Raw genomic sequence first — 256,603 nt, 5'->3', positions numbered from 1 at the left:
ATTATCATACATTTCCCAACACTGTATTCCATCCACCACATTTTTGCCCATTCTTCCAATTTCTCTAATCCTGCTGCAATTGCATTGCTTCCTCAGGACTACCTACCTCTCCACCCATCTTCGTATCATCCTCAAACTTTGCCACAAATCCATCAATTCCATTATCTAAATCACTGACAAACAATGTGAAAAGTAGCGGTCCCAATACTGACCACTGAGAAACAAAACTAGCCACCGGCAGTCAACCAAAAAAGGCCCACTTTATTCCCACTTGCTGCCTCCTGCTTGTCAGACATTCTGTTATCCACGCCAATATCTTTCCTGCAGCGCCATAGGAGTTTATCTTGTTAAGCAGCTTCATGTGTGGCTCTTTATCAAATGCCTTCTGAAAATCCAAGTAAGTGACATCCAGTGTCTCACCTTCGTCCACCCTGTTTGTTACTTCCTCAAAGAACTGCAACAGATTTGTCAGGCAAGAATTCCCTTCACAGAAACCATTCTGACTTTCACTTATTTTACCACTAGTCTCCAAGTACAGTACCTCGAAACCTCAACTTTAACAATAGACTCCAACACTTTCCCAACCACTGAGATTAGACTAACTGGCCTATAATGTCCTTTCTTTTGCCTTCCTCCCTTCTTAAAGGGAGTAGCCATACTTAAGTACATGAAGCTAGTACAAAAGGAAGGAAAAAAAGGTAACAGAATGGTGTGTTAAAATTACAGAGGAAGCATAGTGTAGGCAGATAAATAAAGGGCAAGGCCACGAAGATTGGGAGATCAAGAGACCATGTATAAGAGATCCATTCAGGAGTGGTATAGAAGCTGTCCTTGAGTTATAAGCACTCTCAAGCTTTAGTAAGTTTTGTCGGATGGCAGAGCAGAGGAGAGAGAAAGACTGAGGTGAGTGGGTTCCAGCTATTAACAATCCACGTCAGCAATTTGGCTGAGGGCACCAGTTGTCACATTTCCAATGACGTGATGATTGGACTGTGCCTACGAAGGATGACAAGGGAAGTCAAGGACAGTATAAAAATAAAAGAGAGGAAATATAACATAGCAAGGATGAGTGGGAAGCCAGAGGATTGGGAGACTTTTAAGAAGCAACAGAAGATAACTAAAAAGGCAATACGAGGTGGGGGGGGGGGGGGGAATGAGGTACGAAGGTAAGCTAGCCAAGAATATAAAGGAGGATAGTAAAAGCTTCTTTAGGTATGTGAAGAGGAAAAAATTAGTTAAGACCAAAGTTGGGCCCTTGAAGACAGAAATGGGTGAAATTATTATGGAGAACAAGGAAATGGCAGATGAGCTGAACAGGTACTTTGGATCTGTCTTCACTAGGGAAGACACAAACAAGCTCTCAGATGTAATAGTGGCCAGAGGACCTAGGGTAACAGAGGAACTGAAGGAAATTCGCACCGAGCAGAAAATGGTGTTGGGCAAACTGAAGGGACTGAAGGTTGATAAATCCCTAGGGCCTGACGGTCTGCATCCCAGGGCACTTAAGGAGGTGGCTCTAGAAATCGTGGATGCATTGGTAATCATTTTCCAATGTTCTATAGATTCAGGATCAGTTCTTGCAGATTGGAGGGTGGCTAATGTTGTCCCACTTATTAAGAAAGGAGGGAGAGAGAAAACAGGCAATTATAGACTAGTTAGTCTGACATCAGTGGTGGGGAAGATGCTGGAATCAATTACAAAAGATGAAATAGCGGCATATTTGGATAGCAGTGGCAGGATAGGTCTGAGTCAGCATGGATTTATGAAGGGGAAATCGTGCTTGACTAATCTTCTGGAATTTTTTGAGGATGTAACTATGAAAATGGACATGGGAAAGCCAGTGGATGTAGTGTACCTGGACTTTCAGAAAGCCTTTGATAAGGTCCCACATAGGAGGTTAGTGTGCAAAATTAGAGCAAATGGTATTGGGGGTAGGGTACTGACATGGATAGAAAATTGGTTGGCAGACAGGAACAAAGAGTAGGGATTAATGGGTCCTTTTCAGAATGGCAGTTAGTGACTAGTGGGGTACTGCAAGGCTCGGTGCTGGGACCGCAGCTGTTTACAATATACATTAATGATTTAGATGAAGGGATTAAAAGCGACATTAGCAAATTTGTGGATGACACAAAGCTGGGTGGCAGTGTGAAATGTGAGGAGGATGTTATGAGAATCCAGGGTGACTTGGACAGGTTGGGTGAGTGGGCAGATGCATGGCAGATGCAGTTTAATGTGGATAAATGTGAGGTTATTCACTCTGGTGGCAAGAACAGGAAGGCAGATTACTATCTGAATGGTGTCTAGAAAAAGGGGAAGTACAACGAGATCTAGGTGCTCTTGTTCATCAGTCACTGAAAGTAAGCATGCAAGTACAGCAGGCAGTGAAGAAAGCTAATGGCATGTTGGCCTTCATAACAAGGGGAGTTGAGTATAAGAGCAAAGAGGTCCTTCTGCAGTTGTACAGAGCCCTGGTGAGACCACACCTGGAGTATTTTGTACAGTTTTTGTCTCCAAATTTGAGGAAGGACATTCTAGCTATTGAGGGAGTGCAGTGTAGGTTCACGAGGTTAATTCCCGGGATGGAGGGACTGTCATATGTTGAACGATTGGAGCGACTGGGGTTGCTTACGCTGGAATTTAGAAGGATGAGAGGGGATCTGATTGAAACATATAAGATTATTAAGGGATTGGACACGATAGAGGCAGGAAACATGTTCCCGATGTTGGGGGAGTCCAGAACCAGAGGCCACAGTTTAAGAATAAGGGGTAGACAATTTAGAACGGAGTTGAGGAGAAACTTTTTCACACAGAGAGTTGTGGTTCTGTGGAATGCTCTGCCTCAGAAGGCAGTGGAGGCCAATTCTCTAGATTCTTTCAAGAAAGAATTAGATAGAGCTCTTAAAGATAGCGGACTGAAGGGATATGGGAAGAAGGCAGGAATAGGGTACTGATTGTGGATGATCAGCCATGATCACAGTGAATGGTGGTGCTGGCTTGAAGGGCTGAATGGCCTACTCCTGCACCTATTGTCTATTGTCTATTGACATTGATACATTGAGGGGATGTACACAAAATGAATGAGTGGGTGAAAACTGTCTGAGAGAATATATTGCGGAAAATAATGCAAAATCATACTCATTGAATCATGCATGGAGTAGAAGCGTATATTTATTAAGTGGTGAGAGACAGAAAGGTGTTGATATGCTAAGGTGATTGTACATAGGTGGCTGAATATTCGATTCCAACAAGTAATTGGGATGACAAGTGATCATGTGAGGATTTGAATGTAGGAATGAGGAAGCTTTAATATAATTATATAGGCCTTGGTGAGACTACTAACCTAAGAAAGAATATAGTTGCCGCTGAGGGAATGAAGAAATGTTTCAGTAAACTGATTTCGGGGATGGTGGACTTGCCGTGTAAGGAGAGATTGAGTAGAGAGTAGGTTATAGATGAGAAGAAATCTTCATGAAACTTAAAATGTTGCTGAAGGATAAGTTAGGCTGGATGCTGGAAAATATTTCTCATGGCTGAGGAGTCTAGGAGCAGGGAGGTACAAACTCTGAACAAAAGGGGACTTTATCTGGGTCTGAGTTGCAGAGAAACTTCATGCAGAGAGTGATGAAATTCTCAACTCCAGAGGGTTGTGAAGACTGCTACGAAGTTCATACAAATGAGTGATTAATAGATTTCCAGTTATTAAAGGAGTCAAGAAAAATGAAGATCATGAAGAACGTGGCAGTGAGAAAGAAGTGGACGTCTTTCTGATACTGTTTGTCATTTCATATTCCTAACTCGAAATATTCAATGAGTTCCTTTAAAGAGAGTGTCAACGAGCAGAAGTCAGCATATTTGCTATTACTAAGGGGGAAAGTGCTTGGGAATCAGAATAGTCTGATGGTAGATAAGTCCCCTGGACCAGATAAACCACACCCCAGGGTTCAGAAAGAGATAGCTGAAGAAATTGTGGAGGCATTAGTAGCGATCTTTCGAGGATCACTATATTTTGGAATGGTTCCAGAGTACTGGAAAATTGCATTCCTCCACTGTTTAAGAAGGGAAGGAGAGAAAAGAAAGGAAATTATAGACCAATTAGCCTGACATCAGTGGTTGGGAAGATGTTTGAGTTAATTATTAAGAATGAGATTTCAGAGTAATTGGAGGCACTAGATAAAACAAGCCAAAGTCAGCATTGTTTCCCTAAGCAGAAGTCTTGCCCAGCAAGTCTGTTGGAATTCTTTGATGAAATAACGAGCAGGATAGACAAAGGAGAATCAGTGGATGCTGTTTACTTGGACTTTCTAAAGGCCTTTAATAAGGTGCTGCACATGAGGCAGCTTATCAGGATAAGAGCCCATGGTATTACAGGAGAAATACTAGCATAGACAGAAGGCTAGTGAGATGCAAATCGTAAGAATAAAGGGGGCCTTTTCTAGTTGGCTGCCAGAGGCTAATGGTGTTCCACAAGGGTCAGCGTTAGGACTGCTTCTTTTCATATTATATGTCAATGATTTGGATGTGATGTCTTTGTTGCCAAGTTTGCAGATGATACGAAGGTAAGTGGAGGGGAAGTTGGTGTTGAGGAAGCAGAGAGTCTGCAGAAGGGGTCAGACAGATTAGGAGAATGGGCAAAGAATGGCAGATGGAAGTGTATGGTCACGCACTTTGACAGAAGGCATAAAGGCGTAGATTATTTTCTAAATGGGAAGAAAATACAGAAATCAGAGGTGCAAAGGGACATGCAGGGTATCCTAAAGGTTAACTTGTGGGTTGAGTCATTGGCAAGAAAGGCAAATGCAATGTTAGCATTCATTTCAAGAGGACTGGAATATAAAAACAAGGATGTAATGCTGAGGCTTTATAAAGCACTGGGCTGACCGCACTTGCATGAACGGTATTAGACACCTATCTAAGAAAAGATGTGCTGGAAGTGGAGAAGGTCCAGAAGAGGTTCATGAGAATCATTCTGGGAATGAAAGGGTTAACGTGTGTGGCGTGTTTGATGGCTCTGGGCTTGTACTCACTAGAGTTTAGAAGAATGGGAGGGCGGTGAAATCTCATTGAAACCTGTTGAATATTGGAAGGCCTGGATAGAGTGGATGTAGAGAAGGTGTTTCTTATAGTGGGGGAATCTAGGAACAGAGGGCACAGTCTCAAAATAGAGCAGGAGTTCCTATGCCACCCCTCAGTTAATGGTAGGGTCTATGGCATAAATAAGGTTGGGAACCCTGGATTATAGGGACATCCCTTTAGCACAGAGATGAGGAGGAGTTTCTTCAGCCAGAGGGTAATGTATCTGTGGAATTCACCGCCACAGATGGATCTGGAGGCAATGAATTGGGTACATTTAAAGCAGAGGTTGATAGGTTCTTGATTAGTCGGGGCATCAAAGGTTATGGGGAAAAAGTAAGAATGGGTTTGAGAAGGATAAAAAGTCAGCCATGGTGGAATGGTGGAGTAGACGTGATGGGCCAAATGGCCTAGTTCTGCTCTTATATCTTATGGTCTTTTAGGTTACTGGACTTGCCAGTTACCTCTGGCATTCTCTGTCATGTTCAGCAGAAGCTCAGCGCGTGATCTGGTTTAACAGTAACAGCCACCAGTGGCATTCTATCAACACAAGTATACACAACTGCTCCATGTACCACCCACATTTTTACACATATCTGATCTGAGCACTTGTCATTCACACCTGCCAAAAGCTAGTTATCGCACTGCATTCTCTTACTTGCAGGTGAGAGTTGCTCAAGGGGTGTGAAAACAAAAAGCAATGAGTTCAACCTGTATAAGAATGCAAGAACATTAGAAATAGGAGCAGGAGTAGGCCAAATGGCCTGTCGAGCCTGCTCCACCATTCAATAAGATCATGGCTGATCTGGCCATGGACTCATCTCCACCTACTGCCTTTTCCCCTTAGCCCTTAATTCCACAACTATGCAAAAAATCTATCCACCCTTGTCTTAAATATATTTACTGAGGTAGCCTCCACTGCTTCATTGGGTAGAAAATTCTACAGATTCATCACTCTTTGGGAAAAGCAGTTCCTCCTCATCTCCATCCTAAATCTACTCTCCCCAAATCTTGAGGTCATATCTCCGAGTTCTAGTATCACCTACCAGTGGAAACAACTTTCCTGCCTCTGTCTTATCTATCCCTTTCATAATTTTATGTTTCTATAAGATCTCCTCTCTTCCTGAATTCCAGTCAGTCATCAACCTGGTGAACCTCCTCTGCACTGCCTCCAAAGCCAGTGTCTCCTTCCTCAAGTAAGGAGACCAGAACTGCACACAATACAGTATACTCCAGATGCGGCCTCACCAGTATCCTGTACAGTTGCAGCATAACCTCCCTACTCTTAGATTTAATCCCCTTAGCAACGAAGGCCAACATTCCACTTGTCTTCTTCATAGCCTGTTGCACCTGCAAACCAACTTTTTGTGATTCATGCACAAGCACTCCCAAGTCCTTCTGAGCATCAGCATGCTGCTATCTTTTACCATTTAAATAATAATCTGTTCTTCCATTTTCCCTTCCAAAGAGGATGACCTTGCATTTATCAACATTGTACTCCATCTGCCAAATCCTTGCCCACTCACTTAATTATCGATATCTCTCTGCAGACGCTCCATATCCTCTGCACAATTTTTTCCACTCAGTTTAGTGTCATCAGCAAACTTAGATACACTACACTTGATCCTCTCTTCCAGATCGTTAATGTATACAGGTGTCCCCCGCTTTTCGAATGTTCGCTTTATGAAACCGCACTGTTACGAAAGACCTACGTTAGTTCCCTGTTTTTGCTAACAGAAGGTGTTTTCACTGTTACGAAAAAAGGCAGCGCGTGAAAAATCAGCGTGCGATAAAAAAAGGCAGCGCGCGCCCCGAGCAGCCGCTCTCTCCTGGATTCAGAACTGCATTCTCGCAGGCGTTGCTTAAACACGTGCCTGTGAGCAGCTGTTTGCAAGATGATTTCTAAGATATCAGAAAAACTTGAAAGAGCTCGTAAGGGTGTTACACTTAGTGTAAAACTAGACATAATTAAGCGTTTCAATCGTGGTGAACGAAGTAAGGACAAAGTGAGTTTGGCTTGTGGAAGCTGACGAAGATGATGTTGAAGAGGTTTTGGCATCCCATGACCAAGAACTGATAGATGAAGAGCTGATGCAATTGGAAGAGGAAAGGATAACAATGGAAACCGAATAAGTAATGATAAAGTACAACTTTAATTTTGACAGGGTACGTCGGTTTATGACATACTTGCAAGACGGTTTGAGTCCTTACAAAAACTGTACGATAGAAAAATGCACGAGGCTTAGCAGTCAAGCATACAGTACTGTCATTTTTCAAGCCTTCCATATCAGCCACAGCAGACGGTGAACCTTGACCTTCGACATCGAGGCAGGCAGTCATATGAGAAGATGAGCTGTCTGCCCTGATCGATGATGAGATGACACCCCCGTGTCCCACCACCCCAACCCCCAGGCTTCAGACACATACTGTACCAATTTGCGGAAAATGCAGCAGTAGCCAGGAGGCACACAGCACATCTTTAAGAAAAAAGCCGAAATAAACATGCTAATTAATTAGGTGCCGCCCGACACGTAATTGTCGGCCCAGATCAAAGGCGATGCAATCGGCAATTGGCACTGATCTGGGCCAACAATTACATGCCGGGCGGCACCTAATTAATTAGCATGTTTATTTTGGCTTTTTTCTTAAATATGTGCTGTGTGCCTCCCGGCTACCGCTGGACCCCTGCGTGCCTCGCGGCAACATATCGGTCGGCGGCCCGGAGGGTGGGGGCCACTGCACCACCCAACCTGCGACGACTCAGTCTAACACACCATCATCAGTGTGATCTGCACTGACTTCTCGATTCCGGTTAGTGATTTCTACTTTATATCGGCTGTGTATTTTTACGTGTTATTTGGTATGATTTGGCAGCTTCATAGTTTAAAGGTTACTGGAGAGCGCTTGCGCCATGTTTCTGCCAACGGTGCGTGTGCCGTGTTTTTGCCGCGAGCGCTTGCGTGAGATTTTCGCTACAGAGAACAGTTCAGGCAATGATTGTGGAAAAGTATTTCTACTTTACATAGGCTGTGTATTTATCATATCATTCCTGCTTTTACTATATGTTACTGTTATTTTAGGTTTTATGTGTTATTTGGCATGATTTGGTAGGTTATTTTTGGGTCTGCGAACGCTCACAAAATTTTCCCATATAAATAAATGGTAATTGCTTCTTCACTTTACGACATTCCGGCTTACGAATCGTTTCATAGGAACGCTCTGCCTTCGGATGGCGGGGGAAACCTGTATCATGAACAGTTGTAGGCCCAGCACTGAACCCTGCGACACACTTCTCACCACTGATTGCCAGCCAGACAAACACCTATGAATCCCAACTCTCTGCTTTCTATTGGCTATCTAATTCTCTATCCATGCTAATACATCACCCCCATCTCTATGCATTCTTATCTTATGGTTAAGTCTTTTATGTGGCACCCTGTTGAATGCCTTCTGGAAATCCAACTAAATAATGTCCATCTGTTCCCCTCTATCCGCTGCACTTGGTATATCCTGAAAGAGCTCCAGTAAGTTTGTCAAACAGGACCCAGCTTTGCTGAATCCATGGTGCGTCTGCCTGATGGATCCATTTCTTTCCAGATGCCTCACTATTTCTTCTTTAATGATAGCTTCAAGCATTTTCCCAACTACAGATGTTAAACTAACTGGCCTATAGTTACCTGCCTTTTACCTACATCCTTTTTTGAACAGTGGTGTGATATTTGCCACCTTCCAATCCACCAGGACCTGCCCAGAGTCCAGAGAATTTTGGTAAATTATCACCAAAGCCTCTACTATAACTTCTGTTATTTCTTTCAGTACCCTGGGATGCATTCCATCAGGACCAGGGGACCTTTCTACCTCTAGGCCCACAAGTTTGCTCAGCGCTACCTCTTTAGTGATAGCTATTGTATCGAAGTCCTCACCTCCCTTCATATCCATATCGTCTCTCTTCAGCATGTTAGATGTGTCCTCCACCATGAAGACTGACACAAAATAGTCATTCAAAGCCTCGGCCATTTCCTCATTACCCAATATCAATTACCCCTTCTCAGCTTCCAAAGGACCTACGTTCATTATGGCCACCCTTTTCCGCTTTATATAAATATAAAAATTTTTACAATCCATTTTTATATTTTGTTCTAGTTTATTTTCATAATCTATCTTCTCTTTGTTTATTGCTCACTTAGTGGTTCTTTGTTGCTTTTTAAAGTTTTCCCAGTCTTTCAGTTTCCCACCACTCTTGGCGACATTGTACACATGAGCTTTTAGTTTGTTGCCTTCCTTTATTTCCTTAGTTATCCATGGCTGGCTTTCCCCACCCTTATCGTTCTTGCTTTTAACCGGAATATATTTTTGTTTAGCATACGTTCGGTGAGTTAGAGGACAGGAAAGTCTCAATTATACATTTGGCTACCATACATTTATACCTGAGCACAGTTACAGCTATAATAATTGATAAAAATTACTTCCTCGAAATAATTGATGAAATTTTATATTTTGTTTTAGGATGGGACCATCCATTGATGCTGCACTGCAAATGCAGCCAATTGGGTTACGTGGAGTAGCAGACCCGGATCTCAGCATTCAAAGTTCAAAGTTTAAGGTAAATTTATCAAAGTACATACTGTATGTGTCACCATACATTTTCTTGCAGACATTCACAGGAATATAAAGAAATACAATATAATTTATGAAAATCTATAAATAAAACATCTGACAAACAACTAATATGCAAAAGGAAACAAACAATGCAAATAGTAAATAAATAAATAAATAATACTGTTGCGGAGTCCATAGGTAGTTCAAAGTGATTCTGGCAGTTGTCCCAAGGTAACGAAATACTCAATCACAGGCCATATTGGAATTTATATTTTCTATCATTGAAGGAGACCCTTCAGCCCATTGAGTTTGTGCTATTTCTTAGATCTAACCCCATCAATCACGTTCCTCCTCTTATTTCCCTGTTACCTATTCTCTCTCAGAGCCTGTCAACTCCACATAGGTTTTCTCCCTGCCCACCTACACTGGTGAGAATTTCATCATCATCATCAGCAGGTGCCATGCCCAGTTTGAGCTTTGACTGCCATGGCCCACACACTCCTGTTTCAGGTCAAGTGGATCAATTCCACCGTTGGTGGGAATTTATGGGAGGCAAATTAACTACTCACAACCTGTTTAAGGGTTCTCTCAATATGAGGAATGAAAATCAAAACTACTGCAGGAAATCTATAACTAAAACAGAAAATGCTGGAAATATTCAGGTGGAGAGAGAAACAATTAAATGTTTCAGGTCTAATAACCTTCATCTAAACTTGGTTTCTCAAAACCACAAGGTGGGTAGATGTAAATATGTTTTGCATGAGTCTCTGACACCCACTCACAATGGAACTTTGAACGTGGAACAGTACAGCACAGGAGCAACCCATTTGGTTTACCAAATCCACAGCAGCTGAATCGTGACTTTCCCTGGCAGCATACTGTACACAGTTCTTTTTGGGCTGCAGTTCCCCTCAGTCCTTGAGCAATGCCAATGGTAAGAATGGTTAATGTGTGAAAGGTAATCAATGTTTATAAAGTCTACATTAATTGTCACATTTGTGAGACGGAAACTTGGGAGCCGACTGAAGCAAGCGCTGTAATATTCCATAATATTCCTGAGCATAGGTACAATACGGCACAAAAAGCTTTAAGAAATAAAATATTTTTAAAAAGCATGACAGATGAAATAGCTTGATCTCTGGAGAGTAGCATAATGAACAAAAATTTATTAGTTTTGAGAAAGTAATAATCAGTAATGCAACGGGGCAGTTATTTGGAAATATCTGAAACTTTCTGCTTGATCTTTAAGAACAGTAAATGAAAGTTGCAGTGACGACGAAGTATAAAATAATCGGCCATGGCTGGATAGATGCAACAAAGCGCTAACCAAAATTATGGTGACCTTTCAGTTCATAAACAATTCTAATTTAAAGACCACATAAACAAAATTAAACATTATGCAAAGCTGTTGACTGTAAGTGGTCACACCAACATTAACCAAAAGGTCACACAACATTTACGTGTGAAATGAACATTGCCGATACAACTAGCTTACTGCATCAATACTGTTAATTTTACAAAGCTTTTATCTTAAATTTTAAAAATGAACTTTGATTGTGTTTCCCTGACTGAGAGAAGCACTTAAAAATGCAAAATATTTTCCATAAAGCATCAAAGGCCACCCACAATGATAGAGAAGTTTAATTACACCAAAGGCAGATGGTAACAAAACAGTGTTTTGGGTACTGATGTGCTGAGTGACCATGCACTCTTTCACTATCCTGTTTTGCTGGGGTCAGTGTATGATTCCTGTCTGCACTGATAGAATACGTGTAAGCCTTATGAGTGTGTTATTTGTATGTTAGTTGGGTCTAGCAAAAGGCAAGAAGGATCTGACTCTGTTTCTCTTTTGCACTTCAGTGGGGATCATTTAACTCTGCTGCTTTTCCTTCATTCGAGCCTCAGGTTACAGCGACCAATTGTAAAGTTAGTTGACTGGGGACCGAACTTATTAATGCTCTACTCAGTGTGGTTTAGTTCAATCTTACCAGGTCTTGGTGGGAAGATTTACAGTGTACGATCATCACGTTGCAATGCTTTCCATATTGTAGCTACACTTCAAAGGAATTTATTTGATTATAAATCACTTCGGAATATTCTTATCTTAGAGTTAGATTGCCAGAGATTCAGACTGCACGGTAAATGGCTTTTCAGCCTGATTCAGACCGTTCACCTGACCAAGATGGTTGTCTCCACTCTTCTCATTTTCCTGCATTTGGCCCATATTCCTCTATTCCTTTCCTATTCATGTACCTTTCTAAATCTTATAAAAATGCAGTAATTGTACCCCTGTGATTATACCCGCCCTCACCCGTTCTCTGGCAGTTCATTCCATCTACCCATCAAACTCTGTGTGAAAAACATGTTCCTCTGATTTTCTTTCAGTATCTCTCCCTCTCACCTTAAACTTATGCTTCTTGATTTAGATTCCCCTACCCATGGAAAAAGACTCTCACTACCTACCCTTCTTCTGTCCTTCAAAATTATATAGACCTCCATAAGCTCACCCCTCATCCTCCTGTACACTAGTGAGAACAATCCCAGCCGAGCCAGTCTCTCCTTCCAACTAAAACCCTTCATTCCTAGCAATATCTTAGTGAGCCTTTTCTGTGCAAATTCTGGCGCTGCCACATTGTTCCTATGGGGTTACGACCAGAACTGTACACAATAATCCAAATGTGAATTCATCAATATTTTGTGCAGCTGCAACATGATGTTCAAAGTCTTATATGCCTGTCTATGACAACAAGGATGAACTTGTTCTTCACTATCCCAATCACCAGTGTCACTGTTTTCAGGGAGGTATAAACTTGCACTCCAAGCTTCTCTGTACATCAGCATTTCTAAATTCACTGCCATCTACTTATGTCCAGCCAGCATTACATTAACCAAAATACATTACCTCACACTTGTCTGGATTAAATTCCATCTGGTACTGCACCATTCAACTTCCCGGCTGATCTATGTCCCTCTGTATCCTCAAGCAACTATCTTTGCGATCTACAAGGATAGGGTGACACAAAGCTTTACACTGACTGCGGGTCCAATTCTTGCTGGTGTCCGTAAGGATTTTGTAAGTTCTCCCTGTGAATGCATGCATCTCCTCCAGGTGCTCCGTTTCCTCCCACATTCCAGAGGTGTATGGTTAGGGTTGGGGTTAGTGAGTTGTGGGCATGTTATGTTGGCACTCGAAGCATGGCAACACTTGTGGGCTGCCCCAGCACCAATCCTCGCTGATTTGATTTGATGCAAACAACATATTTCACTGTACATTTTGATGTATATGTGAGGAATAAAGGTAATCTTTATCTTTACAGCTCGACCAACCTTTGCAACATCAGAAAACCTTTTTATCAGACCACAGACATTCTCATCCAAAACATTTACATAAACTATATGACAAATAAGAAAGGTCCCAGCTCTGATCCCTGCAGCATGTCACTTGTTACAGACTCACTCTCAGGAAAACTCCTATCTACCACTACCTTCTGGCTCCTATCATCAAGCCAATTTTGGATCTATTCTGTCAAAACACCTTGGATACCATGTGCTCTATATTTGTGGACCAACTTCCACCTGTCAAATGTTATGCTAAAGTTCATGTGTATTATGTTTACCACCTTGTTTCCATTAATTTTCTTAGTAATCTACTCAAAAAAATACTCAATCAGATCTGCAAGGCAGGACTCTTCCCAGGCACAAAACCATGCTGATTTCCACCAGCACCGCCCCCCCATCCAAACTACCGTTCAATCCCTGACTTTCCAAATGATCATAAATCCCACCTATTTTTTTCTAATAGTTTCCCTACTCCTGATAGAAGTTTCACTTTTTTAAAGATCCCTAATGCCCTATTTGAATATGGGAATAACATTAGCTATCCACCAGTCTTCTGGGACTTCACTCACAGCTAACAGTGATGCAAAAATCTTGGATAGAGTCTCAGTAAACTCCTCCCTTGAGGAGAGTAGGCCATGGGAGAAAGTGAAGGAGTATGGACAAAAAGAGGAGGTGATAGGCGGGTGAGGAGTAGTAGTAAGGGGGGGGGGCAGAGTAGGGAACTGAAGAAGAGGGAAGAGGGAGGAGGAAAATTACCGGAGTTTGAAGAAATTGATGTTTATGCCATCAGGTTGGAGGCTACCTGGATGGAATATAAGGTGTTGCTCTTTCAACCTGAGAGTGGCTTCACTGGCATTTTTTTTTCACAGGAGACAGGGTGGGAGGAGGAAAAGTCAAGATAGCCCTTGGAATCAGTAGGTTTATAAAAGATGCTGTAGACAGTTTGCCTCCAGAGACGGAGACAGAGAGCTTGAGAAAGTGAAGGGAAGTGTGAGAAATGGACCAAGTGAATTTAAGGTCAGGGTAGAGGTTGCAGGCAAAGTTGATGAAATTGATGAGCTCAGCACAGGTGCATGATGCAGCACCAATGCAGTTGTCAATGTCGTGCAAAAAGAGTTGGAAGAGCATTACCAGGGAAGGCTTGGAATATGAACTATTCCACATAGCCAATGAAAAAGCCAGTTACTTAAATACTTGTCAGAGCCAGAAACAGGTTTTTTATCACCGGCATGTGACTCATGAGGACAAATTGACTCCGAGTTGCTTGAGAAAGGCAATGTGTGAAAAAGAAAATAATTGTTCGATACTCTGCATTCTTCTCACTCACTGACTGCAACAACAATTTGGATTTATGCAGCATATGTGGTAAAATGTCCTAAAGTGGTTTACAGGAGCAGTCATCAAAATGAACTCCAGGATGAGATATTAGCAACATGTAACCAAATACTTTGTAAAGCACCACACATCAAAGTTGCTGGTGAACGCAGCAGGCCAAGCAGCATCTGTAGGAAGAGGTGCAGTCGACGTTTCAGGCCGAGACCCTGACAACTTTGATGTGTGTTGCTTGAATTTCCAGCATCTACAGAATTCCTGTTGTTTACTTTGTAAAGCACAACGAGTTTAAGGGGAGTTTTAAGGAAGAAAAAGGGCGAAAAGTTTAGGAAGGAAATTCCATATCGTACGGGTGTGTGTTCTTGATGCTAGTGGCAGATTAAGTTCGGGGATAAACGTGGGGAATTTATACACCAGCTACACTTGCAGTGAGAGGGTTAATTGAGCAACATGAATAGTTTTAGGCTCTCCCCACCAACTGGCTAAGTAATGATAGTTATCGCATATCACAGTCTTTCACATCTGTTAAAAAAATATGAAAGCCTCCCAAAGACTTTGATGTACATCTCTATGAGAGGTTCTAATACAACGCAGAAGAAATTGTTGCCATTTATCTGTTGTTACATTTTCTAAAGTGGGTCTGAATGCTTGTCACTTATTATCCCTATATCAGAAAAAATGGGTTCAAGATAAAGACCTGCATATCATATCTTATGGTGATTTAACAACCTGATTATCTGTTGTATGCTGAATATAAATAGAAAATGTTTTCCATTTTCTATCAACCTAAAGTGTCAAATCATTATTGTTCTGAAGTTCTCAGCATTTGCAGAATTAAGCTTCTGATAAATTGAACGTTTAAAGATTTGAATTAATTATGATAATGTCAAAGAATATCAGATAAGCACAATGATGTCCCAATTCGATATACCATGGATTTCAAAGCAATATCTTAAAATACAGTGCAGGCGCTCTGTTTATAATCCAAAACTATCCAAGAAATAAAAGATGTCTGCTAAATATAACAAACTGGAATTTTTTACTAGGTTACTAAAAGATTTCATGACAAATACACAAGGTATTTGTATCATCATTCCTGAAGAAACACACTGCCCAAGAAAGATTATTTATGTTACTAATATTTTGATAATCATTTGTGCCTTCCTCTAAAATTAACTATTGATTGGTTTTATATGAGACCAGATCTCAAATTTATCTTGGAAGTGCTAGGTATGTAAATATTCTTTCTAGAACTATGAAAATTCAGTGGCACATTAGATGCTGCCTCGGAACACGTGAGAAACTGCTCTGACTTAACACAAACTGACCTAATATGTGCATTGAAGTAGCAATAACAGAGCTTATAAACTTTATTTTTGCAGTTATAGTTGTTATGAATGAGCTCCTCTTGATCTTTAGTTGTAAAATTACACTCATAAAACATGATGAGAAACATATGGCTTGGGTGAGTTGTGGGATAAAGATCTGTGTCACTAATATAGAGCAGTAACCCGTGGGGTGGTGCTAAGCAGGATACTAGTGTACATGGACAATGATAGAATAAAGCTAATCACGGGGAAGAAAGGTTCATACAGACTTGAAGACCGCTGGGAAGACAAGAAAAGGAAGAAGAATGAAAGCATCATTGCCTGAGTCTCAGGAGCTCCAGAGACGAAGGGTTGTGGGCACTTTTCAACTGTTGCCGAATAGATAATTTTGCACTTAATGGGCTTGTGATCTTTTATACAAATTACTGGTTGCTGCTCATTTTTTCTTGTCCTGGAACCATCCCAATCTTACAATAGGAACTCTTCAAATGTCTAATTTTAAACAAGTTGTTAGAACATAATAACAGAATGAAAAAAAAACTTATAACACGATTTCCTTCCACAGACAATGTACAATCCTCTCCACCAAATTTCAGTTCCTGAGGGAATACTCTGTGTAAATACTCCCTGTACAAAGTACAACCCTTCAGAGTAGAATGATGAAGAATTTTTATGGGAATGTATCATGAGCTGGAGAACAATGATTATCTCTCTTTTACTTGCCTGTTTTTTTTATCCATCCTCCGTACTCTCCATTAACTGATCACAGTTTTATTTAGTTCTTTGAATGTTTGCTCTTTCAGCAGTTTTAAAGAATGAGTATTTCCTCGCTCAGCAGAATCAGAAACCATATACTTGAGGTTTTTACTGCACCTACGAGCTTCCAGCTCTCACTTCAGGCACGACATAATAATGTCCACTGTTCTGTTAGACACCAAACTGAATTTCAATCCTTATCTCTGACCAAAGTCACTTCCTTCTCCTTCCAGAATTTCCCTTCTGTGAACCTGTATCATTATTTATTAGATATTTATGGAGATGCAGCATGGAATAGGCCCTTCGTCCCTTAGAGAATAGAGCTCTTCTTCCTATCCACAGTCATATACTTCAGGTAAGGAGGAATATTGAAACCGTTCACTTTTACACAGGGCCGAGTATTTCTCAGGTTCCATTATATCTTGTTCTCTAATTTTTGCTTTTTTCCATCTTCAAGTACTGCTTAAAAATCTATCCCTCACCACACAGCCCTCTGACAGTGGGATATAGCTTCATCTTTCTAGTTATTTCTCTAGGCTCTGACTTCAGATCTCCTGTGAATCAATTACCGAGCTTTCAGTGTCACACACAGCTCAATTTCTTCCACCTTCACTCACTCTTCAACTAACAACAATCATGTAAATCTTTGATTATCTCAGGCTTGCAAGGTCCAGTCTAATTTCCAATCATATATAGATCCTGCCCTTGTCTAAGGAGGTTCATCAATGCATCAAACTTTTATTGGAGATTGGTCCTTATATTTTATATTTTCTGAGAGAAAACATTTTATATCTTTTATTGCTTATCACTTTTTAATTTATTTTTGCTTTATCTCTAGTTCTGTTTTCAAACCTGCGCTCTCTGTTTACATTTTAAAATTACACAAATCCTGTGATGTTCTCTCAGTAAAAACAAATTAAGCTAGTCCAGCTTCCTTTTATAATTCTCCAACTTTGCTGTTTGCTTTTCTTTGGTACTTTATCAGACTCGCTTGTTGATTTTGAGGATACAGAGTTGATACTAAGATCAAATCCTTGACCATCAGCCAATGGTCAGAAAACTGCCATTCTGAACGTTTCAGCGAAAAGTAGATATGACCCATTTCATTGATGATGTTTATTCTTTGTCTTGTGTGAAATATAACCAATACTTGTTACTCTTATTAACTTCATCATAATTATGTCCCTCAAGTGCTTTAGAACAGAATACCTTCAAGATATAAACTCATCCTATTTTACACTTATAATCTCTAGTGTCAGTTATTTTATCAACACCCAAGAAAAATGCGACAAGTATGCTTCGTTAACTGTTAATTCATTACAGTACCTGTGGAGATTCCTTGCAAGTCTCTGAAGTTCCAATTCTGAAGAAAGTTTTCAAGCAGCCTAGACAATGTTTGAGGTTGATTCTTTTCCTTTAGAAATTTGCTTGTTGGAGGGGAGGAGTGAAACAAAAACACTCGTGATGCAACTTTGCAGTACTTCCTCCTTCTTTCAGCATTTCAGTGAAACCTTTGCAAACATATTTCAGAAACCCAGAATGTCCAAATTGCAAATCATCTAAACTTTCTTTATCTAATTCTAATCTATGAGGTGAGAATGCCCGTGCATCATTTCAAATGTTGCAGGAATCATAAATGTGCAGATTCTAAAAAGTAGTGCAGGTATTAGCTGCGACCTGATTTTTTAAATTTAACCTGAAATTTTCCTTCCTTTACATCCGTTTTTGATATTGTTTTCCTGCATCTAAGACTAATTAAAGCAATTTTATACAGTCACATCATCACATTTTTGGATCAGCATTACAGTTCCCTGAAGAAAATACAAGATCAATGAAGTGGATACTGTTTCAACTATCAAAAAATAATTGCAGCTTTCCCTAAATTCCGACCATAGAGAGCTACAGGTTGTATGGTGAAGCAGATGTTAAGAAGTTTGATTGACAGTGAACCATGCTCCGAGATACTGAATATTTCTTTTATTTAATACTATTTTACAGACTGTGGCTGCTTTACTTTGATTAACTCAACAGTCAGAAACCCTCTTCACATAATTGTGAAATGAGTCAAGTCATTGCAGTCTCCTAACCTCATAAATCATCTTACGTTTTAATAGATGAAGTTTCAATGAATAAAGCAATTCTGTGATGGGTTTAATGGCAACAACAATTGGCATTAAACTGATTTATTTAGATCAGATGATGTGATTAACAGAAGCTGGCAGAACATGCTTTAAAGTCATTGACTATCAACATGCTTTGAATAAAAGATATAGGTATTTATTATTATCAGCGATTGAGAAAATATAATTTAAATTTTCACTTATCGTCCCATTTTACACCATCACCAATTAAAACCTTTAAAACGTAACCCTGTTTAACAGAATTAATTGCTTTATTGGACAGTAAGATGTTGAGCAGTGTGGCAATGCCCAACCTTTAACTGGTCTGTGGAGTATGGATCTCTGATAAAGTGAATAGGATATAAGTACTGATAGGTTCATTTATATACCTTAATTCAATATGTATTCAAATTATTCAGATTTTCTTCAATTTGAATCTTCAGTGCAAGTGGCTGTTTAAAGTGGTTCACTTGAACTAGATCTGCAAATGTGTTTGATGCAATAATATGTAATTAATTGCCAATTAAAGTAACACGATAGTTTTTTAATTGACAGCACTATCTTTGTCAGTGGAACTACATTGCAAGTTGGGAAAATGAGGAAAACTCCAAGACCTCATTCTCAGTATGTGAGGCATCGATGCAGTGTGGAAGTTTAGCTCAACTTTGAAAGGCTACTGAGACACTTTAACAGAATGTAATAGTTCTGAGCAATGAGTAAAGGGATTTTGAATTGCAGGGGAGTTTGATGCTGCTGGCAATAGGAGAAACAATTAGTCATAATTCACAATTTGTGAGAAGGTCTTCGCTCATGCTACTCAAAGTGAAGCAACAAGACAAACATCTCCAAATTAGTGCAGGATGCGGAGATGGCATAGGTTAGGAAAGAGAACAGAATCCAATGACATTTGAGGTTGGAGGCTGAGTTCTCAGCCTGAGCCCTCTAGTCTGATTTAACCTTGATCGACTTTGCTGGATTGGTGTTCTCAAATGTGTGGATTGTACACTTTGCAGAGATCTCATTGCTAATAACCATAAGAAAAGTTATCTCATTGCCACTCTCTCAATATTTAAAACAGCACAATGGGCTTTTTCTTTTTTTCTACCAAAGTGAATGCCAAATATCATTCCACATTGTATATTTTCTGTTCTGCTGTTGCCACTTAGATTGTCTACATTCCCCTGAAGGTCCATTCCATAGGCATTACTACCTGCTTATTATTTTATCCTTTAAGAAGCTGACAGTGTACTGTTGCATTAATTACATTACAACAATGTAGGGCATTGGATTTTAGAGCATCTGTTTTCCATATCACATGTTACCACTCAGAATTAGAAACAGTGCCTAAGGTTCGTCCATTGTCATTGGGACTTTGAGACTTTTTTTTACCGTGCCCATGGTCTGCTCTTTATAACATTATGGTATTGCTTTGCACTGTTGTAACTATATGTTATAATTATGTGGATTTGTCAGTTTTAGTCTTGGTTTGTCCTGTATTTTCTTGTAATATCATTCTGGAGGAACGTTGTATCATTTTTTAATGCATGCATTTCTAAATGACAATAAACAAGGACTGAGTGTCCTCATAATCTAATCTAAAAAACAATTTAATCGATGAAGACCTCGACACCATTAGTAGTTTTTTATGAGGCTGAGTTGCTAGCTCAACACTCAACCCGGCACGGATGGAAAACGTGCCCGGGAGCGGCCCGACTGGATTCGAACTCAGGAACCTTCGCTCTGGAGTCCGGCGCTGATGTCACTGTGCCACCAGCTGGCTTGATGGTGTCAAGACTAGCGCTTGATTTGGATTTATGTGAGGGAGGGTTGCGCAGCATCAGCCTCACTCTCTCTTCCCAATTCCCATCTGGATCCAGTGGCAAGACAGAGTCTAGACGGCTGGAGATGGGACTAGGCGCAGTGGATAACCGGGATGTCTTCTGTGTCTTGTCGTGCTCTACACGTTCCACAACGCTTGCAGAGACCGCCTTCTTGACCGTTGGAACTTCCATTGGTCTCGTCTGCTCAATCCGCCGCAGTCTGTCTCCACATGCTGGGATAGGCAACTCCCTATCTCACCGAGGATTTGAGACCCATCGGCTACCCTCACCTGGTTTAGCCGGCTTGTCGAAGCCGTTGCCCGGGGTGTGGCCGCTGTCGCATGCAAACAGCTACGGGGAGCCACAGGTGAGAGCTGAGTGCCAGGTGGGGACCAAAGGTGGACCAACCGCATTGAAAGGGACGCGACATGTTTCCCCCACCAGAGGTGCTACCCCTCCCTGACACCCCATACTCCCCATATAGACCCTACACTATATACCAAACAACAGCATTACCAAGATTTTGAAACTCCTTTTTAATAACACAATTTATCTGGCAAAACACCATGACAGATCCAATCTAAGTAAATCACCAAATGTTCATGTGTTTTACTAATCTGTTTGCATGTCATTTTGCAGAGAGCTTTACTTTTGCTGATTATGAGATTGTTATAAAATAGGTCATCGAGATAGTTAATGTGTGCCTGTTTTTAAAACTTCCAAAGCAGAGTAGTGAATAACCATACCTCCAGAGTTCTATTTGTAGTTGTGGAGACCGTCAAATCTCTTTAGGCAAGGGCCACAGTACATTGAAATCTGGAGCCTGTCTGCATAGGTTGACGAAGGCAATGCTGTGGGATCCTGAGTGTGCACAGAGTGACACTGGAGCACAGCTGGGTAGAAGAGCAGGAAAACTGTGCAAGGCATCAACTAACAACAATGGCAGAGAAATTAGATATCGTTTAACCCTTCTTCGCAATATTTTATTTACTTAGAGATACAGCATGGGACAGGCCCTTCCAGCTCTCTGAGCCGTGCCACCCAGCAACCCTGTAAAAGCTTTGCACTAAGCTATCATGTGCCCCAATCTTATGAGTAGGTGGAAGTTACATTCTGGAGTACGGGGGTGAAATGAAAAAGCGTGGTTGAGGAAGCAGATCAGCTGTGACCTTACTCACTGGCAGGGCAAGTGTGTGGGTTTGACTGAACAACTGGTGTTCTGAACAATGTGGCAAATTGAGACTACCGATATGAGTTGGCAGTGAAACATAGAAACATAGAAACATAGAAAATAGGTGCAGGAGTAGGCCATTCGGCCCTTCGAGCCTGCACCGCCATTTATTATGATCATGGCTGATCATCCAACTCAGAACCCAGCCTTCCCTCCATACCCCCTGACCCCTGTAGCCACAAGGGCCATATCTAACTTCCTTTTAAACATAGCTAATGAACTGGCCTCAACAGTTTGCTGTGGCAGAGAATTCCACAGATTCACCACTCTCTGTGTGAAGAAGTTTTTCCTAACCTCGGTCCTAAAAGGCTTCCCCTCTATCCTCAAACTGTGACCCCTCGTTCTAGACCTCCCCAACATCGGGAACAATCTTCCCGCATCTAGCCTGTCCAATCCCTTTAGGATCTTATACGTTTCAATCAGATCCCCCCTCAATCTTCTAAATTCCAACGAGTACAAGCCCAGTTCATCCAGTCTTTCTTCATATGAAAGACCTGCCATCCCAGGAATCAATCTGGTGAACCTTCTTTGTACTCCCTCTATGGCAAAGATGTCTTTCCTCAGATTAGGGGACCAAAACTGCACACAATACTCCAGGTGTGGTCTCACCAAGGCCTTGTACAACTGCAGTAGTACCTCCCTGCTCCTGTACTCGAATCCTCTCGCTATAAATGCCAGCATACCGTTCGCCTTTTTCACCGCCTGCTGTACCTGCATGCCCACTTTCAATGACTGGTGTATAATGACACCCAGGTCTCGTTGCACCTCCCCTTTTCCTAATCGGCCACCATTCAGATAATAATCTGTTTTCCTATTTTTGCCACCAAAGTGGATAACTTCACATTTATCCACATTAAATTGCATCTGCCATGAGTTTGCCCACTCACACAACCTATCCAAGTCACCCTGCATCCTCTTAGCATCCTCCTCACTGCTAACACTGCCACCCAGCTTCGTGTCATCCGCAAACTTGGAGATGCTGCATTTAATTCCCTCATCCAAGTCATTAATATATATTGTAAACAACTGGGGTCCCAGCACTGAGCCTTGCGGTACCCCACTAGTCACCGCCTGCCATTCTGAAAAGGTCCCGTTTATTCCCACTCTTTGCTTCCTGTCTGCTAACCAATTCTCCACCCACACCAATACCTTACCCCCAATACCGTGTGCTTTAAGTTTGCACACTAATCTCCTATGTGGGACCTTGTCAAAAGCCTTTTGAAAATCCAAATATACCACATCCACTGGTTCTCCCCTATCCACTCTACTAGTTACATCCTCAAAAAATTCTATGAGATTCGTCAGACATGATTTTCCTTTCACAAATCCATGCTGACTTTGTCCGATCATTTCACCGCTTTCCAAATGTGCTGTTATCACATCCTTGATAACTGACTCCAGCAGTTTCCCCACCACCGACGTTAGGCTAACCGGCCTATAATTCCCCGGTTTCTCTCTCCCTCCTTTTTTAAAAAGTGGGGTTACATTAGCCACCCTCCAATCCTCAGGAACTAGTCCAGAATCTAACGAGTTTTGAAAAATTATCACTAATGCATCCACTATTTCTTGGGCCACTTCCTTAAGCACTCTGGGACGCAGACCATCTGGCCCTGGGGATTTATCTGCCTTCAATCCCTTCAATTTACCTAACACCACTTCCCTACTAACATGTATTTCGCTCAGTTCCTCCATCTCACTGGACCCTCTGTCCCTTACTATTTCTGGAAGATTATTTATGTCCTCCTTAGTGAAGACAGAACCAAAGTAATTATTCAATTGGTCTGCCATGTCCTTGCTCCCCATAATCAATTCACCTGTTTCTGTTTGCAGGGGACCTACATTTGTCTTTATCAGTCTTTTCCTTTTTACATATCTATAAAAGCTTTTACAGTCCGTTTTTATGTTCTCTGCCAGTTTTCTCTCATAATCTTTTTTCCCCTTCCTAATTAAGCCCTTTGTCCTCCTCTGCTGAACTCTGAATTTCTCCCAGTCCTCAGGTGAGCCACTTTCTCTGGCTAATTTGTATGCTACTTCTTTGGAATTGATACTATCCCTAATTTCTCTTGTCAGCCACGGGTGCACTACCTTCCTTGATTTATTCTTTTGCCAAACTGGGATGAACAATTGTTGTAGTTCATCCATGCAACCTTTAAATGCCTGCCATTGCATATCCACCGTCAATCCTTGAAGTGTCATTTGCCAGTCTATCTTAGCTAATTCATGTCTCATACCTTCAAAGTTACCCCTCTTTAAGTTCAGAACCTTTGTTTCTGAATTAACTACGTCACTCTCCATGTTAATGAAGAATTCCACCATATTATGGTCACTCTTACCCAAGGGGCCTCTCACGACAAGATCGCTAATTAACCCTTCCTCATTGCTCAAAACCCAGTCCAGAATAGCCTGCTCTCTAGTCGGTTCCTCGACATGTTGGTTCAAAAAACCATCCCGCATACATTCCAAGAAATCCTCTTCCTCAGCACCTTTACCAATTTGGTTCACCCAGTCTACATGTAGATTGAAGTCACCCATTATAACTGCTGTTCCTTTATTGCACACATTTCTAATTTCCTGTTTAATACCATCTCCGACCTCACTACTACTGTTAGGTGGCCTGTACACAACTCCCACCAGCGTCTTCTGCCCCTTAGTGTTACGCAGCTCTACCCATATCGATTCCACATCTTCCCGGCTTATGTCCTTCCTTTCTATTGCGTTAATCTCTTTTTTAACCAGCAACGCCACCCCACCTCCCCTTCCTTCGTGTCTATCCCTCCTGAATATTGAATATCCCTGAACGTTGAGCTCCCATCCCTGGTCACCCTGGAGCCATGTCTCTGTGATCCCAACTATATCATAATCATTAATAACAATCTGCACTTTCAATTCATCCACCTTATTACGAATGCTCCTTGCATTGACACATAAAGCCTTCAGGCACTCTTTTACAACTCTCTTAGCCCTTTTTAATGCTTGCCCTGGATTTGTCGGCCTGCCACTTTTACTTTTCCCCTTTGTACTTTTTGCTTCTACGCTCACTTTACACCCCTCTGTCTCTCTGCACTGGTTCCCATCCCTCTGTTGTGAACTAACCTCCTCACACCTAGCCGCTTTAATTTGATTCCCACCCCCCAACCATTCTAGTTTAAAGTCACCTCAGTAGCCCCCGCTAATCTCCCTGCCAGGATATTGGTCCCCCGAGGATTTAAGTGTAACCCGTCCTTTTTGTACAGGTCACACCTGCGCCAAAAGAGGTCCCAATGATCCAAAAACTTGAATCCCTGCCCCCTGCTCCAATCCCTCAGCCAGGTTGGGTTGTTCTGATGAATTGTTGTCATGTAAGGATGAAGTCTTGTGTTAATCTTCTGTTGAACCAGGGTGCTGGTTATGAAAAGACCAAGTTCCAATCATTTTCCGAGGAGAGTTAGCTCCCTAGCAACATAGTGGGTGTATATACCTGCAAGGACTGAGTGGTTCCAGAAGGCCACTCAGTACCGCCTTCTCAAAAGCAATGATTTGGACAATTCTCAGCCTGTGAAACCCACATCCTTTAAAATAATATAAAGTAACACCAGATGTAACCAAACTGGGGTGGTAAAGGTGAGCTCTCTTCGCTAAAGATGCTTCTGAAATTTGAGGAATTTTTACATCCGGGGGAGTTTGTGGAAACTTGTTCTATATTTAATCTACAAATTTTCAGATCTATTGATTTGAATTTCAATCTTCAGAATAGATTTGAACTCAGTGGCAGAACTTCTAGCCCATTACCCATCAGGTTTTCTTCTGTTTTGCTGTTACTTTGACTTTCAATTTATTTTGGAATTTACTCAGTATGAATTCTCAGCCCTTGAGTGAATCAGCATTATGGCAATAGAGGGAGGGAGCTCTACAGCTAGCATCAGGTCTTGGGTTATACAAAGGAGACAGTCTTAATATCAACAATGGTTAAGAAATGGTCTCAGATTCAGAACCAGGCTTATTATCACTGGCACGTGCCGTGAAATTGGTTAACCTAGTAGCACCAGTTCAATGCAATACATAAAATAGAAGAAGAATAAATAAATAAATAGAGGAGGTGGAACGAAGTTAAGTTGGTGCTGAACGGCAACTCCTTTGCTTGCATCTTCGGAAACAGCTCTATTTCCATCTTTAATATCATTATTTTTCCCCTTGCAGGGTTCTATTGAAGACCCTGACCTGGAGTTACACGCTGACTTTGGTCCTTTGCGGGAATGGGCCCCATTTCTCGGGGTTTCAGGACTGGCCGTTGTTCTGCACGCCAAGGGTTCGGCCTAAGAGTCCAGCTCGGATTTGGAAGCCTGAGATCTCAGGACTCTGAAGACAGGCGGATTGAGGGTCGGTGTCACCGTGTCATGAGTCATCAGGGGAGTCGGAAAATCTACTGCTGTGGGCCCGAAGACCCAGGATCTTTAAGATCTTCAGACACAGAGCTCTAAAAAAGCGATGTAACAGACTTCTAACATCGTAAACCAGCTCGCTGGGAAAATGGAGCTACCTCTTTCTCCCTTATTAGGGAGAGGGAGAGCCTGTGGTATGTCAAATGCCAGGTGAAATGCGAAGTCTTTGGGGTAACTGCAAGTCTGTATCTTTGCTATTGCTTTGCTCACACTTGAGTGCTCAGTAGCGGTGCTGATGCTTTTTTTCCGCTGGTGGGGGTAGGGGGGAAATTGTTGCTCGCCGCTGCTTATGCACGGGAGGGAGGGGAGCTGGGGGGACTTTGGGGTTCTCACGTTTCACTGTCGTTCATTCTTTGGGGCACTTCTCTGTTTTTGTGGATGATTGCGAAGAAAAAGCATTTCAGGATGTATATTGTATACATTTCTCTGACATTAAATTGGACCTTTGAACCTTAAATAAATAAATAAACTACAGTATACATATTTTAAATAGATTAAAAATCGTGCAAAAACAGAAATAATATATATTTTTAAAAGTGAGGTAGTGTTCAAGGGTTCAATGTCCATTTAGGAATTTGACGGCAGAGGGGTAGAAACTGTTCCTGAATCGCTGTGTGTGTGCCTTCAGACTTCTGTACCTCCTACCTAATGGTGACAGTGAGAAAAAGGCATGCCCTGGGTGCTGAGGGTCCTTAATAATGGACGCTGCCTTTCTGAGACCCTGCTCCTTGAAGATGTCCTGGATGCTTTGTAGGTTAGTATCCATGATGGAACCGACTATATTTACAACCCTCTACAGCCAGCCTCTTTCGATCCTGTGCAGTAGCAACTACCCACACCCCCCCCCCATAACCAGACAGTGATGTAGCCTGTCAGAATGCTCCTTGTAGCAGATTGTTATAAATTTCAATCAATTTTTCTTTCCGAAGTTGGAACAGCTGAAAATTTGTCTCTACTAGTCATTACAATCTCTGCTTGCTTACCTATTTTATCAGTGTTCCTTTTATCTTTGGCTTCTATTTCTCTGGCTTCTATTACTGCAGCTCGTAATACTTTTTGTTTATCTTGATACTTCAAAAAGCGTAGAAGTATAGAGCGTGGCCTTTGCTCTGGAGTTGCTCGGGGGTTGAAGTTCTGTGGGCTCTTTCTATAATTAATTCTTTGTCAAAATGCTTTTTCCCCAGAACTTTGGGGATCCATTCTTGAAAGAAAGTTACTGTGTCTCTTCCTTCCAATCCCTCTTTTAAACCCACTATTTTGATATTATTTCTTCTGCTATAGTTTTCAAGGGAGTCCAGTTTATCCATTATTTTTACCTTCTCGGTTCTCCAGGAATCTTTTTCTTTTTCCAGTCTTTGTCATCTATTCACAACATCCTTCGTATTATTTTCTAAATCCTGGGTTCGCAAATTTAAAGATTCCAAAGTCTGCTTCATTTCCTTAGATTCTTGCATGATAAGGTCTAAATGACTCTCTAATTTGTCCATCCTACCAGTTAAAGTCCGGACTGCATCGGCCAACTCATGAATCGCGGCCGCGAGGTCACTACCTGAGCCGTCATCGCGTCGCAAGGCTGCCATCCTCGGACCCTCCACAGGCTCAGAGGAACTATCCGACGAGCAGGCCTCATCTCCATTTCTCCCACGTCCCTCAACTCCAGACAGTCCCAGGAGTGCAAGGCTGACAGCGCAGCGCCAGTAGGATTTCCATGATCTCTCCTTTTAACCATTGCTTTTATTAAGATTACGTGAGAGCCTTATAAACAGGTCGTAAAAAACCTTTTGTAGGAGTTATTCAGGGATCAATGGCTCGACATCATGGCCCCATTCAGGGCTCCAGACAGTCCTTTCAGGTGAGGTGACACTTCACCTGTGAGTCGGCTGGGGTGATATACTGCATCCGGTGCTCCCGATGTGGCCTTCTATATATTGGCGAGACCCGACGCAGACTGGGAGATTGTTTCGCTGAACACTTACGCTCTGTCCGCCAGAGAAAGCAGGATCTCCCAGTGGCCTCACATTTTAATTCCACGTCCCATTCCCATTCTGATATGTCTATCTATGGCCTCCTCTACTGTCAAGATGAAGCCACACTCAGGTTGGAGGAACAACACCTTATATTCCGTCTGGGTAGCCTCCAACCTGATGGCATGAACAGTGACTTCTCTAACTTCCATTAATGCCCGATTTCCCCTTCGTACCCCATCCCTTATTTATTTATTTATTCTTTCTCTCTCTCTCTCTCTCTCTCTCTCTCTCTCTCTCTCTCTCTCTCTCTCTTTCTCTCATTTTTCTCCCTCTGTCCCTCTCACTATACCCCTTGCCCATCTTCTGGGTTTCCCCCCCACCCCTTTTCCTTCTCCCTAGGCCTCCCGTCCCATGATCCTCTCATATTCCCTTTGCCAATCACCTGTCCAGCTCTTGGCTCCATCCCTCCCCCTCCTGTCTTCTCCTATCATTTTGGATCTCCCCCTCCCCCTCCCACTTTCAAATCTCTTACTATCTCCTCTTTCAGTTAGTCCTGACGTAGGGTCTCAGCCCGAAACGTTGACTGCACCTCTTCCTATTGTTACATACTTCATGGATATTTTGTGATTGTCATATGAGGATGACGTAATAGTCTTGCAGAATGTAATTTTCCTGCCGATGTGAGGTCACGTGATGACCCCTGGGGTGACGCAGGGGGTTTTCCAGTTAGGATGTTAGCCACAGACTCCGTTCCGCTGCGTATTTGCCTTATGGCACAGTTTTGATTTAAAACGGAGTTTTACGTTCTATTGTAAGGTACAAAAGTGCTGGACCAGCAGTTTGACCAACCGCTGCCAGGTTTGTTGATGTATCTTTTCAGTAATATTGGAGAGTGAAGACAGGAACCTGAAGGAGTCGCTCAGCAGTTTTGGATAGGATTGACCATTATTGAATTTGTTCAAGTTAGAGTGATCTGCAAGAGATAGCTTCTGCTAAAAGCAGCAAAAAAGGCTGTGCAGTATCTAATATCCAAAGGGAAAGGTCAGTGCCTTTAAACCGTTTTACTTCTGTCGCCGTGAATCCTGCGGACAAGGCAGGATCCGGCTGGGATTGGCAGTGACGTTGTGTCTTCGAGGAATTCTTTATTTCAAGAAAGTCTCTCCTAATTGACTGTATAAATCTCTTGGACTTTCGAATTTACCATGCTAAGAACTGTGCTTGAATTTACCACTTTAAGAACTAGTACTGAGTGGCGGTTTGTTAAATGGCTGCATAGCAGTTTACTTCCGGTTAAGATATTCGTTTGTGTATTTTTTTTTATACTGAGCAGAGTTCAATAAATGTTTGATTGTTTTGATAAAACCTGACTCATTTCTATATTCATTGTTGCCGGTCCCGTGACACTATAGATGCTGCCTGGCCTGCTGCGTTCACCAGCATTTTTATGTGTGTATTTATCTATGGACTGGTAACTAATTACTGTACTTACAATTCCAGTTATTGTCCTTATATTGATCCATCTCAGGACATCCCAATAGCTTAGGAATTTGAAAATCAAGGTAATGTGATAATGAGCTTATTTCACTACATTTTCCTGTACTTGTCTAGAGCTGAGGCTCAATAGGAGCAAGGGGAAATGAAATGGTGAAAGAACATTTGAACATGTAACACCAAATATGTGGGTAATATCTTTCTACGCGAGCCTCCAGATTACAATGCCCTTAAAATGATGTGTTGAGGAATGTAGGCTAATGACACTATGCACCTTACAACTGCCAGAGTAGAGATCTTTGCCACGATTTCCTTAATGATCAGAAAAACTGCTCTGAAGGCAAATCAGCTGCTGGAATTGAGTTCTGGGGGAAGCGGCAGTCCACCTGGGCATCGGTATCATTTGGTCAGCAGTTGGAAAGGAAGAAATAGCTCAGGCAGAGGAGATGAACCACGTGGCGGTGCCTCCATAACTGAGAGAATGGCCTCGTTGGTGTTGCAGAACCAAATCCTGTACTGGGTCATGTCACATCGGACCGACCTGGGCGTTGCCAGCTGGTTCTGCTGGAGAAGTATCAGAGGGTTGTGTTGAAGTCACTTCATGATGACTCTGGACATTTTGGGGCTGAATAGACCTATGGATTGCTCAGAGACCGGTTTTACTTGCCCCGAATGAAGTTGAAGGTTGAAGAATGCTGCAAGTCGTGCGTTGGATGCGTATGGTGGAAGACACTGCCTACGCGGGCAGCTCCTTTGTCCCACTTGCAGAGTGCAGGGCCTCTGGACCTGGTGTGTATGGATTTCCTGTCAATAGAGCCAGATGCCAGCATCAATGTCTTAGTCAGCACGGACCACTACAGCAGATATGCACAGGCTTTTCCTACCAAGGACCAGAGGGTGCTAACAGTGGCCAAAGTGTTATGGGAGAAGTATTTTATTTATTATGGCCTTCCCAGGTGGATACATAGTGATCAGGGATGGGATTTCGAGAGCAGACTCATCCATGAGTTACTGGGCATGCTTAGAGTCGAGAAGTTGAGGAACACGCACTATCATCCGCAGGGTGATCCCCAGCCTGAGAGGTTTAATCAGACATTGCTTGACATACTCGGGACCCTGGAGATCAGCAAAAGCCAGTGGATATTGGATATCTGGTTCACAGTTACAACTGTACTCGAAATGAAGCTACTGGATACTCACCATATTATCTGATGTTTGGGCGTGAGGTGAGGTTGCCGATTGACCTTTGTTTTGGGTCTGACGAGGGTGACTTACCACCGAAGACTTATCTGAAGTGTGTGTCTGACATGAGAAGAGAGCTGAAAAGGGCTTATGAATTAGCTGGGGTCATGGCTGCCAGGCAGAATCAAGGAAATAAGAGGAGGTATGATCAAAAGGTGAGGTTCTCCCAACTCCTGCTGGGAGACCAGGTCCTCATAAGGAATCTGGAGCTACCTGGGAAACATAAGTTGGCAGACCGTTGGGCAGCTAAGCCCTATGTGGTGGAGAGTCAAATGCCAAGCCCACTAGTTTTCTGGGTGAAACCAGAGGAGGGGAAGGGGCCTGTCAAGATTCTGCATTGGAACCACCTGTTGCCCGTGGGTCAAGCGGTGCAGGTAGACCCAGAGCCCGACTTGGAGCCTACACTTAGTAAGAGGACTCTGCGGAAACACGGGGTAACTGCAGGGCCCACGCAGGTGAGGTTAGGCCGGCCCCCACCCCTGAGAGGGATACTGATTTGGAGGATGAGGACCTGGATGTGTGGTATATGCTGCCTTTTGCTAACTCCCCATTGACTGAGGAAGAGACTTCCAGCCCTTCTCCTGCTGAGTCAGGTGAAGTGGGGGGGGGTGACTATCTGTGGTCAGCCTGGGTTGCAGCAGGACCTTGCAAGGGATGAAGCGCGGCTTGGCCATGGGACAGAGGGGACCAAGTTGCAGGTGGGCACAAGTGATAGGTCGGGGGAGGCCTCACCAGGTAGACCAGAATTATCCCCAGTAGTGTCTGAGCCTGAAGAGTTAGGTGAGGGGGTATGGAGGTCTCAGAGAATTAGGAGACCACCGGATAGGTTGGCCTACATAGCACCAGGGGAACAGAGTGTGACCCCTACTGTGTTGGGAAGCTATGTCACTCCCTTTTACACCTGGATTAGACTTTGTGTTTTGCAGGAAGGGTTGGCAAATCATCTCAATGTCATGAAGACATGACTAAATTTGGTGGGGGGAGAGTGTAACACGCAGTAAGGTCTCACTGCTAATGTAATGTCTCACTGCTAACTTAATTGTTTCTCTGTAGCAGTAATATTTGGGTTATGACTAGAGATAACAGGGGCTTTGGAATGTGGGGCTATCCAATGAGAGGGATGTTGTTCTTTCTTGTGGGTCTGGGAGCAGATATTTTAAGGTCTTTTGCCAGGGAGAGATGAGGAGAGAAGACGTGAATGGAGAGAGTTGGTAGACCGCAGGACGGAGTGGACTTGGAGCGAGGGTCTGATGGTCAGTGACGATCCGAGGAGGTTGATGGTGAACGAACGGCCTTACAAGTGAGCTCTAACATTGCACATTAGACTGTTTCATGAGAATGGGTCCTTTTTTTGTTTCTTTACTAACCATATAGTCAAATTAAGAATTATAAAGCTCAATCATTTAATTGCATATTGTGTACTGTTTGTTATTTCGTGGTACTGATTTGTAGCAGGGGACATATTGTGCAGCATCCACCCAAACATGATTTCTTAAGTTTGGCCTGGCCAAGGGCTGTCTTCCCCTAAATTAAACCACTAGCAAAACCGAGAGTTACAGTATCGTAAAGTCTGAAACTGTTTCAAAGAATTTGACACAGTAAAACATCAGAAGAAACAGATGGGGAAAATCTGACTGAGAACACTGCAGGGAGGTCACATCTATCAGAACTAATTATTCAACGTCATTGATAAGAATCTGAAATTATCCTTAAACATTTGAATAGCAAGACCATAATGAGAGTTCATCATTCCAGACTTGACTTGCATCTGAAGTAATTTACAACTAACTGACATTTGTTTAATAGAAACATGTTGAGTTGAAATAGCAGGAAGAAATGCAGAGGTGAGCAGTTGAATTGAGCAAATGAGGTAAAAAAAAATAATTGCATGCATCAGTGCAAATTTGTCTATTTGTGATACAATATTTTAAAACCTCTAAACTAATAAGCATGCATGCAAACAAACTGAAGCAGAACCTAAAAATGTTGCAATTAATTGTACAGTATTTGAGAGCTGCTCTGTTGGTCTTGTTAGTATCCAGTTGTCAACATGACGATGGATCTTGCAGTTACTTCACATCTCTCTTTCTTTTTTAAACTTTTTATTAATTTTCAAGTTCATCAACATAATAACAATAGTGATACAAAGAGATTAGAATTACCTTATTGTTAATAAACATATACAAAAAAGACTACAAATAGTACAAGTGTAATAGACTTCCAAACTCTTAATATAGTTAATCATGAAGAAAAGGATATTGCAAAGAAAAAACCCCAAAACAAAAAAAAACTAAAAAAAAATTAATGGCTAAACCCCAAAAAAAAAGCAAACAGAACAAAGCAAGGCTGAACCAATATATTAGATCGAATACATTCATTAATGTCGTCAACTCTGCACCTCTATTCATATATTCTAAGTTAATAAAAAGGATTCGGAAAAGGTCAATCTACATCATATGAAAATGTTGAATATGTGGCTTCCAAGTCTCTTCAAATTTAACTGAAGGATCAAAAATGACACTTCTGATTTTTTCTAAATTTAAACATGATACAGTTTGGGAAAACCATTGAAATGTAGTAGGGGAGTTGGTCTCTTTCCAATTCAATAAAATGGATCTTCTGGCCATTAATGTAACAAGTGTGATCATCCAACAAGCTGAAGAGGATCAAGATCTATGTTCCGTCATTGGCAAACCAAAAATTGCCGTAATAGGATAAGGTTGTAAATCAAAACGCAAAACTGTTGAAATAATATCAAAAATATCTTTCCAAAATTTTCCTGAGACAGGGCAGGACCAGAACATGAGTCAAAGAAGCCACCTCAGAGTGACATCTGCAATAAACAGGATTTATATGGGAGTAAAAACAAGCTAGTTTATCTTTAGACATGTGGGCCCTATGCACTACCTTAAATTGTATCAGTGTATGTTTAGCACATTTAGAGGAAGAGCTAACTAATTGAAAGATTTTTTCCCATTTCTCTATATGTAGGCGAAGTTGAAGTTCCCTTTCCCATTCATTTTTAATTTTATCGGATATACCTGGCTGTATTTTCATAATTAGATCATAAATAGTTGCTATTAATCCCTTCTGATAAGGATTTAAACCCAAAATTTTGTCCATGATATCAATAGAGTGTGATATCAGAAAGGTAGGCAGTGTGGTATTTAAAACATTTCTTATTTGTAAATATCTAAAAAAATGGGATCTGGGCAAGTTATATTTATTAGATAACTGTTCAAAAGACATGAAACAGTTATTCAGAAATAAATCACGGAAACATGTTATACCCTTCATTTTCCATATCAAAAAAACTTGATTCATAACAGAGGGTTGGGAAAAAATTAGATATAATAGGGCTTGATAATATAAATTTGTTCAAGCCAAAAAATTTACGAAATTGGAACCATGTTCGTAATGTATGTTTAATTATTGGATTAACTATTTGTTTATTCAATTTAGAAAATACAAAGGGAAGTGAAGTTCCTAAAATAGAAACCAATGCAAACCCTTGTACAGAGTGACCTTCAAGGTTTACCCATTGTGGACTTGGAATTATATCCCAATCTTGTGTCCAAAATATTAAATATTGAATATTAATTGCCCAGTAATAGAATCTTACATTCTGCAATGCTAAACCACCATCTTTCTTGGACTTCTGTAAATATTTTTTACTTAACCTGGGATTTTTATTCTGCCAATATAAGAGGAAATTTTAGAATCAATAGTATCAAAAAAAGATTTAGGAATAAAAATTGGTACCGCTTGAAATAGATATAAAAATTTAGGTAGAATAATCATTTTAATAGCATTGATTCGGCCAATCAGTGATGGAGACAATTGGGACCATTTAGTAAGCAATTCTTTAACCTGACTAATTAACAGTAAAAAATTGAGCTTGAATAAGTCCTTATGTCTCTTAGCAATTTTAATCCCCAAATAAGTAAAATAGTCAGTAATCAATCTGAATGGTGAACATCTATAAATGGGAACCTGCATATTTAATGGAAAAAGTTCGCTCTTACTAAGATTCAATTTGTAACCAGAAAAACTACTAAACTGAGCAAGCAGAGATAATACTGCCGGAAAGGATTTCTCAGGGTTAGAAATATTTACAGGTAATAGTAAATCATCTGCATATAGTGATAATTTATGTATCTCATTCCCACGGGTAATACCAAAGGAGAGTGACGAATATCAATAGCTAACAGTTCCAGGGCAATATCGAATAATAATGGACTAAGAGGGCAACCCTGCCTAGAACCACGGAATAACTGAAAAAAGGGAGATCTTTGATTATTGGTAAATACCGAAGCCAAAGGAGTAAGGTATATGAATTTAATCCAAGATAAAAATATCGGACTAAAATTAAATTTCTCAAGCGTACTAAACAAATATGTCCATTCGACTCTATCAAAAGCTTTCTCAGTGTCCAATAAGATGATGGATTCTGGAGTTCTAGGTGAGGAAGCATAAACAATATTCATTAATCTCCTAATGTTAAAGAAGGAGTAACGATTTTTAATAAATCCAGTCTGATCGACAGAAATAATTTGAGGCAATGCATTCTCCAGTCTCGTTGCCAATATTTTAGAAAAAATCTTAGAATCCACATTTAGCAAAGATATAGGCCTATAAGATGCACCTTCAGTAGGATCCTTATCTTTTATAAGAATTAGGGGAATAGAAGCTCGATAAAAAGATTGTGGTAATTTACTTATAGATGCTGCATCCCTAAAGGTTCTACATAACCAAGGAGAAAGTATAGTAGAGAAGGATTTAAAAAGTTCTACTGTATAACTGTCTGGATCAGGTGTTTTACCTGAATTCATCGAGAAAATAGCATTTTTTATTTCTTCTACCGTAATAGGTACATCTAGTTTTAAACGTTTATTGGGTGGTAATTTTGGAATATTCAATTCGTGCATTATAGTGGAGTCATCAGGAAATTCTGATTGGTATAGAGAGGTATAAAATTCTTGAAAGGACTTGTTTATCTCATCATGATCGACCGTCAGAGTACCATCTCTTTTACGAATCTTAACAATCTGGTGTTTAACTGAAGCCGATTTCAGTTGATTAGCTAGTAGTCTCCCAGTTTTATCACCATGTATATAGAATTGACTCCTAGTTTTAATAAATTGATTTTCAATCAAAGATGATAGTAATAAACTGTGTTCCATTTGAAGTTCGACTCTCTCTTTATAAAGCTCCTGATTAAGAGCAATAGAATATTTCTTGTCAATTTCTTTGATCTTGTCAACCAGCTTAAGTATTTCATTATTAGCTTGCTTTTTCAGTCCAGCAGAATATGAAGTAATTTGTCCACAAATATATGCTTTAAAAGTGTCCCATAGTACCCCGCTGGAAATACCCTCCATAAAATTCGTTGTGAAGAAAAAATTAATCTGTTCCTCAATAAAATTAACAAAGTCCGAGTTCTGAAGCAAAGTGGTATTATATCGCCATTGTCTAGTACTAGAAGATGTATCCATTGACTTAATAGATAGTTTCAATGGCGCATGATCGGAGCCAGCAATGGAGTCATACTTGCAGTCAATAACAAGTGGAATTAATCGAGAGTCAATAAGGAAGTAATCAGTTCTAGAATAATGATGATATACATGTGAAAAGAGTGAAAACTCTTTATCTTTGAGGTGTAAGAATCTCCAAATTTCTGAAATTTCAGAGTCAACCATAAAAGAGTTAATAAGAGTAGCCAATTTGTTCGGGAGTGCCTGATTAGACATATATCTATCCATCAAAGAATTTAAACAACGGTTGAAATCTCCACCCATAATCAACATATAATCATTTAAGTTAGGAAGGGATGTAAAGAGATGTTTAAAAAATTCAGGACAATCAACATTTGGAGCGTAAACATTAACCACAACAACTTTTTTGTTAAATAACAAACCAGTAATTAACAAAAAACTACCATTCGGATCTGAAATAGTCTCATAATGCACAAACGAAATTGAAGGATCTATAAAAATAGAAACGCCTTTCACTTCGGCCTGTGAATTCGAATGGTACTGTTATTCCTTCCAAAACCAGATTGATTCCTGGGATGGCAGGTCTTTCATATGAAGAAAGACTGGATGAACTGGGCTTGTACTCGTTGGAATTTAGAAGATTGAGGGGGGATCTGATTGAAACGTATAAGATCCTAAAGGGATTGGACAGGCTAGATGCGGGAAGATTGTTCCCGATGTTGGGGAGGTCTAGAACGAGGGGTCACAGTTTGAGGATAGAGGGGAAGCCTTTTAGGACCGAGGTTAGGAAAAACTTCTTCACACAGAGAGTGGTGAATCTGTGGAATTCTCTGCCACAGCAAACTGTTGAGGCCAGTTCATTAGCTATGTTTAAAAGGAAGTTAGATATGGCCCTTGTGGCTACAGGGGTCAGGGGGTATGGAGGGAAGGCTGGGTTCTGAGTTGGATGATCAGCCATGATCATAATAAATGGCGGTGCAGGCTCGAAGGGCCGAATGGCCTACTCCTGCACCTATTTTCTATGTTTCTAAAACCTAAAAAATTGCTGATTATCCTCTTTCTGCACATGAGTTTCTTGTACAAAAATAATATCAGCATTCATCCTATGGAATACTTTTTAAATTTTCTTCCGTTTAATTGGGTGGTTTAAACCATTTGTATTCTAAGAAATCAAATTAGTAATCTTATCCATAGTACTGAAATTGAACATAAGGTTTGTAAAGGGTTAACCAGAATACAAACTCATAACCCTGGAAAAAGAAAAAAGGTTCAAAGAGGAACTGGAAGTCACGACATTTCGGACATTTTGGTAGTTTCAAGTCAGCCCGTTTAAAGAAAAAAATCTAAATTAAAAGTAAGAACAAAAATACCACCCCCTTCCACAAAAACCCAGAAAAAAGCCAGAAAGTGGCCAATGCTAAATCTAATGCTAAATCTAACCCCAGCTCTCCAGAAGGCAACCCAAAAGAAATGTTTTTCTTAAAAAACACTGCCCATGGTCAAAAAAGTAAAAAAAGCAATTAGTATAAATGTAAAGAAAAGATTACAACAATTACAAACATAACATAATTACTTCTTACTCATATTTCAAAAAAAAGATACCAAGCACCAACTCATATTATTAGTTTTTTCATATATAAATGATCGGAAATGACACAGCAAGAAAAAATAAATTCTGAGAAGGAGAGAGCAATCCACCATCTTAAGATGTAATACTTCTCCAATAAATTTTCAAAGAAAAGGAAAATCAAACACTGAATCTACTACTTAATTACTCTCAAAAGCAAAAAGATTAGAAGTGAAAAATACAAAATCACTAACGAAAAAAGAAAAAAAAAATACTTTTATTCAAAAGTACGAAAAATACCTACACTACAAAACCAAGGCAAGAACCCTCAAAATATAGAAATCTAAATCTGTAAGCTAGATATTAGCTTTTTTTTAAAAAAACGAAAAGCAAGTTAGAAAAAAGAAAAAAAACGGTACGTTAATTAGTCCTTAGCAGAGGAAGACAGATTGTCGAGAAAACTTTGAGCTTCGTCCGGAGTCTTAAACAAACGATGAGAGTTATCCGCCAGAGCAATCCTCAGACACGCTGGGAACAGCGACGCTAATTTGAAGCCCTTACGATAAAGTTCTGACATCTGTGATTTAAAAGCCATCCATTCCCTCAATACTTCTGGGTTGAAATCCTCAACAATGTGAAATCTGAAACTTTGAAATTCGATCATACCTTTCCGCCGAGCAGCTTGTATCACTCGATCCTTAATATGAACATAGTGAAACCAAACAATAATACGCCTCGGTTTAAATTCATTGGAAGGTTTGGTGCATAAGGTACAATGTGCATGATCTAGCAATGGGGGGGGGGGGCCTCCAAGACTTCTGGACCAAACACATCTATTAACAATTTAGAAAAGTATTTAGTAGGATCGCCTGTCTCAACATCTTCGGGAAGCCCGATTATCCACAGATTCTGTCACCGAGATCGATAATCTTTGATTTATAATGTTCTAACTGCTGAGATGTCGAAGCTAGATTTTTCTCCAAGGGTTCAGTTTTTTGGTCTCTCTTCCAACCGGCTTCATCCAGCTCTGAAATTCTGATCTGTTTTGATCGACTTCGCGTCTAAACGATTCAACATCATCTTGAATCGTCTTCAAAACTTCTTCAAACATAGCAAACCTTTGGTTAAGTGTATCCTCTAGAAGTTTCGACATTGTTTCAAAAGTTAATGGAATTTGCTTAGGTGCTTTGGGATCGCCACCTTTTTTCCCGTTCCTGCCAGAATCTTTCCCATTTTTAACTTCTCGTCCTCTGGTCAGCATTTTCAGTAAGTTCAAATCGAAGTTCAAAGATATATTTGTGGTATAAACCCTTTCGTGTAGGCATAGATAAAGTAAATAAGGGTGGTTACAGGTAAAAGAGGTAAAGGGAATGGAGCGAAGCCAAAGTGTACCTCACGACATGAGTGCTTCCTGGAGAGTCCCAGTTACTTCACATCTGATGCTACGCTTTCCCCTATGCCTGTGGAGTCAGATGTTATACACGCAGGTCCTGACAAAGTGGTCGTCTGTGTACGTGATGAAAGGGGCTACTGAGAAGGCAGTATGTCAAGTAACTATCTCTTGTCCTGACTTTGGTTTCCTGGGTGAAAAGGGAGTACCATTCTGTTCTGTCTCCAGATAAGGTCTTCCTAGTTTTGAGTTCATTCTGAATAGTGTTCACGTCCTGCCTGTAGATGTTCTTTGCTCCATCATGTGCACAAGCCTCCTCACCTTCAAGGACATCTTCAAAAGGCCTCAAGAAGTTGACATCCATTAAGTAGGACCCTCGCCATCCAGAACATGCTCTCTTCTTATTACTACCAATAGGAAGGAGGTACAGAAGCCTGAAGACCCACAGTCAAAGTTTTAAGAGCAGCTTCTTCTCCTCTGCCATCAGACTTCTGAATGGTCCACGAACACTACCTCACTAATCCTCTTTCACACTACTTATTTATCTATTTTTATTACAACTTATCATGATTTTTAATGTCTTTCACTCTATTGCTGCCACAAAACATTATTTCATGATATATGTCGCTGATAGTAAACTTAATTCTGATACTGACTCTGGAGAACATTTTCCAAATCCTTTCTCTTTCCTCTCCCACTGCAGTCTGCTCTTACAAAATACAAGTGTTCGAGTGGTGAATTCAACAGGTCAGCTCTGGTGCCCACCACATGTCGATGATTCTCTCTTGTCGTTGGGTGTTATGGTGGAAGCTGTTGATGCTTTTTTTGATATGTAAGCATTGGCCATGGCTCGCCAACATACACAATTTTGTCTGAGATTTAGAGTGGTGAGGTGAAGATATGCCTCTGGAAAAGGTGCAGCACCTGCTTAGCCCCCCGATCAGGCTCACGTGAAGCCTTGGAAGCTGGTGGTGGATGGCTGTATGAGCAGCTGGTGACCATCACAAGTCCTGGTTATGCAACCACTGCCAGCCTCTGAAGGGTATTGATAATGGCTGGGGTCACTTGTCTTGTAAAGGCACTGCCCAGAAGAAGGCAATGGTAAATCACGTCTGTGTAAAAATTTGCCAAGAACAATCATGGTCAAGGAAAGACCATGATGTATGCATACACTTGCCATAATACACAAATATTCTGAGAATGCAGGGCATGTGCCCATGTCATAACAACATGGCACATAACGATGAATGATTTAGAGAACTCACTGAGATTGGAAGCAACCTTTTCATTAAGTGCACATTAGTCTTCACCTAGTGGTAGGTTGTCATTCAGCATAGATTCAAGGGGCAGAATCATCCATTTCCTTGAGGTCCTAGAGTAATAGAACACTGCAGTACAGAAACAGACACTTACTAGTCCATGCCGAACTATTATTCTACCTAGTCTCATTAACCAGCACCTGGAACATAGCCCTCCATACCACCCCTCCTATCAATGTACTTACCAACTTCCTTTTAAATCTTGCAAAGGATAATCGTTAGGACTAAAGACCATGCGGTCCTGGGGCCACCCTCGTGAGGATAACGGTCAGGGCAAATATCCTGCAGGAATACGAGAGGCAAGTCTTGAAGATCTGTAATTACTCCTCACATTCTGAGTACAGTCATTGGCAAAAGTCTCTTACAGTGTGTAATTACCCCATGGATATCTTGGTCCTTTGGCATAATAATTGTAAAGTTCACTATCTATCTTGAGTGTAGTTCTGTCTGTCCAAGGTGCTTCAGCAGCTATCTGTTAAATTATTCACCAAGCAGTTAGCAGGAACATGACGCAGAAGGTAATTGACTCCTAACACACACTAACCTATGCCTTCAAGCTACAGCTAGCATAAATAGCCTATATATGCAATAATATAAGAACACAAGTGGGCCATTCAACCCTCTAAACTATTAGTCTTTGGTTCCCTATTTTCATTTGAGATGCTGCTTTGATCTCTCTTCAAAGCCTTCATGTTCCCCTTGAATACCATAATTCCAAAGTTTTGTGTCAGTTTTGATGGCTATCTCAAGTTTATTTCCATATTATCATTTGGCATCCCTTCTTCCCTTTTTGATCGGTGTTTGGTATTTTGTTATAAAATGGGGAAAATTTGGAAGAATATTAATGTATCTCACTTTAATGATAAAACTTAATAGTCTCCAGAATTGGAATGGGAACAGAAGATGCTCCTAAACTCTTCAAACCAGACATCAGGAAATCAGACTCACTAAACAACTACCTTTGCCACTTTTGCCACAATGAGAACTTGTATTTATATAGCACCCTTAACATGGTAAAACACCATCAAATTAAATTCTACATTAGGAAATAACACAGGACAGGTGAGTAAACAGGAAGGAGGTCTGGATAGGGACCTGTCTATTTCTGTACCAGAGAACTGCCCATGATCTGAACAGTTTGTAAATTCTAAATGAATGAAAACATCACATGGGAGAGGACCACAGAAATGGGCGTGATGGGAGTGCAAGCAGGCACAGGAATATTGGCTCAGCCAGCCTCAGTGACTTAGTGAGTGAGTTCCAACACTCCCAGCTAGGCTTGGCCTGTGGAAATGTCCTTTTCCTAACTGGCGGAAGATGCCTGCAGCCTCTTAGGGCCAGTTAAACCATCTCATCGATCTCCACATTTTTGGTCCTAAGTACAGTCTATGCAATAAGTCAAGCATTTGTAACTTGGGGAACAGCAGGAGTGGAATGGGCTCTCGGAAAGTGATAACTATTAAAATTGGACACCCATTATATTCAAAGGACTTTTTTTAAGAATTCTTGAATAAGTTCAAACCTATTTCTAACCCAGTCTATATCTGGCTGGGCATAAAGATAATAGGGTCCTGTATACTGATATTCTAAACCATTAATCCCCACAGAAAGTGTTTCAAATAAACATTATGTTCTAAATACTAATTGATTGTGAAGATAAGTGCCATGGACGGACTGCACAGTCTAAAATCTGAAAAAACCGGATAGCATGTGACCTTTAAGTTTGCATGTTATATCTGATTCTAAAAAAAGGACACCTAAACCAGATGATAAAAGTGATAGCAATGATGAAATAAGAGTCGGAAGGATGTGATCTGATGGCAGGCAAAGCCACAGATGATAAACAATCTAATACAAGTCTCCCTAATGTGAAACAAAATTTAACCCTGACATAGATAGAGCAAATTGCACTGATGTAGCACTGTGTACAGAATTGCACAAAAAGAGAGGTCAGACCAAATGACCAAAGGGCTTACCTCAGAGGAATAGAGGGAGTTTGAAAGGCGAAGAGGAATTACCAACTGCTCAGAGCTCTGATCAAGAGCTCCCTACATGAAATATTGTTTCCTCTCCACAGACAGCTCATCATTGGGTATATTCATAGTGGAGGTTAATAGGTTTCTGATTAATCAGGGGGTCAAAGATTACAAGAAGGAGGCAGGAGGAATCAATCTAGTCTAAAAAGGATTTCAGAATAAAAACTGGCACCGCTTGAAATAAATATAAAAATTTAAGTAAAATAATCGTCTTGATAGCATTAATCCGACCTATCAATGATAGAGACATTGGTGACCATATAGTAAACAAAAGTTTAATCTGATCAATTAGAGGTAAAAAATTAGCCTTAAATAAATCCTTATGCTTTTTTGTAATTTTAACCCCTAAGTATGTAAAGAAATCGGAAACCAACTTACATGTTAAGCATCCATAAATTGGAACCTGCGTATTTAGGGGAAATAGTTCACTCTTATTAAGGTTTAATTTATAATCAGAAAAATTACTAAACTGAGCCAACAAGGATAAAACAGCAGGAATGGATTTCTCAGGGTTAGAGATATATAATAGTAACTCGTCTGCATATAATGATACCTTATGTATTTCATTCACACGGGTAATACCAAGAATACCAGGTGAATCTTGAATAGCAATTGCTAAAGGTTCAAGGGCAATATCAAATAATAATGGACTAAGACCCCGAAATAAATGAAAAATGGGAGATCTTTGATTATTGATAAAAACTGAAGCTACAGGGGTATAATATATCAATTTTATCAATTTTATCCAAGATATAAATATTAGGCTAAAATTAAACTTCTCAAGCACAGTAAATAAATACAGCCATTCAACTCTGTCAAAAGCCTTCTCAGCATCTAGTGAAATAACACATTCTGGAGTAGTAAGTGATGAAGTATAAATAATATTAATTAATCTCCTAATATTAAAAGATGAATAACGGTTTTTAATAAGTCCAGACTGGTCCACAAAGGTAATTTGAGGTAATACCTTCTCTAACCTAGTTGCTAATATTTTAGAAAAAATCTTCAATTCTCTTCATACATATGCAGAATAAAAGTCCTAGGATAGGTAAGAGATACTTACAGAAATTTAAAAAGGCGGGGGCGGGGGGGTGGTGTCTGGCATTGTTGAATTTTAGATTTTATTATTAGGCAATTAATATTTGATATTTAAAATTTTGGTCATGGGACTTGGACATTACTTCAAGTCCACATTGGATAAAACTTGAATGTAAATCTTTACAAGGGTTTTCACTGGGTTCTATTTTAGGGACTTCGCTTCCCTTTTCTCTTTCTAAGTTGCATAAACAAATGGTTAACCCAATAGTAAAATACACTTTACGAATATGGTTTCAATTTCAGAAATTTTTTGGGTTGAATCAATTTATTCTAGCAAGTCCTATTATATTTAATTTGTTTTTTCAACCCTCTATCATGGATCAAGCCTATTTGGTTTGGAAAACTAAAGGTATATTAAGATTTTGTGATCTATTTTGGGATAATTGTTTCATGTCTTTTGAACAATTATCTAACAAATACAATTTGCCTAGATCTCATTTCTTTAGATATTTACAGATTAGAAATTTTTAAAATACTGTTCTTCCTACCTTCCCAAATTTATATTCATTGGATATTTTGGAAAAAATTTAGGTTTAAATCCTTTTCAGAAAGGTGTAATAACAAATATTTATAATATAATTATGAAAATACATCCGGACATATCTATTAAAGTTAAGATCGATTGGGAAAGGGAACTTACGTTTACTTTACCTATTGAAAAATGGGAAAAAATTCTTCAATTAGTTAATTCATCCTCTATATGTGCTAAACATGTGTTACTACAGTTTAAAGTAGTGCATAGGGTTCATATGTCTAAGGATAAATTAGCTTGTTATTACTGTCATATAAATCCTATATGTGATAGATGTCATTCTGAGATATCTTTTTTAACTCGTATGTTTTGGTCATGTCTTCTTTTTAAAAAATACTGGAAAGATATCTTTGATACTATTTCAACTGTTTTGAGTATTGATTTACAACCGTACCCTATTACTGCAATTTTTGGTTTACCAGTGATAGAACCAAATCATTTAACATCTTCAGCCTGTCGGATGATTGCATTTCTTACACTGATGGCCGGAAGATCCATTTTTCTAAATTGGAAAGAGATCAATCCCCCTACTACATTTCATTGGTTCTCTCAAACTATGTTGTGTTTAAATTTAGAAAAAAAATAGAAGTGTTATTTATGATCCCTCTATTAAATTTGAAAAGACTTGGAGGCCACTTATTCAATACTTTCATATGATGTAATTTGACCTTTTCCAAACCTACTCTATTTCTTTTTAGTATATGTTGAGGGGAGCAGAGTCAACGACACTAATGATTCTTTTTTTTAATGTTCCACAACTGCCCATGTCTTTTTTTTCTGTAGTTTAGTTGGTCCATCTTGTTACATTAGTTTTTTGGGGGGTATACATATTTTTTCTTTTTTCCTTTTTCATGTTAATTTGTCTATATATAATATTTGTATCCTGTAAGATTGGGAGGTTTAATATCCATGTATTAATTGGGTTTATATTTATATATGATAATTACATCAATGTAATCCCAATAACTTTGTATGCTTACTATGTTATGTTCATCTTTATCATTACGATACCAATAAAAAGATAGAAAAAGAAAGAAGGAGGATGAGGTTGAGATGGATAATAAATCATCCAGAATGGAATGGCAGAGCAGACTCGATGTGCCGAGTGGCCTAATTCTGCTCCTATGTCTTATGGTCTAACATGCAGAGTGCTTCCAGTAATTCCTCTTATTACAAGTGTCTACCCCCTGAAGCTTAATATTTTTGCTACTTTCTTTTACTTTTAAACAATGAATCAAATATTATTGCACCTGTGTTGGCAGTATCTACTTTGAGTATTCCTCAGTTTCTTGACAGTTATAACTCATGATATTAACACTAGGTACTGTCACTCCTACAGTTTTACTATTTTTCAGAATTAACCATAATTTAATCAATTTAAAGTTTTGTAGCACATAAAACCTGTCAGGGAATGTAAAGGCTCGACCCAAATGCAGAGCAGCAGAAACAATTTAGCAGTGAGTGATCGCTTTAATAATAAACTGCAAAATAACAAGCCTTGAAAGGGCCACAAAACAAGAGAGAATGAATACTTAATGACGAGGCAACAAGGTAACTGAAGGCTAAAAGCAATTGGTTGAAGCTAGCTGGCTTGATGGATGAACAAAGACTATGGATGAGAGCTGGGTTTAAGTAGGCTGCAGGTGATCAGTTGGAAACGTGTGGCAGGTGACTCCTGTTAGCTGGGTGGAGACTGGGAGGCGCCTGTCTATGCAGGCCTGACAGGACACATCCCTCCTATCCCCTTACAGCTGGCACCCGACAGCCCAGGTCTACCCAGATGGTCCACTGTGTTACGTTTTGTAACTTCAAAACATCAAACTAATTCAAAGAAACTCATGGGAGTCCGAAAATATGAGTGTAGTTTGAGTTTACTTCAAGCGAGGTACGCACGTATCACATGGTAGCATGATTACATGTGCAGTTAACTAACCAAACAATATATATACAAGATTACTCAAACATTATTGAAATATTAAATACACAACAGTCCTCCCTGTTTAGCTATAAACACCAACTCAGTACTGAAAGCATCATAATTAAATACACAGCTTATTACATAATACACGTATTATACACAGACATCTGCAGCATAGTAAATTTTAAATTGTCCCATTCGGGCTTAAAGGTTTAATCTCTGTGGAGGATTTTGTACTCTTGTGGGATAACGTCTTTCCTGACAAGGGGGAGCACTCTGGTTACCAGATAAGGCTTATAGCTGTGAAAACAATCTCTGGTTCTGGGGCCTCCTTTGTCGTGATTGTAAGATTTGACTCTTATACTGCAGGAAGTGTTTTTGACGGCCCTTGACACATTTTTTTCTCCTTTTCTCTCTCTGGATCTACTTCGATCCCTTTCCTTTTCTTTCTCATATTCCTTCTCTCGTTCACACCTTTCTCTTTCTTGTTCACATTCTTTCTCTCCATCTCCTCCTCCTTTTTCTTCTTCTAGTTTGTGCATCTTGATCTTAGGAAGGAGTATTTAGTTCACTGAAACATTCTCTTATTATAGAAACATAGAAACATAGAAAATAGGTGCAGGAGTAGGCCATTCGGCCCTTCGAGCCTGCACCGCCATTTATTATGATCATGGCTGATCATCCAACTCAGAAACCCGCCCCAGCCTTCCCTCCATACCCTCTGACCCCTGTAGCCACAAGGGCCATATCTAACTCCCTCTTAAACATAGCCAATGAACTGGCCTCAACAGTTTCCTGTTGCAGAGAATTCCACAGATTCACCACTCTCTGTGTGAAGAAGTTTTTCCTAATCTCAGTCCTAAAAGGCTTCCCCTCTATCCTCAAACTGTGACCCCTCGTTCTGGACTTCCCCAACGTTGGGAACAATCTTCCTGCATCTAGCCTGTCCAATCCCTTTAGGATCTTATATGTTTCAATCAGATCCCCCCTCAATCTTCTAAATTCCAACGAGTACAAGCCCAGTTCATCCAGTCTTTCTTCATATGAAAGTCCTGCCATCCCAGGAATCAATCTGGTGAACCTTCTTTGTACTCCCTCTATGGCAAAGATGTCTTTCCTCAGGTTAGGGGACCAAAACTGCACACAATACTCCAGGTGTGGTCTCACCAAGGCCTTGTACAACTGCAGTAGTACCTCCCTGCTCCTGTACTCGAATCCTCTCGCTATAAATGCCAGCATACCATTCGCCTTTTTCACCGTCTGCTGTACCTGCATGCCCACTTTCAATGACTGGTGTATAATGACACCCAGGTCTCGTTGCACCTCCCTTTTTCCTAATCGGTCACCATTCAGATAATAATCTGTTTTCCTATTTTTGCCACCAAAGTGGATAACTTCACATTTATCCACATTAAATTGCATCTGCCATGAGTTTGCCCACTCACCCAACCTGTCCAAGTCACCCTGCATCCTCTTAGCATCCTCCTCACTGCTAACACTGCCACCCAGCTTCGTGTCATCCGCAAACTTGGAGATGCTGCATTTAATTCCCTCATCCAAGTCATTAATATATATTGTAAACAACTGGGGTCCCAGCACTGAGCCTTGCGGTACCCCACTAGTCACCGCCTGCCATTCTGAAAAGGTCCTGTTTATTCCCACTCTTTGCTTCCTGTCTGCTAACTAATTCTCCACCCACACCAATACCTTACCCCCAATACCGTGTGCTTTAAGTTTGCACACTAATCTCCTGTGTGGGACCTTGTCAAAAGCCTTTTGAAAATCCAAATATACCACATCCACTGGTTCTCCCCTATCCACTCTACTAGTTACATCCTCAAAAAATTCTATGAGATTCGTCAGACATGATTTTCCTTTCACAAATCCATGCTGACTTTGTCCGATCATTTCACTGCTTTCCAAATGTGCTGTTATCACATCCTTGATAACTGACTCCAGCAGTTTCCCCACCACCGACGTTAGGCTAACCGGTCTATAATTCCACGGTTTCTCTCTCCCTCCTTTTTTAAAAAGTGGGGTTATATTAGCCACCCTCCAATCCTCAGGAACTAGTCCAGAATCTAACGAGTTTTGAAAAATTATCACTAATGCATCCACTATTTCTTGGGCTACTTCCTTAAGCACTCTGGGATGCAGACCATCTGGCCCTGGGGATTTATCTGCCTTCAATCCCTTCAATTTACCTAACACCACTTCCCTACTAACATGTATTTCACTCAGTTCCTCCATCTCACTGGACCCTCTGTCCCTTACTATTTCTGGAAGATTATTTATGTCCTCCTTAGTGAAGACAGAACCAAAGTAATTATTCAATTGGTCTGCCATGTCCTTGCTCCCCATAATCAATTCACCTGTTTCTGTCTGCAGGGGACCTACATTTGTCTTTACCAGTCTTTTCCTTTTTACATATCTATAAAAGCTTTTACAGTCCGTTTTTATGTTCCCCGCCAGTTTTCTCTCATAATCTTTTTTCCCCTTCCTAATTAAGCTTTTTGTCCTCCTCTGCTGAAATCTGAATTTCTCCCAGTCCTCAGGTGAGCCACTTTCTCTGGCTAATTTGTATGCTACTTCTTTGGAATTGATACTATCCCTAATTTCTCTTGTCAGCCACGGGTGCACTACCTTCCTTGATTTATTCTTTTGCCAAACTGGGATGAACAATTGTTGTAGTTCATCCATGCAACCTTTAAATGCTTGCCATTGCATATCCACTGTCAATCCTTTAAGTGTCATTTGCCAGTCTATCTTAGCTAATTCACGTCTCATACCTTCAAAGTTACCCCTCTTTAAGTTCAGAACCTTTGTTTCTGAATTAACTATCTCACTCTCCATATTAATGAAGAATTCCACCATATTATGGTCACTCTTACCCAAGGGGCCTCTCACGACAAGATCGCTAATTAACCCTTCCTCATTGCTCAAAACCCAGTCCAGAATAGCCTGCTCTCTAGTTGGTTCCTCGACATGTTGGTTCAAAAAACCATCCCGCATACATTCCAAGAAATCCTCTTCCTGAGCACCTTTACCAATTTGGTTCACCCAGTCTACATGTAGATTGAAGTCACCCATTATAACTGCTGTTCCTTTATTGCACACATTTCTAATTTCCTGTTTAATACCATCTCCGACCTCACTACTACTGTTAGGTGGCCTGTACACAACTCCCACCAGCGTCTTCTGCCCCTTAGTGTTACGCAGCTCTACCCATATCGATTCCACATCTTCCTGGCTTATGTCCTTCCTTTCTATTGCGTTAATCTCTTCTTTAACCAGCAACGCCACCCCACCTCCTCTTCCTTCATGTCTATCCCTCCTGAATATTGAATATCCCTGAACGTTGATCTCCCATCCCTGGTCACCCTGGAGCCATGTCTCTGTGATCCCAACTATATCATAATCATTAATAACAATCTGCACTTTCAATTCATCCACCTTATTACGAATGCTCCTTGCATTGACACATAAAGCCTTCAGGCGCTCTTTTACAACTCTCTTAGCCCTTATACAATTATGTTGAAAAGTGGCCCTTTTTAATGCTTGCCCTGGATTTGTCAGCCTGCCACTTTTACTTTTCTCCTCTGTACTTTTTGCTTCTACCCTCACTTTACACCCCTCTGTCTCTCTGCACTGGTTCCCATCCCTCTGTTGTGAACTAACCTCCTCACGCCTAGCCTCTTTAATTTGATTCCTACCCCGCAAACATTCTAGTTTAAAGTCACCTCAGTAGCCCCCGCTAATCTCCCTGCCAGGATATTGGTCCCCCTAGGATTCAAGTGTAACTCGTCCTTTTTGTACAGGTCACGCCTGCCCCAGAAGAGGTCCCAATGATCCAAAAACTTGAATCCCTGCCCCCTGCTCCAATCCCTCAGCCACGCATTTATCCTCCACCTCATCGCATTCCTACTCTCACTGTCGCGTGGCACAGGCAGTAATCCCGAGATTATTAATCCTTCTATTGCTCGCTTTATGATCTGATCTCTCTTCTTGCTTTCCTCATCCACAACATCATCTGACGAATCATCTTGTTTTGTATTTCCATTGACACCTGTCACTTTTTTGGCCTTCCATTCATCCAGCTGGGCTTTGGTCTTTGCATTTACTTTTACAAGCAGCTTTTTGTCTCCCACTTGAAGTTCATGCGTTAACCTTAGAGCACGCAGAGTAGATTCTGGTTGTTTATACTCACAGAAGCTGAATGCTTGCAGCTTTCCTGAAGCTCCTTGAACTCTCTTCCAGCTTAAGACCAAGTCACATTTCACAAGTAACTGCCTGATTAACATATCAGAAGCTTTCTCAGATATGTTGCCAACAAAAACTGTTGTAGGCAGACCACGACTTTCTTCACTTGCATGATTCCTCTAAGCAGCATGGTCCTTCCTTGGTCCAATATGCTTCCCAACCAGAGGCACAGAGGCTGACACCAATACATGTTTGTCCTCTGCTGGGCAGTGGTTCATGATGTTCGGCATGGAGACAGTTGTGGCATCATCCAGCTCCTTTCTTTGTTCACTTTCAGTTGACTTCATTGCAGGGGATTTGGCATGCAAATGGTTAATAGATCTCCAATCAAGTTGTAGTTGTCTCAGCCAATCAGGTCCCCAGAGTGCTGGACCTTCTGTTTTCACCACATACAAGCACAATGTGGCTTGTTGGTTGTTGTATTTCACAGTCACGAATGTCATTCCCACAGAAGTTATCTTTTCTCCAGTACAAGTTCTCAGTTGAATAACTGCAGGCTTCAGTTTAGTATCTTTGAAATGCTTTTTGAAACTCATATTGTGGAATGTCTGAAACAGCTGAGCCAGTGTCCAATTCCATTTTAATTAATTTTCCATGCACTTCCGGTGCAGGCCATATTGCTGGTCTGTTAGTTTTCAAACTGCAAATCTCAAGGCTACGCAATCCTATGTCACTCTCATCATTATCAGATTTTTCATCAACAGTATACAGATCGTGCTCTTTTTGAAATTGCAACTTGATGTTTTATCTTTTTCTCTTCCCTGAGCAGACCATTCATTTTATTCTTTGTACATGTCCTACTTTGTTTCATTTTGCGTAAGTTTCGCTTTTAAATCTGCATTTGTTTAATGAATGTGACCCCTTTTGCAATGGTAACACAATTTGTTCAGCCAGGCTGGTTTCAGTTTGGACGCTGCATTTCTAGCCACACACACTTTCATTCCTGACTGCAACTCAATTGCATCTCCATCTGCGGTTTCCATTACTCATTTGAGTGTAACCTGTTCTTCAGTTATGAGTTGTTTTTGAATGCTTTCTTTTAAGATTCCACAAACTAAATGATCTCTCAGTGTATCATTAAGACTATTAAGAAACTGACGATGTTCACCAATCTCTTCAATTCAGCCATGTACGCTGGAATGGAGGCCCCTACTCTTTGATTCTGCTCATGAAGCGTAAAGTGTTCTACAATTAACAATGGCTTTTGTTCTAGGTGTTCCAGCATCACTTTTTACAAGCTCATTTCTAACGGTTTGGTTGGGGCAGTCAAACTTCGAAGCAAACTGAACACCTTTAAACCTAATACACTTAGCAAAATTAGCACTCGTTTCTTGTTGGATTATTTCAAAATACTGTCTGAATAGCTCAGTATACATAAGCTTTTTACCCTTTGTGCAACCAAAGTCATTAATTTTTTCTTTATAGCCAGCCGTTTCTGATTTTTTTAATGAGTAGTATCACCTGGTGCTCACAGTTTATGAAGAGTGGATTATTTTGGGTGCTCAATCAGACACGGTTCCCAGGCTGGAATAGTCTGGCTGGGCTCCACGGGTGGTTGGCCTGGAAGCAGTAGGTGTGGTTGGCAGCTAGGATTGCCCTCTGTTCCCTCTGAAGCATTCTGGCAGTGGCAAACAATGGCCCTGGAAGACTGGACTTTCACCGGTGTTCCTCTGTGGGGAAAGAGTAGGGGTTGGTAGTCTTGAAGAACTTCAACCGGTGATTACCCTGGCAGTGGAGGTGTGTAGGTTGTGGGACAGTTCGGCCCAGAATCAATGCTTCTTCCACGTGGAAGGGTTTGAGGCAGCAAAGCATTGCAGAAACCTCTCCATTTGCAGATTGGCTTTTTCTGACTGATCATTGGTCTGCAGCTGCTGATAACCATAGGACAAACTCAGTGAGGTGTGGAGGTGGGAGCCAAAGGCTTGCTGGAAGCAGGGGACAAATTGTGAGCCCTGGTCAGACAATATGTCCTCAGGGAAATAGTGGAGATGAACTACACATTGCAGAACCAAGTCCACCATCTCAATGGCTGACGGGGGGTTGGAGAGGACAATGAAGCTGGATACTTAGAGAACCAGTCCACCACCATCATGATCACCATGTCCCCATCAGAAGTCGGCAAACCAGTGATGAAATCTATGGAGATGTAGGACCACAGCTGTTCGTGACCACAGGAGCCCAGAGGGCCATTGGCTGGAGGAATTGGACTGGGCTCATTGAAGGCTGGAGGGGTTTGAGGTGTGAGCCCTCTGGAATGCATCAGACCACACTGCCATCACCACAGTCATGTGGTTGTGGACAGAGCAGGCTCACGCTGTAGCGTCTGGTGGATCTACCAGGTGTTCTGGGTCCGGATCAGCAAGTATGGACTACTACACTGAGAGCCAATCTAAATTTCAGCTGGGCCAAACTGCTTGAAGTGGAGGGCCCAGTGAGCCTGACATGAATTGAGTTGGCGAGTTTTTTGTGTAGATATAGGTTCTGGTGATCAGTGAAGAGGTTAAGTATTTCCTTTCAGCCAATGTCTCTATTCTTCCAAGGCCCACTTAATGGCAAGTACCTCCCTGTCTCCTACTCTATAAAGGCACTGTGTAGAGTTCAACTTGCACGAGAAGAAGTCACAAGGGATGTCTTCCCATCTGGTCCTCGCTGGGAAAGGATGACCCCGACGCCATGTCAGATCCATCTACTTCTACCACGTGAGGTCTGGGTGGTGAAGATCAGGAGTAGTGGTGAAGCATCCCTTGACTTCAAAAACGTGGTCCATGGCAACAGGCCAGGTTATCCATGAGGAAGGGAATTGGTGAGGAAGGTGAGAGGATCAGCAACTCGGCTGCAGTTCCTGATGAAATGGCAGTAGAAGTTGGAGAAAGCCAACAAGCACTGTAGCTGTTTGAGGGAGTGTGGTCAGGGCCATTCAACTGTAGTGAGCACTTTCTGTGGGTCCTTGGTTATGCCTTGGGGTGGCAGGACGTAAGCCTGGAAGGAAATGACTGAGCTGTGAACTGGCACTTCTCTAACTTGCAGTACAGTTGTTTTTTAATGAGATGCTGAAGGACTGGTCAGACATGACAGGTGTTTTCTTAGGGATCCTGGGAGAAGATGAGAATGTCGTGGAGGCAGATGAAGACATATCTGTATAGCATGTCCCAAAAGATCTCTTTAATGTAGACTTGGAAAACAGCTGAAGTGCGAGAAAGTCCAAAAAGCATCATCAAGTATTTGTAGTGACCAGTGGGTGTTATGAACGCCATCTTCCACTCAACCCCCAGCAGATGGAAATCACGTTGTATGCACTCCTTAAATCGAGTTTGGCAAAGATCTGAGTCCTGCAAAGTGTTTGAATATTCTATGCATCAAAGGGAGAGGGTAGTGTTTCTTAATGGTGATTTTGTTGAGTACATGGAATTGTATTCAATATTGAGGGACAGTGCAGACATCAAGACATCAGCATGCAGGATATTCAGGTGAACTTTACTGATAACCCTCCTTGTAGAGTATGTGAACTCCTCCCATGTGGGAGTGGCTAACTGCATGGCACTATTAACACTATTTTATGAACTTATTTTTCCCTGGCCCCATGGCCACTTTCTTTGTTAGGTTTTAGTGTAATGTCTGTTTTCTTCACCAGTTTTATGAACAGACATTCAACGATGGCCATGACATCTGTCCTGGTCTCCATTTTGAATGTCACTGTCTCATTTTTCAGCTAAACCACAGTATACCAGCCTTGTCTTTCTGGCTTTTATAATGGCCAATTCTATACATTGGTGGCATTTCAATTCTTTTGCTGGATTGAGCTCTTTGACATGGAATGAAGACCTGCTGCATCTCCTACAGGTGGACATTTTACCTGCTCTTTGTTTCGCTTGCCTGTTTTATTTGAACTGAGTTCTACTGTCACCTCTTCTGTAGTCTTTCTGACTGCAGCTTGTTTGCAACCTTCTTCTTGTACAGCTTCTAGCTTTACCTCAGTATCGTTTTCATGCCTGAGTTCTGCCTGTTGCTGACGAACATCCTCAATCTGCCTGACTATAGTAATAGCTTTCTCCAGTGTGAGATCTGCCTGCAACTGGTCTTTCTGACAGTTTGGTGTCCAGTGGCCGTACAGCAGTCCTATCCTGAATGAGCTCACTTCTCAGATTCCCAAATGAACAGTTGTCTGAAGAGGCATACAACGTTGAGCTGATTTTATTTACATTTGGCTCCTCTTTTCTGAACTTTGCCATTTCATATATCACATTTCACTTTCCTGTGAAGTATTCTTTGAAATTGTCCTGCACTGTTCTGTACACCTTTTCCTTAGCATCTGTCAGTCCTAATCCTCCCACGATGCTCTCTGCTTTGTCACCCATGCAGTATATCAGTGTGCTTACTTGATGCTCTTCTGAAGCCTGAGTGAGATTGCTTGCAATCCTAAAGTCCCATCTCTCAAAGTCCCCTCATTTAGAGAAATCAGATGTCTCAGGCAGGCTTTATTAGGTAACTAGATGTAGGAACTGCAGGATTTGCTCCATTTTCCTGTTTCTTTGTTTATTATTGTATTTAGATTAGATTAGATTAGATTATGAGGACACGCAGTCCTCTTCTATTGTCATTAAGTAATGCATGCATTAAGAAATGATACAATATTCCTCCGGTGTGATATCACAGAAACACAGGACAGACCAAGACTGAAAAACTGACAAAAACCACATAATTATAACATACAGTTACAACAGTGCAACAATACCTTCACTTGATGAAGAACAGGCCATGGGCACGGTAAAAAAAGTTCAAAGTCTCTCGAAAGTCCCACATCTCATGCAGACGGGAGAATGAAGAAAACTCTCCCTGCCATGCTCGACCACAGTCCGACTCTGAGTCGTCCGAAAACTTCGAGCCTCCGACACCGAGCACCAAGCACCATCTCTGCCGAGCACTTCGACCCTAACCCCGGCTGCCAGCAGCAGGCAAAGCCGAGGATTTGGGGCATTCCCTCTGAAGATTCTCAATCACACAGTAGCGAACCAGGCATTTCAGAAGTTTCTCCGGATGTTCCTCTGTGCTTCTCACGGCTGTCTCCATCAAATCAGAATTGTGCACGGTACCCTATTTAACAAATACGATATCATTTTACCGGAGAGGCTGAGTGCGCTGCGTCGTGCCGCTATCTTCTCCTCCCGTATTTATTTGGACTACAAAAGTCTTCTTTTCTCTCCGAGAGTTTGACTGACTTCTCTGCTGTGTCTGTGTCTCTGTGCACTTCCCCAGGCTAGCAGCTCGCAGATTATTATTACAATTTTTTGGGTGTAGCTTGAAGGCATGGACTAGCAACCCTGGGCCTTTTTCAGTTCTTGCCTCAAATAGTGCATACAGAAACTAGCACAGGCAGTTTAGGTTGGATAGGCCTCCAGATATTTTTCTTTATCTCCACAGATTTATGGGGTGAAGTCAACTGAGGTTACAGGCAAACAGGTCCCCAATTCAGCAGTGAACTGGATGACCAGGCCAAGTGAGGGTCGTGACTGCAGAGCTGGGGGAACCCAAGATGAGAGGAGTGTTGGGTTAGTCAATGAGGAGGGATTGAATGCTGGAAATCCGAAGCAACAGGCACAAAATGCTGGAGGAACTCAGCAGGTCAGGCAGCAACTGTGAAATGAACAGCTGACAAATAGGTAGCCTTCTTTCCCCTCCACCAACGTTTTTATTCTGGCATCTTCCCCCTTCCTTTCCAGTCCTGAAGAAGTGATTCAGCCCAAAACAACAACTGTTCTTTCATACCATAGATGCTGCCTGACCCACTGGGTTTATGCAGCATTTTGTGTGTCATATATCCGTATTGAGATAATCCTCTGCACCATGCCAGGCCACTAGCTGGTGAGTAGATGACCAAGGTTATATGCAAATAAGAGCGCTGTGCAACCATGCATGCATGGCCAGTATGTCTACAGTAATGACTACAACTACAAATGAAAGTATGATGCAGCTGCTTCAGAAGGGTCCTTCAGTACTTGATAGGATGAGTATCGAAATGTATAAACACAAGTGACTCTGTAGGTGCTGGAAATCTTGAGCAGGACATGTAGAAGACTGGAGGATCTCAGCGAGCCAGGCATCAGCTATGGAGGGAAAAGATGGTCAGGTCCAAAACAGCAATTGGTTACTCCCCTTCGTGGATGCTGCCTGACTTGTTGATTCCCTCCAGCAATTTGTATGTGTTGCCCGACTGTCAACATAGTCATAGTCATAGTCGTACTTTATTGATCCCAGGGGGAAATTGGTTTTCGTTACAGTTGCACCATAAATAATAAATAGTAATAGAACCATAAATAGTTAAATAGTAATATGTAAATTATGCCAGTAAATTATGAAATAAGTCCAGGACCAGCCTATTGGCTCAGGGTGTCTGACCCTCCAAGGGAGGGGTTGTAAAGTTTGATGGCCACAGGCAGGAATGGCTTCCTATGACGCTCTGTGTTGCATCTCGGTGGGATGAGTCTCTGGCTGAATGTACTCCTGTGCCCAACCAGTACATTATGTAGTGGATGGGAGACATTGTCCAAGATGGCATGCAACTTGGACAGCATCCTCTTTTCAGACACCACCGTCAGAGAGTCCAGTTCCATCCCCACAACATCACTGGCCTTACGAATAAGTTTGTTGATTCTGTTGGTGCCTGCTACCCTCAGCCTGCTGCCCCAGCGCACAACAGCAAACATGATAGCACTGGCCACCACAGACTCGTAGAACATCCTCAGCATCGTCCGGCAGGACCTCAGTCTCTTCAGGAAGTAGAGATGGCTCTGACTCTTCTTGTAGACAGCCTCAGTGTTCTTTGACCAGTCCAGTTTATTGTCAATTCATATCCCCAAGTATTTGTAATCCTCCACCATGTCCACACTGACCCCCTGGATGGAAACAGGGGTCACAGGTACCTTAGCTCTCCTCAGGTCTACCACCAACTCCTTAGTCATTTTCACATTAAGCTGCAGATAATTCTGCTCACACCATGTGACAAAGTTTCCTACAGTAGCCCTGTACTCAGCCTCATCTCCCTTGCTGTGCCTGGTTTGCGACTTGTTGCACAATCTCAGTCTCACACAGCCTCTGCCCTATGGTGGGGAAGTGTTTACAGCAGCAGTGTTCCAATTGTTATCAGCGTTAGGTCTAGAGTTAGTGATAACAAGAAATATTGCAGCATTTATTTTTTTTCCCCTGACCTTAATTATGTTATAGGTAGCTGAAACCAGGTCAAATATGAAAATCTTGAAAGGAAGTTTATCCTGTGTTCTTGTTCCATTTCATCTTTTGTTTTCTCTTAAACAAAAGAGAATGTCTTAGCTGGGTTCTCTTAACATTAATTTGTACGTAGGTTGAGATAACGTTTCCCTGCCTTGTAGAGTTTATCAAATTATTTTATTCAGTTTCTGACCCTAAATACTCTTCTTCTTTTGAGAGAGCACTCTACCACTGTCATGAACTTTTCTTTCTGCAAACTATCATGTATTGTTTGGACTTCTAAGTGTTGCCTGCAGGCAAGCCTCCACACAGGAGCAACACTTCTTCCCCCACGAATGCTTAAGCAGAAATATACTACCATGAAGCATCAGGTACAGGCCACCAATCAACCATCCAATGGTGCGGTCTACCATCAGGCAGAATGGGAAACATATGGACTTCTAAGTGCTTGCATGGTGTATGAGTATCATGAACTGACGGTAACCGTGGTATCATTGATAGCAGAACCAGTGAAGACTGCAGAATGACAGCAGATGCTAGAATCGAGGCAAATAATAAACTCAGGTCAAGCAGTAACTGGAGGAGAACAAGGATCATGGACGTTTAGGGTTGAGATCTTGCATCACCCAAAATAGAGCCATTGGGTAATGTGGAAAAGCTATTGCTTGTGACAGGGGTTGGCTAGTGAAGTTCAATGTGAATCTTGCATTATTATCCCAGCCAGAGGTTGACATCTGATGATAGTTATGGCTATCACTTTTCTTTCCTTCATCCTCCTCCTCGGAATTGTGCCAGATGGACCTAAGGTTTTTGGCCTTTTTTTAGACTTGGTTACAGTGTAACTACTTTCCATAATGGCAATTAAATTGCACCCAACAACATCCATATATGCTACTACTTCTGCTTTATTCTGAATGCCTCCCTCTAGAGTACCTTTATAGTTGTCTTGATAATATTATTAGACAATATAGAAATTTCTGTACAATTTTTCATGTTTTGTATTTGTCTTAATTTCATTTCTGACCCAGCCCAGATTTATTAATGCATTCTTTAGCCTGTGTGTTCTGTCCTTTCCCAAAATAATTTGGCAATATTTTTCCCAGTCTCTTTCTTGACTACATCCTTACCATTTTTTTGTTGCATTCTAGATTTTTCTCTAGCAAGACACTCCAGACATACTGAATTTATATCTGGGAGCATCTTGCTAGAGAAAATTCTGGAACATTAATGAGTCATCTCATCCTCCCAGTTATTCCATTTGATAGTTCACAGTATCATTTTGTGTGAGGATAGTCAACGGTTTCTATGTTTTTCTTGTGCCAGAAAAGAAATGTGGTAGGACTTCTAATGTATTGTTGTATTAGACACGGGTATTTGACAAAAGTTAACTGGCTTCAATAAGTAATATTACACTGATAACTCTGTTGTCAGTTTTTGCAAGTACCCACAGCAAAGAGTCTGAAAACATTCTTAAACAGGTGTTCCTGAACATCATTTTTAAAGTGTTGAACGGTTTTGTCAGGCCTGCACAGGCAGACACCTCCCAGTCTCCACCCAGCTAAGAGGAGTCACCTACCACTCATGTCCAACCCATCACCTGCAGCCTATTTAAACCCAACTCTCATCCACAGTCCTTATTCACCCATTGAACCAGCCAGCCACTTGTTGATTTTTTTGTGTTAAGTATCCATTCTCTCTTGTTGTGTGCTTCCCCTCTTCCTCCGGTTTGTTATTTCGATGTTTATTATTAATAGGATCACTCACTGCTAAATTGTCTCCACTACTTTGCATTGGGTCAAGCTTCCTCTACACTTCTTGACAAGATGGGTGAAGCAGCAATTGATCCAGCAAAGTTTTCTTGCCTAAAGGAAATTGTCCACTGACACAAGTACATCAACGTTCAAAGCACATTAATTATCAAAATATGTATAAATTGTACAACCATGAGATAGTAAGGCAGGAAACCTGAAAGAACCCAAGAAAAAAAGACCAACACACAATGTGCAGAGAAAGAGGGGAAAGTACAAATCATGCAAACAATAAAAGCAAGTGACAGCATTGTAAACCAAGTTGAGTCCATAGACTGAATCGCAGAGCAGCCGGGGCAGGCCCATAGCCTCGGTTTCAGAAGCAGCAGAAAACCATTGCATATCTGTTCACCACTCCCAACCAACTCACCATCTTGTTACAGCAACCCTGTGCCAGTCAGCCTCTTCCCTCAGGATCCCGGATTCTGGAGGGCAAATGCTTCAATGGAACTTCCTGCCGTAACTTCCTGCCCCAGTGCATCTTACCGTCTGAACTACAGCCATCTCTGTATTCTATAGACTGAGACAAGATTGCCTTTGTCATGTCTCTCTTGACTGGGCGAGCTCTGGCCTGGGCTGTCACTGACTGGGACAACAGAACCTCCATCTGCAATAAGCATGTGGAATTCACCGCTGAGGTGCACCAAATTTTCAATGATCTGAGAAGTGGAAGGGAGGCAGTGAATCGGATGCTTCACAGTATCAAGGCTCACGCTCTGTGTTGGATTGCACTGTGGAATTCAGGGCTCTCCAGCTGACTGCGTAACTGTTGCTGGCCCGTTACATCACAGCCTCGGGGAGTGTTCGAAAGATGAGCTGTCTACCCGAGAGGTGACCACCTTCGTTGAAAGTCTCATCACTCTGGCTCTCCGTGCTGACACTCCAGACCACTGCTAGAACCCCTCATCAGCAACACCTTCAGCGCCCATGCAGTTAGGGAGAGCTTCCTTGACCCTTGCGCACACCAGACCCCCCCCACCCCCGCCTGGGACGTAAGCATTGGTGGAGAAACAACTTCTGCGCTTAACTGCAGAGCCCTACCAATCACCCACTCATCAAATGCTCCCTGCATCCGGGACAACAGCGCCACCAGATAGAGATGAGGGGTCTTCCATCTAGTAAGCTCTTCCAAGCCCCTTGTCACAGCACCATAGCCCAATTTACTCTCTCTGTCCTCCACTTTCCAGTGTACATGCATAGGAGGCTCTGCTGGATTCTGGTACAGTAGGCAACATTCTAGTCTGACACTGTGTGCAACTTGGACTCACTACCAAGCCTGACCGTGGACTAAATGTGCTCTCTGATGTTCAGTGCACAGGCCATTCGTGTGCTGATCAACCCAGACCCAATCAACGTCAGTCAATGGCTGTGATGCAGAGGGGATGTCAAAGGTAGGACTGCCAGGAAGTTGGTGAATCAGACGGAGTAGGTTTGTGCTGGTTTTCCATAAGGATGTAAGAGCGCTGGAAATCTAAGATGCAGAGGATCAAGATAAATGCAATGTCAAGGATATCCATTTCTGTTGCAATCTCATCTCATGTCCACGACAAGTATCTACTCACATTCCATCTATCTTTCTCTTCAACATTACTCCTTTTACTTGCATGGTATCTGTGTGTTCTGAAGAAAGCACTTAATAATCCAAAGGATGCAGGTGGAGTAAATATGAAAATAAGATAGATGAATTGGAAGAGGAAGAATACTCAATAACAAATCTTCTATTGGTCCCATTTTGCCAGCAGCAGGTCACACCAGCAAATTGTGTTAGCCCCAACGTGGCTGTTATAAACAGGAGGAAGTATAAATGCTTAAGATAAGTGAAAGCATTGAATGATAATTTTTGAAGATCATATCCATTTCCAGTTACGATGTATGTGATTAAGTTCTAAACACAGACATCTGTTATGAAGAAGCCAATAGAGGAAACCAACTTCACATATATGTTTTTAGAAAAAGAGTCCACGCTGAGAACATGCACATTGGAAAATCAAACAATTTTGCATCATTTAGAAAGTTAAATAGATCTTAATTGTGGGTAAAATATCCACAAATTTTTGCATGGATAAGATAACAGAATGTGTAAAAGGTTTGAGAGATACAAATGGTGTATATCAGGAGGAAAGATCCAATGATGATTTTCACCAGTGATCAGAGGGAGACAGTATGAAAAGCATTATGAACTCTTCATAGACTAATTGTGAAGAAATATCATTATAGATTAAAAATTAACTCTTTACAAATGAAAGCTGGACAATGAGTGGCTCAGGAAGCTAAAGCTTGTGGAGTTGAGTCCAGTAATTTCTGAATTAACTCAAGGAATTCTACAAACAACAGGAATTCTGCAGATGCTGGAAATTCCAGCAACACACATCAAAGTTGCTGGTGAACGCAGCAGGCCAGGCAGCATCTCTAGAAAAGAGGTACAGTCGACGTTTCAAGCCGAGACCCTTCGTCAGGACTAACTGAAGGAAGAGTTAGTAAGAGATTTGAAAGCTGGAGGGGGAGGGGGAGATCCAAAATGATAGGAGAAGACAGGAGGGGGAGGGATGGAGCCAAGAGCTGGACAGGTGATTGGCAAAGGGGATATGAGAGGATCATGGGACAGGAGGTCCGGGGAGAAAGACAAGGGGGGGGAACTCAGAGGATGGGCAAGGGGTATAGTCAGAGGGACAGAGGGAGAAAAAGGAGAGTGTGAGAAAGAATGTGTGTATAAAAATAAATAACGGATGGGGTACGAGGGGGAGGTGGGGCATTAGTGGAAGTTAGGGAAGTCAATGTTCATGCCATCAGGTTGGAGGCTACCCAGACGGAATATAAGGTGTTGTTCCTCCAACCTGAGTGTGACTTCATCTTTACAGTAGAGGAGGCCGTGGATAGACGTGTCAGAATGGGAATAGGATGTGGAATTAAAATGTGTGGCCACTGGGAGATCCTGCTTTCTCTGGCGGACAGAGCGTAGGTGTTCAGCAAAGCGGTTTCCCAGTCTGCGTCGGGTCTCGCCAATATATAGAAGGCCACATCGGGAACACCGGACACAGTATATCACCCCAGCCGACTCACAGGTGAAGTGTCGCCTCACCTGGAAGGACTGTCTGGGGCCCTGAATGGAGGTAAGGGAGGAAGTGTAAGGGCATGTGTAGCACTTGTTCCGCTTACACGGATAAGTGCCAGGAGGGAGATCAGTGGGGAGGGATGGGGGGGGACAAATGGACAAGGGAGTCGCGAAGGGAGCAATCCCTGCGGAAAGCAGAGAGAGGGGGGGAGGGAAAGATGTGCTTAGTGGTGGGATCCCGTTGGAGGTGACGGTACACCCAAACCAAAGGATGAATCTTCACAGAAATGAGTGAGGAAGTATTTAGGTTTAGGCAGAATGTTTTTCCTCTAAAAACAGCATGCAAACACTTGTGAATTGAGTATAATATTATTGCAAAAGACTTTGAAATAGCTACAAATGAAAAATCTGGGGAATCAGATCAGACCAATGTACCCTTTGTATTTAAAAACTGAGCCTTTTCCCCAGCGCCACACACAATGTCATTATGTACAACAAAATTTAGTATTCATTTTAGTGTCAAATTAAACTTTAATTCAAATTATTGCAGTGGGTAGAAATTCCCCGAAACAGAGGATGCATATCGGGTGTAATCGTGTTCTTCCAAAAAAGGAGGTGCTGACACTAGCTACAGTTACTCTCTCATTCAGCAGCAGACAAACATATTTGTCCTCAATTCATGTAAGTACTTTATTTCATTATCCTTTACAAACATATAGTATGTCGTTACTGTATATACTAAACTCTCACTATTGAGAGCTAATTGCAATTCGGGAGTAGCACACAATGAAACCTATCCAGGGAATGATTCTAACTGGTAAACAGATCCAGAGGTAGAAATAACAGTGGCTGCAGTTTCCAGATGCTTTCCATTCTGAATAGAATTCTATAAGGATTGTGATTACTTTTTACTCGTATTTGGTAAGACAGAGAGAATTTTTGACTTTTATTTATTCTCTTTCAGCTCCTTCCCACATCAATGTTGTTTCTTTTAATGGTGCACTTTTCTTATGGGTTAAAGCATATGTAAGGTATTAAACCAAGTTGTGCTCAAATATTATGTTAAGCAGTAAATCAGAGCTTGATATGAATTTAGTTGAGGCTTGTTTCTCTAACAAAGAAATGTTGGAAATATATAGTTATAGAAATTATGTAACATGTCACATTAGTATTAATATCTCTGATATGATTAATCAGCACAATCTTCAGGAATATTATTAACAGACGTTTTATAAAACCTGATAGATGAATTTAGTTTTAAAAATATAATGTTTTTATTTTGAATTTTCTTCATTTTCTTCATTTTGGGCAAAGAAATTTCTTCAGCCAGATAAATAGTCCTAACTAGTGCTTGACTAATAATACTTGGTTCAGGTGAACTGCATTTGAAGACAAAGTCAAGTTGATTGTTATATGCTTAAGTACATGTCTGCACAGGTGCAATGAAAATCTTACTTACAGCAGCATCACAGGCACATACACAATATTGACAAGAAAACATAAATTAAACATTAATTATAAACTAATTTTAGGGATACATGTTGCACTACATTCTTTGTCAATATTTAAAAATGAATTGTGTCATCTCATGTCTATGGTAGAAAAATCCCATTTCTTCTTTCGTTGTGAGGAATCGTTAAACAATTAGACAGGAGAACAGAACATGAACATTTACAACCAAATATTCATTGCTATCAATTCTGCAATTTTATATTATTTATAAACATTCAGCAACAAAATATTTTTTCAAATGACACTATCATTAAATAACTGAAATATTAATCAACAGGAAGTTTTAAAATGTTATTTTTATGTATTATTTTTCAAATTTATTCATCATAATATCCTCTAATGATTATCATTAAAAATCAATGTCCCTCTGATTTCCTCAAAAGCCTGGTTATTATCATCATATTTTTGTCTAGAGCTGTGCCTGTCAGCTGAAGTTATAATGTGAAATGTAACAACATGCCATGTTCCAAACTTCATGCATCAGTCAGATTTAAATTGATAAAGGCAAAGAGGCTCTTTTGGACTCTTAATACAAATTTAGTTACTTGCTGCTTGATTCAAAATTATTTTTAGGAGAACTTGAAATGTTTTGAAGTGTTTATTTCCAAATTCCACAGCAGTTATCCTATCTTAGAATCACTAAATAAAAATAATAGATATTAAACTCCGCTACTCTCTCTTGTCTACCATCTTACAAAGTATTTTAATAGTAAAAGGGGATAAGGAATTGAAATCCAAGTATATATCATAAAGAAATGGATATAAAATAGCAACACATTTATAGTGAATGTAATCATGGACCAATCCAAAATATTTGGTATTCATCCCAGAATATAATTCAAACATGGAATTTATTTAATTAGTTATGCAAATTATAGTTTCAGAAAGTATAAATGTTCCTTTGTTACAAATAAATGTATCTTCTGGTTGGTTAGTGGGGATGGTAAGGGAATCTGCTGGTAATGCATATACACACACTTCAAAATATTATATGCATTGGATATTAAATATAAAATAGATTCTTTTGCAGTTTGTACCCAATATCCTGTTAATCAGACCTTTTGCTAAGCATGTTATAATCACTACATTCATAAATATAGTGAGGTGGTGCAGTTTTGCTATAATTACTTTAAATTCAGTGTTAACCTTGAAGTAGCAGCTTCAAAAATATTCTGTACAGTTTTCCTATTCAATTAAGCCTATTTCTTATTCACCTAAGTCTATTAGATTAGTTTGAACTAAATGCCGACTCTTCCTAAAGAAGGATGTTAAATAGTGAGGAATTACATTTAAATAATTAATTATACATTCCCGTATTTTATTCACCAAGAAGATATGAACACGACTGATAAAGCAAGCATTTACTGCATGCCACTCCTGCTGCCATGGTGCGCTTCAAAATCACATCATTAGACTAATAAACCTCAGTATATTAATGAAGCATTTTAATCATGATTAATAATATCTTATAACATCAGTGTGTTAGGTCTGAGTTCTGATGAAAGGTCTTTGACCCAAAATTGTAACTCTTTTTCTCTTTTCCACGGGCACAGCCTGACCTGCTAAGTGCTTCCAGCTTTCTGCTTTATAACATCAGGTCAACCTTGTTGCCTTTCACAATGATTCAAAGCTGGCTATTTTCCCTCAGCTTCTGTTTCACCTAAGAGTTCTGTGAACTTGACCTTGGTCTAATGAAACTAAAATAGTGCTGCTTCCTCTTCACTGATTTCTCCTCAATGAAACTCCACTGGAATTTTCCAAAGTCTGTTCAAAATCATTTTTTTCAAGTGTGCCATCATCTTCCAAATCAAAACTTGTCATTTTTTAAATAACTGCTTAACGTAGGCTGCTTTTTACATCCCTTAAGATAAATATGGCAACTTCTTCCTGCTGGTGAGACATACTGCAGAAATCCATCACTTTTGCCTGGTGACCTGGATAAATCAAAGCATTCTTCCACCGTATTACAGTATTGCCGACAAAAGACCTTCATTTGAAAGTTATTTCATTGATAATTTTATGCATCGACAAATGCCAACTAATCTCATTGCTTGCCTCGAGTGTCAAAGCACCTTTTCTGTCTTTACTGAATGATAGCATGTAATAAGTTAGCGAACCAGATAAACTCATTCCATTTTAGAACTCTGAATTAGAAAACAGTAGTATACATTTAAATTTGACCCAGTTCTATGCCTGATTTGTTCTGCTGTCTGCGTAGCCAATTGGATTCCTTCAGAGTTTGGTTGAATAATTTTCACTGAACTGTTTGGTTAGAAAAAAGACACTTTAAAATGACAAATCCAGTTCCACCCATGGTCTAGGGCAGAGTGGCAAAATCATATCCTATGTCATCACAGTCATGGAGTAGGAACATAGCATATCAGCCTTTAATACAAGATCAGGTCTTACACTTAGTTTGTGTTGTACCGCACTGTACATGCATGTGTAATTCGTGTGATGAACTTTTGGCTTGGGAGATTTGGGAATTTGCTGATACTTGCGATTATTCCTTCATTGTTGAATAAAGCTTAATTCATTACACCAAGATCATTAAGTATTAATAGGGTGAAATACATGAAAATACAAGGAGATTATGATTTCAACTTCATGTGTTCTCTAGCAGTACAATAAAGAAACATAAAAATATAGGAGTAGGAGTAGGTCTTTCGAGATTGTGGTTATTCCCCTATCTCGATTCCATATTCCTCTTACCCTTTAATGCTTTTAATGCCTAGTTATCTGACTACCTTCTTCTTAACCATATTTAGTAAATTGATCGCTCATTCCTAAAGGCTCACCATCCAATGTGTGAAAGAATTTCTTCTCATTTCAGCCCTTACCACATTTTCTGATACTGTGACCTCTGGTTCTAGTGTGTTGAGACCTGCCAGGATTTTGTACAGTTCAATTACCTCTCATTCTTTCTTCTAACTCTAACAAATACAGACCTAATCAACTCAATCTCTCTTCAGAAGGCACTGATGCCATCCCAGGAACTGGCCTGATGAAACTCCATGCCATCTATGACAAGTATTGATCCATGTTATGAAAAGCTGGAATTCATGTCCTGATCCAAGTGGTCAACACTGGATTCCCAGAAAATATCTCATTTTTTCCTACTCTCTATTTTTATGTGTCTATCAATTCTGAATCCATGTCTGTATACAGTTACGTACACGGTGTTTTATAGAATTTTGCTTTATCTTTACATGTATTGTGTGTTTTATGCTTACTGTGTTTCTTCAAGGTGCATCAAGTTCAGAGTAACAATCAGTTTGTTCTCCTCTACACTCGTGTACTGAAGAATAGCAATAAACAATCTTTAATTTTGAATATAACCCCAACCCCATACACTGTTATTTTAGTCACTAAATACTTCATGGGATTTTATTAAAATCTAAATACACCAGTTCTCCTGGTTTCTCATTATCTGTTCTACAAGTACATCCTCAGAAAGGCTAATTTATTTATTAAATGTGATATCCATTCGTTGATCCATGTTGACTTTGCTTACAGTTTTTTTTGAAGTGTTGCACTCTCACATCCTTTGTAATAGAGTTCAGAAATTTCTCTACATCTGATGAAAGGCTAATGTGCTTTAGTTTCTCGTTTCCTCTTTAAATAGTTGGGTTTCATTTGTTACCCTCCAATCTACAGGAACCATTGCTTAATTTCTAGAATTTTGGAGGGTGACAACCATTGTATCTACTATTCCCATAGTTAATTCGTTCATTTCTGGGATGCAGATTATAGGTGATCGGAATTTGCTGATTTTCACTCATTATCTTTCCAGAACTCATTTTACTTATATCATTTTTGTTAATTCCTTCTTCTCATCAAGTTAATCATTCACTAACATTTCTAGTAAGTTATTTGTATATCCTTCTAAAGAGACAAAAAAGTAATGCTCTAACATTTCTTTTTTTGCCATTATGAATCCTCCCTCTCTAACTGTACAGAGCCTATCTTTGACTTCACTTATCTTTTACACATTTGTAGAATTTTTAAGGACCTTGTGAATTTTCATGATTCCAACAAGTACGTGTGTTTATACATTTACTTCTTTAATTCATGACCTTTCTCTTCTCATGATGAGGCCACTAAGAGCAACAGATGTAATGCTGAGCTTTGCAAGGATTTGGCCAGTTCACATTTGGAGTGCTGTGAGCACTTTTGGATCCGTTATCTAAGAAAGGATGTGCTGGCATGTGCTGAGATGGAAAATAAATCAGCCATGATTGAATGGCAGATAAGACTTAATGAGCCAAATTGCCTAATTCTGCTCCCATGTCTTATGGCTGGGGAAAGATGTTTGGTGTGAGAAGCAGAATAAACAGGAGATAGGAGACACTTTGTCCCATGACTTATTTGCCATTTACAATTTGAATAAATGAGTAATTAACATCATGTTATAGCATCTAACAAATAACTGGGTTGTGATTCCAATGTTATGTCACAGTGTCTCCTTTCATCTGATGAATTAATCAATCCACCGCTCTAATGGGAAAAATGTATTAGGTAATTGAGATACACCCAGGCAATCTTCACTGTAATTACGTAACTGAAATTCTGTGCTTTTATCGTTTCCTTTTCTATTTTGTTTAGAAAACTCATCAGTAATGTCTGCACTGGGAAAGCAATTGCTTCTTATTTTACTACGTTCCCTTCTCAGTGAAGGTAAGGGAGCTTACAATGTCAGCTGGTTCCTGTGTGTGGAGTTTTGGACACTGTGAATGAAGGTTTTAAAACTGACTCCTTTAAGCTTTCCGTTGAAGTGGAAGCTCCACCTGAAACATTTGACTGATACTCTTTCAGAAACTTTAGTCAGCATGACAAATTTAAGCAGATGGGGTGATAATAATTCTCAACAGGTCAGATAACAGGTGTGGATGAAGAAACAACTTAAGGTCAATAATATTTCATAGAGTCTATTTCAAAGAGAAAAGAAACACATAAACAGACCCTTCTTCCCATCCTGTCCTTGTTGGGCTTTGTGTCTATCCACACTAATCCCATTTGCCTGCATTAGGACTGTATCCTTCTATGCTTTTCCTATTCAAAGTTCATTGTGAATGTTTCTTATAGTAAGTATATGTAATTCCACTACCTCCTTAATGAGGATATTTCAGATATCAACCACTCTCCGTATGAACAACTTCCCTCTCAAATTCCATTTAATCCTTCTAACCCTCACCTTAAAACAATGGCATATGGTTTTTGATACCTTACAATAGGGAAAAAAAATCTGATTACCTACCCCGTCTATGCTTTTCATTATCTTTTATGCTTTTATAAGGCCACCTTCTGACCTCCCCACCCCCAGCTTCTTTTGCTCCTGGGAAAATAAACCCATTGTATCCAGTCTCTCCTCAGACTAAAGTCCTCCAATCCAGGGAGCATCCTGGTGAGTCTCCTCTAAACCCTCTCCAATGCAATGAAATCCTTCCTTCCAAAAGATTGGCAACACTACTCCAAATGTGGCTTAAGCAGTATTTTGTAAAGATGCTATATAACATCCCAGCCCTATGTTTCTGTACCCTGACCTATGAAGGCAAGCATGCCATGTACTTTCTTCAAGACCTATGGTGCCGCTTTCAAGGAACTAAGAACTTGGACCAAGGTCTCTCTGTACATCTCAGAGACCTGTTTCTTAGAGACCCACCAATTGCTCTACAGTGTATGTCTTATCCCTAATTGACTTCCCAAAGTGCATCACTTCATGCGTGTCAGGATTAAATTCCATCTGCAGATGGTCTGCCCAACTTTCCATCTGACCTATATCTCACTGAAAAGCATTATAACTATTGAAACATAACTCTCTGAACAACAAGGCCAGTTACCCTACCTCTGCTCAGGGACATATAAAAATAGTTCAATAAATTTAAGAGCAGCAGTCTTCCAACAAGAAATCACAATGGTCCTCAGGGTGAAGCCTGAGATCTGGTGAAGAATTGGCTGGAGTGGATTGGAAAGGTAAAACAGAAATTGAGAGTGTGGAGAGTACATTCCCTCTCAATAATGGGGAAGAATCTGGTCATCATGTGTGAGGTGCTCTCAGACTCGCAGGTGTGACCTATCCACCGCTTATCCATCTTGGAAATCACCTGGGGATCCAAGATGGAGCCAATCAGACAGGTCATGAAACACACATCGATGGACAATGGAGGCAAAGACATACCTAATGCTGCCCTCACACCACCTTCCCCTAATCTGAGGAAAGACATCCTTGCCATAGAGGGAGTACAAAGAAGGTTCACCAGATTGATTCCTGGGATGGCAGGACTTTCATATGAAGAAAGACTGGATGAACTGGGCTTGTACTCATTGGAATTTAGAAGATTGAGGGGGGATCTCATTGAAACGTATAAAATCCTGAAGGGATTGGACAGGCTAGATGCAGGAAGATTGTTCCCGATGTTGGGGAAGTCCAGAACGAGGGGTCACAGTTTGAGGATAAAGGGGAAGCCTTTTAGGACCGAGATGAGGAAAAACTTCTTCACACAGAGAGTGGTGAATCTGTGGAATTCTCTGCCACAGGAAACAGTTGAGGCCAGTTCATTGACTATATTTAAGAGGGAGTTAGATATGGCCCTTGTGGCTACGGGGATCAGGGGGTATGGAGGGAAGGCTGGTGCAGGGTTCTGAGTTGGATGATCAGCCATGATCATAATAAATGGCGGTGCAGGCTCGAAGGGCCGAATGGCCTACTCCTGCACCTATTTTCTATGTTTCTATGCTTCATGTGTGTGTGTGCATCCAGGTGCATGTGGAATCGAAGTATGTGGGTGCCAAGTAGAGCTACCTGTCGAAGGATGGGTCTTGCCCCATGGCTGTGCAATGTTCCAGTTAGCTGGATGCTGCTACACCACCCGTTCTTTGTGGAAGTTTTTCCAGACCAATGCCTTTGACTACAAGGCAATTAGGCAGTAGCCAAAATGGAATGCCCTGCAGACATTGCAGAAGTACTCATTGGACACAGTGGGGTGGTTCCCTAAGCAGACACTCAGACCATCCGACAGAATGCCTCATTGCTAGACCTCACCAACAGGCACCAGCACCCTTCCTGGCTGACAGTAGGATCCCTTCCAGGACGACCCTTCATGTATGCCTGGAGCATCGCTCTCACTGTGTGCTTTAGTGGGGATGAGAAGGTAGTTCGCCTCTTTGCGGACTGTGGGTTTGCGAAGAGTGTATGGAGGAAGATGCAAGGGCCTGAGTCACGGTTCATCCTGGGCAGCTGTGTGACAGAGGACGCTCTCATCTACGGGCTGTTCCCAGGGAGACACGCACTGATCGACACCAGGTGCTGCTGGAAGATCAGCAACTCAACAAAAGACCCCCTTTGGTCTACCTGAAACTTGTCAGTATGCCAGCACATCGAGATGTCTGTGGGGGAATGCCTCCAGCAGGCACACTCCAGGTTGCAGGAGTATATGCTGAGGAACACTTCCTGGGGCAGCCTCTACAGTAGGGGAGGGCCACAGTGTGGGGTTCCTCCACTGCTGGACAGGGAGGGCCCAGGTCAGGTGAGGAAGTCGCTCAATTATTGTAGTATAGTTCCGCCCCAGAGGGCCACATCAGTGGTAGCCATCCTATTGGTGTTAAGAAGATGTAAATTAACACCACTCAACACATTGACTAGAAATGTAAGAATGAACAGGCATTACACTATTTATTCTTGTAAATACTTTTTATTATGAATGAAGTTTACTTTGGTATAAGAAATACTCTTGCACCACACCACCTTGCAGTACGGCTGCTGCAGCCAGTCCACTGCGACACTTAGCCCCAGCGCTGAAATGCAAACATGGCATAGCACAAGGAGCTGTACTGAAGATGAACTCACGCCGGGTTGAAATGTAGTAATATATAATACACAAATTATTAATGCTGGCCTTTCTGCACAAATTAATTCTGTTTATTTCTGTCTCAAGGAAAATACCAAAATCTGATGGTTTCCCAGACACCGTTCATGATAAACGCACTGAAAGGACAGACAGTGAAAATAAATTGTTCCTACAGCCATGAAAACTATGAGCAATTGTTGATTGAATGGCGAAGAAATAACTCTGCACAGAAGCTTTGTGATTATATTTTCAATAGAAATATGATAAATTATACTCAATGCCATTGTATACAACGTACCAACATTAATTTGGACACCTCAATGAATTTGTTTATATTAACAATCTACAATCTTCAGTTGAGTGATTCTGACATTTACTTCTGCCGGGTTTTCTTTCAAATACCCCCTCCGGTACAAGGCATAGAGGGAAAAGGCACCAACTTAACAGTGGAAGGTGAGTTTATCTGATTAACAGCCCATAGAACAAGGTAACACAAACGTTTGAAAGGAGTAACAATAAGGACAGGTGATTTGATGCTCCTCTTTGTAGCACTGGTAGTTGCTCCTCCGGGATCAGCCAGACCTGATCCCCATCCATTTTGCTCTATGATTGCCCCACTTTTCCTTGGCCAAGAGGTTGCCCAATATTCCTGTCTCCCAGAGATGGCAGGTTGTGCTGGTTTCTCTGTACATGAACAAGAGTCAAATCTCCAAGTGCACCAGGATAACAGGTTGGCAATCTTCATGCCCGGCTTCACCAAACTTCTCACAGGGTCAAAGTTTGTCCACAATTTTCTTTCAGTCAGCTAAATCAGTGAGTTTGATTTGTGATCAGAATGACTTGTGAGTATAAGTGCCCATTTGTGCTTCTCATCCTTTGGATCATCTGTTGAAGTGTGATCTCTGTTGTGTATAGGATATCGCAGCAATTAGATTAAATGAAGCAACATCCCACAATGACAGTGCATAGAGGGCTAGTTAATGAGTTTTTCATAGCTGAGGGACAAATGGATACCAGATGAATTTCTTACTTTTCACTGCATAATACACTAGACAGACAAGCGTCTGGTTACATTAGCCCATATTGCAAGGTTTTGCCAGTTACTCACTCATCCATTCATTAATGGCTGTAAGGTTTAGGGTCCCTGGAGTCATGAACCTGTTAGCTGAATGCTGCTAAACCTTTTCAGCAGCCCCCCAGCAGCCCAGCTCCCCACAGGGTTCAATAGCAGAGTAAAAGCTTGCTGAGATCCCATGGCGCTTACATTATGGAATCTGCTCACCTATTGAAACTCAGCATGACTGCAAAGTAAGGAAGGGAAGAAAAAAGTAAGTAAGCAAGTTGCATAACTTATATGCTTTAATTACTTTATGTGTTTAAAGTATTATTTAAAATAATGCGTACTGTTTTGTGACAAATTATTTATTTCAATAATTGTAAAACTGATTTTGAATGTTGAGGATTGGAACTCTCAACAAAAGCCAGAGTTAAAGGAGTCAAAGAATTGTGGAAAGGTACAGCCTGAAAACAGGCCCTTCAGCCCATTGAGTCCATGCTGACCCCACCCTTTTATTCTAATTCTTTAGTAATCCCGTTTTTATTCTCTGCAAATTTTCTTCAGTTTCCTTCAGATTCTCTCACCTACTGTATATATTAGGGCAATTTACAGTAGCTAATTAATGTACAGAACCATGACCTTTGAATGTGGGAGGAAACCAAAGCACCTGGAAGAAATCCATGTGTTCACGGGGAGAATGTGCAAACTTCACACCCAAACAGCACCCAAGATCAGGATTGAAACTGGTTCTCTAGCATGTCAGTCAGTGGACTTACTAGTTGTACTAAAAATGCAAACAACAGGAATACTGCAGATACTGGAAATTCAAGCAACACACATCAAAGTTGCTGGTGAACGCAGCAGGCCAGGCAGCATCTCTAGGAAGAGGTACAGTTGACGGTTCAGGCCGAGACCCTTCGTCAGGACTAACAGATCTCTTACTACCTCTTCCTTCAGTTAGTCCTGACAAAGGGTCTTGACCTGAAACATCGACTGTACCTCTTCCTAGAGATGCTGCCTGGCCTGCTGCGTTCACCAGCAACTTTGATGTGTGTTGCTTACTGGTTGTACTACTGTGTTTGTCAAATATTTCCTGGACAGGCCTGCCCAAATCCATCAGTTATGTTGCTAGAGGTTCTGTCATCATTGTTGGCTTGCTGCCAGATCACGGGCAATCCTGGCCAGCAAAATCCATCTTCAGGGCACAGAATATGAATCTGAAGCTTTTAGAAATGTGCTTGGTGAGTGCACCCAATTTACCCTTGAGCAATTGGTTCTCGTCCCTTCCTCCTTCACTGGAGCTCACTCACCTTATGGACATTTCCAATATTTTCTGCTTTTTTCTGAAGTTGGATTTGGAATAATGATCTCACTGCAGAGCATTTTGTAAACTTCACTGAAGCAACACTGGGAAATGATGCAAGGTAGCGTGGACAATGGAATTAATTTTTGTATTTGTTTTTCAGCTTTCCCAAGGGTTTACCTGAAAGCTGAGCCCCTGCCTGCCCCTAACGCTAGAGTACAGCTCAACTGCACATCAGTGGAGTTCTACCCGGGCAACATTCAAGTGTCCTGGTTTAGAGATGGACAGTTGATCACCAACGGGACAGAGGATGGGCCCCTCTATTCTAATAGCGACGGCTCGTTCTCCATGGCAAGCTTCCTGAATCTGTCTGTATCTGACTGGAGTGATGGTGGGAATTATTCCTGTCAGGTGAACCACTCAAGGCTCTCTAAACCTATTGTCCAATACATTTCTGTCCAACTTGGAGGTAAGAATAACGTTGTATTGTTACTATTGAATACACCAGGGAGGTGCAAATGACAATAAACTCAACTTTGATTTAGATTGAAAACAGTTGTGACTAGCAAAAAATATTTCGGCAAGCAGCTTCTATCCAGTAGATGGAAATGTATCACTCTCTCGCCCACTCTGCTGCTATTTCAGGACAGGCCCCCCTCCCCCGTATGATTTGAACTGCCTCTTGGATCTCGCTAGAGGATTGTTTTTCAATCCACATGGTCAATATCCCGTCCATTTTCCATGAGCACCAAGTCACTGTTGTTTGATGCAGACAGGAACAAGCATTTCTTTTTTTCTCTCTATGCCCACGAATATTTATTTTCATTCATTCATTTCAATTTGCAATTGCATCTATTCCTGTGTTTTATCCCTTATTTCTTCTCATTCGGTGACCAAAATGTCAGGTAGATCTCCCCTCTGTGCTTTAAGCACGATCCCTGCACCATCCCCAGCGTTCCACTGACACCATTTACAGTGTAAATGCAAGTGGCAGTTTTAATGTTGAGCCAGAAGACGCTACGGACATTGAAAGCACTTGCTTGAAAGAGCAAGAGATTCTCTTGCACATCCGATTGTGTATTCCAGCATCTCACTGCTCAGGATGCATTCCCAAGAACATGGATAGAATCATCACTCTAACCTTCATTGACGAGTCCCCACCAGTTGGGTGCGGAGAGCCCGCCTGTGAGTACTGCTGCTGGCAGGCTGGGGAGACTGGTGCATCTGATCAGACTGAGATCTGGGGGTGCAGGACTGCACCCTGGCCGGCAGAGTAGGTACAGGCCAACGCTATGGGAACGGGCAGTACCTGATCATGTGTTCCCAGAACCTACAGTGTCTGTCATCACTGGTTAGGTGTGACAGATGCTGCCGTCTCCCTCTTTGTTTGGCCGTCTAGCTCCCCCCAGCACAGAGTAACGGGAGAGAGCAGCTTCCCAGAAACCCATTGCACTACTGAGAGAAATGGCAGTAGGACGTGAACCGTATCCGATTGATTGCGAGAATGTGGCGAGTGCGCATGCGGCCAATTGATCCTGCACGAATTGATTGAGCCTCCTCTTCGCGGTGGGCTCGCTCTTTTTCCCGCGACCTTTGGAGTGAGCATGTTTTTTTTGGTCTCGAGTCATTGCCCAGCTTGTACCATGGCTCATACTGTTCCGTTGCCGTTCTGGATCCACGCATTTGTAAGGGGATCCAGGTGGCCTGTGTCAATGTAAAGAACAGGGATTCCCAGTAACGCTCACACTCACTGTGCCGGCGGACGCAAGGTTTACCTCCCCTGTCTGAGAAGCCACTCGGCTTGGGCTCAAGGCGCCCCTTCCCGCGCAGCATCGCCGCACAGAGCCGCGGGGCTGTCCGCGTATGGCTGGAGTCTGCGCCGGCTTCCCGGCACAACAGCCTGCAGCCTGAGAGTACCCTGAGTGTTCAGACTGGAGAACACAGAGGGACTGTGAAGCAGCACTCTCTTTGATCGTACTTAGTAGGATGGCAGTGTATTTTAACTCAAACCCCATGAAAGTTCAACAGTTGCAAAAAAAATAACGGTAACTAGAAGCTTTACTGATTAAATAAAACAAAGCTTAATTGTATTCAGAATCTCTGCCGCCAGATATATCATCACCATCATCATCAAGTGCCGTGCCCGCCCCATTTGAGCTTTGACTGCCATGGCCCACACACTCCCGTTTTGTGTCAAGTGGATCAATTCATTGGTATTCGTTTCCAGTTCTCTGGCTGCTGTCTCCATCATCATCTGTCTTTGCCTTCCTTTTGCTTTCTTCCCTTCAATCGTTCCCATAATTACCATGCGTTCTAACTCCGCTTCCCTAATCACATGTCCAATGAAGTTACGTTGCTGTTTCATGATCTCATACATTATTTCCCTTTTGTGCTTGCTCTGTTCATGACATCCTCGTTAGATATTCATTTCATCCATGATATTCTTTACACCCTCCTCAAAAACCACATCTCTGCCCCTTCAATTTGTTTCCTCATGTTACTAGATATTGTCCAACATTTTGATCCATATAACATAACTGGATTAATGTAACATTTCAGTACACTGAGGCAGGTTGTCATGCCTAGTTTAGTGTTGGTCGGTATACTCTTCATTCTCATAAAGGTGCCTTTTGCCATCCCTATTCTTCTTTTGATGTCCATGTCGCATCTGCCATCTGATCACCCAGCTTCCGAAGTAGCAAAAGTTCTTTACTTGTTTTATGTCTTCCCCGTTTATTTTCAGCCTGCAGATGGGATTCTTCTTTTTGGATATCACCATACATTGTCTTTTTGCAATTGATAGATAGACCCATTTTTGCACTTTCTTCAACAACTATATCAATTAAGTTTTGTAGTTCTTCCTCTGTACTTGCAATTCACACAGTGTCATCCACATATCTGAAATTATTGATGTTTTCACCGCCAACTTTGATTCCCAAGATGTCTCCTATTTTTTGTAATATTGTTTCACTGTACACATTAAATAAATCAGGGGAGAAAACACACCCTTGTCTAACGCCTTTCTTGATTTTTGTGAACTGACACACTTCTCCATCTATTCTTACAGCAACAGTTTGTTCGCAGTACAGACTTCTGATTAGGTGGAGGTCTTTCGAATCTAGATCTAGAGTTTCCTGTAATTTTTCAAATAACTTATTATGCTTCACTTTATCAAATGCTTTTGTGTAGTTGATAAAACAAGCAAATCTTTTTGCACTTGAATAGCTCGTTCTGATAGTATCCTTAACATCAATATTGCGTTTCTTGTACCTTTGTCTTTCACAAAACCACATTGTTCTTTACCTATTTCAGCTTGCATCTTACTTTTAGTTCTTGTCATCAAAATTCTTAGAAGTGTCTTGGTGATACGATTCATTAAACTTATGGTCCTATGTAATTCACATTCTATTGCTCCAGGTTTCTTAGGAAGAGTGATAAATACTGATATTATAGATATATATATAAAAACCAAAAATCGTTCAGTTAAAGCTATGTGCAGATAATGGAACAATGTTTTTATCAATGTCTGCTGATCGGTGGATAATCATCTAAAGCCTTATCAATAACTTTACAGATAATGAGAATATTACATGCGCAATAAAAACAAGAGTTGCTGTCTTAGCTGTGGCAACGTTGATTGTGATAACAGGACTTACTCTGTACTTCAAAACAAAAAGTATGTACTCTCAATTAATTTAAATTGGAAATTTGTTTTATTATTGACACATGTACCCGGATACCGTGATTAACTTGCCCTGCATTCTGGTCATACAGATCAATTCATTATAACAGAGCATTGAGGTACTGCATAGTATTGGGTAAAACAATAACAGAGTGCAGGATAAAGTGTTACAGTTGCAGAAAAAGAGCAGGGAGATAGGCAATGAAGTGCTGGGTCGTAAGGTATTGTGAGGGCAAGAGGCTATCATATGGAAGCTGTCCTTAAGCTTGTGGTAGGTGTGTTCAGGCTTGCGTGCCTTATGGGACTGGGGAGAGAGAATGTCTGGGGTTGGTTGGGTGTTTGATTATGTTGGCTGCTTTACTGAGGCAGCAAGAAGTGTAGACAGAGTTCAGATATATCAGTTGTGTTTTTTTTTATATTTTGGAAGTGTTGGCTGTTTAAGGGAAGATATTTGTTTAAGTTTCAAAGGAAATAAGGTTCTCCCAGCACCTTAAATTCAACAGCTGACTCAATAGGATTGATGTAATGAAGCTGCGTGAGGTGAATACTACAAGGCCATATTCTCCAACACTAATAAACTTAACATGCTGAATAACACTTTTAAAACTGAACTGGAAAAACAGTTGTGATCAAATACAAGGTATAAATGATAACTCATAGAATGGATACATTTGGTGGTTGAGTTTTATTGCAGTGGGAAACTGAGTCAACTAGGAAAAGCCTATGAAAATTTTTACCAGACAGAGCACACTGCCCACATCATTCCCATGTCTGTCCCCGACAGGTCCCCGCAGTATGAGCCATGATTTTCCTCATCTAAAACCCATGTCATCTGCGCCTATGTTAAGAAATGTGGGTTGAAGAAAAAAGTTATGTTGATTTATATACCTTTTACACACAAGTTCTGAGCAAGAACTTTATTCTGTATCTCAAATACTTGGGTTGTTATTTTTTGAATTCTGTGAAGGAGAATTTTGTTACCCGAAAGGCTGTAATGCAGGGGTCACCTGAATTCCCACAGGCTCCAGAGACCCAGGCTCATTGCTGGCCTCTCAGCTCCAGTTTCCTCCCACATCTGGTAGGTAGAATTCCCCTGAACTTGGGTAGAGTTCTTCCTGATAGGTAGAATTCCCCTGAGTTTATGTCAGTGGTCAAAGAACCAAAAGGCAATTGAAGGGTATGCAAGAGTTAAATAAAGCATACACAGCTACTTTAAAAAATTATAAATGTTATTTAAAAATATGTTGGTGAGAAACCCTGCAAAACTTACTCTAAAAAGTGGCAGGTTATAAGTAAAATGAGAAAAGTTGCCTGTATTAAATGAAAACAGTAAAAGCACTGGGCACAATTAGCATTTAAAAGAAAAGTATTTAAGTGATTGTTTGGTACTTACTGGATTTGATAGCTAATTGTTAAATGATTGAATTGAGGTTCATGAGGCCTCCATCAGTCAGAGCCTACCATGGATATTGCTTCCTCGCTGTCTGGATACGCAAGCCAGGGCAGTATGATATGGAGAGCAAGCTGTTGCCCATGTAGCAAGCACACCCCCCCCCCCCCCCCTCTGCCGGACCCAAAGGAACGGCAGGGACCGATACAGTTTGGCACCAGCAGCATTGCGAGAGTTGCCAGTCAACATTGAACTTAATGTAGGACTGCCTTAGGGACTCCAGCTCTGGATTTTTCCCTTGGGGTTTACTCCCGAAGCCTTCCCCATGAGTGGCAGCAGAGGTTTGAGTGAGATCAGTTTTCCTTCTAGATGAGATGCCAACCACGGCTGACGAGCCCCATCTGCCCAAAGTGAATGTGGGGCTACTGATTGATTTAAAATAATCAAAATTAAATTATTTATGTGTTTCCTTAAGTCCATCTAGAATTTCAGTTTTAGCACATTATGTGCTAATTGTTTCTTTCTTTTTTCTAGACTTAACGATGAATTTGAACTCTGCCAAGTGTTCAAGCATCAACTGTAACATTCATTAGTTCAACAAGCATGGGAAACTTGACCTTGGGGTCCACAAGTGCCTAATTCAAAGGTTACAAATTTGAATTTCCTATTTAAAATAAGAATAATTTACAGTACCTTTTGAAGTGTATGATTTTCCATATTTCTTTGAGAAATCTTTCTATCGATGAAGAGATTGTTCATGATCAAAAGATGAAATTTCACATACAAGTTCTTTTGAATAGCTATTGTATTCAGATTATTATTCATTCTTGTAACTCACCACGAGCTGTTCTTTGTGTTTGAGAAGTAATGACCTAAAGCTTCAATACCTTGGTTCCTTGGTCCCAAATTTATTTAACTAACAAAACTTCAATTGTCTCAGTGCCATAGTGTGATTTGATTTCCCATTTGGATTTGTAGTCCAGGACTCTTTTGCATCAGTCTTCACTGTGATAGACACTAGCAGTATGGTGGGAGTTCCAGGTGTCAGGGGGCATGAAGTGTGTGAAGTTTCCATAACTAGAGAGAAGGCTCTTTGGAAACGGAAAGGTCTGAAGGAAGATAAGTCACCTGGACCAGATGGTGTACACTCCAGAGTTCTGAAAGAGGTAGCTGAAGAGATTGTGGAGGCAAGAATCACTAGATTCTGGAATAGTTCCCTAAGACTAGAAAATTGCAAATGTCAAGAAGGGAGAGAGGCAGAAGAAAGGAAATGATAGGCCAGTTAGTCTGACCTCAGTTGCTGGGAAGATGTTGAAGTTGATTATTAAGGATGAGTTCTTGGGGTATTTGGAGGTACGTGATAACATAGGTCATATTCAGCATGGGAAAATCTTCTGGAATTCTTTGAAGAAATAACAAGCAGGATAGACAGGGGAGAATCAGTTGAAGTTGTGTACTTGGATTTTCAGAAGGCCTTTGACAAGATGCCACACGAGGCTGCTTAACAAGCTATGAGCCTATGGTATTATAGGAAAGATTCTAGCATGGATAAAGCAGTGGCTGATTGGCAGTAGGCAAAGGGTGGGAATAAAGGGAGCCTATTCTGACTGGCTGCCTGTGACTTGTGCTGTTCCATGGGGTCCGTGTTGGGATTGATTCTTTTCACATTATATGTAAATGATTTGGATCATGGAATTGATGTCTTTGTTGCAAAGTTTGCAGACAATTATGAAGACAGGTGGTTTGAGGAAGTAGCAAGGCTAGAGCAGGACTTAGACAGATTAGGAGAATGGGTAAAGAATGGGTGAGATGGAATGCAGTGTTAGGAAGTGTATGGTTGTGCACTTTTGTGGAAGAAATTAAAGGATTGACTATTTTCAAAATGGAGAAAAAAATACAAAAATCTGAGGTGCAGGATTCCCCAAAGGTTAATTTGCACATTGAGTCTGTGGTGAGGAAGGTGAATGCAATATTAGCATTCATTTTAAGAGGACTAGAATGTTGAGACTTTATAAAGCACTGGTGAAGCCTCACTTGGAGTGTTGTGAGTAGCCCCTCACCTTAGAAAGGATGTGCTGAAACTGGAGACAGTTACAAGGAGGTTCTCAAAAACGATTCCAGGATTGAATGGCTTGTCATATAAAGAGTATTTGATGGATCCGGGCTTGTACTCAGTAGAATTACGAAGAATGAGGGGTGACCTCATTGAAACCTATCGAATGGTGAAAGGCCTTGATAGAGTGGCTGTGGAGAGGATGTTTCCTATAGTGGGAGAGTTTAAGAATAGAGGGGGCGATCTTTCAGAACGGAGATGAGGAGGAATTTCTTTAGCTAGACAGTGGTGAATCTGTGGAATTCTTTGCCACAGGCAGCTGTAGAGGCCAAGCCTTTATGTGTATTTAAGGCTGAGGTTGATAGATTCATGATTGGTCAGGGCATGAAGGGATATGGGGAGAAGACAGGGGACTGGGGCTTGGAGGAAAATTGGATCAGCTGTGATGAAATGGCAGAAGAGACGCAATGCGCCAAATAGCCTAATTCTGCTCCTAAATTTTATGGCCTTATGGACTCAGAATATTAGTTCAAAAATTTGCCATAATGCTACTGATCTATCCATTTGATACAAAAGAGCTGTACAAATGATCTACATCGTGCTTAGAGAAGCACCTTTCTATCCTACACTGAATCAGGTTTAATAGCACTGGCATTTGTCATGAAATTTGTTACCTTTTTGACAGTAGTACAATGCAATACATAATAATAGAGAAAAAACTGTATATACGTAATAAATAGCTAAATTAAATTAGTGCAAAATAAAAATATAAAAGAGTAGAGAGCACTGTATCTGCAGTGCATCTTTGATTGGGCATGAACTTAGAAATGTTGAATATTAATGGATCATTTAAATATAGGACCTTTACAAAATCAACTCGCATAGCAAAATCTGAGGTAACTCAGCCTAATTCTTGCCGCAGTCCAAATTATAGCACCCAATGTGGATGCGTCCTTACTGATCAACTCAAATGTAGGCTTTGAAGTACAACTGATCACCATGAAAGCTACTGCTTGGCTTAGAATGCAAATGTTAAATAAAAAGTACGATTAATAATGTTACAGTGTTTATTGACTTTGTGTACAAAAAACAGCTTTTGCTTGGATTGTTAAAGTATTAATAATCAATTAACTGATTTCAATGTCATCCCACAATGTATTAAGATTAAAACTCATTGACTTTACTGAGGTCTAAAGTATTTATGGAGTCATATACCTTCTGATATTCAAAAAACTGAGACTAGTTTGTGTGTGTGTGTGTGTGTGCGCGCGCGCATGCGCGCATGTGTGTTTGCCTGAAATCTGAATTAAAATGGAGAATATTGCAAACACTCAGTTCTTTTGGCATAATCCAGTGAAAATGAAACAGTTTCACTGTTGAAATTGTTTTGGCAGAACTGCGAGACAGAGGAGACAAGTTAGTTTTAAGTTGCAGAGAGGGCCAGGGAGGAATGGACAAGACAAAGGAGATAACTCTGATGGGCCGAGACCCAGGTTGTTGATGTGATTCTACTATTTATAGAGTTGTCTGGTTAAAAAGATGAGAGTAATTAAAGAGAGAGTGAAAAGGGAAAGCTGAAGGATGCAAACCTACAATTCAGACCTGACACGTGGAGAACTTTCTTCAGAACTGACCTGCTTTGACAAGGAAAGCAAGTTACTATGACTTGTTGATTTCCAGAAAAGTATCTTGAAATCTGCAATGTGTTGAGGAGAGGAGATGCTCTTTATGAAGCTAACGACAGGCAGCGTTGCAACTGTGCAGGAAGTCACAGGTAACTAACCTTTTGCCAGAAGCATCATCGGCCCTCAGATGTTCTAGTGGCTGTTAAAATTCAGACTTTTACCTTCAAATATGGAAGTCGAAGAGTCACAAAAGATCTGTTGCTAGGCTTCAGGTGGAGGTTGGGCTGGGATTCCTGGCATTATGCTGGGCAAATCATCATTCAGATCCTGCATCTCTGTTGATTTCAGTTGCTATGTTTAAAAGGCATTTAAGTAAGTACTTGAATAGGCAAGGCAGAAGACTGAGGCATAGTGTAAATTGGGACTGGTATTTTTGTACAAAAAGGTCAGCTTGGACACGTTGGGTTGAAGGGCCCATTTCTGTCCTGTACATCTCTGTGATTTGATTAGGAAAGGGGAGGTAAGTTACTTAGTGAAAAAAAAAATTTGCTTTTTTAAAATGTATTAGTATTTTAATTAAGTATTTTGAAATTCTTTTCAATTTTACTGTTTCTATTTGTCCATCAATGTCAGAAACATACAAAATCAGATATGACAGGTTTTGGGACAGTAGTGCCAACTTCATCTTCCATAAGGGCATTTCAAGTGTGGCATGTCTTTCATGCCATTGTGTTGGTCTCCAACTCAGGCCCACATTTAAGTGCAGGAATTACCTGAACCAACCTGAGGAGCAATTGATTCAAGTAAGATGGTTACATTTGAGATTGAGGGAGAACAAATCTGAGACCTGAGGTGGCCTGCTGAGACCTCAGGTAGTCTGGATGCACAACCACTCCTCCTTCCCCATCACCCTCAACACGGGTGTCCCCCTCCAGGACTGTGTGCTGATCCCACTGCTCACACAACAGCATGGCCAAACAACTGAGCAAACACATCACTGGGTTTGCTGATGACACAACAGAGGTGGGGTTCATCACCACCAACGATGAGGCAGCCTACATAGAGTAGGTGGCAGAGCTTGAGGTCTATTGCCACATAAATAACCTTGTTGTCAATGTCGACAAGGCAAAAGCGATGGTCGTTATCTTCAGGAGAACTCATACCATCCACACACCCTTTGAAACTGCAAGCAAGTTCAATTCCTAGGTGGGTACATCACACTAAACCTCTCCTGGCCCCAGAACAAATCCTACAGAGTCAAGAAAGCTCATCAACGCCTCTACTTTCTGAACAGGCAGAAGAAAGCTGGAGTTTGCACATCCATACTCTCACCATTCTACAAATGTGCAGCAAAGAGCAACTCGACAAGCTACACTTCTGCTTGGTATGGAAACGGCACTGCGGTGGAGAGGAAGACTTTACAATGGGTAGTCAAGACTACCCAACCCATCATTGGCTCCAGCCCACTTGGCATCAAGGACAGACTGTATAGCGTATACAGAAAGGTGTTGGAAAAGGGTCAGTAAAATCATGAAGAATCCCACACACTCTGTGCATGGTCTGTTTGTCCCTCTCCCTTCAGGGAGCAGGCTATATCACATCCACACCAGGATAACCAGACTCGAAAAGTTACTTTCCCCAAGCAGCGAGGCTGATCAACACCCCCACCATTACTTCATTATTTCCTGTCAGTCACCTTATGTACAGCTTGGCACCACCTTATGGACACAAAATCAATCTATGTATATAAGCTACGGTATTTATTTGTTTGTTTTTAAAAATTATTATTGCATCCTTTCAAGTTATTTTTTGCTGCATCCACTTGCATTAGAGCCCTGCCAATTCGCAATTTTTGTTGCATAGCATAAAAAGACTGGAAGAACTCAGCAGGACAGGCAACATCTTCAAAGGGAAATGGCCAGTCAATGTTTTGAGTTGATCTGGTCCAGACACCAGTTGTCCAGAAACAAATTGCAACTGTGCATTTGTAGTTGCAATTTGTTTCTTGCTGTAGATTTTTAGCAGCCTATTTTGTCCCCTCTTTGTAGTGCAGTTTATTTGGTGAATACGGTTGTTAAACGCAGCACAGTTCACTGAGCTTTTCTATTTTATCTAAAAATAACCTGCAGATGCATTGGTGTGGATAATTTCACTCACCACAACTCTAGAACTCATTCTATGACCTACAGATGTACTTCCAAGGAGAGTTTACAATTAATGTTCTCAATATTTGTTATTTGTAGTCTGTCTTCCTTTGCACATCGGTTGCTCACAGTCTTAGCATTTAAGAAAAACTATCTATTCTATTCCTTTATTTTTCCTGTAAATGCCAGCAAGAAAATGATTCTCAGGTAACATATTACTTTGATAATTAATTTACTTTGAATTTTGATGCTAAAAATCTGAAACAAAAAAGAAAATGTGAGCTTATCCAGCATTTTTGTTTCTGGGTCACATTTCATGTGACCATGCTACTGTTCAGTTACTGTTTTGGAAGTTGTATTTTTTATGTTCAATTATACTTGTACTTCATTGTGCAAGTTAAAGAGACTCATCTTTATCTCAAAATCATCAGCCAAACATCTTGTGAAATGATCAGTGAGGTTTCTAATTCAATAAACATGTTTTAACTAAAGTTCACAATTACATATTCTTTCAGCAAAATGTAAATGCTGGGGATGTTTGTCTAGGATAGAATCTGTGTGTCCAGAATCTTGTCTTTCTAGTTGACCTTAAATATGCTGTGCACCCAGGACATGTGGAAATAGCAAAGTTGTCTAGATGTTGTATCCTGTCTGCATCTCATAAGGAGAGTGGGTATGATAACAGCATCATACACCTCAGATGATTCCTCTTTGTTTCCCCATTTCCTAATTTTCTAAAAGCAGAGCCTATTTTTCCTATCCTCTTGTTGACTTTGATCTTGGGAGGATGCAGCTAAGGTATGTGAACTTGACCTTCTTCAACCATTATAACTTTGAAGAAGGTACCTTCTTCAACCATTATAGTCTTTCTGTTGAAGGCAAGTTTTTAATGCAGTTGGGAGGAACTTACAGGTTTTGGATTTGGTATCTATGAAAGGCCAGCAATATATTTCCAAATCAGGATGATGAGAGACTACTGGAGGGGAACCTGCAGTTATTAAGTTGCTGAACCTGAAGATCTTGTGCTTTTTTGGCAGTTAAAATATTGAAATGCATAAAATGTTTTGCAAAGCATAGGCTGCTGTGTTTTTTTTAAACCATCTTCTCAATTTAGCCCAGGGGTTCCTTACCTAGGGTCCATGGACCCCTTGCTTAATGATATTTGTTCATAGCATAAAAAAGTTTGTGAGCATGATTTACCCCAGTTTTAACAACTTTGCATCTGTACCCCTATTCCAGTATGCCTTATGGCATTGCTTCCCTTTCATATATATGAAACACTTAATTTTTTTAAAATATTAAATTTCATCTGCTGTATTTGCTCATTCTACCAGCACATTTATATCCTCACACAGTTCATTATTATTCTCTTCACAGTTCACTACTATTCCAAGTTTTGTGTCGTGCTGGTTTGGACATTGTACACACCAGTCCCAGTCAATTATATTAAGCCATGATCTGAGGTCTGCCCTTTGGGAATATACTGTACACAATTCTTCATCTAAAAAAAAACTATTCACAACAGCATGCAGATGGGAGGAAATCGCTTCATTGAATACCTTCACTCCATCTGCTGTAAAAGTCAGATTTCTCAGTGGCCAGCCATTCTAATTTCATTTTCCATTTGACACCAACATGTATATGCACGGCCTCCTCTACTGACGAGTTGAGGCTTAGACAGATTAGAGGAATACCACCTCAAATTCTGGAATGGTAGTCTCCAACCTGATGTCATAAACATCAATCTCTTTAACTTGCATTAACCATTCCATTCTGTCCCCATTTTCCCCTCATCCAACCAGTTCCCCTCTCTTTCCCCTTCCCTGCCTTCTCAATTTGCCTATCATCCACACATTCTTTCCATTGGTTACCTCTTCACTGCCTTCCCTTTATTCCATGGTCAAGTGACCTCTCCATCTTCTCAGCACCTTGTCACTTCCACTTATCACCCCCCAACTTCTTATATATTCCAATTCTCACCCCTCACTCACCTGGCAGCTCCACTCCTTCCCTCCACCTTTTATACTGGCCATCTCCCCTCTTTCTTTCCAGTCCTGATGGAGGGCCTCGACTTAAAACAATGACCGTTCATTTATGTCCAAGGACGCTGTCTGACTTGCAGAGTTCTTCCAGCTTTTTCTGTGTTGCCCCAGATTTCCATCATCTGCAATCGTGTGTCTCCTATTCACTACCAATCTGTTCCCTCTCAATACAACCTTACACCCATGTTGTTACTGCTCCTTTTGTTCTGTGGTTTTTCGATTTTGATGCTAAGCTAGTCAACTTATCAAATGCCTTTAGAAGGTCATCACGCACATCAATTGCATTTCTCCCATCATACCCATTAACCCACTAAAAAATTTTCCATTAAACACAAGTTGTCATTCTGAATTACCCTATCAATCTACATTATAATGTCCAAATCACTGCTAATCCTTTCTACATCAGAGGTTAAGCAGACCAAGTCTGGATTTATCCCTGTAACTTTTCTTGAACACTGATCCAATGGTTACGGTTTAAAGCTTGACCATACCAACAGGTGTTTGGAAGATTTTGGCTAATTTCTTTGCAACTTTCATTGTTATTTCCCTTAAAAAGTTTGGATACATCCCATCTGGATCAGGTGATTTATCCGCTGTAAGAATGACCAGTTTTTGTTACACCTCATGACCCTCTAGTCTTCACTGATCACTTCTCAATTCTAAATTTTCCAAAGCCGGGAGGATTTGTAGCAATGCTTGTAGTCAAGTTAATTTTTAAGACACGGGGCTCGACAATGTAACTTAATGCAATTTGATACAGTTATTAAATGAAAACACATATCTAAGGAGTTGGAACATTTATACATCCAGAATCAATTAGCTGAATTGAATGCATCATGTTCATTTACTTTCCTGTAAAACTAATTCAGTAGATTGAATAACTTTGGGATTGACTTTGGTTGTATATTAAGACAACTTTTTGCTATAAATAATAATCTTACTCAATTGTATAATACTGTACAATATGCTTTATTGCCTGCTTGGAAATAATGAGAATAACACTGCAGCAGCATACAGCATTATAACATAGTGAAAAGGAAAACTGTGTTTCAATCACAAAACTAAACAGACAGGCAATAAACAGTACGCAATATAAAATGATCATCTGTCAAATTATGCAACTTTTATATAATTAGTGGCTTTAAACTCTTAATTATCAGTAGTAAAATTTCTGAATTCAATTTCTACAGAGCATATTAGTAAGAAATATATAAGGGACTCTGCTCAAAGCAATACAAAGGAGCTATATACACAGGCACCTTCTGTAACAAGAACTAATTCTCATGTAATAGGGATCTCCTAACATCACCAAGAATTTTGCTTCATGTTTTTGAAATTATACATCACTGGCATTACTCTTTCAGGAACCTATAGCAGTCTCCCAGTTACCACAAGTATGTTTAAATGAATAGCTTAGAACCACAGTGCCTTGCAAGACTTAGCAACGACTTTCAGCCATACTATTAACCCTTTCAATTAATATTATGAACTGTGGTACTCCATTAAACGGTGCAGTTAAATGCTACGTCATCTACTTTGTTGCCTGCAACAAGAGTAAAAAAAAAGGCAAATAGTTCAGTATACTGAGGATCAACACCATCATCATAACTGCTCTGTGCATTTCTAATGTGTACCAAGCCTACAAGCAATTTTAAATGCCATCGTCTTAGGAACCACAGTTAGCCCCCTTCAAACATTGTGATTTTGTACTTGGATCAAATTACAGATGACAGTGGCGGTTAGCTGTTTTTCTTTTAAACATCGATGTATCTTGGTGCTTCAGAACTGATGGGAGGATTACTAGCCATTGAATGTCCTGCTCTTTGGGAGTCTACTGACAGAGACACAACATCCAAAGTGCCTGTTAAGTAAACTTATAGAGGAGGAACCAGCACTGAGCAGAGTGGTCAGGCTCAGACTGTGATCTTTGGGTCTGTATGAGTAATATTATTAAAGGAAATATCATGTTTTTAATGACCTTAGATGTTTTTATAAATGAAGGTATATATAAAGTGCCTTCAATGAATTTGATCAGTCCCTTCATGAGTTTTCAAACTGTAAATGGATTATTTGCCAACAAAACACTACCATAATGGCTCTATTGGTTTCATGATTGCAGTGACACATCCGAAACTCTGAACTTACATTTTACCAGTATAAATGATTTAAAGTATCTGGATCACCAAAGGCCTCCAAACACTGAAGGGAAGAATTGTTGATTGTGATCTGTCTATCTCAAAAAATTATGGCCTTTTCCTAATGCAGTGTTAATATCAAAATTATTGGTTCATTCAGTGACAGTGACCTAGCTTCCTCAAAGCTCACCAATGCATTCTTTCCACCTCTCAGGAGAAGGAATAGAAATTCACATCAAACTAACAGTTAAAAGAGAGTGGTCCAAATATTTCCAGGAACTTCTAAAAACCAGATGGTTGGCATTTCATTTGAAAGAATATTATAATAGCACTATTTAAACAAGCCCTCCAGACTAATTTTTAATTGGAATCAAAATTACTATGTGATCATTTTTGAAAGAGAATGAACAATTAAACTAAATTAAAGTTTTCTTGTGCTCCATAATTGATTTATTTCATCAACTCAAGGATAAAATGGACATTTTCTGTCTTTCAACAAGTGCCTTGAATGTGTAAAATTGAAACTGCAGACAATGCAATTCTGTGTGTGTAGTCTGCTCTTAATTTAGTTATTTATTTCAAATGGTCTGATATTAATTTTCTCAAGCATTAAACAAACATTGCTGTTAATAGCCTTGTTTAATTTAACCATTAGAAATTTTAATTTGAAGTTCAAAAACAATTGACAATTATTAGAAGTATGCCCAAACATTTCCCTGTTGGTCTGGAATGAGTGCGCAAGGTGTTGATCTTCATTTTAACTGTTTTAACTAAACCCTAATGGTTCGAATAGTGACAGAAATTAATGCTGGTCTTCAAAGTTAGTAAATATCATTCAGACTGTCTATGTATTTATAAATTTGCTTTTTATTCTAATGAAATATAATTCCTTTAATACTTTTTTGTGAATCAGAAAACATCCCTGCATTTTTGGTATTAAAATTAAAATGAACTGTACATTATTACATCATTCTACCCCTTTCCAAAAAAAAATTAAATATTTCAGCCTACTTGGTGAGCCATCATTTACAAATATACTACTGAAATCATTTTAATTGGCCAAAAACAAATATTTATAAATTATTAAATTGCATCATACATTTGGTCAATAGATTAGGTGCATTACAGCTTCCCGCCTCCCTTTTTAGGCCACACTCCATGCTTTTAATGGTACATTACACAATGTTTTATCATTGTATTCCTCTTGTTATTTGGGATTTCTACTGGACTAATTACTGTGGCCAAGGCTTCAACCTGACCAAATGGGTGTAATATAAAAGATGTTAGTTTGTAGACACAACTAGGTCAGTAGACTTATTTTCCTTTCAATATATATATATTTTAAAAAGTAAACATTTTCTTCATTCAACTTCAAACAATGTGTAAGAAATACTACTACAAATGAACCCTTTGGCTACATTGTTACTGCAGCAATTATAACTAAGACATAACAATATTAAAAAATTTAAATTTTGTAAAGCTGTCTTTGTTTTCAATTCCAATTTAAGAAAAACTTAAGTAATTTTAAGGCCAGAGAACTGTCTTCTAGACACTGCACATTTTCAGTTTCTTAAGCTATGCCTTACAATAGAAGGTAAAAAAGAAATTACATTATATTATCTGTTAAAGTTCTAATATTTAAAATAAACATCTACAATAAAGATGTGCATGTTATATCTGAATTACGAAATTCCATCCAGAAAGCATATTTTCACATCTACAATGAAATTAGATCAATATCCCAGGATTTCTTGTCTGAATGATTATTAGTTACTTGACAATAATAATCTGCTGCCATCTCCATTCTAATTCAGAGTAATCTTTAACAATAAATCTATTAATGCTCAGTTTAACAAATTATTATTCATTTTTACGACACAGGCTTTGAAAAATTGAGTGACTTATCAACTTGGTCTTCAACAAATTTAAATGAGCTAAATGTTTGTAATCAAAATTAGTCTTTTTTGTCTTTGTATGCAGGTAATAGAGTTATGCCTTTAAGACTGTTCGATTGCTTTCTACCTTTTCTACAGGAGAATGAACTCCAAATATACATACAATCCTACCCTTAACTGTCTCATTCATTGTACTCACAATAGAAAAAGTGATTGGTTATTGCATTTCTTAATACCAAAAGCTATTTAAAATATGCTACTATAAATTATGCATGTGATGCTTTGTAAATAAAACACTTAAATCAAGGATTAGATAAACCTTCTGTACATATCAGACTGAAATTGCCTGGACTATTCCCATGCAGATTAATGGAAATTCTTAGGTTGCTAAAACTAAAAGTGTAACTTGTAATACCATGTAGATTGGCAGATCATTACATCATTTTAGTTACACAAACAATTCCAGCAGGAGGAACAAATTAGAAGCCTTACATAACTATTATTGCAACTCACTTAAAAGAAATATAATCATAGGATGTTTTCTATGTAGAAATAATCTCTGAACTGATTTAATAACTAACCTTCAATGATTCAGCATTTTTAAAAATGATCAAAATAAAATTTGGTAATATGTAATCCCAATGTATAAATGTTCTATGAATTTTTCCAATAGTTATATCAAGTATCAAATCTTCAACAAACCAAATTCCCCAAGAAATATGTTTGTTTAAAGATGGTAATGAAGTTGAATGCATATCAGGGTTAATTGCCTGGTTGTTAAATTTCTACTGTGGGCCTTCCTACATTCACTCCCACAGAACGTATTTTTACAGGGTATCCATCAAACAACTTCTAAGGTTCTGGCATTGGAGCAGAAGCCTGGAGAGATTTCTGGCACAGACCCAAGTTTCACACGATGTGTCCATTCAAATATGCACAGTGGGCAAAATTTAAGTGTGCTAACGCTTCAGGAAAGGAAAGATTGAGCCACAAAGAAAAATTCAGCGATATCCATCCTACTGTCCACTTCTGCACAATGGTGGCAAGAACAGTACATTCACTCTGTAATAGCTCCTGCTATTTCCACTGCTTCTCCCATAACAATTTACTGTAGTGAAAACAGAAGCAGTATTATACAGATATGATTCATTAATTCTCCCTGTTATTTGCTTTGCTCAATCCATGAATAGTAAAGCTCTTTGTAAGCAAATGGGTACACTTCCAGAATAGGCACCAGGACAGCTGATAGGCATTCAATTACCTGGTTTAGGAACTCTCACTTCTCTACATTGGTGATCAAATTTTGCAGTCTTTTCACATGCTAAAAAAGTGATATCAAGTGCAATAAGCTATACTTCAAAATAGTCACACTCTCTTTCTATAATTCAAAGGAGGAGCTCACTATTAAACTCCATACCCACCTATCAATGTCATGGAAACGTCACTTAACAGTAAAACAAACAAAATTAATGCAAAAATACAATGAATTGTATTCTACTTGGTCAGGCATAAAAAGTAGACATTTTTATCATTATACTCAACTTTTGTGAAAAAGCATTGTAACATTTAAATACAGTTACTTTTGTGTACTTCTCCATTTTTAAATATTAGCTAGACTTTGGGCAGAAGCTGGTTTCTACAACAAGGAAAAGACGATATTTCTAATGACAAGCGAAGATGACAATTTCACAAAACTTTAACAAGATGTTATTTACAGCTAGAGTGAAAAGAGAAACAAAATATTGTATAAAGCTGCATACAATTGTATAAAGGATCATGTTACCAGGATGGAGTGTTCCAGCTACTTTATGCCTAATCATGGCCTGTACTCCGTGGCTGGAAAAATAAATGGCAAATTTCAAATTCCGCGCAAAGAAAAATCGGGATGTTTGTTTTACAGTTTCATATATTGTTGGTTGAGAAAAGTGCATCTATCTTCTGTGTCAGCAGTTAAGACCGAAGCCCAGAATACAGTAATACAGCCTTAGCTTTCTAAAATATATGTGGCTAGTTTGGTATTGCAATTCAATCAACAATTCTGATACATTAATTTCCCTGTTGATGATGTGCCAGTTCCAAAACTCATCCTAGGGATTGTGTCTTTGCAGCCAAAAATTCACTTTGGTAAAGGATTTGATGGATGATATTTGCAGATCCAGGTGAACCAGTTTCATGTATCTGGGCAATGTTTAGAACTTACTAATCATTTTTATGATCTTCCCAATGTATTCAAAGTTGAAATATGAACCATCAACTAACACAACATTTAAGTGGATCCTGCAGTTGGTTGTACATTTCCAATAAGAAAACAATACATGCTCTAGTAGCTGAAGTTTCTTTGAACAGTGAAGTATATATTTATTTCCCTTATCCGAGTCATACAAGTAGATGTATTCAGGTTTCTGTGCTTTGCATTCTGTACAGAATCAAATTCCCTCCCGATTCCTCCACCAGCTCCTATAATCACAGCTACTATTTTCCCCACGCATCCCCAGCCTCTCTTCTTCACTATGATTTCACTGCAGAACTAACATGGTGAGCTTACTTCTGGTTTCATTTGCTGCCCACATACTATTATGTTCAGTGGCACATGCTGTTGGAAGACATCATTGGTCATATATTTGGTACAAGTCCTCAGCAATAGTTTTATTTGTTCCTCATTGTTAGCAGATTATACCTGGGGTAAAGATACAATGTAGAACTGTCAGTATAATTAACAAAAACAGCACAAGAGTGCAAATTTAAATAAAAACAGAATCATGATGGCTTGTACCATTTAAGGCGTTACTGAAAGCTTTTTGTATCACTTTTAGAAGTCCTGAGAATGACCAACATTACCACAAATCTTCTTTGAGGCAAACACTTTAGATCTTCAAAGCACCTGTCTAGTTCACAAAGCCAAATCAAGTTCCTTTACTGAATTTGAAAAAGCACATTAACCTGACAATCAAGATTACTTTTGAATTTATAATAATTAATCTATTATTAAAATAACTGTTAAGTGTATCTTATTTTAGAACTCTGAAGTAATGGCACATACTCTGAAATAATGGCTCTTTGCTATTCTGTCACTCGTCTGATTCACTAATTCTACTCACCAATCTAAAATATAAATCTTGAAAGTTTAAATTTTAACTTTGCAAATGTAAATTGTAGGGCATATGATCATTTTGTCAAAAGATGTATAAAATTAGTACAAAGGCTCAATGAGCCCATGTTAACATCTCTGTTATAAGTGTCACACCAAATATAAGATTAATTCAGACCTAGTCCAGAAAAAAGTGTTTAATCAGTAGGAATGCTTTGGAAAAATTTGTTTCATTTTAACTGTACTATTTCATTGCAAATTCCAATAAAAATTTACTAAAATAACCAAGTTTCATTGCTGTGAACAGCATGTACTATTCCATTCTGTGGTGCTTATTAAATATTAAATGATCCTTGCGAATGTCCTGAAAATAAGACTACTGCTTGCACAGTATTAATCTATTTTCAGGATTACTGGTATCAAGATGTTGAACTAACAACCATAAAATACAACATAGCTTATAATTACATCTGTATTACTGTGACTTCACTGAACTGCATAAGAACTGTGTTTGAGACTGTAGAATAATACCCTTAAAATTTGAACAACTACTTTGAAATGTTCTTTGTAATTCCCAGTTGTTTTCCCATTCTGGTAACATGATCTTCAACTAATATAGGAATAAAATATTTTGCATTTAAACAAAGTAGTACAAAACATCAGTAATTCTAGCTGTTGGTCTGACAGAAGATGTTGATTTCTTTGTGCTGATATACTTCTGCAACCTGAAATAAAACCTGAATTTCTCTTCAGTAATTTGCTGAATTAGTAACCCTACAACCATCATAATAATCATTCACTGTAAAAAACACAGCAGTGCAACAGTTGGGACCTAAAAAGCTTACAGGATTTATGCCACTATTAGTGCCTAATTGCTTAAAAAAATAAGCAAATTATTTTACATATCTTGACAGTATATAGGAAAACAGTCATGTCCAGTAAACTGGCCCAGTGCAGGGTCAGTGAGGTTTAGCAATATAACGCGAAAACAATAGGTATGAAGTCATTATGGAAAAAAAAACTCAAGCAAAAACAGTGTGTAAAAAAAAATGTACCATCTGTTCAGAGGCAGATTCGCTTTTAAACTCAACTACAGAGTAAGAGATATTTTCAACTAAGTAGATGCTGTTGAAATAAAATTTCTTAATGTAATGAGCAAAATGTTAAGTATTTTTAATAATATATTTTCTTCCCACCATCATTTCAGTGATCAGGTAGAAGTTCATGATTACAGTTTTTCTAAAACTTAAATCATAATGTGCTTCTTTTTTAAAAATAGGGAAAACAAAGAGAACTTGACGATATCTAGTCACTAGCACAGTGCATCAGTGTTACTTGAGAAAAGCTAAAATTTGCAGCAAATCTGAGTAGCTCACACTCTAATCGCACAGCGTCCAACTGCAAGAGTTGCCAGTAGATTTCATGGCCTTTTGTTCTGTGTAACAGCAATTCTTTTATATAACCAAGTTGTCTTCAGATTGGGTGCAACAGCTGAGGAAATTAGCCCCATTCGTTTATATTCTGAGCTTATGGGACGTTATTCAGACTGTGCCTCCCTGTCCAGCCATGGAAAGGTGAGGTTCCCACAATGCAGTCAATATCAGGCCTTATGGATTCATCCCTCTGCATTGCAGATTTTGTTGGGATACAAATCAATCACAGATTATTGGTCTGCACAGGAGATAAGTACTGCCGTTTGCGCCATTTCCTTGGGCTGTCCATCGTGGTTCAGAGAAACTGAATGTTGGCCTCTGCAGATGAAAGATAAACTGAGAATCAGCACAACAGAAATAAATATTGATGGAGTGTTTTAATTAGTAGCATTCTAAGGCCAGATTTCCTTGGGACTCAATTTATTGCAATTTGATGAGCTTTCTGCATCTGGATCTATGTGTACATATGCAACGGTAGGTGTGTGAGTGAAGCTTTGATTAAACTATTAAGCTGATACCCCAATCTTGGGCCCTTGGTTCTTGGATTGCCTGCTCTGGTCTCCTAAAGGATCCCACTAACCAGAGAATCTCAAAGAGCCCTATTGGAAGGTGAAAGGCTGAACAGTAAATATTAAGTATGGACCCATTACTATGGAGGAAATATCATGTACCCATTGGATCAAACACTCCCAACTAGTACGAGTCTGTCGGAGGTGTTAGGTTAAGCAAATAACCAACAAAATTATCCTAAATGTAGACCTAAAAAATTACTGTGAAAAGCATTAATGGGCTGGATTGCGTGGGGAAATGCTACAAATCCAAACTTCTTGATACTTCTTCGACGGGCTCCAATATTGACTTCCATATAGAGTCCAGAGGCTGAGTGGGAAGCTACAGGAATTTCACACAACTTGAGTAAGTTCTTATACACTGATATCTTCCCCACTGAAATGAACAATGAGTAGCTGCAAAGAATTAAGGATTTTTATTCACCTTATCATTATATGCATCTTAACTTTTAAAACTGTAACATACTAAATATGCTAACAGCTTGCCTATAGGGAAAACCTTCACAAGCTTTCTTGCTGCTGCGTTAGAAGTGGCTCCCACGGAATGGCATTTATGGCTCAGGAGCTTTGCTATACTGTAATGTCTCAGATTCATTTCGCAAATTCTCAAATTTGCTTTGTTAGTCGATATTAATTTGAGTGCCTCACTGGCAACATCTTAATCTGGGTCATTATCACATTTTCATAAAATGATTGTAAAATAATTTATTTAATGATTCTGGTGTGTGCTCTCTCACCCATTTATTGAAATTGTCTTCATCTGCTGAGCAGTTCTCTTTGTCACTCTGTAGTTTCTTTATTATTATACAGTAACCGATACCTAGTTTACTTCTCACCTGTGTGCATTTTCCATTGCCGCAACCTCTGCCAAGGCAGCTAAACTGAAGAATGCTGGGATAGCTGATGTAGTTTGCACTTCTGGTGAAATACTGCAAGCCTGTTCATTTTCTGAGCTACCATAGTTGACTCCACTAGTCAAACCATCTGTCTTTACTGGCTGCTTTTTCTTCTCCTGTTTACATAACATCTTCTCCTTTGTTAGGTCTGCAGAAATTGAAAAGCAATTTTAAGATATGTTACGTACTTTTCCTTTTCAACATTACAAGTGAATTATTTTCCACAACGGATTAAGCCTCTGCCAGTTGTGCTGTGGTGTTAATGATGTTAGCAGATACATGTACACAGACTGGATGATTAGATCTGTCCATTACCTTTCCCTGGAGCTACATGCTTACTCCTCATTAATTCTTATGCATGAGAGATCAGAGACTCACTGTGATACGAACTGTTTAACATCCAAAAGATCCAACAGAATTGTTCATATTTATTAGCCAGAAGAATCTATATTTAAGGTGAAATTACACTCCCATTTTCTGCTGCTGTTTCCATGGATTCCAGGAAACTCTGCATAGGGAGTTCATCAGTGTACTTTATATAGTTTATCACATTGTACAGGGTTACAGTGATCATATTGAACTGTAATATTGAGAACATGGCCAGGTTTACTGATAAACCACTACTGCTTCACAATGTTCTCCAGGGAACAGTTGTCCCATTTACAACTCGAGACACACTACATAAATAACTCCCTCTCATTGGAACAGTTCAAGTTAGCTTGTACTCAATGATAAACTTGGTTTCTTTGCCACTAACTAAAATCTGCCATGATGTACTCACCCCCTGCAGGTGACAATCGTCCATCAGCTGTTCGGATTAGGTGTGTTATTTTTGTTTTTCTGGCCTTGCGCTTTTGGCTGCCAACGAGTGGTTCTTGTGTGACCATTAGTAGACTGCTTGGAATTGATGGTGCATGATCTTCTTTCTCCGCATGATCCTCAGAGTTTGTATCTTGTGGGAATATGGCTGAAGTAGAAGAAACAACTATGCTAAATTACAAACATCACAGCTGTAAACCTGAACTTGAATCAAGGCTTCTTCAGTAGTTTATTCAGAGACAATGTACACATATATTTAATGCCAAGTTATATCTTAATGGTTAGATCTCCCTTATTGATTTTTGTGTGGACTTCAAACAAATGGTCCACCTAAGCAGCAATTTTTACTTAGTGTCTCCATCTGAAGAAGCTATTGGATCTAAAAGGAAACCTAATTACATGTAGTAACATTACAGAGAACAGCAGAATGTTCGTCTTTATTTGAAATGAACACTTCAATAGAATCTAAATATACATGTATATTTATTATCTGACACATAGTTAAATTGTATTGCTAATCATAGTTGTATCAGAGCAAGTTCAAAATTCAATTCCAAAATCATTGTACAGAGGTCTACTCTGTTTTAAGTTTCTCTTCCTAAGTAAGGTTTCATGCTACTTAGCATTACTAGCAACACAAAGCAGTGTGACTTTTAAGAACTAATAGTAAAACAAACGCCTTGAAACAATTTCATAGCAGTAATTCATTTTAATGGATACTCCGCTGAAAGAAAGCATAATCTGTCTCAGAAATATTGTAATTAATGACCCCTGTAATATGCAGAGGTTACCAGACAATGATTATCATGGGTGTGATTACTATTTAACAGATTACAATGTCACAATATAACCTAACAGTTTCACACAGGCAGTTAAATCTGTATATGTTTTAATGTGTGGAAATGCCACTGAATTTGTTTTGTTCACATTTCTGTCTATGCACTGTCACCTGAATAAATGGACTTACAACTCTTACGCTGAACCTGGATGACACAATAAATCTGAAAGGATCAAGAGCTGCAAGCATCCTGACACTTACCTTGACACCCACACCCTATGAGAAAATGTATACAGCAATGTTAACCCCTTTTAGTACCTTTATCAGTTAAATGAAGTGTGTCCTTTTGGTGTTTAAACTTGCTGACTATTTTCTGAGGTGCAGATGATCCTAAAAAATATAAATAAAAATATAAAAAAAAGAAAATGCTGGCCTTCACCAAACTGATTTGTGATACATGGTAAATCCATAATCTATTCCAATTTATGGAAAGTCAAGATATAGGTAACCTTTAAGCTCCTTACATCAGCCTTTGTCACTTGCACTACGAGGATAATACAGCACAATATCTCTGTATATGCTGTGCTGATGACAGCATTATTAGTGTGGCTACGTATGAAATCATACAAATTTTGTCACTTTTGAATAGAGTGTTATTATTAAAGATCACATCTATTATTATTGTACGAAAATAAGCTCTGTCCATTCTAAGATCAGTTGATAGAAGGTGGTCCATGGCTACTTGTGTGAAATGTAAATGTTTAAATAGCAGCTATTGTACATATTGTAATCTCCTTTCTGCCTCGTACCTACCTACTTATTGTCAAACTACTTTGCCTTATCAATAACTCTGACTCTTAGATCCCATCGCTGAAGTACATAACTCCACACTTGACCACTTACCCTCGTACTAAATCTCAGCCTGTACTGAATGCCTCACCCCTGGATCTGAGCAATACATTTCCAAACACAAAATATGCAATATACATTTACAAAAAAGTGTAAGTTTTTTAGTACACTGATCTAACATCCATCTACAGCACACATTTCTGGGTGTATTAACATTTCTAAGCTTACACATTTAACAATATGGCAACCCCAGGAACAGAAGTGGAAGATGACAACACAGCTCCTCAAGCCTGCTTCATTATAAAACACAATGAATTGTGCTTCTCACTCTCCGAATCCCCAAAACTCCACCCACCTGAGTCTACAACACAGTGACTGACCAACCACAGCTATCTAAGGTGTAAGGTAGAGTTCAAAAGACCTTGCATAAAGAAAAGTCTCTATTTCACTCCCATCTTGATCTTTCCTCCGTCCAAAGGCAAGATCTCTAGTTCGAGGTTTCCAGCTCAATCTCCCTCAGGCAAGTTGAGCAGAGGAACAGTGGTGAAAAACATTGATAAGGAGTGGGACACAATCAACAATGGAAGAGGAGAAGAGAGACAGCAAGGAGTAGGAGTAGAGGGAATACAAGGTGCACAATTACAAAGCACAGATCTAAAGTACAGCCAAGATCAGAAGCACCAGATGAGATCATCAAAAGGTAAGGCAGAAACTGCATAAGTAATGACAAAGTAGCATTCCATCCAGCACAAAGGTTTAGCAGAATCTGAGGGAATTACGCAAGTACTAAGATAAAGTAAGTTCTACTTTAAAGAACACCGTTTGATTAATCTAGGTCAACCAAGAATTGTGTGGGCAGTGTTGGGCAATGCTCATGTCCGGGCTCACGGTTACCAGTTGATTGTACAGCAAAGTCAATACTGGCAAGAGCTAGTTCTTTTCAGAAGTACACTCAGAACCATGACCACAGTGCCATGCATGGGTCTGCTGCATAGTACTGGGTAGAAGATGATCAACAAAAGCTGTGGGGGATGAGTGGAAAGGAGAATCAATTCTCTTCCACAGATAGCATCCAGAAATGGACTGTTGCGTCCCTGATACCCGAGACAAAGCCGAGCCTGCAAACATAAATCTCAAACAACAGGAATTCTGCAGATGCTGGAAATTCAAGCAACACTCATCAAAGTTGCTGGTGAACGCAACAGGCCAGGCAGCATCTCTAGGAAGAGGTACATTCGATGTTTCAGGCCGAGACCCTTCATCAGGACTAACTGAAGGAAGAGTTAGTAAGAGATTTGAAAGTGGGAGGGGGAGGGGGAGATCCAAAATGATAGGAGAAGACAGGAGGGGGAGGGATGGAGCCAAGAGCTGGACAGGTGATTGGCAAAGGGGATATGAGAGGATCATGGGACAGGAGGCCCAGGGAGAAAGACAAGGGGGGGGGACCCAGAGGATGGGCAAGGGGTATAGTCAGAGGGACAGAGGGAGAAAAAGGAGAGTGAGAGAAAGAATGTGTGTATAAAAATAAATAACAGATGGGGTACAAGGGGGAGGTGGGGCATTAGTGGAAGTTAGAGAAGTCAATGTTCATGCCATCAGGTTGGAAGCTACCCAGACGGAATATAGGGTGTTGTTCCTCCAACCTGAGTGTGGCTTCATCTTTACGGTAGAGGAGGCCGTGGATAGACATGTCAGAATGGGAATGGGATGTGGAATTAAAATGTGTGGCCACTGGGAGATTCTGCTTTCTCTGGCGGACAGAGCGTACGTGTTCAGCAAAGCGGTCTCCCAGTCTGCGTCGGGTCTCGCCAATATATAGAAGGCTACATCGGGAGCACCGGACGCAGTATATCACCCCAGCCGACTCACAGGTGAAGTATGGCCTCACCTGGAAGGACTGTCTGGGGCCCTGAATGGTGGTAAGGGAGGAAGTGTAAGGGCATGTGTAGCACTTGTTCCGCTTACAAGGATAAGTGCCAGGAGGGAGATCAGTGGGGAGGGATGGGGGGGGAACGAATGGACAAGGGAGTCGCGTAGGGAGCAATCCCTGCGGAAAGTGGGGGGGGTGGGGAGGGAAAGATGTGCTTAGTGGTGGGATCCCGTTGGAGGTGGCGGAAGTTACGGAGAATAATATGTTGGACCCGGAGGCTGGTGGGGTGGTAGGTGAGGACCAGGGGAACCCTATTCCTAGTGGGGTGGCGGGAGGATGGAGTGAGAGCAGATGTGCGTGAAATGGAGGAGATGCGTTTGAGAGCAGAGTTGATGGTGGAGGAAGGGAAGCCCCTTTCTTTAAAAAAGGAGAACATCTCCCTTGTCCTGGAATGAAAAGCCTCATCCTGAGAGCAGATGCGGCGGAGACAGAGGAATTGCAAGAAGGGGATGGCGTTTTTGCAAGAGACAGGGTGAGAAGAGGAATAGTCCAGATAGCTGTGAGAGTCAGTAGGCTTATAGTAGACATCAGTGGATAAGCTGTCTCCAGAGATAGAGACAGAAAGATCTAGAAAGGGGAGGGAGGTGTCGGAAATGGACCAGGTAAACTTGAGGGCAGGGTGAAAGTTGGAGGCAAAGTTAATAAAGTCAATGAGCTCAGCATGCGTGCAGGAAGCAGCGCCAATGCAGTCATCGATGTAGTGAAGGAAAAGTGGGGGACAGATACCAGAATAGGTACAGAACATAGATTGTTCCACAAAGCCAACAAAAAGGCAGGCATAGCTAGGACCCATACGGGTGCCCATAGCTACACCTTTAGTTTGGAGGAAGTGGGAGGAGCCAAAGGAGAAATTATTAAGAGTAAGGACTAATTCCGCTAGACGGAGCAGAGTGGTGGTAGAGGGGAACTGATTAGGTCTGGAATCCAAAAAGAAGTGGAGAGCTTTGAGACCTTCCTGATGGGGGATGGAAGTATATAGGGACTGGACATCCATGGTGAAAATAAAGCGGTGGGGGCCAGGGAACTTAAAATCATCGAAAAGTTTAAGAGCATGAGAAGTGTCACGAACATAGGTAGGAAGGGATTGAATAAGGGGTGATAAAACCGTGTCCAGGTATGCAGAAACGAGTTCGGTGGGGCAGGAGCAAGCTGAGACAAATAGGTCTGCCAGGACAGGCAGGTTTGTGGATCTTGGGTAGGAGGTAGAAACGGGAAGTGCGAGGTGTGGGAACTATAAGGTTGGTAGCAGTGGATGGGAGATCCCCTGAGCGGATAAAGTCGGTGATGGTGTGGGAGACAATGGTCTGGTGCTCCTTAGTGGGGTCACGATCGAGGAGTAAATAAAAGGAGGTATCCGCAAGTTGTCGCTGTGCCTCGGCAAGGTAGAGGTCAGTACGCCAGACTACAACAGCACCCCCCATATCGGCGGGTTTAATAGTAAGGTTAGGATTAGTGCGGAGGGAGTGGAGAGCAGAGCGTTCGGAAGGAGTGAGGTTGGAACGGGAACAAGATGCGGTGAAGTCGAGACGGTTGATGTCCCGTCGGCAGATAGCGATAAAGAGATCCAGAGCAGGGTGTCCATGAAGAAGAGGAGGGTTGAAGACGGGAGAAGGGGTCATCGGTGGGGGTGGAAGAGTCCTTACCGAAGAAGTAGGCTCGGAGACGGAGACGGCGGAAGAAAAGTTCCGCATCGTGGCGAACACGGAACTCGCTGAGGTGTGGGCGAAGGGGGACAAAGGTGAGGCCCTTACTGAGGACAGAGCGTTCTGCCTCTGACAGTTGAAGGTCGGAGGGGATGGTAAAGACCTGGTATGAATGAGAGCTGGGATCAGAGGGGGGAGGGGGGAGGCTGGGGGTGTCGGTGGAGAGGGGAGGGTTGGGGTGAGAGGAAGATGGAGCCTCTGAGTACCCAGGAGCTGACGATGGGATCTGAGGGAGACGGGATTGCAGAGTATTGGTGGGGGAAGGGGAGACGGGAGTCACAATAGCAGCACATAAAGACCCGGCCTGGAGCTCAAGGCTGGAGTTGCAGTTGGTGGTTGTGCTATCGCTTTGAATGTGTCCATGGTTGTTGCTGGAGTCCGGGTTTTGAATATGCCCTGAGGTGTTGGAGCCGGCGAGATCAATGGCAGAGGCAATCTGAAGTTCATGCCTGCTAGTTTCAGGGCCAGCAGGCTCTGGGGTCCGCAGATGTAGGATCTTGCGATCTTTGCCTAACATGACACAGTCAAAAAAAATGGCGATTGCAGGCATGGATCCGACGGAGGATGAAATAATGGGTAGGACCATTACAGATGGCGAAGAAAGTGTCCCGAAGGTGTGGAAGGGTCTGGGATAGGGACACCAAATACCTCCTCATGGCAGAGAGGGTCACCTTCAGAGCTTGACGGGAGAAGCGACGAGAGGCAGAGTCAATAAAATGATAAAACATCAATAAAACATAAATTTCACTTCATTCAATTTAACACTCTCACCTCTTGTAAAAGGGAAAGAGATGAAAGCTCACATTAAGGAGCAGTTTGTCTATCACAGTGAGGTTTGTGGCCAACCTTGCTGTGGCAGAAATGATAGCACTGATTAGCCCTGTTGGTAGTAGCATTATAGATTTCAAGTGAACACTCACAATGCGCTGGAGGAACTCAGCAGGTCAGTCAGCATCAGTTGATAAGATTAGTCGACGTTTCGGGCCTAAACCCTTTGTCAGGACTGAAGGAAGAACTTTGGGGAGGGTTTGAAGAATGCTGGTAGTTGGAAAAAAACAATAATTTTAAAGACAAAGGGGTGGGGGAGGGGAAGCAGGGAGGTGATTGGCAGGAGAACAATATGAAGTAGTAGAAGGGGGCGGAATATGAGGGTGGTGATATAAAATAGGGATAGAGGAAGGGAGAGGGAGGGAATTACCGGAAGTTGGAGAATTCTATGTTCATACCAAGGGGCTGGAGACTACCTAGACGGTACATGAGGTGTTGCTTCACAAAACTCACCTAATATCACAATCAAGATATAAACTAGTAACTGGTTTGATGTTGTGGTGTTCACCGAGCCTGGCAATTAGTTATTGGTCCCTCAAAACTACCAATCTGAAATACGCATGCTTAATAATCTACCCCTCACACCAGTAACCTTTTCTGAACCCAGCAATAGCCAAAACTTAGTTCTGTAAATTCTCATATGCGGTGAGTTCTCTTAGTTTCATTATTTGCAGTGCATAACTTTTTTTAATTTTATGTATTTAAAATACAGCATGGAATTGGCCCTTCTGGCCCTTCGAGCCAGGCTGCCTGGTAACCCTCTATTTAACCGTAGCCTAATCATGGGACAATTTACAATGAGATAATAATTATTTGGGTCCTTCTTTTTCTTTTGGGGCATTAATGTAAAGTAACTGAATATGTCCATTTAAAATAAAGTACAAAATCAAAATAATGCAGATACTGCAAATTTGAAATAAAAACAATTAATGTAAATACTTGTTACGCAGGAAGCACTTGTGGAATAAGAGACAGAATTATGTTTCAGTTTGGTAGCTATCCATGAAAGATCTTCACCTTAAAAGGTTAATTATGCTTCTTTCCCCAATGTGACCGTCTGATCTGCTAATTGTTTCCCAGGGTTTCCTGCAAAGTATACAGGTACCTGAAGTGGCAATTACTATCACTGAAACCTAAAGGCAATGAACACTTAAATCACAGCCAATGTTTGGCATTTCTACTTCTGTTCATGATTTAATTATCCCTGAATATTTCATTCTTTCTGGTCCCACCTTTATCACACTTCAGTTGCTCAGTGGATCCACTCCTATTCTTCTTCTTTTTCCTTGTCATTGTTGAGTTCTTGCGGTCAAAGGTTACTGGACTGTATTGAGGAAGGCTGTTGAATTTCTTTTCAAATTCCTGCTCTAGATTCCCTAAGCTGGAATGAAAGAAACAGAACCCTTAAATCCTTGTTATAATCACAATGCTGGTCAAGTCATCAAACTTCAGTAGATTCCCCTTTAGTGAAGTTTCTTCAACTGAGATAACATTGTTTCAGATAACAATGAAGTTTTGTTGGATTCTTGATGAATATGTGGACTATTTATGTTACTCAATGCATGATCTATAATGCAGTTCAATGGTAACGTGCCCTCTCATCCCGACCACTGCTTCGTCATGGCTGATTCGTTAACAAAACTGATCAGCAAAAAAAAAGGGTGCTTTCACCAGGTTTCTGTTTGCTAAATTACATATTCTAATCATAGTTTACAGATAGTGAGTTATTAAAACTATTTATAACAACATCCAAAATATTAAAGAAATAAGTTTAAAGATGATTTTGGCAATAGTAAAACATAATAAACCATTGCAAGGTTTTTTTCTAACCCTAAGCCAAGCTCTGATAACAAAAATAAATTATAGTAGACACATTTTGACATATTCCAAATGGTACCTGACAAAAGAAAGTACTATTTGCTAAAAGCTGCATGTTAATCTTGTAGAGAAGTATCACCTAATAAGAGATACAAGTATCAGCTAGAAGCATACAAACAGATTGCTGGGGCCACAATATCATTTCTTTCAAGACCCACTGAAAATCAAGTTGCAGCAATGCTCACCTCAGAACATTTCTTAGAAATTATGTACGAATAATTGGTAGGCATAAAAATCCATTTGCTGAATGAGTGAACTACAGGTTAAATTTCTAATAGCAGTGAAGAAGAAAACGGATTTCTTACCCAAGGGCCGATTCATCTTTTTGTTTCAATTTCTTCAACTTTTTGGTTCCACTGCTTCCAACATTTGAAAATGTCCAGTCTTCCTCCTTCCAACATCCTTCATGATCAGACGATCCCCCTTTCCCTGAAGCTTTCTTGCCTGAAAGTATAAACATATATTCAATGAAGAGATGCAAATTACAGCCACATCCATAACACTAACTGATATCAACCCATTTCCCAAGTTAATCTGGTTCCTTAAGAACACCAGTGCTTATGTTCCGTGATAGATCTAGCTCAAGGCTAACATGCAAGGCTTCTTTTTGTGACCGACAGCTGAAGTACAAGGAATACGAGGTTAGAAATTCCAACTTATAAATTGGTTTGGTGTTCCACTAGCAATATGGTGTATTCAATGGAAAACACTACATCTACTCCTTTGTATTTCTGATCTAAATTTATGCAGTTTGGTCTAAGATCTGCAGTGCTCCTTAGAGCAGAAGTTCCGCCGTTATACAGCTGATGGTAATTGCCTATAACTGCAATTTCCAAGCCAGCATAGATCAAAACATGATGGACAAAATGTACCCTTATACATATGAAATTTGTTTTTTTATCTCCCAGTTACACAAGGTGAACATTAAAGCTAGTATATTCACTTCCTGCCTGATGAAGACAATATACTTAAGAAGGCACATTGTATACTACTAACTCTCCGAACATCAGCAAGTTCCAATGTGATATTCAACCAGAGTGGAATCTGACTAAACCTTATTCAGCATTTGCATACACAAGGGTGCTGATCAGTGAATAGTTATCACAAAAGACAGAGCTGCCTGTACATTTTTTTGTTCTCCACTTTCTAGCTACTGAAGGCGGATGTAATTCCTCTGTCGAGTGCCCTTGTTGAAACTAACATTTCCCTGGATGATGCATTTCAACAATAACATCATCACTTCTGAATCTTGAACAGATTCCAGGACAGAGCCTAATACACAGCACAGTTTATAAGGGCTCTGTGGAAAATCGATACACTATTTCTCACAGGGCAACCATTACTACGGAATTATTTGCAATGCTGCCATCTAGAGACAACAAACTTCAATTGTTTGGAATTTCCCTGTGCTCCAAATTAGTTATCAAATTTGTGAATGGAAGTTATTTCACTTAAGTCATTCTAACGAATTAAATTGTAATTTATATAGCTGTTTGAATAATCATATCAGGATCTAAATAATTATGAAACCAGTGGATTTTTGTCACGTTGAACTCAACAAAGAGGGAAAGAAACAGCTTCTCAGTTGGGCTGGGGTGAGAGCTGTGGGTTGGAAAGCAGAGATGGGGTGATGAAACAAGAATGTAGGATTGAGGAGAACCCCAAGGCATTCTATGCATATGCGAACAACAGAAGGATGAGAAGAATGAAGGTGGGGCCGCTAAAGGATAAAGAAGGCAACAGGTGCCTGGAAGCGGAGGAGGTTGGGGAGGTCCTAAATGAATACTTGGCTTCAGTATTCACAAGTGAAAAGGACCTTGATCAGGGTGAGGTCGAAACAGAACAGGCCTGTGTGCTGGACAATGTGGAGATTAAGGAAGAACTGTTGGACCTTCTTAAAAACATCAAGATTGATAAGTCCCCAGGGCAGGATATGATATACCCCAGGTTGCTGTGGGAAGTGAGAGAAGAGATTGCTGGAGCAGTAGCTATGATCTTTGAATCCTCTTTGGCTGCAGGGGAGGTGCCGGAGGATTGGAAAATGGCAAATGTTTAAAAAAGGTAATAGGGAGAATCCTGGGAACTATAGAGCAGTGAGTCTTACATCGGTGGTCTGCAAATTATTGGAAAGGATTCTTAAGAATAGGATCTACAAGCATAAAGAGAAGTACAATCTACTCAAGGATAGTCAACATGGCTTTGTGAAGGGAAGGTCGTGCCTCACGAGCCTAATTGAGTTTTTTTTTGAAGAGGTAACAAAAGAAATTGATGAGCGTAGGGCAGTAGATGTGGTCTACATGGATTTTAGCAAGGCATTTGACAAGGTCCCCCACGAGAGACTCATCGAGGAGGTTATGAGGCATGGGATCAGTGGAACCTTGGCTGTTTGGATAAAAAATTGGCTTACAGGAAGAAAGCAGAGGGTAGTAGTGGAAGGAAAGTATTCTGCCTAGAGGTCGGAGACTAGTGGAGTGTTGCAAGGATCTGTCCAGGGACCCCTGCTCTTTGTTATTTTTACAAATGACCTGGATGAAGAGGCGGAAGGATGGGTGAGTAAGTTTGCAGATGACACCAAGATTGGAGGAGTTGCAGATGGAGCTGTAGGTTGTTGAAGCTTATAAGAGGATATAGACAGGATGCAAAGTTGGGCAGAAAAGTGGCAGATGGAGTTCAATCCGGATAAGTGTGAGGTGACGCATTTTGGAAGGACAAACCAGAAGGCTGAGTACAGGGTTAATGGTCAGCTACTTAAGAGTGTGGATGAACAGAAGGACCTTGGGGTTCAAATCCATACATCCCTCAAGGTCGCTGCACAGGTTGATAGGATAATTAAGGAAGCCTATGGGATGCTAGGCTTCATTAATAGGGGGGTTGAGTTCAAGAGTAGAGAGGTCATGTTGCAATTCTACAAATCCCTGGTGAAACCACACTTAAAGAGTATTGTGTTCAGTTCTGGTCACCTCATTATAGGAAGGATGTGGAAGCTATGGAGAGGGTGCAGAGGAGATTTATCAGGACGTTGCCTGGATTGGAAAACAAGTCTTAAGAGGCAAGGTAAGCAGAGCTGGGACTTTTCTCTTTGGAGCGTAAAAGGATGAGAGGAGACTTGACAGAGGTCTGCAAGATTATGAGAGTCATAGATAGGGTGGATAGCCAGTACTTGTTTCCCAGGGCACAAATAGCTAACACCAGAGGGCATATGTACAAAGTTAAGGGAGTGAAGTTTAGGGGAGACATCAGGAGTCTCTCCATCACTGGAAGAATCTTTATAGCCATAGATGACTACGCAGCTTTGATTGGAGACTTTGAGGCATGAGATGAAACAAGGGTTGCTATCAGAGTCTTCAGAAGCACCACATACCTTTAAAGTGGCCTCACAGATAGATAGGGTCATAAACAGATCTTTTGGCATATTGTTTTTCATAAATCAGAGTATTGAGTACAGGAGTTGTGATGTTGGATGTTGGAATGAGCAGTTTTGGGCCCCTTATCATAGAAAGGATGTGCTGAAACTGGACAGGGTTCAAAGAAGGTTCACTAAGATAACTCCAGTATTGAATGGCTTGTCATATGAAGAGCGTTTGATGCCTCTGGGCCAGTATTCACTAGAACTTAGAAGAATAAGGGGTGACCTCATTGAAATCTATTGAATGGTGAAAGACCTTGATATAGAGGATGTGGAGGGGATATTTCTTATGGTGGGAGAGTCTAAGACCAGAGGACATAGCCTCAGAATAGAGGAGCATCCTTTTAGAACAGAGATGGGGAGGAATTTCTTTTGCCAGAGAGTCGTGAATCTGTGGAATTTGTTGCCACAGGTAGTTGTGGAGTCTTCATGCATATTTAAGGCAGAGGTTGATAGATTCTTGATTGGTCAGGGCATGAAAGGGATACGGGGAGAAGGCAGGAGATTGTGGCTGAGGGAAAAAATGGATCAGCCATGATGAAATGGCGAAGCAGACTTGATGGGCCAAATGGCTTAATTCTGCTCCAATAACTTATTGTCTTATGGTTACATTGAAGTTATTCAAGACATTGTTGAGGCCATGTATGGAGTATTGCATGCAGTTCTGGTCACCTACCTACAGGGAAGATGTCCAGTAAGATTGAAAGAGTACAGAGAAAATTTACAGCATCTATAAAATACATTCATCCCCCTTGAAAGTTTTCATGTTTTATTGTTTTACAACATTGAATCACAGTGGATTCACTTGCTTTTTTGGACACAGATCAATAAAAAAAGACACTTTTGTGTCAAAGTGAAAGCAGATCTCTACAAATTAATTCGAAATATAAAACACAAAATAATTGAATGAATAAGTATTCACCCTCTTTAATATGACACACCAAATCATCACTGGTGCAGCCAATTTTATTTTAAGAAGTCACATAATTAGTTAAATGGAGATCTGTTTTTGGAGACCTGTGGGCACTCAAAGTGCTTCCATTCATAGTAGTAAAAATACACCTGTACTTGGAAGGTCAGTTGATGAGTCAGTATCTTTGCAAATATTACACCAGGAATACAAAAGAAGACTCCAAGTAACTCCAAGAAAAGGTTATTGAAAAGCACAAGTCAGGAGATGGATACAAGAACATTTCCAAGTCACTGACTATCCCTTGGAGTACAGTTAAGTCAGTCATCAAGAAATGGAAAGAATATGGCACAGCTGTAAATCTGCCTAGAGCAAGCCGTCCTCAAAAACTGAGAGACTGTGCAAGGAGACTAGTGAGGGAGGCAACCAAGAGACCCATCACAACTTTGCCGGAGATACAAGCTTCAGTGGCTGAGATGGGAGAGACTGTGCAAACAACCACTTTTGCCCGGGTGCTTCACCAGTCACCTTTGTGAGAGTGGCAAAGAGAAAGCCACTGTTGGAAAAAACTCACATGAAATCTCGGCGAGAGTATGCCAGAGAGTATGCATGTGGGAGACTCTGAAGTCAGCTGAAAGAGGGGTCTATGGACTAATAAAAAAATCAGCTTTTCGGTCATCAGACTAAACGCTATGCTCGGCATAAGCCAAACACTGCACATCAAAAACACACCATCCTGGCCATGAAGCATGGTGGTGGCTGCATTATGCTGTGGGGATGCTTCACTGCAACAGGCCCTGGAAGGCTTGTAAAGGTAGAGGGTAAAATGAATGCAGCAAAATACAGGAAAACTTGATGCAGTCTGCTAGAGAACTGTGACTTGGGAGAAGATTTGTTTTCCAGCAAGACAATGACCCCAAGCTACACAGCAATGGCTTAAAAACAACAAAGTTAATGCCCTGGTGTGGCCAAGTCAGAGTCCAGACCTCAATCTAATTGAGAATTTGTGACTGGACTTGAAAAGTGCTGTTCACTCATGATCCCCATGCAATCTAACAGAGCTTGACCAGTTTTGTAAAGAAGATTGGGGTAAATTTGCAGTGTCCAGATGCGCAAGGCTGATAGAGATCTATCCACACAGGCTCAAAGCTGTAATTGCTGCCAAAGGTGCATCTACTAAATACTGACTTAAAGGGGATGAATACTTATGCAATTATTTTGTGTTTAATAATTGTAATAAATTTAGACAAGTTTGTAGAAATTTGTTTTCACTTTGACACAAAAGGAGTCTTTTCTGTTGACCAGTGTAAAAAAAGCCAAAGTAAATCCACTGTGATACAATGTTGTACAACAATAATACATGAAAATTTCCATGGCGGGGGGGGGGGTGAATACTTCTTATAGGCACTGCACATGGATGTTGCTGGAACTTGAGGACCAGTATTGTAGGGAAAGTTTGAATATGTTAAGAGTTTATTCTCTGCAACATAGGAGAAAGAGGGGATATTTGATAGAGATGTATAAAATTATGAGGAGTTTAGATAGTGTAACACCCTGAGAAAGGATTCACTGCAAATGTAATGGTCTTTCTGTAGAAGCAGTGTTTGGTTATGGTTAGAGATATGGGTGCTTTGGAATGTGAGCCGTCCAATGAAAGGAGTGTGTTTTCATATTTTGTGCCTGAACCGGTATGAGCTGGGTCTTTTTTTTTCAGTGGGAGATGAAGGGAAAAGACGCCGGAGAGAAGAGGGTGTAGCACTCAACCAGGAGCTGGGCCATAATTCGACAAAGCCCAGGGAGAGCGAAGGAGGATTGGCAAAGGGGAAACTGTGAGCTTCAACATGTGCACGTTAGACTGTTTCATTAAAATGGGCCCTTTTCTTTTTTTTTTGCTTTTTCTTTACTAACCCTTTTGTCAAATTAAGAATTATAAAGCTAAAGCTTTTAATTGTATTCGTGGTGCTTAATTATAATAGGGTAATAAATCACACCGCATCCACACAAACCCGAGGTTCTCGGGTTTTGCAACTCAATCTGACACGTTTGGCGGGGCCGGAGGTATGTTCCCTAGACTTATGCAGTCGATGGAACCAGAGTGTTTCAATTGGATAAAAGCAAACAGGCTTTTCCCACTAGACTGGGTGGACTACAACTGGAGGTCATAGTTTAAAGGAGAAAGGTAAATTATTTAAGGAGAACCTGCGGGGGAACTTCTTCACACAGAGGATAGTGCAAAGGTAGAACAGGCTGACAGCGGGAGTGATGGATGCGGGTTTCATTGCAGCATTTAGATTTGTTTGAGTAAGTACATGGATGGAAGGGTATTGAGGTCAATGGCCCAGGTGTGGGTCGATGTGACTAGGAAAAATGGGCTGAATGCCTGCTTCAGCGCTGTAGTGCTCTGTGACTCTACACTCTATGCTACTTCAGCCTGTCTGATGAACAATGTATTTATGGCTCATGGTTTTGGGAAATATTGCAGAGAAAACCCATTGTCACATTTGTCTATGCCTCAACTGCTCTCATGGAGGTCAAGGTCATGATGAACCTCAGCTTCCTAGCCACAGGAAAGGTCTATAATTTTCTCTGTGCATTTCTCCAAGTTGCTGCTCAATAAGCACTAGAGAGGTGCTTTCATCTACTTTGAGAACCAGGTGGTATTCAATGCACTGGTATTTACCACCATTACCGGCAGACACCCATTGACCACACTGGGATCCATTAAGGCTCCCATTAAGAACCTTTCCATAAACTGGTAAAGGTTTACACTCCTTCAAAGCTGAAGCAGGATTAAGAGAAGGAGGAAGGGGATGTTTTGCTTGGCATCCAAAGATTAATCTCTCCAATGAGCAGAGATGGGAGGTATTATTCATGTAGAATTTTGGCAACAACCTTATAAATTGGTGGTAAAATTATAACACCCAATGTAAAATAAGCAACCTCAACACTCTAATCATTGCTACCAATATGGTAATCAGGCAGGGTATTTCAGCTAACACATAATAATCCTTCAGATATTTTGCAAAGATACCCTGAACAAACAAATCTGTGATTCAATATTTGCTTGTCACATCTGTTTTTAATTGTTTGCAGCTCATCCTGACAGCGCTACTGTTCCTCTACCATGAGGAATATCATTGAGGGCTGACACCTTATCCGGTCTAGTGCATGGTGACTTGTCAGAGAATGCATTTGTGCATTTTTGGGGTGGGGGAGAACAAATTATCTTAATGCTGTTTCAAATGCCTTTTCATCAACCTTATGGCATTTTACAGTGGACTAGAATTACTGCATTAAAAGCAAGTGAAATCCAACTGCTTGACTTCTATGTGCTAAATTTGGAGACATCTTTATAAACATATAGAAGTTCAAGAACAGCTTGGAAAAATTATTTATATATAATTGCTACTAGACTTATAAGCATATAATTGGCAACTCAGTAAAGCTCTGCAGAATTGTGACTTTAGTTATTTTAATTCAACCTCCTTACACTACATGCTGCGCGTGGTGGTGGTAGAGTTGGTTGAAACAGGGCCGCGACGTGAACGCTTCCACCTTGGCCCGACAACTTGAATATGTGGAACTGAGCCACAAACTATGCAACATCTCCTGCAATGCCCATCACTAGGGGAACCCCGTACTGTTGCAGATCTTGCTGAATTCAACAACAAGGCGCAAAAATATGTCCAGTTCTGGCTGGACCATGTATAGACTGTCCGTGGACATGATAAGAAGACCACCTTACATTTTTGAGTTTCAAAATACAAGGTTCTATTAGAAAACAATGGTCATCAAACATACTCATAATTTCCAAGGTGTAATACAAGAATCCCAAAAATATAACCAGGAAATCTATGTTTTGAAATTTCTTCACTTACCTCTGTCAACATTAGCCCGTAAAGATGTCAACATGCCTTCTGACACTAAAGTCTTGTAAAGGGCACCTTTACATGCTCGTTCAGATTTTCTGGACCCAGAAGCTTCTGTTTTTTTGTTGATTTCCTTGCTTTCACCTTTCACTTCACTTAGTGCACTATGTGAAAGCAGTTGATCAGTTATAGGAAATGTTTCAGTTTTGACGGGGATGGTGGTAATCTTCTCAGAATCAGACACCTTTGAGTGTTTGTTGAGTTCTGAAACTTTCTCAGCAGATAATTTTATTGGTTTTGGTTTAATTTTTTTCTTTGGTGGGCTGGAGACAGAGTGTAATTGATTTTCAGTTGACTTTGCTGAGCATCGTCCACTTTTTACTGGACTTACTGAAGGCTTTTCAGTGCCCCAGTCACCTTTAGCCACAGCATCAATAGTATACATTAAACTATCTATGTCAGACTCAGAAGATTTCCGTTTCTTTCCACTTTTTTTAAATGTCTGTTTATCAACTTTGGTAGAGTCAAGTTTAACTTTCTTCTTCTTCTTCTTCTTAATTTTTTCACCTTTGTTAAGACTTGCCATAGAATTGTCAGTTAGCAAAGACAATGGTTTTTCATTAGCAATCCACTCCCTTGGCTTAGTATCAATGTCATTCTTTGTATCAATTGGAGAATTAACAGTGGGGATTTCAGGCTTATGTTCATCTTCCAGGATAATTGTAGAAGATTCAGTTTTTACTCCTTCTGTTACCAACCGGTCTGAACACATCTGAAGCAAATAATACACAGTGCAATTAAACAGAATTTCAAAAAAACCCATACTGGAATACACAAACCTTCCAATTTCCAATTTAGAAAACAGAGAATAGCATGTGATTTGAACTGCCAACTTCAGTTGGCTCTATTCTTAGCAGTTTCATAAAGATTCCATATTTATAATATTGTTATAAAATTAATAAATTTTAAATATTCAAATAAAAACCCTACAATTTTTTTTGAGTGGAAATATGACTTTTCTACTCCCCCAGAATTCACCCTCCAGCCCCATCCCTCCTGATTGTTCACTGTCTGATGGATTAATCGTTAATTTATAGAGACGCCATAATCCTGTAAGGCTGGCAATGATATTTGAAAACAAATAGCCAAGAGGCTGCTGGCAATTCTAATTAACACCAGTGTGTTTTAATACCACCACTAGAACTATAACATTTAAGCTAAAACAACTTATGGCCAAGTGTCAAAAGGCAAGTTCCTGAATTTGACGACATGGCATAAAGCTCTGATAAGTGCGGTTCACTTGAATGGGAAACATGATTAATGGCCAGAGTCACTATAAAATAAAACACTTATTTGAATTCTAAAAAGGAGGAACAGAAACTTCATCCAGCTGATGTTGAACTAAACACATCTCAGTTCCTTGTGATCACAGGTTACAAGTTGACATCCATAGATGATGAAAACTGATGGCTTAGTACAGGGGTCCCCAACCTTTTCTGCACCGCGGACCGATTTGATATTGACAATATTCTTGCGGACCGGTCAACCAGTCTCGGGGGGTGGGGTGTTAATCATGACCGGAATATAGGTGATAAGTCAACTAAGTCACTTAATAGTGGCTAATACACTCAATTTCCTTTCTAAAAAGGTTTATCTAACGAATTTAATATTAAACACACAGCACATATTTTCCCCATATGAACATATAAACTCATTGCAACGAGACGGTCCCATCGAGGGGTGATGGGAGACAGCGATACTCGAAGGGGGTTCCTTGTGTCCAGTCTATTCGGCAATTTAGTTTTCATTACATTCATTGCAGAAAAGCCCACTTCGCAGAGATATGATGTTGGAAATGGAAGCAACGTTTTCAGTGCTTTCATGGCCATCTCAGGATATTCAGCCTTGACTTTGATCCAGAATGCCGGCAGAGATGTTATGTCAAACATACTTTTCAGCCCACTGTCACTTGCAAGCTCGAGGAGTTGATCTTCTTCCCGCGCTGATATGGATGACGTGCGGGTCATGACCTCACATGTGTTCAAGTTCCAACAGTGGGTGTGACAGGGAATGAGGAAAGGTGCAGCTGACTCATATTGTTTCATATCGCCAAATCATATCATTTCCTTGCGGCCCGGTAGCACATGCTTTGTGGCCCGGTGGTTGGGGAACACTGCCTTAGTACATTAATAAAACCTTAGTTCTAATACACTGTAAATTGGCAAGTACTGGGGAAAAGTATTGACTGTTTAAAATAACACACACAAAAAATGCTGGTGAACGCAGCAGGCCAGGCAGCACCTATAGGAAGAGGTACAGTCAACATTTCGGGCTGGGACTCTTCATCGGAAATGTCAACTGTACCTCTTCTTATAGATGCTGCCTGGCCTGCTGCGTTCACCAGCATTTTTTGTGTGTGTTGCTTGAATTTCCAGCATCTGCAGATTTTCTTGTGACTGTTTAAAATACATCGTTTACTTGACTTTTGTCGATGAATTTAATATATTTCAGAGCAATTCAACATATCACTGACTGCAAAGTACTGTGATTTTATTTCAGTTGGCTTTTGTACAATGAAGAATATTTGGCTGTCCTTGTCATCAAGAACACATTCATATTCTCACTTGAACTATTCAGCTGATAAGTCTCAAGGTCAAGAGATTTATAGACTGACAGTTCTGTTTTATTTTTCTGTAGAACTACTTAACAAGTTATTTTATTCACTATAAACTGAGGTGACTTTAAACTAAAATGGTTGGGGGGTGGGAATCAAATTAAAGAGACTAGAAGAGAGGAGGTTAGTTCACAGATAGAGAAAGCCAGTAGACAGTGTGTGAGGGAGGATAGGCAGGGGACAGAGATCAGGAGCACTCAGACCAAAGATGTAGGGGACAAGGAAAAAAAAGATAACAAAGTTGTCTGCACCATTAGGGATAAACAGAGAGTAAGAGGTGGAGAATTTCTTAAATGCATCTATTTTAATGCTAGGAGCATTGTAAGAAAGGTGGATGAGTTTAGAGCATGGATGGATACCTGGAAATATGATGTTGTAGCTATTAGTGAAATGTGGTTGCAGGAGGGGTGTGACTGGCAACTAATTATTCCAGGATTTCGTTGCTTCAGGTGTGATAGAATAGGAGGGGCAAGAGGGGGAGGTGTTGCATTGCTTGTCAGAGAAAATATAACAGCGGTGCTCTGGCAGGATAGATTAGTGGACTCGTCTAGAGAGGCTATTTGGGTGGAATTGAGGAATGGGAAAGGTGTAGTGACGCTTATAGGGGTGTATTATAGACCACCTAATGGGGACCGAGAACTGGAGGAGCAAATTTGTAAGGAGATAGCAGATATTTGTAGTAAGCACAAGGTTGTGATTGTGGGAGATTTTAATTTTCCACACATAGACTGGGAAGCCCATTCTGTAAAAGGGCTGGATGGTTTGGAGTTTGTCAAATGTGTGCAAGATAGTTTTTTGCAGCAATACATAGAGGTACCAACTAGAGAAGGGGCAGTGTTGGATCTCCTGTTAGGGAATGAGATAGGGCAGGTGACGGAGGTATGTGTTGGGGAGCACTTCGGGTCCAGTGATCACAATACCATTAGTTTCAATATAATTATGGAGAAGGATAAGACTGGACCCAGGGTTGAGATTTTTGATTGGAGAAAGGCTAACTTTGAGGAGATGCGAAAGGATTTAGAAGGAGTGGATTGGGACAATTTGTTTTAATCGAAGGATGTACAAACCCCATATCCAGAAAAGTTGGGATATTTTCCAAAATGTAATAAAAACAAAAATCTGTGATATGTTAATTCACCTGAACCTTTATTTAACTGACAAAAGTACAAAGAAAAGATTTTCAATAGTTTTACTGACCAACTTAATTGTATTTTGTAAACATACACAAATTTAGAATTTGATGGCTGCAACACACCCAACAAAAGTTGGGACAGAGGCATGTTTACCATTGTGTTATATCACCTTTCCTTTTAATAACACTTTTTAATTGTTTTGGAACTGAGGATACTAATTGTAGTAGATTTGCAATTGGAAATTTTGTCCATTCTTGCTTGATATAAGACTTCAGCTGCTCAACAGTCTGTGGTCTCCGTTGTCTAATTCTCCTCTTCATGATGCGCAATACATTTTCAATAGGAGATAGATCTGGACTGGCAGTAGGCCAGTCAAGCACACGCACTCTGTGTCTACAAAGCCATGCTGTTGTAGCCCGTGCAGAACGTGGTCTGGCATTGTCCTGCTGAAATAAGCATGGACATCCCGGGAAGAGACATCGCCTTGATGGCAACATATGTCTCTCTAAAATCCTAATATATGCCTCAGTCAATGGTACCTTCATATACATGCAACTTACCCATGCCATGGGCACTGATGCACCCCTATACCATCACAGATGCTGGCTTTTGCACCTTTCGCTGATAACAACCTGGATGGTCGTTTTCATCTTTGGCATGGAGAACTCAACACCTGTTTTTTCCAAAAACTAGCTAAAATGTGGACTCATCTGATCACAGCACACAGTTCCACAGTCTTTCAGTCCATCTGAGATGAGCTCGGGCCCAGAGAACTCGCTGGCGTTTCTGCATAGAGTTGATGTATGGCTTCCTCCTTGCGTAACACAGTTTCAAGTTGCATTTCTGGATGCAGCGACGGACTGTGTTGAGTGACAATGGTTTTCCGAAGTACTACTGAGCCCAGGTGGCCATAATTGTCACAGTAGCATGACTTTTCTGTGCACTTTTCAATCTTATTTTAACTCTGTCCCAACTTTTGTTGAGTGTGTTGCAGCCATCAAATTCTAAATTTGTGTATATTTACAAAATACAATTAAGTTGGTCAGTAAAACTATTGAAAATCTTTTCTTTGTACTTTTGTCCGTTAAATAAAGGTTCATGTGAATTAACATATCACAGATTTTTGTTTTTATTGCATTTTGGAAACTATCCCAACTTTTCTGGAAATGGGGTTTGTAATAGAGAAATGGAGGACATTTAAAGGTGAAATTTTGAGGGTACAGGATCTTTATGTTCTTGTTAGGTTGAAAGGAAAGGTTAAAAGTTTGAGAGAACCATGGTTTTCAAGGGATACAGGAAACTTGGTTTGGAAAAAGAGAGGGATCTACAATAAATACAGGCAGCTTGGAGTTAATGAGGTGCTCGAGGAATATAAAGAATGTAAAAAATTCTTAAGAAAGAAATTAGAAAAGCTAAAAGAATATACGAGGCTGCTTTGGCAAGTAAGGTGAAAATAAATCCAAAGGGTTTCTACAGTTATATTAATAGCACAAGGATAGTGAGGGATAAAATTGGTCCCTTAGAGAATCAGAGTGGACGGCTATGTGCGGAGCCAAAAGAGATGGGGGGAGATTTTGAACAATTCCTTTTCTTCGGTATTCACTAAGGAGAAGGATATTGAATTGTGTAAGGTAAAGGAAACAAGAAGGGTAGTTATGGAAAGTATGACAATTAAAGAAGAGGAAGTACTGGCACTTTTAAGGAATATAAAAGTGGATAAGTCTCCAGGTCTGGACAAGATATTCCCCAGGACCTTGAGGAAAGTTAGTGTGGAAATAGCATGGGCTCTGACAGAAATACTTCAAAAATCATTAGAAACGGGGATGGTGCCGGAGGATTGGCGTATTGCTCATGTGGTTCCATTGTTTAAAATGGGTTCTAAGAGTAAACCTAGCAATTATCGGCCTGTGAGTTTGACGTCAGTGGTGGGTAAATTGATGGAAAGTATCCTCAGAGATGGTATATATAATTATCTGGATAGACAGGGTCAGGTTCCTTTGATTAGGAACAGTCAACATGGATTTGTGCGTGGAAGGTCATGTTTGACAAATCTTACTGAACTTTTTGATGAGGTTACTAGGAAAGTTGACGAGGGTAAAGCAGTGGATGTTGTCTATATGGACTTCAATAAGGCTTTTGACAAGTTTCCACACGTAAGGTTAGTAAGGAAGGTTCAATCATTGGGCATTAATATCGAAGTAGTAAAATGGATTCAGCAGTGGCTGGATGGGAGACGTCAGAGAGGAGTGGTGGATAACTGTGTGTCAGGTTGGAGGACGGTGTGTAGTGGTGTGCCTCAGGGATCTGTACTGGGTCCAATGTTGTTTGTCAGATATATTAATGATCTTTTTGATGGGGTGGTAAATTGGATGAGTAAGTATGCAGATGATACTAAGATAGGTGGCGTTGTGGATAATGAAGTAGGTTTTCAAAGCTTGCAGAGAGATTTAGGCCAATTAGAAGAGTGGGCTGAAGGATGGCAGATGGAGTTTAAAGCTGAAAAATGTGAGGTGCTACATTTTGGTAGGACTAATCAAAATAGGACATACAGGTATCCCCTGCTTTTCGAACGTTCGCTTTACGAAACCTCACTGTTACGAAAGACCTACATTAGTTCCCTGTTTTCACTAACAGAAGGTGTTTTCACTGTTACGAAAAAAGCAGCGCACAAAAAAAAAGCAACGCGCTGCGAGCCTCGAGCAGCCGCTCTTCCCCAGATTCGGAACGGCATTCTTGCTGGCATTGTTTAAACGCGTGCCTGTGAGCTGCCGTTAGCAAGATGAGTTCTAAGGTATCGGAAAAGCCTGAAAGAGCTTGTAAGGGTGTTACACAGTGCAAAACTAGACATAATTAAGCATTTCGATCGTGGTTAATGAAGTAAGGACTAAGTGAATTTGGCTTGTGGAAGTTGAAGAAGATGATATTGAAGAGGTTTTGGCATCCCATGAACAAGAACTGATAGATGAAGAGCTGATGCAATTGGAACAGGAAAGGATAACAATTGAAACCGAATGCAGTAGCGAACGGACCAAAAGTGACTGCGTGAGATTTTCGCTGCAATGATAAAGTACGACTTTAATTTTGAAAGGGTACGTCCGTTTAGGGCATATTTGCAAGATGGTTTGAGTGCTTACAAAGAACTGTATGATCTAAAAATGCGCGAGGCTAAGCAGTCAAGCAAGTCTTCCACATCAGCCACAGCAGATGACGAACCTCGACCTTTGACACTGAGGCGGGCAGTCATAGGAGAAGACAACCTGCCTGCCGTAATGGAACCAGACGACGATGAGATGACACCCCAGTGTCCCACCACCCCAACCCCCAGGCCGCGGACAGATTCCGATTCGCGGAGAATGCAGCGGTAGCCGGGGGGCACACAGCACATCTTTAAGAAAAAAACCTGAAATAAACAAGCTAATTAATTAGGTGCTGCCCGGCACGTAACTGTCAGCCCAGATCAGAGGCGATTGCCGATTGCGTCGCCTCTGATCTGGGCCAACAATTACGTGCCGGGCGGCACCTAATTAATTAGCTTGTTTATTTCGGCTTTTTTCTTAAAGATATGCTGTGTGCCTCCTGGATACCGCTGGACCGCTGCATTCTTTGCGGATCGGTATCGGGTCGCTGCCCAGAGGGTGGGGGCCACTGCACCACCCCAACCTCCGACGACTGAGCCTAACACACCATCATCAGTGTGCTTGCTGTCTTCCCAATTCCGGTAAGTGATACTACACTGTACATACATTATTTCTATTTCACATAGGCTGTGTATTTTTACGTGTTATTTGGTACGATTTGGCAGTTTCATAGCTTAAAGGTTACTGGAGAAAGTGTTTTTGCCAACAGCGCTTGCGTGAGATTTTCGCTAAATGATTGTGGAAAGGTATTTCTACTTTATATAGGTTATGTATTTCTCATATCATTCCTGTTTTTACTATATGTTATTGTTATTTTAGGTTTTATGTGTTATTTGGCATGATTTAGTAGGTTACTTTTGGGTCTGAGAACGCTCACAAAAATTTCCCATATAAATAAATGGTAATTGCTTCTTCGCTTTACGACATTCCGGCTTACGAACCATTTCATAGAAACGCTCTACCTTCGAATGGCAGGGGAAAACTGTACATGGTAAATGGTAGGGCATTGAAGAACGCTGTAGAACAGAGGGATCTAGGAATAATGGTGCATAGTTCCCTGAAGGTGGAATCTCATGTGGATAGGGTAGTGAAGAAAGCTTTTAGTATGCTGGCCTTTATTAATTAGAGCATTGAGTATAAGAGTTGGGATGTAATGTTGAAATTGTATAAGGCATTGGTAAGGCCAAATTTGGAGTACTGTGTACAGTTCTGGTCACTGAATTATAGGAAAGATGTCAATAAAATTGAGAGAGTACAGAGGAGGTTTACTAAAATGTTGCCTGGGTTTCATCTCCTAAGTTACAGAGAAAGGTTGAACAAGTTAGGTCTTTATTCTTTGGAGCACAGAAGGTTGAGGGGGGACTTGATAGAGGTGTTTAAAATTATGAGGGGGATTGATAGAGTTGACATGGATAGGCTTTTTCCATTGAGAATGGGGGAGACTCAAACAAGAGGACATGAGTTGAGAGTTAAAGGGCAAAAGTTTAGGGGTAACATGAGGGGGAACTTCTTTACTCAGAGAGTGGTAGCTATGTGGAACGAGCTTCCAGCAGAAGTGGTTGAGGCAGGTTCGATGTTGTCGCTTAAAGTTAAATTGGATTGCTATATGGACAGGAAAGGAATGGAGGGTTATGGGCTAAGTGCAGGTCGGTGGGACTAGGTGAGAGTAAGAGCTCGGCACGGACTAGAAGGGCCAAGATGGCCTGTTTCCGTGCTGTAATTGTTATATGGTTATAAACACACACACATTCCAGTGGCCAGAGCAAGCAACTCTAGCAGTAGATTGTAGAAGTACCTAGCCTTTTAATGAATTAAGATGCATATATTTACACATTATTTCAATTTTAGATGACATACCTCTGCTAGCTGAAATAATGCAGAATTCCCACACTGCTTTGAATCAGGAACCCCTGGCTGTGTTGTATTGGATGAAATCTGCATGAAGAAGAAAAATAAAATCACTTTGATTAACTGTCATATCCTTTATTATAATTATATTTCTATGGCTGAGAAGAATTGTAACCAGCATAAAGAAGTATTTTTTGTTATGAGTACTTGAATATTACTGCTGTTATATTCATGATAAGTATTGAATATTGTGAGTAAGCAGTCTTCATTAAGGGTAGTTTAAAAACTGTCAGCTATTGACAGCAACTTCTCATTTCTGCATGGAAAATTTATAAGCAGCCCTACTTAATTTAACATATGGCATCCAGTTAAAGGTGATTACACAAGACCAATACATTCTCTGTAAAATATAAAACACAGAAAAGAGTACCATCACTGAGATATACATGAATTACTGTAAATAAAGATATCTATCATATAATACAACTCAAAGGTAGGGAGAACTATATCTAACTTAAGATGGTGAGGAATGCCTGATACCCATGTGGAAAAGCTTTACCTGAAGAAATAACTGTTTGTTCGACAGTACATGACTGTTGCAATCGAGGACTACTGACACAATGTAGTAAATTTACAGTAGAAAGGTCATTCCATATTGGTATCTACAATTTTGCCTGAATCAATGAACATTTGTCTTTGGTGGGAAGTATAACCACTGGCCATTTTATTCGATACAGGAGTGGAACCCACTCTTGTTCTGTTGCCCATCCACTTCGACATGTTGTGTGTTCTGCACACTACTGTTGTAATGTGTGGTTATTTGAGTTAATGTCACTTTCTTGTCAGCTTAAACCAGTCTGGCCATTCTCCCCTGACCTCTCTCATTAACAAGGTATTTTCATTCACAGAGCTGAGGCTCACTGGATGTTCTTGTTTGTCACACCATTCTCTGTAACCTCCAGAGACTGTTGTGCATGAAAATCCCAAGAGATCAGCAGTTTCTGAGATGGTCAAACCATCCTGCTTGGCACCAACATTCGTTTCATGGTCAAAGTCACTTCGTCAGTTAGGTAATTTCTTTCCCATTCTGATGTTTGGTCTGAACAAAAATGGAACCTCTTGACCATGTCTGCATATTTTTATGCACTGAGTTTCCCCCACATGATTGCTAATTAGATATTTGCATTGACGAGCAGCTACACTGGTGTACCTAAAAAAGTGGGCACTGAGTGCATGTATTGCCCTTCTTATGAGGGTAATCAAATTTATGGATGTGTGGATGACCACAAATCTCGGGCTTTGGGATATTTAAATTGTCAATTAAACTTGAAAAAATCCACAAGATCTTTGCAGTTATAAAACTTTTGAAAGTTACATGCATAAAATACTGATGAATATTTCAAATCAGTGACAATAGATCTGTTACCTATAGCAAGACAGAAAACACTGCAGGCCTTGTATGTACTGGTATAGGCAATAAGTAAAAGAAGAACAGACAGTATCTTAAAGGGAAATATGTTCTTTCCTCAGAGAAGAGCAATATTTTGTGTTATGTAAAATGGCAATTAGTTTGTGATTTCAGTATAATGGGTATACAACGGGAATCGGGAATGGAGATGGCCATCAAAAACTACTGTACAATTTGCAAGAAATTACAACGATCAATTTATTATTAAGATGAAAATTTGCTCATTAAGTTAACCTGTAATAAAACCTATACTTTTGTTTCCACAAGACGAACTTTCCTAATTTTACTTCTTTTCATAGTTTTTAAGTTGTGGGGTATAAAGCAAGACAAAGTGAGGAATACAGTGACAATGCACTTTTAAATAAAGCAACCTTACTAAGCTCGCTCAAGTTCTGAAACTAATCCGTGCCAAAGTCCATCCTATCAACTTACCTCCTTGGCTGTTAAGGCATGTTCTCCCGCTAAAAGCAGCATGCTGAGTCCTCCCATTTGAGTGGGATCTATCAGTAATGAGATACATGTATGTGTTATTCATTCCCAAAATAATCCCATGACACCATCTATCACAAATAACTACAACTTAGACAATAAAATGTTTCTCATTTGACAGCTACAAGTTCATCTCCATTCTGCCACCTAGTAAACAAAACAATTATTGTTGTATTGTTGCAATATACTACTTTGAACAAGTATTTTCCTGTCTGCTCAGTGGGTAAGTGAATTGGAGGTGTGGATCCTAAACTATACACATTTTCATCCCATCGTTTTGTTAAAATCATTTCAAAGAACAAATAGAAACATGCAGTATAGACACTATACTGTAGTAAAAGAATTAATGCAGATAGATACTAAGGGAATCCTTGTTAGTTTACTTTCCTCTGCTTAGTAACATGCATACATTCAACAAGTTGTCAGGTCTGATCTGAGGTCAACATCTTAGTGGTTTCATGCCCTCTTGACACAAAAAGATAAGAAAAATGACATGTTACATCTGTGAGCTAGACTGTAGTAGATCTTCACCTTCTGATTAAGGCCCTTCCATATGTGTGAAATAACAGTTCCTTAAGCTAATCACATGCACAGAGAAACAACTTTATCACTTTTTCCCACTGTGCATGCAAGTGCTTGAGTTGCTGATTGAAATTAGCCCACTAGTTTTCACATAAAAGTTCTATTCTACAGGGCTACACAACAGGATTCTGGTCCAGGTTCCAAAGCAAACACCTGAATTCCTTCTTCACCCCTTGTTTACAACTGACTTCAATATTATGTGCATGACACTAATCTGACTTTCAGTTTCATAAAGAATATTCTCCAAAAATTGCTAGTTATTTCCCATTCACACCTTGTAAAATGTATAGGAATAGGGACAAAGAGATTTAATGATATTTAATGAAATGCAGAATATGTTAGATAAAATATGTATGCAAATTATGCTGAATTCTTTAAAAGATCGCTGGAGCCAATCTTGAGTCAGCTGGAATTCTGACTTTTAAAATATTATCCAGATGTAAGTAAATTATGGCTCAAAGTTGATTTATGGTTTGGCTCACACACAACAAGGGAGTTTCACGATTTGAGATGTAGTGATTTTAAAGTAACTTTCCATCTGTGGTAAATACTACAATCTGGATTGTTCATAAAAAAAAAGGTGAGGAATTCAGCTTGCGTTTAAATCTGGTGGAACAAGCTTCTTGGTTGAAATGCATTTCTGCTTATTTGTACACTCTAAATAGGTTTCCTTTGAATCTGTGAGCTGCAGATGCCAATTCTATATCTCTGTTGGGGCCTTATCAATACTGTGATCGGGTTAAGTTGGTATAAACATGGGAAAATTGAATGGGGTACAAGTCCACATTGTGTCAAATTTGGAAATGGGATGCTCTAAAATATGGGCTCTAATCAAGGAGCAGGAGACACTGAAGGGAAGACCAGCAACAACTAGATAGGAGAGAACTCTAAATAGTCAAAACTGAGATTTCCTGCTTGTTAAGCTCTAAAATAATATAGAAACATAGAAAATAGGTGCAGGAGTAGGCCATTCGGCCCTTCGAGCCTGCACTGCCATTTATTATGATCATGGCTGATCATCCAACTCAGAACCCCGCCCCAGCCTTCCCTCCATACCCCCTGACCCCCGTAGCCACAAGGGCCATATCTAACTCCCTCTTAAATATAGCCAATGAACTGGCCTCAACTGTTTCCTGTGGCAGAGAATTCCACAGGTTCACCACTCTCTGTGTGAAGAAGTTTTTCCTCATCTCGGTCCTAAAAGGCTTCCCCTCTATCCTCAAACTGTGGCCCCTCGTTCTGGACTTCCCCAACATCGGGAACAATCTTCCTGCATCTAGCCTGTCCAATCCCTTTAGGATCTTATACGTTTCAATCAGATCCCCCCTCAATCTTCTAAATTCCAATGAGTACAAGCCCAGTTCATCCAGTCTTTCTTCATATGAAAGTCCTGCCATCCCAGGAATCAATCTGGTGAACCTTCTTTGTACTCCCTCTATGGCAAGGATGTCTTTCCTCAGATTAGGGGACCAAAACTGCACACAATACTCCAGGTGTGGTCTCACCAAGGCCTTGTACAACTGCAGTAGTACCTCCCTGCTCCTGTACTCGAATCCTCTCGCTATAAATGCCAGCATACCATTCGCCTTTTTCACCGCCTGCTGTACCTGCATGCTCACTTTCAATGACTGGTGTATAATAACACCCAGGTCTTGTTGCACCTCCCCTTTTCCTAATCGGCCACCATTCAGATAATAATCTGTTATCCTATTTTTGCCACCAAAGTGGATAACTTCACATTTATCCACATTAAATTGCATCTGCCATGAATTTGCCCACTCACCCAACCTATCCAAGTCACTCTGCATCCTCTTACAATCCTCCTCACTGCTAACACTGCCACCCAGCTTCGTGTCATCCGCAAACTTGGAGATGCTGCATTTAATTCCCTCATCCAAGTCATTAATATATATTGTAAACAACTGGGGTCCCAGCACTGAGCCTTGCGGTACCCCACTAGTCACCGCCTGCCATTCTGAAAAGGTCCCGTTTATTCCCACTCTTTGCTTCCTGTCTGCTAACCAATTCTCCACCCACACCAATACCTTACCCCCAATACCGTGTGCTTTAAGTTTGCACACTAATCTCCTGTGTGGGACCTTGTCAAAAGCCTTTTGAAAATCCAAATATACCACATCCACTGGTTCTCCCCTATCTACTCTACTAGTTACATCCTCAAAAAATTCTATGAGATTCGTCAGACATGATTTTCCTTTCACAAATCCATGCTGACTTTGTCCGATCATTTCACAGCTTTCCAAATGTGCTGTTATCACATCCTTGATAACTGACTCCAGCAGTTTCCCCACCACCGACGTTAGGCTAACCGGTCTATAATTCCGCGGTTTCTCTCTCCCTCCTTTTTTAAAAAGTGGAGTTACATTAGCCACCCTCCAATCCTCAGGAACTAGTCCAGAATCTAAAGAGTTTTGAAAAATTATCACTAATGCATCCACTATTTCTTGGGCTACTTCCTTAAGCGCTCTAGGATGCAGACCATCTGGCCCTGGGGATTTATCTGCCTTCAATCCCTTCAATTTACCTAACACCACTTCCCTACTAACATGTATTTCGCTCAGTTCCTCCATCTCACCGGACCCTCTGTCCCCTACTATTTCTGGAAGATTATTTATGTCCTCCTTAGTGAAGACAGAACCAAAGTAATTATTCAATTGGTCTGCCATGTCCTTGCTCCCCATAATCAATTCACCTGTTTCTGTCTGCAGGGGACCTACATTTGTCCTTACCAGTCTTTTCCTTTTTACATATCTATAAAAGCTTTTACAGTCCGTTTTTATGTTCCCTGCCAGTTTTCTCTCATAATCTTTTTTCCCCTTCCTAATTAAGCCCTTTGTCCTCCTCTGCTGAACTCTGAATTTCTCCCAGTCCTCAGGTGAGCCACTTTCTCTGGCTAATTTGTATGCTTCTTCTTTGGAATTGATACTATCCCTAATTTCTCTTGTCAGCCACGGGTGCACTACCTTCCCTGGTTTATTCTTTTGCCAAACTGGGATGAACAATTGTTGTAGTTCATCCATGCAACCTTTAAATGCTTGCCATTGCATATCCACCGTCAATCCTTTAAGTGTCATTTGCCAGTCTATCTTAGCTAATTCACGTCTCATACCTTCAAAGTTACCCCTCTTTAAGTTCAGAACCTTTGTTTCTGAATTAACTATCTCACTCTCCATCTTAATGAAGAATTCCACCATATTATGGTCACTCTTACCCAAGGGGCCTCTCACGACAAGATTGCTAATTAACCCTTCCTCATTGCTCAAAACCCAGTCCAGAATAGCCTGCTCTCTAGTTGGTTCCTCGACATGTTGGTTCAAAAAACCATCCCGCATACATTCCAAGAAATCCTCTTCCGCAGCACCTTTACCAATTTGGTTCACCCAATCTACATGTAGATTGAAGTCACCCATTATAACTGCTGTTCCTTTATTGCACACATTTCTAATTTCCTGTTTAATACCATCTCCGACCTCACTACTACTGTTAGGTGGCCTGTACACAACTCCCACCAGCGTCTTCTGCCCCTTAGTGTTACGCAGCTCTACCCATATCGATTCCACATCTTCCCGGCTTATGTCCTTCCTTTCTATTGCGTTAATCTCTTCTTTAACCAGCAACGCCACCCCACCTCCCCTTCCTTCATGTCTATCCCTCCTGAATATTGAATATCCCTGAACGTTGAGCTCCCATCCCTGGTCACCCTGGAGCCATGTCTCTGTGATCCCAACTATATCATAATCATTAATAACAATCTGCACTTTCAATTCATCCACCTTGTTACAAATGCTCTTTGCATTGACACACAAAGCCTTCAGGCGCTCTTTTATAACTCTCTTAGCCCTTATACAATTATGTTGAAAAGTGGCCCTTTTTAATGCTTGCCCTGGATTTGTCGGCCTGCCACTTTTACTTTTCTCCTTACTACTTTTTGCTTCTACCCTCACTTTACACCCCCCTGTCTCTCTGCACTGGTTCCCATTCCCCTGTTGTGAACTAACCTCCTCACGCCTAGCCTCTTTAATTTGATTCCCACCCTCCAACCATTCTAGTTTAAAGTCACCTCAGTAGCCCCCGCTAATCTCCCTGCCAGGATATTGGTCCCTCTAGGATTCAAGTGTAACCCGTCCTTTTTGTACAGGTCACGCCTGCGCCAAAAGAGCTCCCAATGATCCAAAAACTTGAAACCCTGCCCCCTGCTCCAATCCCTCAGCCACGCATTTATCTTCCACCCCATTGCATTCCTACTCTCACTGTCGCGTGGCACAGGCAGTAATCCCGAGATTACTACCTTTGCGGTCCTTTTTCTCAACTCCCTTCCTAGCTCCCTATATTCTCCTTTCAGGACCTCATCCCTTTTCCTACCTATGTCATTGGTACCTATATGTACCATGACCTCTGGCTCCTCACCCTCCCACTTCAGGATATCATGGACACGATCAGAAATATCCCGGACCCTGGCACCAGGGAGGCAAACTACCATCCGGGTCTCTGGACTGCGTCCACAGAATCACCTATCTGACCCCCTTACTATTGAGTCCCCTATCACAACTGCCCTACTCTTCCTTGCCCTACCCTTCTGAGCTACAGGGCCGGACTCTGTGCCAGAGGCACGGCCACTGTCGCTTCTCCCGGGTAAGCTGTCCTCCCCAACAGTACTCAAACAGGAGTACCTGTTGTTAAGGGGCACAGCCACCGGGGTACTCCCTATTACCTGACTTTTCCCCTTCCCCCTCCTAACCGTGACTCACTTGTCTGCCTCCCGTGGCCCCGGCGTGACCACCTGCCTGCAACTCCTCCCTATCACCTCCTCACTCTCCCTGACCAGACGAAGGTCATCGAGCTGCAGCTCCAGTTCCGTAACGCGGTCCCTTAGGAGCTGCATCTCGATGCACTTGGCGCAGATGTAGACGTCCGGGAGGCTTGGAGACTCCAGGGCCTCCCACATCCGACAGCGAGAACAGCAAACTGCCCTCACACTCATACTGCCCCTCTCCTCAAATAACAACAGAAAATGAATGCCAAACCTTCCTCGCCTCGCCCGCTTCCGCCTAAGCTCGTTGAGCCGAAGCCCTTAAGTCTTCACTCTGCTCCCGGCTCACTCCGCAGCCCGCAAACTACGCTGCCCGCTCTATGAGGCTTTGTTCCTTTTAAATCTGCCGCACTGCACTGCCCGACATCACACGTCTGCGCAGTCCCGCCTCTCAGAACGCCGTTGGAGAAAAAAAAATAATGAAAATTTCAAAAATGTCTTTCTCGGCACTCCCACTCAGACTCTCAGACTCCTTCTTCGAACCAAACCCGAAGCAGGATGTCTGCCCTTTTAAATCTGCCGCGCTGCACTGCCCAATGTCACACGCCTGCGCAGTCCCACCTCTCAGAACGTCGTTGGAGAAAAAAAAATAACGAAAATTTCAAAAATGTCTTTCTCGGCAATCCCACTCAGACTCTCAGACTCCTTCTTCGAATAAATGCCTTTAAACCATTCATCAGATTATCTACCTGCCATAGCAAAGTTGATTTGTGGCATTTCCTCAGTCTTTACCACCCTTTTGATGATGGGAAAGTCCTTTGTTGGTTCTGTTGGAAACGTCCAAAGCTTCTTCCTTGTTGTGACAGTAGGTGATGGACTCTTCAGTGGCTTGTTTGTTGTTGGACACCATTTGTAACCAGGGTTGGCCTTTAGAAAAGCATCCTTATACTGAGAACAGAAAATACACCTAAATAAATATTATAATAGAATTTATATACAAATTTCAAAAGGCATACAAATGAAAAGGCTGGTGACCTGAAAGTCATTTTCTATGGATGATAGAATTGATGGTTTTGTGGCCAAGTTAGCGACCGAGACAAAGAAAGGTGGAGGGGCAGGTAGTGTTGAGGAAACAGGGAGTCTCCAGCACTCAGGTTAGGAGAATGGGCATATAATTTCAGATCCAATACAGCGTAGGGAAGTGCATGGTTATGCACTTTGGTAATAGGAATAAAGGCGTAGACGATTTCTTAAACTGGGACGTAATTCAAAAATCCGAGGTGCAACGAGAATTGGGAGTTCTCATAACGGATTTCCTGAAGGGCAACTTGCAGGTTGAGTCAGTGTTAAGGAAGGCAAGTGCAATCTTAGCGTTCATTTTGAGAGGGCTAGAATATAAAAGCAAGGATGTAATGCTGATGCTTTATAAGGCACTAGTCAGGCCACATTTGGGAACATTGTGAGCGAGTTTTGGCCTCTTACTAAGGATGGTTGTGTTGGCATTGGAGAGGATCCAGAAAATGATCCCAGGAATGAAAGGAGCAGGAATGATTGTGAGGAGCATTTGATGTTTCTGGGCCTGTACTCACTGGAGAATGAGGGGGTAACATTGAAACATATAAAATATTAAAAGGATATATACAGAGTGGATGTGGAGAGCATGTTTCTTATAGTGGGTGAGTCCACAATCTCAGAATAGAAGGATATACGTTGAGAACAGGAATGCGGAGGAGTTTTTTTAGACAGGGGCTGGTAGATCTGTGAAATCATTGCCACAGATTGCTGTGGAGGGCAACTCAATGGGTATATTTAAAACAGAGGTTGATAGGTTCTTGATTAGCAAGGGGGTCAAAGGTTACAGGGAGAAGGCAAGACAACTGGGTTGAGAAAAATAATACATCAGCCATGATGGAATAGCGGAGCAGACTTGAAAGACCAAATGGCCTAATTCTGCTCCTATGTCTTATGGTCATGTAGTCAAATGCAGTCTGACTTGATGAAAAATTCAAACACCCAGTTTTCATTTCAGTGAACATAATTTTGAGTGTACTTGCAACAATTTAGCATAAACTCTAGAGGAATTAAATGCACATTTAAGAATACACTGTGTTGACAAGCTCAAATCCTGATTCCTATGTTCCTTAGACAGATTGTAACAATAAAATTGTATGTAGTCTGTCTTAAGGAATTTGCAATAAGTTGAGTGAACTTGCCACTCTTAAACATTTAGGTCCTTTGTAATAAGGCCCAGAAAAAATACTATGCTTTCTATATGTCCTATACTACCAAAGCAAAATTAAAAGACATAACAGAGAACCTATTCTAATACTGTTCACTTGTTAACATACAATAAAATCAGTATATTATTATCAAGTTTTGAAATAAAAGTTCAGGTTCTGTTACCTAATCAGTGACAGTTTCCAAATTGATTGGAAGCATTAAAAACTAAAAAGAAAATCTCTAATCGCAATCATTCTGAGCCAACAGCCTAACCTGATTCATTGGCTCAAGATGAAGTACCAATGATCATATGGGCAAAGTAACCAGTGGAGTCAGGGTTATGCTTATGAGGAAAATTGAAGAATGGAACTGAAGTTAACCATTTTATTGATTATTGCAATTAGGGAAACATTCTTACATTTCACTGTGTCAAATGAAGACAATGAATTCAGAAGTTAGATAAATTAATCCTAATTACTCGCCTGTACTTTTGAGTCATTACTCATTTTTTTCCTCACCTAAATCAATCAGTATAAACTCCCAAGCATTTCTCTCACGATTGTCCAGCCTCCACTTGTATAGAAACATAGAAAATAGGTGCAGGAGTAGGCCATTCGGCCCTTCGAGCCTGCACCGCCATTTATTATGATCATGGCTGTTCATCCAACTCAGAACCCCGCCCCAGCCTTCCCTCCATACCCCCTGACCCCCGTAGCCACAAGGGCCATATCTAACTCCCTCTTAAATATAGCCAATGAACTGGCCTCAACAGTTTCCTGTGGCAGAGAATTCCACAGATTCACCACTCTCTGTGTGAAGAAGTTTTTCCTAATCTCGGTCCTAAAAGGCTTCCCCTCTATCCTCAAACTGTGACCCCTCGTTCTGGACTTCCCCAACATCGGGAACAATCTTCCTGCATCTAGCCTGTCCAACCCCTTTAGGATCTTATACGTTTCAATCAGATCCCCCCTCAATCTTCTAAATTCCAACGAGTACAAGCCCAATTCATCCAGTCTTTCTTCATATGAAAGTCCCGCCATCCCAGGAATCAATCTGGTGAACCTTCTTTGTACTCCCTCTATGGCAAAGATGTCTTTCCTCAGATTAGGGGACCAAAACTGCACACAATACTCCAGGTGTGGTCTCACCAAGGCCTTGTACATCTGCAGTAGTACCTCCCTGCTCCTGTACTCGAATCCTCTCGCTATAAATGCCAGCATACCATTCGCCTTTTTCACCGCCTGCTGTACCTGCATGCCCACTTTCAATGACTGGTGTATAATGACACCCAGGTCTCGTTGCACCTCCCCTTTTCCTAATCGGCCACCATTCAGATAATAATCTGTTATCCTATTTTTGCCACCAAAGTGGATAACTTCACATTTATCCACATTAAATTGCATCTGCCATGAATTTGCCCACTCACCCAACCCATCCAAGTCACCCTGCATCCTCTTAGCATCCTCCTCACTGCTAACACTGCCACCCAGCTTCGTGTCATCCGCAAACTTGGAGATGCTGCATTTAATTCCCTCATCCAAGTCATTAATATATATTGTAAACAACTGGGGTCCCAGCACTGAGCCTTGCGGTACCCCACTAGTCACCGCCTGCCATTCTGAAAAGGTCCCGTTTATTCCCACTCTTTGCTTCCTGTCTGCCAACCAATTCTCTATCCACATCAATACCATACCCCCAATACCGTGTGCTTTAAGTTTGCACACTAATCCCCTGTGTGGGACCTTGTGAAAAGCCTTTTGAAAATCCAAATATACCACATCCACTGGTTCTCCCCTATCCACTCTACTAGTTACATCCTCAAAAAATGCTATGAGATTCGTCAGACACGATTTTCCTTTCACAAATCCATGCTGACTTTGTCCGATCATTTCACCGCTTTCCAAATGTGCTGTTATCACATCCTTGATAACTGACTCCAGCAGTTTCCCCACCACCGACGTTAGGCTAACCGGTCTATAATTCCCCAGTTTCTCTCTCCCTCCTTTTTTTAGAAAGTGGGGTTATATTAGCCACCCTCCAATCGTCAGGAACTAGTCCAGAATCTAACGAGTTTTGAAAAATTATCACTAATGCATCCACTATTCATAATGCACACCATTTCCCTACTAACATATATTTCGCTCAGTTCCTCCATCTCACTGGACCCTCTGTCCCCTACTATTTCTGGAAGATTATTTATGTCCTCCTTAGTGAAGACAGAACCAAAGTAACTATTCAATTGGTCTGCCATGTCCTTGCTCCCCATAATCAATTCACCTGTTTCTGTCTGCAGGGGACCTACATTTGTCTTTACCAGTCTTTTCCTTTTTACATATCTATAAAAGCTTTTACAGTCCGTTTTTATGTTCCCTGCCAGTTTTCTCTCATAATCTTTTTTCCCCTTCCTAATTAAGCCCTTTGTCCTCCTCTGCTGAACTCTGAATTTCTCCCAGTCCTCAGGTGAGCCACTTTCTCTGGCTAATTTGTATGCTTCTTCTTTGGAATTGATACTATCCCTAATTTCTCTTGTCAGCCACGGGTGCACTACCTTCCTTGATTTATTCTTTTGCCAAACTGGGATGAACAATTGTTGTAGTTCATCCATGCAACCTTTAAATGCTTGCCATTGCATATCCACCGTCAATCCTTTAAGTGTCATTTGCCAGTCTATCTTAGCTAATTCACGTCTCATACCTAATATATGCATACTATTCATTTCAACTATTTACTGTGGTAGTGTGATCCACATGGGTAAAGCCATTTCTAACAATTCCCTATTGGATTTCTAGGTCTCTCTCACCAATTTTCTATTACTGAAGAAACTAATGCAATTAGAATGCACGCACCTTTTCCTGTACGGGTAGTAATTTTAATACTGTCCACCTTGCCACTTAAATGCCACAAGCCTTATGCACTGAATTGAGATCATAGCATACAGGTTTCAATGTTGTATTGCTCACCTCTTTAGCAAGGTCAGTGTATTTCTGCTTTTCCTTTGGATCTAAGACAGACCACCAGTCTGCCAGAATTTTTGTAGCACCACGGTTGTCTAGACGAGGATGTTGTTGCCGAACCAAAGAGCGGTGCCGTTTGCAGAACAGAAGAAATGCATTCATTGGCCTGCGAGCTCGCTGTTCAGAAGAGTCGTCATCTGTCTCATCTGCCTCATGTTCAAGTCCCTCTGTGCTCAGAGCATCCTGCAGAAAGCATAATGTAACTCAGAATATCAATGCAAGAATCTTTGCTGCAAAGCATCTTCACTTTCATACTGAAATCAGATTTAGAGATTTTCAGTTTTCCAAATTATATCCTGTAATAAAAAGATCTCAAATTAAAGAGTAATCCTGAATGTTCTCACAAAATTAACAGTATTATGAATATTTCTTTCCATTTACATCTAATAATGAATTTAATTATTCTCTTCTCACTACAAGTACATACACAAGTGATGTCAATTGCACATCACATAGGTGCTGATAGTTTTAAACTGAATGTCAATTATGGTGCTCACTTTACAATATTAAACGAAATGTCACTGCATTTTGATTGTCAAATGAATAATAATATTTTGCTATATTAATAAAGTTGAATCATTTTACTGAGCCTGCTCTCCTACGATAAGTTAAAGTCAATCTTCTAAAATAAAAGAGGCAATTACTGACTATGTGAATGTTTCTCCAAATCAGCTGTGTTTGTATAACATAAAAAAGGTTCAAATTATTGTCAAAGTATGCATGTATAATACAATTCTGTTATTTGTCTACAACCTATGTCCATTAGGTCTCTGCTTCAGTCTCCATATCAGAAGGCCAGTGGCACCTCACCTCTTCAGTAACGGCCATGAGATAAGATCATACAATATTTCACGTCATTTGATGTTATGTACTCGAACACAAGTAATACATAAAATACTTTTAAATCCTGTTTTTTTCTGAGCTTAACGATTATGAGCCACAGCAATAGGAATAATATTCTCATAATTTAGAAAAGCCAGAAAGTAGAAAGCATAGAGCAGGGGTCCCGAACCCTTTTTGCACTGCGGACCGGTTTAATAGTGACAATATTCTTGCTGACCGGCCGACCGGGGGGTGGGGGAGGTAGGGTTGCCAACGGACAAGAGTACAAGAGTAGCAGTCAAATACGTTGGGTTTACCCCGAGAAAGACTACAATGACCATGAAGCCTTGCGCGGGCACCAGTGTGCATGCGTAACCTGTGTACGCGTGCACTAGCCGATTTTTTTCCCCTGCAAATCATTTTTGTTGATTCTGTTCGGGGGAGGGGGGGTAATCACGACCAGAGCATAGGTGTTAAGTGGCTAAAAAACTCAGTTTCGTTTCTAATATGGTTTATCTAACGAATTTAATATTAAACACACAGCACATATTTTCCTCGCATGAATACAGTGATAAGTCAATTATCAGGGGAGGACAGGGGAGCTTGAAGTAAGTGTTGAATGAACTTCCAGTAGAAGTGGCAGAAACAGGTTCGATATTATTATTTAAAGAAAAATTGGATAGGTATATGGACAGGGAAGGAACGGAGGGTTATGGGCTGAGTGCAGGTCAGTGGGACTAGGTGACAGTAGCGTTCGGCACGGACTAGAAGGGCAGAGATGGCCTGTTTCTGTGCTGTAATTGTTATATGGTTATATAAGTCAATAGCATCATAACATTTTAAGTAATGTTTGGATATTAAACACACAGCGCATATTTTCCTGGTATGAATATATAAAATTCATTGCAACACACCAATATCGCTGAATCAGTAGGAGCCCTGGGCTTGTTTTCCTGCAACAAGACGGTCCCGTCGAGGGGTGATGGGAGAGAGCGATACTCGAAGGGGGTTCCTTATGTCCAGTCTATTCCGCAATTTAGTTTTTATCGCATTCATTGCAGAAAACTCCGCTTCACAGAAATATATTGGAAGCAACGTTTTTGGTGCTTTTGTGGCTATCTCAGGATATTCAGCCTTGACTTTGATCCAGAATGCCGGCAGAGATGTTATGTCAAACATACTTTTCAGCCCGCCGTCACTTGCAAGCTTGAGGAGTTGATCTCCTTCCCACACTGACATGGATGACGCGCGGATAATGACCTCGCATGCGTAATGGCTCAACAGTGGCCGTGACAAGGAATGAGGAAAGGTGCAGCTGACTCATATCGCCAAATCATATCATTTCCTCACGGCCCGGTAGCACATGCTTTGCGGCCCAGTACCGGTCCGCGGCCCGGTGGTTGGGGACCGCTGGCATAGAGCATTCCCCAGAATCTATCCTGCAGAACAACTGGAACAGATGATCACTTTTTGTTGGGGTTAAGATATCACAAGCAGTCACTTGTTTGGAGAATAAAAAAGTAAATCAAAGAGTTGAAATATGACTAGAGATAATGGAAAAATAAGCTAGAAATATGAAGAGTCTTGACCAATATTTTAAGCAGAAAAGATTCCCTGTAGGTAGTGTAGTCAGATAAATTAAGCAGGAACTTCGCATTGGATTTCACCACCATGGATACACTAATATTCTAAAAATGGCTGTAAACAGGAATTAAAACAAAAGGAAAGACTCAGGATAATTATAATAACCATGGTAGTGATACTAATGCAAACAGCTGGAGCAACGAGCTGGCAAGTTTCTTGGTCCTGGTTGACGCTTTCCTTGGGTCTTAAAAGAAGTTGCTAGTTAGCTAGTTGAGGTGCTTCTTTAAATTTTTTAAATTGCCTAGATTTCAGAAAGGTTATATTGGATTTTGAAATAGCCAAAAGTAATTCCTTTACTCAAAAGGGACAAAGAAACCAGAAAACTACAGTCTATCATCTGTCATGGGGAAAACATTAGAAATTATTATAAAAAACATTATAGCAAGACACTTAGATACTTACTGACTTGAGGATGCCACCTTACCATTGAATGTAAAGCCTTTTTCTCCCTGCCCCCCCATGAAAGCCAAGTCACTAACATGGCAAACAGAAGTTAGAAGAATTTCAGCATTTAAAAATCAGAATGATTTCTACAAAACTCAAAACAACATGGGAACATCTTGTAATGTACCTAATCCCAGGGATGGATACTAAACTTCAAATGAACAACTGTGGCACAGATTTATATTATTATTCATAATTTTACAGTCTGGCCCCCTCACACTAGAAACAACACTAGCACATCTATTTTATTAAGAATGCCAGAGCCAAAGAGCAGGACAGAATGTGAAAGCACAGTTGAAAGATTTTAATTATGAGTACATACAGGAAAAACTGGGAGTCCTTCCAAAAACACAGAGCAGGCTGAGAAAAATCTGATGCAAATATTCAAGAGGTGATTTAATAAGCTGTTGCTACTTTTAATAACTAGACCTATACATGTATCAAAAGCAGCAAGTGAGTGCTCATCAAGACTAATGTTGCTGAAAGGAACAAAATCTTGACGTAGAAAAACGTCCTGAGTCACGGATACTGCTGCATCTGTTGCTTCAGTCCTTTGCTGGGTTCCCCATGGAGTTAATTCAGTGAAGCCTACATCAGTTGTGGTTCCCAACAATAACCAAGAGAATGTACCATTTGATTTCTATGTAGTCAGATGTGGTATAGGGTCAGAGATTCTATATGTTTCAGTGGAGTTTCTTAAGCTCAGAAAATGGGGACTTTTAATTATTTTTAATTGATCTGTAAATATTATAGTGTCTCAAGGAATGTGCAATTTGAATGCTTTTTAATACTTTATGATACCTTGGTATTAGAGACATTCAAAAACTGTTAAAGGTGTTACAAGGTTTGACAGAAGACAAAGTTTCACCCAGCGATGGCTCCTGTTAAAGTCCGGATATTCCAGGAGTGGAGAGTCACCAAGGGTTCCATTGTTGCTGAAACCTTGAAATGCCTCACAAAGTTTAGCAGAGTCAGCCCTTTGGACTGACTGGTGCAAGTTTGGGTGGAGACCCTCGGTCAAAATTCTGAATGGTGAGCTGGCATCAGCGTGATCCAGCCCATTACCAACGGTGGAGTGCAGTTGGGTGGTTCATTTCACTGACCACATCCAAAGATGAAAATACCAAATAGAAGCCTGCCAATGACAGACAGAGAGGGAAAGAGCAAAATCTGGCAAACAACACAGAAGTAATCCAAGCAGCTGAAATTGGGATAGATACAAATGGATTCAGCGAATAAAATTACTAAAAGCAGGCAAAGTAGAGAATTCAGCAGATAAATGTCAGCAGTATTAAAAGATCAGGTGGGACAAGGCATATAAACAAATATGTTGATGTTTAAGTCACTGGAGGCTCCTTTTTTAGGGAATATGGTGTGATGGCAAACATTTAGCACTTATATTGGAATATCAGCACAGGCAGGAATAGACCAATCAGGTCCCAAGTTTAAAAATAGCTCTAAGTCTATAATACAAACTCCTATTTCTACCTTATCAATATCTTCATCTTCCTCATCCTCCTCCTCCTCCTCAGAGAAGTCCAGCATCTTTTTGGCAAGCAACGGATGCCACTGAAGACACTTCCGTTTTGGTCTCTTTCCAGTTCCATCGCCATCTGCTGAGTGGTCTTTATTTCTGCTGCTAGCTTTCATGGTGCTGTGCTGCATAACATAAATAGAAACAGCACATGATTAGCAACTCGGGACATCATGGTGCATCAGAACTGTAGTGGCATATTGCAATATACCTAACCCAGGCATGGATACTAATCTTCAAATGATACAAATATAAGGAACTGTGACACACCTCATTGTTACAGAGATTCATATTGTGGTTCAGGAATCTGTAAGGGCAACAGCACCCTCTAGTGCACAATTGTCAGCCAGTAACAAGCATAAAGGAGCAACATTCTCAGCACTCGCAGGCTTGCTGCGGAGGTTCTTAAAGGGGAAGGCGCATCTTCGAATGGTAAGTCTTTGCACACTGTCAGAATGGCTTAAAAAGAATTTGTATTGTTTCATGTCCATAGCTGTTTCTTATCCTAGAGCTTGTGAATTTGTGAACTGAAGCTTACAGAGAATATCAATAACCAATAATGGTAATGAAGTCAAAGTTAATGAAATAGAGGGTTTCTCATTTGCCAGTTCCTCATACAACGTCACCCAAAAAAAATCACTTGAACAGATCCTAGTTAATTGATGAGCCACAAAAATCGTGGTCGTTTTAGCAGTGCACCCACTAGTTCAGATCCTGGCACCTTCCAGACATGAGAATGTAGTTTAAAGGACTACAGGTAGGCTGGGGAAAGGGAAGCTCATGTTAACTCCCCACAGGGTTAGTCTTAGCAGCAGTTTTGCTTGAGAGAACCTGGATGATGAATTGGGCGGAGAGCCGAGAAATGTTTGGAGCATTGTCTAGCCTCTGGAAATCCCGGTTAAGTCACCTGGGAGCATGGCACCTCCAATAGAAACATAGAAAATAGGTGCAGGAGTAGGCCATTCAGCCCTTCGAGCCTGCACCGCCATTCAGTATGATCATGGCTGATCATCCAACTCAGAACCCTGTACCTGCCTTCTCTCCATACCCTCTGATCACTTTAGCCACAAGGGCCATATCTAACTCCCTCTTAAATATAGCCAATGAACTGGCCTCAACTGTTTCCTGTGGCAGAGAATTCCACAGATTCACCACTCTCTGTGTGAAGAAGTTTTCCCTCATCTCAGTCCTAAAAGGCTTCCCCTTTATCCTCAAACTGTGACCCCTCGTTCTGGACTTCCCCAACATCGGGAACAATCTTCCTGCATCTAGCCTGTCCAATCCCTTTAGGATTTTATACGTTTCAATAAGATCCCCCATCAATCTTCTAAATTCCAGCAAGTATAAGCCTAGTCGATCCAGTCTTTCTTCATATGAAAGTCCTGCCATCCCAGCAATCAATCTGGTGAACCTTCTTTGTACTCCCTCTATGGCAAGGATGTCTTTCTTCAGATTAGGGGACCAAAACTGCACACAATACTCCAGGTGTGGTTTCACCAAGGTCTTGTACAACTGCAGTAGTACCTCCCTGCTCCTGTACTCGAATCCTCTTGCTATGAATGCCAGCATACCATTGGTCATTTTCACCGCCTGCTGTACCTGCATGCCCACTTTCAATGACTGGTGTATAATGACACCCAGGTCTCGTTGCACCTCTCCTTTTCCTAATCGACCATTCAGATAATAATGTTTTCCTGTTCTTGCCACCTAAGTGGATAACCTCACATTTATCCACATTAAATTGCATCTGCCATGAATTTGCCCACTCACCTAACCTATCTAAGTCACCCTGCATCCTCTTAGCATCCTCCTCACAGCTAACACTGCCGCCCAGCTTCGTGTCATCCGCAAACTTGGAGATGCTGCATTTAATTCCCTCGTCTAAATCATTAATATATTTTGTAAACAACTGGGGTCCCAGCACTGAGCCTTGCGGTACCCCACTAGTCACTGCCTGCCATTCTGAAAAGGTCCCGTTTATTCCCACTCTTTGCTTCCTGTCTGCCAACCAATTCTCTATCCACATCAATACCATACCCCCAATACCGTGTGCTTTAAGTTTGCACACTAATCCCCTGTGTGGGACCTTGTCAAAAGCCTTTTGAAAATCCAAATATACCACATCCACTGGTTCACCGCTATCCATTCTACTGGTTACATCCTCAAAAAATTCTATAGGATTCGTCAGACATGATTTTCCTTTCATAAATCCATGCTGACTTTGTCTGATGATTTCACCGCTTTCCAAATGTGCTGTTATCACATCTTTGATAACTGACTCTAGCATTTTCCCCACCACCGATGTTAGGCTAACTGGTTTATAATTCCCCGGTTTCTCTCTCACTCCTTTTTTAAAAAGCGGGGTTACATTAGCCACCCTCCAGTACTCAGGAACTAGTCCAGAATCTAAAGAGTTTTGAAAAATTATCACTAATGCATCCACTATTTCTTGGGCTACTTCCTTAAGCACTCTGGGATGCAGACCTTCTGGCCCTGGGGATTTATCGGCCTTTAATCCCTTCAATTTCCCTAACACCACTTCCCTACTAACATGTATTTCCTTCAGTTCCTCCATCTCACTAGACCCTTGGTCCCCTACTATTTCTGGAAGATTATTTATGTCTTTCTTAGTGAAGACAGAACCAAAGTAGTTATTCAATTGGTCTGCCATGTCCTTGTTCCCCATGATCAATTCACCTGTTTCTGACTGTAAGGGACCTATATTTGTCTTAAACAACCTTTTTTCTTTTACATATCTATAAAAGCTTTTACAGTTAGTTTTTATGTTCCCTGTCAGTTTTCTCTCATGATCTTTTTTCCCTTTCCTTTCTTTCTTTTTAAATCTTTTTATTAAGTATACAAAAAAGGTAAGCCATATAAACATTAATACAATGTTAAAGTATAATAAAATTCCAAAAGATATCAATACCAAAAAAAAATACTACAAACAATGTAATTTAAACATAAGAAACCAAGATAACATAATAGTATACTAAATTTTATATATATCAATGGAAAAAAAAAGAAAAAAAACCCCCAAAAAAAAACCCACCGTGCAACTAACTAAAAGCAAGGCAAAGCAATGGGCTAACTTAAAACCAAACAGAGTTAAACTTAAAATCACGTCCTCAATCCCGACCTCCATTAAAAACAGTGAAAAAAAAACAAGAAGGGTAAATATTACATTAAATGAAAATATCGAATAAAAGGTCCCCAAATCTGTTCAAATTTAAATGAAGAATCATAAAGGTTACTTCTAATTTTCTCCAAATTCAAACATAAAATCGTCTGAGAAAACCAAAAAAAGGTAGTTGGAGCATTAAGCTCTTTCCAATGTTGTAAAATACATCTTTTCGCCATTAAAGTAAGAAATGCAATCATTCTACGGGCTGAAGGGGAAAGATTACTAGAAATTTTAGGTAGTCCAAAGATAGCAGTAATAGGGTGAGGAGAGATATCTATATTTAATACCTTAGAAATAATATTGAAAATATCTCTCCAAAAAGTTTCCAAAGTAGGGCAAGACCAAAACATATGAGTTAAAGAGGCTATCTGCCCCGAACATCTATCACAGAAAGGATTAATATGCGAGTAAAAACGCGCTAACTTATCTTTGGACATATGTGCTCTATGAACCACTTTAAATTGAATTAGGGAACGTTTAGCACAAATAGAGGAAGTATTAACTAATTGTAAAATCTGCCCCCAATCATCCACAGAAATGGTAAGCCCCAATTCCTGTTCCCAATCTACCCTAATCTTATCAAATGGAGCTTTCCTAAGTTTCATAATAATATTATAAATCATAGCCGATGCACCTTTCTGACATGGATTGAGGTTAATTATCGAATCTAAAATATATGTAGGAGGAAGCATTGGAAAGGAAGAAAGTATAGTACTTAGGAAATTTCTAACTTGTAAATACCTAAAAAAATGTATTCTTGATAAGTTATATTTATTAGATAATTGTTCAAAAGACATAAGGGAACCATCTAAAAATAAATCCAAAAACCGTAAAATGCCCTTAGTCTTCCAAGTTTGAAAAGCGCGATCCGTAAAAGAGGGAGGAAAAAATGTTACCTAAAATAGGAATCGCTAACCCGAATTGATTAAGATCAAAAAATTTTCTGAATTGAAACCAAATGCGCAAAGCATATTTAACTATCGGGTTAGAGACCTGCTTAAGACGTTTCGAATCAAAAGGGAGAGAGGAGCCTAAAATAGAACCAAGTGTATAACCCTGAACAGATTGTAATTCCAATGCTACCCATTTAGGAATAGATAGTATGTCCTGGTCAAGTAACCAAAATTTCATATGTCGAATGTTAATAGCCCAATAATAGAATCTAAAGTTAGGTAATACTAAACTTCCATCTCTCTTAGCTTTCTGTAAATGTATTTTACCCAGTCTCGGATTCTTATTCTGCCAAATAAATGAAGAAATTTTAGAGTCAACTTTATCAAAGAAAGATTTTGGAACGAAAATTGGTAATGCCTGAAACACATATAAAAATTTTGGCAAAAAGAACATCTTAACTGCATTAATACGACCAATCAAAGTTAAATATAAGGGAAACCATTTAGATGAAAGTTGAGTAATATGGTCTATTAATGGTAAAAAGTTAGTCTTAAATAAATCTTTGTATTTACAAGTAATTTTAATCCCAAGATATGAAAAATAATTATTAATCAATTTAAATGGAAATTTATAATATAAGGGAAGATGTTTATTAATCGGAAAAAGTTCACTCTTACTAAGATTTAATTTATAACTTGAGAAAAGACCAAATTGTGCTAATAACTCTAAAACAGCAGGAATGGATTTCTCAGGATTAGAAATATATAAAAGTAAATCATCAGCATAGAGTGATAATTTATGGGACTTTAATCCCCGAGTTATCCCAGTAATATTTGAAGATTCTCGAATAGCAATTGCAAGAGGTTCTAATGCAATATCAAATAATAGGGGACTAAGAGGACAGCCTTGTCGAGTACCACGAAAGAGAGGAAAAAAAGGTGAGTTTAAAGAGTTAGTACGAACCGAGGCTACAGGGGAATGATATAACAGTTTAATCCAGGATATAAATTTCAAGCTAAAATTAAACATTTCAAGCACCTTAAATAAATAAGGCCATTCTACTCTATCAAAAGCTTTCTCGGCATCTAAAGAAATAACACACTCAGGAACATTTTGTGAGGGAGTATAAACGATATTTAACAATGTACGAATATTATAAAAAGAGTAACAACCTTTAATAAAACCCGTTTGGTCTTCCGAAATAATAGAAGGAAGTACTTTTTCTAGTCTATTTGCTAATAACTTAGAAAAAACTTTAGAATCAACATTTAATAAAGATATTGGTCTTCACTTTCCTAACTAAGCCCTTTGTCCTCCTCTGCTGGACTCTGAATTTCTCCCAGTCTTCAGGTGTGCCGCTTTTTCTGGCTAATTTGTACGTTTCTTCTTTGAAATTGATACAATCCCTAATTTCCCTTGTCAGCCATGGGTGCACTACCTTCCCTGGTTTATTCTTTTGCCAAACTGGGATGAACAATTGTTGTAGTTCATCCATGCAACCTTTAAATGCTTGCCATTGCATATCCATCGTCAACCCTTTAAGTATCATTTGCCAGTCTCTCTTAGTTAATTCAGGTCTCATACCTTCAAATTACCCTTCTTTATGTTCAGAACCTTTGTTACTGAATTAACTATGTCACTCTCCATCTTAATGAAGAATTCCACCATATTATGGTCACTCTTACCCAAGGGGCCTCTCATGACAAGATTGCTAATTAACCCTTCCTCATTGCTCAATACCCAGTCCAGAATAGCCTGCTCTCTAGTTGGTTCCTTGACATGTTGGTTCAAAAAACCATCCCGCATACATTCCAAGAAATCCTCTTCCTCAGCACCCTTACCAATTTGGTTCACCCAATCTATATGTAGATTGAAGTCACCCATTATAACTGCCGTTCCTTTATTGCACACATTTCTAATTTCCTGTTTAATGCCATCCCCAACCTCACTACTACTGTTAGGTGGCCTGTACACAACTCCCACCAGCGTTTTCTGCCCCTTAGTGTTATGCAGCTCTACCCATATCGATTCCACATCCTCCGGCTAATGTCCTTCCTTTCTATTGCGTTAATCTGCTCTCTAACCAGCAATGCTACCCCACCTCCTTTTCTTTCATGTCTATCCCTCCTGAATATTGAACATCCCTGAATGTTGAGCTCCCATCCTTGGTCACCCTGGAGCCATGTCTCTGTGATCCCAACTGCATCATATCCATTAATAACTATCTGCACTTTCAATTCATCCACCTTGTTACGAATGCTCCTTGCATTGACACACAAAGCCTTCAGGCGCTCTTTTACAACACTCTTAGCCCTTATACAATTATGTTGAAAAGTGGCCCTTTTTGATTTTTGCCCTGGTTTTGCCTGCCTGCCACTTTTACTTTTCACCTTACTACTTTTTGCTTCTACCCTCATTTTACACCCCTCTGTCTCTCTGCACTTGTTCCCATCCCCCTGCCACATTAGTTTAGCAAATGCTCCCCCTAGGACATTGGTTCCAGTCCAGCCCATGGAGTGCATATGGATTGGTTGGGTCTGAAGATTCTCCTTTCTAGAATGCGTGAATTTGCTAGTTTCACGACTTTGCTCACGGACCCAACATAGGTAGATTATGTGATGACAAAAGTCAGTTTCCACTATTGCACAGGCTGAGGCTACCAATGTGTGAATGCTGCACCAGCTCAAACTTCTGCCATCGAAGGTCGGACTGCTGTCCTGCGAGCACTAACTGCAGCCATTATGCTTCTAGATTCCATAGATGCCAGTGTTTAGGGATGTCATGACAGCTGAGTGAGCTGTTCTCAGACTCCTGAAATGGGAGTTGCCCATGGCTCTGCAGTACAGGTTTGCTCATCTCTCTGAAGATGCTTGATCTATTTGGACTGCTCCAACAATGCCTCCACGACTGCCATTTCTTGTTGCAGTTAACAGTACAATGGGACAGTGGCAAATTGTATCACCTTGGCACAGAACTGCTTGTGATTGGCTCCCCGTGGCATTTGGAACAATCCAAACAATCATCTACCCATCTGTCTCTTGGCTATAGTAAGGGATAAAAGGTAGGTAGTACAAGAGTATTTACTGGGTGAATAAAAAATGGTTTAATCTTAATTTGATTGGTTCTACATTTCATCATTTGTGTAGAAGGTGATACTAGGATTCTCAATAAAATGAACACCAACATACAAACCATCTCTTTAGAGGAAATTAGGTCTCCATTTATTTGTTATCATCTGAGCGTGAGAGGTGCCTTTGGAAGGTCAGCATTATTTAATGATCCCTGACTACACTGAGTAGCCTTCCTGACGTGCCAGAGTGCTTGCAGTGAGGAAATTCCTATACAGTGCTTATGAGTATATTCCAATAAAGTAAAAGATCAAGTATTTAGGAGGAGGGAAAATAAATTTCTAAGTGAGGACATTGTTTGATCTGAAGTCCATCTTCCAATCATTGAAGTACCAAAAAGGAAGCTTCTTTTGAATTTCTAGCTGGTACACATTGAGGCTTTCTCTTGAATTTAATAGAAAGCTTTGATGACTTGTATCAAATGGATGGAAGCATGATATGCACTAATTACTTGTTTCAAAAGCAAATAGTATATGATCTGTAGGAGGAAAAAGTGTGGCTTCATGCAGGAAATCCCACCCACCCCTCAAGACGGAGGAAACCAACCTAACCCGAGGCCACAATGTTCAAAAAGCTGCATAAATGCCACATTTCCCTGTATTGTTAACATTTGAGATTGCTGTCAGAGCATTTCACTCCAGTGCCAGCAACCCAGAAGAGAAATGGAAGAGAACGCCAATGGTGCTGATGGAAGAAGGTGGCCTATTGTTGGTCCACTTAATCCCTTTCATCTTTACAGTCAATCTTATATTAAATTTATTGAAATATTTAGGTCACTCTACCTTTGTAGAGGCTTCTCTTCTTTCTGATATTCCAATCTACTCCCACTATCAGTGTTTATTAAGCCATTAAATTAAATGTAATTTAGAAAAAAAGTGTGGCAATTGACAGCAGCAAAAATCCTCTGAAAGAATTCAAGAAGCAAATGCTGACATGGACAGTTGTCCAGGACACCAGTTCCCATCTTGTATTCAGTTTGAGTTTATAATTATTATCTAATGCACATCTAGATGTTATCCAATATCACAGCACATCTTGGAGTACATTACAAAGCACAGTCTTTACCTCAAACGAACACTATTTTCATGTGAAATGATAAACACAAGTAATAAAGTTTCACAAGAAATTTACCAAGATAGATTTTTTACAAAATAAAAATGACCAGAAAAAAAGGTACCATGCTCGACAATGGAGTAAATGGCACTGCATTTACAAAAGCTGTTAAAATATCAATATTACATAATCAGAACTTAATTATGGAAAATTGCCCAGGAATTTTCTATCCAAAAAAAATAAACAAGGTCTCCTCAACCCCGAACAATTATTACCCTATCAACAAAGTAACAAAAGTAGTAAAACAAGAGTGCCATGAAATATTGTTTCTTATAAACTGCATAATGATTCTCAGCTTGGTTTCTGCCAGAACAGCTTAAGCATACAAAAAGGGTGGATTTCTAGCAATGAAGTGTGAGTTTACTGTATAGCACTGTTCTTTCCTGAATGCACATTCCTGAACAATGTGAACTTCCCTCTGCTGATCACCAGCGAATGTTTTTCATAACTTCATGTCTTTTGACAATGCTTAATTCATTTGAACAGGCTCATTGAAGGTCGATCTACCCAGGACCAGTAGGTGGCATGATTCTCCTGCCTCGAATCAAAGCAACATTTTACCATTTCAGAAAGGAACGCCTATAAAAAAAATGAAGTCAACGCTGTGCGAGTGAAAACCTTCCTGTCCAGAGTTGTTCTTTGGTGCAAAGGTCATGGCTGTTAGACACTAATCAACTCAGTCCAAGTACAATGCTGAAGAAGCACTCAGAGCAGCTTCTTTTTAACATCAGCTGCTCAACCACTGTTTTATTAAGAAGATTATTGCAGTATTCAGCTCCATTCACATATTTGCAGATGTAAATAGTCCATGGCACATGAAGAAAACCCTGGAGAACTTGGATGCAACACCGTTGCTAGTCAATGTTCCCCTACAAGAGCGCCAAAGCAGCTCCCTTGGACATTCAATATTATCACTGCTTAATCTGGACAAACAAAATCCTGGATGTACACTACTGACCACAGCTCAGTAAATTCTATGGAAGTGACAAGTCAGAAGCTAAACATTCTACATAGGAAGTGGCTGAACTCCTGCTTACTTACTCACTCCCATGCAAAGGCAGGATGAAGTGGGCACAAGCGCAACAATACTTGAAAACTTTTGAGTCCATTATGCTAAACCCCATTATGCATATTGTAACGGTATAACGCAGCACCTTGCCTCGGAGGAGTGCACTAGTGCAGCAGGTGGTGCTGCTGCCTCACAAATCCTGCTGACCCTGTGTGCGGTTTGGAATTTCTACATTCTCCGTGGGTTCACGTGAGTTTTCCTTGGCTGCTGTAGTTTATTCCAACACCCCGAAGATTGTGGATTGATCAGTGAACTTGCAATTGTCAATTCCTCCATGAAGCTGGTGTAATTAAATACATCAATATAAAAATAATGTATAAAAAAAACCATCTATTTACTTCATAGACCCTTTGCAACCGCAGTCAATGACACCATTCATGGACGACGCCATTTACACCAGCTAAGGGCCACAAGGAACAGTATCCCCATCCTTCAGGTCAGTGCAAGTGAGCTGCACCCCAGAGCCAATGCACTGAATAGGAGGTCTGACAAAGAAGTTAGGAATGCACGTCCCTGCGCAGTTCTGCCTCTTGGCTATTTAATGCACAATTTGTTAGCTGATTAAGGCCACTGAATTAAAGTTTATTTTGAAAAAATATTCATGTAAAACAAATTCAAACACTCATAAATAATTAGAAAAGCTAAAATAAGCGAAAAAAAAGAGCCTTTAGTTTCCAGCTGGAAATCCCTACTATGACAGAGTCCTTCCTATGCAGGGGTCCAGCTGGTGTAAAATGGAAAAAGCATGATGTTGGGGAATCCCTGTACAATCAGGCCTTGCTGTTCATCTCCATTTAAGTTCAGCAACCAAAAATGATAAATAGTCCAATAGTTCCATTTAATATCAGATAATGTATTACATATACAACCTGAAAATCTTGTTCTTTGCAGACATCCACAAAAACGGAACAGTGCCCCAAAGAATGAGTGACAATAAAATATTAGCACCCCAAAGCCGCCCCCACTCCCCCCTCCCATGCACAAGCAGCAGCAAAGCAAAGCACTTGCATCTTATTTAGCTGTTTTTTTTGACACACCCAATATTCGATTTATTCAGTACAAAATGTGTGCAGAAGCAACTAGCCTGTACCTACTAATTGAGAAAATATAAGGAATTTTTAATTCCCGGTAGATGGTAGGTATATACTTGGCTGGTATGATGGACAAGAAAATCAGTGCAGCAATGTTTAGCTTTCTTTATAAAAATATTTCCCTCAACCTCTCCCTGAATCACTTTGAATGTGAATTATGATGACATTAACATTACTTAGTTTGAGTATGGTTGTAGATTTTTCCTGAATGAGAGACAGCTTATTACCACACTCAGCGGACTCTTTATTATGTACACATGCTCATTAATGCAAATATCTCATCAGCCAATCATATGGTAACATCTCCATGTATAACAGCATGCAGACATGGTCAAAAGGTTGTTGTTTTTTTTAATGCCAAGGGACCCCTACCATTAACCAAGGGAATCTAGTGAATGGCAGCTTGATGGCAAAATTTCCTTATCAATGAGAGGTCAGTGGAGAATGGCCAGACTGGTTCAAGCTTTCAGGAAAGCAACAGCAACTCAAAACTACGCATTACAACAGTGGTGTGCAGAACAGCCTCTCTGAATGCACAACACATCAAACCTTGAAGTGATGGGCTGCAGCAGCAGAAGACAACAAACATACACTCAGTGGCCACTTTATTAGGTACAGGAGGTCCCTAAAAAAGTAGCCACTAATGGTATATGTCACCATATATTACCCTGAGGTTCACTTTCTTGCAAAATGTGTGCAGAAGCAACCACCTTAAGTCTAGGTAATACAGAATTTCCCCATTCAGTGTGGATGGTCAAAATGTAAACTAAATGTACACTTGGCTAGTGGGGTGGGTCAAGAAAATCAGTGCAGCAGAGTCCATCTTTCTTTATAAACATATTTTCCTCAACCTCTCCTTGAATTGCTTTGAATGTAAATTCTGATTTGACACTAACAATGTCTTTAAATATGAGTAAAGGTGCAGATTTGTCCTGAATAAGAAACTGCCTCCAACTGTCTGGCTCTGAACAATATTATTCTTCTCCTTAGGGAGTGCTTGCTTCTGCTTTAGCTCTCTGGGTTCAGGAGTGATTGAAGGCCAATATGGGAATTACTGACTCTGCCACAAATGGGGGAGGAGGTGCTTCACTGGGCAGGCAGGTAGGTAATTGCTGAGATGCACCGCTTATGCAGCACTTCTGTGTATTCCCAATGCACAGACTCAAGGTTTACAACAGCATTCTGACTGCTGGGTCTTCACTTTAAGCAGTCATGGGCCTAGGGATTCCAAACTGCCAATGAGGATGTGTTTTTTTTTCCCTGAGGAAGATTTGAGCATTTTCTTTGAATCTTTTTCTCTATCTGCCTGGCAATATCTTCCTTTTGAAGACACTGGAACAGCGATGTTTGTTAGAGGCTGATGCCAAACATACAAATGATAAATCCTGCAGCCAAGTGAATGTTACTAGAGTCTCAATGACCTAGTCACTTTAATGGCATTGTCATCACATTTCTAATACCAGGTTTTACATAGGAGCCTTTCCTTTCTCTAATATGAAAGACTTTAATGTATACTTGATAAAGCAGGCACTATCAATTCATGTAGAATTTGAATAAAGTGTTTCTTGAATGAACCAGAAGAGTTCTCTTATAAAAAGGAAAATGAAAAGCTAAAGCTGGTCACAGCCATCTGCGACCGATAAGAATGTGAAATTTCCTGGAGAAATACTCCATCTGCAAATTTCAATTAGAAATGTCACAGATTTAAAGTACCTTGCAATGAAGTAAGTTCCACCTATGCCATTTTATACTTGATAGGATGCATAATTTTAAAATCAAAAGGCAAAAATGTCAAATTGCTACTAAGCTAAAATTAGAGTCTAGTATTACCTGCAATTACAGTGAAGCTTCCAAGATGATATCATGAAAGACTGGCTAAAAGCACCACATGTTATTTTAGGTGAATACCTAATTTTAGCCAACACTCTAAGAACATCCCTCAGTGATTTTATTCAGTGAATACACAAATCACATGTCTGGGAATTCCCAGATCCTGTCCCAGCTCGACTGAGTTAGCTGTTCTCAGCTGGGCAGCAGGTGGAATATGATGATCGCTCTCAGTGTCCATGTTTTGCAGTAGGGTAAAAATAAAAAAGGAAAGGTACGTCACATCTGGAGTTTCTCCGGTTAGCGGACAATTTCCCTCCATGCCTCTCTGACGTAGTGGGGAACTGCGTACGAGGCAAGTTACAGCAGTGGTTTGCCATTGCCCTCTGCTGGGTGAGTTTCCAAAGAGACCACCAGTTCGTAACCCAGCGTAGATGGAAAGTGTGCAGGGGAGCCGGCTGGATTCAAACTCGGGACCTTTCGTCCCGAAGTCCGACGCTGATGCCACTACGCCACCACCCATCACACAGTCACAGAAACGGACAGCACAGGGGAGTCCACCCAGCTCACAATGCTTGAATTTATGAGATTTCCAAGTGATGTACGGGTAGAATTTGACCTTACTCACTAATAATCTATTCACTTACTCCAATTTCATTATCAACAGGACCATTCATCTCTGAGCCTCACAAGTGCTTTGGCTGAAATGTGGGCCAAGAGCTGAAATTCAGATACGAAGAGAAACTGAAACCAAGGCAGCACTTGACTGAACATGGCACCTCGTAGGTGGCACCAAGTCAATGAGAATCTAAAGAAAGCTCTTCAGTGGCTGAAGTCATGGTTTGGTAATTTAAATGTACAGAAGCATAAAAAGCTGCAGAGAGTAGTGGATTCTGTCGAATATATCACAGGCTTATTCCTACCCAGCATTGGTAGTGTCTGCAGAAGGTGCCATCTGAAGTAGGTAATAATTATCATGAAGTATTCCTACCTACCATCTACAAAATGCACATTTATTCATACAAGCTACTCCAACAGCATCCCCTAAACACAGAACCTGTACCACTAAGGACAAAGACTGTAAGGACATTTGAATATTTGCAGATTACTCTTCAAATTGGAAATAGGCTGTCAGGCCTTCATCAATGCCAGGTCTAAATCCTGGAACGCACCACTAAGCAGCAACATTGGCGTATCTTCACCAGAAGCACTGTAGCAGTTCAAGGCAGCCACTCAACATCAGTTTGTCCATGGGTAAATAGCAATAGGCAATAAAATCGGCCCAACAGCACGTCATTCCCAGCTCTTGGTCCTGGGCCCAGCTGCTTTGAATCAGCTCCACGTTCACTCCAGTAATAACCGAATATTGGCTCATTCCCCACTCTCGGACTCAGACCCCGCTGCCTCGGTTCAGATCATACCCGCCACACCATAACCATCCTGCACCTTTGGGACTTCAGTTCACACTGCAAAAAAATGCCAGGCGGTACAGGTGGTTCAAAAGCTCAAATCTGAAAGGCAATTTGCAGGCTATTGATGGCAGTGACGGTTTCCAAAAAAAAGTTAGATTTATAAAGTAGTTAATAGTTCTCTTTCCTTTCTTTCTTTTTAAAACTTTTTATTGAGTAAGTATACAAAAAAGGTAAGCCATATAAACATTAATACAATGTTAAAGTATAATAAAATTCCAAAAGATAACAATACCAAAAAGAAAATACTACAAACAATGTAATTTAAGCATAAGAAACCAAAATAACATAATAGTATACTAGATTTTATATATATCAATGGAAAAAAAGAAAAAAAAACCCCCAAAAAAAAACCCACCGTGCAACTAACTAAAAGCAAAGCAAAGCAATGGGCTAACTTGAAACCAAACAGAGTTAAACTTAAAATCACGTCCTCAATCCCGACCTCCATTAAAACAGTGAAAAAAAAAACAAGGGTAAATATTACATTAAATGAAAATATCGAATAAAAGGTCCCCAAATCTGTTCAAATTTAAATGAAGAATCATAAAGGTTACTTCTAATTTTCTCCAGATTCAAACATAAAATCGTCCGAGAAAACCAAAAAAAGGTAGTTGGAGCATTAAGCTCTTTCCAATGTTGTAAAATACATCTTTTCGCCATTAAAGTAAGAAATGCAATCATTCTACGGGCTGAAGGGGAAAGATTACTAGAAATTTTAGGTAGTCCAAAGATAGCAGTAATAGGGTGAGGAGAGATATCTATATTTAATACCTTAGAAATAATATTGAAAATATCTCTCCAAAAAGTTTCCAAAGTAGGGCAAGACCAAAACATATGAGTTAAAGAGGCTATCTGCCCCGAACATCTATCACAGAAAGGATTAATATGCGAGTAAAAACGCGCTAACTTATCTTTGGACATATGTGCTCTATGCACCACTTTAAATTGAATTAGGGAATGTTTAGCACAAATAGAGGAAGTATTAACTAATTGTAAAATCTGCCCCCAATCATCCACAGAAATGGTAAGCCCCAATTCCTGTTCCCAATCTACCCTAATCTTATCAAATGGAACTTTCCTAAGTTTCATAATAATATTATAAATCATAGCCGATGCACCTTTCTGACGTTCTCTTTCCTACTAGCAAGTTGTCATTTTGTTTCACCAGTGCCATCTTAAACCATACTCCATGATGTTTCATATAAACTACTGAAATGAACAGTCTTTAAAAAAATTACACATTCCTGTTTGGAACGGCCAGTGAGAAAGATACATTTCACCTCCATTTTAAAAAAAATGGAGCATAGTTCTCTGGCTCCACATGAAACAATATCACAGGAAAGTTATAAACAATGATAACTGTAACTTGAAACCCTAATTAGAACACAGAACAGTACAAATCAGAAATACGCCCTTTGGCTCATGATGTCTACACCTAAAATGATGCCAATTTAAAGTAAATCTCTTCTGCCTGTATATGATCAGTATCTCTCCACATTTCGATATGTCTACCTTATTACCTCTAAAACACAACTATTGCATTTGCTTCCACCACTGCCCCTAACAGCCTCTTCACTATTAATCGCTGTTAATATTGATAACATCAGTAACCACAGTAATCTCTTAAAAGATATAAATCTCTTCTACATGTAGAAAAACAGAACTGCATGTCAATGTTTCCACTTTAGGATAAATGACTATTATTGATTTGGGCAAAATCAAACATAAATCATAGAACGTAAAACAGTTCAGCACAGTACTGGCCCTTCAGCCCACGGTGTTGTGCTGACCTATATAAAACTACACCAGAATCAATCTATCCCTTCCCTCCTATATTGCCATTTTCTTCCATCCATGTGCTTAATTAAGAGTCTCTTAATCTCCTTAAGGTGTCAACCTTCACCACCACCTCCAACAGTGTGTTCCAGGCACCTGTCACTCTGTAGAAAAACCTATGTCTGATATCTCCCCTGAACTTTCCTCCACTCACCTTAAAAGGATGTCCTCTTAAGAGGGAACATGTTTCAAAAAGGACTACCTTAAACGTACAACATAAGAAATGAGCACCAGGAGGCCCAAGGTCCCTTGAATTCACAATTCAGTAAGATTATTATTGATCTTTGACATTAACTTTTTCTTTTTAAAAACTGTTGTTCTATCTAAATATCCCTCAAACTTCTTCCAAGTTCAAAAGCTACTGACCATGGTCATTAATTTCCTCAAACAACTATGTATTTACATCTCTCTGGGGTAGAGAATTCCAAAGATTATTTTTTCCTCAGGAAAGGGAATTCCGTCTTCAATAGTCAACTCCACATGCCAAAATTATTTATTTTTGTTCTTGATTTTCTAGGTGAGGAAAACTACCCATCCTTTCCTGTCGTTCAAGAACCTAATGAAACTCATTGTCAATCCCTACGCTAACTGAAAGTGGCAATCTTACAAATAATTAGCTTGTCAATTTATTTGCATTAGGTTACTGAACTAAATTGGTGATACTCTATACCCACTATGTACGTAAAAATATTTTCTTTAAACATGACCTTTTCTAACCTTGCCCTCTCCTCATGAGACATACAAAGAGTAGATCAACATAAGCAATTGCAGTTAAGCTTCATGTAGCAAGGCGCACTTCAAGGAGATTTTTTATGTATGAAATGATTTTCCCTACTTGTTTCTAAGCCTGCCCTTAGCATATTTTTTGACTGAACTCTAATAACACATTAGTCACAGTCATAAAAACCATTAAATCCAATTCTGCGACATGATATTGTGCTACATAATATCATTATCTGGACCAGAATGAGCCTTGTTCACAAAAACAGCAGAAAAACTGACAGCTGGCTAATTCACACCCAGGTTTAGCCTCCAAACTGACAAGGATAAGGAAAGATGTTGAAATTCCTAGACATTCAAGAAATAGTACTGGAAAAGAAATAATTTAAAATAATCAAAATGCAAATTTCTCACAAAAAAAATCTACCCAAAATTAAATCAGCAAAAAAATGTTCTTGTACCTTGTGTCAGATTATTTCAAGTGAAATGAATGTATTTTCTACTTCTAAACCGAGGTGTAAACTGGTACAGGTCCAATAGGAATATCAATCAGTATTACGAGAAATACTACTAATCCTCAAGCTGCCTCCACGAAGCATCATCATCTCAGAGCAGACATCAAAACACTTGAGGAGAGTAGCAACAAGATCAGGATATCCAGTATTGGGTGAACCTAGTGAACCGTGTATAGAGAAATTTCATGCAGTCATGCCAGGATGTTCCAACCAGCTCCAGCCCACAAATCAAAAACTCTGTCTAGCAGAAAACTGATCAAAGTGAGGAACTGAACTTTGTAGCTTTGCTTGCAAGGACCTTCAGAAGTCATTGAACAGGTACCACCAAACAACATTTTTCAATACAATGTTATGCTTGTTAATTTAAAGTAAGATGGTTACTAGCAAAATTCTCTGCAATATAGCTAGTTCAAACTTTACAGCTCACAGATGGGTGTGTAGAAATGCAACACATTTAATACATTATACAGAATGCACCATAAAGGAAACTGATAGATGGCATTTTGGCATTAAAGTAAATATGAACAAAGCTAAGGAGTTAACTTCATTCTAGTCTGTGGCACAGTGATTTCTTAGGGAGAAAAGTAAGTTTTATATTTTAAAAAATAAATATTGAGGAATGCTAATAGAACAATTTCAACAAGAGACTATTTGATCCGAGCATTTTAAAATCACCTGAAAAATGGAACTTCTTTGAAACCCTGGGAGTTGGAACAACAATGAGTACTTTTATATTTGCTAGATTAAACTGAAAACAATGAATCAATGCTTCAATTTAGTGCTAAACAAGCTTTCATAGTTCAATAATCTACAGGTTAGATGGGTTAAGTGACCACTCAGTTGCACATTACAACTCTTTAGTCACAGAAGCCTTGTGAAGGCACACAGATATATTCAAAAACAGTATGCACCCTTCAAATATTTATGAAATGTAGCTACAGAATTCTTATTTAAGAATCACTGCTGTGAATTCATGAATAATGCACTACAGGGTAATCTGCTACACAATTACACAACAGTGACAGATTAATTCTTATGTATTTGTAGAATATCTTCCATCAATGACTAGTTGCAGTAATATATTTTATACTGGCCAAATTACCAATCAGCCAGTTGTAGGTGTTTATCAGGTGAGAAGAAACAATTAAGAAATCATTACAAACTCTTCTTTTCATTCTTTGAAATTCAATGACAAAGCAAACTGAGGTGAACTACCTTATTTTTTTCCATCATTTGGTTATCAAAGATATTCCTAATCAGAAAGCAGAATATACAAGCCACAAGTCACACTGTCACAGTGGTAAATCTCAGAACAAATGGAGCAAACCTCCCAGCAATATGCCACTGGCTCTGTCAATAGATATCCTATAAGGGAAGCAAAAACAGAGGCTCCTGATCAAAACAGCAGGCCCACTCAAATGAATAAGAGGAATCAGCTGCTGACAGAAAAGTAGGTAGGGATTTTGGACTGATTTAATAAAGTTATTTTAATTGCTTTTAATAGTGTGTGTTTAATTTAAACAGAAGCTTGACAGTCATCAATCAAGCCTTTCAGCTGACCATCCCATTCTTGTCAGTACACTTGTGCCAGGAGAGGTGCTGCTTTGCCTCACAGCACCATGGGCCTTGCCAAAGTGAGGGCAGATGAACTCCCAGTGCAGGGACACACCCAATGCCAAGCTCAATGACAACTCCGGGCTCAGGTAATGGCACAGTTGAGCTAAAGATCTGACTAACGCTGTTAAGAATACACAATGGATTTGGTGAAGAAAAGGAAGTGGCCAATTCTCATGTCCCACTTCAAAGTGATTCAAAAGAATTTCAATTTATCAATCCGTCAGAGCTTCACTGACACAACAACAGTGGTTGGTGAATTCAAGTATTTGGGAGCATCAAACATGTAAATTTTTAACACCCTCTTCAGATGGAGATTACATTTTATCTATTCTATTCTCAAACTTACAACAGTTGCTAACAAATTTCAAGAGTTTTAAATAACACTGGCATTCTACCTAAGACTTGTTCAGGTCAACTGGAAATAAATAATTATTAACGAATGAAGATCGAGAAAATTGGCAACATACAAAATGCCGGAGGAATTCAGCAGGCCAGGCAGCATCTATGGAAAACAGTAAACAGTCGATATATCAGGCAGAGACCCTTCATCAGGACTGCCCATCAGGAATGATTTGAATGGCAGATCATCAGTGCATTTTAACATCGACTGTCAATAATAACCAACAATGCCATTTCTCCAAAATAAAAACACAAAGTTATCAAAATTCATTACTTTTTGAATTGGCGCCCGTTGGCCTAAATGGATAACATAACGAGCACACGTAACTGGTGCTATTTAAAAACTGTTCTCTCTGTAGTGTCTAATGGCCACGAGTGCACACAACGGATGCTAGTTAGAAACTATTTGGCAACAGTCCACTGTCGCAATTATGCGATGTAGTGTCCCAAATAAACAAAGAGAATTCTGACAATGTCCTGGATTAGATTTTGTTCTTTAAGAATTGTCCCAAATATGTGCCCGCTCTGATTCGCAGACAGGCCAATTAATCAGAATTTACTGTATAGAGAAGCACAATTTTCACTGAGACAAGGAAGAAGCAATCTGGGGATTGACTAAGAACTTTGCTAAGACTATTCTGCAGAAAGGTGAACAAGGAGGGTTGGTGCTGCATGACTTCCAACAGGCAGGCATAATGTATCTATAACAGTACATACTCATGTTCCCTCTTGCAACATCTTCTAAACAGACGGTGTCAGATGTTGCACAGGTATTCCTTCATATCACTAGCCTTTACAGGAATTTTCCTTAGACTGGTAATTTGATATCAAACTCTAGATGTGCAGTGATTTCAAGCAACTAAACAAAATCCAGACTCCTGTAGCCCATCATAATTCCATCACCTTCCATAACCACTGCCTCGAGAAAACTATATTGTATCTATCCTTGCTATCTACCCCAAAATGAACATCAACTCCATATTCTCTCCATCACAAATATGATGTACTTCTAATTCTGTGAATAGCAAACAGCTCCTCTTCTGCTTTAGTGCATTTGCCTCTTCAATACTTTTCAACTCCTCAAGATTTGGCTGGTATTCTGTACAAGGTTCTTCTGGTTAGCTTCCCTGTTTTCACTCCCCACAAACTCCAGTTCGTCCAACCAGTCACTAATTGCAAACAATTCTGCAACAAATCCCAAATGAATATTACCACCTGTAGTTATTTCCTTACAATGCCCATCAGGTTCTTTACCTTCTGATTCTCAGCCAGTTTTCAGGATCAAGGATGGCTTACCTCCACTCTAAACTTGTGCATTCTGAGGTAGCCAGTGAACCAATGTTGAAACTTAGGCTTTCACAGATGGAGAGGCTGACAGCTGGTGGTGCATTTGGATGGTCAGTTTGCAAGATGGGGCACTTTTCGCACAGAGCATACCCTTCTTGGTTCTCAATACCATCAGAAATGCTGCTTCTCCACTTCTCAGTGATCATGGGCCAAAGACATTTGTCTTGAAGGAGTTTTGCAGCACATCTCAGAAAGCACAATTAAGGGTAGCAATAATTACTGTCCAGTAGACCATGAATTTTGTGTCAGGTTCTGTGATCTTGATCTTCAATCCATTCCTCAGTTAAATAAAGACTGATATCACACCGAAAGCAATGGTGAATTTCATTATTGATGTCTGCCTTGGGTGGCTCCAGAGATGTGGCAAGTGGTTCACACCTCTGATTAAAACTCCATCTGAGGGTTGAAATTCATGTATGGTTTCTCCTTTTCCTAACCCTTCAAAATACAACAGAATTGATAATGGGTTTACCAAGTTTGATGTGCATCCCAGGGCCTCTTCACCTATTCCAAACAGCCATGCCTTCAACCCAGAACTATAAAACTTCAGTCTTTCACCCCTCTCCATAAATGAACTGACTGGATAAGGTTGTAAACAGTGTAGCCTGTGGGGATGCACTGAATTACTGCCAACAACATCAACATTAGGGTTTCCACATTAAACTTTGTGCAGAATTTTTAAAGTTGCTGACAGTGTAATTTCAGTTCAAATGGGCTAATGGCATGAACTGTAATACCTTTTCTGTTATAGTCACTGTGACGGCTGTGCTAGGAATTTCCAATTTCAATTGCAAATTCAGATTTGACTATACTTTGCAAACTGCCTACTGCATAAGTAGATAAGGTCAGCATGAGTTACATTTCATTATGAAAGACACTCTTAACTATTTAGGGGAGAAATTGCTTGAACTTGAGCAGACTTGAATTAACATAAACTGATTCCAAACCATAGCAGAGAAGTATTGCGATACTATCTGAGAATTCTTTAAGTTCAAATTCAAATTGAAATACCCATTGAAAGTCAAGCCTGTGTTACATAAAGAGAATGATATACTACAGTAGTGAATCAAATTCATATTTTAAGTTTGATTGACAACCAATCAAAAACACTATTATTTATGGTGCACAAATTAAAAAAGATATTTTGCCTGCTTGACAGCATATTTAAACAAATTAATAATGTTATTTAATGATTTGATGTTTCCTCCTTCATTCTTTAAAATGGCAATTAGTTACAGGGTTTGAACTCTGAATTATCATTCACACTGCTTTTATTGCTGGTAATATTTGTTTCATAATACTCTTTTGATTTATATAAACATTAACATCTAGTTCTGCCAATTATTCCACCTTTCACTAAATTTCCCCAGTTTACTTCCTTGATAATTTATTAACCCCTGTCTATCTACCACACTTTAATTAGAATCAGAATCAGAATCAGGTTTATTATCAGTGGCATGTGACGTGAAATTAGCCGCATTTCTACAGCAGGAATTAAATACAAATGTGTTAAGATGAGATGATATCAAGCAATAGTGTAAACAGATCTCTGTGCAAAACAAAACATGAAATCATAAAACATAGATGTCAAAATAAATTCAGGCATATTCAATATTGTGCTACATAACTGTATTTCCTCTCCTGTAAAATTTGACTACTTGTTGGAATAGGATTCTACAACTGCTGGTACACTTTGCTCAAGTGACTGTTAATCATGTTTGAATCTTTTCAGAGTGCAATCAGGCAGGCGCTTAGGCATCCTGAATCAAGATTCAAGTAGATTTATTATCAAAGAATGTATAAATTGCATGACATCGAAATTTGCTTGCTCACAGGTAGCCACAAAGCAAGAAACCAGAAAGAACCCAATTTAAAATTGAATAAAAATAAAAATAAAAGACCAACACTCAAAGAGAAAGAAAGAAAAAAATACAAGTCATGCAAACAATTGAAGAGAACACTAGCATTCTGAAACAAAAATGAGTCCAAGATGTAAACCCAGGAGCAGCCCGGAGTAGGATCAAGCCTGTATCATTCAGTTCCCCAAAATCCTCGTCCTCATCCAAAACATTACAGTGGGATGTACAGGAGGCTAATTGGGAATGAAAGAAGACTGGACTATGGAAGAGATATTCTAAGACTTTGAGGCATTATGCAGAATTCTGGAAGTGCATAAACTACTATAAAGCCAGTTGTCATGATATTGTTATTTTCTACTTGTACTTGAAAAGAGAAGCTACACTTCAAATGAATAAAAATGTATTCCAAGTTTATAAAACCTGACATTTACAGTCATGTACAGGTATGAAAATAATTCAAAAGTAAGGCTTAAAAGTACTGCTAAGTAAGCTACCCTTGACTATCTTAAATACATTGACATTACAACCTATACAATGCTATCAAAAGATCTCGACAGGAATTGTGAAACAAGTGTAAACATTTTGATGGTGTTATGATTTGTGTTACGATAATTGTCCTCTGGGATTTACTTTGCTCTTCCAATCACTACAGTTATTGGTTACGGTTAAATTAAAATTATGCAGATAATGAACTGGCCCATAGTCAATAATGAAGTCTACAAAAAAAAAATCACAAGATGATAATTGTAGGGAGGCAATAGTGTGCCGATCCTGACCTTAGGTTTGTGTGGAATTGGCTGTGTGACTTTCCCTTCAGATACACAAGTTTCCTCCTACAAGATGTACAGGTTAGTAAGTGGCAGTGGAACATGTCACTGATATATATAGTTGAGTGTTTCAATCTGGGGAAGGGAGATGGGGGAGAATAAAAATGGGAGCAATGTAAAATGGGTGTTCCAAGTCCATAAAAAGATAGTGTTAGGGTTTATTTCTAGAGGGATAGAATTAAGGAACATTTATGTTAAATGTGTATTGAAGCCTGGTTTGCATTGCACATAGTTGTAGATGCCATGTTATAAGAAGAAACGAGAGACAGAGACAGTGCAAACGTGGGGCAGGACTCTGGTGCAGCTGATAGTTTCTCAGCTTCAGAGACTTGGGTTCAATTCTGTCCTGAATATGTTACTTGAAAATATGATCTAGAATAGAGAGAAGATTTATCATTATACCAAAATCAAATGATTACACACAGTAAGAAAGGATAAAAAGATTGGGTCAATGGAATTTAGATGAACAAAAATGTCAACAAATAGAATTTGGATATAAAATCAATATGGCTGTAATGGTATTGATTTTAACTTTATATTGACTAGTCCTTTCTTAGTGGGAGTGGTGTATACGAAACAGAATTTGTTAAATGTATCTAAGAAGGGTTTTTTTAAAAAAATAGTACTTGAAGAGTCTTACTATGGAGGGAGCTATACAAAGCCTAATTTTAGGGAATGAGAATGGGCAAGAGGGAGAAATTTCTGTGCCAGAACACTTTACAAACAATGACCGCAGTTTGATAAGCTTTACGGTAGTCATGTGAAGAGATATGGATGGACCTATAGATAAGGTCTTAAATGGGGTGGGGGGGGGTGGAGGGCTGACTTCAATAAAACAAGATAGAAACTGGTGAACATATACAGGGAGTGGTTGCTAGAGGGAGCAATAATATCTAATACATGGGAAGCATTTAAAAAGCAAAATAGTAAAAATTCTAAATTAGCATGTCCTTTAAGAGTATGAAAAAAGGCAAGATTAGGAAACCTTGATTAATAAAGGAAATTAGGGGCACTAAAACAACAAAGAACAGTACAGGCTCATCGGACCATGATGTTGTGCCAATCTTTAAACCAACTCAAAGATTATTCTAACCCTACCCTCCTATATAGCTTTCTATTTTTTTTTCTATCATCCATGTGCCTATCCAAGCGTTTCTTAAATGCCCCTAAATGTACCTGCCTCTATCACCACAACTGACAGGGCTTTCCATGTACCCACCATTCTCCATGTAAAGAACATGTGATGTTCCTCCCATACTTTCCTCCAATCACCTTAAAATTATGCTCTCTGTATTAGCCATTTCCACCTTGGTAACGAACACAATATTCCAAGTGTGGTCTACAAGGTTTTATAGAGCTGCAACACTACCTCATTGATCTTGAACTCAATCCCCCGACTAATGAAGGCAACACACCATATACCTTTGATAATTTTTATCAAATTACAGCTATCCACTCAATTCGTGCATCTTATCACCTTATACATCTCTTGTCAAGTCACCCCACTTTCTCCTCCACTACAAAGAGAAAAGCCCTAGCTCATTCAACCTATCTTCACAAGACATGCCGTTTGGTCTCGGCAGCATCCTGGTAAATCTCCTCTGCACCTTCTCTAAAGCTTCCCCATCCATCAGAAAGGAGAAGATGGTGACACGATGCAGCGCGCAGCAGCCACTCCGGTGATGAATATCTGTTATTTGTCAAATAGGATGCCGTGCACCATTCTGGTTTGATGGAGCCAGATGTGAGAGCACGGAGGAACATCTGGTGAATCTTCTGAAATGCCTGTTTCACTGCCGCTGCTACTGTGTGATCCGAAATCTCCGGAGAAGACCCCGAGTCCTCGGCTTTGCTTGTTGCTCGGCGGCCAGGGCGGGATCGAGGCGCTTGGTGGAGATGGTGCTCGGTGTTGGAGGGCTGGTCGGAGGCTCGAAGTTTTCGAACAGAGTCGAAGTCGGCTGTGATCGGGTGCTTCCAGGTTGCTGCATCAGTGGGTTTGTGGTGCTGGGGGTTCATGGCAGGGAGAGTTTCTCCCTTCTACCGTCTGCATGAGCTGTTAGGGCTGTCGGGACTTAAGACATTTTTTTAACCATGCCCATGGTCTGTTCTTTATCAAATTACGGTATTGCTTTGCACTGTTGTAACTATATGTTATAATTATGCGGTTTTTGTCAGTTTTTGTTCTGGTCTATCCTGTGTTTCTGTGATATCATACTGGAGGAACATTGTATCATTTCTTAATGCATGCATTTCTAAATGACAATAAACGAGGACTGAGTGTCCTCATAATCTAATCCTTCCTATAATGAGGTGACCAGAAACGAACACAATATTCCAAGTGTGGTCTACAAGGTTTTATAGAGCTGCAACACTACCTCATTGATCTTGAACTCAATCCCCTGACTAATGAAGGCAACACACCACATACCTTTACAACTCTAACAACTTGCACGGCAATTTTGAGGGATCTCACAACAGAAAGTGTTCGGCAGGCTACAGAAAAGATATGGTGATGCTAGAAATAGTGCAGAAGAGATTCACCCAGATATTGAATGAAATGGAGGTTTATGGTACAAGCAGAGATTGGATGCTCTGGCATTGTTCTCAGTGAAAAACAGTAGGCTGAAGAGTGACAATATAGAGGTTTATCAAATTAAGAAGGTCTATTTTTTAAACAAGCGTCAGGAAGAATAAAAGCTGAGGGCAGGGGCTTAAGGTCAAGGAGAAATATTTAAAGGGGACTTAACAGGCAAGTTTTTCCCACACAGGGGCTGGGGGTATACATGTGGCAGAGGTAGATACATGGGTAGGAAAAGAACATGGGAATATGGGCCAAAAGCAAGAAAATTGGATTAGTGCAGGTATAGGCATCTCAGTCCACATAGACAATTTGGGCTGAAGGGCATGTTCTCTGTGCTGTGTGACTTCTTTCTCTTCAGAAAAGGACCGTACAGAGGCAAGTTATGCAAGGTTTTGAGAGACTGGACACAGAATGTTTCCTTTTCTGGATATAATCAGAGACCATGATTATATAAGGGAAACATAAATTCTTTAGATGAGATTATGCACTTAAGGGGAGGTTAGAACCAGAAGAAGGGTCTTAGAAGGTAATGCCAATAAATTTAGAGGAGGAAGGGCAGGAAGAGGATCATGTGGCACCTAAATTTAAGCTTATTGTCATTCAACTGCATACATGTATACCCCAAAAGAACCAACATTCCTCCAGACTAAGGTACACGGCAGTACATATAATTCACATACAACACAGTGATTACCAGAAACAAATTAATAATAAAATGTATTCCAAAAGATTGATACTTAGCATAAGGTTCACTTACGACACAAGTTAAAAAGTAAACAGTCAATAGTGTTTCACTACTGGACCATCATACATGATGAGACCTGGGTGATGGCAGGAAGTTCAGCAGTCTCATGGTCTGGGGGAAAAAAAAACCTGTTTCCTATCCTAACAGTCCTTGTCCTAATGATACAGTACCTCCTGCCTGATGGTACAGATTATGGGACGGATGCTAAGGGGTTTGTGTACACAGTGCTCCTGATAAATATCTAGGATGAATGGAAGAGAGATGCCAATGATCTATTCAGCAGTTCTGCAATCCTTTATCAGGTCTTGTGATCAGGTACCTTGCCATTCCTGTACCAGACCTGATGCATCTGGTCAGGACACTCTCAATAGTACTCCTGAAAAACTGGTTAGCTTGCTGTCATTGGAAATGTCATTGAAATATTGACTCGCCACCTTAATGACATGGTCATTCTATAAGATACAGCAAGTAGATAGATATCTGAATTCCAGAAGGTGCTGCCTGTCCACATTCACTCATTTACATATTCCAGCTAGATAGCATCTGGGCTGAACATAAGCTTAGTATACTGAACATACATCAAAAAGGCAGAAATAATCTATTTGAATTTATTTGGGGCCAATGCATTGTGCACTTGTGGCAGAGATAGCTGTAGTGATTAGCAGAAACGATCAACAGGGTTCACTTCTTGCCAGAGGTACTACAGTATACTATCCTTCTGCCTGACGTCACCAACTTACTCAGTCTTTAGTCTTAGAATACCCTGGTGTAAACATCCAGCATGGACTAAACTTTGAAACACCATAGACTAAATCAGCATGCTGATTTATCGATGAGTTCCCATTTGTTGCTATCTCAGTATTATACTATCCAGACTGTACTGGGGGGGACTTTCAGAAAACATGCTGCCTTCAAACGGACTTTGTACAGAGAACTATGAAAGGAAGCATGGCTGTGTATGAATGTTAATTTGTACAATAATAATCCGAATGCCTGATGCCCGGAGAGTTATTAAATCGCATACAAGCCACCCGGGTTTTATAGACAATGCCCTAGATAGTGGAGAATTCTATACAGTGAGTTTGATTATTGTTCAGTGATTGACTATGATGTCAATATGATCTTAACTCCTTAGTTAAACCAAACATTTTTTAGCCTACTTGTATTTGTGTGCTAAGAAATCATGCCCAAATGTTATTTAAAGAAAGTGCAGGAATAAAAGTTCCAGTTGTAATGACTGTTTTCCCATTAAAGTAAACTGTCCAGGGTATTGAATCACCAAAAAAAAAGTCATTGTTTTGGTAAATCAAAGCCTTCAATGGCAATTTTCCTCAGAAAATGCCAAGGAAGACAATACTGTGTTAAGGGCAGATTCAGTTGAACCGGTTAGAATCTTTCCATGTGTTTTTTCTCTCTCCTCCAATCAATATAGAAACCCCCATTTGAACTCCTAATTTTCTGCCTTTATTGTAGTAACTAGAAATCATGCTGGAAGTTATCTAGGTCATTGTACTTCAAGGGTAAACAAACTGCTTTAAAACAAAAAGAACATTTAGCATTTGTCATAAATCCCTACCCTTAAAGGCCACTTTCATGTCTGGTAGAATAGCAGTTGATTTAATGGATTAAAATTCAGGGAACTGGACCACTGGTTCAGAGGCATGAATATGAATTTTTATCATGCAAATGGAAAAATTAAATCAAATTAAGATTAGATTTACTTGTCACATGTACACTGAAACATAGTGACATGCTTTGTTTTCGCATCAAAGACCAACACAGTCCGAGGATTGTGCTAGGTATAGCTCACAAGTGTTGCCACACTTCCGGTGCTGAAATAGTATTTCTGCAACTCACTAACTCTAATTGCAGAGTTCTGGAATGTGGGAGGAAATTAGAGCACACAGGGGAAACCCACGTGGTCACAGGGAGAACATATAGACTCCTTACTGACAGTGGTGGGAATTGAAATCCAATCGGTGATTGTAAGATCTGTAAAGCAATTGAACTAACTGCTACACTACCATATTGCCCACAGAATTACATGAGTCATTAAATAAATCCGGAATCAGTAAGCTGATGTCTATAAGGTAACATAACTGTCATTAAAAACCAATCAGGTTTACTAATGTCCAAAGAAAGAAATCATCCATTCATATCTGTCATATGTGACTTCAGACCCACCACTGTTGTTCTTAACTACCTCTTAAAGTTATTGGCATTCAGGAGTAAGCAATAAATTCTAGCCTTGTCAATGATGTTTATATATTGTGACCAAATACACTTTGATGTAATCTAAACAAACTTGTACTTTTGAACCGACTTTTCTACCAAAATTTTCCCCTAATTTCCAACTTTAACTCAAATGATCTGAATGCACAGGTATTTGGAAGGAGAATACAAGGATTGTTTGTATTTAATTCAATATATTTCCATATTATGAGGTTCCCTCATGACTATAAAATACAGCAACATATCTAAATGCTAGCTGTAAGTTAAGTGGGGCATACAACTGGTACAAATCAAGCAAGCAATCATCTGATTCTCACTTGCCTGTTCACTTATGGCACAGCACAGAACTGCAAATACAGCCTGAATTCTGGTGTGCCATTTAACTACAAATTGCCAAACTTCATCTTTAATTATATACATGTAATTACCTTTGTTTTTTTTAATGTGTTTCTTACTGGAGGAAGCAAAATCCAACAAGTACTTTTCTACGGGCATAATTCTGATACTGCAAGATTAGAATGAATTTAAATAATAATATTAAAGAATATTATTGAAAAGTTTCAAAGCTTTTTATTTCCACCTTGGTGCCAATGGCTGATTGTACTGCTTTGTCAGTCCTTCTCCTGAAACTCCAAGCTCAGGATTTTCACCTCTAGAGCTAATTCTCTGTCTTCTTTCTGTGTTGCATCTTGCTCATTGCAAATATTTTATCTTCACAACAGAAAGGTGCAACAAGTTTAAATTACCCATTTACCCCCACCCAACACTGGTCCTGACTTTGCTGAATTCCAAATGGTTCTTTTCCAAAGCATAAAATTTCATTTTTGCCTTCTTCAAAATCCTTTAATGCCTCAACCCTTCATATCCGTTTTACATATACAGGTGTCCCCTGCTTTTCGAACGTTCGCTTTATGAAACCTCACTGTTACGAAAGACCTACATTAGTTACCTGTTTTCGCTAACAGAAGGTGTCTTCACTGTTACAAAGAAAGGCAGCGCGTGAAAAAAGCAGCGCGCGCCCCGAGCAGCCGCACCTCCCCGAGAACGGCATTCTCGCCGGCATTGCTTAAACGCGTGCCTGTAAGCAGCCGTTAGCAAAGTGAGTTCTACGGTATCGGAAACACCTAAAAGAGCTTGTAAAGGTGTTACACTTAGCGTAAAACTAGACATAATTAAGCGTTTCAATCGTGGTGAACGAAGTAAGGACAAAGTGAATTTGGCTTGTGGAAGCTGACGAAGATGATGTTGAAGAGGTTTTGGCATCCCATGACCAAGAACTGATAGATGAAGAGCTGAAGCAATTGGAAGAGGAAAGAATAACAATCAAAACCGAATTCAGTAGCGAAAGTGAAGTCGTCCAGGAACTGAACTTGAAGCAACTGCGTGAGATTTTCGCTGCAATGATACAGTACAACTTTAATTTTGAAAGGGTACGTTGGGTTAGAGAACACACTATTTGCAAGATGGTTTGAGTGCTTACAAAGAACTGTATGATAGAAAAATGCACGAGGCTCAGCAGTCAAGCAAGCCTTCCACATTAGCCACAGCAGACAACGAACCTCGACCTTCGACATTGAGGCGGGCAGTCATAGGAGAAAATGAGCTGCCTGCCCCAATGGAAACAGACGACGATGAGATGACACCTTAGTGTCCCACCACCCCAACCCCCAGGCCGCGACCCAGATGGGCCAACATTTACGTGCCAGGCGGCACCTAATTAATTAGCTTGTTTATTTTGGCTTTTTTCTTAAAGATGTGCTGTGTGCCTCCCGGCTACTGCTGCAATCTCCACGGATCGGTATCGGTTCGCTGCCCGGAGGATGGGGGCCACTGCACCACCCAAACTCCAACGACTCAGTCTAACACACCATCGTCAGTGTGCTCGGCAAGCTGTCTTCCCGATTCTCATAAGTGATACTACACTGTACATACATTATTTCTACTTTATATAGGCTGTGTATTTTTACGTGTTATTTGGTATGATTTGGCAGCTTCATAGCTTAAAGGTTACTGGACAGAGTGTTTCTGCCGAGAACGCTTGCGTGCGATTTTCGCTATGGAGAACAGTGCCGGCAATGATTGTGGAAAAGTATTTCTACTTTATATAGGCTGTGTATTTATCATATCATTCCTGCTTTTACTATATGTTACTGTTATTTTAGGTTTTATGTGTTATTTGGCATGATTTGGTAGGTTATTTTTGGGTCTGTGAACGCTCACAAAATTTTCCCATATAAATAAATGGTAATTGCTTCTTCGCTTTACGACATTCCGGCTTACGAACCATTTCATAGGAACGCTCTACCTTCGGATGGCGGGGGAAACCTGCAGATACATAACTTACAAACATTTTGTGCTGAACCTTTTAAATGGATTTTCCATCTTGGTATTGCTTTAATTAACACCTTGGTCTCCACTTGAATTGCATTTTTTAAATAACATTTATCAAGATTTTGTTCACCTGCTTAATCCCCATGTGCAGGTTTACATCTCTTATTTCTGTGAAGGAATATTTAAAGGTGTTGCACACAAATTTGCTTCTTCAACAGTTTACTTTAGTGATCCAACAGTCTTTGAAAAAGCGCTAAAAGTCTGAATATGATTTGAAAATCTGTTCAAATGAGATATTCAGATTCTTATGCAATTTGTTACAATTAGTAAACTTAACTCCCAGAATATTTAACCACCAACTCATGAAATGGCTGATTATAGTTTTTTGAGCCCCTGTTCCAGTCAACTTTGTGTGATACTGAGATGCAGGGCAATTGGATGTCTGTAGTGAAGATGGGCAAGTGGAAGCTGCAAACTAGGAGTTCATAAACAAAAGAAAAGGAAATCAAATCTATTGATTTTGAGTAAGAGGCAAATGGAAATCCCTTCGAAAGCAGCAGAGATTCCTGAACCCATTTTCTATCATGATTTTTGTGTAAGTACTAGGCTAAGCAAGAGAATAAAATATTTTGATGTATTAGCAACTTAAGTGACAATTTGTATGCCAGTACCTATAAAGACAATGTACTTTTGTTTTTGTTTCTGATTTCATGTTCTCCCAACTTTTCAATATCTGACTGCTATTTGTAGACATATTCCTGAATTGCAAGAAAAACATGTTTCCTGTTAGTTTTGATTAAATAAACAGTAAATGGTTTGTATAGTTATTGAATAATAATAGTCCACTTCCAGCCATGATGAAATGGCGGGGTAGACTTGATGGGCTGATTGGTCTAATTCTGCTCATATGGTCTTACAACTTATTTTTCATGTTGATCGGATGAAATCTTGAATGATGAGAGGAGGGATAAAAACAGACATAAATTGAACTGAACTTTGTGAAAGAATGGTGTGGACACCACTGTTATTTCATAATTACAATAAATAAGGCATTAACCACTGGTGGGCAGATGCAGAATTACACAGCCAGTTACCCTGCTCTTCCACAGGATGCACTAAATGATGAGCTCAGCACAGATATATAGTGGCACAGACATTTACTTTGTTAACATTGATATCACTGGCAAGTTAACAGTTAGCGTTCATCCCTAAATGCTCCTTGAACTGAATGACTTGCAAAACTATTTCAGAGCAGTAAATGTTAAATGCATGGATAGATTTGGACTCCCACACTGGTTAGCCAAGATAAAGAGATGGCAGAGTTTCTTCCTAAAGGACATTAATGAAACGGATAAATGACCTGATAACTGTTTTTCCTGACTGATTCCATAATTTTATTCCTGAAGTAGTTTGTTACATGAATTTAACATTCCTCAGCTGTTGTGCTGAGACTCAAATTCACTTCTCAGAACAATAGTTGAGGCCTCTAAATTATTAACCCAGTAAATTAACCATTATGCTACCATACTTAATTGTTTTCCACTAAAGGCAGCAGAAATTGTTAAGGCTATTGTACACAGCAAACAGGTTTTTAAATAGCATGATAAGTGAAACATGAAACCAAACCATCTCTCTGCACATTAAATTTTAACGTGGAAGCCTCATTCCCTCAAATCAGTTCATTCTTTCTGTCAGGATTTTTCTTAGCTCATTTCATCACTACTGCCTTTCCTAAACTTCATTTTATTCTTTATTTAATTGAATTAAATTTCATCATTCAGATGTACGGCTCAGATTCCGTAACTGAGAAACCATAAATCAAATAAAATGCCACACTGAAATGGATCATCACAAAGTCTCTTTCTAGTTTGTTCCAAAGATCGTGTAGAGTGATTTTCAAGTATGGGTACTGTGTAGTGTATTTTCTGGGCCTGTAGCACAGGAGCTGCATTCACAGCCTGAACTTAACTGCATGATGCCCTACCATAGTTTTAGCTAATAGAGCAGTGGCTTTCAAGAAAAATACCATTGCTGCTAACACTTTCTGGTTTTATTTAGATATACAGGATGGTGACAGGCAATTGTGGCCCAATGAGCTTCTGGCCCCCAATTACACCCATGTGATTAATTAACCTATTCACCCATACGTCTAATGTATGGGGAGCACCCAGAGGAAATCCACGCAATCACAAGGAAAACGTGAATGGAATCCTGGTCACTGGCACAGTAAAAGCATTACACTAACCACTATACTATCGTACCTGATATGGGTAGATTTGGGTGACATTTTGGTAACGGTGTTAAAACAGCCACGTGAGTGGCCAACTCGCTTCTCCATGACTCAATTCAAAATTGTGGCATCAGAGGCAGGTTAAGGTGGCAGAGGAAAGGAGCAATTCCCACTGGCTCCCACCCTCCAACATCCTACAAAGAGAGATGCCTATGTGCAATCAGGTCAGATAAGAATCTGTATTACATTGCACATCAGATTCCCCAAAAACAGATCAGCTAAAGACCATTTCTTAAAAGGTATACCCAAGTGAACCTTCCTTCTTGTACTTGGGAGTGGTTTCAAGGTCAAGGACCAAGGTGTTTTATAACTGGATATCCATACTCCACATGACAATTGCTGACAATTTGTTGTCAGTCCAACAGCTTTAGTGTGTATCCAAAGTTGTACACGGAAGAGCATGATTCAAATTCCCATTACACACAGTATTCGGCAAGAAGTGCAAATAAAGACTAGTACTCATATTTACACAATCGATTCAGTCACTATGTATAAAATCATTAAGATTTTCAACAGCATATTTTTAACATTACCAATATTTCCTATGAACCAGAATCTCTACTGTGTCATAGGGACGTCCTTCATCCTTAACCAATTTGGCAGTTGGTAAATTAGGCTAGACAGAAAGCATTAAGAAAATGATTGAATTCTTTCAGCCTGATCACAGACACCATAGGTTATTGATAGCTGTGCACTGAAAATTGCCTGTCTGAGACTATGCTGATATTTTCATAAGGCAGACTGATACAAATGAGTGGGTTGCTAACCCATCAGGACTCACAATTGCCAATCTCCATCAGAATGAGGGACTTCTTTCCATAAAGGGCAACAGTCAACTAGTTGGGTTCACATGACAAGCTGATAAATTTGTGACAATGTACTCCAAATTATTTAATTCAACTTACATCTCTCAAAATTTTAAGTTCAGCCCTCAATAATTAATACTCATCGATGATAACTATGTAATGAAACAAACTGTACAATGCAGCTTGTTTTTCCTCATAATACAAGGCCTATCTTTCAAACTAACTGCTAGCTTAACTAACACACACAAAATGCTGGAGGAACTCAGCATGCTAGATAGCATCTATGGAAAAGAGCAAAGTTGATGTTTCGGGCTGAGACTCTTCAGTAACTTGTTTGTTTACTTAACTGTTTCTATTCACTGACATATAATCACACCACTTTTTATAATTGAGTACTGTGCATGCTTTCCATCCGTGCTCGGTTACGAGCTGGTGATCTCTTTGGAAACTCACCCGGTAGAAAGCAATGGTAAACCACTGCTGTAACTTGCCACGTACGCGATTCCCCACTATGTCAGAGAGGCGTGGAGGGAAATCGTTCACTAACCGGAGAAACTCCGGATGCGATATACCTTTCCTTTTACTGTAGAAAACCTGTTGCTAAAATTCTGTTCCACTTTCATAGCAACTGTACTGCAAAATATACAGATTTATCCAGAACTTACATTCCACATCAGTACTATGGACAGGATGTTCTGTGCTTTTCAGAGGAACTTCTGGTTTCTATGCAGGACTGGCATTTTCTGAACAATGATGATGTATATTCTTTGAGTGTTTTAATTGTCAAAAGAAATCTCACAATTCCCAATTGTTACTGAATGATTGTGTCAATGACATACACAAATATCCAGTAACAAAGACAGTTTTGACAGCTGGTGACCCCAGAGGAAGGGGGTTTTCACCAGCTGTCACCACTATTCCAAGGGTGGAACAGGTCAGCAGAACTGAGATACTCCAAGCTCACATTCTACCTCTGAAGTAGCAGAAACCCATTTCCTAGCAGAAGAATGCATCTGGGGCAATATTTAGAGGGAAAGAGTATGACCAAAAAGCAGGTAAATAGTAAATTTGAGCCAACAGGAGACCTGCCTCAAATTGTTTGCATATAAAAGCAAACCTTTACAAGACAAGGAAACAACAAGTACAAACTTCAAATACTCTGCTCCCCATACCAAGATTATAAACTCCAAAATGTCTAACTTAAGTGGAGCAGAAGGAATACTTCAGCTGGCGAAAAATAAAATTTATTGGTCATTTATCATAGTAGCCTGAAAAGTTATTTATTACAATTGGTAAAGTTTGAAGCAACTTATGGAGTGCAATGAATACAGCAGTGTCCTGAAATTCTAGATTTATAATTAGATATTGTAGAATGTCTTTTTTTAAAATATCAGTAAATATCAATTTTACCTCACACAAAAAAAATTATTTTTTTAATTATTGGAACTCAGTAAAAATAAACCATCACATAAGTATTTCAAGAAGGAAAATGACTGTCGAAGGAGTTGGTATTCTTACAAAAAGGAAAACTGATTACACCAAAATAGCCCAAAGAGCCAAGTTATTTTATGATATATGCATGATTGCCTCCTTTAGTTTCACGGAAAAGCACATGACCACTGTAAACCGTTTGCTCTGAACTCCGAGTTTTGTGTAACTTGAAAAAATGAATCCCAGAAAAATTAAAAAAGAATTTTCGTCAACAAAAATAAAATCCTGCCAACTGGTTGTAACAATTCTAACTACACCATCCCATCTTGTTAATCTCTACAAGAGGCTCTCATTGTTACAATGCTTTCAGTTTCACTTTGCAATTCAGAGCAAGTTAAAGTACCTCCTTGTACCTGTTAGTGGCAGGATTGAGCTATTAGACAATCCTTTTTAAACAAGTACAGGTCCTCTCCGGGTTACGAGTGTCTGACTTCTGTACAGCCCCTGCATAAAACTGAACATTTGGTCGCGCGCATGATGGATTTTTGCTGGCTGCTTTTCCAGACACCAGGCATCTGCTGTCACATGTAAACTCAATTCATGGCTGTATTTCTGAATTGCAAACTCTTCAGGTTATGAAGAGTTTACAGGAAGGCAATCCACCAGAACCTGAGGAGGGACTATATCACCAGGAAAAATGCAACATTTACAAAAATTCTGATCATATTAGATACTGGATTTAAAAAAGGACATGTTAAACTCTAGCAGAGTACAGGCATTTCAGCCCACAACACTAAGCCAACCTTTTAACCTATTCCTAAATCATTCTGACAGGCTGCATCACTGTATGGTATGGGTACAGCACAGGACCAAAAAAAGCTGCAGAGGGTTGTAAATTTAGGCGGCTCCATCTTGGTAGTACTAACCTACAAAGCATTCAGGACATCTTCAAGGAGCGGTGTCTCAGAAAGGCAGCATCCATTATTAAGGACCTCTAGCACCCAGGGCATGCCCTTTTCTCACTGTTACCAGCAGGTGGGAAGTACAGAAGCCTGAAGGCACACACTCAGTGATTCAGGAACAGCTTCTTCCCCTTTGCCATCTGATTCCTGGGCAGAAGTTGAACCCTTGGACACCAACTCACTTTTTTAATATATATTATTTCTGGTTTTATGCATGGTTTTTGATCTGTTCAATATACATATGCCATAATTGATTTGCTTATTTATTATTAATTTTTATTTATTCATTTTTTTCTTCTATATTATATGTTGCATTGAACTGCTGCTGCCAAGTTAACAAATTACACAACACATACTCGTGATAATAAACCTGATTCTGATTCAATCTAACCCTTTCCTTCTACATAGCCAATAACTCTCCAAATTTTCTTTCATCCATGTCCCAATCTAAGAATCTGTTGTATGCCCCTAATTTGTCAGCATCTACCACCACATCCAGCTGTGCATTCCAGACACTCACCACTCTGTGTAAAAGACCTACCTCTGACATCCCCACTGTATTTTCCAACGTCCATCTTACTAACCATTCCTTCTACTTCCTCATCCAAATCATTTATAAACCTAACACAAAGAGCAGGGCTGCCAAAACAAACGCCTGCAGAACACGAGTAGTCACCAACCTCTGGACAGAAGGACGCTCCATCTACTACCACCCGCTGCCTACTGTGCGCTAGCCAATCCTGAATTCACACTGCCAGTTTCCATGGATTCCATGCCTCATGACTTCAGATGATCTAATGAAGATATTCATTTTTTTCCACAAGACTATTTAAAAAACACTTTGTAACTTTTGTGGATTCAATAACAATAATTCAATGATTTAACTTTGCCATATATCCGTAATTCAATCTTTGATTCCCCTAAGGTTATAATCTCCAATGAAAGCAAAACTGTAGACAAGGAAAAACAATAGGCACAGTAATTTCATATAAAACAGCAACAATAAAAGTACTAGACAGTCATCTATCTTACAGAAACCTCCACGAAAACACTGGATCTTGAAAATTCCCCTACTACTACCTGCTGAATCTAAAATCTGTTCAGTTTCTTTCTAAATACCTTAGTTAGTAAATTAATAAATCCAAGAGTGACAAAGTTAACACTAGGCTTAATTAAAATAAGTGACATAGCCCCAGCAACCAGATTTTAATTCAATAGACAGTCTTTTAAAATTAGAAGTACAGATTAAAGTTGAAAACTGGCCAAAACACATGGTTAGTGACTACTTTTTAAATCACCAAGAGAAATAAAATATATTAGACTATAAACATTCATCTTGTGTGCCTTGTGTGAAACAAGTTTCTGGCTGCTACTTGGGCTATAATTTGAGTAGATTATACATCCATTGATAGTAATAAAGTGAAATTAGTATATTAGCTTCAATATTCCTTTGTCATTGACAAATCTTTCTGTAAATACTCTCTATCATCTGATTCCAAGTGTAAACAAAATATATTGTATACACAGCCATCTGGAGCAGGGTTTCAGCCACTAAACCTTTGATAAAGGCAAATGGATTTAGTTACGGCTGACAGGTTTTCCGGGTACTCTCTGAAATGAACCTCCAGTTTGACATTTTTCCACTCATTTTCTTATGGCTTTGAAGGAGGTTGTTTTGGGGTCAACTAGTCAAAAGTATTCTCATTCCAACAATTAATTTGCTTATAGTCTCTTTTTCCTCACACGCCTGTCAACTCCCACTGGACGATGGCACTGGTCACACAGAATAATTTTTAAACCAAATAAAACAGTAAAGCAGCAGTTGGTGAGTGTTAAATAACAAATCACCCTGAGAATTAGAACAGAATTTCCACACTGCCCCAAAATAGTTAATTTCACAGATTTTACAGCAGCAACGCTCACATAATTGACACCAGTTGCTAATACTATGAAACTGACAGCAACTTTTGGACATCCCCACACACTCCCATCCAAAATTACACCAATCAGGGCATCTCTACAGATTGCACTGATGTCTCTGGGGTTGAAACCAACACTAAGGACAAAAAGGAATCAAGAATCCAGGCTAACTTTTAAAAACATCTCAAAGGCACAAAAGATTATGCAGATTTTGGAAACCTTGAACAACACAAACAAAATCCCTGGAAGAACTTAGCAAATCTGGCAGCATCTATGTAGAGAAATAAGCAGTATGATGAAAAGACTCGGCTTGAAACTATTCATTGCCCTCTATAAGTGCTGCCTGACCTGCTGAGTTCCTCTAGCATTTCGTTTATCTCATTTAAAGGTTACAAGTTACGCCTGGAGGTAGAGACCTGTTTAAATATGTCTGAAAATTTTAGGTGGAACAAGAACAGGCCCTTTGATCTATGATGTTCTGCCAAACTAATTGCACAATTAAATGTCGATATCCCTCCATTCTCTGCACATTTATGCACTTATCTAAGAGCCTCTTAAATATCTCTATCCTATTTGCCTCCAGTATCAGCCCTGGCAGCACGTTCCCGAGAGCTGGGCGTCTGCAATGATGTTTGTAAATAAAATTCACATCAGATGTTGAAGTTGACAGGTTCCTACCACAGTAGAAAATGCTGAAAGGATGGCAAGGTTTCTCATTCACAATTATTGGAACATTGGTACATGAAGAAGTATTTTCTCCATCGGAACACAAGAAATATTAGAGAAAACACCATTATCTTTTGTGCAAATTAAAGGCGACCCGTGCATAATAGTCATTGGGTAACTGAAATGGATCTTTACAGAATTCACAAGTCACTACTCAGAAGTTTGTGATATAGAATACAATTTGCTCTCATGGAACTTAGTTAAATGAAATAACTAACTGCAAATTTTATTTCATTTCAACTTGCAAGTCTTGATATATGTGTGGATGACATGGCTTCACAAAATGAAAGATAGCAAAGCAAACCACTTTCTAGGTACATAATTCCTACCACCGTCCTCGCAAATTAAAAATATCCTGTGATTCCCTGCAAGCACAAATCCAACTTCCTTGTTGTTTTTAGTCTCTTCAATGTCCCTTTCTATTCTTATTCCAATCTTTACACTATTGTGAAATGAAGATTTAGAAAACGAGAAGAAATTCATATTCTCAGTCTTCAAGCAGGAATCTGAACATGGAAAATATAGAGCAATAGGACTACTACGTCTAATGGCAGAGCGCACCATCATTCTTCAGGCCTCTGATCCCCTGATCCCAACACTTGTTTCCACTTTTGAACACGGATATCACCTCTGACTGGTTTATATTCTCATTCCATCTCCATGGTTTCAAGTCATTCTTCTCTTACTCCTTTGTCTTCCATTTATCTTGTCAAGTACCTGACAGCACTGTTTGCTTTGCAAGTATACTGTACAGTATTTCACACAATGATCCCAGCTTTCCAGATCTGCCAAACACACCTATTTGTAAGTAATAAATTAAAAATGTATTATTTTAATAATGTAAACTAGCTCTTAAGGTAAGAAGGACAGGATAAGCAGTATTGAAAACTTTAGAGAATTGCACAAGCAACAAACTGAAACAGTCAGCTCTAAAAGGAGCATAGATCTAAATCATAGATTAAATTATTTCTATTCTAAATTGAAATATAACTAATCTCAATATAAATTAGAATAGACTTAAACTGACAGAAGATTGCTGTACGTATTAGGCAAACTTAACCCTTCAATAATAATGAAGGAGGCCTGTGATGGTTGACATCACATTAACAAGAGCTCTGAGGGTTCAAATGAAGCCCACATAAAATTATTACAAGTGTATTTAAAGTATTTCATTTACAAGTTGACATTTAGTATGTGGTGTCTGATTGCGAAATTCAAGTTATCATAGAAGAGTTGATGGTGTCTAAAGCTCTTTAGCTGTTAAAAATCCCTCAGTAGTAACATCCAGAAAAATTTACATAATTTTGTCATTAGCATGCTGTGACATACATAGTAGGCTTAAAATGGCTAATGTGGGAGTAGTGATAATTGAATGTTTCCATATTAAAGCTATTTTACGGTTCATTTATAGTTGGAATGTTTCTGACAGCTTGACAGTTTTTTTCATTCTTAATCTGTAACCAAGCAATTCTGAGCATTCATTTATATAAATCAATTGACTGTCAGTTGTGAATCACTAACCTATTACTGTAAGAACTGTACTAACAAGGCAGGATTTGCCATGGGAAAATAAACAAACATATTTTTTTTAAATCGTAATTAATTTGATATCAATCCTTACACACCAAGAGGTCAACCCCACAGCATGGGGCAAAAATTACTTGATCGACAATCCAAGTCACAAGTCCAAGACTCCTGGTAGCCTGGCTCTAATACGCCAGTCTCAGTTGTGTTATGTCTGATCGGCTTTTGGAAGTGCAGGCAAATGGATGGCCTTGTGACAGTGAAGCACACAAACACAAGAGATAGACAGATGCTGTCAGTGTAGTAACAAGGAAAAAATAAACTACTGATGGCCAATTAAAACATTGGTGACATTTTATTTCAGGTTTTAGTGACTTAACTGATGGTAACTTAAACCACAATAAAAAACAATTTTTTCGTCATTATTGTCAGGAGAATAGAAACCATGGCGGTACCTACAAATATAAAATAACTAAATGTACACAACCAGTTTTGCACATGAAACCCTGAATTTCAAGTAATAATGCAGTAACCATTTCCTCAATCAGTAGGAACAGTATATAGAACTTTTCACTAATAATGCAACTTATTTTGTAGCCATCATAAATTCATTACTTTTAATCTTACCAGTCAAAGGTGGAAATAAGTGTATGTTAGGCTCTAGGAGACGAAAAAGCGGAGAAATCAAAAAGCAGAAACGCAAGCCTGTCTTTACACTGTGGAACATTCACTTTAATTGGCAAGTTCCTTTCATTAAATAACATTCAATTGGGCTTCAAGGAAATTCCCTACCGTAATGTTTCATTAAAGCTGTGAAAAGGAAGCACGCAGTTGGAGAGTGCTGGTTTGTCTCACTTTGAAAAGCATTTTAAAAAGTTGTCCTTTTCCCCCCACCACCCCCCAACCCACCACAAAACACAATACAGTACCACTAAAAATGACTGTTTTCTATATTACATGTCTTAACTCAGATGCATAAAACAAGGTTATTTTGAAGATGCCCAGAAAATAGAATATAAGAATGGTTGTGAAGTATACACAAGATTAAGACAGAAACACATTTTAAATGATAACAAGAATTAAAAGAATATGAAAGCATAGTACTTTTAAATAATTGTTAGAACATAAGAGATTAGAGTAAATGGCCCTCAAGCCCACTTCAACATTCAATGACTATGACAAATCCTTCACTTCATTCACATTCCCATTTAACATCCATATAGAAACATAGAAAACCTACAGTACAATACAGACCCTTCGGCCCACAAAGCTGCGCTGAACATGTACTTACTTTAGAAATTACCTATGGTTACCTATAGTCCCCTTTTTTTAAAGCTCCATGTACCTATCCAGGTGCCTCTTAAGACCCTATTGTATCCGCCATGCTTAGATTCACTAAGTATGCCGCAGAAAAGGAACCTCAGGGTTTACATGGTGACATGTATGTACTCTGATAATAAATCTTACTTTCAACTTTGATCTACCTTATTCTGCATCCTTTGCTTTCCTTCGTGTCAAAAACTTAATTTATCTCAACCTTACATAAACTCAATGAGCCAGAAACTCTACTGCATGACACCATTCCTGTGTGTTATATCAGGAAGTTGATTTAAAATCTCATTGATAGATGTGACCTAGTCCATTCAGCAAAATTCTAACAACATACTGATTTAGGTTTTACCTGTGCCTCTGCGTGTATGACAACATACAAATGGAAGCTGTTCAACATTTATAAAACTGAGGTAACACTTTTTGACACATAGAAGAATCTAAACTGCACTAAGTTCAGTACTTCCTTCCTACAAATGGAAACCATAGCACTCTTGGTGTGGTCTGAGATTTCTCTAAGGTAATTAGACTTTACCTACGTGAGATCCCAGCATTGCAGTCTATTGTATCTTGGGACACAGGTCACACTGGATCTGAAAAGCAGCACTGGACAGGGGTGGTGGTGTGGATACAGAAGAGACATTGGGTGGGGGAAGCTATGGTTAGTGAAATTATGGAGGCAAAGGATAACTGGATAATTGACTGTGGAGCTATTAAATATTGTCATTACTAATTTAGTTATAGTGTATTATTGAAAAGGAAAATTTATCAATGTACTTGTACTATTGATTTTTTCCCCAATAGAATGACAATAATGCACTGAATCAAACAAAAAGATAAAAAAGCAAAAACATAGATCCTATTTATAAAATTTAAGTTTCAAGAAAGTAAACACAAAGCAGCTACCTGAAGGAAACTGCAGGTAAATTGCCAGGCAAAGACTATTTATACCATTAACATCATATATCCTTAGATAATTTAAAAATAATTGCAAAATATTCCTTTATAAAACAAGCTAACAAATTAGGAGAAGTAGCAGGAGCAGATGACTCAGCCTATCTGGCCTGCTCCATGTTTCAAAAGATCAGGGAAGATTCCATTATATCATCTACTCTGCATTCATACCTACGTTTGGTTACTTATATGAAGAAAAATCATGTCACCTGTATTAAATGGGTGACTTTTTGAAGTTTTAAATGGTAACCATTAGCTCTAGATTATCCCTTGAGAAAACATCATTTCCACAATTGCAGACATCCCACCTCTCCCAGAAGTTCCAGGAGTCTCTTGCATATTAATAGCGGCTCCCTGATGCTCGCAAATTATATACAAAATCTCGGAAATCAATTTTTTGAGAGCGAGCGAGAAAGCGTGAGAGAGAGCGCGAGAGAATGTGAGAGAAAGTGAGAGCGAGCGTGAGAGTGCATGAGAGAGAGAGCGCACCATGGCAGAGTGTTCCAAAAAAAGAAAATATAAAACGTATGTCACCCCAGACTACCCTAAAGTGTACCCCTGCCTAATAGGGATCAAAATAATGACAGTGTTGCTCACTGCACTGTTTGCAACAGTGACTTTTCTATTGCCCATGGTGAGTTAAGACTGCAAAAGACATGTTGAGGTGAGTTTAACAGGTGTCATTCCTTCATTAGCATAGCTAACGGCCTGCTGCGTTCACCAGCAACTTTGATGTATGTTATTTAAACTAGCTGGCCAGCTACTAAGGAGCTACTCTATTGCAGACATCCCAACTCTCCCAGAAGTTCCCAGAGTCTCCTGCAAATTGATGGTGCTACCTCCCTGATATCAGTTTTTGCCGGGTGGGATGTCTGCAATTGCCTTTAGGATCTTATATGTTGCAAACAATTCTCCCCAAACTCTTGTAGATAAAAACTCAGCCAAAGTCCAAAGTAAATTTATTATCAAAGTACATATATGTCTCCATAAACAAACACAAGATTCATTTTCTTGTAGGCATAAGCAGTAAATCCAAGAAACACAATAGAATCAATGAAAGAATGCACCCAACAGGATGGTTGTTGGACAAAAACCAATGTGCAAAAGACAATAAATTGCATAACTACAAGAAGAAAAAAAAACTAAGTAAGCAAGCAATAGAGAACATGAGATGAAGAGTCCTTGAAAGTCCTTGAATTACGGAAATAATTCAATGATGGGGCAAATGAGGTTGAGTAAAGTTATACCCTCTGGTTCAAGAGCCTGATGTTTGAGGGCTAATAACTGTTCCCAAACCTGGTGGTGTGGGTGCTTGATGACGGATACTGCTTCTTATGACAGTGCCTTGTGTAAGATGTACTTAATGATGGGGAGGGCTTTATTCACCACTTTTTCTAGGAATTTCCATTCAAGGGCAAGGGGCTTCCATACCAGGCTGTGATGCAACCCCACCTGTACTCGCCACCACACATTTATACAGTCCAATCATTCCTGATGCAAAAGCCCCATCATTCCAGGTGTCAGTCTCGTAATATTGTTTGATTTCCATCATTTTACTTTTCTTGAGAAGCTCAATGATCTTACCTATAATAAAACTATCATAGTTCACAGTTGTTTAACCTTTGCACCAAGAGGAAGATACCCTTTCTTAAGTCCTTAAATTTTATTTATTTCAGGGTCTGGTGACTAAAATAGCATAATTTTCCAAACTCAATTCAAATTAAGCCACCATGGTTATTATTACCTAAAATATGTGTCTGCCAAAACATCCGATCATCCAACTGGCTTTGCCAAGAGGCTGATTTTCTAAGGAATAACTTTTCCAAATCACTTCCTCGAACCCTCTTCTGAGTGAATCTAAACTATGTTTAGATACTTAATTTCACTTGTGGGTAAGAAGGACTGGGGGTGAGGGTGTGGGTTAGGGTCAATGTATATTGAAAAGCTACTTCAATGGACAAGGGGAGCTCAACCAGCATCTATGAGTTATATCTCATTCAAAATCATTACACAATAATAGGTCCAATAGGTTTTCCCCATCTCAGTCCATGGTTTCAAACTTGCTCAATTTCACATTTTGCAGAATTAAGCTCCGTAAATTCTTCCAATTTATGTTTGGATGTCAATGAAGCAGTATGACAAGTTAGAAAACAAGAAGGGGGTCAAGAGAGATGGTGGTGTGGTAGAGAAATGAGCTGTTAAGAGTATATGAGGAAAGTAGTACCATTTCTGCTGGATATTGTCAAAGAATACAATTAAGATGAGAACCAAGAGACACTGAAAGTAGTTTCCCGGAAGAAACAAGAGCAAATGATATAAGCATTGATGTTATGCCAGATCGGATAATAAAATAGTGAGAAATCATTAAATTACTGGAGTTTCGAATCTATCAATATGGAAATTATGTGCAATGATATTCCTTCAATAACACAGATGAGCAACCAGAAAATACTATTTGCACTATTAGTATAAGTTGGCTATTACGACTGCAGAACAATTTTCCTGATGCTACGATACGATTTTAAATGTTCATGCCACAAAAGTGAAATGTCACAGATAATACAGACTATACTCATACACGTACACACAAATCTTACACAATGGGCTTAAGAAATTTAGAAAACATCATTATTCAATCATTGTTATCTCTGACTTGTTCCAAGAAAATATTTTCACATTCAATAACTGCATACAAAAATGTGTCACCCAAATTAATTTTTATCATGTGAAATACAAATTACAAATGAATTATGAAGCATTAAAATCAAACCATATGCGCAAATACAACACAAAATTCCTCATGGACTAAAATGCAGCCACAGGAGGGGAAGGCCCAAGTCCAACAATCAATTTATTGACCTGATTGGCATACACAACTCTATTCCAAGATGAGATGCATAAACATGTTCTCTTCATTTGACATAATCAATTCCATAAACAAACACAAGTTGCGATGTAAACTACTTTGAGAAATGAACTACCCTCAGTGTACTTGAATTTAACTTTAATTAATCTCTTGCATGAACCACTAAAACCGCAAACAGATTGCAGCCAATCAGTCCCACCCACTTATAAATCCAATAGCCACTCTCTAATTTTGCTTGGAGGGGAAAAAAAACTTTCAGAAATTAAAAAACTCTCCCAGTTTACCTAATCCAGAAAACGAATGTGGCCTGCCCAGACAATTGTTGAATCAGACCACTGACAGAAATTTTGGCTTAAAAGGAACCTTGAATAGCCTACTTTGCATAGAGATCAAAGTGTCAAAAGGGATGGTTAAGGCTTCTCATCCATGATGTCTTGCTATTATGAAGAGTGTAGATTGCATAGGAAATGTATTGGGGACAAAATTATGGGATGTCAGAGTGATGATCAAGCAGTTGGTCGTAGGGTAGGCTGCATATGCAGAATGTTTTGGCTACCAGCCAAATAAGCAAAGTTAAAGGAAACACCTACCTGATCAGCAGGATACCAGCAAATAATGAGAAAGTGAGGCAAGGAGGAAATGTACATCACACTGGGCATGATGCAATGATAGGATTATAAAGCAAAACAGTGGACTGAGAGAGTGACACCTTTAACTCCCAAACAGCAGCAATACTAGGTTTTGGCCAGTTAATTTAGGACACCAGAAATATTAACACAAGTTCAGCCACAGGTTTCTGTTCCAATCTAAAAAACTACCCTGCAAGCACACAATTTTTTGAGTGCCTTCAGATTTATAATGTTCGACTCAGTAAGTGGGTCCTTAAGGAGTACAACTTTTCTTAATGTGCATATGGCTAAATGTAATTTAACCAAATTCCTCTTCAGCCAAAGCAAAAAAAAAACATGTCAGTTTGATTTAGATATTAAAGCAATTGGGAAGAAAACACCCATTCAATTTATTCAACTTTGGGATTCATTTAAAGATGTTCAATTTAAATTGAAATATTTTCTGTTTAAGTTAAATTAAAATGAACTCAAACAGCTTTTAATACACAGGAATTTTTTTGTACACAGAATAGCACTGTAAAAGCACCCCATAGATAATTGATTCATTATATATTACAGATCCAATCCCACCCAGATTTATAAAAAACAAAAAATTCCATAGTTATTTTTTCTGGGTTATGATTTTCTTTTAAAAAGCAGAACATACCACAAACGATAAAGAAGTCACCTCCTATTTTTAAATTGCTGCATTATATAAAATCTTAAACACAATCCTCAATTGTACTTTATATTTCATGATAAAAGCTTGCAGCAATTTTGTATGATCCTAAAATGTTTATTCACAGCATTTTTAAATGTATATAATTAATTAATTTTAAATCAAGTCCAACTAACTTTTGCTTAACAAATTTAAGCATCAGAACAAGAGGAATGAGTTATTTGCAACAATTCAAGAGTCAAGAATCATATGAAGAATTTAATTATTTACCTGCACAAGGACTTTTTTCCCAGCGAAGTGTTGCTTACCTTTCTCGCAAGCACTGAATGAGCAAACTGCGCATTTGTAACTATTTTTACCTAAAGAAAATATTCTGGTATCTGACAAATTAGGTTCAGGAGCTTGAAAAGGAAAGAAAGTGAAATGCTATACACACTTCATAATCCATAAGCTACTTTTCTCCTCCATTGATAACTTCGTTGGAAGAAAAACTGTATTGTTGATTTTCATTACATCACTCATATTTGCAAATGATAGTTGTTTCTAAATTTAACCAATCCTTGGGTACCAAGCTTGTTTCATCAGCAGACAGAGCTCATGGTGTGGGATACCAAGGCTTTTTTTCGACAAGGATTCTCACTTTCAAAGGGAAAGTGTGGTGGTGATTGCAGGAAGGCAAAAAAAGAGGGCACTGACGAAGCAGAATAATCTGAACTGATTCAGTACAGAAATCTGTGGGCAGGAGGAGGATGGTTGGAATCTGTGCCAGGGACAGGGAAAATAACCAGTGCAGTAGCAGCTTCCTATGGAGAATCAGGTGGCTAGAAAAGTTGGAGGAGTCTTAGAGTGGCCAGTGCTGAAATGGATTGGGGAGGGGAGGGGAAAACATGGAAAAGAAGAAGAATGATAAAAGAAATGCATCCTGTGGAATGTCAGTCCATCCACAACTAATGCAGCATCAGGCTGAATTATGCTTGAAAGGTCCTGGTTGAATGACTCGAGTTCTGCAGAACAGCCCATAGAGGTTTATTGTTCCATTCTAAGAGAAAAAAAGATTTTCAGCCATTTTGTGCACAAATATACAGCATTATAGAATTGTACTTCAGGCAACTCTAACTTGAAGAGAACTGGAAACTTCAATACAAAGCAACATGGAACTGTGGAAAACATAGTTACCGAGAAAGGGTGGAGTAATACAAAAGAATAAACAGAGAACTATTAAAATAACTGAGCTCAATTATGAAAGCACAGGCTGGCAAAATGCATAATATGCAACAGTGGAGTAAAATCTAATTACGTATCAAAAAGGCAAAACCAAGCAGAAATCTGTTAACCCCATTAAATGGACAACTACTCAATCAAAATTTGTAGTTGTTTTGTTACATTGTTGGATGACACATTGGATATGAGGCAATGTTTCAGTCAATGTTTTCTTTCATGTAACTTTCTTTAAAACTAGTTACTTCTTACACACACACACACACACACACACACACTTGTTTTTTTTGGCCAAACACCCTTTCTGTTCAGGGAATTGTTCACAGCTCTTGGTGTACTAAGGAAAGGAGGGCCTTTATCCATGTGAAAACCTCAAAATAAAATGTAGGCATTAATATTTGACTGACTGGAGATTGAAGGTTGTAAGAATTGTTAACACTGCAGAACTTAACACAGCTTTCCCTCAGGATTCATGCTAGCATTTTCCTGGCAGGAATTACAGAAGGCAAAAAGACAGACAACTAAATAACTATCCTCAAAAGGCAATGAAACCTCTATTTACAGAATTATTAAAATTTACAGCAAAGGAGTTGACCATTCAGCTCATCAAAATCATACTACCTAAAAGCCCGGTCTGTTATTTCTTTTTCTTGGAAAATGTAATAGTACGCTCCAAGTGCTCATCCAACAACTTTCACTGACCCCAAGGATGCTTCGTGTTATGGCAACTATTGTCAATGAGATGTAGTTACAATTTTTTTTAAATCAACACAGTAACTTTTCACTTTGAAAAGTAAAAATAAATTAATGAATTCATAGCCATCACCTGCTAAATGTATCCTTCGGCACTGTAAAGACAGACTTCAAGCGAGGCAGATGAATTTAGAAATATACCAAAAGCAAACCCCAAGACTACAACAGAGCATTAAAATACTTTTCTAATATATAGTGAAGGAGTTGATAATATTCCTGTGGACTTTCCAGCTGATCAACTATATAAAATAAAACGTTATTAGATGTGCACAGCCAAAAAATACTGCAGTATCTATCCCTAAAAAGCGAACAGCATTCACCATTATGCTGTAATAATGATCAAATTACAACATACACGAGGTCATTTAGTAGTTGGCTTTGGTTGAATAAATACAAGATAATACCTGGGAAAGCATATGCAACTGAGCACTGATGCCTTTTGTACTATGATTTTTATCCTGTATATACACTGCAGGGCCATGAATTCAGTTTGGCAAGTGCATCATCGCCCATTTATTGACTCATAACAAACAAATAACATGTTTGTATCTACAACCTTGAAAATCCCAGTACAGTAGCATGTTCATTAACTCAAGTGTATACACACACCTTCTGAATTAGTTTTGGCCTATTTTCTCCTCCTTCGGGAGTCCCTTAGGATTGGGATTGACAATTCCCCCCCGCTCCCCAGTGGATTCAGAGGTGACAGGCGAGGTGCAAAATTTGTGAGGCAGTGCACCGCTAATGCTGTAATACTCTGATGAATAGATTTATGGTTCTCAAATAGGCATCTGTTAGTCTCGTGAGAATATGGATTTGCGCCTTAGAAGGTTTCCAGGGCGTAGGCCTGGGCAAGGTTGTATGGAAGACCGGCAGTTGCCCAGGCTGCAAGTCTCCCCTCTCCACACACAGATGTTGTCCAAGGGAAGGGCACTAGGGCCGATACAGCTTGGCACTGGTGTCATCACAGAGCTCTCACTCACTTATGGCTTGGCTTCGCGAACGAAGATTTAGGAAGGGGGCTGCCCACGTCTGCTGCAGGCTCGCTGGCGGCTGACGAGGCCAATATGGGACAGGCAGGCCGGTCACAGCGGTTGCAAGGGAAATTCTGTTCTGAGTTTGGTACTGCTGTGTCACAGTTCTTCCTCCTTCTCCTTTTGTCCTCAATGCCAGCCCTGTGTGCATTCTTGAAGGAAGAGACAGACTGGTGAATCGTGTGTCGCCAGGCCTCGCAATCGGAGGCTAGATTAGACTACTGGCAATGGTCAATGTGACAGGCACCAAGGGATTTCTTCAGAGAGTCCTTGTACCTCTTCTTCATTGCCCTTCTGTCACGGTAGCCAGTGGAGAGTTCACCAAACAGCACAATCTTGGGCAGGTGATGATCCTCCATCCTGGAGATGTGCCCTGCCCAGCACAGCTGCGTCTTCAACAGCGTGGCCTTGATGCTGGTGACCTCCACCTGTTTGAGGACTTCGATGTTGGTGACGAAGTCACTCCAGTGGATGTTGAGGATGGTGCAGAGGCAGCACTGGTGGAGACACTCAAGGAGTCGTAGGTGGTTACGGTAGGTGACCCACGACTCGTAGCCGTACAGGAGGGTGGTCAGTACAACGGCTCGGTACACGCTGATCTTTGTGCCTTTCTTCAAATGCTTGTTGTTCCAGACTCTTTTGTACAGCCTGCCAAATGCGCTGTTTGTCTTTGCCAGTCTGTTGTCAATCTCTTTGTCGATCTTGGCATCTGACGAGATGGTGCACCCCAGGTAGCTGAACTGGTGGACTGTCTTCAGCTCTACCTCACCGATGGTGATGCGGGGAGGGTGGTAATCTTCCTGAGGTGCGGGCTGATGGAGAACTTCTGTCTTCTTCAAGCTGATTTCCAGTCCAAAGAGCTCGGCAGCCTCTGCGAAGCAGGATGTTATATGCTGCAGGGCTGTCTCTGTGTGGGCAACAAGGGCAGCACTGTCGGCGAACAGCAGCTCTCGGATGAGTTGCTCCAATGACTTGGTGTGGGACTGTAGTCACCTCAGGTTGAACAGGATGCCATCAGTGCGGTATTGGATATAGTCTCCGTCCTCGTCATCAAGATCTTCTGTGGCCCTTTGGAGCATCATGCTGAAGATGGTGAAGAGAGTCGGTGCGAGGACGCAGCCTTGCTTTATTCCGTTGCCTATTGGGAAGGGTTCTGAGAGGTTGTTGTTGTGTCTGACTTGGCCACTCTGATCTTCATGTAGCTGGATGACCATGTTGAGGAACTTTGGGGGGCATCCCAATCGTTCCATGATTTGCCACAGACCTTCCCTGCTCACAGTGTCGAACGCTTTGGTAAGGTCGACAAATGTCATATACAATCCCTTGATCTGTTCCCTACATTTCTCTTGGAGCTGCCCAATAACAAATACCATGTTGGTGGTGCTCTTGTTGGTTCTGAAGACACACTGGCTCTCTGGGAGGTGTTCTTCTGCAGTGATGGGCACCAATCTGTTCAGGAGTACTCTTGCAAGGATTTTTCTGGCGATAGAGAGAAGAGTTATCCCCCAGTAGTTGGAGTAGTCGGACTTTTCCCCCTTGTTCTTATACAGGGCAATGAAGACTGCATCACAGAGGTCTTGTTGTAGTTTACTTTGTTCCCAACAGCAGACAAAGAACTCGTAGAGTTTGGTGTGTAACGCTGGGCCCCCATGCTTCCAAATTTCAGATGGGATTTCATCAACTCCCATTGCCTTGCCACTTCTCAGCTGCTCTATGGCCTTGACTGTCTCTTCTAGGGTTGGAATCTTGTCCAGCTCTGTTTTCTCTGGCTGTTGTGGGATGCGATGAATTGCTGAGTCTTGGACCATGTGGTTGGCGCTGAAGAGAGTCTGGAAATGTCCGACCACCTGTTCAGGATGGACGCCTTGTCTGTGAAGAGCGCCTGATTGTCTGCACTGCTCAAGGGACTCTGGACCTGATACGAAGGGCTGTACACTGCTCACAGGGCCTCATAAAACCCTGTAGTCACTGGTGTCTGCACAAAGCTGAGTTCTCTTTGCAAGGTTGGTCCACCACAGGTTCTGAATCTCTTGAAACTTGCGCTGGAGGTTGATGCATACAAGGCAGAGGCTGTTTTCTTATCAAGACAAGATGGCTGAGCAAGGTGTGCCTGATGGGCGGATCTCTTCTTCGCCAGCAATTCTTGGATCTCCTGGTTGTTTTCATCCAACCAGTCCTTGATCCTCTTCGTGGAAAATCCTAGGACTTCTTCAGAGGTTTGCAGGATGGTGGTTTTTAGGTGTTCCCAAAGCACTTCTGGAGAGGAGACTGTAGGGAAACTGGGATCCTGAAGCCGCGACTGAAGATTCGTCTGAAAGTCAGCTTTCACTTCAGCTGACTGGAGGTTGCCAACCTGAAACTTCTTCCTTGGAGTGCCTCCTCTCTTTGGCTTAGGTTTTAAATGGAAACTGAGTTTGCAGTGGACAAGAAGATGGTCTGTATGACACTCTGTGCTGGGCATCACTCAGGTGAGTAAGACGTCCCAAAGGTCTCTCTGGCGCACCAAGATGTGCTCTATGAGGTGCCAATGCTTGGACCGAGGATGCATCCAGGTTGTCTTCAGACTGTCTTTCTGCTGGAAGATGGTGCTAATGATGGGGAATTGCTGCACCGTGCAAAACTCTAACAGAAGGTGCCTTGTGTGGTTAAGTGCCTTGCTCAAGGACACAACACGTTGCCTCAACTGAGGCTCGAACTAGCGACCTTCAGATCACTAGACCGACGCCTTAACCACTTGGTTCTCAATGTATAGTTCTCAATACATTTCTGAATAGTTGTGCTCCACTTTGAGCAGTGTTAGGGCAGAGAATCAGAGAATTCTATGAGAAGTGAGCACGTTACATTTTTTTTAAAGAAAGCAAGCTTTTAGAACATCTTGAATCTTCTGTCAAGTTGAATCACTTCCTTTGACAAAGCTCCGTTTCATGTGCTTAATGTCAGGTATTCAACACTACCTCAATGCTGGAATGTTGACCTGGGACAGCATGCGTACTTCCAGCAAATTTGCAATATTTTGTTAAGTGTTGGTGACTCCTTTGCAGAACCTTGAGATGCCAAATGTAGGGAGTACAGGACTTAGAAACATACCTGCTGCCCAAGCTGCCATGTATTTGGAGCAGATTTGAGGTTTTGACCTTCAATCACACTGTTCTTCAATTAACGAGGGCAGTGCTAGTAATTGAAGGCAATGTGAAACTTTTGGTTGATGTCTGCCATCGCTGAGGAGTGGCTCTTTAGAAATGAGATATGGCCCATGTTTCTCAGGATCTTAACATGAACCGATACTTATTTTTTTAAAAAATGGCATCATACAGCAGGCACTGTTTGGAAGAGTACCTTTTGTATGTTGCGACAAGACCTACTACCTCTTAAATTAAGAGAATCTTGGAATTCAGTTTCTGAGGATAAAATACAAGCATTATTTGCATACTGAGCTACTGAGGTTGGGATGACTTGGTTGTGGAATACAGTTGCTGCAGATTGAAGAGTTTCCCATTACTTCTGATGATTAGCTTCACTTCCACAGCAAGTTTCTTGGAAGTGAGGTGCGACAAGAAAAACAGAAATAAAATATCAGCGCAATGGTGCGACCTTGTTTGACAATAGTCTTCACTGATTTTAATTCCATTGGTTAAGGTCCAGACTGTGGGTCATTATGATCCAAATGTAAACAAAGAAAGGGATGAATTTCTGTGAACAGCTAATTTTGAGCAGATGTTCCAGTCACTCCTGATTAATTAGAGGCTTTAGTGGGGTTGAAAAGTCCATATAGTGTTTTGTGTAGATTTTGCACTTTCTTGAAAGTGCTATTCAATAAAGATCTCACCCACTCCACTTCACTTCAGGATAGTCAGTCTGCACAGTAACGTGGGCGGAAGCTATTCTGCCACTGGGATTAAATAGTTCAGAAGAAACCTTGCAATGACTTTCCCTGTGGCAGACATCTAGTAGATCTTTCTGTAGTTAACTCAGGAGTTCTGTAGTAAAAGAGGACTGCGTGTCCTCATAATCTAAATCTAAACTCTATTGAACCAAATCTATTTTGAAGGTGACAGTTAGTGCAATTGAGAGGTTGTCTGACATATCCTCCTCTTCCAAGATGTGGACAATGAGATTGTAGAAATATAACTGAAGTTCTTCAGCACAAACTCCAATAACTTTAGCAGGGATACCATCTGCTCCCAAGCACTTCTTGTTCTTTAGCTGGAATATGCCTTTCTTGAATTCTTATTAGTCAGGTATGGTAGCAAGGTCCGTGGGATGGAATCAAGGAGCTCATATCAAGGACAGAGTTACAGCTGGTCAGATCTTCAAACTTTCCTTTCCAGCAGGCTTTAATTGCCTCCCTGCCCTTGATATGTTCAATTTCAAAATCCAACCTTTTTAAATAAAGAAATGTACTTAAAAGCTTATCAACCAGATTGCCGCAAATAAAGTGATATTATACAGTTTCTGAAATCTACAATGAACTTAAGAAACTTTTTAAAAAGTAATAACTCAGCTTTCTGAAACTCAATTAAAGGTTTTGCACCATTCCAAATTGCATTTCTACTCTTCCCCATTCAAGGAACATATCAATAGATGTTATATTCCCTTGTATTGCTGTTCAGGCCTTTTAAACATAGAGTTTGTAGCACTTAAGAAAATTCACTTCAGTGACCTATAGCATTCTTCCTTCATACCAACACTCTCTCTCCAGCTTCCTCCTTCTTCAAACTAATCCATACTATTCACCTCAAGTTTTCCTAATGTTATGCTCCACATTTTAGCCAGTCCCTGGACGAAGCAGTTTATTTCCTGGATTTATTAGCTGTTTATCCATGATTTCTAGTTTAAGGTCCCCAAGGGAAAGAAACATCTCTCCTCTACCCTATCAAATTCTTTTTCAGTCTGTTGCTTTTCGTAAAAGACAGAAAACGTGTTCAGTCTCACTGCAGATATAGACTCTGATCCTTAAGCTTCCTCATTTCCCTTTAAATATCTTCATCTCATTTTTGCAATACTGAAAGCAGATCCTCTCACAGTATTCAAATAATCGAGGCATAGATCTATACATTTACTGTGACATAACTTCTCTCATTTTCAATTCCATTCCTTTGGAAATGAAACACTGAAATTGGTTAATACTTTTATTTAAACTATTTTACCAATCTACAGTACATTGCTTGCTTTAATATATTATTGGGCTGATAAATATTTGAAAATGGTTTGAATCACATCAGAGATAACAGGATATCAATAACCTTTTGAATCATGGAGATAAAATCATTTCAAATTTTCACTTTAAGAAATTGTTTTGCTTTTTCTCTTACGAGTATTTTGAAATATCAGGGAAAAATAAAAACCACTGAATATTTGTGACGTGTTTGACAGATAGTTAACCAAAGCTTGTTGCTCAGCCACTATTAAAAAAATCAATTTTATGAAGACAGCATGCTGCTCATCTCCAACACACTTCATCGTCTTCCTCTCCTTAAACCTCCTCTAACCTCTACACTCCCCCAGTGCCCTGACACTAACACTGCCCATCCTACCACATCCAATGTACAGCAATGATACAAGTAGGGCTAGACCACAGAATTCACAAAGATTCAGGGAAGAACATTAAGTTCAAGCAGCCAATTGAGTGGTGGGGTAGGGTAGTGGCCCCCAAATGAAAAATAATGACAGCCTTTAAGTATCTCAAAAAAAAGATCCATTACAGTTGTCTTCAGAAAAGAGGGGGGCAATGTTGACACTAATAAATGCTTAAGAGTTTGAAATATTGGACAGATAAACATAGAAAGAGGGGAAGTAGTAAGTAGTTTATAATAAAACTCTGTTAATTTTGCATGCTCAGGGCTCTGGTAGTACAGGACTAGCAGATTTTCTAGTCCATCTAATGTTATTATATAATCAAACATATTCTAATTCACCACTTAAAAATGTTATACAGCATGGAAACAAGCGCTTTGGCACAACCCATCTACACCAACCAAAGTGCCTTCCTGTGCAAATCCCATTTGCCTCCATTTGGTCCCAGCATCTTTTAAACATTCCAAGTACACCAGCCTCTACCTCCTCTTCTGACAGCTCACACCTATGCCAAAGACCCTGTATGTAAAAGATTTGTCCCTCAGGTCCCCTTTAAATCACTCCCCTTTCCACTTAAACCTATGCCCGATAGTTTTAGGTTCTTCCCCCCCCGCCCCCCCGCTGACCCCAAGGAAAATGATTCTTGATAATCCACCACATCTGTGCATGATATTATAAACCTCTATCAGATTACCCTTCAGTCTCCTTCATTCCAGGAAAAACAGTCCCAGCTTCCCCAGCCTCTCTTTATAAAACTGGACCTAGAGACCCAGCAAAATTCTCATGAAACTCTTCTGCACCCTCTCTGGCTTAGTTACACTCTTCGCACAATATTCTCGGTGGTCTTGTACACTTGCAAAATGACACTTGAATATTTGTACTCAAATTCTTAGTGAAGTCGGCAAGCTTAAAGTTGGGATGGGGAAACAAGGTCCTGGCAAATTTAAAGACAGCGCAGGAAATGGAGCCCCAGTGAATGGAAGGGGAACACGATAAACCCAGGAATAGAATGGAAACCAGGCCCCTATAAGTAAAAGGAAGCATGGGAACCAAGACCCCAGTGAATGTATGGGGAATACAATAAATATCACTTGGGTGGGCAAGATGCTGAACATAATGGGATTTTGGAATGGTCAGACAGTGGACTATTGGAGATTTACTGTATTATGCTTGAATATAGTGGATAAAGCTGGGCCAGATAAAATATATCAGAAGCCATTAACAGTAGCAAAAGAGGAAATTGGTCAAGTTCTAACCGTCAGCATTCAATCCTCCTTAGCTAAAGTAGTAGTCTTGAAGATTGTACAAGTTTCACAAACATCCAATTTTTAAAAAAGGCAATAAACCAAATAATCACAGGTCATTTAGTTTAGAATTCCAAAGGGAATTAATTGAAATCAGAATAATTGGAATAGATTCTGAACGGGCTGCATATGCCTTCATTTACAAAACAGATTAATTAAGACAGCCAGCATGGATTTGTTAATAGAAGGTTCTGTCCGATTAACTTGGTTCAGTTTTCTGAAGTGCTAACAGGGAGAGGTCAATATGCTTAATCTGGTCTACTAAGATTACATGGATTTTAGCCAGACTTTTGTTATATCCCACCATGCCAAGATGGTCAAAAACTCCATGGGATAAGAAAAGCAAGAGATGAAACAGATCCAAGATTGTGTGACAAGCCTATTATAGTATTTTTGTAACTTTTAATTAGGTAACTCCTCGATGGTTTTATTTCATTCATTTGGCTCAATACACAAATTGTTCAGAATGCTGCAGTGTCAAACATGATCTAACTACACATTAAACTCCATGTCTCATTTTATCACAAATCTTCATTTTCAGTTATTTATTGCTGCCATTGCATTTTGTTTTAACCCTTGCTTGGTATTCAGCTTTTACCCGTGTCATTGATTTCACACAATATACGCATTTTTTTTAGAAACAGAATTTGAGAACAAAGAATTTTTATAAGACAATCTCAAGTCTTTTTAATGACTAATGAAAATAAATGTTCATACTCAAATGATCTGAAATACATTGATTCCATCAGTAGAAAGTACGTTGTTATTGTACTCTAAAGTAAACTGGGACTCACTTTATACAAATTTTACAAAGGTGTTCAAGATGTTGTGAGACATTGGTCAGCTTTACTTATGAATGGAAACATCTTCAGATTGTCCATACCAATTTAACATTCATTTTTCACTTAACAATAATAGCTTTTCCAACAAAAGACCAATAGATATAGGAGCAGGATTCTGCCAGTTGGCCCATCGAGTCTGCCCCACCATTTCATCATGGCCAGGAGTGAACTATTAGCTTACATTCAATAACTATACAAACTATTTTACTATTTGTTTCAGTTAATCAAAATTAACAGGATACATGCCTTTCAAGCAATTCAAGAATATATCTACAATTAGCAGTCAGGTATTGAGAAGTTGGGAAAATACGAAATCAGAAACAAAGACAAAAGTACATTGTCTTTACAGTTACAGGTATACAAGTTGTCACTAAATTGGCTAATCCATCAAAATCTTTTATTCCATGGCTTAGCTTAGTACCTTTACAAAGATCATGATTTTTAAAAACGGGCTCAGGAATCTCTGATGCCTTCAAAAGGATTTCCATTTGTTTCTTACTCACAATCCATCAGATATAGGAGCCGAATAAGGCCATTTGGCCCATTGAGTCTGCGTTACCATTTCAACATGGCTGATCTATTTTCCTTCTCAGTCCCAATCTCCTGCCTTTTCCCCGTATCCCTTCATGCCCTAACCAATCAGAAACCTATCAACATCTGCCTTGAATATACAAGAAGACTTGGCAATGAATTCCACAGATTCACCACACCCTGGCTAAAGAAATTCCTCATCTCCATTCTAAAAGGACATCCTTCAATTCAATTCTGAGGCTGTCTCCTCTGGTCTTAAGACTCTCCCACCATAGGAAACATCCTCTCCACATCCACCCTATCAAGGCCTTTCAACATTGATAGATTTCAGTTAGCTCAGCCCTCATTCTTATGAATTCTAGTGAAAACAGGCCCAGAGCCATCAAACACTCTTCATATGACAAACCATTCAATCCTGGAATCATTTTCGTGAACCTCCTTTGAACTCTTTCCAATTTTGGTCATCCATTCGAAGATAAGGGGCCCAAGACTGCTCAAAATACTCCAACTGAGGCCTCACCAGTGCTTTATGAAGTCTCAACATCACATCCTTGCTTTTAAATTATAGTCCTATTGAAATGAATGCCAACATTGCATTTGCCATCCTCACCACAGACTCAACCTGCAAATTAACCTTTAGGGAATCCTGCACAGGGACTCACTCTCATGTTCCTTTGCACCTCAGTTTTTTGTATTTCCTATCCATTTAGAAAATAGTCAATACTTTCATTTCTTCTACCAAAATGCATGACCATACACTTCCTGACACTGTATTCCATCTGCCTTTTCTTTGCCCATTCTCCTAATCTTTAAGTCCTTCTGTAGCCTCTCTACTTCCTCAAAACTACCTGTCCCTCAACCTATCTTCATATCATCTACAAACCTTGCAACAAAGCCATCAATTCCATCATCCAAATCATTAACATATAACATAAAAAGAATTGGTCCCAACTCCGACCCTGTGGAGCACCACCAGTTCTGGTAACCAACCACAAGAGGCTCCCTTTATTTCCACTCTTTGCCTCCTGCCAATCAGCCACTGTTTTATCTATGCTAGAATCTTACCTGTGATTCCCATGGGTCTAACTTGTTAAACAGCCTTGTGTGTGGCACCTTATCAAAGGCCTTCTGGAAATCCAAGTACATAACATCAACCGATTCTCCTTTGTCTGTCCTGTTTGTTTATTTCTTCAAAGAGTTTTCCCTTGAGGGAACCACATTGACTACGGCCTATTTTATCATATGCCTCCAAGTACCCCAATACCTCATCCTTAATATTTGACTCCAACATGTTCCCAACCACTGAGGTCAGACTAACTGGCCTATTGTTTCCTTTCATCTGCCTCTCTGCCTTCTTGAAGAATGGAGTGACATTTGCAATTTTCCAGTTTTCTGGAACCATTCCAGAATCTAGTGGTTTTTGAAAGATCATTACTAATGCCTCCATGATCTATTTAGCCAACTTTCAGAACTCTGGGGTGTACACCATCTGGTCCAGGTGACTTATCTACTTTCAGGCCTTTCAGTTTCCCCAAGAACCTTCTCTCTAGTAATGGCAACTTCACACATTTCATGAACCCTGACACCTGGAACTTCCACCACACTGCTAGTGTTTTCCTCAGTGAAGACTGATGCAAAATACTTCTTCAGTTCCTCTGCCATTTCGTTATCCCCAATTACTATCCACTCTCACCTCTCTTTACATATCTGAAGAAACTTTTGGTATCCTCTTTAATATTATTGGCTAGCTTACTTTCGTAATCCATCTTTACCTTCTTAATAACTTTTTAAATTGCCTTCTGTTGGTTTTTAAAAGCTTCCCAATCCTCTAACATCCCACTAAATTTTGCTCTATTATATGCCCTCTCTTTGGCTTTTATTTTGGCTTTGACTTCTCTTGTTAGCCACGGTTGTGTCATCTTGCCTTTAGAATATTACTTCCTCTTTGGGATGTATATTTATTCTGAATTTCCAGAAATTCCACCCATTGCTGCTCTGACATCATCCCTGCCAATGTTCTTTTCTAATCAATTCTGGGCAACACCTCTCTCATGTCTCTGACTATTGTAACATTGCCCTTTTGACATGCATTTTCTAACTTCCTTTGTAGGTCACATCCTTACTTCTGTTTGGGGAGCCCGTATACAACTCCCATTAGCGATTTTTTTTCCCCCTTTCAGTTCCTTAACTCTATACACAATGATTCAACACCTTCCAACCCTATGTCACCCCTTTCTAATGATTTGATTTCATTTTTTACCAACAGAGAAATGCTGCCCCCATCCCTTCCTGCTTATCCTTTTGATATAATGTGTATCCTTGGACCTTAAGCTCCCTGCTATACTCTTCTTTCAGCCATGATTCAGTGATGCTTACATCATACCTGCTGATCTGCAACTGTACTATAAGTTCAACTGCACATTCTATATTTGCGCACGTTCAAATATAACAATTCAATTATGACAATCAATGGATCTGATTTCCCTTGCTTTTGTTTCTGAACTCCTAGTTTGCAGCTTCCAATTGCCCATCTTCACTATGGACATCCAATTGCTCTGCATCTCAGTCTCACACGAAGTTGGCCTGAACAGGGGCTCAAAACACAAACAATCAAACATTTCATGAGTTAGTGCTTAAATTATTCTGGAGTTAAGATTACTAATTGTAACAAATTGCACAAAAATCTGAATATCCCACTTGAACAGATTTTGAAATTACATACAAACGTTTACTGCATTTTCAAAGATTTTCACAATTTCTAGCCTAGAGTCATTTCATCATCAATTGCTATTAACCTGATAAACATCTACAGAATCTGGTTCATTCACTAAAGTAAACTGTTGAAGAAGCAGATTAGTGTGCAACACCTTTAAATGTAGAACATTTTAAATGTTCCTTCACAGAAACAAAATATGAAAAGCTGCACAGAGGGATTAAGGTGGTAAACAAATTCTTTCCAAAAGTAAACATTTCAGTATCTGTTATTTTAAAAATGCAATTAAAGTAGAGTCCAAGGTGTTAATTACAGCAATATCAAGGTAAAAATTGGTTTAAATGGTCCAGAACAAAATGTTTGTAAATTATGTATCTATATGTAATATGGATATGAAGGTTTGAGGCATTAGAGGATTTTGAAGAAAGCAAATATGAAATTTTATGCTTTGGAGAAGGATCATTTGGAGTTCAGCAAAGTCAGGACCAGTGTTGGGTGGGGGTAAATGGGTGTTTTAAACTTGTTGCACCTTTCTGTTGTGAAGATAAAATATTTGCAATGAGCAAGATGCAACACAGCAAGAAGACAGAGAATTAGCTCTGGAGGTGAAAATCCTGAGCTAGGAGTTTCAAGAAAGGGACTGACAAAGCAATACAATCAGCCATTGGCACCAAGGTGGAAATAAAAAGCTTTGAAGCTTTTCAATAATATTCTTTAATATTATTATTTAAATTCATTCTAATCTTGCAGTATCAGAGTTATGCCTGTAGAAAAGTATTTGTTGGATTTGGCTTCCTTCAGTTAGGAACACATAATAAAACAATGTTTTAAAATGATTGAATTATTATAAACTGTTCCATGACCTATTTTTTATTGTAATCATCTTCAGAGGATAATAAGTATATTGCTAAATGCACCTTTTCAATTAACGACATCATGGCATGCGAATTTTGCTGGCAAGGTGACTGCACTAGTCCTAATTGTCCTCAAGTAAAGAGTGGATATGGAGGGGACATTTCCTATAGTGGGGTATTCTAGGTCAAGTGAGCATAACCTCAGAACAGAGGGACATCCATATAGAACAGAGATGAGTAGGAATTACTTTAGCCAGAGGGTGGTGAATCTGTGGAATTCGAAGCCATTGATTGCTGTGGAGGCCAGGTCAATGGGTGTATGTAAGGTGGAGGTTGATAGTTCTTGATTAGTCAGGGCATGGAAGGTCATGGGGAGAAAGCAGAAGAATAGAGTTGAGAAGAAAATGGATCAGCCATGATCAAATGGCAGAGCAGGCTCGATGGACTGAACGGCCTTTTCCTGCTCCTTTGTCTTGTGGTCTTATCAGATGGCAGGGAAGAGCCAGCTTTTTAAAATTGCGATGCCTCACTATCAGATGAGCTCAATGCCTTCTACGCACGCTCTGAAGATCCCTGCTGCACCTGATGATCCTGTGATCTCTTTCTCAGAGGCCAATGTTAGGCTGTCTTTAAAGAGAGTGAACCCTCGCAAGGCAGAAGGTCCAGATGGAGTACCTAGTAAGGCCCTGAAAACCTGTGCCAACCAACTAGCAGGAGTATTCAAGGACATTTTCAACCACACTGCTATGGGCGGAAGTTCCCACTTGCTTCAAAAAGGCAACAATTATACCAGTGCCTAAGAAGAATAATGTGAGTTGCCTTAATGACTATCGCCTGGTAGCACTCACATCCACAGTGATGAAATGCTTTGAGAGGTTGGTCATGAATAGACTGAACTCCTGCCTCAGAAAAGACTTGGACCCATTGCAATTTGCCTATCGCCACAATAGGTCAACGGCAGATGCAATCTCAATGGCTCTTCACATGGCTTTAGACCACTTGGACAACACAAACACCTACGTCAGGATGCTGTTCATTGACTATAGCTCAGCATTTAATACCATCATCCCCACAATCCTGATTGACAAGTTGCAGAGCCTTGGCCTCTGTACTTCCCTCTGCAAATGAATCCTCGACTTCCTAACCAGAAGACCACAATCTGTGCAGATTGGTGATAACGCATCCTCCTCGCTGATGATCAACACTGGCGTACCTCAGGGGTGTGTGCTTAGCCCACTGCTCTACTGTCTCTATACCCATGACTGTGTGGCTAGGTATAACTCAAAACGATCTGTAAATTTGCTGATGATACAACCATTGTTAGTAGAATCTCAGGTAGTGACGGGAGGGCATACAGGAGTGAGATATGCCAACTAGTGGAGTGGTGCCACAGCAACAACCTGGCACTCAACCTCAGTAAGACAAAAGAGCTGATTGTGAATTTCAGGAAGGGTAAGATGAAGGAACAGATACCAATCCTCAGAGGGATCAGAAGTGGAGAGAGTGAACAGTTTCAAGTTCCTGGGTGACAAGATCTCTGACAACCTAACTTGGTCCTAACATAAAGAAGGCAAGACAGTGGATAAAATTCATTAGGAGTTTGAAGAGATTTGGCATGTCGACAAATACACTCAGAAACTTCTATATATGTACCACAGAGAGCATTATGACAGGCTGCATCACTGTCTGGTACGGGGGTGGGGGGGGGGTACTGCACAGGACCAAAAGAAGTTGCAGAGGGTTGTAAATCTAGTCGGCTCCATCTTGCGTACTAGCTTACAAAGTACCCAGGATATCTTCAGGGAGCGGTGTCTCAGAAAGGCAGCTTCCATTATTAAGGACCTCCAGCACCCAGGACATGCCCTTTTCTCATTAGGTAGGCGGTACAGAAGCCTGAAGGCACACACTAAGCGATTTAGGAATAGCTTCTTCCCCTCTGCTATCTGATTCCTAAATGGACATTGAACCCTTGAACACTAGCTCACTTTTTTAAAAAATATATAGTATTTCTGTTTTTTGATCTACTCAATAGGTATACTGTAATTGATTTGCTTATTTTTTTCTCTTCTATATTATGTATTGCACTGAACTGCTGCTGCTAAGTTAACAAGTTTCATGTCACACGCCGGCGATGATAAACCAGATTCTGATTCTGTTTTGTTAAGACACTCCTTTGCTATTAGCGAGTTCCAAGACTTTGAACCAGAAAGAACAAATTAATGGCAATACATTTCCACGTCTGTGACTTGCAAAAGAATGTGCATATGGTTCTTCGACTTCACTCATATACCTCGTTAACCTCATCAAAACATCATTAACTTGGCAGGGCCACCTAACTGCTTTATCAGTGATGCTAGTCAGATCCTCATCCTGAAGGAGCAGATGTGTTGTTGCACATGCAAGGTGATCAGCTGGCTGTGGGAGCTCAATGTTACGTTGCCCTTTTATTAATTTTGAAAAATGTGGCATTAAAGGACAAATCCAGTGCAATTACTGGGGCACTTGTATGCAGACAGATGAAGCACTTCAGACTGGTATCACTGTCATCTCACTTGAGGTATTTTTATGCAAGTGACTTAGAGTTGCTGATCCCACTACATTATTTCAACATTACTTGTGCTCTGTGTCTGAATGCAAATGCAAGTAGTGGGCTTCCTGCCTAACAGCACTACAAGTAATTATGATGTTAAAGCTTTCCTTTTATTTTGCTGAAAAATGAAAGTAGATTAATTGGACAATAACTGGCAGATCTACTGTCCAGAAAATCCCAGTGAAAGCTAAATTTCCTCTTTATTGGGTAGATAAGACATTTACAGTTGCTCTAGCAAAACTTAGCCTGTGTTCCAATACTAGTTACATTTGTACTATCAGCACCTCAGCCAGATTATGGTTAGCATTTGTATTCAACTATTAATCATACACCACATGAAGCGGCTAGTCTGATACCTGTAATGATACAAATGCAAAGAGGTTAAATGAATACTCCCCTCACATTACTAGTGGAGGATGGCTACATGAACTTTAACTTCGACTTCTGGCCTCTGCCGTGCTCATAGGATGTAGATCTCCACAAACTAAGTGGATATTCCATTTGTGGTTTATCCTACCACCAATGTTCATTGCAGGATCCAGTAGGCCTAAGAAACACAGGTTTGATTCACTGGATTTGCAACCCTTGGCCCTGTCATTACTTTGAAATGCAACTCTTGCTATAATTTCAGTTTAATAATCACATTACTCCAGCTTCTAACTACCAAACATTTCCTTTGAATGCCAGTTACCCATATATTATCTCTGTTCATCCCCAAAATTGATTACAGAATCTTTATACTTCTCATCATTTACTTTTGGAGCTCTATCCTTCACACTGTTTCTTTCCATTTTAAAACTGTTCACAATCCATTTTGCTTAGACATTCTACTTAGGAAAGGATTTCTTTTTATATTCATGAAATTATTTAAACACATGTAGCTAGTAACATGCCTGCTCAGCATGTTGCAGAAAACAAGGCAACGTAAAGCCGGAATAGTCAGTAAAGTACATGATTTTATACTTTAATACAACTTTCAACTGTGGTAATTGAGCACATCTTTAATTTATTCAGTCATTTAAAAAAATACTTTTAATCAAGATTTTAAACACTGCAACTAATGAATTTGCTAGTTGATAAGAGACCATAGCTGTACCCACCAAACAAGAAACTGGAAAAAGATTCTAAAAGCATAGATTGAAGGATCTGTATTATTAGAAATTGTGAATTTTTAACATACTCACTTAAGGATACACCTTAATAGACAAAACATTCTGTATTTCTAGATCAGAGGAAACCATGAAAATTAGCAGCAGAACTGTGTACTCATGTCTATACTGTTAGTTACTAGAAAGGAATAATTATTTGATAAAGCAGTGGCTTTTACTTCCCACCCTAAATGGTCTAACTGCTGGATACAAGGCTATAGATAAGTACTATGAAACTACACTTGACGCACACCACACTAAGCCCAACCAATTTTTTTTTCTGTGAAATTAAATGCAATTTTAAATCTTACACATTCATATTTGGTACACGAGAAAGGTCAATTATTGAACAAAAATACAAATAAAACAATTATATGTTTTCTTTCTCTTTTAGCAATAGGTGCTGATGTATTACAGAAAAGAGGTTCCTGGTATATTAACATAAAGCTATCACATTCCTATTAAGTGGGAAATAATTGAGTATCAGCATTTTCACCTTCAGCTAGGATATTTCAGATTTCCAGCATATCTATTGTGATGGAGTGCTTTGAAAGGTGGGTGATGAAACATATCAACTCCTGCCTGAGAAGCAACTTGGATCCACTCCAAATTGCCTCCTGGCACAACAGGTAACAACAGATACCATTTCATGGCGCTTCACTCGACTCCAGATCATCTGGACAGTGAAAATGCATACATCAGGATGCTCTTCATTGGCTATAGCTCTGCATTCAATATTATCACCCCCTCAAAATTAATCAATATGCTTCATGACCTGGGCCTCAATATCTACTTGTGCAATTCGATCCTTGATTTCCTGACTTGCACACCACAGTCAGTTCGAACTGGTAACAGCATGCCATCCACAATCACCATCAGCACAAGTGCACCACAAGGCTGCGTGCTTAGCACTCTGCTCTACTTGCTTTATACTTATGACTGTGATGCTAAGAACAACTCCAATGCCATATTTAAGTTTGATGACGACAACCCTGTCATTGGCCCAATTGGTGGTGACGAATCATTATATAGGAGGGAGATAGAAAATCTGGCTGAGTGGTGCCACAACAACAACAACCTCTTACTCAATGTCAGCAGGACCAAGGAGCTGATTATCGACTTCAGGAGGAAACAGAATATCCATGAATCAGACCTCGTTAGGGAGTCAGAGGTGGAGAGAGTCAATAACTTTAAAATTCTCAGTGTTACCTGTCCTGGGTCCAGCACTTAAGTGCCATAACAAAGAAAGCATGGCAGCACCTCTACTTCCTTAGGAATTTGCAAAGATTCCTTGACTTCTATAGATGTGCAGTGGAGAGTATATTGTTGGAGTTGCATCATGGTCTGGTATGGAAACACCACTACCCTACAAAAAGTAGTGGATACAGCCCAATCCATCATGGGTAAAGCTCACCCCACCATTGAGCATATCTACATGGTGTGTTGCACAGCAAAGCAGCATCCATCATCAAGGACCCCACCATCCAGGGCACACTCTCTTTGCTGTTAGGATCAGGAAGGAGGTACAGAAAACTCGGGACCCACACCACCAGGTTCAGGAAAAAAAAGTTATTACCCCTCAACCAGCAGGCTCTTGAACCAGAGGGGATAACTTCACTCATCCCATCACTGAACTGTTCCCACAATCTATAGACTCACTTTCAAGGACTCTTCAGCACATGCTTTCGATATTAATTGTTTATTTATTGCTATTTTTTTTTCTTTTTGCATTTGCACAGGTTTTTGTCTTTTGCACATTGGTTGTTGTCTGGTCTTGTTGCATGTGGTCTTTTATTGATTCTATTGTTTTTCTTGTATTTACTAAGATTGCCCACAAGAAACAGAATCTCAGGGTTGTATATGGTGACATACTGTATATGCACTTTAAACTTATTTTTCCTGAATTCAAAATCTACGTTTACATTAGAAATACAATTTGAAATTTCCAATTTTAGTTTTGGTTCATTACTGTGAACAGTGGGGTGATTAATGGTCAAAACTGGTTAAATTCAACTGGCAATTAAAAATCTCTAATCAATGAATGATCAGTCAAACAACAGGAATTCTACAGATGCTGGAAATTCAAGTAACACACATCAAAGTTGCTGGTGAACGCAGCAGGCCAGGCAGCATCTCTAGGAAGGGGTACAGTCGACGTTTCAGGCCGAGACCCTTTGTTAGGACTAACTGAAGGAAGAGTTAGTAAGAGATTTGAAGGTGGGAGGGGGAGGGGGAGATCCAAAATGATAGGAGAAGACAGGAGGGGGAGGGATGGAACCAAGAGCTGGACAGGTGATTGGCAAAGGGGATATGAGAGGATCATGGGACAGGAGGTCTGGGGAGAAAGACAAGGGGGTGGGGAACCAGAGGATGGGCAAGGGGTATAGTCAGAGGGACAGAGGGAGACAAAGGAGAGTGAGAGAAAGAACGTGTGTATGAAAATAAATAACGGATGGGGTATGAGGGGGAGGTGGGGCATTAGCGGAAGTTAGAGAAGTCGATGTTCATGCCATCAGGTTGGAGGCTACCCAGGCGGAATATAAGGTGTTGTTCCTCCAACCTGAGTGTGGCTTCATCTTTACAGTAGAAGAGGCCATGGATTGACATGTCAGAATGGGAATGGGATGTGGAATTAAAATGTGTGGCCACTGGGAGATCCTGCTTTCTCTGGCGGACAGAGCGTAGGTGTTCAGCAAAGCGGTCTCCCAGTCTGTGTCGGGTCTCGCCAATCATGCCCTTACACTTCCTCCCTGACCACCATTCAGAGCCGCAGACAGTTCTTCCAGGTGAGGCGACACTTCACCTGTGAGTCGGCTGGGGTGATATACTGCGTCCGGTGCTCCCGATGTGGCCTTCCATATATTGGCGAGACCCGACGCAGACTGGGAGACCGCTTTGCTGAACACCTACGCTCTGTCCGCCAGAGAAAGCAGGATCTCCCAGTGGCCACACATTTTAATTCCACATCCCATTCCCATTCTGACATGTCTATCCACAGCCTCCTCTACTGTAAATATGAAGCCACACTCAGGTTGGAGGAACAACACCTTATATTTCGTCTGGGTAGCCTCCAACCTGATGGCATGAACATCGACTTCTCTATCATCCGCTAATGCCCCACCTCCCCCTCGTACCCCATCCGTTATTTATTTTTATACACACATTCTTCCCCCCCCCCCGCTCCGTCTTTCTCCCCGGACCTCCTGTCCCATGATCCTCTCATATCCCCTTTGCCAATCACCTGTCCAGCTCTTGGCTCCATCCCTCCCCCTCCTGTCTTCTCCTATCATTTTGGATCTCCCCCTCCCCCTCTCAAATCTCTTACTAACTCTTCCTTCAGTTAGTTCTGACGAAGGGTCTCGGCCTGAAACGTCGACTGTACCTCTTCCTAGAGATGCTGCCTGGCCTGCTGCGTTCACCAGCAACTTTGAAATGAATGATCAGTATTAGATTTTTATGTGCAATATGCTGAATATGTTGAGAGCTTTTCTTGCAATATTGCTTGAGCAAGGCAATTAAATACTTAGAGAATTTTCATTTCAGCTTTTAGAGTACTTCACCCACTTTTCGGCTTGTACAGTAGGATTTTCTTGCATTTCTGGGTTTGAATCATTCCCTACTCACATTGCTTACACTGCTTGGCAATGATTATTTTTAGAAAACTTACAAAATACTTGCTATAAACATGGTATACATGTTATTTCCCCTGAGGAGTTCTTTTGTAGAACAGTTTACCAAATGGCTTATTACTTTTATTCACCTTGATTCCCTTATTGTGTTAATGTACCACGAAGTTTATGAAAGATGTCAGCCTCTTTATTTTAGCTTGTCATCATTAATGACATCTCTATTATCGACAAAACTGAATGTTAATTTTGTGTGCAATGCACCATTTAGACACTCTGGAAATCTTACAGTCCATTTTATTGGAAACTTCAGAAATAATCTTTAAGATTTTATGAACTAATCATTTTTTCAACAGCATCACATTTTCTTTTATGTAACCAGACACACAGCTCTTTCACCCTATTTCTACCCTTACTTTTACTCTGAGCACTTTTCACCACTGTCAAGCAGTAAACCACAGTAGTGCACAGACAAATGCAATTAATAAATAGTCTGCATGAACATTCTGAAGGGCTTTTGGAGCATCCTTAAAGCAAAATGTAAATTCTGCTGAGTTGCCTTTGATTGTCAAAATTCATTACCAAGTTTTAAAATATGATTCTCTTTTACTTAAAATTTTTTTTAAAAACCAAAAGACAAAAGTTAACAATGTGGTTACTACAATCAATTTGTAACTTTAACATGCCTTCAGAAATAACCTGCATTGTGTTCGACTGCAGACTGCTTCAACATTCATGGACTCAGGGTCTTGGATTATAGGATTTTTTGTGTGTATTTTACTGATATCTTGTATGTGCTATGTGTGCCTTGTGCTGTGTGTGATTGTTGGTATTGTGTTTTGAGCCTCGGCCCCAGAGTAACGCTGTTTCGTTTGGCTGTATTCATGTATGGTTGAATGACAATTGAACTTGAATTAAACATGTGATTGTGTTGAATGAAAGTGACTATAGAACAGAAAGTGTGAAGCTGGAAGCCCGACCTCACTAATCTCACCTGGAAGAGAGAATGAAGACAACATCATATCAGCTAATTTCTGTTTGAGCCTGGGCTGCAATTGACTGACTCAGTTTATGTCCACCTGTTTGCAGAGTTGCTGTACTCGCTGTCTGTAGTACTGACCTGGACTATGTTGACAAGAACTTCCATACTGAAGTTTTATTACTAAGTGGTACGTGCATCCCAGTGTATATGGATAATTGCACAGGGTATAATATCAACTTACTACTCTGATTATCTTGAGTCCAAACAATTAACTAGATAATGAGTTATAATTTACCTCTCTTCTAATTAGAATCAAGTTTACATATAGCAAAACAGCTCCCATACATGGTGAAAAAAGTTCAAACAGAATCGCAAGTTCAGCCAACTAAAATGGAAAATCGTTCTGTTTGAAATCAGAGTTATTGTCTCCTTCCAAACTCTACACTTCACTAGTATGTCACTGAGATCCAACATTAAAACCTGGAAGATAACATGAAGTTTTGAAAATGTACATACACAAAACATCAGAAAGAATTAGGTTTAATCAGATCAATATAACAGCTGTTTAGGTCTTTATAAACAGATTTTTTTTTACTTCAGATTTTACTTTTTGTCTGAGATTCCAGAATGAATATTTTTCTAACTGAAACTGAATTTTGGAAAGGTGCCATGTTCAGTGACCTCTGTAAAGATCATTTAACACTATTCTCTGTATAGAACATTTAACATTTCTCAGCAACATATATTATGTGTCATATTCTCAGTTGCTTTTTATTCTTCACCCTTGATTCTATTTCTTAGTCTCTTTTACTTTGTATACTGTTTTGCAATGAACTTAATTTACTTTTAATACATAGAAATACTTGTTATAATGGAACTACACTATGCCACAGTTTTTAGGGTTCCAGAGCAGGGATTTTCTAATGTGATTGGCATACAAGGAACTTTGAGTGAAAGAGGCACAAATCTTACAACTCACAAATCTCAGGGGTTGAACGAGAGTCACCAAATTACCTGTATGACTTCCTACCTCAGAGGAAGATCTTAAAATGTCTGTTGTCAATGGCAACTATCGCTTTGTAATATATACCCAATCTGTTAAAAAAGACAGCAGTGTACCCACCTAGGATATATCTATCCACAGAAAAGGCCATTATGTACAAATAATTCCTTCATACATGTATTCAAGCTTAATCCTTCTATTAGATTTTTTTTATTTTAATCCGCATCAAATATATTATCAATTCAATGACCATAGACTCTGCATACAATAAGGTGCTGCAACACACAATTTAAGCTGAAATTGAAAATGCTCTTTCAAACTTCATCAGTTTCTTCTTTTCAGTAAATATAAATCTCTCACTAAGGACAAATTATTTCCAAAGCATCAATGTCACCAGCCACACTGAAAAATACAAGTTTTAGATAACTTATAATTTTTAAAATTAATATCTTGGTTCATTATTGCCACATGTAACAAGGTGTAGTGAAAATCTTGGCTTACGTACCATTGCACCAGTTCACTGAGGTGGCACAAGGTTAAGCAATAACAGAATGAAGTTTTACAGTTACAGAAAAAGTACAGTGCAGGTAGATAATAAGGTGCAAGATCATAATGAGGTAAACTGAGATCAAGGTTCCACCTTAGCATACAAAGGAACCATTCAATCGTCTAATAACAGAACCTGTTCCTTGAACCTGATCGAATGCGTTTTCAGGCTTTTGTATCTTCTGCCTTATGATAATGGGGGAAGAAGAGATACAGTGCCTTGTCAAATTTTCAGTCCCTAATTCTTTGTTCACATAAATGAGTATAACAACCAGGGATGTTGATTTGCTCTGCACAACATGATGGAACAAGATTTGCCCATTGCTCATTGCAAACTTGCTCAAACTGTGCCAGGTTAGCGGGGAGCAGCGGTGGACAGCAATTTTGAGGTCATGGGATATTCTATTGGGTTGAGATCAGGACTCTGAATGGGCCAGTCAAGGACATCAATTTTCTTCATTTGAAGCCACTCCATAGCTGCTCTGTCAGTGCGCTACTAGGTGGAGGTCCTACTAAAGACGAACTTTCTCCCCAGTTTAAGCTTTCTGGTAGAGGCTGGCAAGTTTTAGCTGGCAGAGGCTAGCAGGTTTTTACACATGGTTTCTCTGTATTTAGCAGTATTCATCTTCCCATCAATCTTGACCAGATTTCCAGTCACTGCTGAGAAACATCCCCATAGCATGATGCTATCTCCAGCACACTTTACAGTAGCGTTAGTATTACCCAGCTGATGTTCAGTAGTAGATTTATACCACGCTTAGTATTGAAGCCAAAAAGGTTCCACTTTAGTCTCATTTGATCACAAGACGTTGTCCCACATTTTTACAGTATCTTCTAAGCGACGCTTTGCAAAGTTTTTATAGGCAAGGATATACATTTTTTTAAGCCAGGACTTCTTCCTTGCCAATCTTCCATAAATGCCCTTTTTCTACAAGACCTTAGAAATGGTGGAGCTATGAACTTCGTCTCCAGTTGCAGCCACTGATTTCTGCAGCTCACTCAGAGTGACTGTTGGTGTCATGGTAGCCTCCTTACAAATGACATTCTTCTCTGTTGACTAAGTTTCGAAGTGTGGCCTGCTCTCAGTAGTGTGGCTGAGGTTTCGTATTTTTTCCCCACTTTTTCACAATAGACTGAACTGAGCTCCACGCCTTTGAGATAGTCCTGTACCCTGCTTCAAATTTTGACTTCTCTATTAACAATATTGTCAATAAACTGGACTGGTCAAAGAACACTGAGGCTGTCTACAAGAAGGGTCAGAGCCGTCTCTATTTCCTGAGGAGACTGAGGTCCTTTAACATCTGCCGGACGATGCTGAGGATGTTCTACGAATCTGTGGTGGCCAGTGTTATCATGTTTGCTGTTGTGTGCTGGGGCAGCAGGCTGAGGGTAACAGACACCAACAGAATCAACAAACTCATCCATAAGGCCAGTGATGTTGTGGGGATGGAACTGGACTCTCTCACAGTGGTGTCTGAAAAGAGGATGCTGTCTAAGTTGCATGCCATCTTGGACAATGTTTCCCATCCACTATATAATGTACTAGGTGGGCACAGGAGTACATTCAGCCAGAGACTCATTCCACCGAGATGCAGCACAGAGCATCATAGGAAGTCATTCCTGCCTGTGGCCATCAAACTTTACAACTCCTCCCTTGGAGGGTCAGACACCCTGAGCCAATAGGCTGGTCCTGGACTTATTTCATAATTTACTGGTATAATTTACATATTACTATTTAACTATTATGGTTCTATTACTATTTATTATTTATGGTGCAACTGTAACGAAAGCCAATTTCCCCCGGGATCAATAAAGTATGACTATGACTATTATCATTTTCCTGACTTATTTTAAATTCTCTTTTGTGTTCATTTTGGTTTGATCTGTTGAAAATCTACCATATTGTTGGAACTTACAGAGAGGTGGGGTATTTATTCTAATGAATTCACTGAAAACAGGTGTTCCTCAAATTAGGTGGTATATATTTGCACCCGAGGAAAGTTAGCATTGTAATTACAAAGGGGGTGAATACTTTCTCAGCTTCACAATTTTGGTTTTTAATTTTTAGTAAATTGCTGATGGGTTTTGGAATTTTTCTTTTGTTTTGACATGATGCACAATGTTTTGTACATTAGCTCAAAAATCCTACTTCAATATATTTTAAATTTAGAAAATGAGACAGTAAAATATGAAAATAGTTGTGAGAGCTAAATATTTTTTCAAGGCGCTATAATGCCCAGTGTTTGTGGGGGTCCTTTGATTATGCTAGCTGCTTTACAGAGGTAGCAAAAAATGTAGACGCAGTCTAAGAAGTGGAGGCTGGTTTCCGTGACGTGTCAAGCTGTGTCCACAACTCTCTGTCATTGTTGTTGTTTTAAAAAAACACTGTCACGGGCACAGCAGTTGCCATACCGAGCCATCCGGTTAGGATGGAGCATCAATAAAAATTGATGGAGGTTCAAAAGGAACCTGACTAATTTCTTGGGCCTCCTGAGAGAGTACCTCTGGTGAACCTTCATAGCCATGATGCCAATGTGGTTGGAACAGGACAGGTTATTTGCAGTATACACTCCTTGGAACATGAAGGTATTTTTCCCATTCATTGAACATGGGTCATTTCAGCTTGCATCAGCATGCAAGAATGAGCTTAACACCATATTTTACATTGCTGTGCAGTTTGGCTTTTAGCCAAATGCACAAGAATGTGTATTGCAATATCATGGAGCCTAGAAACCAAGAATGAACTCATCATTTTCCATATGTAAAATAAAGGTAAAAGGTAAATACAACAAACTTCAATCAATGAAAACAAGACTTCTGTGGTTTGCTTACTATTTCTTATTTGAAAAAGAGAAACATTTACCACTGTCCTCTTCTGACTCTCCAGATCATTTTTTTCCCATTTCAATTATGCCAGATAACTTGGCAGATTATTATAATATTCAATTACACCATAGATTTAAGAAGCAGGAGAAACTGCCATTCATTGACTACAAATCCAGTTTTTCTGTGCCTTTTCCTCAATACCCTTTGTATCCACACATGCTTACTTTACAGTCTTTAATAAACTGGATAATTGTACAATGCTGTCAATGTTCTAGAATAAAGCTTTGGAGATTCACACCTCTCTAAGTGATGAAATTTGTCTTCACATTCAAAAACAATCTTGCCAGCTTTGGCCACCTCTTTTATTAAAGATCATCCTTTTGTTGAATATTAATCCACTATGCATTTCAAATGTTATTCTTATAGAAATAAAGAGTAATACATTTTCATACAATTAGTTTCACAAAAACCTTGTAACTACATTCACTCTCAGTAATAACATCATTCTATCTTCCTGTTGATATGGACAACAAAGTAGCTGGAAACAAGTTTACTTGTAAAATCAAAATAAAATTGGTTAGGAAGAATGTGGGTATAAGAATTGAATCCTGATATAATATAGGTATTAGAGACAAGTATGTCATCAAAACAGAAACAGCCTTCCGGATAAAGCATCAGATTTCTAGAAACTATTGCAGAAATTTTTCAGCTAAACACAGTTGGAAATTCTGTACAGTAAGAAACGAGAATATCTGGATACACTTTCTCTTGCCAGGGGGTTTTTGTTTTTGTCCAACAATGCAGAAATCTATTACATGTATTTCACAACTTGTTTCAAGCTTAAAAATTGTACTTGGGCTAATAAAAATACACTATTGTTTAAATGAAAACAATAATGTGAAAACAGTTTAAAAGTTAAGGTTAAACAGATTCAACTTGTATACATTTTCAATTATACCCACAGTATTACTATTGGAAATTTGTAGAGCTCTTTGCCATTTTCCTGCTTCAAAATTTGTCTACATGAAGCACTACTGATGAATGGCACAACCTCTCTAGACAATTTCAGAAAAAAATGCTTTCCTTTCTACGGAAATAAATATCACAGATCTAAAAAGACTGAACTGTAACATAGCAACTAAAAATTCAATACATGATCAGCAATTTCTCACAGCAATAGCATTAACAATTAGAAGTAGAGGTCAAGTGTAGTCAAAACTCCATTGTAATAAATACCTTCAGAACAATAATCTTAATTCCTGAAATATTTAGAATCATAGTCAACTGAACAATTTCATAAGATAAATGCCAATGAGTTTTCTGCCAAACCTACGAGCCTGGAAATAAGGATTGCACTCTAGTCTAGATGGACTTGTACATCAAAAACAATTTGCATTTTTCTTACCCAAACAATTAAAATGGAAATTGATGTGATGAAGATGAATCTTTTCAAAATCCTTCTCACTTGATCACGACCTATCAAGAAACAGATATTTTATGAAATGACTCATTCCAAATACATACAAGATTGATAAACTGGTCTGATGCTACACTTAAGATTTGTGAGCCTATACAGTACCATTTTTTTAACTTGTGAAAGTGCTATTGCAAAGAATTAGGAGATACACACACACACACTCCCTCTCTCTCTTTAATGGTTTTTAAAAACCCAATCCCATTCCATTCAATTCTATCAACTCATCTACCCACAACAAACAGAACAGCTTCAATTTAAAGGTGCCACAGACTTCAATAACACATATGTATCATGAGAAATCTGCTAGCAAGTGGTTTTGTAATCAAATTGCAAAATGTTCTTTTCATTAACCTACAAAAACAATAAAAATTAGATCAGAATCAAATAAGCTCATCTGGCATAAACACAGAATACCAAATGTGCAGATATTGAAATGGGAAAGCCGTAATCAAAATTTGCAATTACATGAAATTACTGCATTGAAATAGCCTCTTCAAATCTGCATTTATCCTCACAAAGATCATTTGATCATTTACCCACCTGATTTTTTTGTGCTTCAAACTCCAGTTTCGATGGAGACAGATAGACATCACCCATCTGTCTAACTTAACCTTGGAGGTTTAATGTCAGAGGTGAAACTACCCTGGCGTAGATCAGTAAATGATACTGGTAAGAAAGGGGCAGGTACCGTATAGTTTATACAAATGGGTTAGTGACATCTTTGCTTAATGTTGATATTTATTCATATGGTAGATAACTTCACACAACTCAACACAGAACTGTTCTACAACCCATGAACTCACTTTCAAGGACTCTACAACTCATGGTCTCAATATTAATTTTTTTTTTAGTAATTGCACAGTTTGACTTCTTATGCACATTGGTTGTCCATCTTTCTGTGCATAATTGATTTTATTGCATTTCTTTGTATCTATTGTGAATGCCCACAAGAAAATGAATACACACTAAAAAGAGGGCGTTTAGAGATGGAAATAGGGAGGAGCTGAGGGCAATGAAAGCCAGGATCAGGGGGGCTACAGACAGGTACAGAAACAACAGGAATTCTGCAGATGCTGGGAATTCAAGCAACACACATCAAAGTTGCTGGTGAACGCAGTAGGCCAGGCAGCATCTCTAGGAAGAGGTACAGTCGACGTTTCAGGCTAAGACCCTTCGTCAGGAGGAAGCTTGAGTGGAAACTTCAGCAGAACAACATGAGACAGGTCTGGAGGGGGATGAGAACCATCACTGGGTTCCGGCAAACTAGCAACAGAAGAGCTGAAGGCAGTGTGGACAGGGCCAACGAACTTAACCTGTTCTTTAACAGATTTGACATTGTGGCCCCTGCCCATCCTCCACATGAGTCATCTGTTGTCGGCCCCCAACCAACACATATTCCACTCTCCCCTCCTACCCCTCCTCACAGTCCCCCACCCTGCTCTCATGACTATACCCCTTCCCCACACGAAACCACCACGGTGGGCTTCACGGCTGAACAGGTGAGAAGACAGCTGAAACGTCTCAACCCAAGCAAGGCTGCAGGACCGGATGGTGTCAGTACCAGGGTGCTCAAAGCCTGTGCCCCTCAGCTATGTGGAGTACTTCGCCATGTATTCAACCTCAGCCTGAGGCTCCGGAGGATTCCTGTGCTGTGGAAGACGTCCTGCCTCGTCCCTGTGCCGAAGACGCTGCGCCCCAGCGGCCTCAATGACTACAGACCAGTGGCATTGACCTCTCACATCATGAAGACCCTGGAGAGACTTGTTCTGGAGCTGCTCTGGCCTATGGTCAGGCCACACTTAGATTCCCTCCAGTCCCGACTAGGAGTTGAGGATGCCATCGTCTACCTGCTGAACCGTGTCTACGCCCACCTGGACAAGCCAGCGAGCACTGTGAGTGTCATGTTTTTTGACTTCTCCAGTGCATTCAACACCATTCATCCTGCTCTGCTGGGGGAGAAGCTGACAGCGATGCAGGTGGATGCTTTCCTGGTGTCATGGATTCTTGATTACCTGACTGGCAGACCACAGTAGGTGTGCTTGCAACACTGTGTGTCTGACAGAGTGATCAGCAGCACTGGGACTCCACAGGGGACTGTCTTGTCTCCCTTTCTCTTCACCATTTACACCTCCGACTTCAACTACTGCACAGAGTCTTGTCATCTTCAGAAGTTTTCTGATGACTCTGCCATAGTTGGATGGATCAGCAAGAGAGAGAGGCTGAGTACAGGGCTACGGTAGGAAACTTTGTCACATGGTGTGAACAGAATTATCTGCAGCTTAATGTGAAAAAGACTAAGGAGCTGGTGGTAGGCCTGAGGAGAGCTAAGGTACCGGCGACCCCTGTTTCCACCCAGGGGGTCAGTGTGGACATGGTGGAGGATTACAAATACCTGGGGATACGAATTGACAATAAACTGGACTGGTCAAAGAACACTGAGGCTGTCTACAAGAAGGGTCAGAGCCGTCTCTATTTCCTGAGGAGACTGAGGTCCTTTAACATCTGCCGGACGATGCTGAGGATGTTCTATGAGTCTGTGGTGGCCAGTGCAACCATGTTTGCTGTTGTGTGCTGAGGCAGCAGGCTGAGGGTAACAGACACCAACAGAATCAACAAACTCATTCGTAAGGCCAGTGATGTTGTGGGGATGGAACTGGACTCTCTGATGGTGGTGTCTGAAAAGAGGATGCTGTCCAAGTTGCATGCCATCTTGGACAATGTCTCCCATCCACTACATAATGTACTGGTTGGGCACAGGAGTACATTCGGCCAGAGACTCATTCCACCGAGATGCAACACAGAGCGTCATAGGAGGTCATTCCTGCCTGTGGCCATCAAACTTTACAACTCCTCCCTTGGAGGGTCAGACACCCTGAGCCAATAGGCTGGTCCTGGACTTATTTCCTGGCATAATTTACATATTACTATTTAACTATTTATGGTGTAATTACTATTTAATTATTTATGGTGCAACTGTAACGAAAACCAATTTCCCCTGGGATCAATAAAGTATGACTATGACTTACTTGACAATAAATTTACTTTGACTTATTCTACCTCAATAATTAATTCCAAAAGTTCCACAGCCTTACAATTCTCCTGCTCTTTATTCTAAAGCTCTTAAATTTATTCTTGTATCCGAGGCCACTCAATGATCAAAAATGGACTTTTTCCATCATTTTGCTCTATAATCTGCATCAGTCTCAACTGCTCAAGTACTTCTCGTTACATTTGTGGTTATACTGCAGTAGCTTCAACAAAAATAAGTTAATTGCAGTGCAGTCGAAATCACCAATTTGCACAAGGCATCCTCAATTATGGTCAAACGACAGCAATCGGGAATGAAAAATATGCGCAATTATTACTTCCTAGCCTTAGGTAGATGAGGCCAATCACCCTACCCTACATATTCACCATGCCCGAAGGGCATAATAGACAGGACAGAAAGAACTTGCAATGTATGTATGTACAAATGAACGTATAAATGAGTGTCTCACGTACAAACAGCTGCTTTTGTAGTGTAGTCAATGTTACAATTTGGGAAACAAATCAGTTAATTTATATAGAGAGTTCCCAGTAACAACAATATGATCAAGACTAGATATTCTGAATTAGTCAGTTGAAGGATGATCCTTCAGGGACAAATATTGAAAAGACTCCTTTTTCTTTTCTGAAATAAAACACAATCATTTACAATCATGCAAAGTGAGCAGAACAGTTCCTTCAATTAAAAGCTCACATGAAACACCATATCACTCCCCATTATTGCTTTGCAGCTACCCTAAGTGTTGGTGCCAATTCTTTGAAATTATCTTTATTGAAAAAACTGTCAAGCAGTAAGCATATAGAAAAAAAAACTTAATTAGGTGTATACTTCTTGTGGAAATATGAGGACAAAGTTAATGAAACACATAATTCACCAACATTGAAATTCTTACTTCAAAAGATATTATTAAAGAAAGCAAGATCCGATACACTATTACCCCACGAGTTGGTGATGTATGAACAAGTAGGAAGACTGCTGGTAATATTTGGGAGTTACTTCCAAAAAAAAACTCTCCAGAGACCCTCAGGTACTATCCTTTTTCCTCATCCATTTGATATCAAACAATAGTCATTTGTAAGAGTGGATTCCTCTACTGTATGCCCATCTCTGTCACACTGACTACTTGTCCAAAATTGAGTCACAAATAGACTAAAACAAAGTATATTATGGGATTTGGAGGGAATTGCAGGTACATGGAATTAGGCTGTTGAACACTCTGTCTAAATTAATGACAGGACTGCATCAGGAGGACTAAATTGCACATTTGTGGTTGTTTATTCTTAATACATTCCTAAAGCTTCTAATTACACACCAGGAAGACAAAACACATTGCTTTCACTGCACTTCAACATCTCTGTTCCAACACACCATTTCTCAGCTAACTCTATCCACTAAAACAATGCCTGCAAACTTGTGCTCTTTTCCCCAAAAATTTTAAACCACTTCCACTCTATTATGCTGGGTATTTTTACCTTATAAAATGCCTCTGACACCACTTCTAGTCTATTATTAACAGCACTGCATAGCACGTATCCTTTAGTTGGTTTAAGTTGTCATCCTTAGACTAAATACCACAGCCAGGATCTTGCTGGTAAATGCCACACAATTCAGAATTTGCCTGTATTCACTATCATATGCAAAATTTGTCATCGTGCTGCACCATTAGACTTCATCTGCTGAAATTTACATTTTGAAAGGAAAAATGTTAACCAGTGCTGTGCTCACTAGTTTCAAAGGGAGTGCAGGAATATGCTTATGAAGCAAAGAGAAGAGTTTTAAAATAATTTTCTGCTCAAAAAAATCCCCAAATACCTCAATAAATTAAACCTGCAATAATGTGAAGATTTTGAATATTTAGCCTTCATTAATACCCTATGATTATATAAACAATGGTAGTTTCCAACCCTTGTCCCCTGCAAAATAATGTCATGAAGTTAACAGCAATTTTTACCACAGTTGTAAGACATAGATTTCACTGAGAAACCTAATGGGCATATTCAGTCTAGGTACAAAACCTTACATTAAAGTCATTCTATGTTGGTCCCTTTATAATCTACTTTAAGTTGACAAAGAAGATCAATTTCTACAATTCACTACTCAGATGACCCATCAAGTTTTCCTAAATTTTCCAACACTTAAATAAGACTTAAATTTTTTTTAAATGGTTTGAATGTTTTGCAAACTGCTGATATTTACCCCTGTAAATACAATCAAGTTTGGAAATTAAATGCAAAACTTTGACAGATTCCATTCAGCAAACGTCCCCGTTAAGTTCAACAGCACAGCACTAATTTACAACAGCACAGCACTAATTTACAGAGACCCCACAGTACATTCTGCCAAGTGCAGGATCTGTGAACTCGTTTATGTTTTATTTTAAATCATGTGTTTTGTCAGAAAAAGTGACATTTAAAAATTTTTAGTATCTTTCATTGTTGCTCATTTTAAAAATAATTTTTGGATAGTTATGAATATCTGAACACATCATGTTCTGATAAATAGCACGGGCAAGGACATAGCTTTGCCACCTGTCAAAGGGTAGCTCAGCAATTTCCTAGGTGGTCTTATTTATGCCTATACAAATGATTTGACTGAACCGTGCAAGTCCCAAACCATGGCAATGAAAAATCAAAGAAACAAATGCACTAAAAAGTCCAGAACAACATGCTATAAAGAATACCCACATGATGAGTGTAACAGTGGATATGTATCTATTTTTCCAGGCAGTTACAAATCCCATCTAGATGCATTAAAAGACACATTGTTTTAGCTCCAGAGTTAGAAAGAAAGTTAATGCAGTGACAGAAGTTAGACAGATTTGTATATTTCAGTATAAAAAGGTCCCCAAATTTCATTTTACCTATACAAATATGTTGCTGTCTTGTGCAAGCATATATATAATTTTCAACTTTATACCTGTCACAAATACACACGTACAAGGTCGAAATTACATTTTAGAAATAAATTTACCGTTAATAAAACAAGTCATCTTGTAACTTCAAATCAAAATCAAATCATATGTGTATCAATCTGTATTCACAACAATGTAATTTCACTCATGAAATTCATTCAAGTGGATGTAATGAGAAAATGATCTACTGAAGTGGCTACCTTCACAAGTTAGTTCTCAATTAAAGGACATTTGGAGATATAGCCCAATACATCAAGCAGCTCGGGATACGGCTAATTTCACGAGAACCTCTCTCTGGTACAATTTTGAAGTGTTATTAAAATCTTTTTGAACATTTTAACATAAACTAAAATCTACTTATAGCTAGACAGCACACAATTAGAAATCACTGCCCCAATATAGACTCTCAAAAGAAAAGCAAGACAAAAAAAGGTGACAATGCAAACATTACTAACACAAAATTTAGAAAAGTACATGAAAATGCAAGTGAGGAAAACAGATTACCTTATTATTTTAAAATAGCTTGACTTCATTTTCAAATCCGCAGTTGATTAATATTGTTCGCAAATCAAAGTAACTCAGAAATCTATGCAGTAGAGACTTAGGACAGCTACACTCACTTCTACGACTTTAGGGGGTGCCCTGTCAAAAGGTTATGCAGAAAAAAAATCTTCAAAATTTTCAGTATTATGTTCTCCAAATAGAGGTTATGTTAAAAACTATGCAAAAATGAAATCACCATTTAAACTGAAAGTTGTGAAAGTGAAAACTGAGTTTTACTCCAGCATAATTAAAGCAGAATCTTCCTGGCCACTGATCAGACAACAGACACGGAGGGCTGAGCTCAAGAATCACAAGCTGGTAGGACGAATAAACTTAAAAGTTCAAAGTAAATTTATTATCAAAGTACATGCAGCATTTACAACCTGAGGTTCATTTTCTTGCAGGCATACTGAATAAATCCATAACAGAATAATAACCACAATAGAATCAATGAAAGACCACACCAACTTAGGTGTTCAACCAGTATGAAAAAAGACAACAAATTATAACAACAAATAAATATAAAGAACATGAGATGGAGATTCTTTGAAAGTGAGTCTAACACTTCAGTGTGGGCCAAGTGAAGTTGAGTGAAGTTATTGATTCCCTTTGGTTAAGGGGTACAGTAATACTGTGGAAGAACCTTCATCAAGGAGAAGACTGAGACAAAAGCTAAAAAATGTCTGGAATATTTTGCTGACCGTGACTCATTAACCTTGAATGGTTCAGAAGCAGAAGTGATGAATCTTTCAGATGTATTTATTGTTACATTTTGAAACTCTAAAAGATTAAACATGGGACCTGGAATGCAAGTCAAACTTGTGCTGTGTTTTTTTTACTTTAAGGCAGGCACTCACCTATAGTGTGGTAGCATCATGACGTATGCAATTCACTTATTTTACATACAACTCATAATGAATTATTTAAATGAATGCTTAATCAAATACATTTACAATATTATTCAAATATTACTGAAATACTAAATACACAACACTCCTCCGTTTTTTTGTTATTAAGTGCAATCGTGAACAATAGCCAGATCAGAAATGCTGATCAAGTCAACTAGCTCCCAAAGAGAACTCTGATAGGCCAATCAGATGGTTCACTGCTCAGGCACAAGGGTCGCTAGCCCCTGTACCCCAGAAACACACCTGAGCAGTGCAGCAGAGGTATGTGCTATGGATGACCTGATCTGAAAGCATCATGTTGACTCATAACAGATCGTGTTCACGGTGGAACAGCTTAGTCAAGGATGGGGTGATCAGCACAGATGGACAAATTATACCTCCACTACCTCAAGTAGTGCTTAGCTATAAACTCCAACTCAATGATGAAGGCAGCTCAATTATATACACAGTACATTACATAATGCAACTACTATGCAGACATCCACAGCATAAAAGAAATTAATTGTTCCATTCAGGCCTAAATATTTAATGTCTCTGGATGATGACTTACTCTTGTGGGATAACATCTTTTCTGACAAGGGGGTCACTACTTGGCAGGAAAGGTTTGTGGCTGTGAATCAATCCCAGGTTCTGTGGACTCCTCTGTGGTGGCTGTAGGGGTTAACTTTGAGATTGCAGTAAGTGGTTCTGACAGCTCTGGATACAGTGGCATCCCAAACTGGATAATGTGGATCATGTGTGAGTAGTGTCAGACATCACCTCGCCTTTTTGAAAAGCCACTTTACGCTGCTTTATCCATTGCAATTTCTTCCCAATCCATAGTAATGAATTCAAGGGGTGGAGCACAGTAGCCAGGTTTGGCAGGAACCTGTTATAGTAATTGACAAATCGCAAAAAGTACCGCAACTGTGACACGTCCTTTGGTCTTGAAGCAGAGAATCCATCACTGCTTGAATTTTCTCAGCACACTTGTGTAATCCTTGTGTAATTAAGTGGTGCTTGGTTTAAAGAATTCACATTTGTCACATAGTGCTCTGAGCCCTTAATCTTCTTATCTTTTTAACATTGCATTGAGATTTTGGAGATGTTCCCTGTCATCCTCACTGGTGACAATGATGTCATCCAGGAAACACTGAGTGCCTGGGCAGCCTTTCAGCACCTGGTCCATAGCTTCCTGCCAGGGTGCAGGTGCAGATGCTACTCCATAGCGATAGAGTCCTTTTGAGTGTTTATGGTGAGAAATACTTTGCACTCTCCTTTCGTCTCCATCTGTAGGTAGGCCTCAGCTAAGTCCACTTTGCTGAAGTGTTTCCCTCCAGAAAGATTTCCAAAGGTATCCTCTACCCTGTATAGAGGTTATTGATCCATGTGATCTAACTCACTGACTACTTTATCACGGTGGAATAAGGAATCAGACAGGCTTTGCAAAGCTCGGGGATGCACTTTCATTTAACACTGTTTTACCCTTGATATGTTTTGAGTTTTTCTCGATGTCATCCTTGAACACTGCTGTAGCATCATCCAGTACATTTCTTAAAACGTTTTTAGTTGGCCTTATTTTTGGGGAGGTGATACACAAATGACAGATGGATCTCCAATCAAGTTGTAGTTGTCTCAGCCAATCACGTTCCCACAATGCCAACCCTCTTGTTTTTACCACATACAAGCCCAATTTGGCTTGTTGGTTGTTGTATTTCACTGTTACGAATGTAATTCCCACAGGAGTTATCTTTTCTCTAGTACAAGTTCTTAGATGGGTATCTGCAGACTTTAGTAGCTTTGGCTTGGCCGTTTCAGTCATTCCACAAAATGAGTTTGAGCGACATTTCAGTGTCCAATTCCATTTTAATTAGTTTGCTCTTCACTTCTGGTATAAGACATACTGTTTGTCCAATATTAGTTTTCACATTTTAAATCCCAAGGCTACTCAGTCCTGTGCACCTCTTGGCAATATCAGAGTTTTCTTCACCAGCATGAAGATTTGTACACTTTTTGAAACTACAATTTGACATCTTAGGTTTTTCCTCTTCCAAGTGAAGTCCATTTATTTTTGACTGCTCGACAAGCTCTTTATATGGGTCCTAACTTTGTTGCAGTTTTCTGCAAGTTTCACCTTTAATTAAACCTGCATTGATCTGGTCTATGTGAGACCCCACCACAACAATTTGTTCAGCCAGGCCAGTTTTTGTTGCCATTTTATTCATGCTCACTTTCATTCCTGACTGCAACTCAATTTCATCTCTGTCTGCTGTTTCCATTGATGTGGCAATTTCCATTGTTGTTTTAAATGCAACTTGTGCTTCAATTAGGAGCAGTTTCTGAATGTTTTCTTGTAAGATTCCACAAACTAAAAAATCCCTCAGTCATAATTAAGTCCATTACCAAACTGACAATGCTCAGACAACTTCTTCAATTCAACCATGTTCAATGAAATGAACTCCACTTCCTTTTGATTCCACTTATGAAACTTAAAGCATTCTGCAATCAACAACAGTTTCTGTTCTAAATGTTCCTCTTACTTTCACAATATCAGCAAAGGTCATTTCGGCTGGTTTGGTTGGAGTAGTCAAACTCCTAAGCAAACTATATGCTCTTCCATGCAATGCATTCAGCAAAACTGATATTTGTTTCTCAATGGCTATTTCATTTGCTTTAAGATAATGCTCAATTTGTTCAGTATACCTGAGCCAGTTATCCATTGAGCAATTTTTCCAATGTAACCAGCCATTTCTGCTTTTTAAAAAAACTATCACCTGTTACTCACTTTTTATGAACCCATGAATTCTTCTGTTTTCTGTCTTTTTTTTAAAAAGCGACCATCTCTGCACATGCTACTTCTTTTTAAGTTCTTACTGTGTTTTCTTTTAAATTCAAAGATCTTGCTGTGCTTCAACAGGGGGGTGGCTTGTGTTTGCTTAAAACCTCCTCATCGCTGCCGTTATGTTTTGTAACTCCAAAACATTAAACTAATTCAAGGAAAGACACCGGATCGGGAATGCAAGTCTAATTTAGTTTTTTTCTTTAAGCAGGATGTGCATGTATTACTTGATAGTGTCATAATATACGCAATTCACTTATTTTTACATACAATTTGTAATGAATTATTTAAATGAACAAGAATGTTTAATCAAACAATATAGTTACAATATTACTCCAATGCTTCTGAAATATTAAATGCACATTTATCCTCAAATTTTTCAACTGTACTATACAACTTGGTTTTTTGGGAGGGTGTTGAGTGGAATCAGATCAGCTATGGCACTGGCTCTGACAGGAGCTCTGTTTAACCATAAGGCTCTGTGCTTAGCCCCCTGATCTACTCGCTTTACACTTATTACTGTGTGGCCAAGCATAGCTTCAATGCCATATTCAAGTTTGCTGACGACTCCACTATCGTGGACCAAATCAAAGGTGGTGATGAATCGCATTATAGGAGAGAGATTGAAAATCTGGCTGAGTGGTGTCAGAACAACAACCTCTTACTCAATGTCAGCAAGACCAAGGAGCTGATTATTGACTTCAGGAGGAGGAATCCAGAGGACAAGGAGGCTCTGGAGGATCAGAAGTGGACGGGGTCAGCAACTTTAAATTCCTTGATGTTGTTATTTTGAAGGACCTGTCCTGGGCCCAACACACAAGTGCAACTGCGAAGAAAGCATGGCAGCGCCTCTACTTCTTTTGAAGTCTGCAGAGTTACGACACAGCATTTAAAATTTTGACACACTCTTACGAATGTGTAGTGGAGAGTATATTGACTGGCTGCATCACAGCCTGGTATGGAAACACCCTTGAACAGAAAATCCTGCAAAAGAGTAGTGGATACAGCCCAGCCTATCATAGGTAAAGCCCTCCCACCATTGAGCACATCTACATGAAACACAAGCGCAGGAAAGCAGCATCCATCAGCAGGGACCCCCACAACCCAGGACATGCTCTTTTCTTGCTGCTGCCATCAAGAAAGTGGTACAGGAGCCTCAGGACTCTCACCACTAGATTCAGGCAGAGTTACTACTCCTCCACCAACAGGCTCTTGAACCAAAAGGGATAACTTCACTTGCCCCATCATTGGAAGGTTCCTACAACCAATGGACTCACTTTCAAGGACTCTTCATCTTATGTTTTCAATATTTATTGTCTATTTATTATTATTTCTTTTTGTATTTGCAGTTTGTTGTCTTTTGCACACTGGTTGAATGCCCAAGTTGGTGAGGTCTTTCATTTACTTTGTTCTGGTCTTAGCCTATAGATTTATTGAGTACACCTGCAAGAAATTAATCCTAGGGTTGTATATAGCGACATATAGTTACTTTGACAATAAATTTACTTTGAACCTTGGTACCCTGCAAAACAAAAAAAAATCATCTCTCCAATGCCAGCACATTCTTTCTTTGAAATAGGGCCCCAAACAACTCACAATACTCCAAATGTGCTCTGACCAAAGCCTTAAAGTCTCAGTCTCATTACAACCTTGCTTTTATATTCTAGCCCTCTTGAAATGAACATTAACATTGTACTTATCATCCATTCTGACAACTCAACCTGCAAGTTAATTTAGGGAGTCCTGTATGAGGACTCCCCAGTCCCTCTGCACTTTTGAATTTGCTCTCGGTTTAGAAAGTGGTCTATGCCTTTATTCCTTCCACCAAAGTGCATGACCATGCACATCTCTGCAGTGTATCGCACGTGTCACTTCTTCGCCCATTAACCTTATCTGTCCCTGTCCACATTCTTCTGCAGACTCCCTGCTTCTTCAACTCTACCTGCCCCTTTGTCTATCTTTTTGTCATCCATAAACTTAGCTACAAAGCCAACAATTCCATCATCCTAGTCACTAAATTATAATGATGAATGTAGCAGACCCAACACAGACCCAAAGAACAGCACTTGGTGCTGGCAGGCAACTAGTAAAGACCCATTTATCCCACTTTTTGCCTTCTTCCAGCCAGCCAAACTTCTGTCCATGCCAGTATCCTTCTGATAATACTGAGGGCTTTTTATCTCGTTTAGCAACCCCGTGTGTGGTAACTTGTTAAAGGGTCTGTTGAAAATTCAAGTAAATTACATTCACTGATTCGCTTTTGTCCATCCTGTCTGTTATTTCCTCAAAATATTCCATGCAAATATTCCATGCTCAGAACCCTTTACCTTTTTCACCTATCACCTCTCAACTTCTCTGTTCACCGCCCCCTCCCCCACCCACCTACCTTCCCTGGCTTCACCCACCACCTTCTAGCCTGTACTCCTCCTCCCCCCACCACCTCCTTATTCTGGCTTCTTCCACCTTTCCTTTCCAGTCTTGATGAAGGGTTTTGGTCAACTGTATTCCTTTCCATAGATGCTGGCTGACCTGCTGAGTTCCTCCAGCATTTTACTCCGAATAACTTCTCTAATGTTGTCAGAACTCAAGATTACAAAAAATAACAGATCGATTTATTAGTAACTCAGGATGCAATAGACAATAAGCACTGCAGGGGCTTACCAACTTGAATCACTGAGATGCTAGAATTGTCCAAAAACAATAAAATCAGATTCAATCACAATGCCCTTTCTAATCATCTGCCCGAGCTCATTAACCATTGCTTTAACACTGTTAATCTTTTAGAAGGGTATACTCCCAGTTAGTCTCATCAACGTGCAGTACACAGATATCGACTATTACCAAAATTTATTATTCAATTTAGATAATATTGAACTATATGCAAGAATGGTAAAACTATTGGCATTCACCATCAGTACTTTGCAAATTTGGCAATGCATCAGGATTTCTGAACAAGCATAGTTTAATTCCTAAATTTCTAATTTTCTCAGAGAGAGTGCACTTCTAGTCTGCACTTTGTTGCCGTACCCACTGAAATCAAGGAGGATAATGTCAAAAGATCAAACTTTTCAAGTGACTGGAAAACCAATCTATAAGACACCATATTAATAAGTGCTTAGTTTGAATTTTTGATGCTACAAATCTGTAATTACTCCAAAACATATATGTAAAAATAAATGTCCAATATATTTCCTTGCATAAATATTACAAAGCATAAAAGTTTGATTTTAAGTACATTTATGCTATTTGTCTCTTACTTTAACATACTAAATTTACTATATTAAATTTTAAGTTTATATTTTAATACTGAACATGTTGTATAATGTTAAAAAGTTTTCAGCTACCTAGTCTGCTATCTGTGCAAATTCTTCAATGTAATAAGCCAAGAGTGGCAAACTTTTTTTTTGATTATTGATGAAAATCTAAAAAACTTCTCTCAAGTGCCAAGGTAATTTTGAACAGAGATTAGCAATGATAAACAAATTAGTAACAATAATTGAGGACTTAAAAAAAAAAGGATAAGTCCTCTTGCTTATTCACATGTATTAAGTTTGCTGACAAAAACTACTGTTGATGGCCAAATCAAAGGAAGTGAAAAATCAGCAATCAAAGGGATATTTAAAATCTGGTTGAATGGTGCCACAACAACAAACTCTCACTCAACATTAGCAAAGCCAAAGAAATTGATTATTGACTACAGGAAGTTCAAACCCAAGGCCTATGAGTAGTCCCCATTAGGGGATCAGACATGGAGAAGGTCAATAACTTTAAATTTCTTACTGTAATCATTTTGGAGGACCTGTCCTGGGTCCAGCGCACAGATGCAATTTGAAAGAAAGCACAGCAGCGCTTCTATTTCTTAGAAGTTTGCAGAGATTCAGCACGTCATCTAAAAAACTTTTATGGATGCACATTGGAAATTATATTGATAGGTTGCACTACAACCTGGTATGGAAACACTAATGCTGTTGAATGGAAAAGCCTACAAAAAGTAGTGGATACAGTCCAGTGCGTCACAGGTAAAAGCCCGCCTCACTACATCTACAGGGAGCACTGTCGCAGGAAAGCAGCATCCATCACCAAGAACCCCCACCACCCAGGCCATGCTTTCTTCTCACTGCTGCCATCAGGAGGGAGGTACAGAAGCCTTAGGACTCACAAAAGCAGGTTCAGGATTAGTTACTACCCCTCAACCAAGCACCTAAACCAGAGTGGATAACGTCACTTATCCCAACAGTGAATTGATGCCACTATCAATGGACTAACTTTCAAGAACTCTACAACTCATTTATCAATGTTTATTATTTATTTATTTTTCTCCTTTTCGTATCTAGTCACAGTCATAGTCATACTTTATTGATCCCAGGGGAAATTGGTTTTCGTTACACTTGCACCATAAATAATTAAATAGTAATAAATCCATAAACAGTTAAATAGTAATATGTAAATTATGCCAGGAAATAAGTCCAGGACCAGCCTATTGGCTCAGGGTGTCTGACCCTCCAAGGGAGGAGTTGTAAAATTTGATGGCCACAGGCAGGAATGACTTCCTATGACGCTCTGTGCTGCATCTCAGAGGAATGAGTCTCTGGCTGAATGTACTGCTGTGCCCAACCAGTACATTATGTAGTGGATGGGAGACATGACCAAGATGGCATGCAACTTGGACAGCATCCTCTTTTCAGACACCACCGTGAGAGAGTCCAGTTCCATCCCTACAACATCACTGGCCTTACGTATTTGCACAATTTATTATATTTTGAACGTTGGTTGCTTGTCTTTGTGTGCAGTTTTTCATTGATTCTATTATGTTCCTTTATACTTACTGTGTATGCACACAAGAAAAGGAATCTCAGGGTAATATTCAAAGCACAAATAAGAGAAAATCTGCAGATGCTGGAAATCCAGGCTGTACTTTTTTCCCCCAATAGATGCTGCCTGGCCCACCGAGTTCCTCCAGCATTTTGTGTGAGTTGCTCAGGGAAATATATTATGAGGGTATATATTATCAGGGGATATATATAATATATATTTGGATTTTTATATATATACACACACACACACACACACATACATATACACACATACTTGGATAATAATTTTGACTTTTTTATTATTAATAAAAGTATAAACAGACAAGACTTGGCACGTGGCCAAGTGGTTAAGGCATTGGACTAGCTACCTGAAGGTCGTGAGTTCAAGCCCCAGCCGAGGGAACGTGTTATGTCCTTGAGCAAGGCAACTTAATCACACATTGCTCTGCAACGACACTGGTGCCGAGCTGTATGGGTCCTAATGCCCTTCCCTTGGACAACATTGGTGTCATGGAGAGGGGAGCCTTGCAGGATGGGCAACTGCTGGTCTTCCATACAACCTTGTCCAGGCCTGCACCCTGGAGAGTGAAGACTTTCCAGGCGCAGATCCATGGTCTCGCAAGACTAACGGATACCTTTTCAAACAGATAAGATGGAAAACCTGTGCAAAAACATTTCTAAGTAGTATTGTAATTGTAACCATTTACTATACTAATATGTCCACCAGCTCTGCGAGGATTTCAAAATGTTTCATCCATCGTCACATATTCTAGCAACCATCAAGCTGCAACCAAGCCAATGTGCGATGCTTCCTGTGAAAACATCTCACTGTTCTCCAGTTGTAAAAAAAACATTTACTTCATCACTTAGCAGTAAAGATAATCATTATGTATCTTTTTAGTATGGGTGGGGTTTAAAGAATCAAAGGGTGGCACTACATGCTGGGTGCCAACAACCTTTTTTACACGTGCCATCTTAGGCATGCATGTCATTGGTTCGCCACACCTGTTAGGCTATTCTGTCAGCATTTCTCAATCATTTGCCAAGTACCAGGGATTCTTCTCAAACACATGTATGACAGGAGCAAACATTAGAAGATCATTAGAATGAACTTTGCTGATGATTGCTGGACTACTGGTCTCACTTTCTAACTATTATTCAAATTGCTTGGTAAACCCATGTAAAACCCATTAAACGTAGTAATTGTTCCACTTTTTAAAAAATTTTTAAAGGTTAACAATTCCTCAGCGCATTTACCAGGCTGAGTGCTTAGGCGCCTGCTCTACTCACTTTACACCCATGACTGTGTGCCTAAGCACAGCTCCAATGCCATATTCAAGTTTGCTGATGAGACCAATGTTGTGGGCCAAATCTAAGACGGTGATGAATCAGCATAAAGGAGGGAGATAGAAAATCTGGCCAAGTGGTGTCATAATAACAACCTCTCACTCGATGTCAGCAAGACCAAGAAACTGATTATAGGCGAAGCATCCATCATTAGAGATCCTCACCACCAAAGTCATGCACTCTTCTCATTGCTGCCGTCAGGTGGAAGGTCCCAGAGCCTCAGGGCTCATACCATGAGGTTCAAGAACAGTTACTACCCCTCAGCTATTAGGCCTAATAACTATACTCAAACATGAGGAATTCTGCAGATGCTGGAAATTCAAGCAACACACATCAAAGTTGCTGGTGAACGCAGCAGGTCAGGCAGCATCTCTAGGAGGAGGTACAGTTGATGTTTCAAGCCAAGACCCTTCGCCAGGACTAACTGAAGAAAGAGCTAGTAAGAGATTTGAAAGTGGGAGGGAGAGGGGGAGATCCAAAATGATTGGAGAAGACAGGAGGGGGAGGGATGGAGCCAAGAGCTGGGCTGTACTCAACTGCACTTGCACCATCACTGAAATGCTCCCACACCAATGATCGCACTTTCAAGAACTCTGTCTCATTATCACATGTTCACGTTATTTATTGCTATTTATTTATACTTGCATTTGCACAGCTTGTTGCCTTCTGCACTCTGGTTGATCTTTCATGGATCCTGTTATCGTTACTATCCTATAGATTTGCTGAATATGCCCACAAAAAAAATGAGTCTCAGGATTGTATATGGTGGCATATATGTACTTTGATAATAAAATTTACTTTGAATCAATTAATATTTGGATCAACTTGTTAAAGTTCGTCCATGGTGTTCTGGCAAGAAAGGATTAATTCATTCACTCAGTATCTTGCACTAGTTAGGTAAACTCAAATTCAACCAAAATTGGATGCTGTAGGATGCTATGGTGAGCTAATTTTGGTATTCAACCACTGACCTGAGTAAAGTAATACACTATTCCTTAATGTGGCATGAAACCAGGAGGTTAAAAGTCTATCAGTTTTCTAGCATACCCATTCCTAAACAAAGGTATTTTTACAGCATATTTCGTCCTATTGAAATGTAATGCTGACGGGTCTCAGTTTCAGAAAGGGTACATTACAATTTTAAATGGAAGTCATTCATGTCACAGTGCAAGAATGGTAAAGGTAAAATTAACACTTTAGCATATCTACATATTAACATTAATAGACAACTAGGGAGGAGCTTCAAAGCCATAAAAAAAGATATCTTGGATGATTAAAAAGCTAAGAATGAAGTTATGCCTTTTAGAGAAATTAGCTTTGCCTAAAAGTGGGTATTGATCAAAGGCCAACACAAAAGATCTTGATTTTCCCTGCAAACTCCATGGGTGGCACCATACTGTCCCCTTCAGTATTGGTGATTTTTATACAAGATATTCACGCAAAGAATGCCATTTATGGGAAAATAACAAACAATAATTCCCAACTGCTTAGCATGAATTAGTTGGATAGTGTATTTTTGTTTTGTTTTATGATAGTTTATGTTTTAGCATTTTACCAATCCTTAGCATACTTAAAATGCCAACAGTAACTAAAAAAAACTCAAGATTTTCATTTTAGAGAAACAAAGTGCCAATTTTACTGAATCAGCAGCAAGTTTCACACTTGTAAAATGATGAAACCAGTCATTAGTCAGATTTTAAAATCAAATTTTCTGAAAGAAGCCCTTATTAAAATTATTATTTTTTCATAATTCTGTTTGCGAAAAAATTTGATAAGGATACCTGATTTGGTACAATTTTCCAGCTGAATCATATAACAATTATCTAAGTAATAAATAGTAAGAATTTCAATTTCACATATTTTCCTCAATTTTCCCCAAAGGATACCAAACACTATTTTAAACAAAATACCAATGCATCTCTACTACAATTGTCTGAGACACAACTCCACAAAGTTGTGATAAAAATTTAAAAAAAACAACTCAAGCACAGAGTGTTGTAGCCAAATGTTCTTATTTGAGATAGGAGGCTGTAAGAATTAATACTCAACTACACTTTTGGTTGAAGCCATAATTGTTTAAACTAACAAGCACTGGTACTTATATGGCTACAGGAAATAAAAACACAAGAACATCTACAGGCAATATGAAATAGCTAAGTTAGAAGTTAATTACAGGCAGTTCTTGCATGTACCTTTCGTGCATTGCAGAAAAAAGTTAGCATTTAATGCTGTGTTACACAAATGTTTTCTAATTTATTGAAAAAAAATCCTGATTCCATATTTGTGTTTTAATCATGAAGGAAATAATTATGATTATAAACTGAAAAACGAATTGGTGACATGTGTTGTATCTTTTTTCAGATAGGGACAAATGGCCAGGACTTCAGAAGCAGCTACAAGATTTTTTTAAAAATTACAATTGTTTCATTTAAATACTCTCAACATCCAAAAAATAGAAAGGGAGATAAATGTTGTTTGTCAGACCTTAGTAAACCTTTATGTTCCCTCTGCTAAATAGCGTTAATATTATTAAAGTTCGAAGTTAAATTATGGGCTGTTAGCTGAGACCCAGGTTTCCCTTATCTATAACATAATCATACTGTATAAATGGTTTCCCTAGCACCAAGGTCCACAGTATTTTCTGGCCAGTAAGGGGAGCCAGAGTGTTCAGCAGCCTCTACAGGCATCAAAGTAGCTTTCATTATTAACTCATCTACACTGATCACTTACTTATCATGAAATTTCAGCAACATGAAATAAATATACTTACAGTACAAACACATAATGCAGGAACTCAGCAAGTTAGGCAGCATATATGAAGGGGAATAAAAAGTCAACATTTTGGGCCAAGGCACTTCATCAGGATTATTGATACAAAGTTTAAAGTTTACATTATTTATTAAAGTTCATATTATAAAATTATTAAGCAATCATTACAAATTTTACATAGGCCTCCACAACTAACTTCCTGATGCATGCCTCCATTGCTTAACACTTCATATCAGAACATTAATTTATCTCCCTTAAAAAGTAATTCTGTATAATTTTTAATCCAGTTGTTTGTGATCCAATCCCAGAGCAAAATCATTACACTTCAGCTCTGAATTGGTAACATTAATTTGAACGGGAGAAGGATATGTGTTGTAAAATAGGAAAAAATTGGCTTCATTTTTTTCCTATTTTACAACACATATCCTTCTCCATTTAGAGAGGATGCTTAATAGTACATATGGAGTTCATGAACTCCATAGGATGCCACTTTAAAATGCTGACAGTAAATGAGGAATATTTCTGGTCTCCATAAAAAAAATTGCCTAGATCTACAATTACATCACTCTGTATAATGGAATGGAAAACTGCATTATTCCCCCCCCCCCCCACCAAATTCCAACATACACGAGATATAGTCATGACCATTTTCAGGTCACTTCACTCTGCAAATCTGACCTGTTGTTTTTGGGTACATTGGGCAATATTATTTACCACAAAGAGATCGTTGAAAAGACCATGTTATATGTAAAGTGCCCAGCAATGATTCTTCCAGAATACCATCTGTGATACCCTTTAGTGCTTTAAAATACAGTGTTGAATTGGGGTACCCGCCATATAATAGGATTAGCAATGTCACACTCCGCCTAACACCACCTCATCACTCTGACTCTCAATCTCACTTGACCGCTCATCGCCTCCCTCTGGTGCTCCTCCCTCCCTTTTCTTTCTTCAATGGCCTTTTGTCCAATCAACTTCCCAGCTCCTTACTTCACACCCCCTCCCAGTTTCACCTATCACCTTGCCTTTCTCCTTCCACTCCCACCGCCCCCCCCCACCTTTTGGCTCGACTCATCTTTTTTCCTCCAGTCCTGCTGAAGGGTTTCAGCCCGGAACATCAACTGTACTCTTTTCCATAGATGCTGCTTGGCCTGCTGAGTTCCTCTAGCATTTTATGTGTGTTGCTTAGATTGCCAGCACCTACAGATTTTCTCTTGTTTGTGATTGGATCATTCCCAACCCTCCTTCACCAACTGTCTCCAGTAACTCCAAAACCCCTCTCACTAACACAGCTAGCTCTAAAGTCCTTTGCATTTCTGATCTGATACTTTCCTAATTTCATCCTGCATTCTCTGCACTGCTGATCCCCAATCAGCACTCCCTCCACCCGCACTGCCATACCTTGATTCTTCCCTATTCAAAGGCTTTAATCCCTCCACCTCATGGCCAAAGTGGGCCAATCAAGCCTGTGGCTTTCAACCATTCGGAACCTGGTCTCTGCACAGAGAACAGCTGGCACGTTTGCCACTACAATTGTGCAACTGAACTTTTCAGTAAAGGGGTCAACAGCAGAAATAGGCCATAAGTACCTGGGTGCTGGGTGCTGCACTGATCTAGCACTCCATTCAGGGTGCACTCAGGAAATTCACGGTGCATCTGAATTTCCAGTCAAGACCCTTCGTAGTGCTAAGCACATCAAGAATCATGGCAAGCTCTACTGCTTAATGTTTTGACAATCAAAGTACTATATAACATTCCTGCAATTATAAGAGAGTTTCAGCAGTCTGAAACTGACAGTCTATAAGACAGTGAGACAGATAGGAATACAGAAAGGGGAAGAGAAAGAGAAACCATAAAGAGATTTAGATGGAGACTTACAAAAAGGGGGAAGCAGTATCAGAATGAGGGGGAGGGACAAAGAAAAGAGATTGACAGCTAGACAGAGAAGTCAAAAGAAAATGAACTGAAAAAGAATGTTTAGAAAGAGTGCATTCAAATAATTTGTGTGAAGCCCAAATGGCGATCAAAACTTTCAGCCACAGAGCTAGAGCAAAGAGTAAAGAACAGTACATCACAGAAAAAGGCTCTTCAGTCCACCACGTTTGCCTGCACATTTTCAAATCCCTCCAGTCTCTGTTTATCCTCCTAAACACTGTCATCATATCTGCTTCTCCCACCTCCCCTGGCATATGCTGCAGGCACCAACCACATCGTGTAAAAATATTGCCTTACAAATCTCCTTTAAACTTTCAGCCTCTCAGTTCAAACCTATTTCTTCAAGCACTTGACATTTCCTACCGGAGAAAGACTCTGATAATCCATCTTATCTATGCCTTTCATTATTTTATGTCATCCCTGAGCACAGACCTCCAGAAGAAACAAATCCAAATTTTTGTAACCTCTTCTTATAGCTAATAGACTCCAATCCTGGCAATGACGTGATAAACCTCCCTACACCCTCTCCAAATCCTCCATATACTTCCTATACTGTGGTGACCAAAACAGCACAAAACACCAAATCAAAATCCTTAAACTGCTGAAATATGAATGGAAAAATAAGTCATAAAGCAAAGCAACAAACTGAAGATTCCAGGAATCTGAAATAAAAAGAGAAAATGTTTGAAATACTCAAGCCAGGAAGCTTCTGAGGAGACATGGAGTTAACATTTCAGGCTAATGAGCTTTCACCTGATCGAAACATAGAAAATAGGTGCAGGAGTAGGCCACTCGGCCCTTCGAGCCTGCACCGCCATTCAGTATGATCATGGCTGATCATCCAACTCAGAACCCTGCACCAGCCTTCCCTCCATACCCCCGATCCCTTTAGCCACAAGGGCCATATCTAACTCCCTCTTAAATATAGCCAATGAACTGGCCTCAACTGTTTCCTGTGGCAGAGAATTCCACAGATTCACCACTCTCTGTGTGAAGAAGTTTTTCCTCATCTCAGTCCTAAAAGGATTCCCCCTTATCCTCAAACTGTGACCCCTCGTTCTGGACTTCCCCAACACCGGGAACAATCTTCCTGCATCTAGCCTGTCCAATCCCTTTAGGATTTTATACGTTTCAATCAGATCCCCCCTCAATCTTCTAAATTCCAACGAGTATAAGCCTAATTCATCCAGTCTGTCATCATATGAAAGTCCTGCCATCCCAGGAATCAATCTGGTGAACCTTCTTCGTACTCCCTCTATGGCAAGGATATCTTTCCTCAGATTAGGGGACCAAAACTGCACACAATACTCCAGGTATGGTCTCACCAAGGCCTTGTACAACTGCAGTAGTACCTCCCTGCTCCTGTACTTGAATCCTCTTGCTATGAATGCCAGCATACCATTCGCCTTTTTCACCGCTTGCTGTACCTGCATGCCCACTTTCAATGACTGGTGTATAATGACACCCAGGTCTCGTTGCACCTCCCCTTTTCCTAATCGGCCATCATTCAGATAATAATCTGTTTTCCTGTTTTTGCCACCAAAGTGGATAACTTCACATTTATCCACATTAAATTGCATCTGCCATGAATTTGCCCACTCACCCAACCTATCCAAGTCACCCTGCATCCCTCTTAGCATCCTCCTCACTGCTAACACTGCCGCCCAGCTTCGTGTCATCTGCAAACTTGGAGATGCTGCATTTAATTCCCTCATCCAAGTCATTAATATGCATTGTAAACAACTGGGGTCCCAGTACTGAGCCTTGCGGTACCCCACTAGTCACTGCCTGCCATTCTGAAAAGGTCCCGTTTATTCCCACTCTTTGCTTCCTGTCTGCCAACCAATTCTCTATCCACATCAATACCTTACCCCCAATACCGTGTGCTTTAAGTTTGCACACTAATCTCCTGCGTGGGACCTTGTCAAAAGCCTTTTGAAAATCCAAATATACCACATCCATTGGTTCTCCCCTATCCACTCTAATGGTTACATCCTCAAAAAATTCTATGAGATTCGTCAGACATGATTTTCCTTTCACAAATCCATGCTGACTTTGTCCGATGATTTCACCACTTTCCAAATGTGCTGTTATCACATCTTTGATAACTGACTCTAGTAGTTTCCCCACCACCGATGTTAGGCTAACCGGTCTATAATTCCCTGGTTTCTCTCTCCCTCCTTTTTTAAAAAGTGTGGTTACATTAGCCACCCTCCAATCCTCAGGAACTAGTCCAGAATCTAAAGAGTTTTGAAAAATTATCACTAATGCATCCACCATTTCTTGGGTTACTTCCTTAAGCACTCTGGGATGCAGACCATCTGGCCCTGGGGATTTGTCTGCCTTTAATCCCTTCAATTTACCTAACACCACTTCCCTACTAACATGTATTTCCCTCAGTTCCTCCATCTCACTGGACCCTCTGTTTCCTACTATTTCCGGAAGATTATTTATGTCCTCCTTACTGAAGACAGAACAAAGTAATTATTCAGTTGGTCTGCCATGTCCTTGCTCTCCATAATCAATTCACCTGTTTCTGTCTGTAGGGGACCTACACTTGTCTTAACCAATCTTTTTCTTTTCACATATCTATAAAAGCTAAATATATATGATTTAGAAAATGTATTTAAAAAACGTTTAGAAAATAAGGTTAGCGAACAATGCAAAAGTCAAACAGAAAGTAAAATTTCCATCTTCTAGTTACCCCAAGCCACAGAGTATTTAAACAGTTATTATATTTAAAAAATATTCAGAAACTGCTGAAAATGATCAGATATGGGAACTTTTGCACAAGAGAAATATTCAAAGTTCAATTTTTCAGATTGATGCCTGGCCTTCCATGACTTTAACCCAAATACCTAAGATTTTAACACTCGTCTTTCTTTTCACAAATTCTGCATAGGCTGTTAAGTATTTCTGAAAATACTTTTATTTCAAATTTCTTTCACTAAAAACAGCACACACCTATTGCAACAGCAACAACCATGTTCAGTGACAGAGTCCCATCACTTGTAGTATGAAAGAAAGTGTTCCATTCAGACCAAGTCATAAAATCCAATCTTAATCCATTTAAAAACATGAATAAAAAGCAGGGGTAGACTGTTTGGCCCTTTGATCCATTCTGATATTATTTATGATCTTGGTTGATCATCTCCCTCAACTCTACCTTCTTACAACAAAAAAGCTGTAAATTTCAATGATTTTAATAAAGTCTTTTTTCCAATAATGTCAATAAAGCACACATAGTTTTACTTATCATTGTCTACAGAAACAGTCCTTCAATATTTCTAGTCAGATTTTAAAATTTTTTTTGTATTGCAAATAAAAACTATCTTTTTATCTCCATACATTTATTTACCAATGCCAGATCAAATCCTGTAGTATTTATTCAGTTTCTTGAGACTCAGACACCACTGGCAAGGCCAACATTTATAGGTCATTTCTCGTAGTCTTTAAGAGGTGGTAGTGAACCAACTTGAAAAACTGAGGTCCTTCCAGGGAAGGTATTCCTATTCTGCTAATGGAGAGGGTGCCCCACAGTTTAAACCCAGCGACAATGATTGTACGGTTATATGTTTTTAAATCAAGTTGGTATGGGTCTTCGAGGAAAATCAATGGGTTCTGGTGTTAATGTGCACTTGCTACCCTTGTCCTTTCAGTGGTAAAGGTCACAAGTGATGTCTCAAAAGTTGAGACATGTAATTACAGTGACCATGCTCACTGCATCCATCAGAGAAGAGAATGAATGTTTAAGATTGATGAATAGTTTGTCTTGGAGAGTGGTGGTTTCATAGCCTGGTACTTTTATTGAATATGATAATTAATTGGCCAAAATAGAAATATGTTAAAGGGACTGTCAAAGAATAATCAGAGAAGCCCAGATTTAAGAAAAGTGAAACAGATGTTTCTTCCCAAGTGAGAATGCTGCCAAAAGTCATGGCACCAAAATATGGATGTTGCTTTTGAGGAGGTGTAAAATAGGAGGTGTAAAAAATATTTGGAATGCAAAAAGGAGTTAATTTTTTTTGGTGTATAAGTGTTAAAAGCAATAAAATATTCCACTGCAGTTATTTCTATGATAATGCCCAAAATTCTATCCTTACAAAATTAACAGATCAAAATCTATCTGGAGCCCACTACCATGAACTAAAAGTGAAGAGAAAAGTTTGATCAAGAATGAGCATCAAGTTCTGGCTTACCACTGATGTCCATACCCCATGATTAGATGAATAAAGATCACAGCTTAGCATATTTCTCACAACCAATAAATCAAGATGCACCCTGGTTCACAGAATATAGATAGGTATTAAATAAGATGACAACATGGTAAAGATACAACACTCTACTACACATCTGCTAAATCACCGGAAGAGCCAAGAGATTGCACAAAAAAGGAATCAGATCATGGCTCCGATTCCTACCACATCCAGTTGTAAACAATGGCAATCAAATAAACCCGATAGAAATCCCCAACCTCAACAAAAACAAAGCTAAGCACGTAAGTGCAAAAGACATTAGGAACCATATTCAAATAGTAGTATCCAGCACATGAATCATTCTGCCTCACTATAAAGTCCACAGCATCACAAATAAGTCTTCAGCTAACTCAATTTACTTTGTGTAGTATTATTAAACATCTGAAATACATAGTACAGCAAAACATTATGTGTAGCAAAATATTCCCAGGCACTTCACAAGGAATATTATCAAGCAAAATTTGACACCAAACCACTTCAAGCAATATTACTACAAATGACCCAAAGCCTCTAGAGAAGAATGAAAGGAATGAAAAGAATCAAAATGGGAATTAGGGTACTTGCTGCCAATGGTAAAGTGACTAAATTCTGTAATTTTCACTGGAGATAATCAGGAGGGCTGAAATATTTTGAAACTGGAGATTACAGAGATCCAGAAGAATAAGATATTGGAAGAATCTGAAAACAAGAGCAAGATCTTTAAATTTAAGGCAGTGTTTAAGCAGGACACACTGTAGGTCACTAAACAGAGATTAAGACGAAAGCATCCTATCCGAATGGATCACATTCACAGATTTGCTCAAGACCATAAGCACCTGCAGAAAGTTGTGGGCACAGCTCAGCACATCATGACAACCAGCACATCATGACAACCAGCTTCCCCTCTCTGGAGGTATACTTCTCACTGCCTCGGCACAATGCCAGCATAATCAAGGACCCCCCACAACCCCAGACATTCTGTATTCTCCCACCTCCCATCAGGCAGTAGATACAAAAGCCTGGAAGGGTATACCATCAAGCTGAAGGACGCCTTTGATCCCACTGTTAGACTACTGAATTGTCCCCTTGTCAAATAAGATTGACTCTTCACCTCACAACCTACCTCATTATGGCCTTACACCTGATTGTTTCCCTACTCTACATTTTCTCTGTAACTGTAACACGTTTATTCTGCATTGTTTTCCTTTTTACTATCTGAATGCATCATTGTAATGAAATGATCTGTATGGTGGCAGGCAAAATAGTTTTTCACTGTATGTTAGTACTTCTGACAATAATAAATATATTCAGTTGAAGAATATATGAAATAGGAGCAGACTGGAGTGTTTATTGCGCTTTCACCATTTATCTGGTGTACAAAAGACATAGAAGCAGAACTAGGCTATTCAGCCCATCTCTGCTCCACCATTCCATCATGGTTAATCCTGGATCACACTCAACCCCAGATCTGATCTTTGACTTCCAAACATTCCTTTCTGGCCCCCAAGATCCAGGATTCCCCTGTAATCAAAACAATTCCTCAATCTTGGTATTCTTTCTGAATCAACATCTGCAGTTATCTTAAGGCAACTCCATATATTTATAAACTTCAGTGGAGAAATGAGAGTCCTTTTTTTCCTGAGACTATTCCATTTAGTTTGGGAACTGTCACAGCAACTTTCTTATCAAGTTCCCTCAGGAGCTTAAATATTTCAATAACTTCAAATTAGTCTTGACTCCAAGGACTCCAAGTTGCCCTGTAAAGCCATGAACACATCCTAGAAACCGAACTAGTGATTCTTCAATGAAACATGACAGAAGAGTTCTGAATGATCCCAAATTGACAGTAGCCAGCTAGAAGTGTGTATTCACAGCTAATAATAACCCTTACCACTAACCAAATGTTTCCAACACAGGTACAAAATATAACATTTAACTTGTAGTTCAAAAATTTCAGATGATGGCAAAGTAAAACAGAGAGAGAGAAAAAAAAATCAGAAAATGCTGGAATGACTCAGTAGGTCAGGCCATACATAGGAAGAGAAAAAGGCCATTTCACCTTGGAGGCCTTTTGTCAGAACACAATGGCATGTACCCTACTAAGTGGGAAAACTGCCTTGAATTGTCCAGTTCCAGAAATAAACAAAGCAAAATCCAGTCAGACCAGTTGCTACACCATCAACTAGTCTCAATCATCAGCAAAATGATGATGTAATTATATACATGCAAACAACAGGAATTCTGCAGATGCAGGAAATTCAAGCAACACACATCAAAGTTGCTGGTGAACGCAGCAGGCCAGGCAGCATCTCTAGGAAGAGGTACAGTCGACGTTTCAGGCCGAGACCCTACGTCAGGAATTATATACATGCTCAGATTTATTTCCATTAGGAGCATTTTGCTCCAGATCTCATTGCATGGACTAAGAAATTAAACTCCATAGGCAAATTGCAAGAGTTTACATTTGACTTCAAAGCAGCAATTGTAATGTCAAAGAACCCCATTAAAACTAAAGGAAATGTAAATCTAAGGAAACTATTCTTTCCTGGCTGAAGCAATACACATTTGCTAGAGACCAATCCCTGTGACATCATTGCAGAAAATCATTGGAACAGTCAAATCCATTACTTCTCAAAAATGAAGCAGTCTGATTCTGTAGATAGGAAGACTTGGACAATACCATGGCTGATCTTACATATGGCAAGTAAAATGCAGATCAAGCAAGCACGTGGAAAAAAACGTTCTCCAGGAGAATGAACCACCATTCTTGGAGGTTTCATCACATTGCCACGGTCAAATTTTGCCTCAAGTTGATCCATCATAAAATACTACGTTAATTGGACAAAATTCTGGAAATCCTTCAACACTCAAAAAGTCTCAGCCACCTAATGAAGTGCAATTTGGCAATAACAAGCATATCAAAGGACCACACTGAATAATCAGGATATCATAAAGCAGGCTTCATAATTTACACCACATAATCAAGAAACTTAAGTTTTTCTGCATGTGAACAGAAATACAGATATTCCAATATTGTGGCACACATGACATAGCTAAAGTGTCTGTACTATGAAAGAATGCTCTACCAGTTTATATACCAGATTATCATTTATTTTATGTTTATTTAGAGATACAGTGTGGAACACACTCTTCCAGTCCAGCCAGCTGTGCCACCCATCAACCCACCACTAGCCTAATCACAGGACAATTTACAATGACCAATTAACCCACTAACCAGTACAGCTTTGGAGCACCCAATGGAAACCCACATGCTCACAGGAAGAATGTACAGACTTTCTTACTCAGGACACCGGAATTGAGCTCCAACGCCCCGAGCTACAAGAGCATCACACTAACTGCTGCACTACCATACTGCCTGTAGGAGAGATAAAAATAAATAATATCTATGGGCTTTTTGGCCCTCTCTCATATAATACATGTCTGGTATGGGTGGAGGGGGGCTACTGCACAGGACCGAATGAAGCTGCAGAGGGTCGTAAATTTAGTCAGCTCCATTTTGGGTACTAGCCTACAAAGTCCCCAAGACATCTTCAAGGAGCGGTGTCACAGAAAGGCAGTGTCCATTAATAAGGACCCCCAGTACACAGGGAGTGCCCTTTTCTCATTGTTACTATCAGGTAGGAGGTACAGAAGCCTGAAGGCACATACTCTGCGATTCAGGAACAGTTTCTTCCCCTCTGCCATCCGATTCCTAAATGGACACTGAACCTGTGAACATGACCTCATTTTTAAAATATATAGTATTTCTGTTTTTGCACAATTTTTAATCTATTCAATATACATATACTGTAATTTATTTATTTTCCTTCTATATTATGTATTGCATTAAACCGCTGCTAAGTTAACAAAGTTCACGACACATGCCGGTGATAACAAACCAGATTCTGATTATTTACCTGCACAGAAACTCAAAGACAAACTGACCACTTATAAAAAAATTTAAGTATCCAATTAATCAACTTTTAACAAGAAATTTTAGTCCCTCACATTTGCGTCATCATTTAATAGAAGTTATGCTTGATATTCTTACCATGGTGCCGCTTTCCTTTACATCCACATGACCTTTAACTTCTTCTGCATCTCCAATTGCAAGAAAGAGCAATTTGACACAAATTGTGATCAAACAAATAATTCATCCTGTGGCAACTTCATTCATACTCCTGATATTCTAATGAGATGGATAGTCACTGTCCAGGGCCACATGGCCTTCTTTCTTAACCAAGCCCAGCTTTCTGACGCAGCAGCTGTGAGCTTCCAGAGATCAAAGAGTTGTTTTTGAGCAAGATAAACTTCCAACTAATATTCTTTGCTCAACTTCTTGATGTAAACAGGAGCCAGTCTCCAGTTAATGCAAGCAATAATCAGTTGAAAGTTAAAAGCACAGTTTGCAGACAACAGTACTGTCTGAAGGACACAGGATGCTGGCCCAAAGCAGCTGTGGTGACTGCTTATGAGATGCAGTGCAAGACAATAAGGTTATGTTAACTGGCCTGCTTCAAACCAAACAATGATAGCCAGATTATTTAGTGCATGAAAGCTTGCAGGCCAGATTCATACTATCACTTAACAGATAGAATAGCTGATCTGTTAATAGTTGGAAGGTTTGTGTACTCAAAAAGTCAACTTCACAGCATTAATTGTGAGAAACTTGGAGCTCTGTCTCCAGAAACTTTAGGACCGTGTGTAAAAATGTATCTGAAAAAAAAATACAACATGCACGTGAAGTCGCCCAAGTGGCAGAAAAACAGTAGAAGTGTAAGACAGCAGACAGGCTTGTTAGGAATGGTAAAAACAATAAGAAGAATGACAGAAAGACAGGAAATCAGGATGAATTAGAATCCATTCATCTGCCTTTGATTCCTGCGATGGATGATTCATTCGTCTGCAACTCACTAGTACTGTATGTCTTTTTAGCTTATAAGAATTGTACTTGTGTTTGGGAAATCCTGTGTTTTAGAAATAGTTTGCAATTTGGAAATCATTTACAATATAGAAAACTTCAGTTTTAAATGTGTTTTAAGAATTTTGTCTGGATTTAAACATAGATCACTAAAAATAAATGAACTGCATTTAAACCACTTTGTTAGCTGGAAGTATTATCTACTTCGTAGGGAAGAGGGAACCCACAACTCAAATAGTGGGTATTAGCAGTTAAACTCACTTGGGAAGATAAACAATGAAGTGAACTAATCTTTGAAGTGTAGGTAGCGACAGCACAACCTCCCTTTAGTAAGGGTACCTGTAGCTATCTATATCAGATAGGGCTCAAGATCTTCATTTGAGTTTAGAACTTCGCAGTCAGCAAACTCAATACCATTACAATGTGCTTCCCATGAACACCTGCATATACATGAGGTAAGTACATTTTTGTTTCAATTTCTCATAGTACTGCAGCAAACTTGGCCTAGCCATCAGCCCAACTGAACAGCAGTCAAAACTTTAGTTCTGATGCATCTGGCCTCTCATTGCTACTATCAATGTCATTTAGACTGCCAACTTAAAGTGGAATAATTCTACGTATTCATCTTTAATTGGTATAACACTTTGTTTAGCACAAAGATGAAGGTAAACCGTACCAGACTTGTGTGTCATCCCTGATGTGCTGAAGGTTGTCAGGTGATTTAACTGGCGTACTTAAAATGTTAATAAGACTAGATGTGGAAGCAAAAGAGTGATTTTCCTCTGGTGATGAAATCGAGATCAAGATGATATAATCTTAATTTAAAGCATATACGAGCAAAATAATTTTTACATTATAGTAGAGACCCTTCCTCAAAAGGCAGAGTTATCCTAGTAGATTAAGAGGTTTCTTTGCAGGAATCAATAGTTTTATTTGGTGTGTGGATCAAAGCAATGGAGTACGAGGTCATGATCTTAAATGAATCATGAAACAGATAGGCCGAATGGCCTATACCAAACGACGAACTCCATCATTGACAAAGGAAGTTATCACTTGGGTCTGCCACTTCCATTTCTTAATATGCTATTTCATAAGACAAAATGACACAAAATTAATGTGGTTTAAATTCCCATTAAACAAAACAGCATTCACAAAATAAATGCATGATTCTGTGGTGTTCAAATAGGCAATACATACAAACTTCTAACTCAAAATCAATTCAAACAATGTGATACAATTTCAGGTTGGGTCTAAGATATTAAAACTGGTTAGTTTTCTCTTTTACAAATACCGCAATTGTGATGTAATTCAAATCTTATTTACCTTTATCACTCTGAAAGTAATGAATTAGTACTAATATGATGAAAGAATGAATACATTCAGGTGTAATTTATATATAAAACCAAAATTACACTGAGCATATTTAAAGTTTACTAAACTGTATTAACTTATACCCGCATCCCAGAGCTCTGCCGCAATAACGATATTTTCAAATCAAACCCCACTTTACTATATCTTGCAATGGTCAAATATTAGCAAACTGACATCCTCCTACACAAGAAATTAATTTGTTAACAGAAATTACATTCTTAAAATATTGAATGTACATAATACTACATAAAAAGTTGCATTTAGCAGTCACTTTCTCTATCAAAAAAAAGACTCCTTCATGGTGGAGTTTAATTTAACAGAAATTACTCATTCTGTAATGTCTCACCAAGTAACCATTCTTCATTAGAATTATGCAACACATTATACGATCACAAATCATAACTGGCATAGTATATTTCCAAAAAAGTTGCCACCAAGAAGAGAAACACACACAAAAAGCTAGAGGAACTCAGAAGGTTGGAACACATCTATGGAAATGAATAAACAGTTGACATTTCTGCCTGAGAACCTTCATCAGGATTGGAAGGGGAGGAAGCTGATGAAAGTGTCTCAGTTCAAAATTAATTTCCATAGATGCTGCCTAACCTGCTGAGTTCTGGCATTTTGAATGCATTGCTCTGGATTTCCAGCATCTGCAGAATTTTGTGTTTACCAGGAAGAGAAAGTAGGATTTAAACTAGAAAGAGATAAATGTTAGCTATCCTAAGCCTTACTGAAATCACAGTTGCATAGATAAATAGTCAAGTATTAGACTTCCTTGTTTAAGTTCAGGGACTCACCATCATAAGCAGTTGAAATATTAACTGGATATTTTCTTTGAAGCTTCCAATGATCACCTACTCCTGCTCTCATTTTGATGTCAGTCTTTACATTGACATAAATACTGTGACTAAAAGAACAGGTCAGATTCCAAACGTCTTCTGCAATGGCATAACCTTCACTGCCTGGATGAGTTCAACACCATCAACAAAAGGTTGACATTCCAGGAAAAAGTAGCCCATTTCATTAGTGCTTCATGCACCACACTAAATATCTATTCCCTCCAGTATTGGTGTTCAGTGGCAGTAGTTCTGTACCATCGCCAAAACACACTGCAGTTACTCTCCTCAGCAACTACAGCAAATCTGTAACCTCTTTCACCAAAAGTAAGTGCTTCAAATGCCACCAATTCATCATTCTTTTCCAAGTGGCAGACCACTAGCAATATATTTACCATTTTTTTCATCATCCCTGGATGTAAATCCAAGATCTCTTTCCCCAACCACGCTACAGGTACATCTGAAACCGATACAGTCCTGGTAAAGGTGGTAGCTCGCTACTGTGGCTTCAAGGACAGTTAGAGACAGCAAACAAATGCTGGCCTTACCACAATGCTCAGATCCTAAAAAAATAAATACAAACAAACAAACTTCATACATGTGAATTTGACTTAACATTTAGTGTTAATTTCAATTTTCTATCTCACAAAAAGAGACAATATGCAGTAATAAGGATGTTACTTCTAGGCAATTTCATTTTTATCCAAGTTTTTTTTGTTAGAAATGTGAAAAGTTATTGCCATTGTTCAAAATTCTAAACTCAGATGGCCAAGCAATACTTTATTAATCACAATATTAAGAAATATTGGGTATTGAAACACAACAGCCAATTTGTCCACAATGAGACTTCACAATAGCAAGTTGATAAAGTCACACATTTAACTGATGTTGGTAGATGTTCTAATATTGACCAAAAAATCTCCATAGCCTTTCCGAGAAAAATGCCAGGGCATACCGAGCCAAATTATCTAACAACAGCGCTAATCCTGATGATCACAATAATAAGTTAAGAATTGTTAACTAATACCTTGAAATGTTAAAGACCTTCAGAACTTGGGCATTATATTGCAGAAAATCAAAATCCACCCCGATCACCCATTACCAGGTATAATCACTTGGAGGCAGAAAAACAAACTTAACTCCTTCCGATTTCCCTTCATCTAGTAGTCACTAGTTAGCGTTTAGACCGTCTAGTTAAACAGACAGTTACAAATACTCTTTAAAAGCAGCATCAGAACTCAACACAACACTGGTAGGGTCTGCAACCTTATATCCATCAGCATGGATACTGATCATACCCAAACAAACACAAGTTTTGCCAGTTGGAAGGTATAACACTTAAGCAGAATTGCTTTTCTGCACCTGATACAAGTAGTCTTGACAGATAAACAAGATCACATTCTCACCGTCAAATGTAATTTTTAAGCCCAACATTTTATACTAACATTTCTCATTAGTAGTAGCTTAATCAAGGTCTTACTGTGAAAAAAATCTTCTTTGAAATGGCCTTGCAATCCACTGAGTTGTATCAATACCTTACCACATAGCCTGCAATGGCTCAAAAATGCTGTACACCACCAACTTCTTGAGGCCAACAGGCATGTCTATGTAGGAATAAAATTTACAAATTAATGGAAAACGTGTGGAGTAAAGGGTAAGAGGGTTAAACAATGAACTGTTCTAAAACTAGGTCAACTCTACCTTTTATTTTTCCCCTCTTTGCAACCAAACATATGGATTACTCATTTTTGTTCCTGAATTTTTTTTTAATGAACTGAGAATTGAACCAGTGAGAACTAATTGGGCACATTATGTACACCAGAAGCTTAGCGCAAATGGAATTTAAGTCATAGGAAAGAAATGGAATGCAAAATAAGGCCTTTTTGATTCGACTTTAACAAAATTGCTTACAATTCTACTTTAGAATTCCCTTTCACGCTCTGAAATCACAGCCGAAAGTACTATTTTACAACCTAAAAAGTTCAGATGCATGTTCATCTTCATCACTTTTGAAAGCAGAATACTTTAACTTACTGGACTACATTTCCAGCTTTTTGATTCAGGCAAACATAAGTGCAATGAAGGCATCAATCAGGATTGATAAACTCACCAATTAATGGCAGTCTTAGTGATCCTCTTGCCAAAATGTGGAGGTAAACTACACTATTTTAGATCAGGGGTTCCCAACCTGGGGTCCACAGACTCCTTGGTTAAAGGTAGGGGTCCATCACACAGAAAATGTTAGGAATCCCTGACCTAGGTAAATTCCAACATGTGAAAATATACTCTCGCAGCCTTCACCTGTTTATGCAGATTGTACAACATATTATTGATGAAAATTGTTAAGTAAAATACAATTTCTGTCTAAAATCATAATTATTCCCCAGAATACAATGGACACTTTATTTTTGTTACACCATATGCTTCGATTTTTTTCTAATACAATTATCTGAGTAACATTAAAAAAAGTCGCTGATATCAAGTAGTAATTGTTGTTCAACACACCAACTGTATACACGCTTCAAACAAACTCATTTTCCACCACCATTTTGGGTCGACAGCTCTTGGCAACAACCATTAAGATACTTGCCATTCTTACATTCCTTCTCCACAGTCTTTTTTGTAAGAATCACTTAACTGTGCTTGCCACCGGTAATGCAAACAGTGCAACTGCTAGAAAATACTAATAATGGCATTTTGAACATAGATTACCCTTCAAAACACACATGGGCTTTCATTTAGCCAAAATCTTTAAAGCTGACAGTTGAAGTTTTCTTGAACTTAGTCAAATCAATTAGTGATACTTCTATAATAAACTTCAAATCTGGCTAGCCACTGCTCCAATTGGCTACTTTATGACCAATCAAGAAAGCTTCAGTTCATCTTCCTTATAATGAAGACCACCAACAATCAGCACAGAATATATTAGCTATGCATTAAGTATTTTAATGAATGAAATCTTTTTTTAATAATACAGCTACAGCCATTTCCTATGAAGTACTCGACAATTGCAAGATATTTTGATTAATTCCTTTGGGTCATTTTCTTCTAGCAATAACTTTTACCCATTGATGTTCAGCAATATCCTACTGAATTAATTGATATGTTGAAAACATTAGCATTTTCTGAGATTTTGAAATACTCAACACCTCAATAATACACCTGTACTTAATCTGAATACGAATTAAAATTTACAATGACTCGAAGTGCAAATTACCCATATCATAATTGACTTAAAAGAATGTTAGTATTTAAGTAATTCGGTAAAATGCGACGAATTTGCATAAGATCAACTGTAAATCTTGTACGTACTAGCTACTGACTCACTAGCCCCAACCAGTAGTTACAGGACTTGTCAGCGGCACACGACAGGGCTATACATACTCGGCACATGGGACGTACACTACGCCTTACGTATTAAAATAGTACAATATGCTGTATTTTTACAGTTTTGCTCAGTACTGAAGAATGATATAAAGTGTGAAATCAATCACTTTTATAAGCTCACAACACAGGTACACTGTAACCGTACGTCAAAATACGGGGTGTTCCGGAAAAGGACTACTTGCAACAACAGACAAAAAAATCTGATACATGCAACTCGGCAGAAGCAAACCCAACAACAAAAAGTACAGTGACTAAGTTATATTTTAAAGTCATCACCGTTTAAATATTACCGAATTCTTCCAACCCACCATAATTATTGCAGAGCAAAGTAGGCCAAGCTCAAGTTTGCATCGCTGTGTGCAAAATGTCGATCTAAAGGCTGACAAGACACAGCGCGAGAGTCCATCTTGCTTCGGGGAAACGAAGTGCAAACCTCACTCTGTGTGAGAGGAAAAACTCCCCAAAACAAGCGGCATTTGCTGCCATTTCAGTGCTGGTTTCTCAGTCCTGGCTCGACCCAACCGTCCTTTAGTTGCAAGGTTAGATTTCTGATGAATTATCACCAGGCGATTCAGTGATCTGTCCGCGTATTTTTGCAAACTAATAATATTTTAAGAGGAAAAAAAGTGCCCTGGTCTGAGTGACTGTATGCAAGGCTTGGACGTGTAATTTGCAGGGCATGGAATGGTTTCAGCTCTATCCTCACCAACGCCATCGGTCCTCATAAACGGTGAGGGGAAGGGGGTATCCAATCAACAGGACTAGGAAATTTCACTTTATAAAAAGTGCAACCTTAAAAAGACAAACAGGAGGGACTTTACAGCACGACTGTATTCAACACCAGATCTCGTGGGAAGCGATAATGCGATTTGATCACAGCAAGGAAAGGGCAGAAAAAGCAGGTATAATAGAGCAGACAGCGATATTGTCTCTACCTTATTTATCCATCATATTTTCTTCGGCCGAGGTCACGACGGTAACTAAAACTCTTTCCATGGAAAGAGAAACAGAAAATAAACGGCGATGTGGCCGCAGAACGTTCTCAGGAAAGATTAAAACGTGGTGAATTGGGCTTCTCTCTCCCTCTCTCCCATTAGCAGAGACTTTGTTATAACCGGGGCTGAACGCACCAGCTGATCTCTCGCCGTTACACACACGGATCTCTCTTTCAGAAACGATCCAGTTCCTTCTCTCCACCCACAACCCCCCCCCTCACCCGTCCTTATTTTTGTTTTACCATGACAGAAAACCGAAGGCAATAAACGCCCTCCGACCCCCAAGCAGCAAACGTTGATTCCACGGTGAACGAGAGAAACAAAAACAAACAGGAGAGTTTGTGCGAGACAACAACAGAAAATATTAGAAGGGGTGGGGGTGGTGTTGAAGTACTAGGCCTCCCTCCCTCCCTCTCTGGCACCCAAGTTATTGACAACATCACATTATTGTACAGTATGGAGACAGCCAGCGCTGACTGACTGTAATCTGTGGATTTAGCCCCCTCCCCCGCCCACACTCAGCCCCAGCACGGATGCCGGCTAGCCCCCGGTGGAGTTTTTAAGTCACCACAAACCCCACTCGCAGCTGCCCTGCCCTGCCCTGGGCTAACAGTTTTATCAGCCGGCTCCCTCTCTGTTACCACTGGCCTAGCTAGCTCACTCTCTCCTGGCCTACTCGAGTCCCTCACACGGAACGCCACAACCCATCAGTGTCGTGAAAAGCACACAACAAAACAAAAATTAAAGAGGAAAAGTTTACAAGTGGCTGAGAAACGGTCGATGGCAAGTGTCTTATGGTACACACCTGGCGGGCGGGTGGCGGCGGCCCAGACTCCAGTCCAGCGCTAGCGGCCGGTTAAAGCCTCCCTCTCTCCCAGTCTCTCTCTCTCTCTCCTCTCTGTCCTCTCTCTCTCTCTCTCTCTCTCCCTCCCGTATTAATGTGCAGGATGATCACCGGCCCGATGACAGAAAGAGAGAGAGAGAGAAGTTGTGTGTTTGAAAAGTCGGTTGTTGTATGAGTGACAGTCAGCAGGAGAAGTTGCCCACTGACCCGAGGGTGCTCTCCCTCTGCCCCCCTCTCTCTCTCTCTCTCTCTCACACACACTCACTCACTCACTCACTGTCTCTGTCCTCTTCTCTCCCCGGCTGTTTGTACGAGGGCGAGAAGCGCTGCCACTAACAGGGACCCTCATTGGTTGCCAGGCCCGTGCAGGAGCCGTGAGCAACCAAAGAGACAGACTGTAACAACTACCAGAAACAGGCACAACACACACTGTTTAACTAACCTTCCCTTGCAAAAAGAAAAAAAAGATTATATAAATATGTGCACGCACAGCAGTGCTGCATATGGTTCTTTTTTTCCTCTCGCTCTCTCTCTCTCTCTCTCTCTCTCTCTCTCTCTCACGGAGACACAGAAAGAACTGGCTTATTGCAAGAACTCGATGTTTTTAGTTCGTTTAAACTGGACCAGCAGAACAAGAAAAGGGGAAGGGAGGGAGATTGAAAGAGAAACCAGTCGACCGAGAGATTCGTTCTCTTTACCCCCCCCCCCCCATTACCAAACCATGTTCAGGATGCAGTTAAGATTTTTTAAAATGTGCGTTTAGAGAGATGGGGAGAAACAAGCCGGAGCTACTGTAATAGGGACTCGTCATCAGGCATATTGCATGCGGTTTCACTACAGGATTACAACACGGAAAGGAGCAAGCTACAGAGAATGCATTGGGACATTTGCAACAGATGCAACATACAGTGTGTAACCATATCTTTGAAAAACCAATGCGACACAAAGAACAAGCCCTAAAACGGTGTGACGCTGGATAAATAACATAAAGTATTCTCAGGCGTGTTGCATGCTAGGTATGAGAATGGATTAGACATAAAGCAACAAATACAGAAATTATATACTCCATTAATCTCATAGCTTTCACCTCTCCAAAAATGTTCAAGAGATAGAAAGGTGTTGGTAGGAGCTCAGCAAAAGACTTTTAATCCAATTACATTATTATAATACCAGGAAATAGCAGCAAGACGCAAGACATTGGAACTGTGTAAATCCCACTTGGCCCAAATAGTTAACAGCAAATGCTACAAATGGTAAGAATGTGAACAGCCAAATTCAGGGCAAGGTGAGTCTAGAGAACCCCTTTTGCAGTGCCTTATTCTCTTCACTGAGTGTAAATGAAGACTACTTTTCCAGGTAACATTGTCAAAATACTGGAGGTTTAGCAGCATCTATGGAGAGGAAAATACTTTTCCTCTGTACAAGATTGAGGAAGCCAATGCTGTCACCAAATAAAGCTAGTGAATGTTGATATGTTTTAAACCAGGTGAGTGTTTCTGGTGTTCAGTCAGTGAAACTAGTGCAGTGTTTATGAGACAGAAAGAGACGACTGCAATATATGAAGACATATCCAAATTTAGACATATTTCTAATATTTTCTTACAATATCGAAGGAGCTCATTTGTTTCACCTAATCTATGTGAACTCTGAACATTCCCATTCCCTCACCTATTTCCTTGGAATCTGTCAATTCTAAAGCCACTCACCATCAATAATTTACAATAGCCAAGTAATCTATCCATACATATTCCAGACGTAGGAGGAAGCTAGAGCACCCAGATGAGATCCATCCTGGTCAAAGGTAGAATGTGCAAACTCCGCACAAGATACTACCCAAGGCCAGGATCAAGCCCAGGTAACATGGAGCAGTGAAACGGCAGTGCTAACTGCTGTGACACCATAAGAAAGTGTAGATAACATTTGATATTTAGAGAACATGATCTTGATGGAACATTCTTTTGTCTGGTAAGAAAATAACATTTATGCATGATTTTCAGCATAATGTGTAATTAAAATATACATCTCAATCAAAACTGTTTGAGTTACAATGGAAAACTACTTATTCAGATCCTTAAAGTGAATCAATTTCTGTATTTTCTAGATTCAGTCTTCTCAATCTAAACTAAAACAAACAGCATCAGAAATGGTCCTTTCTGTGTCATATTACTATGAACGATTAATGAAGAAATAAAAGTGATTTTGAGAATGTTGACAATATCCATGCAAAATTTTGTAGCTAATTTTTATAAAATCACGAATCACAGAAACATTCAGAATAGATTGTGGCCCTTCAGCCTGTCATGCCAATGCTTATCCATTGAAAGAGTTATGTTTGTTTACATTTCCATGCTATCTGCTATTACACTGTAAGTTTCACATGATCAAGTATTTTCCGATCTCATTTTATAGTTATTTATCAAATCAGTCTTCTTCTCAGGTAGAGTGTTCCAGATCATGAGAAGTGGAGTGAAATGCTTCTCATCTCCTCTCAAAATCTTTTATCTTTGTTAATGTATTTGTTGATCAACCCACCAAAATTTGAGGAATGTTGAGGAAGCAGGAAGTCTGCAGAAGGATGTAGACATACTGGGAGAAGGAGCAAAGGAGTATAGTGTAGGGAAGTATATGATCATGCACTTTGCTAGAAGGAATAAAGGCATACTATTTTCTAAATGAGGAGAAAATTCACAAATTTGTGATGCACAGGGACTTGGGAGTCCTTGTGCGGGATTCCCTAAAGCAGGGGCTCCCAACCTGGAGTCCACAGACCCCTTGTTTAATGGTATTGGTCCATGGCATAAAAAGATAAGAAGCCCCTGAAAAGGTTAACTTGCAGGTTGAGTTAGTGGTAAGGAAGGTAAATGCAATATTTGCTTCATTTCAGGAGGACTAGAATATAAGAGCAAGGATGTAATGCTGAGGCTTTACAAGGCATTGGTCAGACTGCATTTGGAGTGTTATGAGCAGTTTTGGGCCTGTTATCTAAGAAACGATGTGCTGGCATTGGAGAGGGTCCAGGAGAGATTCACGAGAATGATTCGGGAAATGAAGAGAACACTTGAGGAGCTTTTGATGATGTTCTGGGCCTGTACTCGTTGGAGTACAGAAGAATGAGTGGGGACCTCATTGAAACCTATTGAATATTGAAAGATCTAGATAGTGTGAATGTGGAGGAGGATGTTTCCTATAG

General features: G+C 39.9%; 1 protein-coding gene and 1 gene segment (V, D, J or C); one reads left to right on the top strand and one right to left on the bottom strand.

The window, feature by feature from the left end:
• Positions 1–31,886: 31,886 nt before the first annotated feature.
• Positions 31,887–82,388, top strand: LOC134347505 (immunoglobulin heavy constant gamma 2B-like). The segment is given in 7 exon segments: positions 31,887–32,013; positions 62,960–63,090; positions 68,527–68,598; positions 71,856–72,221; positions 74,292–74,597; positions 77,703–77,804; positions 79,735–82,388. Coding segments are annotated over 5 exon segments (891 nt in total).
• A 5,643-nt stretch (positions 82,389–88,031) lies between these two features.
• On the bottom strand, positions 88,032–253,708 carry LOC134347937 (HMG box transcription factor BBX). Of its 9 annotated transcripts, XR_010018302.1 has the most exons (15): positions 253,375–253,652; positions 215,659–215,729; positions 139,782–139,952; positions 135,330–135,566; positions 130,899–131,097; positions 124,743–124,810; positions 122,852–122,929; positions 114,060–114,822; positions 106,171–106,309; positions 105,220–105,368; positions 98,996–99,067; positions 97,862–98,047; positions 97,021–97,228; positions 95,559–95,933; positions 88,032–93,771 (listed from the first exon to the last, which is right to left on the bottom strand). XR_010018302.1 is itself a non-coding variant. In XM_063050596.1 (14 exons), exons 3-14 carry the CDS (start codon positions 139,941–139,943, stop codon positions 95,846–95,848), a joined length of 2,349 nt encoding a protein of 782 aa, XP_062906666.1. In that variant the 5' UTR covers positions 139,944–139,952; positions 215,659–215,729; positions 253,691–253,708; the 3' UTR covers positions 88,032–95,845. The 9 variants fall into 9 exon arrangements, 8 of the variants coding, with proteins under 8 accessions (XP_062906666.1, XP_062906665.1, XP_062906663.1 ...); XM_063050596.1 differs by lacking the exon at positions 253,375–253,652 and adding an exon at positions 253,691–253,708 and having other exon boundaries at positions 88,032–95,933; XM_063050595.1 differs by lacking the exon at positions 253,375–253,652 and adding an exon at positions 253,687–253,705 and having other exon boundaries at positions 88,032–95,933.
• Between the last annotated feature and the right edge of the window lie 2,895 nt (positions 253,709–256,603).

Source organism: Mobula hypostoma, chromosome 6 (genome assembly GCF_963921235.1).
Source record: "Mobula hypostoma chromosome 6, sMobHyp1.1, whole genome shotgun sequence".
Lineage (NCBI taxonomy): Eukaryota > Metazoa > Chordata > Chondrichthyes > Myliobatiformes > Myliobatidae > Mobula > Mobula hypostoma.
Note: the sequence above shows the minus strand (reverse complement) of the source record. Positions and strands in the feature narration are given on the sequence as shown.

Excerpts from the sequence above, each read along its gene's own strand:
- LOC134347937 (XM_063050596.1), bottom strand. The coding sequence starts at position 139,943 with ATGAAAGCTAGCAGCAGAAATAAAGACCACTCAGCAGATGGCGATGGA. Across the intron at positions 135,567-139,781 it reads AAGATGAAGATATTGATAAG|GATGCTCTGAGCACAGAGGG; the intron begins GTAGAAATAGGA and ends TGCTTTCTGCAG. Across the intron at positions 106,310-114,059 it reads ACGGGCTAATGTTGACAGAG|GCAAGAAAGCTTCAGGGAAA; the intron begins GTAAGTGAAGAA and ends TTATACTTTCAG.